The sequence below is a fragment of the Fringilla coelebs genome (genome assembly GCF_963513975.1).
Source record: "Fringilla coelebs genome assembly, chromosome: 6".
Classification (NCBI taxonomy): Eukaryota; Metazoa; Chordata; class Aves; order Passeriformes; family Fringillidae; genus Fringilla; species Fringilla coelebs.
The window spans coordinates 7144725-7403161 of NC_140034.1; the positions used below are offsets into that span (position 1 = coordinate 7144725).

General features: G+C 41.8%; 2 protein-coding genes across 2 annotated transcripts; one reads left to right on the forward strand and one right to left on the reverse strand.

The window, feature by feature from the left end:
• The first annotated feature begins 2484 nt into the window (after positions 1-2484).
• On the forward strand, positions 2485-178382 carry SYNE2 (spectrin repeat containing nuclear envelope protein 2). The gene is given in 119 exon segments (XM_084208589.1): positions 2485-2584; positions 20118-20233; positions 30064-30125; positions 31064-31159; positions 31438-31515; positions 31608-31700; positions 32837-33018; positions 34644-34840; positions 35286-35386; positions 36121-36222; positions 36961-37098; positions 37928-38092; positions 39989-40101; positions 40773-40929; positions 42511-42601; positions 42761-42948; positions 43112-43276; positions 44531-44704; positions 46921-47079; positions 47329-47502; positions 48421-48546; positions 48705-48860; positions 49509-49720; positions 49965-50040; positions 50644-50762; positions 51356-51479; positions 52321-52481; positions 52931-53081; positions 54222-54817; positions 55491-55670; positions 56606-56756; positions 58516-58674; positions 59379-59540; positions 61870-61971; positions 63194-63394; positions 64343-64508; positions 65215-65327; positions 66094-66296; positions 66695-66814; positions 66923-67211; positions 67571-67740; positions 69090-69399; positions 70065-70229; positions 71032-71391; positions 71883-72017; positions 72960-73121; positions 74137-74283; positions 77047-77202; positions 77566-77822; positions 78910-81019; positions 81696-82018; positions 82758-82902; positions 83300-83515; positions 83856-84121; positions 84866-85022; positions 86891-87046; positions 89746-89886; positions 90215-90397; positions 90976-91113; positions 92137-92322; positions 93319-93441; positions 94996-95178; positions 98867-98992; positions 101317-101511; positions 102051-102125; positions 103197-103316; positions 104080-104187; positions 105776-105988; positions 107708-107875; positions 108829-108948; positions 109856-109968; positions 110594-110735; positions 111604-111735; positions 112305-112457; positions 112706-112915; positions 114098-114199; positions 115243-115362; positions 115521-115721; positions 116110-116283; positions 116873-117004; positions 118743-118939; positions 119150-119282; positions 119918-120100; positions 120526-120672; positions 122262-122438; positions 123629-123784; positions 125160-125309; positions 127671-127847; positions 128997-129130; positions 129589-129793; positions 131720-131899; positions 133310-133435; positions 133928-134082; positions 134515-134662; positions 135388-135482; positions 136740-136974; positions 138375-138569; positions 139863-139988; positions 141863-142018; positions 145457-145615; positions 146543-146709; positions 158954-159116; positions 162583-162770; positions 162922-163072; positions 163523-163705; positions 165508-165645; positions 166538-166732; positions 167563-167845; positions 168192-168260; positions 169062-169198; positions 170010-170136; positions 171732-171943; positions 174451-174651; positions 174960-175088; positions 175559-175747; positions 176316-176405; positions 176620-176666; positions 177279-177496; positions 177499-178382. Coding segments are annotated over 118 exon segments (21285 nt in total). The 5' UTR covers positions 2485-2584; positions 20118-20154; the 3' UTR covers positions 177789-178382.
• Positions 178383-184911: 6529 nt separating this feature from the next.
• ESR2 (estrogen receptor 2) lies at positions 184912-213519 on the reverse strand (the record flags this gene model as incomplete). The annotated part of the gene is made up of 8 exons (XM_084208067.1): positions 184912-185101; positions 187087-187261; positions 189479-189612; positions 191873-192011; positions 197093-197392; positions 205828-205944; positions 208675-208850; positions 213086-213519. 8 exons carry the CDS (start codon positions 213517-213519, stop codon positions 184912-184914), a joined length of 1665 nt encoding a protein of 554 aa, XP_084064193.1.
• Between the last annotated feature and the right edge of the window lie 44918 nt (positions 213520-258437).

A 258437-nucleotide genomic window follows, 5' to 3' on the forward strand; every position in this document is an offset into this window, starting at 1 on the left:
GCTTCCAGACCTTCACCTTCCACAGAGCCTAATTCATGTCAGCCACTTGCTATCCTTGCTGGCAGCACCTGTGTACCTGTCAAAGCAGTTATAGTTTGAGCACAGGGCCTTAGCAGTTCCTAGATGGAAGGCTGTGTGGAAAGAGATGAAAGCTTATTTTCAGTGTCAGTCCAAGTAATCAACAGCCTGAAGATTTGGATACAAAGTAGGCATATATGACTTAATTCTACCTTTCTGTCTTGCACCTTTTTTATGGAATTACTGTTTAATTGCTCATGTTAAACCTGTCCAACAATACCATTTTGTGTTAGCAACACTTAGTGTCATATCTTCAAAGTGCTTTACAAGCAAGTTATGAAATGTGTAACTTGAGTAAAAACAAGCACCTTGGGCTGGGACCTGTGCTGCATTTGACACAGCCTGGCATGCCTGCAGTGCTGTGTATGCTGGAATGAGGAGCCCTGTGAATCATGGCAAGGGGAAGTCAGTGAGAAGAACACAGAGAGATAATGTAGGATGTTGTTTTAGATATGAGTTCTAACGCCATTATAGTGCAAGGATTTCGTATCACCAGAGCTTCATACCCCCTTGATGTTCCTCACAAGCAGCTCCTCTATGCACTGCCTAGTCCTGGTCCTTGCAGCACTCATCTGACTCCTCTTACTCCAGATCCCACCAATCCACTCTTTTATACCACTTGTTCTTATTAGCTACAGGCGTGGCCTGTTGAGATCAGGCCTTCTTCTAACCCTTAGTAACTGGTCCAGCTGCAACTCATTGGGGGATAAGATTACCTTCTATACCACCTTCATTCTCCTATACTGTATCCCCCTACAGTGGGATGGTGTTCGCCAAGGCATAAAAGATCAAGGATCCATGAGACTTCTGGTGATTTTCATAGCATGTACAAGAGCCTCAAGTGATCAACAGTGGACTTGAAATAACTCTTCAAGTATTGCAGCTTGATACTGCATCTTCTTCTCTCTTTCCTCTAGCACAAGAAAACTGGCAGTCAAAAGTTATAAATCAGTCAGAAATGTTTGTTTCACTTTGAGGATATGCATTACAGTAGCTGTAACACAGGAATTAGGAAACCCCAGCATAGCCCAAAGGCCTTTGCCTTCAGCTGTGTCCATGGAGCACCATACAGCTGTGTCACTATACAAACACTAATTAATCCTCAATAAAACAAGTAAAAAAAGTACACAAAGAACCATCACGGTTTGGTTTGTTGCCAGGATGGCAACAAAGCATGAATTGGACCAGGTGTTTGCCAAGGCAGGGCAGTCAAGTAGTAGCCAGCTTTGATTGTTGCTTCTGCAAGTCAGTGCATTCTCAGGCTCCAGCTGAAGTGACACTGAAAAGGTGCAGGATTCACTTTTGCCTGGAAAAGAAAAATTTCCTTGCAGAAAATCAGGGCTCCAAATCTTGCAGAATTTCTTCAGGCAGATCTGTGGGTATAAAGAGAAGCTTGAGTAAGCAGGTACATTTGGTTTTGTACCCTTCAAATACAGGACCTCACTCACCTCCCTGTTTTAAGGTGGTTGATGTTTACCAGCACAGATTGAGGAGAAGCCCAATGTATTGACACTGGCAGGAAGTGGCTTTTGGAACGTTACATTTCCTTAGAGTAGCTGGCTGACCTCTGAGTGTGTAAAGCACAGCTTAATCCCAATATTTGTATCTTCTCACTTTGTGAAGTCTACAGCCAAAAGATATCCAGTATCAAATAGAATAAATCTAAGGAATTCCCTCCTTTTCCTCCTCCACAAACCCTCCTATGAGTTCTAAAAAAGACCCCCAGCTTATGTTTACGTAACTGACCCGCATCAGCCTTACAGAGCTCTGGCTGGGCATGGCCAGACGAGCCTGTCCCTAAACTGGAGGAAAGTCTGAGTCTGGAAGAGAGGGGTAGATGGGTCATACCTGGGGTCTGCACCTGAGGTGAGGAGAGCTCAGCTTGCGGAGGGCTGTGGAGGCTCTGCAGAAACTGGAGAGGTCTCCAGTAATCTTCTAAATTTGATTGGGGGTGCTGCACATCTGTGACGAAGTATTTCACTTTTGTCCATCACCTGTAACCCCAAATGTTCCCAGACCAGAAAACGGTTCCTATAGCACACAGGTTTTCTCACTTCCAGCACAAGTCCTTACTCTGAAGCACATGGACACGGAGCGCCTGTGGCCCTGCCCGGCTGCTCACGAGGGGCGGGATGAACAGCGCCGTCCCGGTAAGCGCCGGGAGGGAAAACACCGGGAAACCCCGCACGCCGAAGCCAATGCTGGTGAGGACGGGCGGGCACAGGGAGCCAGGGCTCTCCCCTCCTCCGGACCCGACCCGCGGCCGTGCCGGGGGAGTCCCGCGGGCGGGGGGCGCTCCCGGCGGGGGAGGCGGGGCCGGCCGGGCCGGGCTGGGCTGCGGGGGCCGCGGCCGCGCCGCCCTCCGGCCCGCGGGCGGGGAGCGCGCTCGTTCGCTGGCAGCGGCCGGGGCGGGGAGCGGCCGGTCCGTCCTTCCTCCTCCTCCTCCTCCCTCCCGCCCTCGGCACCGCCACCCGCGCCCGCCGCCGATGCCGGGACTGCGCCCGCGGTGAGTCTGCCCCGCCGGGACCCGCCCGCGGGAAGTTGCGGCGCGGCCCCGGCTGCGCCTTTGTGCGGGAGCGGCGGCGCTGCCCGCCAGGTCCGGCCCCGGCCCCTGCCCCGGCTCGCCGGTGCCGCCGCCCCGCTCCGCTGCCCGCGCCCTCCGCCGCGCCGGTACCTGCCGCTCTTTGTTCCCCGCCGCCGCCGCCTTTGTTCCCTCGGTGCCGGCTGCACCTTCGGCACCGCCCGCGCCCCCCGCGGGACATCGCTGCGCGGGGGGGCGCGGATGGAGAGACCGCTCTCCCGGAGCGCGTTCCCCCCTTTCCTAGCGCTGCGAAAGCCGGGGAAAAGGGGAAAGCACCTCGGCGGGGCAGCGGCGGGAGTTCGCCGAGCTGCGAGGGGGGAGCGCGGCGGGCTCGGCCGGTGGCGGGAGCAGGCTTGGAGCGAGCTCCCGCCCCCGCGGTCCTGCCCTGCCCTCCCCGAGCGGGGGCCGCGCTGCCGGAGGAGCTCCGGCCGGAGCCGGCTTGTCCCGGGGCCGGCTTGTCCCGCGGCGGGGGAGCGCGCAGGGGGTGCGGGCAGGTGACCGGCGCTTCCCCGGGGAGCCGGGGGTACCGGTGGGAACGTCGGTATCTCTAGAGTTGTGTGTTTGGGAACTGATCGTGGAAACTTACTCATGCAAAGTTCTCGGGAAAAGGGAGCGACTGCTCTTCTGGGAGGGCCGCAGGAGGCAGGGGCATTCTCCCTGCGCTGTGTTTTATTGCCCGTGCTGCTGCCTCGGGTGAAGCGCTGCCCGCTGAGGAATCGAGCGCTCTGCGCTTTCCGCTGCACATGGGCTCCTTTCTCTTTCCCGCCTCGCTGCCAGCCTCCCTCCTGCCTTCCCTCCCCTCCTCCCGTCTTTCCAGGGCTCCTGGCAGCCGCCTGCTCCCTTTCGGACCAGTTTTTACGGATCTGTGTTATTCCAGCCCATGGGATGCCGCACGTGGGGCTTCCTGTCTGCAACTTGGTGCTGACTTGGTGTCAGGTGCTCTGTGCGTGTTTGTGATTTAAGGGAAGGCTCCTTGTCTTCCTTTCACCTCCAGAAGTAAACCTGGGCTCAGTCTTATTCGTTCTGAATCAAACTGAATCGTTCTTCTCTATTTCTCCTGAGAGCTGCTGGAGGCATTAGGAAGTAGAGCAGGTGCACCCTCCTCAAGTTACTGGGAATCTACCAGAGAGAAAACTTGGAGCAAGTTTTAGAGTTTCTCGCAGCCTTTGTCATGTCGGGGACTGTGTGCTCCTCATGCCTCTGCTTTCCTCTTTCCCCGCCTGTTCTCTCCCCCTCTTTCTGTCGTTCCTGAGTTTTCCACCCTCTCAGCTCACAGGGTGATCTGCCCTTGCAGGACAGATAGACAGACAAAGACGTAAGTGCCACGTGCAGCGTCCTGGCTCGTTATTGTGAGTGTTGGCCAAGTGAGCAGAGCCGTAGCTTGGCGGGCACTTGTGTTTACATCTCTGTGTGAAATGCAATTCCTGCAGAAGCAACATGCGGCTGCTGGCGCCTGGTTAGCTGTGTCATGGTCTTCAGCCCCTTCTGGGGTGGCTCTCTAGCTCTGAGAAGGAGCGGGGTGGCAGCTGCTAACTCTGCTCACAATAACAGTGTCTGCACACACAGCCACCTCTCGCTGAAATCAGGGCAGCCTAAATAATTGATTTCCGAGGCAGAAGGCAGCTTGTCACAGCAAGAGAGGATGGGGTGGTGTGAAGTGAGCAGGAGGTGGCAGGGGAGAGGAAGCCCTGTCATCTGCAGGTGGTGGCAGTGGGGATGCGTTGAAGAGAGAGGGATGGGTGGTGGCACGGGAATTTGGAGGTGAAACACCAGTAGTGACCACAATAACGTGTCACCATGTATTGACGTGTGCAGTGGCAATGTTTGGGCCCCTCTCATGTGAAATGCTGTACAAACACCTATTCAGAAATGTATAAATTAATGTTCAATTTTCCCTTCTTCCTAATGAATTGTAATGAATGATAATTACCTTTTTTACCTGAGTTTTCTATAAAAACATGTATTAAAGTTCCTTTATTTAAGTAATTACTTTCAAATACTCTCAGGAAACTCTATGTTAAGTGCTGCTGATATTATACAGTGCTAAGATTTGAGCATGGTGGTTTAAGAGGGGCAAAGGAACTGTACTTTAATGCTCCTTGGGGGTTTCTTCCAAGTCAGGATGTTACATGATTCTGGATATTCTAAGAAAGGAGCTAATCTTTCTCCTATTAAATCTGACTAAAAGTTTATTAAAGTAACTCAGACTTTTGTTGGTGTCAGTAGCACTTGACCAGTCCTGTAGTGTGCCAGCTATTTTTTTATTTAATTGTCAGGCAAAGATTTTAAGCAGACATACAATGAAGTAATTCAAGGGGAAGCATGCATTGCTGGCTAATGATCTAATAGCTTGAAAATGCTTTATCTCCCTAGCTGCTAATTTTAAGTTTTGTGTTGAAAGAGAAAGTAATAAAAAAAACCCCAACCAGTTACTGTTTGTTTCTTTGCAGTTTTTATCTGTATGTTTTGTGTTTCTACTTGTGATATGTTTTGGGAAAGATTGCTTGCATGCTTTGGGAGAAAATTGCATTGTTTTAGGGGAGAAATGGACCACAATTTAGCCCATTTATTGAGTTAATCATGCATGTTGTAAAACCCCTTTACTAGTAATTATTCCATAAACAGTGAGTTCAGCTCTGCTCCATTTCCTCAACATCTGAATATAGAAAGGAGCTAAAGAAAGAGTCCCAAAGCTGGTATGAAGAAGGCCAGCTTGGGAGATCAGGTATAAAGAGCCTCATTCATTTTGGTTTATCTGTAGTACAGGGATATGCCCTTACTCCATGAATCATCTCCTGACATCTGTTTGCAGTGCTGTTTTCTTAGCAACTGCAGCTCTGTTTTAGATCCGGACTCTCAATGGCCGGGTTTGTGCCGAAAGATGCAAAGAGACAATCCAAGCTCTTCCTAGTGAAGCTGTGCCTTTCAGCCCATTTAGCCAATTTATTTTCTTCCCTGAGGCACAATAAATACCGGTTTTAAAACTCTAGCAGCTGAGATGCTTTTTCTGTGTCGGTGCAGAGATGCTTATCTGTTGCTTACCACAACTGAAGTGTTTCCCCAACAAGATCTGGCAGCGTGGGAGAGGATGGCCATGGGCTGTGTCCTGTTCAAGGGATGAGCTGCATGTGCACCACGCTTGCTCTACCTTTCCTGCAGGTTTTTTTGAGCTGTCGTGGTTCTTCTAGATGTGGGAGAGGATGTGGTCTTGAAGGAATGCTCCCAGTGGTGGCAAGGACCCACTCCTAGCAACATGCCTGTTTGAACAAGTAGTTGGATTAGGCAGTGGGATTATACACAATGTAGAGTGTGGAGCACTGCATGAGTAATGCTTTGGGATGGATCCATAAGCTGTGATTAAAGGGAAGGTGACATTTCATACACCTCTCACCTAATCTCTCCTTGCTTGAATTTCATCCCTGGACAGTTTGGGTGGGAGACTCCTGTAACTGAGGCAGAGGTGGCCACATAGACACTGGCAGAGCAGGTTGAGCTGATTTTGCTATTTTTGCTCTCTAGAGGAGGAATCAAGACCTGACTTGGGTCAGAGGGAGTTTTTTACTTCAGCTGATGTGGATGAATTGGTCAGGAATGTAAATGTATGGGAGTACAAGTGGTATATCCATGTTAAGGGAGAGGCAATGTTCACCCCACTCTCTTTGTGCCAACATGCAGTTCCTGCAGGAGGAGCAGGAGTTTATACCTGAGGTAGAGCATAGAGCTGCTGGACTATGAATCATAAAATACAGCTTATGTTATCCCATAGGACATGAATTTGACTGCCTTACACTTCCTGGACTGACTTGCATCCTGCAGAGCATGAAGGGTGCCAGTAGAAAGCAGTAGCTGTGAAGGATGAATGTATTTTGGCTAGGGATAATGCTGAGAGGGGAGAGACCCCTCTTGTTTGGAGCATTTTCTTTGCAGAAGGGTTGCAGACTAAATACTGTTGCTGAATACTGGCCAGCTTCCAGCCACCTTCATGGATCACACACATTTCCTGGTGTTGGTGGGGGTACAAAGAAGACAACCTCTGTAGATCACCTAAGTGACAGTACCACCACAGTGGGAGATGGAACAGTCTGCTCCTGTGGAGATGCAGAGGGATCAGGACAGGGACAGAAGAGGGAGTGGGGCTAAAACTACTGGTTAGCCCAGCTTGTGTGCACAGCAGAAAGCTGTGTGAGGGAAAGAGCTGGTGTAGAACAGGCTGTTATCTCCCCACAGGAGGGGAAATGGGATGGGGCATTGACTCCAGGCATAACTTTGGTCTCGTAGGGAGGCATGTTTGCTTTCTAACCTTCCTGCAGCCTGCTGATAACTCCCTGCACAATGCAACTGCACAGATTGGCTCGAGAGGCTTTTAAGGAACTGCTGACCCTGGTACAAGCAATACTGTTTGTGACCAGGGATGAGGAAGAAGAGAAAAGAATGGCATTAGTTATCTGAGTGTTAAGACTTAGGCTGCAAGTTCTATCAAAGGAAATGACAATTAAGATGGAAAACAAAGCACTTGTAATTACTTTTGTGGAAGTGCAGGGAGGAGGCAGAAATGTGGGGTTTGCAGGAAAAAGTTATGTTTTCTGAATTTTCTGGGTTATTGGTTGCCAGGAGAAGGACCAGGAGTTGGTGACTGGTGAAGCAAAAGATTTAAGCAGAGAGGGGAAGGAATATGCTGGGTACCCCTTGGTGTGTGGCACACAGCTTGTACATCCATCCATGAAGTGGTTGTAGAGACACCTGAGAAACTCTGTTCAATTTCCATTAGAGAACTCTGTGTTGCATGGGCTTATGTTGTTAATAACCAGCTAAATGATGCAGGGAAAGGAACAAAAGCTGACTCACAAGAAGCATGTCCAGCTTCTTGGAGGCTCTTGAATCGTGAGCAATGTGCAGCTTTGCTTGCAGGAATATTTGGTGAAATATACAAGTTCAGTAAGTCAATGAAATTCTTCTAGCAAAGCCAGGCCCAAGGGTGAAGGTGGTTGTGTATCATCTAGTTACAAGGTGTTTCTGGGGGAGAGAGGCACAGAGCACTTGGAGGGTAACCCGAGGGGGTGCTGCTTTGTTTCCTTCCTTTCCCCCATCTTAAAGGTCCACAGTTCATCTTGCCAAACTCTATAACATAACTATCTGCACGAAAGACAGTTCTCCAGACTCCTTTCATAGTCACTGGAGAGGAGCACACGCTTTTGAGCCATGATTCATCCACACTGGGTTGGACATCTAAAAATACATTGGACAAACTGCCCTAAAAGTGCCTGTTCCTCTCCATTGTTTCTGCTGAGCTCAAACAAAGAGCACTTACAGAGGTACTGCTCCTGTGGCTGTTTAGTGTCAGGAGAGCTGAATCTCAGCCAAAGTGTCTCATGTCCCAGCAGAGCATCTAGGAGGGCTCGGAGTGTCCTCATTTCCACCAGACTCAGTGGTGGTTGTGCAGTGTAAGGCATTTGGCTGTACTTCAGACTGGGGAGCAGGCAGCAACATCCAGTTTAAATCCACCCTTCACCCCGATCAGTCCCTGGACTCAGACAAGCTTCGGGCTGGACCTGACAATCTGCTATAAGTAAGAGGCCGAAGGGGATTTGCAGAGTGGTGTTTTCAAGGTCACACATCAGGTTAGTGGCAGAGGTGGAAGCAGTGAGGACACTGTGGGCTCCCAGGGGTGTGCTCCTTCCCCTGCCCCAGCTCCTTGCCAGCTGCCTTGCAATCTGCTGCACTCCCAGGGACGAGGCTGGCACTGGCTCTCAGTGGTGGACAGCACCTGGTAGGTACTCATTTCACTTGGCTAGAAACCTTTTGCAAAATTACATAGGGCAGGGAAAGAAGGATGAGCCTTTCTCTTGCAAAAATCTGTAGTTCAGGCACGATGCTGAAGTATTGGGCACCCATGAGACTGCTGAGGGCGACTGTATGTGTGCTCTCAGTCACAAGCACTTGAACCTTGGAGTAAATGTGCAACAGTTCAGTCTTGTGGTGGCCCAGGACAGCAGGTGTGGCTGTTCCCTGGTGGTTGGGTGATGTGTGGAACCTCTTTAAACAGACACATCCACAGCATGCAATAGATAGACCTAAATGCAAACCTCAGGGAGCCAGACTGTGGTCACCTGGGAGGTGTTGCCATCATTGTGTTACTTAGCAGTCTGGAAAAGAAATCACCAGCTCTTGTAGCAAAAGCCTATCTGTGCTGGTAAAACAGGTAGGCTAAGGGTAAAATTCCTCCTGTGTGGAGAAATAGTTCACAATACAAAGACTTCTTTTACTAAATGAGCTAAATGTCAAGGGAGAGACTTTGCTGAAGAAATTTGCTTGTGTAGCAGACTTATGAAGCACAGGCAGGCACTGAGTGTTAAATGGATCCTGTGCATGTCTGATTCTAGACAAATACCAGACTATTCTATCTTTCCTGATACCTGAGAAAGAATATGATAGCCATGAAATAGAAAGAACGTGTTGTCTGAGCCAGAATTTGATTCCTAAAGTTCTTTTTAGGGGGTCTGTGGGTGAACTCCAGGAGGTGAAACAGATTGCAATTTGACCCTGGAGAGAACAACTGGGGAGAGGAGGGAAAGAGCAAATTATTAAATAAGAGCTGGGAGAAAAGCCAGTCTCCAAAAATAAACTTCGAAGATCAATTCCAGGTATTTCCTGGCATTGTCATCCTGTTTCTTCTACTGCTCAGCCTGTAACAAGTGGTTTTACAGTTAAGGCTGACAGGTTTAGGGTTGTTTGGTAGGCTTTTTAAAAAAAAAAAAAAAAAAGAAAAAGTGTATGATAAACAGTTTGCAGTGTTGTTTCTTATGCAAAACTGGGTGGAATGTTGATGACGAAATACCCCTGGGATGGAGAAAGCAGAGCTTGTTATTGTAAGAGGGAATCAAGAGCAGGACTGGCTTTGTTTTGGGGAAGTGAAAAGTCTGGGTTTTCTTCCCAATTACATGTCCAGGTCACCTCAGGGGGTGGAAGTGGGTATCTGTGTAATTTAGTGTGAGCAAACAGCGCTTCTGCAGAGCAGTTGTGTCATCCTGGTGCTGTAGGTAGCCTTGGAATGCCTTACAGATAACGTAGGTGAGTGAAGGCATCACCTTTGCAAAGCTCAGAGGTGACTCTGAACGTGTTTCTTCTTGCAAAAATTCTGCGAGAAGCCAGTCCAGGAGTTCCCTGTACTGAAAGCCAGTGTGTGAATTGCGGGGAAATTGAAGCATATCCTGTTCAAGGGCTTGTGTTGGTGATCACATGCCATCTCCCTGCTGGGGTTTCATTCTGGCTGGTGACTGCCAGAGGTGTGTCCCTAAAAACTGTCCAGAGACACAGACACGCCTCGGTGGGCTGGAGCTGGCTCGGGCTGGGGCTGGCTCTTGTCTTACCTCACCTGCTTGGCCCGGGACAGGATGGAGCAGCAGCTCTGCTTACGCAACACGGCCTCTGGTGCTTGACTGGGCTTGTCTGTAAGTAACTTTGGTGTCAGTAATGCTGGTGCCTTTCAGCCAGGGAGATGCACGCGGCTCACGGGCATCTCTCCTGGTTTGTCTGCGTTGTAAGAAATCCTGATTCTCAGAGAAAGCAGCCTGGACACCCTGTGGTTCAGACTTGGATGGGAAGACTGTTGTCACCCTGAGTGTGCAGAAGTGGAAGGCATGATTTAAGTAAGGCATTCTTTAATCTGTGCTGCTTCTAATTTGGAGTACTTGGCTTTGCAATTGCACCTGTATTTTATTTTTTTATTTTGTATAGCAAGAATAGTTTATTCTAGCAGTTTACTCTGCAACACCAAGTTCTTTCTCTTGGGTTGTCTATGAGCCCTTTGGCTGTTTGGTCTTCTCTGGCATCAGCACTGTCAGGAGTAACAGTGTTTGGCCAGGTTTTCACTGCACACCAAAAGTTACTCTACAAGCTTGAAACAATGCTATAAATCAGAGCTGTATGTTTGTGGGTTTCTTTTCTTTCCCCTAAAGCAGCTAATTCCTTAAAAGCAAAGATATTTTATTTGTCTTAAATGGACAAGGAAAGTGCTTTTCTTAGTGGAGGAAGTCCTGCACAATCAGTGTGGGAGATGCCACTGTTGAGGGGCCCCTTTTGTATGTGCAGAACCAGCACAGGCATGCGAGCGTGCAGGCTGTGCTTGTAGAAATGCTGCTCTGCCCGCAGACCTTGAAGTACATGGGACAGAAGGCATAAAACAAACAAGACCCTGAACTAGCACTTTGAAGGGAATTTTCAGCTGGAAGAATTATAGGGACATGAAAAACTCATTCTTTGGAGAGGCAGCCCCTCCAAGTCAGAGGAGAGGTGTGCTGGGGAAGCATACTAGCTTGTATTGCTGTAGCCTTGATTGGACATGCTTGAGAGAGAAGCTGATGAATTCACAGCTGCCAGGCTAGGACCTATCATTTAAATTGTAATTTGCTCTTCAAATTTGGCAAGCATCATTTTCCATTTGCTTGACAAATCTCTCTTTTGTGTTTTTCTTCTGCCTGCGTAAAATAGTGAGCGCTGCTGGAGAGAGCTACTTACAGTAGATTCCTTTTCTCTGCTATATTTAGCAGTCACAACAAGTTTGTGATCCTTGCAAGAATACTGCCAAAAAGTAGATGTGTTTAGCTTGAGACATGCCCTTTCTCTTCAGGCTCCCAAATCCACGGTGCAGTTCACTTTCCTCCCCTTTCCCGGCTCTGTTGTGCAAATATTGCTCTGCTGCTTCCAGGGATTCTGCTCAGTCAGAACAAGTCCCTGCTTTAGTGGAAACTCCCGTGCTCAGATTGCCACTATCCCTAGTGACTTTCTCTTTTCCTAACTTCCTAAAAGAGCAGATTACTGCTCTTCAGGAAGGTCTTTCTGAACAGTGTTATGATTTAATTTAGATACTCCAGGCCTTTTATTGCTTAGGAGAGCTTCGCTCAACAGAATAATGTGTTTGTTAACCATCTCAGTGTTTCCTTTATTTGGGGAAAAAGGGAATTGGGAAGGCAGTGGGAAGGAAACATTTGTATTCCTTCAAAGGCAGAATATTACCAGGAGCCTGTTTCTCATGAATATCATGCCATTAATGCCAAGCAGGTGTAGTTGTTATATATTGCTATTTTAAATATCTTTACCATGTAAAGTGGTTCCAGTGTTCCTGTGAGTCTGTATTAAAAGACTTTCAATTGCAATTCAAGGGAGGGAAATAAGAGTAACAACTTATTGCCGTGCTTCTTGCTTGGTTAGCGTGGGCAGTACAGTCCAGTTCGTTCCGATCAGGCATGGGAGCTGTAACTCTTTGTGACTGCAGGCCATGCCCGCCCCCTTCCCGTCCCTTCCCTACTGTACGGCCGGACCAGGGCCAGGAAGCCGAGGAGGGGCTGCGGGAGCGGAGCTGTGCGCTGGGAACTGCCCAGCCCAAGGTCAGAGGCCGGTCTGGGGCCCGTCTGGGCCCTGCGGCGCTGCCCGGCCGCGCTGCGCCCTTTCCCCTTCCCACAGGAGGCCAGGCGCGGCGAGGCCGCTCCGTGCGGCAGCCTGAGCCCAGCTAGCCGGGGCAAGCGGCCGGTAGGGCTGTCTGTCGTGGGAAACGGGGAGAGGCTTGGAGGAGGGAAATGACCGCGATTGTCCTCTTGCTGCCTGTGTGAAATCACAGCGATTGTCCTCTTGCTGCTTGTGTGAAATGACAGCGATTGTCCTCTTGCTGCCGGCGTTCCCAGTGAGCCCGGCGGCGCGTAGGAGGAGGTGGTGTTGGTGCGCTGGATGCTGTTCCCAGGTACAGCACGGACCTGGAGGCAGCCCGTGTTTTTGTGTTGTTTTTGTGATAATTCTTCCCCTCAGCCCTGTTATCTGCGGGAAGCGGCCTTGGAGCTGCTCTGCGTGGCTGGGGAGTGCAAGACCAACCTTTGGTCTGGAAAAGCTTTTCCATTCTGGCCTCACAGCAGCAGATGGATGGCTTTTTGGACGTAATTGGAGGCTTCTGGGCATTGCACAGGTAGTTTTGGGCTGGGGTGTGCACTTGGCTTTGTGTTTTGGAGCCCTTGACGGTGATGGAGGCGTGAAGTCACCATGGTGTGTTCGGCTTTCCTGCATAGCAGTGGACACTGGGGTGATGGAGGTGTATGGCATCTGCCTCCTGAGCCTCCGGGCATTCAGCACTCCTTTTTTACCTTAACAGCTGTGATTTAAAGTCCTGCACTCCTTTTTTACCTTAACAGCTGTGATTTAAAGTCCTGAGCAGTTCTTGTGTTTATTAACAATATGGAAAATCTTGGAAACCAGTTGGAAACTGAATTGTTTCTGCAGTTTTAGTCGGTGTGCTTTGGCACTGCCTTCCCACTTGGGAATAGATAAATGTGAGATAGGCTCTTATTCTGAGGGCAAGTAATTGCATCGTGCTCCTCTGTGGGTCAACCTTTGTGACTGTGTGAACAAGGTTTAGCTCTGTTAATAAAAGCATTTCTCTGTGTGTGTTAACATCAGCATGGAGTTAGTGCAGTTTTCAAACTGTGTAATTGTACCAGGGTGACTGATATATTACCACCCCCCAAAAAGAGAAAAGGTCAAGAAAGACACTTTGCTCACAGTGTTTTAAAATTGATTAACACAATTAGAAGATCCATTGTGCTTCTGTAACAAGAAGTGTTACTGATGTGTAAATCAAAGACAAACTAGCAACATTTGCTGGCCTTAAAAATGGTGGAGCTTTTGTATACTCATATGCTTCTCCTGGCTGGTTTTCAAAAACTATAAATGGACCACTGGGAAGTCCCTGTATAACAAAAATGTACTGCTGCTGCTTGTCATAAATAAACTTTTAAGAGCTGCCTTGGTCTTGCAGCTCTTTGGAGCAGTCCTTACTTGTCCACTTGGTTCCAGAATATCAGATCACATGAGACAAGATCATTTCTGTGGCAGTGGGGTGCAGCTTCACGTCCAGCTCTGAATCCCCTCAAGATTTTATGTTCTCCAGGCTTGGTGTCTTGCAGATCTATCTAATGCTCTCTTGGTTCTACCTGAGCAGAATTGTTCAGTCTTTTCCAAGCTTTTCTCTTTTGGATTCCTTCATCTCCAGCTCCTGACAGCATAGGAGTACCCAAGGTCAGGCTTATTTCAACTTCATCCCAGGCAATGCAGAGTCTCTCTGATGCCACATGCACTAATACCACTTATTAAAAGACTGGCTGATACCCATCTGATGCTCTTGGGTGTTATCTGTAGGATCAGGAGGCTATAGCCTCTTTTCGGTATCACCTTCAAAGGGATGGAAACCTAATGGAAGCACTTTTCTTCTTCCAGGGAAGCACAGAGAATATGTCATTATTGTATATTGGATGATGACAAAGAATTATTTTCCTGCCAGACATAGAGAAGTTGTCAGTTCCTCAAGAGGGGAAGTCAAGGCAGATGTGTCAGTGATGCTGTCCTGACTTTTGCCATCCTGAAGAGTCTGGCTTTGAAGGGAAGGGGGTCAGCATGTTTTCTGTGTGATCACATTCCAGTTGGGAGTGTGATACAATCTGAGATGATCCAGAAGAATGATGTTGGCAAGCGCTTTAAAAGTGGAAGGGATGAACTTCAGTTTGGAGTAGGATCTTAAAAAAAATAAAAGAGTGTTTAAAGACAAAGGTGATAGAAAATGCATCCTTTAAACAAACCTCTCTCCTCACCACTGAGTGAAAACTTGGTGAAACCATTGTAAGTGAATTCTTGAGGAGAAAGCAGGACCATCAAACTGAAGTGCTGTGGGAATTTCTCGGGTTTAACAGAGCTGTGAGTACATGAGATGGGAAAAGAAAATACTATGAAAAAGTGAAAACCAAACCAACTTCATGTGGGTTTCCTGTGATAATTATTTAGGTCATGGGGCCATGATTTGGATGCCAACAATTTGCCTTTAGGGAGGCTCTGTCAAGTTTACAGAAAGATAGCTTACCAAAAAAATCTGGCTCAGTAGCACTTTGCAAGGCTCAAGACTCACACCTCTGAATGTTGCTGCTTCTTTCTGAATCTAAAATAAACAGAGATCTTTGTTAATTGCCAAAAAGGAAAGGGTCTTCAGTTGGTCAGCATTGTGGAGTTCTACTTCCTTTGGATTGGTTCACCAAAGATAAAAATCTGCCGTTTCTGTTCATGATGTTGGCTTGGCTCAGTGCATGAGTAATAATAATCTGTTGCTAGGAACAGACTTCAGTTTACATGGAGAGGCCTCTGTGGAGGGCAGGTCTTTGAGTCCCTGAGTGGGTCATAAATAATCAGTGGCACTTCAAAGGAGGAAAAGTAAAAACAAGCAGTTGGAGATGCCATGAAAAGATGTCTGCAATTCCTATTGCAACACCAGTGGAAAGCATGTAACCAACATAATTGGGAAAGTATGGGGCATGGATCTCCAAAGGCAAAACCAAATGAAGCAGGGATTTACTAACAGTGGGTTATAATATTCACATCCCTCTAGCTGGGCTTGTTTGCAAGATATCTGCTGCTTTCAGGAGTGCAAAACTGAACTAATTTCATGGCATATGATTTTTCAAGACTGGCTCCTGAGGAGAGCCTTGAGGGTACATCTGTGCAGGGATGTGCAGAGGTTAGTTGTGAACTCAGGGGCTAAAAATGTTCTTACCTGGGACAATGTGAAAAATACTAATTTGCCTTTCTTTCTAAGTACTGTGCACAGCTGCTTTGTAGAGGTAGCTTTAAATTAATTGATGAAGTACCCATTTCCTGTTTTAGCTGTAGTTACAGGCTTTGTTTTTGAAGAAGGCAGTGGTTTAACTGCTGGGTTTTCCATGCCATGGAATCTTACCATCTTCTCTACTTGGAACAGCCAAAAGCCAAGGTTTGCAAACCACCCTGATCTGAACTAATGTTAAGGCTGTGAAATCCTTTCTAATGAATCCTCTAAATCCATCTGAAACTTTTTTCACCCTTTCTTCTGAGACAAGAATGTCCTTATAAAGACCCTGCTTAAGAAGAGCATCTCTTAGGTCTCATTAAGACTTAAGCCTCACTGGAGACAAGGTATTTAAATCAGTGTTGTCTATTCTTATGATAATGGAATGCAAAGCCTGGGTATGATTATTTGCAGGTTAGTTCATTGAGATTTGCAGTCTGCTACTTGCTCTTGGGTTTCTCTCTTATCAGTGTGCCTATGTGTGTATGTTAATGCCCAGGATTTTCTGCAGTCTGCTGGCTAATATTAGCTGAATTTGGTAGAGGAAGGGAAATTACATTAGAATTGGTGTGGTACAACTGTGCTGATATAATTTCCACCAATGTTTTTAGGAGCCTGCTGTGGAAATAGCTGGAGAGGTAGGGGAAGAGGGGTTTGAGTTTGAGGAGTGCCCTCATCACAGGGAAACCTTTTGTTGATGGTTTAACCATTTGAGCTGCAGATTGAGCCCAGGTGGCCAGGAATTTGCTCCATGGAGAACACCATGGAAAGCTTTCTTCTCCAGGAGGGCATTGCTAATGGCACCTTTCTCATGTGACTTACCCTGCATTGGAGAAAAGATGAGCTTGCACAACAGCTCTGGTGCAATTCACATAAATTAATCCACAGGAAATGAATCCATTGGAAATAAATAGGATCCCAGTGTGGCCTGGAACTGCCTCTGACTCTGTGATACTTCACAGGCTATCCCAAGGTGAAAGCAGTTAATGCTTTCCTACATTAATGCTAGATTCTTCAGACAGAGGGAAGAACAAGGTCATTCTCTTCACCTTTGTTTTTATTCCCCAGTGACAAAGTGTAGTTTGAAAGCATTGGATTTATTTTTCAACACTGTGGGTATATATTTCCTAGTCATCCAGCATTTCTTGGAGGGGGAGGGATTGGTTTAGCTCTGCAGTTCATTGAGTTGTTATGAAACAAAATAACTGATTTAAATATGAAGTAGAAAGGATGATCCTTCCTGCTGCCAATGACAACCATTGCTGGTTGGTGGTTTTAGACTCTTCAGAGCTTGGTTGTTTCAGACTCTTCAGAGGCTGTAATGATAGTTACAGTTGACAATGCTGTATTTGAATGAAATTTGGGGCAGAGAGGTGGACAAAGCAGGCATATTGTCCCTGTATAATCCCTTCTCAGACAATCTGTACCTTGTACCTTTTAAAGAAGACTAATCCTTGCAGGTGTGTCCTCCAAGACTGTGTTTGTGTCTCCCCTTCAAAGCAGCTGTGGAGTCTTCTCTTGGGGCAGGGCAAAATGCATCTACTGTGTTGGATGGTGAATTGAGAGTTTGAGGGACATGAAAGCTTTAGCATAAATTTACCTGGTATTAGCTGTGTATCTTCATAACCTGCACTGTGGATTCATTGAGTGTCTGTGTTTAAAGAAAAAAGTTTAAAATTCCCCATAATTTTGGGAAGGAGGCCATAAATTGACTTTAAAAGAATATAAGAGCATATGCTTTTATTCACTTATGATCATGTGTTGTAATTTAAGTCAATTAATTCATAAATTAAGTAACAATTAAAGTTTATGCTTGCTTTAGACCTTAATACTTTCTGCTTTGATGAAATCCTGGAAGTTTTATTAGCTTTAACTTCTTTACTGGTTAGAGATCTGAACTGAGATTGGGGTCCCATCACATGAAGTGCAGTGAAGCACATAAAAAGAGACACTATGTCCTGTGTTGTTGCTGTAGCTGGCAAGGGTTGGGCACAGAGGAGGAACAGTCACAGAAAGGTTAAAAATACACTTTGTGTTGTTTATGAAATGTCCATCAGCTATTCAGGCTCTTGCATACTTTCCTGTTATTATAATGGAATTTTAATGCCAAATCCTGCTCCTTTTCTCAGGACTGTAGTCCCAGTGACTCCAGCATCATGCAAGTTAGTTGAACATAAATTGGCTCTGCCCATGTCACCATCTCAAATGTGGGTGCTTTGAAATTGAACAGATATGTAAGTTTCCACTGTTGGGGAGTTTGCTTACATACTTCCCACTTGTGCCATTTGTCATCTTCAAGGTGGTGATCAAAAAACCAAATTAAAGACTTAGTCATAACTAAAAAATATTAAGGCCACCTGACATTTTGTGTTTTCAGACTTTGTGTTTTTATTGCTTAATCTTGAGAGAAAAAAGAAGGGAGTTTCCCAGGAAAGATTGCCTTGCCTTGGACATAGCTGTGAGCACTGGATTCTTGTTCAGCCATTGCCCATCCTCAGTTCCTGTAAGAGGCCAGTATTTATTATAGAATTCCAGGTTGGAAGGGACCTCAAGGACCATCTTGTCCAATATTTTGTGCTAAAAGCATGGTCCAGACAAGATGGCACAGCATTCTGCCTTGTCAAATCATAACACTGCCCATGTTGTGGAATCCACTACTTCCCTGGTGAGATTAATCCAATGAGTGATTGTTCTATGAAGAATTTTCCTCTTGTGTTTAATCAAAATCTCCCCAGCAGTAACTTGTACCCATTACCCTTTGTGTTTTCCATGTGACTCCTTGCAAAAAGGGAGTTTCAATCCTCTCTGTGGGCACCCTTCAAATACTGGAACATGGTAATAAGGTCTCCCCTTAGCCTTCTTTTCTCAAGGCTCACCAAACCCAGTTTTCTCAGCCATTTCCCCACACATGCCTCCCAGTCATTTTTGTGCTCTTCTCTCTCAGCCTGTCCACATAATATTCTGTACAGCACAATCCCAAACTGCCCCCAGTATTCCAGGTGTCCTGGCAAGTGCTGAGCAGAGTGGGACAGTGATTTCTCTATCTCTGCTGGTGATGCCCTTGTTCATGCTGCCCAGCATTTTGTTGGCTTTCTTGGCTAATTTAGATACCTTATGATTTCCATCCTAACCTCAAGACTTGGCTTGTTTATATCACTGTGTTCTTGTGCCAACCAAAGATCAAATCAGTTGTTCTCCTCCTATTTTTGCTTGCTAAGCAAGCCAAACTCTTGTAAAATATGGGGTTTTTTGATTATCCAGAGAGGTCTGACCTTTACCTGCCCCAGCTAGAACTCCTCTTGCTAGGTCTGGTGCCTTGACTTGCAGTTGTAAGCTGTTGGTGACTTGCAGAAGTGCTGCATGGTCACTGCAGCAGCTGGAATCAGTGCTTCAGCCATATCAGCTAATATCTGTTTCTCTGGAAATCCAGACACTTTTTTTGTTGCCTTTTTTCTCTCTCTGTCTGGCCTTTGCTTGTCATCTGTTATATGATGTCCCATAGCAGGGGGGTTGGACTGATGGTCCCTTCCAGCCCAAAGCATGCTGTGATTCTAAATGTGGGCAATAACCCCTGGTCTCACCTGGGTGCTGTAAATGTGAATTGATTGCTGCTTGGGAAGTGTTCAGATGCCAGGGTGGTGAGTGCCATAGAAAATCTTGTGAGTGACTCAATAATCCTGTCATCAGAGCAGCTCTTGGATAAAGCACAAGGACACACATTGTTCAGGGTGAGGAAAGTAAAATATTGAAGAGTTCCTCGTGGAGTGCATGTTCTCCTTTCTGCTCAGTGAAAGAGACAGAGTGAGGAAAAATAGTATAGAGTGGAGTAAACAAAGGCTGCCTTATGATTCATGTGCACAAGGGAATGGATGTAAGAATTTCTCTGGCATTCCTTAATGTTGTATTTCCTGACTCATCTATTCACACCCTTTATTTTGACATATACTTGGTGGATGAGTTATTAATATATGGTGTGGAAATCCTAGTGCTTCTGGTGAAAAGGTTACAGTTGTGTAGGTAACAAAGCCTGTTTAAGAGTAAGCCCTTAATTAAATATCAGCTTAATTACTTCTGGAATTTGTTTAACTTCTGGGTTCTTGGTAAAAATAAGTCTCTATCTTAAGCATCCAGTTCTTCCTACAGTGGCAAATTGAACAGTACTGCAGAACAAGGATCTCTGGTAGTTTTTTAAGAAAGATAGAGCATATTGTTTTCTGAAGTTGCATAGTATGAGGGAGATATCCAGGGAAAGAAAGTGGAGGAGCTGGAAAAAGAAATTCCTTCATGGGAATTGAGGAGTAACAAAGGTACCAGACAGAGACAGCCGTTGTGTTGATTCTCATGTGATAACTACTGCTTTTTCATTGAATGTTCATCTTTGCAGATTCTGCCTGAATTGTTTCCATATTATCCAGGCAGGAAGGGAGGACTGACAGGTACAAGGATTAAAAAACTGATGTTTGGCATTTACCAATCTGCAGAAGGCACTGTGAGCTTTTGTCAACTTGGCTTTCTCAAAGAAAGCAACAGTGTTTGAAATTTCCTAATCCTGGTGCTTTTGTTTTCATGGCAAGACCCACTGGGATCCTGGTTTATACTCAGGAGTGCTGCTGTTAGAAAAGAGTCAAAGGACCAAAGCTTCTGTAACTGGAGTGGGAACAGTCACTTCATTCTGTATAAACTGAGGGAAGAGCTGGCCAAGGGGAGAAATCCCAAAACAAAATGTGTATCTTGGTTCCACATCATCATTGAACATCATCAATTTTTATGTAAAACTATACTGATTTTCTTCTTCTTATTTTTTTTTTTTTTTTTGTAATATAATTTCAGTTTGGAAACTGATTGAAGAATTACCATAGAATTCAATATGGCATCACAGCAGTCATCTGCATCAACAGAGGAGCAGGCTTCCTCTGAAATAGATGATCTCCATCTAACGCTGCAAGGTAAGTCACTGAAGTTTTCTGTGCCTTTTTAATTTATATTTTTGTCAAAAATCTGTGACTGTGTGTACAAGTTGAAGGGAATTCTGAGAAACCTGTTTAAACTGGGGTTATGGTGAGTGTAATTAGTTCATGTCTGTGCTTCTTTGCAGATGTTTCTGTGTTTCAGGAGAGAGGCTTCAGCAGAGAAATGACAGATAAGCTCTTCTAGTACTTTCTCGTGATATTTTCAGATCAGCTGCCTTTTTTGGTAGTGATGTGCTCACTGGTTCTTATGCTTTGTTACTCAGAATACATGTTGCTGTAAACTGGAAAGGAATCACCAGCATGAAAACAAGCCAGTTCATTAGTTTTCTTGTTTTCAGCTTGCTGATACTTAGGTGGTTGCATTGAGCTGTTTTAATGAAGCTATTGACTACACTACTATTTTATTTTATTTTATTTGCTTTTCTGTTTTTAACTACTATATCCCCCGCAAGTGGGGATAATTTTTGTGGCTTCTAAAGAAATTTCTTATAGGTCAAGTCTTTGGTTCTTACTGGTCATGTGTTATAACTTGTTAAGGAGGCACTCAGTGCTGATTTTAAATTATTTCAGTTTAATGGCATCTGCCTGGACAGTTAAATAATGATGGGTGCATCCGACCTGGCCTCTCAGAACTTTTAGCCTTTCCTTACTCACATGTTGAATTTCCTTCTATAAGAATTTTCTGTGAAGGTTGGCTTTGCTGTGAACATATTCATGGAGGCTATCAAGGAGGCTAGTCCAGGCAGCAGGACTAGCCCTGCTGAGAAGCTTGGCTTTGATGTGTTTAGAGCCAGCTCCGTCCTAGAACGGATGGACTAACTCCTGTTTCCACAGAGCTATTTCCTTTTAACTCCCTTGCAATGAAATTTCCACGGTGCTTGGTGGAGAGCAAATATGTTGAAAACAGATGGTGCAAAAGAATATTCTGCCAAGTCCCTTGTGTGATCCTAATGCTGTTGTTGAAGCCATGTGTTTTGATGAGTGAGTGTTAATAGCGGTCCAAAGCCAAGTGTCTTTAATGGTGAATTTTCTTTCCTTTTGCTTCAGTATTCCATTTTCAGGAGAGCAAGCAAAAACTTGTAACAGAGAGGAGCTAGTCTGACTTTTGCACCAAGCACGGCTTGTCAGACACACATTTGTTGTGCCAGTCAAACTCAGCCTTGGGTAGAAAGGCTGAGATGGCTGTTGTTGTGAAACAGATTTAGAAAACACTCAGCTTGAAGGCAGATTTGAAGTTACATGCCATTTTTAGGGCAGGGATTTACTTTCAAATTTACTTTTTTTTCTGAAAAGTCAGGTTGATGTTTGTGTTGAAAAACAATTGGTCAATGTCTCATTGAAGGAACCCTGCTTAGTAAAATTGAAATGACTGTATCTCTTTGCTGTAATAAATGGAGCTCTTCCATTGTGCTGAAATGAACACGCTGCAGATCTTGTGCCCAAGCTGTCTGTGCGTGGCTGTTGTAAAACATCCAGAGATATCCTTTAGAAGTGACATGAGCAATTTTTTGTAATGATTGAAGACACAACAAATGGTACTGACACATTTTGTGTGTGGAGCTGTGGCGCTGCAGCGTCTGCTCAGGGTCAAACAAGCAAATGGCAATACAGCTGTGAGGAAGCACCAAGGACATGCTCCCTGACATGACATATAGGGACCATTAGCAGCTCTGCTCACAGATCTGTGGTAGCAAAGGTCAAATAAGAAGAATAGGGGCACTGAAGGAAACAGGTTTTTCCATTAATAGGAATCTTGAGATTTATGAAGCAGCCGGTGATATTGACTGCTTTAAATCAATGAGAGAAATTTCAGATTCAAGGAATAGTTGCTTAGAACTATCAGAAAAGCAGCTTACATTTTGTGTGACTGAAGATGGATGTAAAACTTGCTGTGATCTCCTTTTTCTAATTGCTGGGATATGGCTTCAAAGAATATGTCCAGCATTGTAATACACAGCATAACTGGAGATGTGCATAAGGAAAAAGCAGGAGTGAGATCTAGTCTGGATATAGTCTAGATATATTTTAATCTACTTTTTAATTCTTTGTGATCCAGCCTTCCATTATTCCTGAAAGACATCCCATGGGGATAGAGCACTTGTCTAGCCTGGTTAATTAGGGCAAGAGCAACTTAATGTGTCAGTTGGTTTGGTCATATAACTTTGTGAAGTTTATGCCTAAAAAGTGTAACAAAATCATTAGCTTTATTTTTTTTTTCTTCCCTACCATGTGTAGGTCTGTTATTTCAGGTATGTTTGACTGCTATTTAAGTTACAGTCTTCTGTGAGGACAGCACTTTTGGGAAGAAAAAGAAGCAAAAGAGAGGGCAAGAACAATCTCATTTAAGTAATTAGTGGAGGGTTTAGTACTTATTAGTTTTAATTATTACAGAATTCCTATTAATTTATGGCTAGTTGGTTAATAGTGTAAAAGCTTGTTTTAGTGGGTTTTTAGACAGAAGAGTGTTCATGGGTGAACATTCACTTTCCTTAATAGTGTTTGGCCTAGAAGATGCCATGAAGAAATTCAGTGGAAAATAGGTAATAATGTTACTTAGTTCTCAATGCATCTTTCTTGTCAGTTAATTACTTTAAGGAGACTTAATGAAGCTTGAAAAACATGAAGAAAATAGGTGAAGAAATGAAAGCAGTATGTTTTCTGCTGCCCCCATCTCCAGACAGTCATAAAATCGTGAGGCTGAAGTAAAAAGCTGCAAGAATATAAACCCTTATATATGGATCTTTTCAGATTTATGTATTGCTCTTTAACCTTTACCAGTTTTCAAGCTGATATCCAGATGAGAGTAATAGTTACCCCTTCCCTCCCTGCCAAGAAAATGGAAATTGCTATGAAAATGCATGATGTCAGGAATTGGCAGGCTTCTTTTATTTTCTTTTTTTCCCCTTCCCGCTGTCCCAGATGTTATAATAAAATTTAATCAGATTAAGGTCAGCATTATCTGGGCCTTTTCCTTCAGCACCTCTCTGCTTCTTCACAGTTTTCTGATGCAGCACATCTTACAGCAGCTGCAGAATTGCTTTGTTGCAATCCTTGCACAGCCATGTAAAGTACAGGTGCAAAGCCTGGAGCTGGACCTATTGTTGTTATATCCAGTGGGGGAATACTTAAGGGAAGGGTTTCTCCTGCCAGGCAGTCTGCAAACATTTTGGTGAACAGAGGATGCTTGACAGGGAGATGCTTCATTGCACCATGGGCCATGTTTGAAACCTGAAGTCACTTTTGGGGTGGGATGGAGCAGGCAGGAGCTCAGGGCTTGGCTGGCAGTGAGCATGGGAGGGATAAAGCAGGGTCCCTGTCCTGTGTCTCCTCCTCCTGTGTTTCCCTCCCCTCCCTGCATCATGGGCTGGCCCCAGAGAGGGGTTCAGCCTGCTGCTCATCCTTCTGTGAGTTGAAGAGGCACAGTCAGCACCCAAAATTGCCTTTGGCTATTTGAGATGAGGAGGCATGGCAGCTGCTTGGTAAGAGAAGGGTTTCTGCAGAGCTTTGGGAGCTGTTGGAGATGGGGACAAGCTCTGCTGCTGAACAGGAGTGCGGCATTGCAGTGAAGAGAACACGCAGCTGCTCGGGGATGGGTGGCTGCAGCAGGAGCTCTGCAGGGTTTGTGCACCTTGGATCCAGATTATTTCTTGCTTCTGGAATGTAAATCTCTATGTGTGGGAGGATTCAACCTCAATTTTTTTGTCCCATGCACAAATCCTTCCCCTGTCTTCCCTGGGATAGCAAACAGACCCCTGTGTGTGGTGTTTCCCACCAAGCCTGTACAGAACTCTGTTTTCCCTTTTCATGCTTGCTGAGCTAATTCAATCACAAGAGTGTGTTTTAGCTCTTGGAGTTTGGGACATGTACTTACTCTTTCACTGTTTAGTTAACTGCAGGGTTCCTCATTTTTGGCTCCGCTTATTAATGTGTGTTATTGTTTATTACTGTAACCCAAAGCATGATAATATAGGAATGTGGTTGCTACAGCTGAAGAGAGTTTTTGAAGAGAACTGTTCTTGAAGAGAGTTAAGTGATAAGAAATGAGTGATACTGTTTTCATGCAGTTATGTCTAATCCTTCATGAATGATTTCAACTGAAATTGAAAATATAGAGATGTGCATGGATAGTTTTGTTGTGCAGCTCATAGTAGATTGTACTCTGAGTAAAGGGGTATTTCTTTTTGAGACCCTCTTAATTCATCCAGAGGTAAGGTAAATTAATAATTCTTACCCAGCTTTTTTTTTTTTTTTCATCTGTGTATCTCATCTGATGGGGCTACTAGCTTATTGAAGCTACACTTTGCTTTTCTTTACCAGAAGGATTTTGGAAGTTTGTTTAATGTTTATTACAATTTTACAAGAGTGACTTACAAAAAGCTCCCATAGGAGCTGCACAGAAATTTATTCCCAGTTTGTGGTGCCTGAGTGAGGAGCTGCTCTGCAGTTCCCGTAACTGCACAGCTTCGTGGCATGTGACAGGGCTGATGGCACTGGAGAGGCAACTGACACATGACACTGCCTTGAAAAAATTCAGTCATGGGTATTTTTGTCTGCTTCACACGCCTAACATAAAAAATAGATTGTATAGTTGCGTCAAAGTGTTCCTTGCTAGGTAAATTGCAGTTTGTTAAATTGTCTGGTATGTAACTGGTTAAAAACTGGAATTAAAATGCCAGAGGAGTTGATGGCTCCTGAGTCACCTGTGAGGTCACTACAGTCAGATTCCTTTCTGTTCCCTTTCTTTAAAATGTTAGAAAAGCCACGTTGATATGTAGATGATGTGACTTGGTACCTTTTGAGAATTTAATCTCCATCTGCCTGTGCCCCTGAGTACTAAACATCACTTTGTGGTGGCAGTGAGGACTGTGGTGATTCAGAGCATCCTGACAGTGAGAACAGCAAAAGGGTTTAAGACAGCCAGGAGGGCAAAGCTTGGTGTGAACACACTTCCTGAGTTAGCAGCACTTGTGGTAAATTGGACAATTGGCTTTCAAAAGGAAAAGGAGGTTGAAAGGAGTAGTGCAGAAAGTTTCCACTTGCCACTGATGTGGTAGTAGTGACTTAGTTAATATTTATGTAATATTTGTATTTGAAAAGACCCATTCCTCCTGCAGAGGTATTTTCCTCATCTTCATTGGGTTTTGGGTAAACTCCTCAGTCTTGACAAAGAATTCTGTGTTTGTTTTTAATTGCTTAACACCATGTTGCTGAACATAAATGCTGGAAATAACCCTTTTCCCTGCTTTCCTGTCTGCAGAGCATGAAACTGTTGCTGGGTGGAAGGGAAGGAACTTTACAAAGGGCTTGGGGGTTAATTGCTCACTCTCTCCCTGGATTTGCAAGTACTTAATTGTTCTTCTGATGGTTCCAGTCATTTAAAGAATGTACTTGCTTGGTGTATTCGTTCATCCCTGCAGTGCTGACTTGAAGGAACTCTCCTGCTTCCCATCCTTTGGTTCATTCTGCTGCTCTGTCAGGGAGTGTGGAAATGGTTATTTTGAATAAAACTGAAATAAAGGAGGTGCTGTGGCTGTCTGTGGGCATTGGGGCTGGAGCTAGCCCAGCACAACCTTTGTCCCTGCACACACGGTGGATACAGTGTGTTGTGAACAGCAGCTCCCCTGATCTGTTCCTGGTGAGCTCCCTGCACACTGCTGCAGACATAGCCCCAGCTGACCTCAGTGCTGAAAGGAAGATATAAAAATATCATGCACAATAGGTAATTCCTCCTGGTGAAACAGAGATGAGAAGATGACAGGCATGTGCTCATTAAAGTGATCACTTAAATTTTTCTTTTTAAAGAAGCCATACAGTTGTAAATTGTTTGCTGACAGTGATACACAAATTGTTGTGATAGAAGAAATCCTCTTTGCTGTTTGGTGACAGTGTTTGATGAGTGTGGATGGACAGGCTACATCTGTTCTGCCATGATTTGCTTCCCCCAGCTCCCTGCTGAAGGAGGAGATGGTGCTTTCCTCGAAGCTGCCATTCCCTCACCTCAGGAAGGGAGGCATGAAAGGCAGAAGGCGAGAGTAGACTAATTTTTAGTCTTGTTATTTCTGCATCACAGTTAAAGGAAGGCTGAGAGTAAAACAGTGGCTGGCAGTGCTGCTGCTCTCCTTTCCCTCCAGGGAGAGTTCAGCACTCACACGGTCCCTGCCGTGTCCTTGTGCTCCTAATGATCAGCCTGGCTTGTAGCACTTGTTGGTAGCTCATTACTGAATAAAACAGTCATTGTCCTGCAGTGTGTATTGATTTTTGGCTATCCTACGTGACACATTGCTTGTATGTGTTATTCCTCCCTAAAGAGTTGTTAACAGAGGGTGAAATGTGATAGATTTTGGGTATTTTCAGATTACCAGGTTCTTACTCTGTTCTCTCAGATACACTTTTTAGCTTAGTGAGTTTTGACCTGAAGTAAAGAGGATGATCGGGGTTTGGGGGTTTTTATAGCTTTTTTATTCTAGGTCAGTGACATTTTGAAAACAAGGTCAGTTGGAGTCCTACAGAAAGGCCTAACAAAGAATCCATTCACCCTCATAAAAATAAAAATCTGTATTAATTAACCACATGGTAGAGATAAGAATTGGAGAGCTTGATTAAATCATTAGCGCCTTTGAGCAGCAGCTTTGGGGGGGGGGGGGGAACTGGGAGGGAAAACAGACTCAGGCTGAAAATTGCAATACAACTGCCTGCCATGGTGCCAGGAGCACATCTGTACTGAGTGTGTGTGGCGTGGAAACCCTGACTGCTGCACTACAAGCTGGGGGAATCATAGAGTTCTGTTATTAATTCAGTTGGAGATTCTATTATTATTATTTGTTTGGGTAGGGAAAAAAGGCACATTGCAACAGACGCAGCAGCTGTTTGGAATGCGGCCAGTGGGTTGTGTTAGGTAGCTTGTGGAGGGTTTAAGGTGCTCTTACATGTGGAATAACCACCTTGTACTTTCACCAGGTGAAACATTTGCCTGAGAGCTGCCCACGTGAATCAACACTTGCAGTATCTGGCCCTTATTGCATAATGAAGCATTTTGATAGGCATGTCAACCAAAACAAGGCCAAGTGTCTCATCCTAACCATCTGTAGCCAACCCCACATGCAAGTTCTTCAAACCAGCAGTAATGTGCATTTGGCAAGAGCTGCAGCTGCAGGAGTCACTGGCGTCAGGCAGAGCAGTCAATATTTGCTCTCTGTCCCTTTTCAGATGCTAGCAATGCCAGCCTTGCCTGCCTGATAAAATTGAGCGCAGAGACTCAATAATTGCTGCCTGGGTAATTGGAATGGCTCCCACGTGGTGTTCAGCTGAAGGGTGTGGTTGGCTCCTGTGCTAACATGAAGCCAGTATCTCCATGCTATTTTTGTCCTCCCTGTGAGCATTGCAATGTTGTTTGGTCCGTGTGCCGTGTGTGTGCACTTAATTTTCTGTTTTCTGAACAAAACCCAATTTTGTTGTGTCGTTTTTGTCAGTTAAGATTGCCCTTATCTTAACCCTTTGAGGGCAAGCTTGGTGATACTTAGAAAGAATCCTACAACAATCCAGCCATCAGGGGAAACTGCCTGCTTCATGTTCCGACAGGATGGTGGTGTTGCAGATTAGTGGAGGGCTGATGAAAGATGCCTTCACTACAGGACGCAAGCTAGGGCTCCACACAGGTAGTGTGAATGTTTTTGTTGCTGCTCACCCGCCCAGTGAGGCAGAAGGCAGCCTGTGGAGTGAGGAGCAGGAGCCTGGGTTGTCCTCGAGTGAAATCCTGTGTTTCATGAGCTGATGAAGCTTCACAGAAACTCCTTTGGTCCATCTCAGATCATGAAAAGACTGGGGTTTGTGGTTGCAAATTTCCAGAGTGTAGTAAAGTGTGGACATTTTCCTGTGAGTGGCATTTTCACTTTCATGGGCACAGCAGTCAACTTTTTTTTTTTCCCCAAGGGCATGGTATTTTTTGTATCCTTCATCCTGCCCAGCCTACCAAAACATACATATCTATTGCTGAGAAATCTTGCACATTCCTTACAATGTCAAGCTTGCCTTCAATTAATCTTTTGAGCAAGAAAATGCTTTCAGAGGCAGAAGAGATGGTCTGTTCCCACCCTATCTCCCCGATTTCTTTCTCCATGCATGCCTTTTCTGGGAAGCCAGCCCCAATGCTTGCAGTCAAGGCTGCTATGGAAAAGGAGATAAAAAGGAGTTTGTGTTCAGGCTGGCTCTCGTGAGCCTTTGGGATGGCTGCTGGTGGCAGATGTGAGTCTACCATCTCAGGGGCCAGCACCTCTGTTTGTCACCTGAGACCTGTGTTCAGACTTCCAGGCCCTAGGGGTGTGTGGGTTCTGTGGTGTGTCTTGGAAATGGAGTGGTATTTTGGGAGGGAACATGAGCTGGCAAGTCAGGTAATGCACTGCCCCTGGTGGGGCTGGAGATTTGCTCTGGTCCAACTCTGCTGCTCACCCTCTGCTTCACCTTCTGGGGGAACTGGATTTCCCTCCATCTCTGCTGCACACAGGCAAGTCTGAGAAGCTGTTCAAATACTCTGGTTTTTGAAACATGGGCTTAGCCAGCTTCCTGTCTCCCTGTAGAACTGCTGGTTGGTGGCTACTCACTGTGTGGCACCACGAGGCCCTGGGTGCAGAGCTGCATCTCTGTGTCACTGGGTCATGCTTTGAGTCCCATTTCGCCGTTTTCTGCTGCAGCACAAGTCCAAGCACTTTCTTCTTCCTCTTGCCTGTATTAATACCCTGTGTGCTCCTTTTTAGCTGTGATGCCTTGTGAAGGCTGACCTAAAATAGAGGCTGGACAGAGTTAAAGAATAAAGTAGGGATTTATTAAAAAGGCTCAATGGATTCACCTTGGGCAGCACAAGAGCCCAGCCAGGGCTACACCCAAGATGAACCCAAAATGGTCACAAAATGGACAACTGGTCACTGGGTCTCACACTTTTATAAGTTCTGCTCCATTTGCATATTGGAGTTAATTGTTCACTTATAGCTTTAACTTATGAAGTCCCATCCTTCTTGTTTTTCTCTCTTCAGTCCACATTGTTTATGCTCTTGGGCCTGAGATTTGGATCATTTGTCCTTGGTCCCCAGCTAGAGAAGGAATTGTTTTGTCTCCCTACTCTGTGAAGAGAGCTCACCATCCCTTAATATAAAGCTCAGAACTGCACACTAAAGCAGCACAAAATCTGAAAAATACAAAAGCTAAAACCTAAGGCATCAGCTGGATTAATAATTTGTATATCCTAGGGAGGGCCCAGCAGTGGAAAGAATGGAGGTGGAGGCTGTTATTTCCCCATGACTGCCTCCTTAACTCTGTCCAGCACTTCAGTTAGCAAAGCTATCTCATGGTGTAGCTTCACCCATAGATGTGCACCTACTCCAGCCTGCATCCAACTTAATGTTTGGCTTTTCCCAAATTCCAGGATCTGTCTTATACTGATGATGACCCTGAGTCCTTGAAGGAACATCTAGGAATGGACATAGCTATTGCAGACATATTTCTCTGTAGAATTATGCTTTCACATCGCTGTTTGTATTTGCTGATCTTCTGAGAAAACCTTCATTAGTTATTCTCTGCATCCTATAGGTTACGCTTGATAGTTGTAAAGGTCTTTGCAGTACCAACTCAGCAAGCAAGAAAATATCAGCTATGAAACAAGCCTTGAGAAAAACTGATATTAAATAGTAACTTAATATCTGGAAGAACAGACCTTGGGTTTGAGGTGGATACCATGTGTCTTTTTGGGAAAGAGGAATAAAACCCAATATTTTTTTCCGCTTAACTTTAGTTTCTTTTTTGTTTTTATTTTCCAGTCCAGCGAGAGTTTACACAGAAGAAAACCTTCACTAGTTGGATAAATTCAATATTGGCAAAGGTAAATGGGGTTTCTTTAGCCAACACATGCCTTTTGACTTTTTCATTCAGATATGCTGGTTAGAGATTAAATTTTTTAGGAACAGACAAAATTACTACAAGTTTTTTTAGGCACTGGATGGGAAAAGTAGCCCCGAGAAGCATTTGTTTAGTAAGTGCAGCAGCACTGCATTGGGGCACATCCAAGGACATTTGTATGAGGTGGCTTGTGTGTAGATGTCACTCTCCTTACTCATGTGGTTAAACTTGTGGTGGATTGAGGCACATGTCTCAGGGTTTTATGAGTTTCTGAGTTTACAGTTGGTTTTACTGGGATTAGGTAAGTGTTATTCTATTATGCAATCCAAGAACATGAGTTTAATGAGATGACCTGAGTGACTGGTAAGTATTAAGACAAACCACATAGTAGTGGAAGTGCTCTTTAAGCTCTCAGAAAACAGCTCCTGCAGCATGTGCTGGGGCTCTGACTTGCTCAGGTAAAAACAAAATATAATTTTGTTTTGGCGTCTCCTTGAGCAGAAGCTGCTGAGCTCTTAAGTTTGTGTTGTGTGGGTGAAAAGAGGTTTAGTTATGCAACTCTATACTCAAATTTTTACTTAATATTGAGTAAGATCTCAAAATATGAATTAACTCGTTTAGCTTTCCCTTTCTCAATTTTTTTTTATTTTGCCCCAGACCTCCTTGAAAAATGTGAGTGCTTGAAATGAGGCCTAAAATTACCTAAAATTAACACAGAGGCAGGACAAGGAGGAGGGAATAAGACACAAACATAGTAATGGATTAGAAGAAGCAGGATATGGCTGTTTAGATGCAGGATTTTTATGGCAGCTTAATGAAAAAAAATAAAGAGTGCTAAACATTATTTAACAGCAGAGTAATCTTTGATGTTCTGTAGTGTGTTGAATTCAAAATGACAAAAGACTGAAATTTATCTTGCAGCATACCCCTCCTTATGTTGTCTCAGACCTGTATACAGACATACAGCAGGGACATTTGCTTCTGGATCTGTTGGAAGTGCTTTCAGGTCAACATCTGGTAAGACAGAGTAATAAAAATATTACCTCAATCCTTTGTCAAGTCCAGCAAAGATTTCTGGATATGCTTAAGTGCAACCATATGAATCATCCCTCTGGGGTCATAGAGTTAGTTTCAAGTAACTTATTTTTATACCATTGACTCTGAAACACGCTGAAGTAAGTTGATCCAAAGTAATTTATGAATTTTTGCTGGACTTTCTTTTTCAAAATATATAATGAAATTAATTTTTGCAGTTGAAGATATAACCTGTTTTTTTTTTTTTTTTTGCTTTGCAGCCACGGGAAAAAGGATTTAATACCTTCCAGTGTAGAAGTAATATAGAAAATGCTTTGACATTTTTAAAGAGCAGATCAGTGAGTATTAACTTCAAAATTCACAACTAAAGCCAGTTTAGCTAGTGGAACATTTTCTTTGTTAACAATGATCCCTTTTTTCCCCTCCTTAGCTGAAGCTCATAAATATTCATGTAGCTGACATTATTGAAGGAAAACCTTCCATTGTGCTTGGCCTAATCTGGACCATTATATTTCATTTTCATGTAAGTATTTCAGCGATGTAAGAGAGTTTTAGTAGAGGGGAAAAGCACAAAAATGTGTTGACTTACGTGATTGTTGAATAAGATGAATTAGTACTGAACAAAAGATTATTTTCTGACATGTGGAAGTGGCGTCTCAAGGAGGAGATGCACCAGTGTAGGGCTGGCAGTGATGAACAGTACCTAGCTGGAAAGGGTAGGAAAGAAAGATACTAAGATTTTTTTTTTAAAGTAACCAGTTAAAATATGGGCTAAACTTTGTTTGTCTAAGGTCTGTAATGATTAAGCTCCAAAAAGAGCAGATAGTGTGAAGTGGCTCATCCATCTCTCAGAGACAGCCTCACTCCTCAGTGCTGACTTTGCCCACAATCTACAATTCTTGTATTATTTTTTTTCAGTAGTAGTGCATGAAATAACACAAAGGCTCTCGAAGTCATGTTTCTTACACAATAAGAGTGTGCACCTTGCATGACATGAGATTATGAGGAGGTGTGAAAGCCCAGTAGGGCTGCAGAGGGTGCTGGAGCCAAACTGGCTTCTAGGGAGAACCCAGCAGTGAAATAATGTAGGTGCACTAGTGACTGAGGCTCAGGAGAGCACTAAGAAACAAAGTTTTCTAGCAGTATTTAGCCCATATTTTTTGTGGTAGAGGTACTTTGATGCCAAAGAGTCTTGTGCTGCTCATGGCCTGTGCAATCACCTTTTAACCTAAACCAGGCTTCTCTAACCAAATAGAGATCTCTGAGGTCTGTCAGGTAGGTTTTCCTGCACTCTGAATGAGCAGGTAAACTCTGACTATGCCTAGTATTTGTCATTCCTGACTGCAGAAAACACAATGCTGTCGCTGGTTAGAGTAGAAATCGAGTAAGAAGGTCCCTTGATGTCATTGCTAGTACCCACAGCATAACACAGAAGTCTTTGGGTGAATATATCCTGCCATAAAAAAATCCTAAAGATGGGAATTCAACATGAAATGGTTCAGATTGTGCAGATTAAAAAGCCTGGTTTGAGTTTGGGGGGCAGGGAAGGTACTGTTGCAGCTGTGGTTGAGTCCTGTCTGGTTCTCTGTGGTGTTCTGCCCTTGATGCCTTGGGAATCTCTCACTGAAGCCTCATTGAGTCTCCCATCTTCTCTGATAGATTGAAGAACTGGCCAGGACACTTGCCTGTACCTACAATCAGCCTTCACCTGATTGTCCAGGTGCTGTTGACTCCTCTTCAAAGGCAAACAGATCAGCTAAAAAAAGTGCTAAAATTAAGGAACGTTGGAAGATGTCTGCTACAAAGGCGCTTTTGTTGTGGGCAAAAGAACAGTGTTCACTGTAAGTTCCAAGCAAAACTTATAATTAACATGCTACACTTTGTATTACTCCTTTCCTCTAAATGTGGTGATATTTCCCCCTGTTTTTTAAGATTACTTAGTGACAGCTTAGCAGAAAATCCTTTAACTTTCAGTTTTGGTTACCAGTACTTTCAACATCAGTCAGGCCCCAAATGTTTTGACATGATCCTTTTAAATATAATAAAGTGAAGCTCATCTTACTAATTAAACACAACAGTGTAATCTGAGTTGTTTGGCTTTTCCTTTTTAGGGGCTCCTGTGTGATAAGTCTAGTGAAATGTTTCCATGATTTACTTGTTTTAATCCTCATGGTTGGCACTGATTCACACAGTCTCAAGGATTTTAAAATATTTTTAATGGAAAATGTAGGACTTCTATGATCCTACAACTCATGCTTTTTTGTCAAAACACTACATGATCCCAAAGGAGGATGCTAATCCTGCTGCTCCTGGTCTCTAATTCTAACAAGATGTTTCCCTGTGCTTGATGTACAGATGGCACTGCTGCTTTCAGGGGGGATGTTCACAGCACTAGAGCAGATACAGATATTTACATTTTCTTCAAGGGCCGCTGCTTCACTCCAGGATCTTCCAAATATGCTTTACAGTAATGTCAGCTCTTTCTCCTCAGCTCTTTGGGTTGTTTTATTTTCTAATACAACCCTACTAATATTTCATGTTATTAGTGGGAGATAAAGCACATCAGGGGAGAGATGAAGCACACTTCATCAGCACATCAGACACTTTCTGCCAGTGGAATGGCACTGAGGTTTGCCTCCTAGCTGTCTTTTATCAGAAGATTAATTGGCACATCAAAACCAGCTCTTTATCCGTGTAATCTTCCTCTTCCTTTTGCCTCTTTTTCAGCAATATTGCTGTCTAGTTTGGAGTCTCGTTTCTGAACTGGCGTTATGTTGAAATATTTTGTTACCAGTGAATCCTGTAGTTTTTGGTAAAGAAACAAATCTTGTAAGACTTGGCCCATTGTTTTGTGACTGAATTTGATTGCCTGAAACCCCACATCTTTTCCATGCTGTAACACACTCATAACATACAGGCTGTTTTTGGAAAGTTGTCCCAGAATTCATTGTGGCCTGCATGGCTGGGCACCTCACAGCACTGTTCAGACTGTTAACATTAATAAAAGATGATTTAAGGACACTAAGCCAATTAAGAGAAAAAGAAGACTTTTTTCCTGCACTAATACATTGCTTTTAAGCTTTGGATTTTCTAAAATGCCAGTTCTTGGTGTCCTTACAGACAAATACATGTTCTGCAGTGCTTTTCTTGTTGGTTTTTTACCCCATAGAATGTATAGATGTTGAGCACAAAAGTGATATTTAGAGAGGATTTGGATCAGCAAGGCTTTATCTTTAGAATCCAGTAGAAGACAAAAAGAAATACTCATCTTGTAAAAGAAGTAATTGTTGTGATTGGTAGTGCTGGGTGTGTTGTTGTCTGACTTGTGCAGAAGTTCAGTGGCGAGGTGCTTTTGAATTTGGTTCATACTCCATTTTACTGAATTTATTTTATATTTCTAAATTGGTACTTAAATCTTGTTTCTTCAGATATCCTAACATTTTGTTTCCTCTCATTTCTGGGATAGGCATGGCTCTGTCAGTGTCACTGATTTCAAGTCCAGCTGGCGAAGTGGACTGGCCTTTTTAGCCATCATCCAAACCTTGAGGCCAGGTCTGGTTGATCTGGAGAAGGCAAAAGCCAGAAGCAATAAAGAAAACCTGAAAGAGGCTTTCAGAATTGCAGAACTGGAGCTGAATATCCCACGGCTTCTGGAGCCTGAAGGTAAATGATCAGCTTTTTAAAAACCTTTGTTATTAGGAGTGAGATTAATGTGATTTATAAGACTGTGCTTAAGTTTGAAATGGAACATTGATGTTTGCTGTAATGCTCAAACCTGAGGTTTTTTACTTTATGGCATCACCTGTACTTAAGGACTGTAGGATTTTTGAATTGGTAACAGTTGGAGGAGCAATATGCAAAAGAAAGGATATGAAACTTTCCTGTTCATGGGAGAAACTTTTTCATTACTTAATCATGTTCTATTAAAATATTCCCAAGGAAAAAATGTTCATGGTATATTAATTTCTGTCAATGGCATGTTAAGTGAGCTGTTGCAAAATAAACATGTTTATGGTAATGTGTTTTAATAACTGCAGCATAGTGTGTAATTATGTGATCAGGCCTAGAAGGCTGCATAATTATGTAAATGCTGTATTGGCTCTCTTAGATGTTGACACTGTGAATCCGGATGAAAAATCAATCATGACTTACGTGGCTCAGTTTTTGCAATACTCCAAGAATTTGCCTGAGTCTGAAGAAGACATGCAGGTATGTTGTGTGGGTTATTATCACTGAGGCATTTTCAAATGAATGTGCTTTCTTTGCCCAGTTTATATCTGAGTCAGTAGCACACAGTAGATCCTCTGATTCTGCTACTGACAGGACTGAATTGGTTTGAGCCTTCTGATGCTCCTGTGTCGTAGAAAAAACTCCATGTTTCAGATTTTTGGTTGGTTCTAGAGGTGGAATTGCTGTGCAGGTTGTTTTGTTTTCATTTAACTATTGCAGAGGACATTTTCAAGCTTGGTTGTCTTCGTGTGTGCTCTGAAGTCTGTGTAAACATTGGAGGAGAGGCAGACAGATTTGAAGATGCACAGAGCAACCAGCTTTAAATTTAGTGGCTTACATGTAAATAGGACAGAAGTTGCCTCTGACAGATAACACTTACCAAAAACCCACATTTTGTATTCTCTGTAATTTCTTATGAGACTTTAATTGGTTATTCACATGCTGATAATCTCCTTTCAGTAGAACTGCAGTCAGGTCTTTTTTTGATGTCTTCATATATCCAGATGCCGAAGGTTTAAAACTTTGTTCCTGCAATGTAATAGTGCCTGACTCAAAACTCATCAGGGTCCCCAGGAATTATTATTATTATTTGTTTTTCAATAGTTTTGAATGGACTTTATCATATGCTCAATGAGTGTTGTTTTATGGCACAATGTAAATTAAAAACAATGCTTGCAAAATGGAAAAATGAAATTTTCTGCTCTAATTACCAGGAGAAAGTAAGAGAGGCTGTGGGCTGGTTGGCTGCACAGGAAAAGAAGTTAGCAAAGCTGCTGGTGGAAACAGAGAGTGAAACATACTACCAGAAGTACAAAGTAAGTTGCATTTCATGTTCTGTGAAAAGAATCTGTTTCTGTGAATGTTTTTAATATTTTTCATCTTCATTGCCTAAACTGAAGTGTTAAATAAGCTTTTAAAGAAAACTTGGAAATCTGATGATGTAATCGTTAAATCCCTCAAATGATTGAAGGAAAGGTAGGCTAAAATTCTCTCTGTTATGAAAAAGAGATATGTTATTTCGTTTTTGAGCAAAGGTTTTGGAAAGAGTAAAGTAGTGTCTTAATTAATTGACGTAGTTGAAGACTTGGACAAGATTCAAGCACGTAGGCCCTTGACAGAGTTACTTTAGCTATTTCTGTGCTAATTACAACAGTAGGTTTTACCCAGCTAATGTTGTAGAGGAGTAGTTGAATTGCTGGCTCTAGGTTGTGCTGCAGCAAAATTTCCTTTGGCTTATATGGTGGCCAGAGTTTGTAATAAAGTGGCCTTTGGGGAACTGTGAGAGGAGGAATTTTCCCTTTTTCTTGCTGGGAGGGGAGAACTGTGTTCTCACTGCACTGACATTATGTTAAATACAGACTTATGGAATAGCACCTATAATTTCAGACTCAAATATTGCCTGGAGACAAGAATGCCTCTTGCTGTCTTGCCTTTGCATGCATCACACCCTTTGAAGTTAATGGAACTCATTCCAGTGTGTTCAAAGGCAGGACTTGGCTCCGTGAGCTTCCATCTGACGTCTTCTGTGAATTATTCTTCTATTTTATCTCTAGGAAATGATGTCATTTATGGAAACTTTTAACCAAGAGAAAATCCCCTTTCTGCCTATGTTGTCATCAAAAAGGGGTGAAGCTGAGCTGAGTGAAAGCCAGCAGCACATGAGGGAAGAGTGGGATAAAGTGATCTCTCAGGTCAGAGGCATTTCTCTCTCACTCACCCCATTACCAGCACGAGCATGTGGGATGGATGAAGAAGCCTAAGTCTACCCCAGGAACTCACTCTGGGAAAAGTGGGGGGATGATGCTTTATTTGGGATGATAAAAGAGGTTTGACCCTGAATGTGAAGTCCAGACAGTCTGAATGGCATTCAGTGCCCAAGAGGAGGCAGAAGGTGACTGTGTGTTACCCTTCTGCCTCCTGAGCCTCAAGACTGAAAAATCCCTGGAAAATGCATCGTGGTTATCTCGAAGCACTCTTCTGATCAAAGTTTTTGCCTGTTTATGCTTAAAAGGTTATTTTGGGACGCAGTTATGGCTCAGAGCACAGATACTAATCTAGTGGGGCCTGGTTGGTCAGTGCTTTGCAGTGAGGTTGGCTGTGTTGGCTCAAATTGGGATGTGTAGGGCCATGCTGGGAATTGCTGTTTGTGGAACAGATGTTCCCCTGTCAGCCCCATGACAGAAAGCTGTTCATTTCTGTTTCCCCCCTCTGTTTTTGCAACTAGTTTACAAATTTTTCCCGTTTCTGGGCCTTGGGATGGTCACCAGCAAAGGATAGTAATGCCTAATTCTCTGTGGTGTTGCAGAGGTTACGGGCGGGGAGCAAACCCCTGGGTTTGAGGTAAATGGGGCTGATTTTTGCTGACTTCACTGGAAACTCATTTTTTCTGAACAGTGGCAGGCATGAGGGAGTGGGTTCCTGGGATGTCTTGAGCACCAGCTTATGCAGCTTATATCAGCATCTTGGAGATGGGGAAGAAAATAATAGTGAGATATTTAATCCACTTGTTTTCTTTTAAAGATTAACGAGTGGAAAGCAAAGCTGGACCAGATGTTGCCCTCCCCTCTGGATAGTGTTGAGGCTTGGCTCCAGGAGGTGGAACGTCTGCAGGCAGAAGATTTGCCTGATTTACAGGACCCATTCAAAGCAATGTCTGTCTTCAGAGAAATAATTGTAATATTTAAGGTATGCTGATCACAAAGGAAATTCTGCTTCAGTTTGACCCGACAAAGCACTTGTTATGGAATTGCTGTTTGACATTTTGGGAAGTGGTGTGCATATGTTTGTCTTCTGAAGATGAAAAGCTCTTCTGAACATACCTTTGAAGAATTATGAGTTTAATTAAATAAGTGCATGGGTCTATAAGGCAGGTTTCAGACTTCACTGGGGTGAGATTAAATTTGAGTACTGCCTGAATGAGTAAATTATGCTGTTCTTTTTTATGTGGTTCCTGCAACTTGTTTGTTTGTTAAATAATAACACAGGATAATTGCATCTTTATCTTTAAATCTATACTTAATGCATACCTATTCAGAAAAGCACTTGAGCTTAAGGTTACATTCCAGGGAGTTCAAGAAGTTTGTGTGTTTAAAAATTAAATAGTTCAAGAAGTTTGTGTGTTTAAAGTTAAATATTTGCTGAATCACTCCGTAGTTCCATTCAAGGCAAGGATATTTTGATACCTTTGTACCATGCAAGTTATTTATTCTGATCTTCAAATATTTGCAGAGATAATAGTTTAAACATCCTTTTGAATTTGAAATTTCTGAAAGAGTATATGTGTTGATGCCTGGCTGGTGATCATAATGCCATACTTGGGTTTTTTATAAATAAATTTGCTGGTTTGTGCCATTGTCCTTAAAGAGAATTTGAAAGAATGGGCAGTGGAAGTTCTTGCAAGTGGCTTAATAACAGCACTCTGTTGTACTGTTTCTGGTCAGTTCCTGATAGGAGAGATGGCTTTTTAACTGGTAACAGCTTTGTCAGTCTTTAGCCATTTGACAAAGATTTTTGTTGTGCAACCTAAGTACTTAAAGCATTTTTAAGAATAAGATAGAGACTGATGTAATTTCTTAAGGCATTAATTTTTTTCCCTTTAAGCATATAGATAAAATAATGTCATTTCTTCAGAAGAAGAAACACATTAATGCTTGATTTCTGCCAAATCCTCTTTTCTTGGTGGGAAGACATCCTGCTGAAATTTTTTTCCTGTTTAGTATGTTGTGTGTAGGGATCATATTGGCGAGGGTGGTACCTTATAATGCAAATTTTACTTAAGGTCTAGGAAATTACCCACCAATGCTCATAACTGTCTGACTGATACAGTGTTAAGATTACAAAATCCAGTGTTAAAAATCTGTGCACTATTTTGTGGTTGAGGGCTGTTTCAGGATTTAGCCATTTCCATTAACATGCTTTGTGCAGATTTTAAAACATAGAAATGAACTTTTTTTTTATATGCCACTGAGAGATAGGCTTATCTTCCTTGCAACGCATGTTATTTTTTATTTTCAGGTAGGGAATTTGGGGGAATTTGGTGCTGAGACACATGCCTGTAAAATATTCCCTTATCATGGGACACTGGCCATTGAATGGTTCATTTGATACCCTGTGTATCAAATTAACCTGGTGTTAGACACAGATTTATTGAACAGTCAAATGAACTATGGAGCAGGTGGCATAATAGATTTATTCAACAGATTTTGCTGTCAATCTTTGCTAAGGGATAGCAAAGAACAGCTTAACACCCTGAAGCTGTTGCAATTATGATTTTTTTTCTCCTAAAGATGATAGTGAAAATGCAGAAAAAACTGATAGCAGGAGTAGTGTAAGGTCTGTGGTCCTTATATTTAAATAGATGCACAGTGATAAGAGAAATCAAATAATATTGCACTAAATATGCACTTCAGAAGGTGTTTAGGTAAATACTTTCATTGCACTTCAATGAGTAAAGACACTGAGAGATTGTCTTGTGCTGACTAGTTCTTAATAGCTCCTTCCCTAACAGCAGGTGAGTTGGAGATTTCCAGATGAAATACTCCAGATCAAAATGAATGGCTTACTGTGTCTTGTTCTCCCCAGGGCTTGATGGATTGTTTTGATTCTCACTTGGACACCCTTCAGTCATTTAAGAATGAAGATGAGAAGAATATGCCACTAGTCTTGCCTGAAAAATTAGAGGAAATGAAAAGAAGGTTGTGATGCTCAAATTCCCTCTACTTTGTTGTATTCTAGCTCTGCTACTGACTTGCTCTGCTGTTCTGAACAAAACACATAATTTATCCATTCCTTGCAAAAAAAAAGAGCATTTTTATCCTAAACACAGGCAGACTGTCAAGTGGAGCAGGCAGGGATCTCTCATTGGTCCAATGAATGTTTAATTGTGTGTACAGAGTAGAGCTCATTAACAGGACCTTTTCAGATGCCCTTTGCTAGTAGGGGTATGAAACAACCACTAGGGATAGGAAACTTGAATATTTTCAATGTAAAAATTTCCCTGGTGGCAGGGATTCTCTAAACTTTCATTTCCACCATTAAAAATCACTGTAATCTATAGCTTGTACAACCCCAAATATCTGTTGGAGGATATTAAAAAAAAAAGACCAGTGAATCTGTATCCATAACCTGAGATGCTTTGACATACAGGTGGCAGATGTCCTTTTTTTGGGCATTTAAGATTTTTCATACATTGAGCAGACAACATTGACTGCTCAGTTGTTGCTGCTTAAAAAAAAAAATGAACAGTTGCTATCTTATCTATTAATTCCTGTCATAAGAAAAAAAAAATGTTTGCATATATGTAATTTTGATTTTTTTAGAAAAAGTCCTGATACATTAATGCCTTTTGTATCCAATGGTTTTGCAGGTTTAGCAATATTCGTTCTACAAACCCCAGCACTTTTCTTGAATACCACTATGGACTGTGCTCAGCCATTGCCAATGAGGTGAAGTTAAAACTAAATATCTGGGATGTGAAATATGGGGCAAAAGAGTCTGTGGAATCACTGCTGGAAAATTGGAATGTAAGTTTCAGATAGATCAATCACACCCTGATGGTAATTCTTTCCCAACTTTCTTTGATTCAATTATGTCATCTGAAGATATTATGGTTGGTAGAAGCATGGTGGACGGGTGAAATCTGATTTATTCAAAGAAGGGCAGGTAGACTGCCCTAGAAGTTTTTCTTGCCCGCAAAATCTTCCATTTTGCTATGAATGAGATTTCTTTCTTCAGTTTGGAGAAGTAATGCAAACCATGACTGTGATTTTCTCTCTGCCCTTTTTTATTCTTTATTGTGAATATTTCTTTCTTTGTAGATTATTTATAAAGCCAGCTGTAGCAGCTCTTCCCTAGCTCCAATCCACAGAACCCTCTCTGGGGTAGTTCACTAGTTGCTTTCTTCAAAACTAACCATTATTCACACTGCTGTCTCTTTACCTCCTTATGCTTTGTGGTGAATATGAATTGTCTTGTTCTGTTAAACTTCATGCTTAGCTCAGTTTCTGGACACAAGTTATGAAACTGATGCCACATGTAGGCTTTTAGGTGGGGAAGGCTTGTCCAACCCCAAATACTGACAAAGGATACTGCATCAGGAGTAGAGGTGAAAATGCTGATGCCTCCAGTTTTTCCCCATCTCTAGTTAATGGGATTCCTTGTGAATTCCATCTTAGTGGACTTTCTCAGAGGATTCTCAGACTGGCAAATCCACAGTTAAATTAGTGGGAAATTCACCAGCCTCAGTACTGTAGAGGGAGGCAACAACAGGTTGTATAAAATAGCAGTTTCCTGAGCAGTGTCAGCCTCACCCTGCAGTGAGATGGTCGTGCAGAGTTAATCTGTGCTGAGTTTGTTGGTTCAGTTGGTTTCATCAGTACTTATTATCATGTTGTTTCTACAGTTGTGGCTTGTGGTCTTGCTCAGGCTGATAGAATGCAGAGCTTTGCCAGGGAGTTTAGGGCTTGTTTAGGGTTTAGGGCCCAGGCTTGTCACAGTCACAAGGGAGGTTGTTTTCTACCCTGCTGGGTAGGACGTTTGTACAAGTGGGGAGTGTTGGAGTGAGATCATCTCAGAGAGGGGCTGAGGATGAACCCTCACTCCCTGTGCATGCACAATCTCCTCCTCTGTTCCCATTTCTTCCTCTGTCACCCTCTCCATCCCGTTTGTTTTGATCTGTCAGAAATGAGGCACCTCAATGTTTCTGTGCATGCAGGGAAGCCCACCTTCTGCTTTCATCACATTTTGGCTTATGTGACTAAATTCTGCCTGACTTGTTCTAGATGCCAGTTCTCTGTATTGCCCTGGGGCTGTAACTTTTTGAAGCAAGCAGTCCTGACTCATGCAGGGCTGTGGCTCAGGCAGTGGCATTCAGGTATTCATAGTTCTATTTACTTTACTCTCTGCACAAGCAGAGTAAAAGAACAAGTTTATTTCAGACTAAAGGGTGCAGATGAATTGCTGGGTGGGCTTTGCTCAGTTTACATTTAACCTGTAGGTTGCAGGCTCATATTGCAAAAAAAAAACAAACTGTCCCAAGCTGTATTTCTTACCCAGTTTTGTGTCATTCAGTGTTATCCATATGAATTACTTTTCACTTTGGGCAGAATTTCATTGAAGAAAAGAAACTTGAAACACAACTAGACACTGCTACTCACATCTGTGAAGACTTGAAAAACATAAGTGGTCCTGACCTGGGTAAGCTCATGCACATAAGTTGATATGAAGATCTCTATTTTGAAGTAAAGTGCTGCCACCAGTTTTAATTCCATCTGCTGTTCCATATAAGCAGGGTTTCTGTTTAATTAGTCTCTCTGTTCCCAAATGTATAACAATAATCCCTATTCCACGTCCTAGCTGGAGATCCTCAAGAAATCAGCAAACTTTTGAAGACAGTGGAGTCAAAGATTTCTACATGTAAAGAGTATATTTCTAATGTAAACACCACCCTACAGAAAGTCCTGTCCTCCTGGAGTAATTACACAGAAAACATCCACTTACTAAAGACGTGGCTGGAAGAAAACAGAAATGAGGATCCAAAAGAGGTACATGGTTGGATTTCTCTTTATTTGACAGAGTTACTGCAAAGCCTTCTGGAAGAAAACATTAAATCTCACATTGGCTGCTGTTGTTGCTCTTCTGCTTTTCATTTTGGAAATAAATGTTTGACAGGGTTCTGCTTAAAATTATTTCAATGCCTCTGTCTAGATCCCTGCTGAGGTCCTGGCAAAGAGGAATTCGATTCATGGTTCCTTAAATGAAGCTGGAAACCATCTCATTGAAGTCAGCAAAGAGCAAGTTGGATCAAATATTGCCAAAGAGCTGAAGAAACTAAACAGGAGATGGGCAAAGTTCATAAAGAGGACACACTTTGTGAGTTACAAGTTACTATTACTCTTTGCCATGCAGCCTTCAAAGTAATCTTTTCTAGATTTACCAGTTTGCTAATCAGAGATTGATCAATCCTGCAGTCAACTCAAGGTTGCCAGTTTTAAAGCTTGAGGAACAGAGTACACAGCAGCATCCCATTCTTAATCTTTGTGGCTCAGTAAAATTCTCATTATAACAGGATGGAAAATGTTCAATTTTTAAATTGAAATCTCAAAACCACTTACAAAAGGAAATCTTATTGCAGAATGAAGCTCTTAATTCAGTGCTCGGGGTGGAAGTAATCAATTTAGCCTGTGTTAAATTTTACAGACTCTGTCTTAGCTGGTAGAAAGTAATTATTGCTGCATAGATATTTCTAAGGTTGTGCAACTTTTCACCAGCTCACTTGACAGGTTTTTAGGCTGCTGTAAATCCCTATACAACCTCCCTAATGTTATACATATTACAGTCCCTAGAGTGCTTTCACAAGAATGACATTTTCACTCTGCCTGGGAATATTAGAACTCTTAATTTTCTGAGTTGAGCCTTTCATTGACATTTATTAAAGCTACTGCTGTGACAGTAAACGGTGGCAAAAAATTACTGCTACATTTTTGTAGGAGATGAGCTTAGTGAGAATGCAATAAAATCAAAGGAAGCAATCAAAGGGTGAGGGAAAATCCAGGTTTGCTAGAAAAACCCTTAATAAGAGATGCTTCAAGGAAATATATTGAGGAATCAGATAAGTGAGGTGCAAGAAGCCTGTCTAAGGTCTTAAAGACTTCCTGAGCTTTTTTTGTGGCATTTGGACATTATGGCTATCATATATATAATACTTTTTTTTAGATATAAAATGCAGGACCAAATGCTTGAGCTCTGGCCTGTGACTGCCAGTACCATTAATGTCAGCACACTTCCTGATCTTGTTTTGACCAACACCAGCTGCTGTTCTTGGACAATTCCCTGCTGTGGGCTGTGGGATGCTGCAGCCCAGGAATTTTCTCCATAGTAGTGTGGCTGCTTATAGGGGAGGGGACAAGGGGACAGGGTATATGGCACAGATTGTGCTGTCCCACCTGCCCTCAGGGCTGAGGAACTGAGCCTCACTTGGTTTACTTATCAATATGTTGGCATTTATTTCTCCTTTGATCCCTGTTAAGTGTTAAAGCTGGGAAGTGACCCAAGTGGTGACTGTGTTGGAGGAGGGCAGTGGGAAGATGATGGGAATGAACATCTTACCTTGCTCTTTGTTGATAGCTTGGAGAAGAGAGCACAAATGCTGCTGAAGAGACCATGGAGCTTCCAGGGAGCCTGGAGAAAATTGAAGAGCTCCTTGGAGGGGTGGACAGCTGGGCAGCAGAGATGGGATGTGTGCTTAGCAAGATCAGTCACGAGGAGCCTGTGGAACCTGAGCTGGAGGAACATTTGCAGGTGAAAATGCTGCTTAAAATACTTGTTCCTCAGATTCTCATCTTGCAGCATGGATTTGTGGCTGGGGTAAAATGAGGCATCACCCGTGAAGTAGAACTTAATGTGGATTTTGTGCTGTAATACTTGTAAAAAGTCAAAACAGTGCTTGTGCCTTGTTGTTATTTCTCAGGATCACTCCCAGATGAGCTGTGAGTGAATCTTCCACCATCAGTGTGTCCAGATGACCAGCAGGTGCCAATGAAGTGCTGTTGGTGCCACAGATCAGCAGCTTGTTCTTGAGTGATATTAATTACTCCTATCCAGCAGAGCACTTGGAGCAGACCAGAGCTCTGCAAGTTGCCAATTTGAGTAGTTCCCCTGGTCACACAGGACTTTTATCATCTACCCTCCAATGTAGGGAGGAGGTTTGGGACACCTTGGCTGTATTCAAGGCTTACCCATCAAAAATTGGGATACTTGAGGTATTTCCAGCAGCAGGTGGGGTTATTTGGGAATCTCATTTTATAGGTAGTTGTTAGAAATATCCTCAAAGAGCACAAATTAACTTCAAACAAGAAATTCCACTAGTCACGATATTTTCCCACATCTCTCTGCCTGGGATTACCCCCGGCTCCCAGCAGATGGCAGGTGAAAATCTGTGTATATAACTCAGCAGCTTCAATACAAAGTCTAATTTATTTTCTTCACCTGCTGGAGACAGAATAAAGGTGCCAAGATTTGCACTGAAAAAGTTGAAGCACTTCTTATGTTGCCTTTACTAGTGTCTTATGTTGCCTTTACTACTTCTACAGCAGGGCCTGTATAACCTAATGGTGTGAAGGTGACCACCAGGAGGTTTCATTGAAACTCCTTTGTGTAACTGCTATAAATAAACAGAAATACTCTTTATTTGATTTAATCTATGTACAGTAACTGTGCACTAGAATCTGTGTTAGTTTTCTCTTGCTTTGTGCTTTCTTGCAGAGTGTTTAGCTGTTGCATATAGGTAATGCCTTACAAAAGAAAAGTCTTGTAAAAAAAACCAGTTTAAGCCCTACTACTCTAGCTAAGCTAGCAGCTAGCTTGTAAGTTCCCATGTGAAAAAATCATAAAAATGAGAAACAGTTAACACAACAATCTATTCTGGTAAGAGAAGTCTTCACACCTACAAAAACAAAGAGTCTGTCCCATGAGAATCTGTGAAGAAAATATGTAAACTAACCAAAAATAGAGAAGTTTAATAAACATACACCCTAGCCATTTTCCAACCAATAAACTGAGTATCAGTGTATTGTTAACCAATTAGATTGAACACAGTGCCTTCTGACATTCTTATGAAAATATGAACTATACAATAAAAATTCAGCTTTTCTGCAGGAAGAATCAAAAGTCCTGTCTCTTTTTACTGCAACATTTACCTGACAGATTTGGGAGTGTGAGAGACATAAAGGATCTGTGGATCTTTTTGTAATCACTGGTGTATGTTTATGAAACAAGCCTCATTTTGCAGTGTGACTCTAGTTTGTAAAAAAAAAAGTGAAATAACAAAGAACACCCTAAATTACAGCCTCCAAACATTTGGCTGGCATTGTATCTCCATGTCTGGGGACAGGAGAGATCAGGTCACTCGTTACCTGCAGTACAGTAGGTCAAGATCCAGAATAAAGCTCTGATCATGATTAGGAGAATGCTAATTGACAACTTCAGACAGGAGAAATGTGTTGAATATTCATAGATAGAAACAGCTCTAATAAGGACTTTTCATGATAAATATTCAATCATGGCACACTGCTCCTGCATGCAGGGCACCCAGCTGCTTTCCTGCCTTGCAGTACTGAATACTACAAGGAAATCTGAGCCTTGGTGTGTGCTCTCTTTGGATGACTTCATGATCAGATGCTGCATATCCAAATGTGTGGTTTCATTTGGCAAGCTGCTTGGATGGGAGAGCACGTTTAAAAAACACATCTGATTGGCTCTGTGGCAAGGACACAGGAGGTGTTGCACTGACAGAAAGAAATTGCTTCAGCAAACAGAATCCCCTGTGGATGGCAGCAAATTTCTTTCTCTCCACACAGAGATTTTACAGTGCAGTACACTGACCATCACTGGAATATAAGGCTTTCCTTTACCAAGGATCAACCATCCATGATCAAAGCTGGCTTTTGCACTCAGTTTGTTCAAACAAAAAGACAAATAAACTTGTAAAGGCTTCTAATGCTTTTTCTTCAAACCAGAGTTTGGCTGCAAGAGGATCCTCGTGCCAAGACCAGGTTGTGGCAGCAGAAGAGATACTGCAATCCCTGAGGCAGAATGTTTCAAGTCAGGTGTTTCAGCAGCATTCTCACACTGCTGGGCTGGAGGCACGAATTAAAGAAGCCAGAGACAAAGTAGAGGTACTTGTTTATAAACACAAAGATATCTCTAGTCTTACCATTACAGAATATGGAAAACTCTTTGTCAGTCATGTAAGATAGAAAAGGTTCAGTACTGTTGGAATCAGATTCCCAGACTCTTGTCAGGGCAAAATCTAGAACATTTCCAAGATCAGTATCTCAACTTGAAAAACTTGAGTGATGTTATGGAGCAATAACTCTGTAATTACTGACACTCAGGTGTGTTCTGAAAAGTCTCTTTCTTCCAAGGTTCTTATGGGTGACCTGAACAACATCTTGTCCAAATCTGAGAAGAAATCCTCAGAGAAGGAGGCTTTGCTCAATTTTGAAGAATCCCAGAAAGAACTTGAGGCCTCCATTTCAAAAGCTGTGCAACTTGTCAGTCAAAAATTAAGTCCTGAAGAATGTATTTCAAGATATGAGGTGGGTTTGTGTTCTGAACCAGCTGAATTTGAGTACTTCTGAGGGTTATGTGGTCCCTAAAAGCCTGAAATAAGAAAAATACTGACCTTTTTGTTTTTTGGTAGCTATTAATGCTTTGCTCAGTTTTCTGATTTAGCACTTTATTAACTTGGCAGACAACTTGAATGAAAAAGCATAAATCTATATGGCAGTTTATTCAGTGCCCTGTCCTATATTACTCCATCACTCCATCAGAACTCATAATTTTCAGAACTGCCGCCTTTTCTTTTTTTTTTTTGGCCTGATCAATAATTAAGCTTCCCCTCAAGAATGACATGCCTGAATTCTTGGGCATGTTCTTATAAATACTGAATCTCCTCTTTTTCCCAGAAGGTAGTTGGTAAATCAAATATCCTATCTCAAAATGTAGATCTCTTAAAGGGGTGTTGGAGATGTAAGTGCCCAAAATCTGTGTTGCCTGGTCTGATAGAGAGGGCTGGGTGACCATGTGCCAGCAGGGGCACAGAGCTCATTCCAGGCCATCCTGGAGATGCCATGGTGCTGATGGAGACCTTTCACCCTTTCTCTGCCCCCACACATGGGACGTGGCCTCAGCTCTTCCTTAGGGAAGAGGCAGAGTTCCTTCAGTGACCTGAAGAGTTCAGTGACCTTCATTTTTTGTCTTTGGTGCCAAATTTTCCCCTGAAAGCTTTTACAAGAACAGCACCTGCTTTTCTCTGTAAAGCATCCACTGATTCTGCAAGCTTTTGCAGATAAACAGGGATGGAGAATGCCCTTGTACCCACCACCCCATGTGTGTGATGTATACATTGATTTATTCACAGGTTTTACATGCTACCAATGTCATTTTGTTAGTTAAATAAGTTACATTCGCTTCTGTTTGATTTTCATTATGATGTCTGGGTTTTGTTTTTTTAGGAAGCTTTTAATGCTCTGGACAATAAAGTTCTTGACAGATTTTTGAAAGCAGCTGAACTGCTGAAAAATATTTCATCTGACCATGAGAAGCTGGTGGTGGAAGATGATGTTCGTAGGAGATGGGAGGTGAGATAATGCAGGAATGAGAATCCATTGTCTGGTCTCATTAGGCCTGGCATCTTTGAAAGTAAATTTTTTCTTGTCACAGTGTGTTCTGGTGTTTTCACTTGCTGTGTAACACTATCTCACCATCTCATGGGAACAACGTGCTTTGTATTTTGCAGGCAGTTCGTCAGGAAATTGTATCCTATGTCCAGCTCATCGTAGAAAGGGAAAAAAAGAAATTTAATGCAACTTTAAAAAAAATCAATAAGCAGTTAGGCAAAGAGAAGAAACTGCTAAGTATGGATAAAACCAAAGGGCTTATCAAGGAGCATGAGGTACCTGACAGTCTCCTTTTCTGCCTCTCTTTGTGAATGCTTTGCTGTCCTTCTTCCTCCTTTTTTGGTTCATTTTCTGTGGAGCGGGGCCCTTGTGCTCTGTGCTATGTAAACAGAGAGCAAAGAGGCCACCAAAATTATTTCTTTCCTTTTTTTGACTGCAAATATTAGTGTTTTTGCAGACTTTTAAAATTAACCCCTTGTTAAGTAGATGGTATCCTTTTTCCATTTTTTCCCCCAGATTTTTAGTGTATCTTGAATTCACCCTAGGAAGTATAATAATTGACAAGGAATATTTAAAAAATATTTTACTTTTTCTGTAGTCAGTAGGACTGTTTTATCTGATGTCAGGGTGAAGAAGACTTGGGACAAAATTAAAAATTGTGGAACATAATGAATTTCTAAATCGAGCTAGAGTCAGTGTAGTCCTGTGAATATAGTTGGGAACTGTTGCCAGAAATCCTAATTTAATTTCTAGCTCTATTTTAGAAAGAAACAAGAGAAAATAAGTGTGTTTTCTTTGGTTTGACAGCTTAGACTTTTAAGAGAACTCATCCAAGATAATGGAAGTATTAAAAAATATATGAGGATAATTTCTTATTCTTGTGTTTTAACATGGGCCTATTATATTGTTTTTTCTTTGTTTAGGCTTTCTTTTCACATGATGGCAGCACAAAGGAACTTAACAAGTCTTTGGAAGACCTTAAAACATTGGCAAGACTCTTAGAAGAAACTGTCCCAGGGATACAGACGCTCACTGCAGATTGTGAAAAAAGGCTAGAAAAGGTTCAACAAATGGTGGCAGACACTTACACAGCCCTGCTGGCTCGTGTTGGAAAAGGACATCCCTCTCAGAAAGGGTTGGTGGCTGAGTCATGGGGTGTTGTAGCTTTGTAGAAATCATTTTTACACATAAAATTTGGGATACTCTAATGTGTTTTGGTAGTACATTACTGTAGCCAGCTGTGCATTTAAACACTTAAAGTATTAAGTTTCATAAACTGGCAAGTACAATGTTTGATTATCCTTCATCACAGCTGCACTGTTTTAAACCTTGAGCTAGGATTTATTTTTTCCCATGTATTTAATATTTTGTTCTTGTAGGAACTCCATTATGGCTTCTGAGAATGGAGAAGAGTCTGGTTCTTCTCAAGAAATTGACAGCCTTATGGTACAGGAGGTAAGAAGGCCAGACTTACTGATGGAAAACAGTGCTCTGTCAAAGGGAGGTCATTGCCAGGAAGAAAAAGTGTTTATTTCTCTTACTGGTTTTATTGTGATAAGACCTTGGGCCTCTGGTCAGAAATCCAAACCCCATTGTGCTTGTGAATGTAGGCTAAGTAAATAGTAAAAATTAACATGCAAGCAGCAGTGCTGGGCATCCTGAGAAGATGTGAACCTCCAGCCTGGAATTATATTTTGCAAAAATGTCATTTTCAGGTGGAAAGGTTATGTGGGAAGTTGTGTTCAAGTGAAAATCCCCTGTAGTGTCCCAGTGGTATGAACAGTTTTCAGAGGACAGAGAGTCCTAGTGAAGAGTTGGAGACATTTGTCTGTATCTGTGAAAAGAATGAATGAGCTGGCTACAAGTATTCCAAAATTTGCTCTTTGGGCTCGTGATTGAGTTCAAACACATCTTGAATTCATGAATGGCCTCTCTGATCTCCTCTGGGACACATCAAGCAGTCCCTTCCTTCGGGAGCTCACGGGTGATTGTTAGGCTTTGCTGTGTATTACACAGGATATTGTGGAGGTCACTGTCACCCTTTTTATTTTTACTCAGACCTCAAGACCTGCTACAGATACAGTTTTGGAACCAGATGTGAAGCACCACAATGGAGAAAGCTGTGCAGACAAGTTTGAGGAAGATGGTGATTTGGCCGTACCAGCTTTGTTAGACAGGTAATTTTTAAAGGAGAAAATGCATGGTTGTTCAGGTATGATGCTGTGCTAGACAAATTACCTCACAAATTCATTGAATGTACCAAACATAAGGTGCACTTTGGCTATGCAGAGCTCTGTTCTTTTTTCTGCTATAGTTTACTGAATATTATCTGTAATTGATAGGGAAGCACTACAGTAACTAAATGTTTCAAGCATTAGGATTTTGTAGCAAGAACATTTTTAGCTATGAATGTTTTACTCATTTTTTTGGGCTAGGAAAGTCTGCATCTGACTTACTAATAACTTCAAATATTGCAAAATAAAGAAATGTGTCAAGTTTTTTAGAGAACTGACATTTTTACTTTTGTAAAACTGAATTTAGAGAATGCAGGCTGGCATTTAGATTTGAAGATAAGCCATATGAGCAGTCTGTTTAATATGTTGCTCATTTATGCATCATTCATTCATTTTGGACTTAAATAAAATATGTATTTGCAATAGACTGTGCTTATTTTTTATGGTACTCTGTTGATCAGTGAGTCCCATTCCCTGAGATGTTCCATTTAATTAAAAGTAATATCCTCTCTGAAAGTGTTTGCATCTTTCCTTAGCTTTAACACACAGAGAAGTAACCTGGAGGAGCTTCTACGTCACAGTAGAGATAAAGTATCATCTGACTTTACTGATGAAATAAAAGACACTTCATCCCTTAAGTTTAAGGTGTTTGAACTAGAGGCAAGTATTCATCTTTTAAAAATATACCTGATGCCTAAATTGTTATTTTCTCATGTAGAGCACTCACTTCCCTGTTACATACATTGCCAAGAGAAAAGCAGCATCCTTGCAACCATACATGTTAGAAGAAGGGAAATCAAGGATTTAGGATTTAACAGAACTGCATTGCTGCCTAGCACTGGAGTTTTGCAGGTGTTGCTGAAAGAAGAAATTGGTGGCTCTGGGTTTGTTGTCTGCAGGCTGAAATAGGTGTAACGGGAAAAAACTGCAGAAAGGAGCTTTTTGTTTGTCAGCAGAGATGGCCAGGGCTGGAGGAGTCATCAGAGTTGAACCACCAAGTGGTGTTTGTGCAGCATGGAGCTGTTCCAGGAGACATAAAACTTGGTTAGGTTTGTGACATCCTTAAGGCAACAGCAAAAGGCACAGAGTTGATGTTGAAAAGTTTATTACTGCAATTTTTCATGGCCTTTCTTGAAAGGACTACAAAGCCTTATCAAAAATCTCAGAACTTGGTTCAGTTCTACGTTTGTTTTTCTTCTGACCATAGCTAGGTGGAGATATTTTCATTCTTGTAGCAAGAATGCCTGGCCCGTTATTTATTGACCCTTTTATAAAATATAGCCAAGGCATAGATCTCACATGGAAATTGTCTCTGTAAAATGTTACTGGAGATTTGCATGCAGCTAAAAGCTGGGTCTTGGAGGGGAAAAAAGGCAGTAGATACTCTTAGTTTCAGATGATATTTTCACTGTTTTTGTAGAGACTCTTGTGACTAGTTTTCTGAAATGTCCACTGAGAAATACAGGATCATGTTAATGCATTAGAACTGCTTGTCTTCTAGGCAATGATAGACTTTGAATTCGGGTCTGGTTGGAAAGAATTGGAAAAGATCTCATCTACCTTAGAAAATCTTGTGTCTGAAGGGCAGCAGGCTGCTCTCTCTGAGGCAAGAAACAAGCTACAAAGCGAGTGGAAAGAACTTCAGGACATGATAAGTATCAGGTATAAAATAACCCTTTATGGTATTAGTTATGGAATTGTAACTAATTTTGTATATTTTGAAAGGAATAATGTGTGTTGCAGAAAATAGCTGCACATTTTTAACCTTTTCTTCATTCCAAAACATAAAGCTGTCTTTAATTTTTCTTTATTCATATACACATGGAAGATAGTGTGAGTCTCCCCAAGAAGATCAGAGGCAGATCTTTCTGACATAACTGTGCAATATTCCCATTTATTGCTGTTTTTTCCTTTCATCTTTTGGTCAAATTCACAGTGATCCACATTGCTTTTCTCATTAATCAGAGAAAAACTCATCTGACCTTGGGAGGGGGAGGATTAGATCTGTTAGAAAGTTACTTTTTTTTTTTTTGTGGCTTTTTGTGCTTAGAAATATTGAGTGTCTTTTCTTGCTTGCTTTCCCAGTTCATGTTTTGTTTCCTTTCTTGCAGAGCAAATTCTTTAAGGGCTGCTGTAGAAATTGTTTGGGAAACAGAACATCAATCCATGTCTGTCTGTCAATTAGTAGATGAATGGCTGAAGAAAAAGTACATCCGCCAGTTTCATCTGATGGACAGGGACCTGCCTGATAGTGAACTGAAGGTAAGGGAAGATGCAGAGACCACACCCTAGCAATGATAGGTTTTAATATCTAGGAAGCAGAGAACTTCATAGGATTTTCACTCAGGAGGTTGGGGCTGCTGATAAGACTTCCCAAACCTTCTAAAATCTATAATGGCTATTATTGGTCCTGTAGAGCAAGCCAGGGACCCTCAGTAGGTTCTGCTGTGAAAGCCATTGTTGTGAACATTTCATTGTAGGTTAGGATCTTTTTATGATGCAGATTTGTGGTGTTCCCACTTGGCCTTATATCATTTTGTGGAGTCATGCACATAATGCACTGTTAATTTATGAGCTCAGCCAAGCTACCTCATGTCACATCTGCTGCAGTATCTGAGCACAGCTCAGGGTGGGTTTGGAAGCTCAGTGTGGGTGCAGGAATTGTTCACCTGCTATCAATATCTCATGCCCAGGTCCTGGTCCACTGGGCAGGGTGAATTCTGTTTTCATCTTGGCTGAGCACACTGACAGCCACCCAGAACTGAAAGTTTGCATTTGTCTGCCCTTGGCTCTCCAATGAAGCAGGGTTTAGGTCTCTCAAGCTGTAGAGCAGACAGCATGTGTGCTCTATCTGACCAATTTTGGCTGCAAGGGCACAGAATTTTTGCCCAGCTCTCTGCACATCTGGGCTTTCACAGCCCTGACATGCTGCTCTTTGAGGGCTGCAATCAGAGAGCCTGCAGGCTGCACTAGGAGATTTTTAAATGCATGGAAGTCTGCTCCAAAAGTATAGCATAAAGAAGTGAAAGATGGCAGAGTAATAAATATCTCTGTGGCTGCCTGTGCTCTGGCTGATGTCCTGCTGTGAGAGCCTGCTGCTTTCAGTCCCAGGACTATCATCATCTTTCTCTCCTTCTTGTCTGATTGCAGGAAGGAGTCTTGAGCTTTCTGTAGTGCTGATCAAATTCCCTATGTGTGGAATACCATTTTATTTCATTATTTTGGTTTTTTTTCCTTCCCTCCACTGACATCTAGAATAGGTTTTTCTATCTTACCCATCCCGTTTAACATACTTTTTTACTGCTGTTATAATTTGGTTTTCAGTCATAGGTTCAGCTTTGAATGCAGGATATGTGTTTTATTTCACTTGCTAACACTTTTGGTCATTCTCTTAAATTTCAGATGCTGCAGAAATGCATCTTAGAAAAGATTGAAGACTGCAAACAGTTGGAACACCTAGATGGTTCAGCAGGAGATGAAGTTAATCCACTAGACCTGCAAGCTGCAAGAAAAGTTATAATGAACTGTCAAAAGCAGCTTGAAGAAATGCGCCATAAAATGCAGATCCGTGAGGCTGTCCTTAAAGATCTGGAAGCTTTTATGGCCTCCCTGAGGAAGATCCAGACTTCCATCAGATCTCTCCCAGATCCCCCTGATCAACCTGAAACGCAGGGAAAAGCTTTGAGGGAGGCTGCACAGGAAGTTTCTCAGATGGCAGAAGAGGCCAAATGTTTGGATGAGCGCCTGAAGAGTGTTAAGATCTGTCTGGAAGATGATCATGGGAGAAAGACTTGGTGTGAAAAACTTGTTCAGGCTTTATCTAAAAAGCTAAATGCCATTTATGATCCCTCAAGTGAGCAGGTGCCTACAGAAGAAAAAGACTTACACAAGACTTTTTCCAGAAAAAACAGTGAACTCCTTAAAACCATTCAGGATCTACGGGACAGAATCAACAAAATAGGCTTGAAAGATCCAACAATTCCAGCTATTCAGAAAAGGTGAATTATTTTTTAAAGCTCTTTTAATTTCATAATTTCAGTGGAGTCAGCCTGGGTCCCCTCTGCAGGAGAGCACTGAAATTTGAAGTATCTGTAGAACACTGACAGTAGCTGTGAGTTTGTTTTATTTGTTCCATCACAGCCTAAAAAAGGAAGCCTTCTCCAGTTTTTTTTCTTTCAAACTCGTGTATATGTACATGTGTATATATATATATATATATATATGTATTTATGTATGTGTGTGTGTTTGAAGTAGCATTGAAGAAGAAAAAATAGGAGATGGGTTATTATGATCTTAGTTTTCAGTAAGAAAACTGTCAGACAGGGAGATGGGTCCCCTTGCTGGGCACTGATGCACCTGATCTGAAGCTCTGCAGTGTAAGATAGACTGCACTTGCCTTTTAATACAAATTGATTTCACTGTGTTCATATGGATCCAACTGCCCTTCAGAATTTGGATTATTTTTTCACAGTGTCGAGGTCAGCATAACTCATCTGAGGGCTTGTGTCAGATTACATGAATTGAAGACCAAATTAGACTTTTTATGATGTCATTTAATACAGTATGTGGAGCTCAGGATGAATTTCTAGGGAACTTAATAATTACATTGTGAACCAAATCAAAGGCTTACTTTAATATGAGACTGTATTTCATTTTTTTTTTCTAATAAAGGATAAAATCATTAACAGAATTAGAAAAGGAATTGGATCGTGCTGCTGCTGAAATGAAATCTATGCAAGAAATTGCTAATAAGCTCCCACAGATCAATGAGGAGAAAGCAGAGGAAGCAAATGAGCAGTGCAGAGTTACAGAGAGGTTATGGGAGGATACAAAGCTCTTGCTTGCTGAATGGTAAGGAGGGAAATTGCATTTTAAAGTAATACTGTTCAAGAAGTTTGCTTGTGAAATCAAACAGGAAAAAAGCCCTAGACTATACCTTAAAGGTACAGTGGAGACATAAACTACCATTAAACCAAGAATTGCATGTGGAAGTTTGCAGCCAAAGCTCATGAATTTTGCATATTTTTAAAGCATCACAGTCCCATAATTTAGCAGGTATGCAATGATGTGTTGGACTTAATTGGCATCCAGGAGGAAACCTGGCTGCTGCAGGGAATGCTGTGTCTTCTGTATTTGCTGTGAATTTCCTGCCAGCACACTGAAAAAGAAAAGACAAACTGAAACAAATGGAAAAGGACAGCTGGGAAAACAGTCTCTTATGTAGCAAAATTAAGTGAGCTTGGTTTGATAATTAGTGAGAAAGGGGACTGGGAGAGGCTGTGGTTGATTGCCCAGGGTATCTGCGCTTCAAATGAGGTTTTTGAAGATGCCCAGAGGTTTTGCACGGACTGGCACAGTTCTGGTTAATTCTCATGGCTTGCACAGGTGGGAGTAACCTGTTTTCATACCCCACTGAAGGATGGGCTGATGTCCACCATCCAAGCTGCTGTGAGCTCTGCTGCACATGATATTTCAGTTTACTGGTGACTGAGCTCACCTCTCAGGTGGAGAGGATCATATGAACACAACTGTTCATCACAAGTAAATGTGGATCAGAGGCATATGATGGTGAAGGGTGTTTCTGATTCCAGAAACTGTCTGGATACCACACAAGTCTCACACATTATTGCAGGATTTAAGACTGGTACAGTTCATCGCTCCTTTTCTCTCATCCAAACCTGGTTGTCAAACTTCCCGCCTGTGTGAATATAGGAGAAGGGAGCAGACAGGAGGTTCAGGCTGCAGGTTTATGCTTAGGCCATCAATAATACATCTCTTTTTAATAGCCAGGAGCAGTGTGCAAGGGTTCTGGAGCTCCTGAAGCAGTATCAAAGCTGCAAAACGAGTCTGACCAGCATCATCCAGAAACAGGAGATTGTGCTTTCCCAGCAAACTTCTTACATGGGGAAGGAGAATTTGAACAGACTAATAACAAAGGTGAGTAACAAGAACTTAGTGGAAAGGAAAGAAAAGCCTTTCCTGGGAGCATTCAGGTGCAGGGTTGCCCTTGTACCCTCAGCCTTCAGGGCAGATGTTAATGTCTTCCTTTCACTTTGGCTTCCAAAATACATTTAGGGACTCCATATTTTTGTTTTAAGTAGATTTAAGGGTATTTTTCATAGTGAATTTGTCTTGTTAATGGAGGGGGATTAAAAACACTAAAACAAACCTCATGGAAGAGCTAGGATCTAGTATGAAGATGAAGTTAAGTCCTGTCCTTTTGCTCCAAGCTGTGACAGCAGTTAAACATTTGCAGTAGCTTTTATATTACTTGATGAGCTACTCATACTGAATAAGCAGGTACTGCTGGACACCTCTTCATTTAGTTTAAAGTTTTCCACCTTTTCTGGCAGAAATGTGACATCCAGCTTCTTGGCTAAGTGAATACTAATGGAATAGTTGTCCATGGTTAGCAGGTTAGTGAACAGCAGTATGGCCATCATGACCATTTTACTGCACAGGTTTCACATATCCTGGATTATGTAACTGGTTCTTCAGATCCTTTTTTTAGGCTTTCTGATGAGGCATCACCCTTAGCATCCAGGAGTGTTTGCTCTCAGGCAGTGCCTGGGCTGGTTAGATTTAAGAAGGAATGTAAGTGGTGTTTTCCTGAGGCAATGGTTTGGTGTCTGCCAGTGCCAGGCCCCTTTAGCGAAGGCAGGGTCTCTCCTTGGTCCCTCCAGTGAGACTTGGGGCACCTTGTATCACCTGGGCTCCTGCTGCAAGGGGAGCATTGCCTGCATATCCCAGCCCCTGCTTTATGGAGACCCCTCTCTGGGAACAACCCTCCCTTCTTACCCTCAACTGTGCAATTCCCACTCCCAGAGCTCTGGTCTGAAATTGCTGTGGCACAGTCCAGGCATGTCCTTGAGTGGTGATGATTTGTTATATAGAATGACACAAAATAATAGCAGGGAAAGTCCTCTTCTTTGTTCTGGTTTGTGAGAGCAGCTCTGCCATCCATCCCCTGAGCTCAGTGCCCAGTGGGGTTGGTATGAGAACAAGTAATTTCCCAGGATGTCTGTGGGAAATAAGGAGAGAGCTGTTACATCGAGAGCTGTTACAACACTGGAGGTCAGTGTTTCTTTTCCAGGAAGCTTCCATGTTGTTTGTAAACACTGACATTCCAATGAAACACAAAGAAGCAGCTTGGAGTTTAAATAGAAAGTAGGAGAAAGAGACGTTTCACTTTCTGGCTGTGACATATTTGGCAGTGTCTGTGTTTAAGTCGGATTTAAGCTTTTTTCTGTAAATAGTTCAAAACCTTGGGTTCAGAATGCAGTTGTAATAGTATCTCAGATTATTATCACACTCTGCATTGTTTATCTCTGTAATCAAGGTTCTGTGTGTAGATGTCCCCTTGGATCTGGCACTTAGGACTTTAAAAGCAAACTGTGCTTTTGGCTCTCTTAAAAATAAATTATCCATATTCTCACTCAGCTGTTCTGCAACAAATAACAGAATGATACTGATTTCTAACAGGGAAATATTCCTGTCAGCATGGCAGGGATAAAACAACACAGAATGCATTCCTAGTCTCATCATATTGTATAAAATAGATTATTTTATGTAATGCTGTTGTTTCTCTAAGCAAAAAAAAAAAAAAAAACCCAGCAAATCAGTTAAAAAATATTTTGCTGAATAAACAATCATAAGCAAATATGCTCACAAATATCCATGTGGGTTTTTTTCACAGATTGAAGAGGCAAAAGAGGAATTTAATGATCACTCTGAAGATGTAGACAAAATAAATCAGATCTGCAAAAACCTGCAATTCCAGCTGAATAAAATGAGAAGCTTTGAGGAGCCTCCGTTTGAGAATGAGGCTAACATTATTGTGGACAGATGGCTGGATGTATGTAAAAAGTAAATTATCAGGGTGGTCTTATCTGTTATGCATTATAGTAATTGATTCTGATGTGGGTGTAATATTTCAAATAAATTAAGTGCAATATGGCAGGGATTCTTAAGAGATAAATCCAAGTGTTTACCAGAGCAAAGCTTGCAGAGTATCTATGGATGTAGTGTTTCTGATCTCTCAGGTAATTTATATTGTCTGTACTCCTTGGCAGTAAATAATTCTAGAAAATGCAGAAAAGGCAATATTATTGTTTTCTGCATGAATCTGTAAGCTTCCATAACAACTTCTGTGGATTTAGACTTTGGAGACAAATCTGGAAAATTATAGCTGATGCTTTTGGTGGGAAATGTTTGCCACTGTCGATCTAAGCAGTGCATCAATACTGAGATTAAATGGTATTTACTGGGAGTAGATAAACGTTAATGAGCAAGGCTCCTTCCTAAACCTGCCTTAAAACTGGCAAGCTGCTGCTGTGATTGGTATGTTTGGTGACATGTGTGGCAGGGATTTAAGTATCTTCTCCATGACCAGTTCACTGTGAAGACACGAGATTTATTTTTTTTTCCTCCCCATTTTCCGCTCTTGTTTTTGTGGGTGGTTTCATCTCACTCCAATTTTCTTGTGCTGCTTTTGCTTTTGGAATATAACCCAACATTTTTTAAAATCTGTGTGTTTTCTGCCTATCAATCTAATGGTAGATCAATGAAAAGACCGAAAATTACTGTGATAATTTGGGGAGAGCTCAGGCTTTGTGGGACAAACTCCTGAACTTATCTGACACAATTGAAGCTTGGGCAAATGAAGAGCTCAAGAATGCAGAAGACCATTGCCTGACTGAGGAGGACCTCACCCAGTTGAAGGTATTTTAAATGGCAATTTTTTACCTTTCCTTTTTACTCTACTGATATGGGCTTTGGGCTATAAACATGCATGCTGCATAGACCAGCAGAGGAAGTTGTAACATTTGCAGTTGTATCTGTATGGGTGGTTGCACTAAGGATATTACCTTTATTTGGGGATACAGGTCTTGGAAAACTAATGCACAGATAGTGGATGTGTGTAGTAAATGGTTTTCAATCAATGCAACACTGCTGTACAAAGATGGAGCAAAGAGGAGGCCTGGAAGGCTGCAGCCTGGAGGGCAGCAATGCACAGTGAAGAGAAAAGAGTGTGTATAAGCTAATGATTCATTTTCCAGGTAGAAGTGGCATGTCACTGAACCTGCTGGAGCCTCTGGGACAGCTGGGCAAAGCACAGCTCAAGGAGAGGTTTCAGAGGTGGTTTATTTTCCCCCTGTCCTGATGTGCTCCTCACTGTAACTTTTTGCAGCCTCAACAGAGAGTGGCTGCAGAGCATCTCCAGGGGCTGCACATGGGCAGGCAGCAGCAGAGCCTGGGCTGCCCATGCCCCTTTGGCACAGATTATAACGTTAATTCTTGGTGTCAGGGTGCAGCTGGGTGTAAAAACACATGCACTAGGTCTGTGCCATTGAAAGCTTCATATATGGGGGTGAATATTTTAATTTCTAACTTTAGGGCCAAAATGGACCAGCTGTGCTGCTTCGTTGTGGTCATAACCAGTGTCTACTAAGCAAAAAATAATTTCCTGCGTGAAATTGAGTGATTGAGACATAAATACATAAATACATCTCAAATCCTCTTGTTTGAAAATTTGCAGGCAGTTTTTCCCCAGTGTTTACAAGCTACAAATGGCCTTGTTTTTATTATGGTTGTTTGCAGCCTTCCTCCTACTGTTAGCACTGCTCATTTGCTTTAGTTTGCAGAGAAGTGAAAAGCCAAGGTGCTCTTTGTATATGGATCTTCACCAGGAAACACTGGCATATCCACTGTGCAGCAGTGGATATTTTGTCACATCATTGTTGTCTCTACCATTGTATTGTCAGAATTTTCCTGGAGTAGTTTAGGTCCCTGGAAGCTCCAGTAAAAATGCACCAGCTGGAAAATGCATCTTTAGGGCCATTTTGTTACCTGGAAACTGCTCAAGTCCAGCGTGATGTGACTGTGCCCTCAGTGTGACTTTTCTCCTCCTTAGGAAGGGCTGTGCTGGAGGTGGCTACTGTAAGGTTATTCTGCTGCTTTCTTGTGAGAGATAAGTCTCAAAAGAAGAGAGAAGAGGGCAAGAGACACAGAAACCATATTCCCCTGAGCAATTATTGTAAAGCAGAACAGAAAGAGAGAAAATGGAAACCAATGCATTTGAATTTTTGTAAAACGATTTGAAGTGCAGAGGGCATCAGGTTCATTTATCACTTCATTATTGCTCTTTTTTTGTTGATCCTGTACCATCTCTGCATTGATATTAATTCCAGAAAGACCCCCAACTATTGCAATGTGTATCACATTACACAGGGTTGAAACCCAGGGTCCTTTGTGAGCACTGGTGCGTGTGTTTTCAGGGAGCCTGTCACAAAAGAGCAGAGCAGTGGGTTATTGGACTGTGTATTTAAGGATAATTTCAGTATATATAAAAAATGTGAGAGAAGTTCTGCTTTCCCTTGTAGCCTGTATGCAAATGCAAACTCTTTTAAGGGCTGCAGCACGTGAATGGGTTTTGATGATTGCTTTTACAGAGACTACAAAAGAAAGGCTTTGTCCTCAGGGAGCTTGGAATATCGATTTGGGAATATGAGACAATGTCATTATCCTGTTCATAAGTTGAAGCAGGCATTTTACCTTCACATCACTGACTTGTTCTAAAATACATTCAAATGAGTGGAAGTCTTTTCATATGCAAAGGATTTACATTTAAAAAGTGCTTACAACCTATGTTGTATTTTATCATTTCCATACCAAAGCATGTGCCATCAGGATGCCAATTCTTGACTTGAAATCTATGGCATCTGAGAATATACCTTTTAGTAGAAGCAGCAAGACATAAATGCAAAATTAAAATTATTTTCCTGCAAATTTACTTGAAGCAAAATAATTAAAATTCTTAACTATATGCTAGATTTGCATTATCAGCTTCTTTGCCTGAAAAACAGGGTGTTTCTTACTCGAATACAAAAAATGCTTAATTGCAAAAATGAAAATTGGGAGATGAACAAATGGTGACACCTCTATACGCCAAAATGCATAATCAGAATATTTTCATCTAATTTTCTAACACAAACATAGAGCATTAATTTGGAGGGAAGCACAGTTACCAATGTGTTTTTTCTATTTTTAGGCATGCTTAAGGGCCCAAGAGCAGAAACTCCAAAAATTCGACAACACGGTGGCTGAGATAGAAGAACTTCTGAATAGTAATGAACCTCCACTGGAGCTGCAGGTACAGAGGAGCTTTTACAGCTGATACACCAGTCCTCCTTACTTTAGCCCTGCTTCTAGTATTGCCTTTGCCACAATCAGTTACTGGTTTTACTTAAATCTGCTCAAGGAGAGTTGGAGGCATTTTGTTGCCAGTAGGCAGTGGTACTTCATTTGTTGTATTTCTCAGGCTGCTAAAGGTTGGTAGAACCAAACTTGTCATTTTAAACACAAAGGTCTTTCTCACTTCTGAGCCTTTTTAGGCCCTTGGCCCTGCCCAAAGAGGTTGATATCAGTGATATCTGGTGTTTAGCTGTTCCTTGACACCAGGGCACAATGGATCTCATCACCCTTTGGGGATTCTGGGAACTCAGCTTTACTGACTGTTGGTTTTAAACTCTGCTTTTGCCTGGACAATGTAGCTTGCTAATGTGGAGTTGCTTGCACAGAGTGATGTTTTCCTTTGGGGTATCACTAGGAAATCTTCATCTTTCTGTGTTAGCTTCACACAGCAAAGAATAAATTCTTGTTTAAGACCGTGTTAGCTTCCCTTGCTCCTAAAGCAGTTTTGTAATCATCTTCTCACAGTATCTGTCAGATGCACCTTGAGCTTGACCCTGTTCAGCTATTTCTGTGTTTATCCTCAGCAGGCAGTGAACTCTGAGGAGTTTCACTGGGTAAAGTGATCTAAGGAGCTTAGGGAAGGATTCAGCAACCTTGTGCTGTACGTGCTGTGCTCATCAAGAGCACCTTGAGTCCCTGGGGTGGGGTTCCCCAGCCAGCTGCTGCCTCATGCAAGTCAAGGATGCATGAGTTCATCACCTGTTGCTCCTTAGTGAATAGCCTCGAGCCAGAGCTCCCAACCTCTCTGCTGGCCTTTTTTTTGGGTTATTGTGGGGAATTTCCCCCAGTGGAATCACTCTAGGGGTGTGTGTTACAGAGAGAGCTGCAACCCTCTTTTTCATGGCAGCTGAAGCTCAGAGTAGGTGCTGGAGAATTGATAAATAAAATAGAACAGCACCAGTAAAACTGCTAATAAAGATGAGCTGAGATCACTCCTCAGAAAAGCAATACTTAAATGTTTTTCAGTTTCTGGAGTGGGAGGGAAACAAATCAAAACAAACTGTAACTGAAACATCTGGGCTTCAGATCACTTAATTTCTTTTTATGTCTGTCATAGATTTTTGTAACATTCTGGGAAATCAATCCAGTGTAATTGATGTATGTTTATTTCCAATTTTAAGGTCATCAGATCATCTGTTGTGCAGAAAATGGAGCTAATAAAAGAGCTCTTGTCAGCCAAGCGAGGCACCAGTGAACTCACTGTGAATACAGCAGAGCTGAAAGGAGACCTTGATCTGGCCAAGACACAGATTGGAATGACTGAATCACTTCTCAAAGCTTTATCTCCTTCAGACACCTTAGAGATCTTTACTAAACTAGAGGTAGCATGCCACAGATTCTGTATATTTTATACATTTGTTCATCATTTTTCTCTTGGTCAAGTGTTCATGAGTGTTCATCCTGTGTAAATTGTAGACTGCTGGAATAACTCAAGTGAAGAGCCTGGCTTGAATATTTCCTTAAGCTGCCAGAAACATGGAAAAAAAGCCTCTTTTTCCTGGAATTATCAGATATATTTAACCCTTGCAGCTGTTAGAAATGGTTAATCCTAGGCACAATAGTAATATTTCCACCCAGGATATGTTCAGGCAGTAGTGCTTGTTTGGATTGTCTGTTCTCCAAGACTGGGTAATACACAGAGGATGCCTTTGTGCCACCTGAGCCTGGCTGCAAGGGGAACTCCCAGTAGAAAATTTCAGCCTAATATTTGCTGAAACTCGAGCTTGGAGGCTTAGGCTGGCAAGATTTAAACCTCCTGTGGAGCAGTGAGTGGATTATGTGCATTGTGGGTGTCAGACCTTTAGTGTTTGGGGCTGTGAAATCACAGCCATGGAGGAAAGTCAGAGCTTTTAATTAATTCTCTAGCTCCCTCTAAGTTACCTTTCAGCCCACAGGGTCTTGACTGACAGAATAAGGAATTTAGGGAGTGGAATAATGCCTATGGCAGCTGAGACATTATCGTTTGTGAGTATTATGTGCTCTGGAACATACAATGGCACTATTCACATATCTGTTCTGTGGATTTAATTGTGCCTGCAGGTGTGCACACACTGCTCAAGGAGAGTTTAGTGCTTATGCCTACCTACTGATGGCCTTGCTAATGCCAACATAATTTAAGAAATTGTTTTGACAGACAGGAAGTGCTAAACCCTTTTGCAAAACTCTAGTTTGTACTAAAGCAGCTCTGTGCAGTGAACTTCTGCTTGGCCTTCAAAACTTACTTTTTAAAACTTCTCTTGCTTTGTTGTTTTGCTTTTTTTTAACCTTAGGAGATACACCAGAAAATCCTGCAACAAGAGCACCTTGTGGCATTACTCCAGGAAGAGACAGATTGTCCTGATGTGGATGAATTAAATAAGCAACTTAAATGTGTCACTGATTTATTCAATAGCAAGAAACATGTGCTTCAAGATCACTTTATGGGTGTTTTGAATCGTAAGTGAACACATTTCAATTATTTACCTTCACAGGTTTGACCACCACAGTGTCTTAAAGGTTGTGGAATTAATTGTTTAGGTGTCTGAAACTGCTTTGATATCCCAAACTGCTTCAGGGTTCTGAGCAAGACAAAGATTTGCAGAAAAATGAATTTTGATCCCAGAAAGCCACTCAGTCTGAATCAAAGTATTTGGTTTCTTATTTTCACATTAAAAAAATGAGATAAAAGAAGTGTAAAGCATAATTCAGGAACGAATGTCAGAGTATTTTATTTAAAAATACAGAAATCCAATGGTTTTTTTTTCCAGTTGTTTTTTATTTGAAATTAGTTATGAGAATAAATGGTGTTATTACTCTTTGCTTTAAGCAGACAGAGGATTGTGCAGGTGGGAAATCGGCCCCAAATAGAGTCTCATGTCTTCAAATGTTTTTTAAATAGTATTACTCTGTGTGGAAATGAGAAAAGTTTCCACTAGGCTATTCCAGGTATTGTTTATCCAAACTGCTGTGTGTGTTAGCTAGTGATAACTAAAAAAAATAAGAGCTGCAGCATTTTCAGTCACATGCTCTGTAGTAAAAAGCAACCTTTGACAGTAGCACTGATAAATGTAATTGTAAATTGTCTGAAATCTTCATGTTAAACAGGATTTTCTTTTACAGAATGCAATTAATGAAAAAAATGGAATGTACCTTTTTTTTTCAGGTCAGTGCAAGAATTTTAATGACTGGTTCAGCAGCACTCAGCTGTCTCTGAAGGACTGCTTTGAGCCCTCAGAAACAAAAGTCATAATGGAAGAAAGACTACAGAGGCTAAAGGTAAACTATTAATATATTGTAATTTCTAAAGCTGATTGTTCTTGCAGTGTTGCTCTTTTCACCTACGAGGCTGTTCTTGGGACTGAATTCACCTGCAGTGGTTTTATAACTGGAGGCTGAAGGAACATCTCATGTAACCGAAAGCATTAGGAAAATAAGGGCAGTGAAAATAAAACTTAATGAAGTGTCAGTGTTCAAGTTCAGACAACTTAGGCAAGTGAGAGGCAGGACAGTAGTTGATGAAAGTCAGTGGACCTCGACCAAGTACTTCCATGTGCAAGGCTGCAGAAAGTCAAATATGTAGAGAGTAGCATGAAATTCTGAACCCCAATGGACTCAAATGTGAAAAAATTTGCATTTAATTTGTTGTAGCAAGATTTTCTCTCCAAATCAGACAGAATGAACAGAAAACAGATGGAAAAGCCACAACATCTGCAAGAAGCAATCACAGTTAAGCAGCAGAAGGAGATAGAGTGATGTCAGTGCTAGATTTGGATGCTGCTTGCCTGTTTCTGTGTGTACCAATACTGTAGAGAAAACGAGTCATCAGTTCCATTTTCTCCTTATTGAACAAACAGCAGCTTTTCCATTTACATGTGCAATAGTCAGCAAACTGGGAATTAACATAAATTCTTTTTCAGGAGCTGAAATTGCTGGGAAAAAAATACTGGTGCGATAACAGGAGCTGAAAACCTCTTGTAACATAAATATCTATTACACTATAGCAAATCTGACAAATGGATCTTGTGTTTGTGTTCTTTTTCAGCACTTCCTAACATCTGAAGGCAGAGATAGAGACATCCAAGAGGTTAAAGCTTTACTGAATAAAGTGAAGCCTTACTTGCCCAAAGCCAGCATTAACCACCTCAGCAGTCGTGTGAGGGATCAGGAGGCAGAGCTGCAGAGGTTGATCTCCAAATGTCAGAAAAGGGAACAGGAGCTTGGTGCCTCTCTCCAGCAGCTCAGCAGGTAGGGAGCTAATCTTGTGTCTGACATTTTAATCACAAGTGGTGTCAGATGATTCATTATTAGACAGCCATAGAGAATGGCAAGCAACCCTTCTTTATACAAGAGATGGTATTTTAATCAAATGTTTTGTTGTATGTTCCATGTGGGTTGCTTTTTCAATTTCATAGCAGACCTGTATGGAAACTGTGGACAATTTCAGTGACATGAACAGAGATGTTTAAAATTTTGCTACATCAGACATATTTATTTTATTTTTAAAATAACATATTTTATATTATTTTTATTTTATTCCTAATAACATATTTCTGTTATTTTTTCAGCAAAACACTGCTGCCAGCAGGTTTTAGCCATATGATGCCTCTTATTTTGACCTGAGTCTCTATTTGTACCTCCTTTAGCCTTGAAGAAAGCAGCATGGCTTTGAAAGAATGGCTCTCTGCTCAGGAGGAAAAAGTAAAAGAGATCAATAAAGATGATACAGAACTTGAAGATGTCTATAAAACACTATTAATGCAGAGGTATTGTGTTTTTTGGTCTCTTTCTAAGAACTGTCTTCTAAATGAGATTTTTCCATGTTGTTACAAGAAATAGATTGTTGATTAATTTTTTTTAAAATTATTTTTCAGGAAACCATTTGACTCCCTGGCTCAGCTGTCAAATTACTTGGGGGAAGCTGGGCTGACAGAATATGAAACCCTTTCAGAAGCCAGTAACCTTATCAGCAGGTACCATGCACTGATAACACGTGTCAGTGAAATGGCAGGGAGTACTGAGAGACTTCCAGTGGAAGGACAAAATTTTGAAGACCTTGCCCAGGATGTTTCTTGCTGGATCAAAAAGCTTGAGGAGGCTCTTAATAAAATGAGTTCACAAGGAAATGAGTTGCCATCAGATGAAAGGATTAATCAGATAAAGGTATTGTGTTAAATATATTCCTTTTTCACCTTCCACCTCAAGCTAATGCTTGATGAGTCAGTACCTCCTGAAAGATACTGCCACTGCTCATGGCCTGTAGTTTTGTCATTTGAGCATTTTTTTTAAGTTGTCAGCACAATATGAGTCTTCTTTGTGGAGAATAATTAATAAGTCAGTTTAATTGTCCCAGACTTTGAAAATTAGATGATCTATCTGTTTAAGTGTCAGCTATGTAATATATTAGACGAAGACTTGAACAGCAGTGTGAAAAGTATGGGAAAAAAAATAATGGTAATACCTTTTATTTTGTAACCAAAAATAATTGTATATGCACTGCTTCTGCTTCTTGTTTAATACAGGAAATTACAAGTCTCAGAGATGAAGGTGAGGCCAAAATACAGAGCATGGTGGCTCTAGGAGACACTGTATTGAGAAATGAGAAAAATGAGAAGCCAGAGGTTCAGCAGACTATTTCTGAACTCCAGAAAAAGTGGGAAAACCTCTGTCAGCTGGCCACTGAATATAGCAGGTAATGTAGAATTTACCAAGAGGCATTGGAGATCACTTACTGCTATACTGATTTTTTTTTCTCTTCTTCCTTCATCCATTCAATTTACTTTCTGTTCTCTGGGGGCAGAACAAGATACCCACACAAACAGTTGTATTTCTGCAGAGCTGTGGAGGGGCAGGTCACAGTTTGGCCTGAATGGTCAGGTGGGGAATAGCCAGAGATACTTTCTGATGTGATCATGAATAGCCAGAGAATCTTCTGTGTCCTCTTGTTACTATTGAGCCCTCAGTAAAACCAGCACGAGAGGCTCTTCGGAAGATGGAGCATTGAGGCTGTGTTGGATCCAGCACACAGAATGAAGAGCTGTTCACACTGTTGAAAACCAGGAGAGCAGGTGCTCTGCATGCCTGAAGAGATGCTCAGGACCTTGCCAGGATCAGGCTTGTGATCAGCAAATGCACCAGCACAGGAACAACAGCAGTGAGGAGCTGGAACGGGGAACTTGATGCAAGAGCACTTCATGTATGCGAGGCTGTGATTTGTTTATTTGCCAAAAATATGAATCTTGAGGGGCAGAACCCAAAACAATGAAGCTTTGCTTTTGTCCTCAATTATCCTGCTGTACTTTACAGAATTATATCCAGACTGTTTATTTGGATTTCTTTGTGTGGGATCATATTTTCCAATGTTGGCATTTAAGTTCCATCTGGAAGATATCTGAGCTCCATCACTAAATGGGAACATACAAATGTTACTTCTGTCTCATTGCATACTTCCTGTGGACAAATGCAACCTGTTCACCTGCAGCAGATCAGTATGCATGCTTATAAAGCACACAAAGAGAAATCCAATGTAAAGGTCAGGCAAGTAATCACTGGACTGTACTCACATACCCCATATTAAATGTGCTGGTTTTGTTGTCTGTATCTCTAAAACACTCCCCCACCCAACTAAATGTGATGTGTTTCTTCTACAGAACATTCCCTTTCAGGAGGCTTTCATGGGAAGTCAAGGAAAGCAGATTCATAACCATATTGTAGTTTTTTTAGCAGAATTTCTGCAGTGAAAAGCAGAAGAATACAGAGCATGAGCATCACATCTCAGATGCTAGAAACTGTGGGTTTATAGGTTAAGGTTTAAGAGGGTTAGTCATTTGTCCTGCATTGAAGTCCAGTTCATCTGCAATAACTTCTGTGTTTTTCATCACCTTGGAAATTACAGTCTGATCAGTAATTTAGAATCTGGGGAAAAAAGTATTCAGTACACTCAAGTTTGTTCTAATGGTTGACTTGTTCACACTTTGACATTTTCTAGGTAATCAGTACATTTGTTTTTTTGACACTATTAAACATATAATTTTTTCTTAGCCCTCAAGAGCAACTTCAGTGCAACAGGGAGCAATATGAGCAAAGCAAAGAAGATCTGAAACAGGCTCTAATGGAACTGGAGAAACAGCAACAGGAGATTTTTGCCCTTCAGCCTGGTTTGGAGGAGAAGGAAGCTCAGCTGGCAAACTATGCTGACCTCCTGCAGAAAACAGAAGCCTTGACTTCCCAATTTAGCAAATTGAAGAGCCAGAAGGAGAATCTACAGGGCCACACCATTGATCCCTGCTTCACAGAGGCAGAATGGTCAGAATTAAAGCACCAACATGAAAATCTGCTCAGCCAGCTCCAGGTTGGGACCTCACTCTCTTTCCTTTCCTGTTGGTTGCAGTTCTCACTGTTCAGCTGTGGTGGGAAGGTTTTGGGTAAAGCTAGGAGGAAGGAAGTTCCTCTGCAAAAGGGCAGGGACTATCTCCCCCTCTCTCTCTGAGGGATAAATACTGAAACAAATGAGACCAAAGTAAATGTGAAGAACATTTTGTACCTGTATAAACAGATTTGGATAGCTATAATAGGAAGCATTTGCTCTTACAAAGCCACAGTAGCTTTTCTTCCTTTTGGAAAGATGAATTTGGAAAACATCTGAAAGATTCTTTTCCAGCATCCTGCTTGTTCTTGGTTTCACCCAAGGTAGTGCAAATTGTATTTGTACCCTGTGTGGCAATCTGTCTCTAATATTTCATCCATTTTAAGGGAAAACATCCTTTTTACAAGTACATTTCCATGAAATGCCAACCCTTCTGCTTCCTGCTATTCATTAAAATTTTGTTCATGGTGGAGTCCTTGATATGCTGGGAAGAGAGCAAGATGATTTTGTGTTTAACCTGTGGTTAGCCAGATATTCTACAGGAAAAAAGCAAGTTTGTTGTGCTGGTGAGGCCCTGGAAAAGCTGTAACAGTCTGTGGATGATTGTTTGAGTTAATGGTGGACTAATCCTAGAACCTCCTTGTTTCTAGACCATCATGCAGACATTGGAAAGCCCTGTTCAAGAGCACCAGCAGATTCAGGACATGACAACAGACCTGAGCACTGAGCTGAAAACTCTCTCTGAGAAGCTTGCTGAGTGTGATGGTCCAGCAATGGAAGAACCATCAGCTGAGCAAATTCAGTGGAAATCACAGGTATATTGCAGTTTCTGCATTATGGAGCCCATCACATCTGTAGAAGAGAACTGCTTATGGTGTCAAACTGAAAAGCTATGAAACCTTTCTGAAATAAAAACTATGTAATGTTCCTTTATTGTAGGACTCAAACCACTCTTAATGCACTGGGGGGACCTTTACTGTTGTTTGATCTGAAGGTTCAAGCATGCAGTTTAGTTGGTTAGGATTTTTGGTTTTTACCTCTTGTGGCATAATGAAGAAAGAGATTCTTAAATTTGGTATTAGTGTCTTTAATTTAGCCAGTGTGAAAAACTAAAAAAAAAAAGTCAGCCAAGTTCATTTTTAAGAACTGTCCTTCAAGCATAAGTAGACATTCTTTTGCTCTTTGGCAGAGTGGAAATCAGTCTTGTATCTGTGAGCATAGAGAGCTGCTGTAAGCTGCTGTCATAGCTCAGATATGGATCTCTGCAGCTCCCTGTCCTTCTGAACTTGCTATACCTCTAAGAAGGAAAAAGGGAGAGGAGGTGAGGGGGGAATTACCTGTTCAGAACTTGGATCATCACGTACCACCCTGTGTGCTATGGGATTATTTTATCACTGTAATGCTTTTAGCTTCAGGTGTTCTGTGTGCATAAAAATGGCCAATGAAATTATTGGTTTGGTAATTGACTTTCTGCAGCAAATAGGTCTGCATGTACCTTTCAACACAGTTTGTTGTTCAAAACAAGTATTTATGATTTTAGAAGTTGACTTTAGATCTTAACATTAGATGTATTGAGTGAAGATACTTTTCAAATAAATGTTTTCTTCGTGTTCAAAGGAACAACAGGGACCTCTTAGCCGATGTGAAGACACAGCAAAGAAAAGTTTGGTTTTAGCAGAAACTGTTAAACAAAACACCTCTTCACCAGAACAGGAGTTTATTGAGGATGAGATGGAAACACTTCAGAGCGAACACAAAGAAAGATTGGAAGAAAGACTTGAAAATGTCAAGCAAAAGAAGGAAAACATTTCCAGTGAAGCCCTTGAGTTAAAAGATGAGTTTGGTAATGAAATCCAAAAGGAAGATAAGGTAGATACAATGCTGAAGAGAGAGACACAGATCACTTCTGATACTCAAATCTGTGTAGAGGAGACCCCCACAGCAGTGGAGCTGAAGGAACCTTTGGAAATGAGTGATGTGAGTTTATTTGTTGACAATAATGGAAAGCTGGCTAAAGAGACATCTCAAATGTCTTCTGTGTATTGCATCCTTAATTTCACTAAAGTTAAGCCTCCTGTAAATACAAGTGTATAAATCAAAGTGGAAGGCACTCTCATAACTTTTTATAGCAAGTCTGTAACAAGCCAATAACGTATTTAAAACAACAGTTTTCCTTTTAAATACAATTCCATTTAAATGCATGTCACTTTCTCTTGCCACTTAATAGAGTAGGTATCCTCAGTCAGGACATGAAAAGAAGCTGTAGAGATGGTAAAATTGCAGATGAACCTCTCTGCCTAAGAGCTTTGAGAGCTTCTCTTAAACTAGAGAGACTTGTTTAGAACTGCAGCACAGTGTTTGTCCTGTTTGTTTTCAGGGAGAATAATTTTTACCATTCAGAGATTCGATGTTAAAATACAATGTTTATGGCAACACAAACAGATTTTCTTTTCTGTCACTTCTCTTAGGGTCAAGATGTAAATGGAAATATGTCTGAGAAAGAGAGGCAGAATGCTCCAGTTTTGGAGGAAAGCAGTGTACTGTCAGACAGCCCATTACAGGATATCCATCACAGCAAGGACAGATTGGGGCAGGCTGTTCAGGTACCTGACAAATGTGTTTTAATATAAGTCTGTATATGTGTGTCTGTGTTCTTTAGAAATCCATATGTAATCCCTTAAAATTTCTTGGCTTATGGGGGCATGTTTTCCTTATCTGATGAAAGGAATCATAAATTATATTTTCTCCAAATCATCCCCTCAGCCTTGCTCGTGTGAAGTGTGCAAGGGATCAAAGTGATGGTCTCTGCAAACCCCCAGGGCTTGGACCCACTTTGTCCATGATGCCAAATCAACCTGTGATTTCATAAAATCCATCACAGAATGGTTTGGGGGAAAGGGTGCTAAAGTTCATCTAGTTCCAACACCCTGCCATGGGTAGGGACACCTTCCACTAGACCAGGTTGCTCAAAGCCCCATCCAGCTTGGCTTTGAGCAGTCCCAGGAATGAGGAATTTAAGAGGTTTCATCACTGTAGGTAATGAGAGGTCACTAACCTGGAAGTGCTGATTTTTATGGGATCTCAGGACATTGACACTGTAAATTACTTGTAAAAATGTAAATGTAAATGTGTACAAAGCTAAGGGAGTGATCTGGAGTACTCCCTCATTCACCTGACCATGGAGAGATGACCATCAAAATATCACAGTGGAAACTGTCCAGACTGGAATTTCTGGGGAAGGTGCAAGATCAATAGTTACCAAATGTGTCTAATCAGAAACTTCTAGAACTGTATTAACAATCATGTGAGCACTTATTCCTGTTTACCCTGTCCTGAGACTGTTTCAGAGAGGGTAAGATCCCAATATGGCAAACTGATCTCAGCAGGGGCTTCCAGTTCTCTGGGTTTGGGCTACCTCAGCCTTTTCCATCATTCATTAAGCTAAACTGAAGATAGAGTAGATACACTGTGGAGTGGGAAGTTTCTTAGGAAATTTTGTGCTGTGACTTTCACTGATTGTCAACATTTTGCATTTCTCAAATCAGGAGGAGGCTGATAAGGAGAACCCAGATATGGACCGAGCTGACAGGTTCCAAGAGGATGTTCTGGACAGTGCAGTTCTGGGTGGTGAAGCAGAACTGGAAAGACATCAGGGTGGTGTTGGTATTGAAGGTGATGAATCTAGGAAAAAAACCCATCCAGCACAGGTAACTGGACATGAGATTACACCAGAGGGGTTGAATTTGAGGGTGTTTGTATCCAGTTCAGTTGCTGTGGGGATGATACTACCAAGAAATGAATGAGAAAAGCCTCAAGTTTACACTGACCTACTTTAGTCTGACATGATACTTAGTATGTGGTAACTCACTTCTTTCCTGTGCATTCACAATTAGTGTAGAGGGAGGTTTTTTCTTTAGTGGTTGGCTGAGGATCATTCCAAGGCATGTTGCATTCCAAGTCACCTGGATGTATTGTGAAGTCTGGTGACCATTTTGCTTGAATACTGTTGTGCTTAACTTGCTTTCCAGATTTCTTATTTACATATTTACTTTGCATGTGTGAGGCTGCATTTGAGATGCACCCTGTGGTGCACCCTGGTACAAGGGGAATTTTGACACCCAGAGCAGTGTTTTAGGAGTTGGAGCCAGAATGAGTGGGAAGAGACTGAGTTCCTGTTGGAGATGAAAAGGCTGACAGGGTGTTGGTGCTGTCATCCCCTCTCTGAAGAGGGGAGGTGTTATAGAGCCAGACTCTTCTCAGAATTTCAGTTTTATCAAACTCTGAAATACCGAAACCTCCATCCAGCAAATCTCCAGGTTACCCACAGGACTTATCCCACCTGGATTTCTAAACAGACATTCTCTGTCTACAGTACAAGTCCTCAGGAAAAAGCTAAACCTTTAAAAAATGCATTCAAGATTGTGTCCAGGAGCACATAATTCAAGGTCCCTGCTTTAGAATAATGAAATATGAACAGTAGGTCAGAACACTTGCAATTTATTCTAAAAATTTATAACAAAATTACAGCACTGCTTCTTCTAAGTGGTTTCCTTTGCAATAACCTTGCTCACAGTAAATTATGAGGTGTAATTATGGTTTTCCTCATCTACCTATAATTATGGGCTTCATAACTTTCTCATCTCGAGCCCTGTAATTACTACTTGGCAGGTTTGATTAGAGCTTTTTGATTACTGGTTGCTTTTGTTTTTCTTACACCAAAAGGAGGAACCTAGTGATGTTGAGAATCAATCATATAGAGAAGATGGGGGGCAGGTTCAAGAGAAGCTGTGCCAGAAGGGTCAAGTCCTGGAATCTGCAGCAGCTGAGAAGGATGGTCTGGCATTGAATGTCCCAGTTCCTGCACATGAGGTAACCCAGAGTCTGTTATTTCAACTGAAATGTGCCAGTTGTTCAATTTTTGTTTCCTCCTGGGCCTCAGCTGAAGTTGTTTTAAAAGAAGAGACAATTACATCAAAATCAAGACCATTGCATATAGAACTTAATTTATGTCCATGATAGTTTTGAACTTCATCCAAAGTGCTTGCCACATCATCATTTTCTGTGGGCCTGTTCAAAAGAGAGTTCACCCTAGTTTTTAGAGCCATCATAATTAATCTTTATGATATTTAGAGTTTCTCTTCAAACTGTTAATCAACACAAACTTTGTTCATGTTATTGCAGTCAGCTATGATAGCTTTGCCATCGTAAGGAAGGCAGATCAGAGAGCTCAAATCCAAGGGTGATCCAACATAAGAAAATAAATGAAATAAAGTAGAGAAAGGAGAAGGGATTCAAGTTGAATTAATGACAAGTTACATTACTGCATGACTTTACTAAATCTACTCTTCTTTAAGAGTAAAGGAGTTACATCACAAGTGCCCTGTGACTGTTGGACACCACATTCTTAATTTGGAGGTAGGGCTAAATCTAATCTTCCTGGTGAATCTATGGGCAGCTCCACAGCTGGCCTGTCCATGGGCAGGTCTTACCTGGGACTTGCACATCTGCAAAATCTACCAAGGGTCTTGGGACTTGGAAGAGGTCCCTGCTGACTGGAAGCTGGCAGTGTTATTTCGATTTACAAAAAGGGTGTGAGGGAAGATGCAGTAAACTACAGACTTGTTAGACTAACTGCAGTTCCTGGGAAAATGATGGAGGTCGTGCTGGGTACTACTGAAAAGCATTTAAGGAGCAATGCAAGCATCATAGAATCATTTAGGTAGAAAAAGGCTTCAAAGACCATCAAGTCAAACCATTACCATTAACCCAGCACCAAGCTCACCTCTCAACCATGTCCCCAAGTGCCACAGGAACACGTCTTTTAAATCCCTCCAGGGATGCAGACCCACCACTGCCCTGGGTAGCCTGTTCCAGTGCCTGACCACCATTTCAGTGAGGGAATCTTTCCTAAAATCCAGTCTGAACCTCCACTGGCACAGCTTGAGGCTATTTCTTCCTCTCCTGGCACTTGTTACGTGGGAGCAGAGACCATCCCCACTTGGCTACAGTGTCCTGTCAGGGAGTTGGTAAGAGTGATAAGGTCTCCTCTGAGCCTTCTCTTCTCCAGACTAAACAATCCCAGACTTGTGCTTCAGACCCTTCCCCAGCTCCATTGCCCTTCTCTGGACACACTCCAGCACCTCAAGGTCTTTCATGCTGTGAGGGGCCTGAAACTGGACACACAATTTGAGGTGCAGCCTCCTCCCCTGGCTGTATCCATGGAGGCAGTGTGCAATGAGAACATCACACAAAGCAAAACAAGTACACAGCAAGGTTTTTCTAAAAGTCAGGACACTTCTCTGTGTCTTTTGATGTGTTGATATTTCAATCTGGTGAAGTGGATTTCCTCCTTTCTGTGTGATAGCTTAGTTGAATTTTAATGCTTACTTCAGTTCTATGGCACTCCAAAGTCTCTTGAGATTAAATCTTATGTCTGAATTGATACAACTGTTATGGTTATGTACACAGAGAAATTTAAAAGTTCTCCAACTGACTACTTCATGAGTGGCCTCTTCAGTTTTGACTGAAAATAACCAAGAGTTCAAATGAAGAGAACTGTTCTTCTCTGAGAATGTATACTATGTGCTATATCTTTCCCATATTTGAAAGCAGATGTATTTTGCATAGCTCATGACCCATGAAGGGACAGATGACAGTGACAGCTTACAGTGATAACTGACTGTTTCTAGTAAAACAATGTCTAAAGTAACAATGCATGAAATTTACCAGACAAGAATTTTTTTACTGTTGCTGATTTTAGATATTAGTACCATGGAGAAGCTCACACTGCAGTAATATCTTTGTATGCATTCACTCATATAAATTTTATACACGGAACAGATCATCAGATAGAGACAGGTACTGGGAGAAGGGAAATGCAGAAAGATTTTTAAGGGATCATCAAGTGATCCAGCTGGCCTGTGACATTTCATTTCTGATGCTGTCTGCAATAGCTGAAGGTGATGTTAAACCTGGCCCCAGCCCAAGTGACTTGTCCTTCTGTCGTGGGAATCACAGGCAGTGCCAGGGACTGGCTCTGGAGCCTCCTGATCCCTCCCCACCCTGATTGAGACATGACTCCCTACTGCTCTCATCTTACCCTAGATTTTGGATAGCACTTGTGACAGTGGCAGCCATGGCTTTGTGTCACAGCCAGGCTGCTTCATGCATGAGCTGCCCTGTGGAGAAGAGCTGAAGAGGTGTCCTGGTGAAGGACACAGCAGTGTTGTCAGGGCAGGTGCTGAGCAGAAGGAATGTGGGTGTGAAGAGAGGATAAAGTTCCATGAATATGTAAGGAAGAGAGGGAGAAGACACAACAGCCCTGTGAATTTATTAGGAGCAGAGGTGGGTGCAGGGAGGTTGTTGTTTGAAGGTGAGGATGCCAGATGTCTCTGATGGGCAGAGATTTCAAAGCTATCTGAGCAGTGCTGACAGGAGGGAGTGACTACAGAGGTGGGGGACATGATGGAGTTTCCAGTTTCTGGGTCCTGATTGATCCACAGAGCCTGTGGGGGAAACCACAGTGGGATTTGACAACCCCAGCGTGGCTTAAACATGTGAAGCCAAGTGCTGCAGTCAGAAAACTTACTGGTTCAGACTCTTCAGCAATAAGAATCTTGTTTTGTGTTGTAGGACACAGTTGCAGAAGTGGTTGTCCAGAAGGAACTATTTCCCGGAGTGCAAGTAAACAATGAATATTTTGAAGAGGAACAAAAGGTCAATGAGCTGAAAAATGAAGTGGCTGAACTGGATATGGTGCTTATAAATGAGCAACTAAAAGAGCTGGAGGTATGGAAACTGCAAAGCCATTCCTCATTTTTAATGTAGTGATACACTTGCGGAATTGTGATTCACTTGGGCAAACCAAAGCTGTTGCCCACAGCCTTATCTGAGTTTTAACTGCACAATTAGTCAGTTTGTCTGCAAACACCATGCCTTGATGCATGTCCATGTAAATCCCATAGTTTGTACTGCTCTTCCAGAGTGCAGTGATACACCTAGGATTGCTTCCAGGATGTGCTCCTTTGCTTGTGGATGAGCAGGAATATGTTTGTAGGTGAATCAGTATTTAGCTGTATTTCATGTTGAAATCTGAGAGTCCTTAAGATCATCCTTTAATCCTTAATCTCTCCGTGTTGGGCTTGATTGTAGAATTTAAAAACTGAGCTGGAAATGTGGAAAGCAAAGTCTCTGTGCCATGGTGAAGAAGCAGTTCCCAATGGAACAGGATCAAACAGGGCAGAGCTGCAAACCACAGAGCCCTGCTGGGACAGGCTGCTCCAGGAACTGGAAGCTGTTAAGGCAGTGAAGCAACAACAGTGCTGTTTAATTAATGAATACCAGAAAAATCTTTCTGCTGCACAGTCCTCCATGAAAAATTTGTCAACAGAAAAAGATAACATAAAAATGTAAGTGCAGTGGAGGGGTTTGGTTAAGAGGTTGCACAACAAATATGGTTCTACACTGAATTTTGTGACATGCTTCAGTAATGCTCAGACAAGAGTATGGAGTTAGATCCATTTCAAGAGAAGTCTTAGGGGTTTGTAAGTTTGTGAACATAGTTAAGCAGAAGAATTTGTGGTGCCTCTTTGCTATCCTTAAACAACATCTACTCTCTTTATTCTTTAGGCAAAACAAAGAAGTAGTTGATGGGCTAAAAACCTATAAAAATCCATCTTAAAATATTTTTTTAAAAATGTGGCAGATGTGAAATACTCATTTTTCTTTAGGGATTTGTTAATTCTAGTTTTTTATTCTGAATGAAACATCTCTTTATTCTGAAAACTAACCTTACTTGATAGGAAAAATCCCATGGCAGTAAGTCAGTCTACATTACCAATTCAGAGGTAACCAACGCAAAAAATATTTACTGTGTTTTGTAAATTAATCTTCAAAACACAGAACTAGTTTGTCATAGTAATGTGCCAAATTAATTTGAAAACTTTTAAAACTTAGGAAATTCTTAATTTACAGCAGAGATTAAAAAAATGTAATAAAAATCCATCTGCTAAATGTAGTGTAGGTGGACATTTTAAAATACTCCTGGAAATAGAAGATAAGTAGATTTATTTGGAAGAGTTTATCTTGCATGAATAGAAATTTCTCAGTTTTTTATAACCAAGTTTTATCTTCATTGTCAACCAGAAATTATTATAAAATGTTGTTAATCCAGTTGGAGATGATGTAACACTGTTGCTGATTTTTGAAATGAGGGTTACATTCTGTATTAGTAGACACTGCAATTTTAGAGAATAAGAGAATATACAGTAGCAAGTTTTTTTTTTTGCACGATATCTTTGAATAGTGAGTAAGCAAGATAAGCAAGAAATAACAATACTGCAAGGGTGGTTAGGGAATTCCTAAAAGAACATTGAGAGATATGTGATTAAGTGAATAAAGTTAGTGAATTGTGCTCTAAACAGTGAAATTTATTTTTAAAACATCTCTGTAAAAGGAGAATTCATTATTTTTAAACACTACTCATGTTTTTGCCAGGGGTCCTATGAACAACACACTTCTTCTGGAGAAAATTAAAGCATGCATAGAGTCCTTACGGAAAGAAAGAGATGTCTTAAACCAGTTGCAAAGTCAGCAAGAAGTTTTATCTCAGCATTTGACATGCATGGATAAAGTGTTGACAGAGAGCCAAATGAGGCAGCTGGAGCACTGGTGGCAGCACATGGAACAAGCAGTGCAAAAGAAACATGATCAGGTTGTGGCAGAAATTGATGAATTTAACCTGCTAATGAATAAAGCTCGGGATATTCAGAGGCTGATACAGGAACAGTATTTGCAAGCAGAGTTACATTCCTCAGCTGCAGGAAAAGCCAAAGACCCCCTCATTTGGACCACAGAGCTACAGGACATTAAACATGGTCTTTCTCTATTAAAAAGGAAGATTGAGCTGCAGATGAAAAGAATTTGGAGTGATCAAGAGAAGGTGGCTTTGGAGAACTCCATACAGGATTTGCAGAGCAAACTGGAAGAATTATCAGCACAACAAACTCCTCAAGAGGATATCCAGACCACTGGTCCTGCTCTCATGAAACATGAAATGATGAAGAGGCTGAAAGAAAATATTTCCTGGGTCAAAGACTCACTGTCCCACCTTGATCAGAAAGCAGCACTTTTCCCCAGTGATGTCAAATCCCAGATCAGAAATTGTCAGCTTATGAACACAGACATCCTAAGCAGAGAACCTGTGATTGTATCCCTGGATTATGGGCTCCAGCACATCCTTCCCAGCTTGGAGCCAGAGGAGGTCTCTGATATGACCTTCCTTTTACAAACATTGAAGAATTCATACAAGGCTCTTGTTTTAAAATCTGCTCAAAGATTGCAGCACTTGGAGCTCCAGTTGGAGGAGAGGCAAAGACTCACTGCAGAAATAGACAAAGTTCACTCTCAGCTTTGCAAAGCTGAGCTGATGGCCAGGCCTGACCCAAACCAAAACAGCACCTGCTCAGAGCTGGTGAGCCAGCAAGCCATTCTAAAGGAGATGCTAAAGGACATACAGGAAATAGAAGAGCTTATCTCATCCCACTGTAAAGAGAGTCAGGTCACAGCTGGGCAGCTGAGCCTGTCTGAACAACTCTTCTTGATTGATCAGTTAAGGAGTCTGAAGAATAGAGCAAGGAAAACCCAGAGGCAAATTCAAAGTAAACTTCATGAAGTAGAACAAAAGACAGCTGTCTCCAGAGAGTTTGCTGAAGGAATAGCTTCATTGCAGCAGGATCTTGATGACCTGCAGGATGGTGAAATGAACCTGAAAGATGATGAATTAGTAGGTGCCAAGCAGGGACTGAAGGACAGATGCAAAGCACTGAAAGAAAAAGTGTTAGCTTTTCAGTCAAGTTTGTCACAAGTAATGAAATACAAGGAAATATTTGAATGTGTAGGTCTGAAATGGGACTCACTGCAGCTGGATGAATTGCAAACTAAATTTTCTAAAATTAAAAATAAAATTAAAGAGAAAATAATACACTTGGAAAATATTGTTAGGGAATGGGATAAGACTCAAGGATTGCTAGATGAAATCCAGACTGTGACAGCCACTGTAAGAAAAGAAGCTAGTATCCTAAATAATAACTCCAGCTCTTCTCCTGCTGAGAATGTCATATCTGCACAGATTCTATTGCAGGCAGTCCAACAAATCTTGTACTTAACCCAGGAGGCAGCAAATCAAATAAACAAAAATGAGGTCTTTGATACGTCATTCAAAGAATCTAAGAGGAAAGAAATAAAGAGCCTGGAGAAAAATGTTGAAGAATTAAATCAGTTTCTTCAAAACTTGGTCTCTGGGCTACAGAGTGTAAACCAGGAAGGTAGCCAGGATGAAGCAGAAAATATATTCCACATCATAAAGCATATTCAATTAGAGCTCCAGCAGCCACTTGTGATAGACATAAATACAATGCAGGATGAAAAGCTGCGATGGGAAGCAATTCAGAATATGATGGAGGGAAAGTTTTCTGCTCTTAAATGTATAATGGAAAAAGAGAGGGAAAAACAAGAAGAGAAATCTCCTGCTACTGCTATAGAAATAAAGTTAGAGACGCTGCAAGGCTGTGAAGCACAACTGAAGGCAGACATTGCTGCCCGTGTTGTAAGTATATTTAATGAAGGTGAAGTATTGACATGTGCCTTTCCCCAAGAATTAGATTAGGTGTCTGTGACTGTGGCATTTTTATTTTCATGACTCACATCCTCATTTATTCTAACACTTGAATTGGCCTGTGATCATCTCCACGTTCGTGGATAGGATGGGAATCATGACAGAAACAAAGGATACAAAGAAAGTTGTGTTCACTTTGATTATAATCAATCAGTTGGGATTAGCACAAGAAACGAATGGTAAAGAGGGGGAAGGAAAAGGCTGTGTTGAAATATTCAGCTGAAGAGAGACTGGGTGCAGTCATCTTGTGAGGCAACATTTTCAATAGTGAGAATGATAAAAAATCCAAGCACCTTGTTTCTGCTGTAAAGAGAAGCTTTAGCAGTTGGGAGTGACCAAGAGGATTAAAGCACAGGTCAAACCAATGAGATCAGGAATGGTGAACCTAATTCCTGTTCTGAGGGCAGTAAACACATGGGTTACAGCACTGTTCTGTGACTTCATAAGTAGCAAATGTGTTTGCCACATGTCCTCCCTCACCTCCTCAGGCCAGTGCTGGGAGAGTTGGTGTCAAAGACAGCCAAGTATAAATTTTAAGACCATGTGGTGATCCAGAGGAGCACAGCAGCAATATTTTATTGTTCCTTTCTCTTTTTAATGCTTTCAGAATGCTCTGGAGGAGGCATGTAGGGCTGGTGAGCTTTACACCAAGGCCCTTCAGAGGGCTGCCACGTTCCTGGAGGACTGTGAAGCTCCAGCCCAGGCTGCTGCAGCAGAGCTTTGTGGCTCAGTGGAGATCTGTCAGACTCCACACTGGAAAGAGGAAGAGTTTAACTCAGCAAAGACTGACTTAGAAAACCTGCACTCCAAGCTGAAAAGCCTAGTGAAGCCAGAAGACCAAGTATGTCTGGAAAATGCTGTAAGAGAACTGGTGGAAAGGAGTTTGGCATTAAGGAAGAAGGCTCAAAGAAAGGAAGCTGATGAGCAGAGGTGGGTTTAAGAGATCTCCATGGATCTTGTTCCTTATTGTGAGAAACTTGACCAAAAATAAATCCAGTGTTATTTTTGCTCTGATAGAAATTCAGGTAGTCAGAAATTCCAGCAGCAAGAAAGGTGAGCATTCCTGTTGTTCTCAGGTGTGGTTGTTAAGGAAGGAAAAATTAGTAGCAATATGGCTGTAGCACTGTAAGTTAGTAGCAATTTTTGCCAGACAAAAGCCATATTGCTACTAATTTACAGTGCAGTCACTTCTTGCATATTCCAAAATGTGAGGTTGAGTGGGGGTCACAGGGTGCCAGAATCAGAAGAAAGCACATTTCTAGTCTGTAGTGCAGTGCTGGTGGAGGTCAGAATAGTTTTCTGAGGGTCCCTAATTCAATTCATGTTTTCCATAGGCTGTTCTGGTGGCTTGGGAAGGTAAAACCCAAACAAGGCACAGGCTGTGGTTTCCTTCCTTCAGGTACAGAAGAAATCTGGAGGGCCTTCAGATACATGCATAGAAAAAGTTTGGGAGAGAGAGTAAAGGATTTTTAAACTGCTTGATCATGTTCCAGTGATCAGTACCTCAGGTATCAAACCTGAAGTGTTAACTATAACTTGGAAACAGTCAGGACTAGTAGTTCAAAAGGTTTTTTTAAAACTTTTATTCTGTTGGGCCTTATGGTTGGAGAGAGGAACAACAACAACAACAACAACAAATTTTAATTGATCCATTCATTGTTTCATGCAGGTATTTTGAAAAACACAAAAGCTACATAGAAACCAAAGATAAAGTATGTGATAATCTTAAGAAACTGGAAAAGATGCTGAGACAGTCTTTGTCTAAGGTTCCGATGTCTTATAAAGAAGCTTTGGAGTATTTGGAAGAAAGCAAGGTAAGAAAGGCTCTGAAGAAGTTGAAAAGCTCATGCAAAACTAATGCAGCTATGCATACCATGTGACATGATAGTAGGGAGAAGTGGAATTCTTTATCCTATATTTATGTATATATAAAACCACAGAATATTTTAATATGTTATATACTTGTTAAAACAGCAGGTACAATAGATCATGTGAAATGAGTATATCTTACTGCTCTAAAAATGAGACTTTTATTTACTCCATCTTTCTCCACAGCCTTAGCCAACAGAACTCCCTCATTATGACCATATTTTACCAGCTCAGTGGAGTGATTGCAATTTTCCTAGAGGATCCTAATCATGTTACTGAATACCTCATTAGTACTCCTGACTGTAGCATTTTATTTATTGATGTGTTTGTTTTTCCTGTAAGATTTTAGTCGCCAGCATTGACTCTGCTGAAGAGGATCTGGTGAAGCTGAGGCAGATCTTTGGAGAGATGATGAGGTTATGCAGAGGAAGTGACAGGGCCCTGGGCAGGATTGTTACAGTGCTGTGGGAAAACTGGCTGGGTTTGCTTGAGGCAGCCAAAGGGCTGGAAATTACCTGTGAAGAACTAAAGCAGGAATGGAAATTCATCAATGAAGAGGTGAGTTGCTCAACATCTATAATTTTGGGGTGTGGAGATGGGACTGTGAGTAAAATGGCCTGTGAAGGGCTGAGATCAGGGCAGAACATAAATTCCCACCCTTTGTTGAACCCAGAGTCAGAAAAGGTGGGGGTATTTATTCAGTCCTCTGAACCCAGAGCAACTCTGCACATGTGCTTTGTTAAAGCAAACTCAGAGGTTTTGTCACTCTTCAAAGGTTCAAGTTCTGACTGTGTAATTCCCAGTAGTTAGTGACCCGTGTGAGTAAATGAACAATGTAACTTCAGGTGGTGGAACAAAAAAGCACTTTATCTCATGCTCTGCCATGGTGTTTACTTAGCTGGAACGAGAAACAATCATTCTCGATAAGCTCCAGGAAGAACAGCCAGAAAGCCTTAAAGAGAAGGAAAAGGCCACCAGGGAGGAGCTGGTGGAGTTACTGGATTTTGTGAACTCATTTGAAGAAAACATCAACCAGCAACAGCTCCTCTTACTCTTGCTTCTTCACCGGATAAGAAACATCCTGAATGCACCTGAAAATGCTGAGGGGGAGGCTGCCCTCCCTGCCTTGGCTGAGATAAAGGCAATGCAGGAGCGCTGTAAAAAGTAAGTGGGGAGAAACTTCTGTTGAAAATATGAGATAGGACTATTCACAAGCACAGGATTTTACTGGGTATCAAAGAATATATGAAAGCTGTAATGCAGTTAAAATGACAATAAATGCTCTCCTGGGTCAGACCAATGCTCCATCTCACCCTTCTGCTGTCTCCAGTATTGGGGAATATTGTTTAGGGAGAAGACCTGAGCTGGGCCCTATCTTTTGTGGGCTGCAATTTGTTTTCAAATGCAGTAGGAATCAAGGAGCAATAGTCAGTTCTAGAGGTTCCAAGTGCTTGTGAATTTTAATATCTTCCGCTTTTAAGAAAATCAGACCGTGTGCATTTTGCAACAATGCAACTTTCATCTGAGTGCCACTGTCTAAAATTCTCCCAAGATGTTTTTTTTACAAATCTGATGATTGTATTCACCCTTCTCTGGGTTTGCTTTTGGACATGGTAATCTTTGTGAATAACATCTGCTCTGCCAACATCTTCAGACTGAGAACCTGACCTCTGCTATTTAAATATGCCTGCTCTCTGGTTTGCTCTACCGAATAGCACTATCTGAGAACTCACTGTAGAAAAACTGAGATAAAGTGACATAAAACTCATAGATTTAATAGCAGAAAAACCCCCTGAATTACAGACAAATGTGATTCTGGATATATACCTATATAATATCTGTGTTAAGCATGCTCTTTGCTCCTACTTAGAGTTTAAACAATGTATTCTTTCTGGTCATCTTGCATAGGTTGTACAAAAAAGCTCAAGACCATAAAGAATCTGTGAAAGCTGAGATTCAAGAGAGGAACAAGGTCACTGAAGAAATAAGTGCTGTGACAAATGCATTACAGAATGCTGCATCTGTGTTATTGCAGGATGCTGATGGAAAGGCGGAACAGCTGGAGGTTGGTAACAGCTCTAAACCTATGAGCCAGTATTGCTGTGGTGGGACCTTGGATTTGTCTAAAAGGGCTGGTTTTCTATTTAAAATTATTTAGACTTAGAATTTAGAGTTGTGTCTGCTTTTTTACAGAGTTCTTTTTGTCCAGAAGGAAATTTTCCTACTGCAGGTGCTTTATGCCTGCTCTTTTCCCTCACATCCAAACTTTGCTACTCTGAGCACCTAAAACTCACCCAAAAGTGAGTTAAGACCTTGTTCCTGTTTCTGACAGCAATGGTACAAGCAAATGCTAGCACCAGTCTCATCAAATGATCTCTTTTTAGCAGTATGTCACAGCAGGCCTGTTCCTTTTGAGAAGACTGAGCTGAAAGGATTGAAGAATTCATTAATTTTACAAAGTCCAAACACCAGTGAGGCAAAATCTGCAGGGCAATTTCGTCCCTTATTTCCAAAGAAAATCTAGTTCCTATGAAATTTATAGCATTAGTCAGGAATCCACTGCACCTATTGATTGGAAATATCTATTTCATTTTGAGATGACAAACCTGATTTAGCTTGGCAAAAGTTTTAAATTCACCCAGACAGATGAAAAGGGGGGAGGGTTATTATCTCATCCCTTAGGAAGAAATTGGGATGGTTTTGATAGGTATCTGCTTTCCAGCTAAATAATCTGTGAAATGTGAGCATGGAGTAATATACAGAAACCAGTTTGCAGGGACATGCTTTATTTTGGAGACAAGAGTTGTAACTGATTCTTTCCAGTTCAGGTCAGGGAATCTGTGAACTCTCATAAATATTGGCACAATCTTAATTGGGCCATTTGACAACAGCAGCCTTCTCCCTGGGAGAATGAGGCATGCAGCTGTTTCATGGTTTTGAGGGTTTGGGCTTTTTTAACACCAGATCCAGTTGTTGTGGGATGACAGGAAATTCATCAATTTCAGTGACTTACATATTTCTTCTGTCTGTTGCATTTGTATGAAGGAAAAGATTCCCAAGTGAAGACTATGAATTAGTGGATTACCATTACTCCTGATGGAAAAAGCAAAGGCAGTTAATTTTGGTGTCTTTCATTGCCTGGTAGGAGGTTTAGATAATTTTTCCCAATAACTTGAGTTAACATTTGAGTTTCTCAAACAGCTGAGCACGGGGGAAAGGAACCATAAAGCCAGCAAACAGAACATTCCAACTTGAAACTCTAGAAAACCTTCCAAACAAATGAATTTCTTCATTCTTCCTGCAGGAGGACTTAGCTTGGATTTTATTTCTAGGCCACAGGCTATAGACAGTTGTTCAAGTTTCTATCTCATAAAACCTACATTCTTTGTGCAGAACTGGAAACTACTGTTTTGAGAGGAGCCTGCTGTGCTGCTCTGCATAATTGCCTGAAAGCAGACACTTCAGCCTGAAACCTGTTGCTTTTTGTGGCCTTTGTGTTGTTTATAATAATGAAGGGATGGACGTTGGCTATTAAACTCTTTGAAAGGGAAAAATGCACTTTTGGCAAAAGGGAGAGCACAAAGGTTAACATTTAATCATAGGAGCTCTTCAGATGGTCCCTTGGCTGTGGCTGTCAATGAACGTCAGTGCGTCACTTCCCCAGCATGGAGCAGTATCAGGTTTAATTAATTCTTACAGATTGAAAAGCATCATTTGATTAAATGAGTCAGTATTGCTTAGAGTTTATCTGCCTGCAGAGGTAATCAAATCAGGTTTGATATCACAAACCAAATTTTTTCCACACCATAATCATGGTAGGAAATATAAAACACATTACGTATGTGTGTGTATGCACATATTTATGTACATATACACACATGCACTCAGTAAAAACTGGGTAAAACTGCTGAAGTTACTCTCTTAATTTTGTAGGAGCTTCAGAATGTGATTGACAGAGAGAGACAAGCTCTGGAGGATATAATGGATAAACTTCGGATCAAGTATTCTGAAATGTACACAATAGTCCCTGCAGAGATTGAAACACAGCTGGAGGACTGCAAGAAAGTATTGAATGACCTAGAAGAGAAGGTAACTGTTGATGTGGTTTTCATATTCATCTATTTGCAATGTATAAATCATTCCTCATGCTTAGGTCTCTTTTTAGAATAATCTTATGGTAAGCAATGTCAATATAAAATTTTAATTTTTTTTGTTAAAAATGGACGTGGCAGAATTTTTTCCCATAATTTTTAATGTTATATGGATACTGTCTTCTTTCTAATCTGATTCTTAAACTGAGACCTAGTAGTCAAAGTTAACTGCAAAGTTTGCATAGCTTACATGAGAAAATATTTTCAGAACTAGGTTAAAAAAGGACTTTGGAACAGGATTTTTTAAAAATGTAATTTGCACAAATGGTAGGGTGTCATGACATTGTTCTTTTTGCCACCTCTGAGAACATGATCGCCTTCCTTTAAAATCAGGGAATTTAAATGACTGAATCCCATTGCATCAGATTTTTGCAATATATTCTATCTACAAGGGATATAAGCAGTCTGCTGAAAGCAAAATTAAGCAAAATTGGAGTAATACTCTGTTTGGGGTCAAATTTTTAGCCTGATACAATTACCATTATTGTTACTTACTCATTCATGTTATTTAAAAAAAAAAACAACCCCTTTTCAGTTCTCATATTTCAGAAATAATAATGTTCAATCCTAATTTTTAAGGTTAAATCTCAGTTAATTTGATACAATTTGAAAGTTTAATAGAACAGTTTTGAAATCCAGTTAACTTCTAAGTGTCTATCAAATTACTCATTTTATCTTATGTAAAATATTAAGCAGCATATTAACTAAAGCTTATGAGCTTTAATTTGGTTAACTTTATGGTTTCTGTTTCAAAATGGGACTAGTCTCTTCAGAACCAAGAACTGGGAGGAAAGAAGAGAAGGAAAGCAAAACAGTGTTTATGCTTTGGGGTTTTTTTGTTATTTACTGTTTCATTTACCAAGATATAAAAGGTTATCCCAAAGCACACATTACCTGTTGGAGTGAAAGAACTGGTCCTGGAAGCTAGATAACGTTTGCTTTTTAAATTTAGATATTGGAAAACATTATAAACTACCTTGGAATTTTTCAAAATGCATTTAGGAAACAAAAAAATCATGGTGGAACTGGAGGTCAGTTCAGTTACATATTAGGAGATACCAGCATGTGTTAAATTGAATTGTCATATTTTAATGTCATTCTGCTTTCTTCTAAACCTGCAAACCAAAAAATGAAAATAAATTGTATGTTTGATGCCATAAATAATGAATTTTATCTCAGTAAGAAGTATTGAAATTAAAATCCTGCTTTGCTGATGACCAGAGCATTGACTGATGCAGTGTTTTTATCCTGAAGAAACAGATGAAGTCAGAGCTTGATCTGTTTACTCATTTCTAGCTGTGTCACATCACTCATACATTATTCTCTTTTATTTTGGAAGCTGGCACTACAATTACAGACAATTTTCCATGTTTGGTATATTCCAGGATAGTGATGATGGTCAAGTGTTCAGTGATTACAGCCTGAATTCCTTTTTCCAAGGAGTCTCAGGCACTAAGTGCAGACTGACTTCATGGGTTTTGTGGTATAAGCAGGAGTATTTCAGAAGAGCCCTCTAGTTCTTTCTGTATATATTTATCTTGATTAATGAAATTTTAACAATACAACATTGTACTTTTTTGAGAGGTTGGTTGGAATCTATAAATGATAATAAAATTAAGAAATGAGTTGATAACTCATTAACTAAAATGGTCTTAATTCCTCATCCCACAACAAGATTAAAGTATTTCAGTACTATGAGCTTCAAACTAAAATAGCTATTAAATAAAATTATTATTAAAATTAAACTTAAAATGGTTATTAAAAATAAGTGTTAAATTAAAAATCTTTGACATCAAGGCAGCATGAAACTGCTCAGTGTGCATTTCCTCATTAATCCTAGGGCTGCAGCACACAAAGAATTTACCACAATTTAATGATTTCCTGGGGCTTGGCTGACCCTGGCAGCCAGCAGGGTTTAGTGAGAAAAGATGTCACTTTTGGGCAAGATGAAGGACTTTTTCACTCCCTGCACTTCATCTAGTCCCTAGTAGCCTGGTAGCTTATGCTGTGCTGCTCAGTCCTGTGCTCAGGCAATTACTCAACTTCAGCTTTGAGAGTTTTTCTCTTTCCACAGAAAATCAGGACCTCGAGTGCACCAATTTTTCATTTCTGTGGAGTTCTGCAGAGTCAAATTAAGTTCCTCAGACCTTTCTATTTTGGTGATAAATCTCCAAGTTTATATAGAGAAATTGGCTGTGCATTGATGCACTTGGATATTCCCTTATTTGTTACATGGAAGTCACTGCTGTCAGCTGAGACACAAAGGTGCCATTCTGGGTTTCTTACAGCATCAATCCAACTGTGACCCTTCCCACCATGCAGCATGAGCAGCCTCTGTCAGAGATGAGAGCAGGGTGAAGCAAAGCACCCAGGGAGCTGCAGTGCCTCAGTTCTTCTTTCCTCAAGGATTGCTTTTCTGAGCCAGGCATTTTTTAATGACAGCAAATTAGTGAACAACATGTAGATGTCGAACCTGCTCATGTTAATGCTTCTCCCTCTGAGTGTAGCTCCATTCCAATGTTTTTGACTGACTTGTTAAGAGAAACAAAAAGAATTGGAATATTTTTTGGTAAGGTGGTGCACAGAAACAAGCAGATCTTTGTAATCTCCCCCGTTGTTTTCTCTTTGCTCTGTCAGGTTAGCTCTGAAATCTTGCAGAACTCTCCTCAGTACATGCTGAAAAGAAAAGCAGAAACTATTAACAATGGCCTTCAAGCTATTGAAAAGATGTTACAACAGAAGAGTGAAAACATTTCAAAAGCCAAAGAAGTTCAGAAGGTAATCTTGCCAAAAAAATAATCTGTGGGTGTTAAAAGATTTTTGATTATTTTTACAAAGCCTAGTTTAGCATAAAAGTGGTCTTCCATTCATTTTATGTCTGTAAAAGAAGTACAAGCAAGCATTTAACTGGTGAATATTTATAAATTCTCACTGGAAAATCCATGTTTTTTTCAACTGTGAATCACACCAGGAGATGCAAAGTGTTCTCTTCTCATCGTGTCAGTTCTGAAACCTTTGCAACTCATGTTCCACATGAAGAACAAATAATGCTGCTGTTATCTTTGAGCCTGACATTCTATTCCATTTCCCTTCTCTCTACATGCAGCAAATTTGGGATATGCTGGACCTGTGGCATTACAAACTCAATGAGCTGGATGCAGAAGTGCAGGACATAGTGGAGCAGGATTCCTGCCATGCACAGGAGCTGATGGACATCCTGGTGGCCCCCCTGCAGCAGTACCAGCAGGTCTCCCAGCGTGCTGAGCGCAGAACTGCCATTCTCAACAAGGTACCTGCAAATAGAACAGCTTTTACAGCTTTTTAAAAATCCAGTCCTATCAAAAAACAGGCTGAGGGCTTTGCATGAAGCATCATCAGAGGCTGTCAAATGAGTAGAGTCAGTAGCCTGCTGTGGCAAGGCTGATTGTAGCTGGGGTTTCTGGAGTGGCTACCCCAAAGGACTGGCTCAAGCCATGGCTGAGGGGTTTCAAATGGTGAATTCTTGCCCCTGGGTGGGTGTTGGGGTGGTTCTCTCAGACTCTGCTAATGGGCTGTCTATTAAAGTGTAAATGTCATATAAATTGTGACAATGCCCCCATAAAATGTAAACATGCAAGCAGCAAAATTAGTTTGGTGAGAGGGGGTAGCCTGAAATCATGAAACTCTTTCAGAAATTACTTTGGTGAGAGGGGATAGCCTGAAATCATGAAACTCTTTCAGAAAAATGGTTTTTATTTCACCATGCTAATTTAACTGACCATGATGCAAATGCATCCTGTTTTATTTTAATCTTCTTCATAGATGCATTTATCTGATACAATGAAGTAAATGACGTGTGACTTTCTGTAAAATTCTGTCATTTCCTAGGCCACCAGCAAGATGGAAGAATATGAGGAGCACTTGAAGAATGTGAAAGATTGGATAGAAAGCACCAACAGTTTGCTAAGACCTGATGCTCAGCACGACTCTGCAAAAAGCTTACACAAGCATACTGATGAGCTCCAGGTAAGAGTTGATGCAGATAAATGCTCCTGTTGGCAGTTGTTGCTCTGTACAGATGCAGTTTTCCATTTTTAATTGTTACTGACATAAGTAATTTACCATTTTCAGTAAATCCTTTAACTGAAAAATAGTTATAGTTGAGACTCATGAAATACAGATGGTGTTTTGTGCTGGACACACCTATCTTGTGCAAGTGCTGAACTGTTGTACAACTTCCAGAAATGTGTGATTGTCTTCTGTAACCCTGCTGAGTGGCTAGGGTCAGTTTTTACTGCCTGCATATATAGGATTCTTTCTGTATTGTATGTGAGCCAAAAAGGCAGAGTGCTGGTTTATTGATGTCTGTGTGCAAGATGGAAACTTTGAAGTGACTTGTGGTTTGGAAGGCTGTGCTCACTGTTTCTTGAAGGTAATTCTGATTGGTAATTTCAAAAATTGGATGTTTGTAATACTGCAGGGCCAGGGCCAAAAAAAGAAATTCTTGGAATTTTGTACTAATTTGAGTTTTCTGTGCATCCACTCCTTGGCTCAGATCAAGTGAGAAAACTGGTGTTCTAAGCAGATTTTTGTAGTAAGACTTGTAAGAATTTTGACAGGAAGTAGCTGCCCATTCTGGGCTGATATGTTACAAAAGCCACAATGGGGAGAATGTGATTTCCAAAACCCATGAACGTTTTTTGTGGCAAAAGCTTATTGTCTCCTGTGCTTGTGAAGTGGAATGTTTTGTTTGTCCTGGGCTGTGAAACCAGTGGGTTTGGAAATACGCCCTAGGCTGGCATTAAAGTGGAAATGTGCATTCAGTGCTTTCCTTCACACACCACCCAGATAAATGGATCATTTCTTGCAGCCCTCACTGTTCTTCATGACAACATTCACTGCAGTTCACCCAGGTCATTGCAGGGAGACTTCACATCACACACAACTAGCATGATATTTTTTGGAGCATTTTGTTCCTTCTAATCCTTACCTCTATAACTTTAATGTTCCACGGTGGTGTATCAAACTTAACTCCTGTTTTGTCTCCAGATGGCTTTGGAAGACTCAGAGCAAAAGCAAAATCTTCTGCATGGTATCTTCATGGAGCTGGAGGAGCTGTCACCAGTCTTTGAAACTGAGAGTGTAATGCAACAGCTGAATGAAATAGATGTTCAAGTAGCAGCTTTACAGCATGAGATTGCAGAGATTCTTCCACAAATCCTGCATGTGGCTGATGTAAGTCTGGGTGGCCCATAAGTGCCTTTTATCAGAGCCTTCATCATGTTAGGAAATGCAGATTATATCACCTGCCTGGAAAACAGGGTGTAGTGCTGGTTGTTGTAGGTGTGCCAAGCAAGGAAATTAATTTTTTGTAAACAAACCATCAGAAAGCATTTGGTAACTAATTAAGCTGTAAAGCTCAGGATTAGCACAGGATGTAGGAGGAAAGGCTGGGATGGGAGCCTGGGTTGATTCATCCCAGAGAAGCTTGGGGGTGAGAGGTTGATATTGCTGCTGTTTGCTGCTGCATGATGGGAGATGACAGACAGGATTGGGCAGGATCTTCTTGGGGTGTTCAGTAACAGACCCCAAGTGTAACAAAGGAAATTTCATCTACATAGTAGGAAGGATTTTAATTTTTTTTTTCTTGCAGTGAGATTAATCAAACACTAGATCAGGGGCTCCAAGCAAGGGTAATATTCCCACCTCAAGAGATACCCAAATCTCAGCAGGATCAGACCCCAATTGTTCTGGTTTGATGGGTAGCAGAGACCTTTCAAGGTCCCTTCCAGCCTGATCTGCTCTGTGACTGTCTCTGTGAGAGTTCACAAACAGCTGTCTGTGGGTTCCTTTTCCATCTGACATAAGTCTCTTCCTACTGGAAGCTGCACCAGTGTAATTATAGCACTTTCCTATTCTGAGAACTATCACCACTGGAAAAATTGTCTTCTCACTACTGGTAATTTCTAATGTGAATTTTTAAGGAAATTTCAGTTCTATATTCAGGGTTTAAAACAGAACAGATGATCTTGAATATTTAATTCCTTTAGAAGTTGTGACTAAAAGTAATTTATAACAACTAGCCTTTTGATTGATAGTATCCATTAACATAGCCTGCATATGCTGCACTAATTTTTCAGTATTTCTTTTTAAATTTAAATGAAAGACAGAAATGCTAGTTGATTTTGGTGTTTGGGCTGTCTACAAATACTCTTTGTTACCAAAATCTAGGAGCTGGATGCCATTGAATCTCATGTGAAAGTGTTTGAGAAGGATGTTGCAGAAATGAAGACAATCCTGTCATCAGAAGATCTGTTAGAATTTTCTCCTAAAGACCAACTTAAACATGGACAGGTCTGTGGAAACTCTGATCTAGGCTTTTTTTCCTGATCAATATAAACCCTGAGGTGTGACTGTTGAGAGAAGCACAGTCATGGTTTGAACACAAAACACTTGAAATTAAAGCACTGTTGAGAATGTGTGCACAGGGAACTCGAGTGTGTAACTGAAGCACATGTCAGGCATAGCTGCCACATTTGAGGATCTCCATTTTTTGGGAAGTTTATGGCTTGATTTTCAAGAGACACTTGCTGCACACTGCTCCACCTGGCGCCAAATGGAAATTTGAAGTTAGAAAATTAGGCCTTGTTTTTCCAAAAATGGAGGCAAAATTTAACAGATGATTCTTTTATTTCACACCACATACAGTCCACAGTGTTATCTGCCTAAAATACAAAAAGCATGGGTTCAGTTTCAGGTGAGGAATAAAAATGTTATCATACCTCTCATAGCAGTGTAACTCATAGCAAAGCTGTGCAGCTTGGTTACCCAGAGAACAATTTGTAATAACTACATTACATGGAAAAACTAAAGTAATACTTCTTCTGGAAAATGATGTTCACCTACTTCCTTACTGTAAAGCAAAGCCTTTACAAAAAATTCCTGATGCAGTCTGCTTATGAATGAGAGAGTAAGCATCTCTATTTCCACTGGGGCATTTTAAAATAAAATCTACCTGAGAAGGAGATTAACAAAGGTGTTAGTAATTAAAAGTTCTGTAGGTGGTTTGTATTTATATTATTTTTTTTCTTCTGGAGTTCCCTGCTGAATGAGGTCCCAGTAGGATTTCATATTTCCTAAGGAGAACCAAGAAGTTTTGAGCTGCTATTGCCATTCTGTCTTTCATAAATTGATTACTGAGTCTTGCATAAAACATGTATTGTGCTATGAAACTGCATAACACAATGCTGTTCATCCCAGACTGATCAAGGTGGTTGTAAACTGTGCATTTACTCCAAGTATTGTGGCATGAAATGCTCTCCTTGACAGTAGAGCCATATTCAGGGGTTTCTGCTGACTTCTGTCTTGGTTCATTATCTCACCTCTGTTGATAAGACTGCTTTTAGGACCATCATAAAATGACTTACTGGCTCGACAAAAGACAAAAACCATAATTTGCCTAGAGTGACATCAAAGAATTTGCACCATTTTAACTCTCTTCACTGCCAGTGATGTTCTGCTTTGAAATGAGCTGCTTAGTAAATAGCAACTGATCTGAATGTGAGCCTTTTTTGTCACCATGCAAACTTTGTATATACAGAAAAAACAGAATTGTAAATATAACTTATATCTTCGTCTTGCTTTAGACAACCTTAATGTGGATCTTCATTTATTTATTCCAAGAACAAGAATCACAGAATCACAGAATATTCTGAGTTGTGAGGGACCCACAAGGATCATAGAGTCCAGCTCTTAAATGAATGCCTCATATGCGGATTAAATTTTCTTCCTTCTTAAATGGGAAACTCACCAAAGAGAGCTTTTGCTCATCATTAGTGTAGTATAAATTTGTGGTGTTGATTTTTCTAACTCAATATTACATCCATTATCTCTGTTCTATCCTGACAGGTTATACTTGAGCATGTTGGTCCCATGCAGAAAACTATTGTTCATATACAGTCCTATGAAGATGCTCTTCAGCTGCCAGGGCTGAAAATGCAACCTTTCTCAGTCTTCCAAAGAGCAAGACAACTCTTGAGAGAACTGAAGAAATTAGAAAAAATTACTAAGGAACAAAATGAGCTACTGGAGGTAATTGATTTTTTTTCCTGTGATCACCTGTACCACCTTTTTTTAAAGTAATTTTGATCTTTAAACCCTATTGCTTTTGCAGCCATATAGTTACACCTACTGTGTCTTCTGTGTAATGGTTTTGGGAATTATTTTGTTCTGGGTTTTTTTTTCCCCTATTTAATTTGATCCTGCAACAAAGCACACTGAATAGTCTTGACATGCATTTCAGTTTTCCAATTCAGTCACAGCTGACAACATACTGTAGAAGGAAGGAGGGAAGGCTCAGCTGCTGCACTGGTGATTGAAATCCAGTGTTAAATTCAGGCACTCACCAACTCCTGAAACTCACCTTGACCATGGAAATTCTGGTTGACAGCCATTAGACAGCAATTGCTAACATCAGAAAGTCTTTTACTAATCCAAATCAGTGAGCCAGGAAATTGGCCATTCCCTACAGCTGTGTTGTGGTTAATTCACTGTTTGAGGCAGGCCAGCTTGTGTTGGGGTCTTGGAGATGCTGCTGGCCAGGACAGGTTTGGACACAGAAGGGAAACAGCAACAGGAGAAGGCAAAGCAGGCCTGTCAGGGAGTGTTAACTCAGGGGCAGGGAGAGCTGTGGAACAGCCCCAAACCTGAGGGAGTCTCTGTGCAGCACTTCACTGAGCAATGTGGTTGTACCAGCTCAGGGAAGTTTTAGTTCAGGAGCTGGTCATGCTCCAGTGCTGGGCTGGAGGAAGTCTGGAGTTCTGTAACACAGGTTCCCACCACAGCAAGGAGTTAAAGTTCTCATGTGACCCATCCATTTCTTGGCAGGATGCTGACAGCAGCTGGAGGAATGTTACATTATCTCTGCTGATTTGGTTTTCCTAAGCTATTAGGGTAAAGCAGAATGCTGTAAAACATCTGAGCATTTCAGAGGCCAGGCAGACAAGTGGCAGATATAACAGGCATGTCCTTTTTGATTTTCACTTTGAGAAATCAGGAGCAGAACACAAAGAGAAAAACTCAAACCTGCCACATGAGTAGTGCAAGCTTGGAGTAGGAAAAAAGCAGTGACTATATTAGATCTGTATAATCCCTACAGTCTCCTTTTTTTTTTTTTTAGTCCATACAATTTCTTTGGTCCAAAAAATGGATGTGGTAAAATGTACCTTTTTTAGAGTTGCCAGATCAAATAATGGAGAATTTTCAAAACACTTTAAAAGCATCAGAAAACAGGGTGCTTTCCATTTATCAATTGTTCTAATAACACTTTTAACTGGTTTTTGTGCAATATTAGGTCAAATTTTAGATTTTTCTCCTTTTTGTAAAGCTATGACCTTTTTTTGCTCAGCATTTGCCTTTAACTTGTAAACACCCAACAATCTGTAGCTGAGTGAAATTTCTTTGTGAGAAAACAGATTGGAAAAATTGCAATTCTTGGCAACTAGTGTATCAAACTGTGCAAAAGAGATTTTCCAGTGCAGTTGAATGGGTTGAAAGCAGCAGTACTACAATACAAATGTAGCCCCAGCTAAGGTGTAACAAAGGATAAAGCTATTAAACCATGGCATTTTGAGTGCTGCATTAAAAAGGTGGTGATAATCCTTCTAGAGAGGAAAGCAAATGGGAGCCAAGCTTCCTGTACAAATATATACATTTTTTCCCCCCCAGGGATTAGTCTTTGGATGAGTTTGCCCATAGTTTGCTATGGATGAGGCAATGGAATATTGCACCAGTAACTTTTGTATAATTAAGTTGCATTGTAACACCTGAAACAGTAAGTCAGAAACAAAGCCTGAAAATGCAGGAGTTTAAGTGACTTAGTTCTCTGTTGAATGTTGCCCTCTGTTTTTTTATTATGGTCTGTTAACTTCCACACCTAAATAACGTCATCAGGAAGAAGATTTGGAAGCCACATCTGCTTCTACTGGTTTTCAGTGCAAGAAAGTGGTATTATTTGCATATCTGATTGATTTACTGGTCTCATTTTCACTAAGCTCTTCCAAAACAAATACACTGTGGGTAGGTGGACCTTTTCCATGGGTAGGTCTTCTGGAGTTACCAAGATATGAAAAGTAAAGAGCAACTGTTAACAAGGAAATAACTCAAAAGAAAGGCAGCACTTGTAGGAAGAAATTCAGTCCCACACATATCGTATAATTTGTTCTGTTGGATTAAGAATAGAATCAGATTTTCTTTTCCCTGAGTAGAAGGCAGAAACTAATTAATTATCTTTAGGTAAGTGACTATATTCACATATTGGTCCATGACAGAAGACACTGGAGTCTGTATACAAAATATTCAGACTCTTTAGTTAGTCTAGGAAATTTGAGGTAGGGCTCAATTTATTACTAAATTTATTACTCAATTTACTAAATTTATTACTCACTTTATTACTAAACAGTTCTATTCATATCAAATTAAAGGAGTGATTAAGAGAATCTTCCTTTTAGGAGGTCGTCTTTTACTTTCTCATTAAAGCTGAGCAGAAGACCTATTCCTTTTTCTTTCCTCTCTGTTTCTTGCCTGTGGCACTAAGATTATAGGCCACAAATATCTTCCCCTTCAAATTTGCTTTCTTTTTTTTAAGTGAGAAAAATAATTTCTTCTCACTTTTAATACCTGTAAAATAAGAATGGTTATTTAGAACCTTATTAGCCTGCATTTTCTTGAGAGGGAGTGCTGCTATGAAGAAGTGACTGAAGAAATGGCACTGTTGCTGTTGATAGCAGGAGAGACTCTGCTCTGTGAACACTTTGCAGTCAGGTCTTTGACCTGTTGGGTCATTCAGGTGCTGCTGACAGCACAGGAGGATCAAGCCTGTTGACTTCATTGTTTCTTTATTACCTTTTACAGGCACCTGAGGAACAGCCCTTTGTTGTTCTTTGTTTGTCAGCCTCTGGGTCCAGAAACACAGAGCCACCAAGTGCTGTGCATATTCAGTGTTTTCACAAGATATTCTGACTTGTAGATGTGACAGTTTCTTAATGACCTGAGACATCATGACAGGCTGTGGCTGACAAATATGAGTGTGTGGGGAGATTGCCCATTTCTGCATGGACAGCAGAGCCTGGGGGGGCAATGAGATTTTGCTGTCACTGTCAAATGACTAAAAGTGAATTTGGCTGTTTATTACATATAATGTGTTTTCCTATAAGCCATGTAAACAGAAGTTTACATGTTGGGAATGCTTATCATTTTTATTGGAAGTATTCAAATAGTCAGTGTGGTTGGGTTATCCTCTGAGCTGCAGTGTTTGCCTGGTGTACAGCACAGGTAATTATGATCAGTTTCATTTTTGGTTTTGCAGAACTGGCTGGCAGTAAAGACTTGATCACCAGTAAAAACCAGTTAGGCTTTCTACTTGGTATGAAACCCTTTAATTTCTCTCTTTTTCACAACCTTTTATAAGTTGTAATGGATCTGGTAAAATCTGCTCCATTCAATAGCCAAATTCATAGTTCTGCTCTGGAGCTCCTAGACAGAGTCCTCCACCATACTTCACCTTGTGAGTAGAGCAGCTTGTTTGTCTTTAGCAAGTGAATAATAAACTTAGTGAGGGATGGGGTTGTGCAAAGTTAGCAGAGCAAATACAGATTCTAGTACACAACTGCAGGTACAAAGGAGGCTTCAGTACTCTTCAGTTCAACTTTGTTTCCTTACTGACTTGTTTGTTTATGTACTCCTTATTTCAAAATTATTTATGGAGATTACCATTTCACAGGAAACTGTAAAGAAAACAGAAGAATGTGAGCAAGAAATTGAAAAGTTGAAACAACTCCTAAAGAACAATTTGGGTGAAATATCCCATGAAGATCAACCAGAGGCTCAGAAGACTCCCTGTCCAGAGGTGGGTTTCATTCTTTTCATTCCTTATCCTGCCTAACACCAATCATGATGATGCAGAGCACTGAGAAATAGTGGTGTGCTTCCCTTCTCCACCACAGTGAAGCAGGCAATTGAATGCCATAGTGTGACCATACAATTTATGACAATTAATATTACTTTGCAAGTTGGGGATATCTTTCATAGTATACTCCTTACTGATTTTGGTGTGTCATTTGTGCCTATATCAGCTTGGAAGAAAAATTGGGTGCTGTTTTCACAATAGCTGTTTTGGTGAAACAATATGCAGTGCTGAGAGCTTATCTGTGCTAAGCATCATGCTAATTTTCCTGAGGTGGCAGCTTGGGATAGTGCCTAAGGAGAGAACCAAGTCCCTTTCTGATGACTGGTCATGCAGTGCTACTTTTGGGGATTCTGGTTAGGGTTAGATCCATTAGACTCCTTTCTTTGTCCTCACTGTGTTTTCATCACTGGTAAACATGTGTTGCTTTTCTCTCTACAGTCAGCTGCTTTCTGTAATGGATGAATTGATGTTTTTAATGCAAAAATAAGATGTGTTTTAAGGATAGCACTGCAGGAAATTACTAATTAAATGTAATAACTATTTATAAAGTGCCTCTGAAATGCTCAGTTTTTTCCAGTCAGTCACAGTAAAGTTAATACACTTACATTGTACTTGCCTAATAACTATAATCACTCAGTAGGCTCCTAAGTACATAGCTGCTCTGCTGTCAGCTGGTTGGATGTTGGAGGCTTGATGTAGTGCTCAGCATGACTCATTTCCTGGTTCTTCCTTGTTTTTGTCTCTGAGTGTAGGATTTTATGTTTAATAGTTCTTGTTTTAGCAGGAAACTTGGCAGATACAGCATTGCATGAATAGAAGTGGGCAGTGGAATCGCCCATCTTACTGGAGGATTTCAGAAAAAGAAGTGATTTTAAGAAAGAGTTGGTTTCTGAGGAGGTTATGGCTAATTAAGTTTGCAAAAGAGTAGCTGGCAAATCTATGCTGGCAAGTCTCCTGTAGTGAAATAAATAGATATACTGTTCCTAATAGGCATTGATGAAACCATGCCAAATTGTCATGGATGTCTGTTTCTTCATTTCAGTGTTTTCTTTCCTTTACCTTTGGATTATTTTATCTTGTGGTTTTGAGTGTACAAAAGGAAAAAAGCTTTCTCAGAGAAGAGTTCCCATGTCCTTTGAAAATTTGCTGGAGTTCTTCCCTCCACCTTTGCTGTCATGCTGCCACCCCAGAGCTATTAACAGAAGCTGTAGTGGAGACAGGAGCAGCAGTCTCACTGCTTTCATCTGCCACAGATTATTACCTGCATCACATCACTAATGACAGAGCATGGTGTGGAGCCAGTGCTGTTCTCACTTCAGGCCTGGCATCAAAGCTTGCTGTGATCAACTAAGCCCAGTGTGTGCAAAGGGATATTTAGCCAGGTTTCAGTCTTCTGAGCAGGTAACAATGCTTCAAAGAGCTTTAGCACTTTCAGTAATGGAGGAGTAGGGCAATTCATTCCATATCCTGTCTTACTCTGTTATTTGCTGGGATTTCTTGATTCACCTGGAGGCTGGGTGGTGAGGAAGGCCCTGGAGAAAACTCTAAGGGCAGAACACTGGTTGGAGGAGTAGTCATGGCCAGGAAGGAAACCAAGACAGATTTATTTCCCCCTCTGTTAGTGCAGTTACTCGGGTTATTGTTTAGTCTCTGCAGAACGTTAAATATTTTCCTTAAGCTTTGTTGGGGTCCATTTCTTTCTCCCAGTATCACATTCAAAGACATGGGATAATTTCTGCCCTAGCCACATCCCCAACACCCACCAAATGATTTGTTTCCTTCGGGCCAGCTTCAGCAAAGACTGAGCCCTGAGCTACCCTCATTTGCTGTCTTTGCCCTCCTCAGGGCTTTCCCAAGTGTTCAGTGTCAGGCTGCCAGGGAAGGTGCTTGGAAGTAACATCACCTGCTGTGACACACAGAGCAATGTGACCCATCTGCATTCCCTTGGTCCTGGAGGAAGCTGCTGTTCTCATGGATATGCAGGATCTAGTTAGAATTTATTCCAGCCTGCCACATTTCCTTCCACACACTGCCAACTTCTGCATCACAAGTGGCAAGGGCTGTCCTGAGCTGGATCTGTTGCTGTTGGTTTGCATGTACCTGAACATCTCCTGCAGTGACAATGGGGAACTGTCCCAAAGCCCAGAAAAAGGAAAAGGGGGAAATAGCCCCAGTACCAGTAAGATGCATCCCTGGTGTCATCTGCTACATTGCTGTTTGATAAATGAGAAAAATGGATGCTTACAGATGTTGTTGCTCCTTAGGGAGAAATGGAAGCTGTAAAAGAAGAAATCATAAAGCTGTGCCAAAGAAAGGAAGATTTCCTTACCAGGATGAAGAATTCCATGTCTGAGCTTCACCAGTGCCTACAGCAAGAAGTGCCTGAAGCAGCAGATGAACCTCCAGGCTCTGTATTAGCCCAGAGTGACCTGATTGGGACTGATGTTTCTCCTCAGCAGGTAAGTGATCACTCACCTGGGGACCAAAGAGGGGAGGTAAATAACCCTTCCTGCTCCTGGAGGAGTGGCATGTGACAGAGGAGCACCCCTGTCCCTGTGAATCAATAGTGTCTCTCCTCCCCTTTGTGTTCAGAAGGACTGAGTGTGAGGAGAAGGTAGGAGAGGTGAGCCTCTGGTTATTTCTTAGCATCTTTCACTTTCAACATGAAGTTTGTATCAATCAACAGCAAAATGCTCCGTGTGTAGTTTTGTTGATAGCCAGTTGTTCTGGGATTTTCAATAAATTATTTTCATGGGGCAAAATGAAAATTTGTCCCTTTTGTAGCTGTGCTGTTGAAACTTAACAGCATCAAATCCCAATTTTCAGAGGTGCTTAGAACCTGCAGCTTTCAGTCACTTTAATGTAGGTTGCCAGATGTTCAGTGCTTCTCCAAAAGTGGATTTCAAGTGGTAAATTTGTTTTGGTTTGCAGGCAGAAGTGAAGAGGCTTTTGCTGTTCTTGTCATGATTAATTGGGTTGTCTCTCTGTGTTTTTGTAGTTGAAAAAAAGAGGAGTGATATCTCTTCTGCCTTCCTTAGATGAGGAATCAGAAGACTGTTCTGTACACAGCAAGGTGAGTCCAGTGTATTTTGTGTGTGTGTGTATATATGTATGTGTGTGTCTGTGTGTATGTATATATGTGTGTGTGTGTGTATATATATACACAGCTGTGTATGTAAGGTAGAAGATTTTGGTAAAGCAGAAATTATGAAAAATGTGAAAATCTGGAGTATTTCAGAGCAATTTAAATTATCTGCTATCACTCCAGGATACAAAGGAATTGCACTCAAGCCAGTGGACCAATATTCCAGTGCCAGTATTACACAGCACCTTGTTCTGTGAGGTGTGATCCTGCTTTTGGTAGGATTGCCTGTTTACTAATGTGGAAGTGTTAAAGGCAAAATACGGCCTTAAATACCAATGTTTCCATGTGGAGGTGGATTTCAGAAAGAATTAGACTCTGAAATGCAAAACATAAATAACAGAATTTATTTGTGTGTTTGAACATAAGAAAAAAAAGGGTGTGATTGGACTATTGGGAGAGAATTTTGGACAGAAGTGATTTCTGGTATGTTGGGAGACACTGCCCTACAGGTTGCTCTGAATCTGAGGAGTCTCAGTGCCCAGGTGACCTGCAGAGGGGCAAAGCTAATTGCTTTTGGAAAAAAACTCCATGGCAAGACAGAGCAAAGGAGTTGAAACAGCCTGGAGAGCTTGTGCCTCACTATTGATCCAAGCACTTCAGTTTCAGGGTTTCTCACTCTGTACCTTCACTGGTGCAATTTTCTTTACATGTAGGACTTCTCTGGGGACAAGACAGGAGATAGTGTCTTGTTGGTTTGGTGGTTGTTGATTTGTTTGGGGTTTTTTTTCAGGTTATTTTTTTCTTTTTTAATATTATAAAAAATGAGAATATTCTGCAGTCTCTAGAGAACATTATCAGTGTCATCCAGCTGCCACTCATCGTGCAGCAGAACTATAGAGCAAGAAGAGAGGTGGGATTTGGGAAACCCAAATATGGATAGATAAACAAGGCAGAAATAGAGCAAAGTGTTATCAGAAGTTTGCAGTGCTTTACATTGCTTGGGGGAATATCTGAGCTTCCTGGTCACAAGCTAAAGCTGAGCTGTTGCTTCTTTCAAAGGGAGGTACAGCCACAGAGAAAGATGCAATCCTTTGGCCTTCAGGAGGAGATGATGAAAGGCTCAAGGAAGACAGTGCAACCTCCTGGTCTTCTGGTACCTTGTCAGATGGCATCATTCAGGTAATGCACTCAGGTTTATCTCTGTGGAGGTGGGAACTCACCTTTGTGGAAAAGATCTGCACAAGTCCTAAGTATGGCTGAAGCCTGCACTGCAAGAGAAGTGTTGGAATGCAGGACAAGGTGGCCATATTCATATCTTCCATCTCACACTAAATTTTTCCATTTAGAATATCTTTTTCTGTTTTACATACTGGTTGGACTCAGTGACCTTAAGCATTTTTTCCAATCTAAATGATTCAATGGTTCTAATTCCTTTTAGCTTCACAAAACCCCCCAAGGGCAGAAATGCACATTTAGTAGCAGCAGCTTGTTTCACTGATTCCTGAAAAGGCTCTGAAAATGTGGGGGATGATTTGTGGAAGAGGTTCTCTTTGTACATGAGAAAATCAGTGTCTGGGACACCCAGTCAGGTACAGTTTTTGTGCCATTCTGTTCTGCTCTTCATGGTGCCACAGTAATGCAATTGTTTGTGTCTGTACATCAGTGCCACAGGCATAACAAAACTGCTCTCTGTGAATATTCTTGGGCCAGGACCACAGTAGGTTGAGTGCTTGCTGCTCTTTGAGGCTTCTCTAGCACAACAAGGCAGTGGGACATAGAATCAGGAAGTCATTTAGGTTGGTAAAGACCTTTAAGATCAAGTCCAACCATAAACCAAACACTGCCAGGTCCACGACTAAACCACGTCCCAAAGTGCCACATCTCCACTACTGCACATCTGTATGGAAGATAAATATTTCCACTGTTGCCTCTCTCTCTCCAGGATGAGGATGTTTTAACTGAATCACACAGCAAACATGATGAAGAAACATCTCTGCAAACTTTGGAGGGCCCTGAAGGTCCTGGCACAGGTGATGGCAGTCTGGCTATGGTGAGTTTGCAGTCCTGACCAAGGTGCCCTCCTGAGTGAGTTGTGTGACCTACCTAGTGGGCAGAGATCCTGGTCCCTTGTGGTTTTGCTACTGGAGTTTGCCTCAGTATGATGTGGGGGGATACCTGCAACCCTTTGTGGGCCTCTTCCTGTTGACTCAGGGTGATAAATTTTCAATTGCTCCTGGAAAGTGCAATTTTTTAGGGAAAAAAATGGAGCATTTTCAGCAAGGAAGCTGCTGTCATTCATACAGGCATGAATGGAGGAGTTTAAGTGATGTAAATATACATCAGCCTTGGAATTTTTAAGTGGCAGTTACAGGAGGAATTGAGGAGCTTGACATGTGTTGCTGCTTTGTGGAAGATATGCAAAGACTGAGAGAAGAGTGGGCAGCAGGTTAAATACAAAAGAGTGTCTGCAGACATGAGTGCTCCAGGAAGGCCAGGAGCAGCAGTCTGGTGGCAGAGCAGCTTCAGCTTTTAGGATCACAGTCCTGGAGTTGTTGAAGTTGGAAGAGACCTCCAGGATCACAGAGTCCAACCATTAACCCAACACCACTGTGCTCAGCACTAAACCAGATCTCTCAGTCCCACATTTTTTGAACACTGCCAGGGGTGGAGATAGCACCACTTCCCTGGGCAGCCTGTTCCAATGCCTGACAACCCTTTCAGTGAAGAATTTTTTTCCAATATCCTGTGGTAGGGGAATTGGAACTAGATGACCATTAAAGGCTCCTTCCTAGCCAAACTGTTCTGTCATTCTGTGATGACACTGATAGTTGGAACAATGCATTTTGACTCTCTTTTTTTCCCTGCCAAATCTCATTTTAATATAAAGCTTGTGCACTAGCACTCAGTTGCCTGAATGTGTGCTCTGGAGCCAGGGGAGCATTCTGTTCTTGTAGTGTTGCTTCATTTACTTACTGAGTACCAGTATTTGCATGTGTGGAGGCTTATACAGACCTGTGCAGCCTTCCAAGTCACTGCTCTTTATCTCCAAGTACTTTGGACTTCTGTTATGGACATGTGCAATGCAATATTGCTTCTTCAAGGAGTGTGTTAAAGAAGAATCGCACAAGACATCCTTAAAAATACACCATGTTTTTATTTTATGGTTTAGAGCCCAAATAAAGCATATTTAACTGTTGGAACTGAGCACACACAAGTAGCTTGTAAGCGTTGTCTAAGAGCTTGTTTTGCAGCTTCCAACTGCATTGCTTCTGTGTGTAACTCCCACAGAAAATATCTCTCCTCAGGGGAGAACAGGTTAATGGTGAGTCATCACTCCCTGTGTGCTCAGGTGTAGCTGCTGTGCTCAGGTAGATCCTTGCAGATGGAAATTGCTGCCTGGAAACCTGTTACACCAGATCTTGGATCACCTGCCTGTTGAGTTTCCTTTCTTTCCTTCTTGGTTTGTGGTTCCCCCCCCATCCCACAAGGCTGGGAATGTGGCGACAGAGTTGTTTTGAGGTTTGTTGTCTCCACACTCTGCAAGTGTGGAAGTTAATCATCTCTCACTGCTAAGGGGAGGGGAGGGAGATTACAAAACCAGGTGGCTCACCAGGCTGCTTTGATGTGCTTTTCTCCAGAGCCAGCAGCCGCCTGCAGTGCCCAACGCCACCCTGGGCTCGCAGACAGCGCTGGATGGAGGGAGGCCCGAGCCAGAATCCATCCTCCTGGTGTGCCAGGCCCAGGTGGCAGAGCTGGAACAATGGCTAGCCAAAACTAAAATGTCCCTGGGCTCAGCCCCTCAGACCCCCCAAAGGCAGCAGATGGTGGAGCCACAGCTTGCTGATTGCCAGGTAAGGAGGTGACACTGCTGCTGCCATCCCCTTCCCTGGGCTGTGTCTGCAGGACACTGTGCCTGCTCCTCTCTCCTGCTTCAGCAGCTCCCTCACCCTCTGCACACAGCAGGTGACTGACTGCTTGGCTTCAGCTTTGCCAGGGTTTGGTTAAAATACCTGGGTTTGGAGTTGGGATCTGTATGCATCCAGGGGATTTAGGTAGAATTCTGGAGTATATGTAAAACTTTGGTATCATTTGGATTATTTTCAAAACCATGGCTGAGTATAGTTTGAATCCTCTATTAAAAGGCAATTTTTCATTGGTCCTGATCATAATAAATCAGCTAGAAACAAAAGAGTATTTTTTTTTTCTTTTGACATTTCCACTTTCTGCTTGTCAGAATGATTTAAAAGACTGGTCTAAGAAGCCTTCCAAACTGCTAGGTTCTACTTTTTCAGTTTTTTCCATAAACTACCAGCACAGAAAAAGAATGGCTTTCCCCCTGCCCTCAGTGAGCAGTGGTGATATTTGTACCTGCTGCTGTGCAGCTTCTTGCCCCCATGGCAGCTGAACAAAAGGAGTGGGTGGAACCTGTTGGTGGAAATGGGAGGAGGAAAACAGGACTGGCACAAAGGGCTGGGTGGGAGGGAGCCCTGGCATGCAGCATGTGCAGATTAAAACAGGCTGAGGCTCCCTGTGGTGCCAGTCTGCTGTGTGCCAGTGGGCTTCAGGCATTGAGCCTACCTAAAGCAACAAATTTCACTCAGAGTACCAAAATGTCCCCATTTTAAATTACTGGGAGACATCACCAGCTGTTTTATTGTTGTTTTGGGTGGTTGTTTTTAATTGGAGTGCCTCTGGGTTTAGGCTGTGATTCAGCCAAGTGCTCAGGTGCTGAACTCTGTGGGAATTAGGATCTGGAGTGCTTTTAAGCAGCTGCCTGTGTCTGAATCCCATTCAGGGTTCCTGTCAGTATAGGCTTCACCAGGGCAGCTCCAGCTGGTGAAAACAAGCAGGCTGAATTCCTGTCAGCTTCAAACAATCTGGCTCAGTGTTAGGACATGAGCTTGGGCAGGGGAAGAAGGTTCTCTAGTCAAGATCTACACAGAAAAATACAGAATGGAAGAGAAACAGTCTCTAGATAAGGGTGTATGATGTAAAGCAATTAATTTATTGCAGTTGATTACTTTGCAGTTGAGTCATGGTACCTTTCTCTATGCTCACCTTAGAATGTGAGTTTAAAGTATGCAGGGATGAACTTTGATTCACAGCAGCTTAGATCAGAAATCAGATCCCAAGAGTTTACAATGGCCTGCCTGTCACATGGAAACATTCCTGTATGTTGGTAGTTCAGCATCATTCCTCCCAAAGAGTGATGTGAGCTGTGTGTGCATTTCCTCTTTCACCCCTTCTGAGGTGTGTTGTCTTCTTGGTTGCATTCAAATGGAGTCTGTCATTTCTGCTGTCCTCTTTTATTACTTGATACCTGAGTTAAGATAACCTCCTGCAGACACTCTTGTTTGAAATAGTTTTAAGACTAACTCTGTATAAAATTTTTTTAATTGTCCAGGATAAAAAGACTACACTGGAGAAAATCTAGGGGGATTGCAGCTATTTCTCTTTTTCCCTGCATGTTTCTCTTCAGACAGGGGAGCTGTGAACATTGACTTCAGAATGTTGTCAGAAAAGGAGGGTTGCACTTCTGAGAATGAGTAATTATCTGCTGTCCCTTCTAGGTGAGGTTATCAGAGATTGAACAAAAGGTCCTTTCTTTACTGGAAGATTGTGGAGATAGTGCAGACTACCAACAAAAGACAGAGGCTCTTTCCTTGAAGCTGAAGGAGGTGAAGCGCAATTTGGAAAATGTCCAGATGATGCTTCAAGACAAGCACAGTGAAGAGCAGGTAAAGCATGTGAATGTTGTGCAGGGCAAGAGTTGAGAGTCCTGGTGCTTTATTGATCTGTGGTTGCAGAAGAGCAGTTAGAGCTCACCATGTGAAGCAAGGAAGGGAGAAATGTCAGAGTTGCCATTATTCTACTTTACAGTGCTGTATAATTACTTGTAGTTTGCAACAAGTAGTGGATTTTTAATGAGCCTCTGAACAGCATCTTTTCTGCTCTAAGTGCTTGGTGACAGAGGTCAGCATTCTGCTAAGAGCACAGGAAAAGGACTTAGGGTTTGGTTTGGTTTTAAATGACTCAAAAAGTCCATGATGTTTATCTGTGACAGTATCAAAGCAGAGAGACCTTTTAGTAATTTTCTCTTTGAAGAATGTTTAAATGCAGTGATTCTGTCAGCTCTCCTGCACCACAGCTGCACAGTCTTTGCTGAGTTACCCAGTGGGTGACTGGCTTCAGAGCTCATTCCTTCTGTTGTGTGAGGGATCAGAGAAGCCCACCTGATGTGTTTGCTTAAGAGCAGCCACAGTCCCTCTGTTGTGAATTAGCACTGGTGAAGGTTTGTGTTGAAATACTTCTGTGAGCACAGACAGATTGAAAATCCAGGTGTGTGACCAGATTTATAAGAAAAAATTGCACATGACTGTATTTTGGTCCAACAAAAAGAAGGGAGGGTTAGTATCACCTAATCTGCTAGCAGGAAAAGCGGAGAAAGCAAAATAACTGTTGGGGGACACATGTGAGGACCTTGGCAGAAGGTTAGAATGGTTAGGATGTTAAAACTTTCAGTAAATTCAAGTGGACAAAAATCTTTGCAAAAGCAGCAGCTGTGTTTCCTGAGCTGCTGATTGTGTGTGGTAACTCCAAGGCAGCTTTTGCCCTTTACCCAGCAGAACCTGTGGGGTTCTGCTCTCTTGTCAAGTCCAGAAGCCTTCCCACAATGGGTGTTTCTTTACAGGTTCCCAGCAGGGAGAGGATGGACCCAGAGCCCCTGGAGATCCTGCACTCTGATGGTTTCAGTAAATCCCAGCTGGCCCTTGCCCAACAGCCTTGGCACAATGGGCTCCAGCAGCCACAGGTAGTGAAATCTCCCCCAGGCCAGGCTGCTCCACGTCCCCTGTGGGCTGGGGGACAGCTGCTCTTACACCTGCTGCAGTTTTCCCTGTGGGATCAATTCTGTCAAGGGTTGGTTCCAGCTGCCCATCTCCTCCAGGATTTGGGGAGTTTGTCAGGTTAGAGAAAGGCCTCACTTCTAAAATCCCTTGTCCAAAAGTTTTATTAATACCATAAAGCCAGGAGGTTGGAGGGGTGGGTGATGCCATCTGAATCATTGTGAAACAAGGCAAGAGTCCTAGTTTTAACACACTGATGTATTATGAAATCTGAATCTATACACTGATACTGTTTTTGAAGGTAAGGTTAAAACTAAAGTTTTGTAAACATATTCCCATGGGCTAACTCACTATGACTGTTAAGGTTGTTGTTAACACAACGTAAGAATCTTGTAATGTTCTGTAATTTGCTCTGCAAATTACTTCTATTTTGCTAACTGTAAATTAACTTTTGCTTTTTTCATGCTGTTGGAAAAGAGCTGGAGAAAGTGGTCCAGCTTGAGCTGCTAGAATTGCTCACTTTTCACTCAACATTCTTAACTATTTGACCAAATCCCCATTTTCCCTTGCCTGTTTCTTTATGTAAGGATTGCAGTCAGTGGTGTGTAAATTTCTGTATGTAATTTGTTTCTGGTTGAGCTTAGCTTTTAAAACTTCAGCTCAGGTAGAAATATATTTCATAGAAACGCATGTTTGCAGAAAATAGTTTGTTCTGTAGATTCATGTTCATACATAAACTGCATCTTATTCTGACAGATGTAGTCTTTTTTTTCTTTGCTAAATGATTTCACATAAAATGTGATTGAAGAAGCACAATCATCCCTTCAGATGATTACAGTTCACATAACTGTTCATGCTACTCTCTGTGCACAGGACCTGAAATTAAAAGCAGCTGAGCAGAAAAGCCTCATTGACTTTATTGAGTCGTGTGTGGAAAAAATGCAGCCACAGTTTGAGGACAGCGTGACTCCAAAATCAGAATCCAGGTACAGAATAACACAATCAGTTACCAGATTCAGTGATGTGAAACTGCCTAAACTTGCTGAAGTGGCACCCCTGGTTCTGTTTTTTGGTTCTGCGTGCCTTTAGAAGAAAAATGACAAAAGCTTGGGGCTTCAACAGTCCAGAGAAATGGAGGCTCATTTATGTGACAGCCTCTGTGACACTGAGCTGACTCCAGAGTTCAGGATCTTGCTAGCAGACATGACTGACACCTGCCATGAGCTAAATCAGGCCTGTCTGTTGGCAGGTTGGGTCCCTCTGTTCACAACCATGACTCTACAAATGCACAGACACACCCAACCAGTGTAAAGGCAGCAGCTTTGAAAAAGGGGACATTGGGATCTGGCACCTTCCAGCACAAAACCAGGACTGCCTACAGGACTGTGCTCCCCAGGTTGTCATTTCAGAGCTGGAGGCTGCCAGCAGGCCTCTGGCATATTTCATGCAGAGGGGAAAGTCCAAGTTTATCAAAGCTTGGATTAATAATCATACATGCACTTGGTTTCACTTTGCTTTTGAGGCAGGAGCAAGAGAAACTAATCTTATACAAGAAGCCTAGTTTTACTCTGCTTCAGTAATTGGCATTCTAACAATGTTTTCTCAATGCAGCAATGGAGAAGGTGACTCAAAGAGCAAGCAGGCTGATGCCACCTTAACTCCAAAGGATCAAATGGGTAATAAATGGCAATATTTACAACAGGAACTCTCATCAAAGATGAAATCTCCTCTCTGCCAGCTTGTGGAACCTCAGGTTTGTTTGAGTTCTATAAAAGAGTCTGATAGTGTAGATAGCAATTAGTGTATCTTTCTGTCTCATAGTAGCATGGCTCTCCATCAGATAACTGAAATCTGTGCAAGGGTTCTCCAGAGGAGATTGTTACTGCACAGTGTTTTCATAATTGTCTTTTAATTTCACTTTGAGGTAAATCATGTGTCTGAAGTAGTGACTGCTGAGCACAGTGTGGGAGCACTTAGGTAAATCCCTGTGGTTAATTTTCAGAGTAGATGTTATCTGCTTACTTCTTCCAAGAGCACTGAGGTAGTTATCCAGCAAGCTCACAGCTGGTTCCCGTGGATGTGGGTGAAATCTCAGTTCCCACAAGTGAGAACATTTTGGTCAAAGCAAATCTCTGGCTTAAATTTTGTTCTGCCATTCACCATTGTGTTCTCTCGTTCTCACACATCAAAAAACAGAGTTTGAGCTGTGTGTTCTGAACAGACTTTAGCTGCTTGGATAAAACTATAATTCCTGTTATTAACAGTTTTGTTCATACTAAATTAGAATTATTAGATTTTCTGTCCTCTGGAATTGCTCAATACGTGGAAGAATATCAGACATGATGAAGGATGAATGTCACCTCTTCTTCAGGCAAGACTTACCCTGCAGTGGGCAGTAGGGTTGCCTTAACCCAAACTTAGCTTTAGCCCATAAAGCTGGGAATCAGAGGCTCATTTTTTAGTCAAGCTCCCATCAAGGCATAGCCTGCCTAACTTCTGCCAGTGAAAAGGGAACCCTTGAATCTTTTAATGCTTTTTGACAGGAGTGTTATTGTGTTGCCCATAGCCTGTCTTCATTTGAGCTGTTCTTCTAATTGCAATGTTCTTTTTCCAAATGTTAGATCACAACGAAGATGAACGTGCTGCCTCGAGGCACATTTTCAGGTGCAGGAACCCCAACTGTGGAAGAGCTGAAAACTTACACTGTCCAGCTGGGAGACCTAAGCCAGGAAGCAAATGTGGTGCATGCACAGGTAAAAATGGCATGTCCTAATCATTGCAAAAAAACCCCAGGGATTCTAGACATAAGACAGTGTTTGGACACTGAGAAACAGCAACTAATCCTATTATTGCAAATGGAATTCACTGTAGTGAGCTTTTGTGTTGGGTATGGACTGTAATGTAGAAGTAGGTTGAGGATTTTGAAAGGAAACATTCCAAGTTCTCCACTATGATTCTTCTGTCTGAGTCCAAAAGTTTGTTAGTGTGGGTAAAAATCCTCAAACTGCTAGTATAAAGCAAGGAGCCTGTGAATGATTTCAGTAAATCTGCAGGATTTGAGCTGACAAGACAAACTTCTTGTGCTCATGCCTGAGATTAGAGACTGTAAGAGCACAGCCACTGTCCAGTGCATAGAGGGTCACTGTCTGCAGCTTTGGCCTTGACAGCTCTGAATGTTACATGCATGTATCCAAGTCTGACCCTCAGTATTTCATTAATTCCGTTTTAGTATTAGCTGAGCAAACCTCTAACCTTATTTGAGTGAATGAATCTTAGGCATGCCTTGGGTGAAAGTACTGAAAACTGGCTTGCATTTACCCAGGATAATGTGGCAGAGGAAGTCTCTTCCAATTTGGACAGAAAGTTGTTTGAGTTGCTTCTGGCAATCAGCCGGTGTTTGAATAACATGGAGGAGATGCTGAACACCTCTGTACTCTCCACTGAAGAGGCAGCTGTGCAGCAGGCTCTCTATGAGGTAACTGTCCCAAATCCTCTAGGGAAGGAGAAACCCCAGTGGATTTCTGTTACAGCAGAATATATATGGCCTGGTATTTCCTCTCTGTTCTACTGGCATTATTCAGGAATAACGCTGCCAAACAATTTTGTATTGCACAGATTTGGGCCTGATGCTTTTAACAATTATCGACTCTAGTCCTGCTGCCTCTTATAGGCAAGAGTCCTTGCACAGACCATTTTCACTCATTTTGTTTTTCTTTCCTTTAGACTCTGTCTGTGGAGCTGCAAAAACTTCATGCTGATCTGAGTGATAAAAAGGATGATCTTCTGAAGTCCATCAGCTGCGCTGGTGGGAGCACAGATGTGTTCTGCGAGTGCTTTAACAACCTGCAGGCACGGCTGGAACAAACTCAAGCTGCAACTGCTTCAAGGAGCAGCTCCATGAAAGCTGGGCTGGATCATAATAGCAATTACCTGGTACTCCACTGCCAAATGCACATCTTGTTTCACAGCATCTGTTAGGCTTGTCAGTGTTAATGCATTTGGGTTACAGATGAGCAACCTCTAATGGGCTTTCTTTTTTTCTTTTTTCCTTTTTTCTTTTTTTCTTTTTTTTTGCTACTTAAAACACTTGTCTTGGCATCTCAAGAAGCAGATTAATTTTTGCTGGTTTACAGTGCTGTTTGCAATGCTGACTGCCACAGAGGCCTGGATCACAGTAGAAAATTTGCATGCAGAAAGTATGGAAGTAACCTGGGATCTCATGCAGGCTGAGCTGCAGGCTAAAGCAGTTTCTGTGTGTAGGGACTAGGCCAAGGGGGGTTTCATATATTCTTTCAGCTGCTGTGTCCTCAGGAGAGGCAGGCTTCCCCCCTTGTGGTGCCATGTCTGACACTGGGCTATTTTTAGCAATGTATTGGAAGTTGATTTGAACCCACTGCATTTACTGTTCCTTTAGATTTTGTGCCACAGAAACATAAGCCAAAGTTGCACAAATTTTCCTTCTTTTGTTCTTTGTTGGAAAAGCAGACTGTGAGAAGCTTTTCTTTATATTCTTGTGATGTGTTAAGTCTAAAACTATTGCTGGAAAATATTCAGATCAGGTGTTTAGTCTGAACTAAGGAAGGAAGAGTCTGGTCTTTGAAATACAATTTGCAGTATCCAGCAAAACTCCAGTGTGCTCATTATCTGCAAGTCATCCTGGCCCTTAACTGCTGAATAATAAAGCAGCCCCTTTTGAGGAACACTGGGATGTTGTCTCCAAACAGCCACAGAACTGGTCTTGCAATGTTTATGTATGCAGAATCCATAGAGCTCCATCAGTCCCCAGTAATGGGCTCATTTTCCCATTTTCAGAAGAGAATAATTTGATTCTCTTCCCAGTTTCCCAAATTTGTACAGTCACAGAGGATCATTGTGACAGAGTAATCTGCTTCCTATATACTACACAGCCTCAGAATTCCCTTGTCCAATTACTGCTTTAAGCCCATAATGTATATGCTTTATTTGGTGGGGGTTTTTTTGTTTGTTTGTTTGTTTAAGAGAAAAAATGATGCATTTACTTTAGGAGGTAATAATTTTGTTTGCTGTGCAATTTTGTCTGGTCATTACTATACTCCTGTTAATGTGATATATTTCTGATGTTTGTTTCTTTTGCAGAATCAAACCAGGCTACTCTATGATCAGTTAACTGAGAAAAAAGCTGCTCTGCAACAATGCTTGAATGAACTATGTGGTCATAATGTTTCTGAACAGCTCCAGGTAATTTTATTTGAAGGAAATGAGAGGTTTTACAGCATTAGCTATTATTTCTAGCCTTCTGTAATTTGTGAAGTTTCATAATTTCTAAAGTTTGAGTCTAACTTCCGTTTTTAAAGTGGGAAAAGGAGAGAGTTCAGTATGTGCCATATTCACCATCACTACTTTTCCTTTTTTTTTTTTTTTAAGTACACCCCAGTCCATACTCAGACCTAATTCCAGACACTTTAGTGGTTGGAGTGGAGGAACCAGTCTCTCCTCAACCTCCTAGAGCAAATACCCTCCATGCAATGGCAGGGAAGAAGAGCTGCACATGTTATACCTTTTCTTATGCCTAACTATCTTTAATTTGTGGAAATAGGACTCTGGTATTTCCATCTTCTCCTGCAGCATTAGTGAGCACATTATCATATGGAGTTTGACCAGTTAAGCTATTTTCTTTGACCTTTATTGGGATTAGCAGAAAATTAAAAATTAACAGACTGTCCTCCCCAGAATGGTCATTGGCCATTTACCTACTTATCACCAAAGCAGGGAGGGTATTCTAAAGCTTTCTTTGTACAGGCTCATAACCTTGCTTAGAGGCATTACATTCTGCCAGACTGGGAGCTGTGTTCCCTGCTGAATTCCCTAGCAAGGACTGGCTATATTCTGTTAGGTAGCCACTCCTGGAAAAGGAATGCCAGAAGTACATAGCTTTCCTTCCTTCAGAGGGATCCTGCCTCAATCCCTGAGTGTTTCTCATTCATAAGGAAAACCTGTTTTCTGAGTCCATGATTCCTTTTAATGGCTGCTCTTGCATTAGTAAACGGAAAGGCATGTTGAATGTTGTCCTGAGACACAAGACCTGAATTCCCTTCCTGGCTGTGCTGTGTGAACACAGTAAGTTATGCCATGTTTTGTCCATTTAGTTTATAAACTCATTGGATTTTCTGAAGTGCTAGCACAGGAGAGATCCAGCCACTGGATTCACTGCACCACCAGTGATAATGGAAAGTTAATTGGAATGGAACTCTTCCTAACAGTTTATTTTGTCCTTCATTCAGAAAATTAGTGACTGTGCTGTGGAGCTGCAAAACTTTGAAAACCAAGTAGCAAAGTTGAGAGGCCATGGAGAAAGATTGCAGTTACCTATCACCTTAATCCAGGAAGCTTATAAATTAGAGGTAAGAGCACAGTACAGTTTCCACTTACTCAGCAAGGCTTGATTCTTCCAAGCAATGCATTTGCAGCATCAAAAGGCTGATGGTTATCTTGTATTCTCTGGGTTTGTGGGATTTATTTCTGTCCTTCATGGATCACTGCACAGTGTTTGCATTTTTAGGATGTTCTGGATGACATGTGGGGGATTCTGAAAGCAAAGTATGTGGAGCTGAACTCCCCTGCCATCAGTGAAAGCCAGTATGAGGACTTGCTTCGTGGGTTTGCAGAGCTGGTAGCTATTGGAAGAGAGAAGATGGCACAAGATCCAAAGCACCTAACAAAGAGCAGAGCAGCTCTGCAGTCTCACCTGAAAAATCACAAGGTATGAGGTGTTGTTCACAGCACTGCTCAGGTCAGCATAGCAAGGAGCACTGTTTTCTGGGACTGGTTTCTCTCCAGTATAGTGGAGGAGAGTGACTGGCTCATAGCAAAGATGAGGGACTGGTGTATGTGCAAAAACAAAGACAAATTTTTCAGTTGACTAAACAGTACCAGTTTTGGTGATTGAGTCAAATTTGGTGATTGAGTGAATGAGGTCAAATTGGTATTTCTGCTTACCTCAGAACACATAGCTGTGTAAGGAAAAGACATTTTTCTTACAGTTACCCAAAGGATTATTGTGTCCTGCCCACTACTTAAGCCTTAGAGCTCCTGCTGTGGGAGTGTGATCTCTCTTAGAGAACAAGCTGTAACTTGGGGTTTTTTTCCAGGATTTTTTCCACAACCTCATGACACGTATGGCTTACATGGAAGCATTTGCCAAGAGAGTGAGTCCTTCTGTCCTGCAAAAGAGAGAGGAATTCTGGAGAGAGCTGGTGAATGAGGTCAAATTGCTGGAGCAGAAGGCCTGCCAGTATGGTATACACTTAGAGAGCCTGCTAAAGGTAATAAATCAAAAGACACCCAAGAGTAAAACCTGGAGGGAAGGAGAAAAGTTGCATCTGGGGCAGCTCTTGTTCTACCAGTGATTCTTTGGCTAGTAGCTGTCCTTTCCTGATTCCACTGGACAGCAACAGTCCGTTTATTACTTATTATCTGTGTGTCAGTAAACCAGCTTTCTTCTTGAAAGTCTCTGGAAGTAGACACTTCAATATGTCACACTTTATGACTTCTTGCTGTAATTTCTGAGTGTCTGGACTGACAGAAGAGCCCTTTAAGGCAAAAAAAAATACCAGCCCCACTTTAAAATAAAACTTTAAAAAATTAACCAATAATCTCAGAGCATCCCTAGAGAATAAAAAATTGCATACAACGCTTTAAAATAAGAATCCTTAAAGATTTTGGAGAATGCACTATTAATTCATCTGTAGTGAAATAATGTCTCACTTTGATATTTACATATTATTCACTTATTTTTGTGTTGTTTCATTAAAGCAAGAGCTGCTGATGTTTTAGATGGCATTAAGGCCTGAGTCTGGTGTATTAAAATGCACATGGATGTGTGCTGTGTTAACAATTAAATGTATTTTTTAGGACTGGATGGTATTTGATGAGGAATGCCTGGTTTTCAATAAGGAGTTAGAAGCACTTGCCTCTGCATTGCCTTCTGTCAGTTTGGTTGAAGAAACTGAAGAAAGATTAATGGAAAGGATTGCACTTCTAGAGGTATTTATGTGTTTGTCACTGCTTTTATTTATGCATCAGTAGAACTGGCAGAAAATATTAGTTAGTATATGAGGAGATGATTTGCAGGGCACTGCCTCATCTCCTCAGCTGGGCATGGATGCAAGCTCAAAACTGACTTTTAAAAGTAGGAGAAGATTGGGCTGCTAATTTCAGACAGGGGCTACATATCCATTTTAGTGGGAGTAATGGATATAACTACTTTATACCTCAATAAGGAAAGTATTTTATATATTCACTTTGTAACTCTTCAAAGGAAAGTATTTGGGCTAAGGTGGATGTCGTGCAGGCTCCATGGACCCCAAGGACAGCAAGAGCCTTGGAGTGAACATAATGCCTCAGAATTCTCTGTAATGCAGAAATTGTTTTCATGCCACAGTGTAAAACCTGTGGAAAAGGAGTCTCAACCTAGTTCTTTCAAATATCTGAAAATACCAAATATTTGAACTCATACTTTAACACTGGTTGCAGCTGCATCTCTGATGACAGAGCTACATCTTTATTTACAATCTCAGCTCCAGCTGGAAATAATTTTATCAATGTTTTAAGCACATTTAAATATAAGGATATAAAAGCAGCATTTATGGTTGCTTTATAAAATTAAGAAGAAAGCTTTTCAGTAACCTTAGTAATGTATTTTCAGAGAGGGCTCTGCATTCCTCACAGGTGTGACCTTTCTCAGTCTTCAGAGGACACACTCTGTTACAGTTTTTTAAAATTAATAAGTGTTTAATAAAGTCAAATTAATGAGTGTTCAATAGATGATTAATGAGTTTAATAAAGGAAAAAAAGTACTATAATAATTTAATCTAGTTGACTGCAGGAAAGATATCACTGGGCATTCCCAGTGATACAGTAAAGCCCAAAGCCTTTGTAATAAATCAACTGTAGATGTTTAGTCCTAGTGGCCCTCTGGTGCTTTTGATTCCTGTTGCACTGAGACAAGAGACATGCAGAGTTTGCACAGCCATTGATGGGAAGTTGCCTGGTTTTCCTTGGCTTTTTGAGTTCTTCATTAGCTTTTCACTCTTAAGTCTTTATTTGTCTTTAAAGACTTTAGAAACAAAGCCATAAAGCTTCAGAAGATGTTTGGTGCGGGGTGAAACTGTGGAGCTTCACAGTTTCAAAAACAGAGCAGAATAAAATTCTCTAGGGCTTAATTCCTGTGATAGAAATACCCCCAGACCTTTGTTTTTTACTTAATGACTTCACTGTCCACTCTTCATTTCTCCCTGTCACCATTGTTCAATAATTATCCCAGCTGTTTCCTTCAAAACAGTGGTAACTTTTTTTCAAAATAGGATAGAGCCTGAAGGAGGAACAATAACTTTCAGGAGCATGGGAAGACAATAATTTTATGGTGGGAGCAGTCATATGTTTGGACAGTGCAGCCAGATCTGATAAAGAGTGTTTGTCCATTGCCTGAGGTCTTCAGGTGTCAGAAGAGCCCATCAAACCTTAACACAGTCATTCTGATAATGGATATAAGTGTGTTGAGATTTGTCTTGACCTCCCCAGAGGAAACAAACAAACAAAAGATAAACAAACCCACAAAAACCTGTCCCTTTTGCATGTAATGAATTAGAGATTCCTGGCATTTACAAAATAAAATACATTACAGAGGAGATGATTAAGAAGTTAGAACAAGTGAAATGTGTTTTTCTAGTTGTGTTTTGTCTTTAAAGTATTACTGCTTTGCAAACTTCCCATATTCTGACAGAAAATCAAAGGCAGTGTTGATGAAAAGCATGCCAGGCTGTACCAGATGGTGAAGGAAGGGAAGAAATTGCTGACTGCTGTGAACTGTCCAGAAATAAGAAGCCAGATTGGGAAGCTGGAAGAGCAGTGGTTGTCTTTAACCAAAAAAATTGGCCATGAGCTACAACGACTTCAAACATTACTGAAACTCCTGGTCAGGTGGGTCCAACACAAAAAAAAAAGTTTGAAGTATCAGCTAGACATTAGTTTGTGGGTTTTTTAAATAGGTGACAGCTGAAGCCGTGCTTCTGCAGGGTTGTGCAGCAGAGGTGCCAGAATAGCACGTGTCTTCTCACAGAGAAGACAACTTGGCTGAGAAATGTATCCAGCCTCAGCTAGAAATGTTTCTGTGTTTTGTTTCTCCTATAGCTACAACAGAGACTCAGAGGAATTGATGAAATGGTTGGATTCTGCTCAGCAGAGAATGAATTTTTGGAAGGAGCAGTCTCTCAATGTGTCACAAGATCTTGCCACAATCAGGGACAACATCAGCAGTTTGTTTGTAAGTCATTTCTGCTGCCAACTTTAGATAAGACATTGTGAATTCTGGTGCAAATGACCCTTTTGAGAAGTTTTTTTTGTTTGCCATGCCCTTGAGCCACCCACATAATACAGCCCTGAATGGCTGTGTGACCCAAAGCCACTCAACAGCTCACCCTGGAGTGTGGGCTCAGGGTACAGAGTGAAGGTGCTCACGCAAAGTCAGGAAAGAGAAACATGCTGAATTACATTTCATGTCTTCTCCTGCTCCCCTTGGATGGCTGGCCAGGAGGTTCAGCCCCACTGTGAGGCCAGAAGCAGCAGTGCACAGGGGGAAGGAAAAGGCTCATGAAGGTTGACTGGTAGATGTGAGCTGGCCAAAGGTCTGAGGACTGGGTTTGCTCCCTGGACCTCTGTTTGAAATGGGGATCAGGATATTCCCAGTCTGTGGGAGCAAAAGGTGGCATTCAGCGCTGTATATCGAGGTGGGCAAAAAAATGATTTATCTGCTAGAACATGTTTAGGTTTTCTGAACTTTGCCATCTTGATAAAATCTGTTTGTTGAGGCATTTCATCCCGTGAAAATATGGCTTGTCTTCATTTCAATAGATATATATAAATATTTTCTCCCTCTTAAATTTCTCCTGTGCACCCCAGACATTTTCTAAGGAAGTTGATGAAAAATCTTCCCTGAAGTCATCAGTAGTGAGCACTGCCAGCCAGCTCCTCCACGTGAAGCAAGCTGATACTGCAGCACTTAGGTCATCCTTGGCAAAGTTTGAGCAAAAATGGGGAGAACTGATTACACAGCTCCCAGCCATCCAAGAAAAGCTTCACCAGGTGAGTGAGAAACTCTACTGCCATCTCTCAGTTCAAGCTAAATATGCTAAAATGCTGCTGCTGGAATTCAATTGACTTTTTCTGAATTAGCTGTGCCACACTTTCAGAATGACCCCAGTAGTTTACTGCGGTTTAAATATAGCTGTATTCTTCCTGAGCTGTTTTACATATATTCATTATCTTTATGATTTTGCATGGAAGTCTGTTTCTTAAAATTAGAAAGAATTACTTAAAATTAGAAAGAATTTTATTTCAGATTCATGAATTCTAGAACTGAAGTCACTCTGGAGCACAGGGCTCATTTTCAAGTTCATGCCCCAATAATGCGATTATAGTGCCTGAGCCTTTCTAAAAATAAAAATGCCATTTCCCTTGGTATTTCTGACAAGTAGAGTGTAGAGGATTCATTATATGCTTTACCTCAGCTTCAGATGGAAAAGCTTTCATCACGGGAAGCTATTGCTGAACTAATGGCCTGGCTGGATCATGTGGAACAGCAGCAGGAACATGAGGAGCCAATAAATTCACAACACAGTGCTGCCCAGGTCAAGACCCTCCTTCAGAAGTACAAGGTAAATGGGAAACTGTGAGTCCAGGCCTGCTGTGAAAAGGATGGAAGCAGCCTACAGGCACTGTCATACCCTTCCCCTTGCTCTCAAGAGGGTTCCTCAGTCTGAAGTGTGCCGTAACATCCTCCTTTATAAAACCTTGTGCTTCCATGACACACAAACCACTGCCTGTTCTGCAATACAGCCTCTGCCTGCTGGGCTGTAATCTCCTTTTCTCATGCTGTCCCATCTGTCTCATCTGCTCTAAAATGTGACGAGCAGGAAAGCTTTCCTTCCTTTGGAGGACAGACTCTGTGTTTGTGCTGTGTTCTAGTCTGTCTTTTAACAAGGAATACCCTAATGCAGCTCCATAACCTGAATCCATTTAACATTTTGACTAGAGAACAGGGGGTTTGAGTATTATGGGTCCTCAAAAGAAATAACCTGCCAGGTAAAGAGGGACAAGATGAACATCCCTGCAGAGAGGCTGCAGCAGACTCTTTACACTGTTCAGATATTGGAGCATGAGTGGCAGGGGCTGATTGCTCCAGCCACAGGGAGGATTCAAGCTGTGTACTCCAGGGATGCCAGGGAGCCCAGCCTCAGGGCATGAATCCCCACAGAGCCCTGTTTTGCTCTGTCCCTGCTCAGGGCTCAGACAGGCTGACAGTTCCCAGTCTGCAGCTGCAGCTCTCAGCCGCTTTGGTGCTGTACATAAGGCAAGTGCCAATGCAAGCATTTCTTTCCAAGTGCCTTGGTGTAGCACATATATGACATTTTGTTCTGTATCAGTTGGATTTGGCAGTTAGGACATGTAGGTGAGGTGCTGCTCTTAACACTTGTGTTATTTAGAGGTGGGTTTGTAGGTGTACCTTTTGCACTTGTCAGCAAGGTGGAGTTGTGTGTGCTGAGAAGAAATCTGGGATGACAGTCACAAATTCCTAGAGGGAAGCAGCTGTGGCTGCTGTGGTATTCCCTGGTGACTTTTCTGAGCATTACTGAATAAATATGGAGCCCTTTCCTACTCTCTTCTAATGCCCTCTGAAATAAAAAGACATTCCCTTATGTTTTCACTTTGCATGTAGTTTCTCACTTCTCTCTCTGCACAAGAGATGCTGATGCTGGAGGACACTTTTTCCTCTCAGATATTCTGATATTTCATTCTGATACCAGATGTTTTGTTAAAAAGAGTAGAAGCTCATGCTTCATTTTCCTGTGGGTTGCAGGAGTGTGGGAAAGCCTTGGTCTTGGCCTAATCTGGGCCCATGGCAGTGTGATGGTTTTGTCCAGTGGATTAAGTACAGGGTCTGGTACCCCTGGGTTTTGTATCCTGCTCCATCTCTAGCCTGTTTTTACCTTGAACTAACCATGTAATGATAGAGATTTTCTGCAGAAATTTCAGTGGATGGAAACAGCTGCACAAATACAGAATGGTAAAATTTGAGAATTATTCTTACAGATAAGTCTCTTTCAGAAGAATATTTTAGGTCGTGATTAAAACAAAGCCGTCAACGCCCCATTACCACACCTTGAAGCATCATTGGAACCATTGTGATTAAAACTACAGAACTAATTGGCTTATGTTTTTGTTCTTTCTCTTTTTTCCCCTGCAGGAATACATGATGGAAATGAACTTTAAGCAGTGGATAGTAGATTTTGTGAACCAGTCCCTGCTGCAGATGAGCACCTGTGATGTGGAGAGCAAGCGCTACGAAAGGACAGAGTTTGCTGAGTGCCTGGGTGAGATGAACCTGCGGTGGCACCGCCTGCAGGCATCCCTCAACAGAAAGGTTGGACTGAGCTCCCATGGCTTTCTCTCTTACAGCTCTGATTTTGCCTGTGCCATTGCTCTGTATTAGGGATATATCAAGCTACCAGCAGTTTTCCTGTTGTAGCCTTTGGATTTGTGCAAACAGTGATTATTAAGTAAGTAGTGTTGACAGCCACGTTCAGATGGGGACATATGAACCTCCTGAACAAGGCACAGCAGGGATCAGTTCCCATCCCTGCTCCAGCCCTCCTGGATCACTGGAAGTGGGTTCCTCTGTCAGTGTCCTCCTCCTGCAGTAGTTAAATATGCTTTCCCAATGCAGTGCTTTGAAGGTCAGCAGCTGAAAGAGTCAGGTCTACATGCAGAATTTTCCTATCAGCGCATAATCTTGTTTCTCTGGAGAAAATCTGTTTCAGGCAATGCCTCAGAATTATTCTGTTCTAGTGAGGCTAGAAATAATCCATGCATCCAGAATTAGATGCTGCTGCTTATGTGCCCCAACGCCCAGAAAAGCTGGTGTGACTCATGATATGGAAGAAACACTGGGGAGCTTAGAATCCCAAAATGCAACCATGAATCTCCCTACCAACACATTTCTTCTTTCATCTCTGTGTCTCAATTTGTACAGCTTTGGGAGAAGCTGGTCGTTCTGAATCCAGATACAAAGACTCCTGGTCAGGTGGAAAATTGCCAATGTTTTTTAGTTCAGAAAGTCTTTCAGAAACACTTTTAAGTGGAAATTTCATTTCCCCTACAGTTGAAAATTCCCATGATGGAATTTCAGTTTTGTTGGGGAAAAGGTTATCTTCTCTACCATTTTCATGAAATTCAGTTCCAGGATTTAATGGATCCTCAGGACCAAGATTGAAGATAGGAAACTTGAGGTCCCTTTCTTATTAGTAGCCTTGTTGGTGGGTTTTAGTGAGAATGATGTTTTTCAGATTACATATGAATGTGTCCACATAGCTCAGGCTCACCCAACTTGTCAGGTCTCCCAGCTCCAGAACACACACTGCCTTGTTTCTTCCAAAGGAAAAGGTCAGATCCTAAAAAGCCTGCAAAATTTTTTAGGTTTTCCTTTCAAAATATATTCTCTAAAGAGTATTTTCAGTATGGATTTTGTAATGTCTAATTTTGTCATGGAAGGCAAAGCCCTGTTTCTGCCCACTTATGGGTTTAAGTAAGTTACAACATTTCTGTAACTTTCAGATACAAGACCTGGAACACATTTTGGAGGATATTACTGAGAATGAGAACAAAGCCCAGACTCTGCACAGCTGGCTGGAAGCTCAGAGTGATCGACTGAGATCCTTGCAGACCCCAGCAAGTCTGATCTCTGCACAAAACACCTTAGATGATTGCAAGGTAAATCGTTACATGAGTGGTATTACTGTAAAAGCCCAATTTAGCAAACTTTGCTGACTGCAGACTAAGGAACTGCACAGATTTTAACAGAAAGAAATGTAAAGGAAGTTGCCATTTCCCAGAAGAATTTTCCAGTGTCATTTTAATTAAAGCATGTTGCATTCAGGTGATAAAGAGCCAGAACCACTTTTAATGTGAGTGACTATTCTGTGGTTTTTTCCACCAACTGAAGATGCATCTGCTGTTGCTTCATGGTATTTGGAGTGTCATGCAGCAATATTGTATTCTGAGATTATTCCAATAGAAGTAGTTCTCAGTTCAGCACAGCCATGGCAGAAATTACAAATTCCATTAGTTTGAAGAGTTCTGTGATGGAAGTGTCATGGAAGCTACTCAGTCCCATTTGGAGAAATAGCAACCCTCTCTACTTCTGCCCTAGACTATAGTGCAGTCTCTCTGCATCAGCCTCAAGGATCTGGGTGTCCTTTGTCATGTTTTTCTAGGCATCAGACCCCTCAAAATTAATACAAGTGGCATCCAGCTAATAATTGGTTCCTGTTACTCTGACAGTCTGTTGTTTTCATTCAGTACAGTGTTCCCTCTCTATTTTTTGACATGGAATATTTGTTCTTTCATTGCCATGGTTACATCTCTCTCTTGTAGTAGGCTGCTTTTATTGTCTGGAGTGCTCTGTTACACACTGAGTTACTTGCACCTCTGAAAGTGTGGAGGAGCCAGAATGGAAGAAAGGCACAAGTGTAGCTTGGTCTAAACACTCACCTGCTCTAAGCAACACACAGTGCTAGGATACAGGTGGCTAAAATGTTTAATTAAAATTCATTTGGTCAATAAAAATAAGGTCCAAATTTAAAAATGTTTTGGGGATGATCATTGAGAGATGAAAAAAGGTCATGGCTTTAAGTGTAGCACTATAGAAAAATGTTGTGGCCCATTGTGGTAGGGATGGTTCCTCACATTGTAAAGAGCTCCCTGCTGAGCTTTCCCCCAGCATGTCAAGACTCTTATAATCTTGCTGGTTGTGCTGGGGAAGGAGTCCCAGCATCTCCATTCATTGGAGATACCTGGGATCATTGTTCTCACTTGATTTCACTGGAGTTGATTTCAGTGGCAGTTCTGCCATGGAGGTCCCTCTGAGTAAAGGGACAAACTGAAAATAACTTTCTAGAAGTTGTTAGGATGTCAGGGACTTGATCATTGCAAAACCAGTTCCTGTTGTACCTTTGCATGACTGAAGAATTGCACAAAATTGGTCTTAAAGCAGGAATGTTTACCTAAGCTCCTCACACAGAAGTTTTTTTCTATGGTCTCAGTAAAATATCTTATTTATCTTTGGTTTTTTCCCCCCATTATTTAGGAGCTAGAAAATCAACTCCTGGCTAAATCCAAAACTCTGGATGAGCTCAAAGAGAGTTTGGTTTCGAACGGTAGTGCAGAACAAACCCCAGAAGCCCAGTCTCTGAGGATAGCTGAGCTGTGTGAAATGAAGGACAGCATTGTAAACCAGGTAAAAGCCTTGCTTGTGTTCAGGTTTCCTGCACTGCATGTTCTGACCACCAATGTCATTAATCTTCTTCGTGGGATGGCAGGAGCTGGTACAAAAAAGATGCAAAGTATTCTTTACTCCTTACCTTCCTATGAATTCCATTTTAAGTCTTAACTGTAAAGGAAATTAATGTATTTCCAAAGTTGAGAGAGGAAAATTAGTCTGATCTTGAAGCAGTTTGGGTACAAGAGGACGAGGAACAGCTCCCCATCTGCAGTTTAAGAAAATAAAGAGCTCTGCTATTTTTCTGTCAAGCTGCAAATGGAAACCTTAAACTCTCTTACTTGATCTCCTTCTCTTTCATACCCTGTTCTTTCTCCCTTGTAGTGCAACTGGTGGAAGCTGCCCACTCTGGCCCTGTTCTCACTGCAGCTTTCCCACCTCCCAGTTCTCTTTCATCCACACACCAGGGTGGCTTTTGCCATCCTCAAATCCTGTGTAGTTTCCAGTTGCTTTAAGGAGAGTCTGGCAGATTGGTTTCCCATGCAAACTGACTCCCCAGCAGTTTGTATTTATAGTCATAATAGCTTTATAATTAGAGCTGATTTTTTTTTTTTAGGTGGATGTAATTCATAGGTGCAGGAGATATAATAATGAGTGCATTTATAGAGTTAAATTTGTGCTAATAAAGAACCATGTACTGTAGAGAATTATACATGATGGAGCAGTTGTGTTTCTAGTTAAGAATGCTTTACACTTTTTATTATAGATTCCTTGCCTTTTTTCCTCAGAACTTTGTGAAACCTGAACCCTTTTGTTTGAACTCTTCCACAGGAGATGTCGATCCATATTGATCTGCTGTTTCTTGATTTAGGTTTCAGCAGAAAGGATGTGACTGTTTCTTACCAAGAAAGCAGGAAAATTTATGTTTATGTACATGATGAAAGTTTTTCCTTCTGATATATAGCTGGGGATCGAAATTGGCAGAAAAAAGCCTGGTGCTTTTTTCCTTCTTACAGTCACCGTGGGTCATGTTAATTTTAGGGATTTTGTGACTGAAGTACCAAAGTTACAAACTCTGTGGGATGTTCTTGGGGCTGAGCTGTCTGTGTGTGCAGTGAAACAGCGAGTGCAGGTTCCTTCCCACGGGTGACTGCTCACATCAGAGCCAGGCAGAGATTTCTAATACAGGGCTAAGGAGATGGAATACCTTGATTAAATTGTCCGTGGGTTGAGCTCAAGCCTGTGAGTCTGTGGCCCTGAGACATTTCCTGGGAATGATGTCTTTCCATCTTCCTTGTGTGGGCAGTAATTAGCTACAGGCTACAAAAAGCAATTAGAGATTCCTCCCACCTGTACCATGATTCAAAAGAGAATAGGGATGATTAATCCACCAGCCTGTATGTGCCTGAAACTCGGGTACTAGGATAAAATTATCTTTGCAGTGTATTTAGGGTGAACTACAGCGTGGACATTTTTTCATCTTCCATTTTGTGCCTGCATAGTCAGAACCAAAGTTTGGCATCAGGCTTTTGTCTCGTGGAGATGTGGTTGTTTGTCTGCCTGATTTTTATGCTTTTCTCCAAGCATGACTCAAAATAGGTATTGAGCTAGGTGAATGTTCTGTCTGACCCAGGACATGCCTTATGTACTTCCCTTAAACAGAAGGATAAAAATGATTGAAGGAGGATTGTGTTTGTGTGTTTGCAGTGGCTAGGAGCCTGTGGCAAATGGAAGCCATGCCTGCCCCTTGTAGATTTGACAACTGTAATAATGAAAGAGAAAATAAAGGGGATATCTATCATTAATGAAAGGGACAGGAGATAAAGGGAATATCAGTCATTTAATTTGTATGAGAATCCTGAACTTGCTAGCCTGGGGTCCAGGTGGGCCTGCATTATTAGAGCACAATAGCATAAGAGGGCTGACAACTCTGAGGGTATTGCAGTGGCTTCTTCCATGCAAACCAATTTCTATTCAAATTGTCCTTGAAAGGAAACTGGATCACTGGATCAAGCTATCTGCTTCCTAAGAAGATCAAGGCTTTCAACTTCCTCCTGCTTCAGGTTGATTTTGGCAGGAAGAAATAAGCAGTTCATTATTTCAGTACTTCCTGGGGGGTTCTGGCAGAATAGTGCCACCTTGACCTCCAGTGAAATTTTGATTTCCAGCAAATTCTTACACTTCACTTTAGATATGATTTACTGCTTTTTTTGAAGCCTGCATAATTCCTTACCAAAAGTATTGTAAAATACTCCAACTTGGAAAATTCTTGTGGATTGTCATGGATTGAGCATTGAGTTTAGACTTCTAAGTCAATTTAAAAGTGATTTATATATCAGGACTACCCAAGAAATATTAACACAAATGGTTTATCTGCAGGTTGCACAGCTGAAGGCCTCAATGGAGTCAGTGCTGGAGCAGTGGAGAGCATATGATGAAATTTATGTAGAAGTCAGCTTGATGACAACAAGATATTTGTACTGCATAGGCCAGTGCAAACCTTCTGAGGAAGAAGCTTCATTGGAAGCTTTGAAAAAACAGGTCAAAACTCTCCAGGTAAAGTTGTCTTATTTTTCTGTACTCTCTTCTTTCCCTTTAGGCAAACAAACTCCAGAGAAAAAGACAGAAAAAATTATCTGGGCAACTTTTTCTTTATTATAATGACACTGAAGTTAGTGCAATATTACTGGTTATTTTATCTCCAGAGGCACTTAGACTTCTTATTTTATGTAGTGCATAAGTTCAACTTGAGTGCAGTTTAGGTACAAGGAAAAAGCCACCAAGTCCTCATGCTCCCTTGCACCTTGTATTGATGCTGAGCCTGGCATTTCTGCTTGCCCCAGCACCAGTCCAGCTATCCTGTCACCCTCCAGAGAGCTGGAGTCCCCTGCACAGCCTCTGAATGAGTCAGAATGCCAGACATAAATAAAGGCTCTGGTTCCTCCTGCTGCTCCGCTTGGCTGTCCAAGTGGAGCATCTGGATTAGGCACTTAGGCTGCCCCTGGGTCTGGGCATTTCACAGCTCTGGCTAAAATCCCCTTTCCTGGCTCTAAATGAGGCTGTGCAAGCATTCCCTGTTTTCCTGTAAATAAGGCCTGAATTGGGTTTTTTTGAGTTGTATCAGAGGTGGTGCAGGACAGACTGAGGCTGTGAGTGCTGGGTGTGGGACTCTTGGCAGTAAACCCTGCACAAGTCCTTTCCACCCTCACCTGGGCTCATGTTATAAATAAATGGAAGTGGGCACCTTCTCATCTCCTTCCTTCAATCATCCTGTTTCCTTTTAACCTGGAGCAGTTCACAGATATTCTGTGATGGCCTATATCAGGAGGAGGGGGAGCTTGCAGCTGAGGGCAGGAGATATCCAGACAAGTTTACTCCCAGTAGAAACAGTGGCTTAAAATAAATTCTTTTTGGTTTCTAGCAAATTCATTTATTCAGTTCAGAGGTGTGGACTTGCTAAATGAGCTTTTTCTTTAACAGCCAATAAATTATCTCAGTTTAAAACAGATCTCCTGATTTTTTTTTTCCTATTTCACCTCTCTTAGCTTCCTGATTTTTAGGAATTGGTGTTACATTTTCTGCAAACATTTTAATCTGTGCTGCAGAAGTATGGCATTATTGCTGCCCTATCCCTCCTAATCTATAGGGAAAGTTACACTTAGGTCATTTATCCCCCACAATTAATTGCAATAATCCATTTTGCAGGCTCTTCAGGATGAATCAGAGAACAGTGAAGAAAGTTGGGCCAAGCTCCAGGCTGCTGCCAGTACCCTGAAGAAGAGCTGCTCCCCCTCCTTTGCAGAGATTATTGACCAGAAGTGCATGGAGGCACACACTAGGTAAGCCTGCAAAATCAGACCCCAGTTATTAGTATTTAAAAAACCCAAGTTGTTGAGGCAGGATTCAAACATCTGTCAGATTTTCAAGTCTGTACTGATGCATATCACCTACATAAGGGCATCTGTGTGAGGAGTGGAATCACAGAATCATGGAATGGTTTGGCTTGGAAGGGACCTTAAAGATCATCCAGTTTCAAGCCCCCTGCCATGAAAAAGGACACCTTCCACCAGACCAGGTTTCTCCAAGCCCCATCCATCCTTGAACACTTCCAGGGATGGGGAACTTCTTGTACCTTTTACCTGAATGCTTTTCATGTGATGGCTCCCACAGCACAAACTGTGGCTTTCAGGAACATGGGTGTGGATGCAAAGCAGCTCCCTAGGGAATCCTATGGCAAATCGTATTCTGCAGGAGAACCTACTGGGAAAACACTCTCAATCTTTTGATATTTTGGCAGGTGGAACTCAGTAAATGAAGACATGACAGATCAGCTGCGGGCAGCACAGGCAGCTCTGCAGCTCTGGGAGCCCTTTGATGCTCTGTGCTCTGAGACAGCAGCCAAGTTACAGCAGTACAGCCAGCAGTGTGCTCAGCTCTTGGATGCTCACGTGCCTGAGGAGAACTCCATAGAAACCCTGGAGCAGAGGATACAGGAGATGAAGGTACATGAATAAGTTTCTGCTGCTGGGTACAAACCAAGATTTATTTTTGAGAAACAAGGGAAAAGAATACCAACAATCCAGTAAGTGGAAAAGATAAAATCTGTGGGTTTCTCCCATGAACAGGCACCTTTGTATTTCCTTTAAGCACTTTGACCAGAGACCAAGAGCTAGTGTATGGTGAGAAAAGAGCAGAAGGGAGTCATATTCCATCTCTGCCACTTTCTGCTCTACACAAAAGATCAGGCCTGTGTTGGAAGGAATCACTGAAAGAAAAATTATTTATCTTATAAATAGGGGAGGAGGAATAATATCTACAAGAACAATAGCTGAGGGAAAAAAGAGCAGTTTTCCTGAGCACATCATCATCCTGAACTCTTCCACAGCCTTCAAATTGTTTTTAATTGGATTTGGTGCTGTGTTTTGGTCTGGTGTGATGAGTTCACAGATTGCTGAGCTCATTAGATTATTGTAAATGTTTTTGGCTTTAGGCAAATGAGATCTCATGCTGAAACCACACGGCACGTTGGACTCTCTCGGGCAGCAAAGCTGTCACTAGGTTCTGCCATTTTTGGTTTCTTCAGACTGTGATAAAGAAATATAATAATCCTTATGTCAGGACAGAGCAGTGATTAATTGTGCTTTATGAATCTCTAGCCATGAATTGGAAGAAGTCCAGAGTATTCCATTTTGCACGTGGCCTTAAATAAGAAACTTTACATTACAGGGAAAAGAACTCATATATATTTCTTTGTCAGAAAAAACTGACAGCAGCAAAGTCTAGATCAATTTTTTTTTACTTTTTTCTGATGTACTAATGGCAGTGACAGAAATTCACCATTATGTCAGCAAAAAGGAATTGCATTTTCTGGACATTTTTGGGAAGAGTGCTACACCTTCTAAGCAAGGCATTGCCACCTGAATGCCATTAGCACTGTAGATCTTGTCCTGGTGTTTGTGGGTAGAACACATGGAATTTATTGTTGGTTTTTTAAAGTGGTGAGTTAAAAGAATGGGGATCAATGAAATGGTGTATGAGTTCTGTGTATTTGAATATTCATGTGCACAACAAAATTTTATTTTAATCCCTCTAATCTTTTCCTCTCTATATATTAGGAAAAATTATGGTTTTATGGGTTGTTGTGACCACAAAAAAAAAAAAAAAAATTCTTATATAGAGAAGAGGAAATCAAAATAGGTTCTTTATTAAATGGCTGGAGTGGTGTTATACAACATGATCCTTTCAAAGAAAGAGGTCAGGAAGCAAGGACCATTTTGCTTCTTAGGGAAATGTGTGTGTTCTTTGCTCATTATTCTCAGAAAAGACAATACATAGTGGCAAATTTCAGGGGATTTCATGGCTAGAAGTAAATTTTACTTGTCAAAAAAAAAAGAAAAAAATCAAGTACATAGAATGAGTCTAAAATTACTCCCTTTGTTCCTGTACTGCCTTTAGAGTATAATTTTATAGCATCTTTCTTAGTAAAGGGGAACAAATGAAACCAAACCCATAGTCCTCAGTCACTGAGGGATCCAAAGTACTGGTATGGCTGTAACTGAATAGCATTCCTCATCTGCAGCATGGGCCAGTTCCTCTATCTTGTAGTGTACAAACATCTTGTAGAGAGGGATATCCCAATTTCCCTCCCTGATTCCCTCTGGAGCAGCAATATCCCACTGCCTGAAGTCACTGGTGTTCTATTGAACTTTGAACTGTGCCTTTCCCAGCACTGCACTCAATGGATGCAATTCCCATTATCCTCCAAGTAAAAGACTGAAGTTTTCACCACAGCTGAGCTTGGCTCCCAGATGGGCTCAACAAAAAGAGTTTAGTTACAGCAACAAAAGATACCAAATGAAAGTGGCACATGAATGATGATCTGATTCATTTACTGACTTTTTTTTTCCCCTTTCCCCTTTTCTCGTCAGAATTTACAGCATGGACTTCAAAACCTCGCAGGATGCCGAGCCCAGATTTATTTGCAGGCTGACAGGATAAAACAGCAGGCTGGGACAGCTGCTGAGGCCATTCTGATGGAGAAGCTGCAGCCATTCCAGAGAGCAACCTATTTGGAAAAGATGTTGCAGAGGAAGTTAGATGAACTTCAGGTAGTTTTTTTCTTTTAATATTAAATTAGCTGTTAGTGTGGGGTAACTTCACTTGAGTCCTGTGTGAGTCACATTCCTCATTAGAGCACTACAGTTCTTGAATTGAAGTTTTAATTCATTAAAACTCAGCAGGATGATGATAAACTATATAAAGAAATAATACCTGAAGCCAGAGGGACAGGTGAAGGATTTCACCCTTACCTGCTTGTGTTGCTCTAACAGCCTCTGTCACTGGGCCCATTATCCCCAGGACCCTCAGATGATTAAAGATTAGAAAATGTATTTTTATTTTTTTGGACTTTGAAGTAAGTTCTGAACTTTCTCAGCTGTGCCTTGAAAAAAAATCATGGGCCTCAGTTTTCCCTGGGAAGAGTTCATGTAGTGAACCTAAAACCAAACAGGGAACTGTGACCATTTGATGTAATTCTGAGGACCAGATTCACATTCCTGTTCAGGGCAGGTGGGGAGAGTCCTGGATCCAGGAGCTCTGCTCGGAGTAGTGAGTGGAGGATTGACTTCTCCTCTTCACAGGTATTCCTGAGAAAGCTTCCAAACAAATGTACTGCTGGACATTTACTGATGTAGAATTGATCTGTTCCTATGGAAAAAGTCTGATTTCAATGAATTATTCTGTTTTAAAGTAAATCCAAATTTATCAAGATATTTGAAGCCAGCTCTATTTATGACTCCATCTACCAGCAGAGTTAATGGCTGGAAGCCAGAAATCTTTGTGAAGATAGCAGGTTTCTCATATTCCCTGTGAACTTCTCACTGCATGAAAAAATGCATTTCTGGGTACTCATTTTCTCTGGTTTAACCCCGTGGTATTACCACAGCAATCTCTCTCCATACACCAGTTTTTGCCATTCATCCCTTAAAAAACTGTTGCTGTGTAAGTGCTCTCAGAGATATGGAGTTTAATTCTGGAAACAAAGAAAAAGTTTTCCCAGTGCTGTTCTGCTAAAGGAAAGTTGAATTCCAGCCCTACTGATTTCTCCACAGAGCTCATGTAAGCTGCACAGCTTTGGTGATGCAGGCTTTGTGTGTACCTCAAAGGAATTTCATTTTCACAAGTTTCCCTCCTCTGATAATCTGAGTTTTGACTTTCCAATTTCACAATAAGTTAAATAGCACAAAGCTATAAAAGATATCACAGAAACCCCTATTCCTTTCACATAGTTACAGCTGTCTCGGAATTTTGAGATTCTATTTCTTGCTCTCTGCTTTGGGTTAAATATTCCCCTTGTCTAGTTGAAAAATGGAAAAAAGTTCTACAGAGAGTTATAAATGCATTAGAATTTAGGTTTAATAACTGTTTGTTTTCCTAAAAATGTTGCTTATTGCCCCTTTTTGTCTACTGAATAAGTGTAATAAATAGTAACTAATGTAAATTTTCAATATTCACCCCAGTTCAATCTTTTACAACTGGAGGATTTCAACAACTGCCTGGAAACACTGGAGGGTCGTGTCAAGAATTGCACAGACACCTTTGATAGCCTCTGTCTAGAGGAAGGAGACAACTCAGAATTGCTCATGGTATGTTTGCATTCCCAAATACATAAAGATACTACTCAGCTCTTGCCCACTTCAAAATGTTCTTTGTGTCCAAAATGTCACAGCTGCTGCACTTCCATCAGAGTAACTAACTATAATTCAGCCAAAACACAAAAAGCAATGATTAAATCTGCATTTCAGACCAAATGCCTGCATGGGAGGGAGGAAAATCACCAGATTTGGGGCTGATGGGAGATCTTTTTCCCTAGCTTTGCCCTGGAGCTCTGCCCTCTTTTCCTCAATGTAGGGTATGAGATAAATGTTCCAAGTCTTGAGTATCTGTTCAGTGCTGTTGGAAAAGGTGTGGGAAAACCCTGTGTAAAAGAGTTATTACTTTTTATTCCCCTGTATTTTTTGAAGTTAACACAGAAATGTTGGGTGTTTTTAAGTAGTGGAGAATAAGCTTTTATACTTTTTTGCCATGAAAGAAAGGCAGTACTTTTTTGCAATAATTTATTTTTTCTTTATTTCCAGAACCAGACACTGGAGCTTGCTGCACTTTCTCCAAGCATAGAGAGTTTGAATGAAGCAAGCATAAAGCTGCCACTCAGTGACTTCACCCTGAAGAAAATGCAGAGCCTGACTCGGCAGTGGAGTCAGAAAACAGCAGCTGCTCTGGAATGTTGCAGGTCTGAAATGCAAACAGAAAAAAATCATTAGTAACAATTCCCTTTTCTGTGATTGAAATGAAAACCAAGTTAAAGCATAGAACATTTTGCAATCTGTTCTCAGATTTCTCAGGGGCTTGCCAGGTGGAATTCTGCCCTTGAAGTTTACTTGATTTTTCAGTGGCTATTTGTATTCCAAGTTACTTGAAGCAAAAACCTGGATGTTCGTAGGGGAAGAAGGGAGCAAAGTGCCAAGTGAAACCCCCATATGTTAATTTTAAAATAAATAAAAAAATATTTAAAATCAATTTTAAAAAATAAATAAAATACATTTAAAAATACATATAATAATTTTATATTATTATATGTATACCACCACATTAGAGCAACTGTAAACATACCCAGAAAAACATCCACCAACAGAAGTTTCTGGTTATTCATTTTGTTTTACAGTATGCTTGAGGGAACCCAAAATGATGAGAAGAAATTCTTTCAGAAATGTGAAAAGTGGATGAAATTCCTTGAAAAAATGAAAGAAGCCTTAAAAATAGATATTCCAGGACGGTTTGAAGAGCTGCAAGAGCAACAGAGAGTATATGAGGTAAAGCTAACTCTAAAAATGCAAGCTTCAGCTCGAATGATGAAGGCAGGGGGAAATCACTAGAAAATGCTTGTGCCTTTTGAAATTAGATCTGGGCAGGATTTTACAGAGCATTTCACTCTTGAAATGCCTATTAAGGTTAAAAACTCTGAAACATGAAAATCCTTTTCCAAAGGGACAGATCTCTTTTTGCAAGGATCAGACTTTTAGGAGTGAATCTTGAAGTGCTGTGTCATGGAAGTCCTAAATTTCTCCAGCCCTGAGGTGTACTTGTCAGCCTGTCCCAGAACACTGGACCCTGTGGAAACTAACTGGATAGTTTGCTGGAGACCTAGCAGCAATCTTAACAGTTTCTGGAAGAAATGCATTTAAAATAGTGTTTTCACAGCATATTTCTGGTTTGACCAGTTGCTATATTTTAGTGAAAAATCTGTTTTATCTGGCATTTTTCCAGACAGTTGCTATTTGTTACAGAGAAACAGTCAAAAAACTTTAGATCTCTATCATCCAGCTCATGGTGGGGTCCACTATCACATATGTGCAAATTCCTCCTGGTAGCCAAAAACTGTGGGCTCTTAGGGTGCATTTGACACTAGCAATTGGGAATAATAGAGTTTTCAGCTTTTACAATTAAATAAATGCTGTCACTCCAGACAAGCAGAAGCAGCTTTCTTAGCAAAGGCTGTTCACTGAATAGTTAAAACTTCTTCTCTTGGTATTTTCAGATGCTGCAGACTGAGATTTCCATAAATCAGCAAACATTTAATTCTATCATAGAAAAAGTTCTACTCTCCTTGGAATCTGGAGAAGCAGAGAAAAGGTACTTTATTTGGTTTTCTCCTTAAGATCTTGGTCATTTAGTGAATATGCTGCCTTCCTTGGAATTGGTATTGAATCTTTGCTCTTATGAGGACATAAATCCAAATTCTTAGCTGGTTTCAGTCTTTGAATGATCACCTGTCACATTTTGCAAAAGCACGAGAAGGTGCAATCAGAAAGAAACACAGGTGCCCTGGCCAGACTGCATTGGGATAGTAACAGGCTGGGCTGAAAACAAAAATAATTGCTTCTGAAGAGGAGTCTTTTGTTCTGTCCCTGTGGCTGAGAAGCTGCCTGACCACAGAGCATAATGAGGATCCTGCGTATAAAGGATGCTCTCCCTCTTCCTGGAGTGCAGAGGTGTGGACTATCCACATAGCTCCTGGCACACATGGCAGGGCATTGAGTCACTGGCCATGAAACCTCAAATGTATGGTCCCTAAACCTGTTTTTTATCAGTATGATCTTACACCTTTCTCTTATTCAGTGTAGTGTGAGAAACAGCAGGTAATGTTTGTGAGCAGGGGCTCAGCTGCCTCAGGTGTTTGGGGTGAACACATTTCCCTCCCTGCCAGATCTTGCTGCTTCCAGAGACTTGGCAGGACAGTGTGTGTGCTCCCCTCAGACATGCCAGTGTGGAATCCATAGCTTGGCTTAAAACTGCCAGGGAAGGTAGGGCTTCACTAAGCTGAGCTGCTGGATTTTTGTGTTTGGAACTACCCACACAAAGGCAGGGGTTTGTGTGAGAGTGAATCAGGGACGATGGCCTCCTGCAGAGAAGCAGAATTGATAGATGGGGTTGCCTTAACCAACCAGCCAGATCTGCTGGATCATCTGACCATGTTGAAGAAGAGGACAGAATAACTGCTTAAATGGGTTCAATAACTACACAATTTTCCATTGTGCAGATCAATTTTGCAGTATAATCAACGACCTTCTCTCACTTGGATTGACCTTTTTGTTCTTCAGAGAAGTGTTTAGTGCATATTGTGTCTGATTGCTGCACTGTGTATGTTGCTATACCACAATTGCAAGATTGACTTGCCTTACCCTCTTTTGTATCATGTAAAAGGTTGTTTGGATTGCTTAAAAGATGGATTACAGAGAGCAGGGCTGAGCTTAGGGCTGCAAAGAGCTTTCTTGGATTGCTGGGTACTATAATTGAAAAACAACTTTGCAAATGGAGCTCCATCACAATTACTGTAATATGCAGCCCTGGGATCAAAATAAATTAACACACAGCCCTTGTAATTTTCAGGACAGAATTTATTTCCAAGCTGACACTGCTGAAAGAGCAGTGGCAGAATGTTATCCGGATGGTTCAGCAGAGGAAGAAAGACATCGATGGACTCGTGAGCCAGTGGCAGCTCTTCAGGAGCTCCCTGCAGAGCCTCAGCAGATTCCTTGATGACACAGACAGCTTCCTTGCAGCTGTGAAGAGCCAGGACTGTTACAGCCTTTACCAGCTTAGAAATGTAATTCATGATTTCAAGGTACTGTGTTTATTTCTCATAAATCTAAAATATGTGGGCTTTTTCCCTCAGACTGAAACAGCTTCTCTCCAGTCAGGTAAAAAGCTTTAAAATCACACACTTTCTTGGGGGAGAAATGATTGGTGATACTTTTTCCTTAGAGCTGAGTACAGGTAAGAAAGCAGTGACATTGCAAAAGGCTCATTATACTCAGAAACTTCTTGATCAGCGTGGCCATTTAGTAGCCTTGCATGCTTTAAGAATTTTATGGATATGAAGATGGAAATTCAGGGTGCCAGATGAGACAGACACACTAGTTAGCAGGTAACCTCTAGGTCTGTGTACATCTTACTGACATGACTGCTGAATTCAGGGCTTTTATTTTGCCTGAAGAAAGGTAATTATGTGGCAAAACAGGCCATATAGGTCCTGTGTGTGCAGGGATGGGTTGGAGGGGCCAGAAACAAAGAAAAAGCAAGGCAATCTCTTCACTCCAAGATATACAAACCTTATGAGCAGTTCTTAAGAACAGTGAGTTCTGCATTTTACATGCAGTGGAAAAAAATATTTTCCTTTGTTAATTTTGGATATTTTGGTTTTGCATTTAACTGTGGACCTCCTTGTTTTATAGGAAGGTAGAAAGAAGCAGTGAACTTGATGGTTGTGTAAGGCAATCTAAAACCTTTTAAAATCATACTATTGAATGCTATTTGCACAGTCCAAGATTTATATTGTGTCCCCATACACCTAGTGTTGATGGATTAACACATTACCAGTGTTCCATTTGGTGCTTGCCCTTTTTATTTCATCTGTATTTCTACCTGCTGTGTAAAGGTGATTTTCAGTAGATTTTACAACTTAGTGCTCATGCTTTTTTTCTTAGTGAGAAAAGCCAGAAAGTCTTCTCCCTCTTACTCCAAATTGCCTTTTTCCTCCTGCTGCTGTTCTACATAAAGAAAGCCTGATTATACCTCCTTGTGTTAGGGATCAATTTGTTGTGGGCAAATTATTATTGATGGCTTACTTCACTTGGTGTACATCATGATTTACAGCGCTGTTATCTCTGAAAAAATGAGCCTAACATGTTGATGTTAGAGGTGGTCATAGAACTTAGTTTGTATTTTTTGTTCTGAGTAACTCACACAACTGAATTTCCATCTTTTTTTGACTGCTGCAGTTTTGGTCTGGCATTATAGATTTGGTCTGGGGAAAGCTTTTGTAGAGTTTTATAAATCAAAATATCAGAGAGAAGATGATTTTTCTGAAATTAAAGAAGCACATAGGAGATCTATTGATTCCTCTTTCACGACTTTGAACAAAGCTGTACCTTGTGAGTCATCTTCACAAGTGAAATACCAAGAAAGCACTTCTGGAACTTTCTAAGAACAGCTTAGAAAATTAACTTTTTTTTCCTTTTCAAGAGTAAGGCAGTGATCCTTCAGAGGTGGCAAGCCATGTACACCTTGGTCATCGACATCGGGGAGAAGCTGCGCGCTGTCTGTGATCCCAGCACCAGCGCTGCTCTCCAGGAGGAGCTCAGCCAGTTACAGCAGCGCTGGGGGAAAACCCAGGCCCTGCTGGAGAAGAAGAAAATGCAGTTCAGTGGCACCCTACAGGTTGGTGATGCCCTCCCCACCTGCTGCTCTGGCCTTGGGTCTCAGGAGCTTCCCTGTCTCACCATCTCCAGGCTGAGCTGCTGCTTGCTGCAGGGGCACTCTGAAAGAAGTGCCTGTCATGTGTCATCAGGGCTTGGGGAATGCTAAAACTGTGGTCCCCTGATTCTCCAAAGAAATTGAGTTGGATTCCATTTGTTGCTACAATGGATGTTTCTGCTCTGATTGTTCTGAAGCTCCCCATGGCCTGGAGCTCACTCCTGCTTTGGGCTGTAAAGCTAAAATTTGGCTTAGAGTCAACATGACTTGTTCCTCCTCATGTTGTTCAGCATATACATAGAAGGGCTGGTCATATTTATTTCCTTACAGCAATGAATTTGCTTTCATGGCTATTGTGGGAATCCAAAAATCAGATGGTTTTGGGAAAGCTGCAAAAGGCAGGCCTCAGAGACAACAGAACTGTGATTAGAGCTAAGCAGTAGCCATGAGATTGGTCAGCAGAAAAATTATGTAAAAAGTAGAAAAGCAAGGACAAATAGAACAATGGTCTGTGTATTAACACTTGTCTAGGATAACTCCCTGAGCTGCAGAAAAGTTTATCTAGCAAGATATTAGGAAGTTTGAAGCTTAATAATGGAGCTCTGTGCATTGTGTTTTAAGGCTTACAAGTAGGTATTGTATTCGAAATAAGCAAGCATTGTTTTAACCAAAGGTACGTGTGCTTATAGCGGTTGGATGGAACTACTGTCAATGTGCTTCTGCTTTGTGTGATTGGTCAAAAAGTTTATAAAGTAAGTTGTAACATTAAGTTCTTGGTCTGCTGCCTGGGATGGGAGCTGATGGCATCTTCCCATTGTCATAACCATGTAATGAGACTGATGCTGAAAAACAAAACAGCTCCAGGCACGTGCACAGCAGTCCTGTCCCGTTTGTGATTTGTATGTAAACCCCCGGCCGGCGATAGCTAGGTAGGACATTAAACGTGTCTTAAAATTGAATACTGCCACTGATACAGTCCAAAAACCACGCTTAAAGCCTCTTGGGTTGAACAAAACAAAATGAGCAGAAGTGCTCTCTGAGGCAAGGCTTAAATAAGAGAGGCTTGAAGTTCTGTAAATCCAAGCACCAAATTCTTGTGGGTGGCACTATGTATCAAAAAAGAAAATTCAAAAAACCAGACCACATGGTAGATTATTTCAGTGGGTTGAAGATGCTATTTTGTAACATATCCATGTGGTTCATATGTTTTGATAAAATATCCTCACCTTTTATATTTCTTTGTGTCTCCCTGAGCAGACTTGTGACCGCTTTGAAAAGCAAACCAAGGAACTGGAAAGCAGACTGCAAGAGCTAAAGGAGAAATTAAAAGATCCACTCCCTGTTGAATATGAAGAGCTCCACAAAGCCAAGGAACATATTAAGGTATGAACAGTTATATTTAAATTGATGTACTCTTTGCACAGCACCTCATCCCTGTAAAATCAGTTTTCCCTCTTACCTGCTCTTCAGAGATGCTGAATTTCTCTCCTTTACACCATCCTGATTGCTGCCCATCTCCAGAGTCCAGCTGATCAAGAAGATTATGAGTAGTAGTAATGTTTGGAATGTTTTTTCCTGCTTCTGCTCCCTTTACAGTCTGAATTTATAAAATAAGTAGTTTCTTAACCAAAAGGGAAAAAGCTCCCTTCTGTCAGCTCAATTGGCTGCTGTCCCATGACTGAATCTCTCTTTTTGTTTCCCAATCCATTTTGCACATGAAGCTCCTCAGGCAAGAGACCTTGTAATTCTGCAAAGCACCATACATACCTTCAGGATCTGGGAATAATTAAAGAGAAGGAAAATTAAGAGTAAGGGAGTGGCAAAATTCCTTGCAGCCCATAGTGCACCATGAAAATTAAATGGCAAGAAAAGCATTTCCAAGGGATAGGAGACATTTTGTCTGGAGTGGTCAGTCTTTCATCATCCTTTTATGAAGTGAATTGTTGACCTATGTAGTGGGAACAAATAAGCTTATTAACAAGCCAAGGCTTTGAACTCATTATCAGCTGTCTGAAATCTTCTTTATGAGTGCTGGCTGCCTTTCCCACGGCAGCAGCCTTGCTGTGGCCCTGACTTATCTGTGAGATGGAAGCACACAGCTTCTGCCTTGCCGGTGCAAGTGCTGCTGGTGGGTGTTGTAGTACAATAAAGGACTAAAATGGCATGGCATGCTCTTCCTGCTTTGCACTTCTATCTGGAATGAAGCTATTTTTCTTTCAGCCCTGGTTCTTACATGAAGCTAGCAAAGTCCCATTAAATTCCATAGTTAGCTCTGTAATTGCTCTGGATTTGCTCCTTGTTAGGAAACCTAAATGCATGTGTGCACATCTATAGGAGTACTGTGATCTTGTGTAAATTTTAGAGTTAGGTTTGTTTGGTGTTTTCCTCTAGTGTTGAAGCTGGGTCCAAGACCTGTGAAAATCCTCACAGGTTTAGACCCAGCACACTTCTGACACAAACACTCACAGTTTTTTTCCCCCTTCAAAATGACACAAGCTGGATTCTCTCTAAGAGTTTTTTTTTTTTTTGTTGGATGAGCCAGTGACCCTTCCCAGCAGCTTTTTTGCAAAATGGGCCCTAGGACCTTGTGTGTGTAGACTGTCAACATTCCCCAGCTGCACACAGTGGTACCTCTGCCTTTTAGGTGACAATTTTAACAGTGTTAAGGAAAATGTGTAACTTAGAATAAAGAGAAAGGGGAATTGAGGGAGCAAGGGAGTAAAGCAGAAAAGAGAGCCTGTTTTCTGTGAACAAGCAGTTTAAAAGCTCCACATTCCTCACAAATCTGAGGAACTGCCTATGACATCATTTATTAGAGAAGGCAACTGTTTAATCTTTTTGTGTGTTTAGAAAAATAACCTGAAACTGGAATAAATGCAGGTGGAAAGCAACTTGTCCAAAACAATTATAGCAGGAATAAAGGAAACAGGCATGTGAAGAAGCAGGCATGTGCTGGCCTGGGTGTGAGAGCCCAGATGCTGCCCTGGAGTGTGGGGAGCTGCTGGGGCCAGGCTGTGTCCCAGCACTTTGGATTGCAGGGATGGTACCGGTGGGTCAGCTGGGGCACTGCCATGGGCTCCAGTGCCTTCCAGTGGGGTTCCAGTGATCTCCTGGGGATCCTGGCCAGCCCAGCCCCACCACAGGCGGCTGCACATTCCCTGCTCTCCTCCCCCACAGGCCGGGCAGGGGATTAGCCAGCAGGTTTGGAAAGCCGAGGAGCTTAGTGCCAAGGCTTGTGCGGGTGCGTTTCCATGCAGGAGCTGGAGCAGTCGCTGGCGGACTGGGCCCACGACATGAAGGAGCTGCAGGCCATGAAGGCAGAGCTGGCACACCTCATCCTCACCGAGGACATGATGGTGCTCAAGGAGCAAGTGGAGCATTTGCACAGGCAGTGGGAAGAGCTCTGCTTGCGGGTAAGTGTTCACCTCCTCCGGGCTGGCAGCACTGGGGTTTCTCCTGGGCTCGGCCCCTCTGGCAGTTCTGGGGGGGAATTGGGCTGCTCCTGCCGGGATGGAGTGCACCCTTTGTGTCCTGGACGGGCTGCCCAGGGTTTTGTCGCAAACCCTTTGTAAGAAGTGACTGTGGGACTGCACAGAGCCAGATGCAGCTGTTTTCTGGAATAGGTGCCTTTGTTCCGGGCTGCCAAAGGCAGGGAGGGATAAGCACAGGAATTGCCTGAGGGTACAGAGCAGGGAAAGGAAGAGGGAAGTTGAAACAAAACACCAGCAGAGAGGAAACTTAAAAGCGTTTCAATACTAACTCCTTGGGTTTGAACACATTGAGAACTGGCTTGTCTTCTTTGTAGCAGGAAAATGCTGGAAACATTTACATTCTCTGTGGCTTGTTGCTGTACACTTAATTTAGTGTTGCGTGTCAAATTGCCGGGAAATATTTACAGCGAAGTCACATGGACTCGATTCATTAGGTTATTATGCAGTTTGAATGTGTGTTTACTTTGTCCTGTTAACAGCATGGAAGAGGTAAAATACTTCAGGGTCTTAAATTGTTTGGGGGGCTCTACACACCAGCAAGCCAAACTGTTGCATCCCTTTACTTGACAAGTATAGCTTTTATTTTACAGTCTGTAAAGAACTATTGAAGCCAGTTAGTATTTTGTTTCTAACCCTTCCACAGGCAAAGGTCAAGCAGTCTTGGTGGGGATGTTGCCAGAGTAATAAGCAGCTGTGCTTATTTCACAAACTGTGTTGTGATGAAATAGTTATTTGGTTTGATTGGAAGAATTAATTTTTTTTTGCATTGCAATGAGAAAGAAGAATTTAATTTCTTAAACTGGACAGCTGTTCTACAACCAGTTTTTCTCTGTTATTTTTTCTGAACTCTGAAAATAATTCCAGAGACATCCTCTCCCCTTCTGAGAAATACAAGCTATTATTTTTTAAATGAAAATGCCTGAACCATTTTCCTAATGGAAATCTGTAGTTAAGCCTATAAATGAGAGAACTTTGTTGTTTTTCATTTTTTTGGTGAGCTACTGAAGCCTGCTGTCCCCACTGTGTCAAATATCCCTGAAAATTAAATTTTTTATATATGCTCCACTACAGTCTATCCAAGTAGTAATTTCCTGTACTAATTTAAGATCAGATTTTATTCAAAATTTCCATTTTAATTTCCTGAGGGAGCAACATTGAGTTCAGTCTGTCTTGGAGGCAGGAAAGAGGTGACAGTAATGTAACTGTGTTAGGCACACAAAATCTGTAGTGGGAGGAATCTCTTGAGGGCTGTAGTGGAGGGAGATTCTGAATGTTTGCACAGCCCTAATGAACCTCAGGAGAGCCCACAGTGTTCCTCAGTGCTGGACACAGGCGAGGAGAACAGACTTGATCAGCTTTGCTGTTGGCATGACTGCTTCATTTTGGATAACAAAGTATAGTCAAGATGTATTGTGCGGAGGAAAGTGTGCAGAATAAATGCAGGGAGGTGACAGAGCTGCAGCTGTCACAGCCCTGGGGCAGCCAGATGCCTGTGCTCAACTGGGCAGGGGCAGACAGAGTGAGCAGATGCACTCAAAGGATTAGCATTTACAGAGCTGCCCTTGCAAGGTGCATGTAGGTCACAGATTTAACCATTCATCCCAGCCAGCATCCCCGTGGGGATGTTATTTTAGCCTCCTTTTGAAATGAACACAATGCTCACACGGTGGGTGCAAAATGGGGGTGATACCAGGGCAGCTGGGCAGAGAGAAAGTGCTTGAAGCAATGGCTTGAAGGGTGCATGTTCCTAGAAGCTTGCCTGGGATTTTTTTGGGTTTTCCTGTTTTTTACTCTCAGCCTGTGTTGGTTAGCCAGCTAAATGGTGCTTCTTGCTCTTAAAATCCTGCCTTGCCCCGTTCTGAGCAGGCAAACATGGTGTCAGAATCACATCAGCATTTAGAGCTTGTTGTGCTACAAACTGTTTTGCTTCCACTGACCAAGTAAACTCATCTCCATGCATGGGATATGCTGCAAGTGTAAGGAAGGATGAAGGGTTCACCTCACCCTCCAAACCTCTGAGGTTGAGGGTACACAGGAGCATCCTGGAGCAGAGACACTCTTAGAAAAGTTTTTGAGGTCCCCCTAGGCTTTTTCCTATGGAGAACTTGGGAGATTGTTTGCCTTTGCTTAGATTGTCATGAAGGATTCAGAAATCCCCTTCAGCTCTCCATCCCCTCCTTGAAAACAAGTCAGAATTTAAGGGACAAAAGCAGTGTAGTAGGAGATGGCTTGGTGCCTTCTGTTTTGATCCTGGTGTTAGATGGAGCTGACCTTGCTTCCACACTACACATTTAAACTTCACTGTGGGGTTACAAAAGTGTGTTAGATATTAGTCTAGAAGAATCAATAATGGAATTTTGAGGAGTCATATGCTGTATAAAGTGCATGTGAGGTGTGAAGAGGGAGTGTTTCCTGCCATGGGGAGACATTTAGAGTGGGCATTTACAGCCAAGACAAGCAAAATGTTGTGCACAGTCTTTATACAAAATTTATTGGTGAGAATGAGAGGTTACTTGTATCTCTTACTTCAGTAGAGCTTGAACCATTTTTCACTTCCTTTGTCCCATATATCCTGGTACAGGAATCCATCAAGGTTAATAAATAAATACATATTTAAGAGCCCTAGACTAGAGACAGGTGCTATTAGCTAGTTAGAAGTGTGACCCTGCTTATTTCTGAGATATTGGAGCAATGATAATAACTCTGCTTTTTCAGGCAGTCTCAGGCCTTAATTGCTCTGTCTAGACAATTTGTTTATCCATCCTGGAAAATGTATTTTTGATAGGGGGAAAAAAATCCATAGTTTTCAATGAAAAGGATAGATTCTTGATGCTCATTTTTTGCAAGTTCTCCAGTTACTGCTGGGCAAATGGAAGGAAAACAGGGAGGCTTTTATAGAGATAAAATAATTGCAGTCAGTAGTTACAAAGTTTCTCTTAGGGTGGCAGAAAAACAAGAACTTACCTAGGTGTTATTTCTCTTGTGTTATATATGGGGCCATACTAAACAGTATATAGTAATTATGTCTTTTATATTCCTTCTGTGTTTGACATTTTCAGGTTTTCACTGAGTAACATTTAAGTTATTATATAAGCACATTATTTATAAAGCTGTCACTCAGCTTCTTTCTTCTGAGGAAGAGAATCTGGTATTTGCTAGTCAACTTTTTGCCCTGCTATCCAAAATAAGATGTAATAACAATCTGCTTGATGGCTTTGGAAAGGAAAGTAGGATACTTGATAACTGCTCTTGCAAAATGGAATAAGATCAAATGCAGACTAGAAATTAGAAGGCTCATAATTGCTGGTTTCCTTCCTGGAAAAGCTGTTGCTAGAATTTCTTGTGTGTGCTTTTCCACAGGTGTCCCTGCGGAAGCAGGAGATCGAGGATAGGCTCAATGCCTGGATCGTGTTCAACGAGAAGAATAAGGAGCTGTGCTCCTGGCTGGTCCAAATGGAAAGCAAAGTGTTGCAGACTGCAGATGTTAGCATTGAAGACATGATAGACAAATTGCAGAAGGTAAGTAGTAATGCCACTTTTCTTCAGTTGCAGTCAGATAACTCATTAGGGAGGCACCATTCCTCACGCATTCCTTGCTTCTTGGAAGTGATACATGATGTAAAAGCAGCACACAGAGGCTTTTGTGAGATGAGCTTTTCTATCATTAGCTCTTCTTGATGTTCAGATTGGAGCTTAAAGCAGAGCAGAAATGCCACTGGACTTCATTTAGTCAGTGTGAGCTGTGGTGGTGGGGTCTGGGCTCTTGGGGTTTTGGGGCACACATGCACACCCAGTACTGCTCAGAGTGGTGTCCTGGGAGCAGCTCACTGCTCTCACCACCTCCATCATCCACACAACTGGTAAGCAGAGGCAAAGAAAAGACTGAAGGATGGGGTAGGTCTTATACCAGGTAAACGAGAAGTTACCAGAACAAAAAATAAAACCTAATTCTGTCCCTTCCCCATTGGTGATTTCTAATGCTTCTGTATTAGCTTGATTTTAAAGAAGACCATTATTGTTCTGCTGTCATTTCCCCTGGCTAAAATGTCTCAGTATCTAATCCCAGATCTCCTCTGGATAAGAATGCCAGCAAAATAAAGCCACCCTAAACTCGAATTTGGGTTCTTTTGAGGTAGCTGCAATAAAAAATTATGTTAAATCAGGAAAACAACAGATAAAATTAGAACATTCAATTGCTATTTTTAGGAATACTTACTCCTGGCACTTGCAAGTCCTTAAGCTGCTTATTTTTTCATAGATTGTGAGAGGGCTTCTTCATTGAGGTTTTCTTTTTGTTTTCAGTGAGAGCTCTATGTGCTAACGTAGAAACCTCAGCCAAACCTGACTTTGCATCACACACGTGGGAAAAGAAACACATATTTTTGTTTTGGTATCATTGTTTTGTTTTGCCCTGTAATTAAAGCAATGTTTGTGTATGTTTATCAGGACTGCATGGAAGAAATAAACCTGTTCAGTGAAAATAAGCTTCACTTGAAACAAATGGGTGATCAGCTAATCAAGGCTAGCAACAAGAGCCGAGTTGCAGAAATAGATGATAAACTCAACAAAATCAATGATCGCTGGCAGCACCTCTTCGATGTCATTGGAGCACGGTAAGAAAATGATTTTCAATGTTTTATGTGAGATAAAAGTCAGAGGCTTGTGTCCTTGACCATCAGAAACAGTGTGACATGACTTTCCAGTTAAGTTGGAATTTATTACTGAGAGTCAAGCTGAAGGGAATGCTTTTCTTTTGTAACTTATTGCTGTATTATTATAAATTAAGACACCAAATGTCTTAATTTATCCAGTGGTAAAGGGTAGGGTGTAAGAATTCATATGAAATAAAATTTTAATGATGGGAGCTTTGTGAAAGGAAGAGTCAAAGTGATCTCTCCATTCCATGTGTTGAATTGTTACCTAATTTTAAGGCAGCATGGTAGGAGTTCATTTGGGCTTTTTAGGAGAGCCTCCTATTTTAACACAAGCCTGTCTTTCACTCTGTGTCTGAATGCACAGAATTTAGGAAGAGACTCTATTCTGTCTCTGCAGACAGATTTATATGATAATGTTCCTTTTTTACATTCACAAATGTTTGAAATTTCATTTAATACCAGTGCAATTTCTTTACTCAGTCTCCCTCCTAAAAACAACTGAAAGACGATATGAGTTCCTTTTAAATTCAGGATTTTCTGTATGATGATGAAGTGAAAAATACTGTCAGTTGAAATGAAAACCAAAACCTGCACAGTCTAGGCAACAACCTCTTCTTAATGGATTAAGCATCTTTATTATACTTGACAGAGTTAAGAACATCATGATCATTTCAGTATTAGCCTTACTGAGACTATCCCATTTCATTATTATCTCTGAGTTTCTGCCACAGCTTGGGAGGAGGATGCTGGGCTGGTCTTGCCTCCTGCTGAGTTTGTTGTTAATCCAGAAATAATAAAGCTAACACCAAATTAGTATTGGTCTCAACTTCTCTCCCAAGGTTTTGTTCTGCCTGTGATCCCCCACTCTGGACTCTGAGCAGCTCTGTTGCTCAGTTTAATTTGGGACAGATAATGCAGGTGGTTGTGCTGTGACAATGTAGTGCTAAGTGTGCTGGGCCTTAATCAGGAATGACATCTGAATTAATGGTGACACAGGAGCTGTGAATGATTAAGCAGAAGCTGCCTTCTTAAGATCTGACACTGCAGATAGACTTGCAATGGTTGTCTCAAGGTGTCTGTTTTTGATCTGGTGTAGGAAAGCAAGCTTCACTTTAGTAATATCACTTTGTTTTCATCTGATAGTAATGTGTCACTTTTAAAGCTCTTTTATGATTTTTTTTGTTCTGCTGTGTGTTCATTTTGAATTGTAGCAATTTTTAAATGCAGATTAAAATGCACTGTTTTAAAAGTGAGATAAGCATGGCACATTTCTGATAATCTTTAGGAAAACATGCTAAAGAACTGATGGGGCATTTAGAGATCTGGCAGCTGTATTCCAGTACTCTGTAACAAGGACTTGTCTACCTGGTGTGTCTTAAATATTTACCTTTAGGCAAGCATGCAGTGGTGCTTTGGGGTACATTATTGTGGATTTGTCTAGAGCATCAACAAGGCTCCCAGTATTTGGTTTCTAAGTCGATATTGCAGCTACTGGGGAATTGGTGTGATGCTTTATGAGTGTTCCTGTGTAATTAATTCCAAAATGTCTGTCATATGCCAGTTTTTACTTGTGATTTCCATCAATTTGATGCTCAGGACCAGGGTAATGAACTGGAAGGACCTGGCAAAATGTGATTTTCAGCAGCTCCCTTGGTGGCCCAAGATTATCAGCCAGCCCTGTAGGCTCTGCTGGTCCCCTCTGAGTTAATACTAAAAGAGGTTCAGCATATGGCAGTGTTTGCCAGCATCTCTCCTCCCTCACCTAATCCACCTTGCTGGGGCAGGCTCTCAGCTGCTCAGTCATAAGTAACCACCAGACCAGACACAACAGACTCTGAGTACACTCCTAAGAGTTTATTTTGCCCTGTTATAACCTTCCAACTTTCTGCTTTGAGTTTGCTGTTATGGTGCTGGCTTGCCACTGAGATTTGATGTCTGAAGGAATTAAATTAGGCATCAGTTGACTGAAATGTCCCCCTCACTGAGGTGTGCTTTGGGCCACTCAAGATGAGGTTCCTCCCGTACTTTTGAGTAGCATCTCTCAAGCTCAGGTGATGGTGGGGAGGCAGCAGCTCAATCCATCACCAGTGTGACACAAGTTGGGCATCTTTGGGGGAGAGCAGAGTGGAGCAAAGAGCCTTGGGCTGGAGGTGAGGTGACCTGTGAGTGTGGGTTGTGATCCCCTGTGCTGACAGACTGGCTCCTTCCTTCTCAGTTTGCTTTTGCAAAAACTGTTAAAAAAAAATTTTTATTTAGGCTGTGTTGAAAGAATACATGTAAAGGATAGTGGCGGAATTTTGTTGTCCCTGCTGGATTAAGCCATTATAGTCCAGAGATCCTCTCACAGTGTGTGGAGGCTGGAGGGAATGGCACAGGGGCTGTGCATCCACTGCAGCCCTGCATAAGAGACTGGAGCACTGCACAAGTGCTGCCACATCTGCGGACCTGTGCAAAGCCCTTTTTATTGGGCACTGCTTCATTACATGGGGAAAATAAGAGGAATGGAGGAGATGCCTCTGGGATGGAATGCCAGAGGGCTTGGAGGGTTTGAGGGTAGGGGAATGCTCCTGGAGAAAGTGACAAATTTTGACTGTGATGCAGAGAAAACCTTGTCTCTCTCCTGAAAAAAAGTTGCTTATAGGAACTTATTTTCACAGCACATCCATGAAATGAGGAGGTGGGTTTGCTCCTGTCATTTTAAATCAGTAGCTGTGGCAAGTAAAATTGAAGTGAAAATTTTCTGAGGTTTCAGGTGCTAAATCTGTGACCGCTTGAAGCTCTTTTTTGGACAACTATTTCAACTCCAACAATTTCTGTTAAACACACAATGAGCTGCTACCTTTATTTGTACTTGCACCTGTCTCCCAGTGGCCCATCCACCATCACAGGGGCAAGGACCAAATTTCAATATGTCTTCATGGCAGGCCAAGATTTGGGAAGGAGGTGAACTACAGAGCCAGGCACTGAGTAGGAGGAGAAAATGTATATTGGATAGCTGTGTGTTCAAAGCCAATTCTTCGTTTTTGGGCATTGAATCTGTCTTGTAGATGGGCACTTTTTGATCTGTGGTTCAAGAGTGAAAAATAACCTGTATCCACAAAGGAGTCTAATTGAGATATATTCCCAGCTTCAGTTCTGGGGCTGCTGATGTCCCCACGGCTGTCCCTGTGACCTGTGTAGGATTTTATCTTCTTTGCAGTGCAGTGTATGGTTGTGTGATACCAACATGTAACCAAACCAGCCTGGAAGTCCATGTATCAATGCAGAGCATTCCTCCTGATAGCTTATTTCACCTTTTTAAACCAATAAACGTCCTGGGACAGATGGGCAAATTAGGTGAGCTCCCCATTTAGTCCTTGAAGTGATTCTCTTAGTTCGTGGTGACAAGCTCAGATTTGCCATATGGCTGCACTTGCAGGACTTAACACTTTCATTATCTGCCTGTGCTCAGCCTGTGTATTGACAAAAGCCTTGCCTCGTGTGATGCACCCTGTCTGGCTGCAAACTTGGAAAAGTCTCAAAATGTTAATTTTCATGGGATAAAGTAACCATCAAGGCATTAGCATGCCAGGAAAGGAGAACAAATTAATTCTGTTCAGCTCAGAAGATACTCTTACCACGGGGGGGTTGTGCTGACTCTGTTGAGGGATGGGGAATGGAAACATACTAGCAGGGAGAAGGGTCAGTTGTGCTGACTGTAAAGATAGGCACAGGAAATCTCTTGCTTTTGTTACTGAAGCAGTAGGAGGAGGAGTGCACAGGCTGCCTGAGGGTGGTAGACAACCAGAAACCCATGGAGTGGGATTTACATCCTCAGTATGCTCTGGGACAGCACTCCGGGGCCAAGCATCAGCAGGCAAGGACTAGCAAAGAACTGTGTTGCACATCACCATGTTCCCTTTCCTGGGCCATCCAGCACTGATTCTAACTCCTCACTTTGCTTCCCAGCCTGGTGAAAAGGAAATGTTTTCCTTCTGCATTGCTGTTTGCTTAGTGCTTGCAGTCAGGCTGGAGGAGCACCCCTGTGTCCCTGGAGGGTGTCTGCACTGCCTGGGGCTGTGCAAAGCTTTGGATGCTGCTTGAACCTTCATTAAAGCCACCAGCTTCATCAGGGACTGCCTCCAGGAGTTTTGGGTCTGCAGACCAGTCTCTGCATTAGCTGATGTTGCATTTCTGTACCTCTGGGCATCCTGCAGCTCTTGCCACTTGTTGCCAAGCTGGGAAAAAGGGATGCCATTTCTCAGCTGCTCTGGCTAAAGGCACACTGAAGTGTTTCCTTACTTGGTGGGTCTAATCCGTGTTTTCAGCCTTGTGAAGAAAACCAAAGTTTCTGTGTATGTAGCAGGAATGGGTTCAAATGACTGTGACCTTTAAAGCACCCATGAAAATTCAGGGAAGCAAGCAAGGTCAAATGTGCCTTCTCATTCTTTTAAATGCAACTGTCCTTGGCAACTGGGTCTTTACTTTTCCCTGTGTTTGCAAGCTGCCAGCATCATTGCCTTGAAATCTTAAACTGCCACACTCAAATCAGCCCTTTCCTTCCTTAATAGAACTTGGAAGGTTGAAGGTGTTTTCAGCTCATTTCCTGTATACCCTGGGGTCTGAAATTCCCAAACAGACCGAAACTTCTCAGGTTGCAAAAAAAAAAAAAAAAAAAAAAAAAAAAAAAAAAGGAAGGAGTTGAAGCTCTCCAGTGTCTCCAGTGATATCGCCCTGTGCTGGGCTGGGGGTCCAAGGAGGCTTTATGGGGAGTGCAGTGAGCTGCCAATTCCCTATTCCCTCTCCTCCCTTGCACCCTCTCTGTGGCTGGGTTGCCCCAAAAGTCACTGCAGCAGCAGCAGGCCCTGGATTATGGGTTTGGGGAGCAAGTGAGTTCACAGCACACCCTTCAGCTGGTCTCTATTTATTTTCCACCACATTGGTTACCCTTTGGCAGGGCAGACAATCAGGCACCATGTGTTGGTGTGCTGTCCTACCCTTTGGCAGCCCACAATCAGTGTGGGTGCACTCTGTGTTCAAAGGTCTTTTTAAATTGCTGCAGATCAATATTGCATGGCAAGGGAACCAAAATATGCTGCAGGGAAGCCTCCCCAGGTAAACAAGGCAGCAAGGTCCAGCAGAATTGTGCTGGTTTGTGGCAGTACCACTGTAAAATCTCATTCTTGGGTTTGGTTTTTTTTGGTATACAAAGTATGTGGATGGTTGAAATCTCACTCACAAAGTGCTTGCTTTCTTTCCATGTTCTCTTTGTCCTTTGAGGATTACACTTCTCTTCAGTGTAAAAGCTGTGACAGAATTCATTATTGTCTCAGGCATGATGGTTGAGCTTATTTTGGTTATGCAATGTGTGCAGGGAGCAGGGGGAGCTGGCAGTGCAAGGGGAGTCCTTGTCTTCTGCACACCATCTTCACTCCCAGTATCTGCCTGCAAAGCTGGGGGTTATTTCCCCATTTACTCAGGGCAACCATTTCAAATCTGGTTTTGAACCACTCTGCACAATAAACTGTGGAGGTGATTGGGCATGATTTACCTATGCAAATGTCCAGAGCCCTCTGCAGCGTGCTGTGTCCTCGCAAGCACTGTGTGTTCTGCCACGTGAGCCATCAGCAAGTCAGTACAGGTCTGTGGAAAATTACCTGAAAATGAAAAACCTTTGATTTCAAAATCATTCTTTGCATTTTTGGTGGGATTATCACAGCTTCTTTATTTTTTTTTTTTTTTCTGATCTTGGCTGGGTGGGGAGTGACTTGTAACCCAAGGTTGTCTGACTTCCGCCTCTTTATTCCCACCCCGTGATCTCTGGCAGTCATAACACACAGAAATCATGACAGTGTGTTTTTCCACTAACGAATGATATCATAAATGAAGATTAGGGGTTATTTTGCACTCTGGCATAACAGGCTATTTGCAATGGAGGCCTTCTGCCTGGTCTGGAAGGTTAAAGGGAGGACAGGTTAGTGTGTGGGAGATTTAATTCGTACTTAAATACCTGGGATATAATGGTAAAGGCGAGAAAGCAGAACTCAGGGGAAGTAAGGATACATCTTTGTGCGTGGTGCCTGTGCGTGGATGTACGTGTGCTCGTTTTTTTGGGTTCGCTTCAGACTGACTCTGCTGCAAATCATCCGGGTCTGAGGCTCCAATAATCCCTCTTTCTCCCAAGAAATGAGCCCCGCATCCATATTTCTCGGCGCCGGAGGCTCCAACCCGCAACCTTTTTGTCGCCAGCCGCGGGCAGCCGCCCGGCGTGCGCTTCCTCCCGTGCTAACAATTCTCTCGTGTCAGAATAAAGCTCTGGTGGTTTTGTTCTGAGGAGGGATGCGGCCGTTCGCCAGGTAAAATCCCAACGCAAAACGTAAGGGTTAAAATAGGGGGGAGAGAGAGCGAGCTCCGGTGTCTCCCCAGCTCGGGGTCGGGGAGGAGGAGGACGGGCGAGCCTCCCCCCCACACCCGGGATGCTAAAGCGGCGAATAAATAGGGCATCTGTGGAGGAGGGGTTTCCTCTGCCATGCCCGCCTGGTCGCACAGACGGTCCCCCCTTGCAGCTTGGGATTTGCAGGCTGAGGAATGGTTTTCCCGTGCGAACCGTAAGTGCAGTGTGGGTGCGCGGTGCCGGTGGGTTCAGGCGGAGCAGCGGGACCCGGCGGCCGCGGGGGGGGAGCGATGGGTGCGCCGCGCCAGCGCCCCGCTGCAGCTCGCCTTGGGCGGCGGGCGAGTGGGAAGTGCGGCACGTTAGCAGCAGGAATTGTGCTCACGGGCCTCTGGCTTGCGATCAGCTGTGTAGGGGCTGGCACCCGAGGCGGCGGAGAGCCTTGACGAGAACCTTTGGGCTCGCCGGCGGGGAGAGGCGAGAAAAGCCTCCCCCGAAGCCTCCTGCGCTTCCCCCTGCGCGCACGCAGCCCGGGGCACGGGGCGGCTGGCACGGCCCCGGCACGGACCGAGAACGGCCTCACCTTCCATGAGCAAGGCCTAAGATTTGCCTTTGGCATCACCTCTCCCGAGCGCGTCTTTTGTCCCTCACGGGGTTACGCTCCCCCTGCGACTCACTGAACAAAGGTTTCCTGGGCTGTGCATCTCATTTGCTTTGCCGCTGGTAAACAATCCTGTCAGCTGGCAGGGCCATTTCAGCCCCTCCTCCTCCTCCAAAAGACATGCTTTTTCTGATGACATTTGCCTTTGTGAAGGAGAGTTTGACATAGATGTTAGGATGTTTTTTGTTTTTTCAGACGCTACAATTTGAATGCTGCTATTTACCTTATTTGAGCTTCCCCCCTACCTTTTCCTGCAGCATTTTGACAGCTAAAGCAATGCAATAGGGCATGCATTTTGTAATTCTTTTTGTTTGTGTGAATACATTTCGATCAACCTGGAAGCTCCTCCTACTGCTAGGTAATTCCTGAGTAGTTACTACAAATATATTGTGTATTTCTGGAGCTGTGCAATGATTCAGCCTAAGACAGTTTAATGCTTTTCCCTTGTAACCCAATACTGGCAACTTCATTGTGGGTATTAAGACCCAAATCCAATCTCGAGTCAAGTCAGTTAGTCCTTCTGTTCACTTCTGCAGCCAGTTTGTAGTTATAATCTCCTACTTTTGTTCTTTTTCTGCCACTTCTATTGTGGTGTAAAGATTAAAATATTTTAAAACTGGCTTTGTTTGGCTTATTCCAGGCAACTTAAGCATGTGTCTGAGTGCTAATCAGGATGGATTTTTTAGCTTGGCCCATTGCAAAAGACAAGACAAATCTGAATTTGGCGGGTTTTTTTAAGATTAGTGGTGATATTTTTATTGTATTTTTTTGTATTATTACGGGGTTTTTTTCTTTCTAGAGGCATGTTGAATTGTGGCAGGTGAGTTCTCAGTGAGAAGTGAACAATGGATAAGTAGGAGTTTTTCCTGTAAACAGGAAATTTTTCCTGTTTGACCAGTCTCAATTAACTTGAGAATCACACTTCATAGAGGAAGAATTCAATCAACAGTGGTGGCACCTTCCACCCTCTGCAAGAAGCTAATTTTCTTTGCTGCACTTGAACTTTTAGTGCTGTTAATTCACTGTGTGTTGGGTGATTGATACCTGGATCTGGCAGGAAGCTTTTGCCCCCAGGCTTGGAGGCTTGCACTTGCACTCCCACCCAGCTTCCAGAAGGGCTGTGTTTTCCCAGAAATGGTCAGGATACATCTCAAAAGAGTTAATGAATTTTCTTTCATGCAAATATCCGGTGATTTGTAAGAGTATTTTCAGGGTGCAGATATGCATCTGAGAATGGTGGTTGCAAATGAAGACTTTTGTTGATGTAATCAATTAGTCAGTTTCACTCTTTTCCTCGAGCTGTAGCCAGGGAAATGGCTGTTGCCTGTGACTTCTGTGCAAACTGAGGATGCTCACGTTCTTCATCAGTTTACCTCTTGTTTCAGTTTAGAACCCTGCCCTTTTCCTTGGGCTCTGTGTCTGCTGGCAGGAGCAGATAGCCAATGTGAATGTCTGGACAAGGCTGCCTTCCCATTCATGCACTGCACTGGTGTGAACTTCTCTTGGGTTTTTGTTCTTCTTTGACTGCTTAGCTCAAGTTTGAGATGAATGGCTTAGAGCATTAAGGGCGTTTAAATGACTGCAGATGCCAAATTCTATCGAGAATAAATAACAGATTAAATGACTTAATTACAATGGTGTTTCTAATGGCACTTGCTAGAAAGTAAATACAAGCTCTCAGTTCCACAATGATGCTGTCTTTGAGACTATTGCTTCTGGTAACACTAGAAGATAAAGATCCTCATGGTGACATTCATGACTTGAAAATCAGAGTGATTTCTAGGCCAAAATAATATTGGAGTGGCAGTGCAAAAAGCCACACTTAGATTCTAAAATTGTTGCTTTTAAAATTTATCGAATGTACTTTCAGTCATAAATATCTTTATTTATATTCTAATATCCTTTGGTTTTGCTTTGGACTTCCTTGGCTGTGTTCATCTATGCACTATGCAGACTGAAGAAAGATGTTTAACACTGTAAGTTCTTTTGTAATGCAGCTTAGGGATGGGAAGCAGGTGAATAGAGGCAGAGAAGGGAGCCCAGGGAGGCAGAGATGATCTGAGCAGCACAGTAAGCTGTGGTCTCAGCAGGTCAGCTGTGCCATCAGATGATCCCTACATGTGCCTGTCTCAGAGCAGTTGTGGGAAGCATCATAGGATATGCAGAAGTGAAATGCCACAGAATAGAGTCAGGGACAGGGCAGAGAGCAAGCCTTGCTTTCCTCCTGACTGGCCTGAAGTCATGCAGTGTTAATAATGCTACAGTGTAGATGTTTAGCTCAGACTCTTCCATTCTGGGCTCAGCACAGAGCCTGTATTGTCCATCTCTGCAGGGAAAAGGGTTCCTGAGTCACCTGCCTTTGGAGGGCCACATGCCTTGGGAGTCACTGGCCCTGCTGAGCATCATAACCAGCCAGTTCCAGATTAACTGATGGGAACAGGGCAGAGGAAGAATTAGTTCTCCTGGGTAAAATAACTGCCAGCACATGAGAGCACTAGAAAATGGTGCAATGACATGTTCATTGAGTACCACTTAATATAAGCAAAATCAAAAGCAGCAAGAATTATACAGCAGCTGTTTGCTTGGGAGCCAGATGCTGTCTGCGTACAGGGTTGAACTTGGGACCAGAGTTCTGAAAAAAAGCTTGTTAAGAAAAGCAAGAGCATCTAAATGCTTTTGTCATCCCCTGGTTTCCTCTCAGTCAGCTGCAGCTGTGGAAGACAGATTCTGTGTAGAGGGGCAGAGGCAGGTGCTTTGCACCAGAGTCGGCAGCTTTGTGGGTGCAAGGCAAGAACAAGGTGGACCATGGACCTGGGCCAAATCCTTCAGGCTGGCTTGCAGGCTTAAATCAGTCAGACAATACTAATTTTACTTTTGGAGAGTGCAGAGTTGCTAAATACCTGCCAGGAGCTTCAGTGTAGGACTGTGTTCTTCTCACCCTCCTTGTAAAACAACTGAAAGTACTGCCTGGTGCTTCTGGGACAAGAGGTAGGGGAAACTTTCCAACTTTCCATGCTGCTAATCCATATGAGACCCTAAATTTTTTGGCCTTACTCTGTAAACAGTTGCACTAAAATCCAGCAGGATCATTCCCATATCTCCTCCATAAGTGCTTTACCTTAAATCAAGTGTCTGGCTGACGTGTGTATCCTCTTTGGTTACCTTAAGGTTGTTAATAAGATCAGATGTTGCTTACAGAGTGGCATATTTATTATGGATTAGGTGTCCTGCATATCTTCTGTCATTGTATCATCAGGCAGTTGCAAAAGCCATTCATTACAGACAGTTTGGACCACTCTCCTCTAAAACTTGCCAGGATAGTTTGGCAGCAGGCAGGACAGTGGGCCAGGAAACTGTCCAGGTGCCCTGTGTGGGCACTTCTGCCTTGGAGCAATCTGTCCCTTCCTGCATTACATGAGATCACATCCCTCACCCTTCCTCAGTCCCAGTTGCACAAGACCTGTGTTGCCAAGTACATCAGGGCTCAACTCAGGCCCCTCAACAGTCTCCTCTATTTGGGGACATGCAGTGAACCCCTTGTACAAGCTGTCCTTGCAGTCCCACTGCTGGTTTTGTTTATATGGTGACATTTCCCAGCCTCTGTGGCCAATGAATGGGAAATGTTTCAGCCTTTTCACAATATAAACTTAACTTTTTGTGCTGCACTTGACTTAAATAATTGAGGCTCATCTTGATAGTTGTTGGGCTAGGCAGTAGCTAAAGTTTAGTTTGTAAGTTTGCATTTTAGAAATCACATGCAAGGTTCAAAAATTCATCCTAAGGCACAAGGACATAACTAGAGATCAGGAGACCAGCACAGGGAAGCAGTGCTGGCTAAGAAATGGGCTCTCCCTAGGACATGGGTGGAATGTTTTCATCTGACTTCAGAGTCTGCAGTGTTGATATTTATAGTACTGCAGGGTAGACCATTGCAGTTCATGGGGAGAAATATGTGCTTTTTGGTACAGTTATCTCATCTTGTGATCTGGATGTTTAGGATAAGTCTGATACAAGTAATGATTTTTTTTTTTTCCTCCTTTATTTACCAAGGTCTAGATGGCAAGCTGTGAAATAAGTCTGAAGAGATAAGTGTCACCCTGGTGTTGCCTTTCCAGTAATTTTTGTTAGGAATTGCAGTAAATGAGAATTTCAAGAAAAATGTGAGACCAGTGAGGTAGTTCACCAGATATTCCTCCAATACATGGAGACAAATTTGCCAAAATATAAAAGCATGCTATATGGGTAATTTGAGGGGCTGATATGGGGAAATGCTGCTAAGGCTGGAAGTAAAAAAAGTTTGTCTGCAGTTTGAGAGCTGTTCTACAAACAGCTGTAAAGTAAATGGTCTCAATGATTCATTTAGTTGTCCACTGCACAAGTCTCCCTCCCCATCAGGATTGTTTTTTAAATTTTTCACCTGTCAGGAGAGTCTGGCATATCTCTGCATGTTTGTGTGGAGTTCAGATGAGCTTTAATGTTGTGGTGCTACAAGTTCTATTAGTAGGTGATTAGGCCTTTTCCTCTCCTGTCAGCATCCAGAGGATGCTGAGGCCCTGGCACAGGTTGCCTGGAGAAGCTGTGCATGCCCCATCCCTGGAAGTGTTCAGGGCTGGATTGGATGGGGCTTAGAGCAACCTGGAATAGTGGAAGGTGTCCCTGCCCATGGCAGGTTAGAGCAAGGGGATTTTCCAACCCAAACCATTCTGTGATTGTATGATTTTGGCAGGGTGTTGGACTGATGGGTTGTGCAGGTTCTGCCTCTCTTGGCAGAGTGGTACCTTGTTGATTAGTGTGAGCCTGTTGGTTGCTAAAGATGACACTAAGCAAAATTCACGGCAGGAAAATCAAACCATAGATACCTATTTTAGTTTACTGTGGCAAATTATGGTACAAATTTCCACTTAGATGAATGTCCAGTGTTCCCTAGCAGATGAAAATTCACCTTGCTTATACAGTTCCATTAAAGCCATCACCCAAGTCCTGCTTGCAGCTGTAGAGCAGGGGCCTGCTGAGCCAATTTAGGAAGGTTTTGACTAAAACACGGCTCTGATTTACAGGCAGCAGCTTGATGTGACATGGCTTCATAAAGCCATGCTTGTCTCACCTCCTGCCAACATCTTTTCCACTGATGGACCATCTTTGTAACAAAATGTTCTTCCTGGTTTACTTAGGGTGAAGAAACTGAAGGAAACATTTGCTTTTATACAACTATTGGACAAAAACATGAGTAACCTTCGCACCTGGTTGGCCCGGATTGAGTCTGAGCTTTCCAAGCCTGTTGTTTATGACATCTGTGATGACCAAGAAATCCAGAAGAGACTGGCAGAACAGCAGGTGGGAAATAGCAGCAGCCAGAGTAAATGAGCTAAGATGCTGCTGATTGGTCCTGGTATAAAATCACCTGTTTCTTTTCTTTAGCGAGCTCTTCTGACTGTTTGCTTTGCATAGCGTGTTCCTGCCAAGATGCGTTACATGGAAAATTTTTATTTGCTTGCAGTTATTTCAGTATTGTGTTGAATTACCCTCACATCTCCCTGCCCCCCTTCACCCAAGGAAAACATGGAAAATACAAACAAAAGCAAATTTGCTCACTTCAGTACAGTACAGACTTGCTGAGGGCTAGGCAGGGCACAGACAGTGGGCAGAGTACGTGAGGATGACTTCGACTGACAAGGCGTGAATGCTGCTCTCTGCAAAGAGATGGGATTTGATGTGTTTCCCTCACTGGCTCCAGTTCTTCTCCCTTGCAGACAGCAGAGCAAGCTTGGCAGAGCAGGATGCTTGGGCTTTGGAAGGTGGATTTGTGCAGACACGTCTTTGACTGAGGTTTGATCAGAGCCAGGCTCTGAAGATCCCTCAGGGCTGGGGGAGCTGGCGTGTGAATCCTGCTGAGACAACAAGTGTGAGCCAGCCCTGCGCTGCTGGATGTCTGGGGCATTTATCCATGGCAGTGGCTTACCAGGGGATCTTAGGAGAGGAGTTGGATAGTCCTGCAGGAAATTTTGTCTAGCCAGTAGCCAGGCAAGGAAAAGGAACTTCTCCAAAGCACAGACTTGCAGGTGGAGTCATCCTTTGCTCAGGGCTGTGCTGTAAGTCTGGCCAGGTTCTAAGTGCTTGGCTGTCATCTGGCCTTTGTGTTAAACAGCAAAAGGTGCCCAAAAACCAAAGATCAAGAATAAGTCTGTCAAGTTTGGAAGCTTGGAAGTTTTATGGCATCTGCCTTTAGGAACACTTATTGGTATCCTTTCCATCTTTTCTCTCTGGCTTCTGCTTTTGTGTCTAAGGATTCCTGAGTGACCCAGACCTGGGGACTCTGTTCTCTGCTGGTTGGTGTGGCTGTCCTTGTACTCATGTCCCAAATGTGACAGGAAGGGCCAGCTCCCCTGTGACAGGATTAGAGGTAGCTCCCACTGACTGCACTGCAGAAGCTGGTCAAACACCAGAAGCCTTGGCCCAGCACCTCTCATGGTTCCATCTGCATTGTGAATGGTCATGTAAACAACAAAGAAATATTTTCTTCTCATTCAAACCTTTTGCATTCTCAAAGGCCATGATAAATTGCCAGGCAGAGCAGAGCATAGAGCACAAAGGAATTGTGTCCAAACTAATTTATTTTTATTATGAGCATTCAAGCTTCAGCTGGCTATAAGAGCCATCATTTGCTTCTCAGAGCTACTAACTACTTAATTTTTTTGGATGCTGTTTTATACACACACCTCTAGTCACCTTTAGACTCTGTCTGCAGTAGCTTTTTAACAGGCTGAGTATGAGGCTGTGCTGACTAAAAAGACCACAGTAAAAAGAAAAGCTGCTTTTGTTCTGCATTAGTGAAACATTTGTCTCAATGAGACAAGTAAAAAGATCTTTCCTGGTTTTAGCTGAACAATTATTTCAGCAAGAGCAGAGCAATGGTGAGAAATATGCCCTACAGGCTTCTTTTATTTGACATCCATGACTGGAAAAGCTTTACCTGTGCAGTCTTGAATAATGAAATTGAAAAGCCTTGTGTATGCACAGAGGTGTTTTATGGCATGTTTGTTCAATTAAAGGATGATGATTACAACATGAAAAATACTAATTTTAAGATTGCAAAGATGTTTCACTAATGCAAATATCTAGCAGAGTGTAGTCTGTCAAAGCTCTCTGGGCAATGCTCTGCAGAGTTGAGGGAATGGTGCCTCTTGGGGCTCCATGTATGTTCCTCTCCCTTAGTTAGTTATGTTTGTCTCGCTTAATGCAGTCAGGTCATTTGGAAAACAGCAAGGATTCTGTCTAGGCTCTTCCATGAACCCAGGCATAGCTTGAAGTAATGAGATCATGTCAGCAACATTCCTGTAGTGCAAGTTAGAATTAATTTGTAGTCTGTGATCAGAATTCTCATTTTCACTAGTACACCAGTGAAATTTAATGAATTCAGAAGACACTCTCCAGGTACCAATAGTGAGACTGAGCCTGTTCCCAGCTGTGTTGAAAAGACGCTGATGCATCTTGCTCAGTAAATAGCTGTGAATCCTTAGTAACCTGTGAAAAATTCTGTTGGATCTCTTTCTGGCAGTCTTTTCCATGTAAAGAATTTCAATTCTACATTCCTTAAAGCTGTTCATTACTACAAATCCCAAAAGCCATATTTTGACCATTTATGGCTCAGCCCTTGATTCAGGTACCCATGTAACCACCGAGAACTGCCACTGAGTGATTCTCAACTCCTTGCAGCTTGTTGATTTCTGGGAGAAATCTTCCTTCTACTCATTTTGTATTTACTACAAGCTGTGTCTGTTTCTGAGGGGTTTATTTGATTTATTTTGTTGGTTTGGTTTTTTTTTTGAAGTCTAGAGCAAAACCAGTTCTGCTTCATCTCTTGACTGAAATCAGTAAATACCATTTAATGGGAACTCCAGTTCACTTTTGTCAGGAAAATACTGATTTGTGTTTGTTGCTCTAGTGTTATTCAAGCAAAAGTCTCTGTATCCTTCATTAGAAAAGCCAGAAATGGATTGAAAAATGGCATTGTAGTGGCTATTGTCATTTTATTAATACTTAAAGTTGGTAGCATAGTACAGAGTCTACTTTTCAATAAGAAATAGTTAGATAAGGCTTTTTTTTTTCTGTCTTTCAATTACACTGACCTTAGGAGTAGTGATGGGTACAGGATGAAAGGCCAGACTATCATGGAGGTGCAGGCTCTGGACAAGAAACCTGACCTGTAGTGTAGATTAGACAAAAGGTCTTTGCCAGACCCTTTAAAACAGTCTGTCAGACCAGGAGCCCTACAAGAGGGATTAAGAGAAGTAGTGTAACACCAGGTGCTTGTGTACTGTGCTTATGTTTCATGCTGCAGCCTGTGATCAGTCAATAAAATGCAAGTACTGCTCTAGGAGTTCTCTGATGAGCCTTTCAGTGTAGCAACCTGATATGAGACAGTCATTTTGTGCTGTCAGAATTAATAAGAATTTATTTATGGTATAGGTAAGATTTGGATTTTGAAAGCACATTTAGATTGTCCAGACTGTTAATGAGAAGACTGAGTTTAGACTGAGACACCAAAGGTGGACAACCCTTTTTTTTTCATGTTGGCTCTCTCCTGACCTTTGTCATCTGCACAGCTCATCCTGCAAGTCTTTTTTAAAGCCAAAACAGCTTTTCCTGACACGGGAGCTGCTCTTTCCCCATCCTCTGCAGTATTTTGAAAAGGCATGGGTGGGATGCAGCCATGCATGTTTCCTCCCACTGACACTGTATGTTTCCTCCCACTGACACTGTATGTTTCCTCCCACTGACGCTGTTCTTTTGCCAATGGCAGGACCTGCAGAGAGACATAGAGCAGCACACGGCGGGCGTGGAGTCCGTGTTCAACATCTGTGAAGTCCTGCTGCACGACTCAGATGCGTGTGCTAATGAGACAGAGTGTGACTCCATCCAGCAAACCACCAGGAGCTTGGACAGACGGTGGAGAAACATCTGTGCCATGTCCATGGAAAGGCGAATGAAGTACGTCTCCTATTCCTACCCTACAGAAACCTGTGGTAGCATTTTGAGGAAACGCTGTAGCTTTTGCCACAAGCTGAGTTTTGAGGAGAAAAAAAGAATCCAGAGTTGATAGTTAGCTTGTGATAAAACCTTTCTGTTTTTGCTCTCTCAGAATCGAGGAAACCTGGCGTCTGTGGCAGAGGTTTTTGGATGACTATTCTCGCTTTGAAGATTGGCTAAAAGCATCCGAAAATATAGCAGCTAGGCCTAACTCTTCAGAGGTCTTGTACACACATGCAAAAGAGGAGCTGAAAAAATTTGAGGTGAATTTTTTAACTGCCTTTTTTATGCTCAGCATCAAGCTGCTGAATACTTACTATCTGTGCAAAATGCCTTAGTCTCTGGGAAATACTGGTTTGGCATTGGTAGTATAAGGAACATAAATAATTTGGTCAGTGTGCAGCTGCTAGATGTCTGTTTCTTTCCAGAATCTTTTTTAATGTGGATAATACAATACTCTGAATAGAGACTTAAAAGTTTAAAGCCTTGTTTTTTATAGGCAAGAGACTTTTGTAGTGTGATATTTATTATTTTCTTTCTTCTCCTAGTGAGCTAAGTTTGAGCACGTGGTTTAAAAGATGGGTCTATAAAATCTGGATTTAGTTTTGCAGTTGGAAGGTGTGTTTTTAAGGGGGAGGGCACCATCTCTCTTGATGGATAATATCCACATCCTGACTCCTACCAGGCACTGAGCTCCTGGCTTTGCCTTGCAGGCGTTCCAGCGGCAGATCCACGAGCGCCTGACGCAGCTGGAGCTGATCAATAAGCAGTACCGGCGCCTGGCCCGCGAGAACCGCACCGACTCGGCCAGCAAGCTCAAACAGATGGTGCACGAGGGCAACCAGCGCTGGGATAACCTCCAGAAACGAGTGGCTTCCATTCTCAGGAGGCTCAAGGTAGTGGCACAGTGGGGTGAGGGACTGAGGAGCACTTGCAGGGTGCTGGTTTTTGGCTTCTTTTTTTGGCTTCTGTCAAGGTCGGGATTGAAGAGCTAGAGATGGTGTTTCGTGTTCAGACTTAGATGTTTATTATTTCTTATTTATATTACAAGTTGTGAGTTTTACAGCATTCTACTAACAAGCTACAAAATGGCTAACTATCTTTCGTTATAAGGTCTTTTAAAGCTTAACTATCTAATTAAGAAATGGCACCTAAATTATTTCTACTTTTAACTCCATAACTGGTCACTCAAAGTCTGCAATATGGACTTTTCTGTCCTATTACAAATACTACCCAAACTCATGAAGAAGAAGGACTAGCCTCCACTCTAAAACTTCTATCTTGCTCTGTATATATATTACTATATTCTAAAACTTTAAACTCTTTAAGTTTTCTACTTAATGATATTACACACTTCTATCACACTACACACCCCTAATCCCAGTTAATCAATTTTGGAAGCCTTCTCCATGCCCTCAGGTCAAATGTAGTATTCTCTTATGGGTCTGTGCCTTTCAGCATAGAAAGTTTAAAATTCTCAGCATCCAGGGTTCTGCAGGAATTACCCGTGAGCAAAGCCTACAGCAGAGCAACTCTCTCTGTCCCGAGCTACTGGCATAGCAGGGGAGCTCTGGAAGGGTCACTGAGTACATGGCATAAACCTCACCTTGGTAGATTGGTTTTTGGTAGCTGAAGAAAAGCTTAAAGGAAGAAAGAGTACAAATTTTGAGAGGTCAATTGCAATACTCACTGCTCCTATCACACTTTCCTTTTACCCACTTGTAATGGGTGGATGTGATGTGTTCCTGCACTTGCACTTTTCCATAGATAAGAGACAGAGAGACAAAAGGGTCCCAAGTGTAGATATGGTTTGGAGTTTCCATCTTCCAGCTGAGTTGTGATTCACCAACAAGGCATTAAAGATGGAAATGTGATAGAAAGCAGCTCCTGCTGTGCTGCCTGCCTGATGAGGAATGTTGTTGGAGTGTATTTCAAAGAAGTATCCTGCTCATCAATTAAACAGATCTCTGGGCAGATACTCTGTGCTGTGCCCTGGGGGAAACTTGTCACTGCCAGATTTTTAAATACAGCAGTGCTGTAAGCAACTGATAGGGAAAACTGTTAGTTCCCCAAAGTCAGTGGATGAGGCAGTGAGAGCAGTGATGGGCTGTGATCTTTGCAGCTAGGAATTGTTATATTTGGGATGTTGGGATGATTCCCCTTCTGAAAAGTAAATCCACCCATGAGAACAGGCAAGCTGCATGTCTGTCAGCTTCTGTGGGACATACCGTGCCAAATACTGCATTAGTTACACTGGCATGGTCATACATGATCCATTGTAAAATCAGTAAAAACTGATTTTAATCTTGCAGTTTTAATTACTTTAATTAGACATGAGGGTTGCTTCCTTTGTTTATCTCTGTTTTAAGTTTAGAACAAATTAGATGTTAAGCCTTAGTCCAAGTAAGTGTTGCTGGTATAGTGATGTGGGAGAAGGAATGTATGGAATCAATAATGTAATTTTATAGAAACATCTTGAACTGCTAAAATTTTACTCCCTCTTTTGAACAATAGTGTACTAGTACAGGGTGCTGTTCCAGCATCCCTACAGGAAGAGGACAGGTTTTATACATGGCATGCTGCTGTTTGTGTCCTGATGGCCTTGATTTGAAATAAAATACTGATTTCAGAGAGCTCCTGTGACCTGTCTCTTTTAGTAGCTGAAGTCATGTAACACTGGCTCCTTTTTTCCATCCAGCACTTCACCAATCGGAGAGATGAGTTTGAGGGAACGAGGGAAAGCATCCTTGTGTGGCTCACAGAAATGGACCTACAGCTGACAAACGTGGAACACTTCTCAAAAAGTAACTTTGATGACAAAATGCGCCAGTTAAATGTACGTATCCTTCTGAAGCAGTTGTTTACTATAGCCCAGTGATCCTGTTGGGCTGCCCTTGCCTGACAGAATCATCCATTTGCTGTAACTTCACAGTAGCCACCACATCTCTGTAGGACTGTATTTGTTTGAAGACAGCAGTAAATTTTAAAGACATATTGTCTGAATCAAGATTAAGCTGTGCATTATTTAATTCAGATTCAGTGTTCAGGCTCAGTTCTGTCCTGCCATTTTCTCCTGACAGTATGTGTCACTGACAGTGGTATCTGGCCTGGAAAGCAGCAGATGCTGCTTAACAATACGAGCTACATTCCTAAATTCAGGCATTATTTTCTGGTGCAAATCTTTTTTGAATTGGCATTACTGTATAATCTCTCCTCAGAGCTCGTGTTTGTAGCTGGGAGTTTCAGCAGAAATTAGACATCAGAAATGTGCAGTGATTCTAAGGAATATACTAATTCTTTCCTACATTATATGCTCATTTCCCCTTTCTCCCTGTTACTGATTTGGGATGTAGATTTACTGTTGTGTAGACTGGAGGCCCAAGCAACCAAACTAACTTCTTGGCTACTGAGAAAAAGATTGTATGTACCAACAGAAGAATAATCTCTGATTAGCTGAACTCTTGTATCATTATCCCCTGCAAGCTCAGGACACTGCACTCATAGTGATGTACACGTGGGTGGAAAATGCCACTTCTTTTCGAACTGTAATTCTGCTCATAAAACAAATCTTTGGACCTCTTGAGTAAAAAGATATTTGCCAAATTAAATTAGACAACAGTGTCGATTGTTTCTTGTCTTTTACTGCAGTGAGCTAGAAAACAGGGAGAAAACTTGGGCTAGAAAGAGCCAATGGAGAAGTAATTATTTTTCTTGTGTGTTCCAAACAGGGTTTCCAACAGGAAATAACATTAAACACCAATAAGATTGATCAGCTAATTGTTTTTGGGGAGCAGTTGATTCAGAAGAGTGAGCCTTTGGATGCCATCCTGATTGAAGATGAATTGGAAGAGCTTCATCGATACTGTCAGGAGGTGTTTGGGCGAGTTGCCCGGTTCCATCAAAGACTGACTTCAAGGGATCCTGTAAGAAGCAACAGTTGTTTCAATGCTTTGACAAGATTTTGGTGTTTGAATTGCAATGCTTATTTTGTTTTTTGAATTGCAATTGCTTATTCCTAGCAGCTTGACTGAGTGGTTTATTTTCCAGTGGCTCAGGAGCTCTGCAGTACATGTGCCAGCCTTGCTAAATCTTTGTTGCCAATCCTTTCATGCCTCTCCATCTGCAGAATCTGGATGATAGCATGGAGGTTGTTCATAAGGTTCAGAACTATATAGATGTGGCTTGAAGGCTTCAGAACCTTTTTTGGTGTTTTTAATATCACTTTGCTTTCCACACCATCAATAACGTGCTTAAAATATCTCTTTATGTATTTGTTTGTCCACTCCATCTGTCCACTTTGTTGTGAGAGCCCTGAATGGGGAACAGCATGCACTTCGCTTTTCCCTGGGAACTTTCAGATGATTCTCAGTTTGCTTGGCCTCAAAAAGAAAGAACATCTGTTAGAAACCTGGGTAAAGGAAGAAACGTGAACAAGTAGCTGTTCACTCCTGCCTGAGCATAATTTCCTGACTGACGTTTTTAACTCCCATTTGGAACTGGGTACTCCTTCTGCAAACTGGACAGATGCTGTGGTGGTGGTCGAGTGCCTTGAAAGAGGAGCGGCAGCTGCTGATGTGAGGATTGGATCTGGCAAAAGTAGAAGGCGGCAGAAATTATGTCTCCCTTTAATTTCAGGCACATGGTTGCTGCAGCTGACCACAAAACTGTCTTCAGTAGTACTGTGTGGTTCAATCGTTCTCTCATTAAGATCTCTTGTAAATCTTATTAATATGCAATAATTACTTACTTGTAGGGATTGGACGATGAAAAGGACAACTCTGAAAATGAGACAGATCAAGAAGACTCCAGAGAAATCCAGAATGATCCCTGGCATAAGAAAGCCATCACTGAGGGGCCCTCATCAACACAGTCCCTTTGCCACCTTATGCCCCCAACTCAGGGCCATGAGAGATCAGGCTGTGAGACCCCTGTCAGCGTTGACTCCATCCCACTAGAGTGGGATCACACAGGTGATGTGGGAGGTTCTTCCTCTCATGAAGATGATGAAGAAGCAACATATTACAGTGCTCTGTCAGGTGAGAACCAATGTCCAGCAGTTTGGTTTGACATGAACAGCTGGAGGATGTCCCTGTGTGGGAAGGGAGGGGGATTGAAGTCTTGCTCCAGCATTGTTGGTTGGTTTTCAAGTACCATTAATAGATGTGAGCAGGCTCCTCTCTTACATGAAGGAAATGGTACTGTCTAAACCAAGCTTTTGTTTTTAGAAACACAAGAAGGTTTTAGAAGCCTTAGTGTTTAAGAATGTTCGAAAATGGTACCAACCACTTTGTTCTTTGTCTTTGCTGTCCTTCATTGTTTCAGTTGTTTTTAATAGTTGGAAGATACTGAATAGTGAGGAAAATGACATTATTCTTTTTTCAGATGTAGAAATCACTGAAAACCCTGAGGCATATCTTAAAATGACCACAAAAACTTTGAAAGCATCTTCTGGTAGGCACCTGCTAATGCATGTGTCTGAACATGGCAATCTCCCTGTGCTGCACGCTATATTCCTCAACCTCTCTCATACGTAATGTCTGACTTCCTGCCTTGTGTGGACACCATGTCTCATCCTGTCATGGTGTTCTTACGCTGCAGTATCCACATGGACATTAAAAGCAGTCAAGAACACACCATTTAGATTTTGCCTGGTAAATGCCAAGGTGGTTAACGTGCATTTCATTGTACTGATCCAAAGTCTTTTGGTTCTTTCTCGGTGGTTTGCTCTGGGTAGTATCAATTTTTGGTTGTTTCTAATTTTGGTTGCATAACTACTGAAGGCAGTAGCTCCAACTCTGCGAGTATTTTTTGGGGGTTTGTGCATGACAGAACTATGTGTGTCCTGTCTGTTAAATCCAGAACAAACATTCTCCAAACCAGGACATGTCTAACTTGTTCCCTCTGACATGTTGCAGATGTGTGATAGTTATTGTTGGGATGCAAACTTTACAAAACCATGGTGCAGCCTTGTCTTTTGGTTTTTTTGAATACTCTAACCTGTATTCAAGCATTTTCCAGAAGAAAACAGAATGTCCCATAACTGCATGGCTCTCATCTCATTACCTTTGAGACACTGTTGATGTTTTGCAAATGTGCATGCTTTGCAAGGAAAGCTGCAAAACTGTCATTTTTATGCCATAACTTGATGCCATTTTATTCAAAGCGCTTTCTAACTTAATACAAAGCAACAGCTTCCTTATGGAGGTGGGATCTTGCACTCATGGTGTGTGGTTTTGGTTTTATTTGTTTCAGGAAAGTCTGTTTCAGAAGCTCGTCCTTGGCATTCTCCAGGTAGCCCAGTCTGCAGGACACACAGATATAACCAGGCAGAGATGGTTGGAAATGTGTTGTCTGGACCAGAGACAAGTACTCCTTATAAACCAGACTATGTGAGTTGGAGGCTCTGTGGGCACTGAATCTGTACTACAGAGTTTGTTTGTTGTTCTGTGTAACTCCACCCTCTTCCCTTCTCCAGCATCAAGGAAAAGAGGTGGGGAATTTTCACTTCATGCAAACTTAGACATTATTTCTGGTGGCTCAGGTTGGACTCTGGTCAGGGTCTGGAGAAACTTCCTTCCTCTGTTGTCATAGGACAAGTCTAGAATTTAACCCCCACAAAGGACAAGGTGTGAATCTCTTGATACTTACTGACATATTTCCCTTTCCTAAGCAAATTTGAAGAGTCTTAATATGCAACACACCATTTAATCTGCTTCTAGGTGCTGAAAAATGTGCCAAAATAGCTTATTGTCCATTGGTGCCTCAGCCTTGGTGGCTGTTTCACCAGCAGCTGCCAGGCTCAGTGGATCTGGACCCATTGTCAGCACTCTTCCAGGCAGGGTGGTACTGGCTGCTTTTGTCATCATTAATCCTGTCTCAGAGCCTGAGAGTCAATATTACCAATACCCACAATCCAACAAAGAACACCAGCAATTGTGCATTGTCTGGAACACGTAGTGCAAGAGCAATTGATTTGCCATGTCCACTCTTGTAGCCATTGGCATCACCATGGTATGTGTTTGTTTACTGGATAGGCACAGAGAGCCAGTGTAAACTGGTAGCAAAGCTACAGAAGCCCAGTGCTAAATCTGATGTGCGAGAGCTCAGCAGCAGCCCAGCCACCCAAGAGTAGCACAGATTAGGCTGGACCTTTGACATCGCTTTAACCTGCTGGGCTCACCCACCAAAATGTCATTCCAGGTGAAACAGCTCAGCTCTGCAAGCAGCAGCAGCAGCAAGGAGAAAATTCCATCTGCCAACATGAGCGATGAGGAGCCCCAAGATGACCAAGAACTTGTGAATCTAGCAGCAACAGAGAAGCAGTCAGGTACAGAGCATTAGGAGGGGCTTTGGGGCTGTGGTGTTTGTCCTGTGACTCTGGAAAGACAAAGCAGACGTGGCACAAAGGCAGCATATTTGGGAAGGAAAAAAAAAATATTTTGCCAAATTTCCAAGTCACTGAGCTCCCTTGTCATCTGGTTCTGTCCAACCCATGTGTGCTGTTCAAAGCTTTCACATCTTCTGCCAGAATTGAGATTTTTCTTTCATAACATATTTCTGTCTCTTTGCTGCATGTAGTAAATGGGAACAATTTCACTTTTGTCTGATACTGAACACTTCAGGGACTTCTAATCAGATTTCAAATCAAAGGTTCTGTCTAAAATAAGATTGCTATGTGGAGTTACTGGTACTCCATATAACAAGATGCTACAACTCCCATTTACAGAAATGTTTGTTCAAAGGTGGTAATGCATTCTGTTCTTCAGTATCTTTACAGTGGTCTTTTCATGCAAACAGAGCAGGAAGCTGGTTCTCTTGACCTTTTAGGACCTCATTCCTGGTTTCAGGTGCTTGAGATTGTAACCCATTGTACTGCAGTCACAAAAGCAAGTCATGTGATGAAAAGAAGGCTGCAGCTACATGCACCAGCTCACTTACTTTGTTTCTCTGGTCTCACAAATAGTCCAGGGTTGTGTCCCATATGTGGGATGAGTAGGAATAACCTGAAAATGGTTTAGATGTGCTTTCAGAAAGTGTCACTGATCACACAGGTTGCATCTCCATGTCCTTTAGCACTGAATTGATGAAACAATCATTAAGAGTCATTAGAATGGTTTGTGTTAGAGGAGACCCTAAAGGTATCTAGATCCAACCCCCTGTCCCATGAGCAGGGACAGCTTCCAGCAGACCAGCTTGCTCAGAGCCCCATCCAGCCTGGCCTTGAACGCTCCCAGGGATGGGGCAGCCACAGCTGCTCTGGGCACCCTGTGCCAGGGCCTCAGCACCCTCACAGTAGGGAATTTCCTCCTAATCTCTAATCTAAGCTTGCCCTCCAATTTAAAGCCACTGTCCCTTGTCCTGTCATTCCATGTTTTTGTGAAAAGTCCCTCTCCAGCTCTCTTGGAGCCCCTATAGGCACTGGAAGGAGTTCTAAGGTCTCCCTGGAGCCTTCTCTTCTGCAGTTCTCTCAGCCTGTCTTTACAGGAGAGGTGCTCCAGCTCTTTCATCATCTTTGTGGCTTCCTCTGGGCCCTCTCCAGCAGCTCCACATAGATATAAAATACAAACCCAAGTCCTGACTGCTGGATCGTATTTGTCCTGTGCTGAATTTTGATGTTCATCAAATCACAGCTGGGCTCATTGAATTCTTTCTCCTTAGTTTTGGTCTGTTCTTCCAAGTGAATTAAAACATCTCCAATTAATGTCATTAAAATTCTTTGTAGCATTGCTGTGTGGGTAACTTGACCAGCAATATGAAATTAGACACTGCAGAATCTCAAGAAAATATGTGGTTGAATGACAGCAATACATTACAGCAGTTAATTGATCTCAAGTAGCATGGGAAATAATTTTCTTGCATCTGTTTTACACACTCCTTCCTTTACTGAAGATTTAATTATTGTTTTTTTCCTGTGATTTGCAGGCATTATTGATAGGTGGGAGCTCATCCAAGCTCAAGACCTCAGAAATAAACTTAGGATGAAACAGAAATTGCAGCAGTGGCAGCAGCTGGACTCAGACCTCAGTGACATCTCTGCTTGGCTTGATAAAACTGAGCAAGAGCTGGAAGAGCTGCAAAAGGTGAAGCTTCCAACCAGCATGCAGGCATTGGAACAAAAGGTCAAGAAATTGAAAGTAAGTTATGGCTTACTGAGAAGAGGGATTTCAAGATGCTGATGTTTTTTAATCACTGTGTTCTCCTGGATCAGTTGGCAGCATGGATGCCAATAGCAATTCCTGTGCCACAGGGGAACTGAACTGCTCTCAGCTAAGAGGGCTAAAGAGGGTCTTAGGCAAGGTGCTTCTGTCTTCATATACAGAGATTGGCAGGCAGAGGTAAAAACCTTTCCACTTCTCCCTTTCTGTTTTCTTGCACAGTGATATTGGCATCTTTTCCTTGTGCCATTTTCCTCTCTGCAAACCAGAAACAGAATGAAAATTAGCCAGGCCGACAGGCTGCAAAGTCTAGGCTGCTTTTTGTTTTAAATTGCATTAAGGGTGGGGTGTAATTCCAGCAGGAGACTGACAAAGATCTGCTCTAAAGCTGTGGTTTCTGCAACATGAGCCAGCAAGTTACCAGGGCACATGTAAGTGGGACTCAGGCAATGAAATGGCTCAGGTTGAAGTCTGAGAGAGCAAGTGTTCCTAAAATCTGTGGAAGTGTAAAATCCCTGTGTGCTCAGCCCTCACCAACTGCCCCCTGTGGAGTCACCCTGAGGCTACTGGTCAGTCTGGTGTCACCCTTGGGGTGATGCTCACAAACAGGACACTGCAGGACAGAGCAGGGATTTCTTAAGCATGCTTTAAGCCTACATGTCCTGGAGTGGTTATTAGGCCAGGGACAATGACTCTGCACTCCAGTAAGATCAACTCTGACTCCTTCAGCCAGTTTGGATTAGGCACCAAGCCCTAGGAAGTGTTTGGTGGTGCCTCCCAAGTGGAGGGAGGTGTTTCCCTTCAGCCTGGAGGTGGGTGTCTGACCTCCTCAAGGAGCAGAGCTTCACTTCTCTCTTCTGCATGTGCTTAAGAGGAGTCCAGCTGGCTGTAAATCCCATTTTCAGACAGTTTGGCTTTAGAGGGGTGTTAAAAGAGCCAGTGTGCTCTAAGAAGTGAATTTCATGAGGTGTCAGGACATCCCAATTGCCTGGGATAAGGATAAAGCCAGTCTGCCTGCAGAGTGGCTTACTGGTGTTCAGAAGTCTGTTTGCTTTGTCTGATATTAAAAGAAACTTTATTGCCTGGAGGAGAGGGGGACAGGATCCTTTGATGGGTGAAAGAAAAGTAATTTAGACCAGCAGTTTTCTACAAGTGGAACTCAGAGCTTGAGATTGACACTCTTGGATAGAAAGGCTGCTGAGAAAAGAAATCTGAGCTTTGTGGCTTGTGAGATTCATCCTGCAGCTCTAACTTCCCTACTGCAAGAGCAGCTTGGAAAAGATGAGTACCCTTGATTCAAACTGTAAACTGGAGGGTGCAAGGAAGGTATTGTTTGGCATTCTTTTTCTAAAAAACCTTCAGAAATACAGGGTCAGTCTTAACATAAAGGTGGTTAGATGATTTGACCACGACTGCAAATTCCATATTATTCCCTCTGCAATTCTAAGGGAGAGGAGGGGGGGGGACCTTGAGAAGTTAGAGAAATGGGCTGACAGAAACTGAGACCAGAGAGAAGAAAAATAATTTCTCACAATGGGGTAGTCTGGTGTGGGAAATACTAAAGGTAAGAAGATTTTTCAGAAAACTGGGAAAAGCAAGCCTTAGAAACAGGAAGAGCAGCGAAAACTCAGAGCTAGCTGCAGCTGCAAAGTCTGAAAGTAGAAAAAGTTTAATGACTTTTTATAAGAGAAACAAGCCTTGTGTGAAGAGGTGTACGTGTACTTTTAGTAATTGGCTAGAAGAACTGTCTGTAAGCTTTAACAATATACTATTAACTAAAAGGTTTTAAAATGTTCTGTAGCAAAGAGATCTTTGGCTGCTCCTGGCTGTACATGAGCTTTGCCATCTTTCTGTTGTTTCAACCACATAATGAGGCTGATGGTGCAAATAAAAGCTCAGGGAAAGTCCTGTCCTGTGTGAAAAAAACAAACCTCCAAACACACTGGGGTGTGGGACCAGGGGCCCAGAGGGGGTGGGGAATCTCCATCCTGTGAAATACTGAAAATTTAAATTAATGAGGCCCTGAGCATACTCCTTGGAGTTTGAACTTAGTCCTATGTGAAACAGGAGAATGGAGTACAGACCTCCAGATGTCGCTGACAGGATTATTCTAGGATTCTGGGGTGGCAAAACCTTTATCAATTAGGAGGAAATACCACGTGGTGATCAATGTGAGTATTTGTCAAAATGTCAGGCAAAGAGACAGCTCAGAGGAATTGAAAAGCAGATGTGGATTAAGCCATAATGCCTGTGACTTAGGGAGAAGCACAAGCCTAGTCACGCTTATTTTCTTCAAAGTGAAGGTTTTGGCTTTAAAAAACCCCCAGACATAAACCTGCCTCAATATGTTTCTTAGCAGCATTGAAACGCCACCAGATTCAAACATCCTTCCCCACCACCTGTGATACTTTTGAGTGTGTGGTTTTATTGTAAATAAACATGGTTTTCATCATTCATAAAAACTCCTAATCTTCTTTTTCTATCAGGACATGCTTAAAGCATTTGACAGCTACAAAGCAGTGTTGCTTTCTGCTAACCTGAGCAGTAAAGAATTCCAGAAAGCAGACAGCACAGAGTTCAAGGAGCTGCAGAACAGGCTTCGGAAGGTCAACTTGCACTGGGAGAAGGCAAATCGTGCACTGGACAGCTGGAGGAAGGGTTTACAGCAAGCCTTACTGCAGTGCCAGGTGCATACCACGTGCCAGCTTGTAAGGGAAAACTCTTTGGGATTCTGTTGAGGAAAGGGCAGAGGGGTAATTCCTGCACATCAGTGGAATGGTCACTCACAATCCAAGACATTTCGTTTCCTGATAAAGTTGCCTCTGATGGATTGAAGCAGTTTGGTAAAAATATCTTTGAAGTGGATAATGCCCTTTACTACATAGGTGGAATACTTCAACAAAGTTTCTGTACCCTCACTAATTGTGAATTTGTTTGTAGGTGAAGGCACTACAGGTGTTTTTCCTCTTATGTGCCAATCTTTTTGTTTCTGTAGGATTTCCATGACCAGAGCCAAAAGCTAATCCTGTGGTTAGCAAGTGCTGAAAGCCGGAGGAATGAAGTACAAATCACAGATCCCAATGCTGATCTCAATACAATACTGGAATGCCAGAAGGAGCTGATGGTGAGTGTAGTCTTAACTGCAGCACCTCAGCACACACTGAAGAGCAGGTTTATGTCTCACAGTGTCTGCAGCCTGTCCTCAGACCTGCTGTACTCAGGCATGTGGCTGGTTTTTGAAATGGACCAAGACATTGCATCTACAAGGCACTTCTCCATAATTGCACATCCTAATAAAGTTGCTTATGAGCAGTCTTTATGCTGGAGCAAGACTTCCAATTTCCAAAACTTAATGTCTTCTCTATATTAATTACCTGCTGCCATAACTATTTTTAAATGTTACTTCAAACAGGTATAACCAGTCTCATCAAGAGAACTTCATTTCCTATGTAGCTGTAATAGCCATTTCTGTGCCTTGTTGGTTCTCAGGCAGGTTATGTTGTTCTTTAAAGCCTTCCAGAGTTCCTTCTTTTGGGAGAACATTCATAAAGTTGAGAGTAACAGTCTGTTGTGCTGTTTTTTGTTTATTCTCAGCAACTGGAGAAAGAGCTGCTGGAGCAACAGCTTAATGTGAACTCCCTCCAAGAGCTCACTGCTTACCTGCTGCTGAAATCAGATGGTGATTACATTGAAGAGGAGGAGAAGGTCCATGTAATTGGAACAAAACTGAAACAGCTGATTGAACAAGTCTCTCATGACTTAAAAACAATACAAGGGAATCTGGTGAGTTGGAATTTAACTACTCATTTGTGGATCTTCCTTATAATAGCATATTAAGAGTGAATGTATTTATAAATAAGTGACTTAGAGCTTAAGTCCTTCCAGCTTGATAAGCTGAAAAAAGAGCAGTTCTGGCTGTAGGAGCAGCCCCAGCACCCCAAGGCTAGAACAGGGTTATAACAGAGGGGCTGTGCTGCCTCTGTCCTCAAGGGGCTTGAAGAGCAGAGAGCATAAAGCTCTGAGTAAGGCTTTTGGTCGTCTTTTGGCTGGAGGTTGGACTAGATGAACTTCCTGAAGTCCCTTCCAACCTGAATTTGTGTGATCCAAACCAGGTATCAGGCTAGGAGTGTGTAATGAACACATAGAAGGTGAAGGTCTTTGCAATGGGTTTCTTATCCTGAGGCCTGTCAGAGATATCCAAGTTAATTCCTGTATGCACCCATTCCATTGCAATGCCTTCATGCTGGGCACTGTAAAACATTTCTTTATTCTGGGGAGCTGGTTATGCTCATGGGAAGGGGCAGTGGGCTGTGCACCTACAGAGGCAGTGAAAGGTGGTGTTATCTTTCAGGACACCAAAACTTTCCTGCTAGTTCCAGATGACTTGGACTCTGGAGTCTATAATCCAGAAGAAGAGAAGTCCAGCCCTGCTATGAAAAAGGCAAGTATTTTTTTTTCTAATATTTTGCTATCAGCATATAGTGTATTTTGACATAATTAATGTGGAAGTTCCTCAAGTATAATCATTTTACCTTTTAGGTCCATGTACCTTATTACAGTATTTACAATCAGACCTTAAAGTCTACAGCTGTCTTTTCAGAGAAATTCCTTGTAGTTTCTGAAACCTGGATACTAAAAGCTATTTCTCTCAACAGATGGCCCTCAGGAGAGCAACTGATGGCAGGAATGGCAGCAGCACAAGGTAATATTTTATATATGCATGATCTCTTGATAAACAGTGAATAAGGCAGAGATGAGCTGCAGTGAATAAGGCAGAGATGTGCCAGCAGAAACCTGGGCAGCTGTTCCTTGTAGGTTGACACATGGGTGGAGGTGATTTCTGCCTACCTGTAGAGTTCCCTCTACCTGCCAGCTCTGGGCTGCTCCTTAGGGAGTGGTTTCCTTCAGCACTCCTGCTCCACGCCCTCTGCAGTGATGCGCAACTGCGGCTTGAGAAAATATTTTTTTCTGCCAAGTGGGAGATATTTTAGGTTTAAATCCTCCTTTAATTTCTCTAGCATGCCTGGAAAAAGAAACTTGCCCCTGAGAGCCACTTGGTACAAACAGACCATGAAGGACTTGGAGAGAGAACTTAAACCCCAGTCCACTGGGGTCTTTTGAAAGGGTAGATCTCAGTAAGCCAGGGCAGAGAAGAACTTCATCAGTGTGGATGATGTCTTTCCTTTGAGCTTCAACACCTATTTGAAATGTTTGCCTCCTGAGAAAAGTTAAGTTTGCATTTGAAAACAGGGTAAAAACAGCTTGTTTAACTCAAACCCTGAAGTGCCTGCTGTTCTTTGTTTCTCCTTTTCAGGAGCGAAAGCCATTCAGAACCTGTGCAGACAACGCCTAGGTCTCCCTCTTTCTTCTACCGAGTGTTGAGAGCAGCTTTACCTCTGCAGCTGTTCTTCCTGCTGCTTTTGCTCCTGGCTTGCATGATCCCTTCCTCTGAGGAAGACTACAGCTGCACCCAGGCCAACAACTTCGCCCGCTCCTTCTACCCCATGCTGCGCTACACCAACGGGCCCCCCCCCACCTAGGACAGCCTGCACTCACACCAAACACTCTGGGGTGGTGCTTTTTTCTCCCATGCTGCTCTAGCATCAATCAAGCAGTGAGTTTCACATCTCAAAATGTATATCTTGACAGAATTTCAGCGTTTTTGTACGGGAAACAAAACTTTTTCTATAGATTTTTTTTAAACTGTAAGCAACACACTTTATACTTTGATGCAATAGATACACTATTTTATAGGGGCGGTGCTCTTAAGCTTGCAAGGTGTTTGGATACTGAGTTCTTAGATGCAGAAACAACATCACAGTAATCTTAAACATAGCAGTCTGTCTTGGGTGAGCCTGACAAACAAGCAGGTGAAGAGGGACTTCATTTAATATGATTTCTGCACACACACACTTCACGTTACTTGTATCTTTTGGTACTGTAGTCACTTGGTGGAAGCAAAAAAAATTGCATATTTTTGAATCTTTGTTGTTGTATTTTATTCATCTAACACGTTCAATATCATGATGCACATTTGTTTTGTTTGACATAAAGTGTTCTAGTAGTTAGGACTGCTGTGTTGTCTTTTTATACCACCTTTGAAATAAGGAATTGCTGCATTGCATGGAAATGGTTTATAATGCACATATTTTCTAGATGAACATGATTATGTAGACTATCCCTGATGTATACAAATAGTGCAATGACTTTTTTAATGAAAGTTTTTTTTTCAGTTTTTAACCTGCTGAATAGTGTACAGTACCTTGGGAGAGAATTGTGCATTTTTATAAGCTTTGTTTTTAAAATGAAACTGGCGTGTGGGCAGTGGCTGGAGAAACACTGTGTACAGTCAGCATTGCCACTGCCCCTCTGTTTGTACAGTTTGAGTACTGTCATTAAAATTTTGCCAATGTCTGCAGGACTGTGGGTGTGTCTAGTGGGGGGGACCAGCTTCATGTTCCAGCAGTGCTGCCCCTTCCACTCCTGGAAGAGTCAATTTCTTTGCCTGCTAAAGGAGTGGTACTGGAAGAAGCACAACCACTCTCTTGCTTGTCAGAGCAAGAGATCACAAATCCAGCAGTGGGACCTGTGTTCCATGGCACAGTCCCTTTGGAACTGCTTTCCTGGAGGAAGAACACCAAGTTGAACCAATTTATGCTTATTACTGGTTTGAAATCCTGAACTATTTCCCACTCTGGAACTGACTTTCTATAGTGGGAGTGCTTGAGTGGGGAAATGCATGTGGGGGAGAGCTCAGTGCAGTAGTAAGGGCTTTGGCCAAAAACTTTTTGTGTGTGGCAGTGAAAGTGACCCAGGAATTAGCAGTTCTGCAGTGCTTTCCCATAGAAAATAAGGCCTCTGAGTAGCCTGTGAGAGTTCTCCCACCCTTTCTGCACTTGTCACCCCTGGTGGTTGCTGATTCCCCCCTGGCAGGGGCCTTTGCAAAGCAAACTGCTTTGTCCTCATGTTCAGAGAATGGCCAAACCAGCAGCTTTTTCCCAGCCATGATGGCAAACCCACTGTGATTTATTTCCAGGATATTAAACTAAACTTTTAAGGCTGTGTTGAGGTGCCAGACTTGTGCTCTCACAGTGGGGCTGTATCCAGAGATGGATCCCTCTCACCCCTCACTGCACACAACCTCACACACTGTCCTCTCTCCATCTGCAATCATTATTTGATATTTTCAAAGCAATTACTTTAAGATGGAGCTCATTTAAGTTTCTTCCTCTGTAGAAGTGAGCCAACTCTAACCATTATTTCATTGCCAGGTTGCCACAAATGCCCATGCAGACCTTTCTGCCAAGAAGTAATAGGCAGTTGCTGACGTGATATTCAGTTCTTCTTCCATTAAAGAACCTATGCAGGGGAAAAGATTGAACAATGTTAAAAGGTCTAAGGAAAATTTCATAGCCTACAATTTCCTTTCATTATGAACAGTTATATCAAATTGTTGAGCTGATGTAATATATAAAAAGAGGAGCTTTCAAGAAATTATCTCAAAATGTCACTAAAAAACAATGTCTGGCAAATAGCTTAAATCTTTTTTCTTCCACACCTATTTTAAATAGTTTTATTTCCAATTGATTATAATCACTGCCCTGTAGGCTGACACTGAAGTCTGCTTTAAACAAGTCATTTTATATCCCCAACAATTTCTTTGTGTCATCATCTCTTTCAGGACCGGGTTGTTAGTGTCCAGGGAAGGAAAAAAATATATTTTAAAGAGAGGACAGATGCAGTAGTGAGAGCAACCCATTATGATTATGCACATGCATTGAGAAATCAACCAAGCCAAAACTAGTTTTGAATTGAAGTCTTATTTTTTGGCAGTGGGATGAGGCCTTGGTCTGTTTTCAGCTATACCCACCCCCCTCCAGCACAGTCAGCAGCAATGAGAAGGCTCCAGGGAGACTTGGGAGCAACTCCTGGTACCTAAAGGGATCCTGCTAGAGAGCTGCAGGTGGGCTTCTTGCAAGGGGATGGAGTGGTAGGACAAAGGGTGGTGGCTCTAAACTGACAAAGGACAGCTTTAGATTAGGTGTTGGGAAGAAATTCGGTGCTGTGAGGGGGGTGAGGTGCTGGGATAAGTTGTGCAGAGAAGATGTGGCTGCTCCATCCCTGGAAGTGTTCAGGGCCAGGTTGGATGGGGCTTGGAGCACCCTGGTCTGGTGGAAGGTGTGCCCCAGTCACTGAGCACACACATTACGTGCTCAGGAGACCAGGCTGAGCTCAGCTGCAGGAGAGAAATGAACAAAAAGCAATATATTTACATTGCACCATGCCTGTTCAGTCAGCTGCACCAATCCATAACAATGAAACAGCAACAGAAAAATGCCATCACTTCACAGAACTAAAGACAGCTGCAGGAAAGGGAGGGGCTGGGGTGTTGTGGGGTTATTTTCACATTACCATAACATACACCAAGTGCTTTAAAAGGCACCACTTTCAGTCAGGAACCTGATTCTATTACAAACTCACAGAGTGAAATGTTGAAACTAAAATGACAGGACTGAGAACAAAACCTTTTGTGGAAAACAGGCACAGGAGATGTGGAGTAAGCACTGGTAATGGCTATGCCAACTCCTCTGTGACACTGATGAGTGAAGAAGGTTTTGTCTGTTGAGGCAGTAGCAGCAGATGTTGGCACTTTTATAGCAAAGCAGTCTCTTAAAATTGCTAACACTCAGCAATACATGAGGAGTGTAGGTGACTCGTAAAGAGGGAGTTAAATAATACACAGATCATAAATAAAATGAAGCCTTAGCTATGAAAGTGCCATTTAACACATCCCACTTCACTTGAGCAGTAAAATACTGTGAAAAATTAATGTAAATAATACTTATGTTGCACATTGTAGCACTTGCTCCCATTTGCAGCAGTCTCTTTAGAATTGGTTTGGGCCCTGGCTCAGCACAAAGATCACATCTTACCTGCTTTGCTGACCCATTATCTCACAGGACCTGAGTGTCAAACCATTTTTTCTGAGATGGATGGTGATGATAGCAAAGGTGTTTCCATGGCTTCTAGGTCTGTCTGTAGGGAAGTGTGAAAGGATGGCCTGGGGTAAATGCAGAGGAAGCTGAGAAGTTATGTTTGCATCCCAGCAGTACAGAAACTGAGGGTAAAATGCAGTTGCTACTCCCTGGCTGGAACATGGTTGGCTCATTAAAAACCATTCCACAGTGAGTCCCCACAGCCACAATCTGCAGCCAGAACCTCCTAAGGGGGGGGAGGATTGGATGATGGGGTGGTCTGGAGACACCTGGCCAGGCTCTATGGAAATCCTTGCAGGGAAGGGAGACTTGGAGCAGCTTCCAGTACCTTAAGGGGCTACAACAGAGCTGGAGAGAGAGTTCTGCCAAGGGCATGGAGTGACAGGACACTGAGGGTGTTGAGACAGTGAAACAGATCATCCAAAGGAGTTGTGGGTGCTCCTTTCCTGGAAATAAATCCAGGCTGGATGGAGCTCTGAGCAACCAGGACTGGTGGAAAGTGTCCCTGCCCATGCCAGGGGAGATGGTCCCTTCCAACCCAAACCATTCCATGATTCTTTGATAAAAGTCCAAAGAAGACAAAAATTCTTAACTCAGAAGAGGAAGATCACTGGTGACAGCTCAAACAGGATCAACTTTCTGGGCCTCACTGCATTTTTAGGCTCTGCTAAACCACTGTAATGATGCATATACAACAAATATCTTTCATACTCTCTAGCTCATCAAGAGTAAAATTAAAAATTCCAGCACATAAACCACCTAAAAGGATGCTCTCCTTTCACCATGATGATCCCTGTGTAGATCTATCATTTAGTCAGCAAGGAATTAACATAATATGACTATGGAAATATCCATATTTATTAAAAAAAAATCTTCAAGTGTTTAGCTTGCTAACCTGTCTTAGTTTGCTATTATATAGGAGCACTTACCTTTTGGGCACTATCTCAAGTGAGAATGTTTCAACATATCTACATATCTTTCCCCCACACTCTCCTCTCTGACTGTGGAAACATTACAGCACTAAAAATGGGTCATTTGAAGGAAGACAGAGGTGTGGAAAAGGTGTCATGTTCCTGGAGACAAAGCATTTCACCTGTCTGAAACCACATTTCTTTTTAAAAAAAGAAGAACATCCAAGATTTTTTTACCACCTGGTTCCAGTTCCAAACTTGAGAGAGGAAGCTCAGCACGTTTTCCTTATGTGTGCTGTTAAAAAGCTTGACCTTCCTTCCTGTTTTCTTTCCATTTTTTTTTTAACTCATGACAACTGTCCTTCCTGCCCAAGCCCAGTTGCTCCCCTCTGAACACCCCAGAACTGCAGCCCCATCTCTCCAAGCAGCAGCACCCCCTGCCAGGCCCCAGCAGAAGCTGAGCCACAGCCAAGCAGTGAAGGAAAGCAGTAAAACAGCCCCTCCTCAGAGCCCTGCAGGTCCTGAGGATTCCCCTCATCCACACTGAGACTGGAGCAGCCCCAGGATCCCAGTGGAAGCACAGTGGGACAGCTCTGCTCCAGGCTGGCAGGGACAGGGATGTCCAGCCCAGGAATGCAGCATCTGAGGCAGTCTGGGGGATCCAGAGCCGAGACAAACCCAGCATCTCCCTGAAGAGAGCCAGGCACCCTCCTTCAGTCACTGCCACACTCCTCCCTGTGCTGTTGGAAAAGAGCATCTTCTCCTCACCCCAGGATGAGCACAGCTACATTAATCCAGACTCCACAGCTGATGACTTTCACCCGTTTTAAAACACCGTTAGTAACTTTTAATAAAATCATGTTCAACAAGACAAAAAGTAGGTTAAAATCACATCATTTTCCTATTTGCACTGTACTAATAGCAACATATATGAACACCAGCACGTAGCACAAAACTGCAGCATGTCCCTTTTACAGAGTCAGTCCACAGCAAATTTCCATCTAGAAGATAATTTCATGATTTAAACCCAGTCTTTCCCATTTTCTCTTCAAAAGGTTTGTTCCAAGATTGTACACAAATTTAGCACTTTTTAAGCAAAACAAACAAATCACTTAAACATTTCTTTGAAAAACTGTATTAAACCAAAAGATTGCACAGGATAAGGAAAATCAGAGAAAGAGCAACACAACAGGCAATGAGGCCAGAACACAACAAGCCCAAGAAATACTGAGACAGGTTTGTTTCACAGCAAAACATCTCTCAACATGAAAGTACCAATAAATTCCAGACTGTACTCACATTTTTTTCCTTTTTTTCATTGTAAATATTACACATCTTTAGAAGGACACAGCTATATTACAGTTTCTTAAAAACAATAAAAAGGCAGAGAGTAAAAATTTTGATCAGCAGCAGCATCTGGTATAGTTAGTACAAGATCAAAACAGACAATAGATGTGTAACTCTCTGAAAACCTCCTATAAAAAATACTGTCCTTGGCTTTAAAAAACCACCAAGATTAATGGTTTTACTAATATTCAAAATATGCAAATGACTTACTAATCAAAGTCCCTAATGCAAAAAAAAGACTTAGGGGCTCAAAAAAGAGTTTTGGTGTGATCCCAATTCATTTCACCATAATGCCCAGAACATGCATGTGCTATATTTAAATGTTTCCTAGTAGAGAGACAGTTACCAGAATGAATGATGCCACCCTGCTGATCTCTGAGGTCATCAGCCAGGCCATTTAATCAGTTTTTTTTTTACTCAGTGCAGCTTAAACACATGCAGAAATCAGCACAAAAAGGAAGTTTAAACCACTACATCTTCAGTGTAATTCAAACAAGTCATCACACTTGCAAAGCAAAGCAGTGCTTTACATTATCCCCATCTTTACATTGTCTTTACATTTACCTTTATCCCCATCCTCGCTCTTTGAGGGCTCCTATAAAGATATGAAGACCACAGCACAAGGTGCCATGCATGCTGAGAACAAGCAAGCAGCAAACCTCAGGGCAGCAGACAAAAACAGATCCCCATCCATGTTCCCATCCAGTGCCTCACCCGCTGCAAGAGGTTTTGGGTGGGCAGGACGTAATTCCACACACCAGTCAAAGGGGTGGGAAGATTTTTTTTTTTTTTTTTCCTAGCTGGTTTCACAAGGCCTGATCAGCAGATCATATACAAATACAAACAGTTAATATTCACAGAGCAACTTCTTGTACCTAATTATTAGAATAGATTTAACATCATTAATAAATATATAAAACAACATGATAAACTCACAGACAAAACACATTTCAAAGGTCAGCATTGACTGAGATATTCAGACAATTTGGTCGTTGCTTAAAGCACTGAAGAATTATAAGCAGATAACAATGTGAGTGTTAAGAACAGGCTCACAAAATACAAACTTAAGATCAATTTAAACTTTCTGCAAAGGCTCTGAACTGACCCTAGAAGCTATTTCTAATGACCTTCGAATGAAGGCTCTTGCAGCCATTGCATATTTGAGAATAAGCTCCTTTACGCTGTCTGTATCTCGGCACTTTATCCAGATCAGCTGCAGAGCAGGCATTCCCCAGCACACAGAGGTAAACATCTGTCCCAAATGGTGCTGTCCTACATTTCACACCATCCCGTGCTGAAAGAGGACATTGTTCAGTCAGTTCTTGAAAGTCTTGCTCTGGGAGGCAGAGCAACGAGCTCTCTCCAAGCTTCTCAACCTCTCCCTTTACCTCCCCCTCTCAGTTCTGCCTCTGAGAAGGAGAGGCAGCAATCCCCCGTCCCACAGTGCTGTTCTGAGGCTTGATTTCATAAGGTGCTTTTGCAGAGTCTCAGAAAAGGCACTACAGCAGTGCAGCTGTTGCAATGTCAGACAGACAGACAGAGGTGAGCACCCCGCGGCCTCTCCCGAGACACCGATGTGCAAATCCAGAAGGGATGAGAACCCACGCCGGGTCACACTTCTGCAGCCCCATCACAGCAGCTCTGTTTTCCCCCATAGCTCTGAAAAAGCCTCACATTTCCAGGTCTTGCACGATTACTGGGGTGCCCCATTCCTCAGGCTGTCTCCAGGCTCCATTTGCTCCAGTGGGCCAAACTCGGGGTGTGTGCCCAGGGACTTCCTCTGCCCCCGGAGGGTGTGAGCATTCAACATCTCCAGCAGCAAGTCATACACTGGCACCACGTTTTTACACTTCATGCTCAGGAGATGCTCCATTCCCTTGTTACTGTGCAGGAGAACAGAAAATAACTCAGCAGTCTGGTTCCAACAGTGCAGAGAAGAAAAACACACTCATGGTTTCAAGAGAGTCGCTTTTTTAATTTGGATTTAGGAGGATTTAGCTGCTGTGGTCCCTGAGATCACTTACCACTACCAACAGTCACAACATCCCAATACTTTAAGGCTGAATGTTCTACTATTTAGAGAAGCAGGTATTGTTTTACACCACACAAACCCTTTCAGGAAATAATTCAGATTTATTGACCCTATTGAAATGAAAGAAAACCTCTTGGATGCTGTAAAGGTGGGAGGCCCCATACTGAAGCTTTATGCAATAGAGGGATTTGCTACATGCAGTTTACTAAAGACTACCTACTTCTCCTACCTGACTGAGTAGGAAGACCAAATTACTCAGCTAATTTCAAGCACTTTGTTTACTCTCTGCATGCCCAGTGAGAGGATCTTGCAGTGGCTGCAGAGTTTAAAATAATCTTTCTGCTATGCAGTAACACACAATGACACTTTGCTAGCTTGAACAGTCAGTGCTGTATCACAGTTTGGACTAAAAATGTCTACTGCCATTGCAGCCACACATATTTATACTCCAGAGGCACTCAGGGGTTTGGGGTTGAAATTTAAGGGTGCTTGCTCAACACCAACTCTATCCCAGTGGAACTAGCAGCAGGCAGCCAGCAGGAGGCTGAGCTGGTGAGTTGGTCTGGGAGAGGGGCAATGCTCCCAGATAAACGAGGTTCTGCTGCAATTCAAGAGTTACATGTTAATGGGCAAGAAGAAATTGCAGCCCCTCTCCCACACCCAGCTCTCAATTATTTCCAGAGCAAAGTCTAATTGACTGACCAGCACCAAGCAACCTAAAGGAGACACGACATAACAAGCAGCCTGCAGACTTTGGCTGAGGGAGACACAGCATAAGGGATCTTGGCTTAATGAGAAAATATAAAAATCTCAGAAAGATTTGTGATGTTTGTTCACAGAACGCCAGAACAGCTTCTGCAAAGCTGTGGAGTCACATCACAGAGCGCAATCCAGGTGGATGGCAGACATCAGAGCCATGAGACAGGTTCAGCTCAGGCTGGGGCTGGAGCTTTTGCAAGGTCAGCTCTCAAGCTCACCCCCAGCCCACAAACTGGCTGTTAAAAGCTGTCTTTCAGCACCATCAGGTCCCTGCTGCTGGCCTGGGCTCTCCCAGGGAGCTTATAGCAAAGGTGGCCATCCCCTTTTCAGTGTCCCTATAGATGTGCCCAGCTCTGCTTTGTGTGCTCCAGCCTGGTCCCAGGACATCTTCCCTGGACACACAGCCAAAGTCAAGCCATGAGACAGCTTAGTCAACAGCTGGCCTCTGGGTAATAATTTAAAAGGACAAACAGATTGAAAATCAAAACCTCTCTCTGTAGGGTCTGTATTTCCGTCTGCTGTACCACAAGCAGAGATGGAGCTCTCAAGGAGGTCCAGGAACTGGACCACTTCCCATGGAAAAAACCAGAAGCTTAACACTGCTGTAGCATGAGCCATTTGGTAAAACCTCTGTGGCTCCACGTAAAAGACAACAAATTTGGTGTGGGAAAAACATGGTCCCCAAAATCCACTTTGCACTACCAAAGCCCACACTGCAGATCAGTTTTGGAAGAGATTCTCATTTTGAATGGGAGGGTTGTGATGGCTGGATGAAAGGCCATCTAAAAGGCTTGATTTGTGTTATTGTTAAACATTTCAGGCAGGCACATAATGAATAATTTAATGTAATAAGGCTAAGACAACATTTTCATATCATCACATCCTTGAGTGCCAGCAAGCACTTGAGTTTACTGCCTGTTTTGCTGTGCTGGGAAGGAAAGCCTCACACTGACAGAGGTGCAGAGCAGCACCAGGATTCCCTCAGGAGTGCTCTGCAGTTCCAGCCACCTCTTTTTTTTGCTGTGATAAATAAACAGTAACACAACACAAGGGTTACACACAGCCTGCAAACCGTACCTGGCATGCCTGACGTGGGAGAGGAGCATCAGCAAATTGGCCAGGCGAGTGGTCTGCTGCTGTGAGGGGATCCCACTCTTGGCAATAACCCACACCAAAGCCTCTGTGACCACGTTGAGCAGGTGGTGCAGCTTCCTGTTGCTTTCAGGTTCCTCTGCTGACAAGGGGAACATGCCTAACCGGAGAAGAGGAAGAAATATTTGCTGCTAGTGAGGAAGAAAAAAAGCTGTGACTGTAGACTTTTTAAAAATGCAATATTTCTACAAAATTAGAGAAGATCCATGCCCTGACACCCCCCTCAAGACTGTACAAATGATGCTCTATAGGCCGCATCAAGACTGAATTTGGTGGCCCCATCATTTGCAAAGTGAGAAATTCTAAATCTTCCTTGGACTTGTTGCACATAGACCCTTCAGTCAGGTCATGACATGCTCTCCATTCTCCAGGGTTTTTTTTCCTCTGTACCTTGTTTTTTATATTATTATGAACTATAATATTATGCTTCTTCTAATCCCTTCTTGTTAAAAAAAAACCCTTTTTTCCTGTCTGTATAGAAGGGAGGGAGGAGAACACGTCAGTGACACAGTGACACTGCTCAGAGTGACCCAGCTGCTCATGGCCTCCCTAAAGATCCCTAAGGGTGTCACAATAACAGCAAATGTCTGCAGTGAGAAACCTTGAAAGTCAGCAAAACCAAAACAAAACAAAAGAGAAAAAAACAAAATCCAAACAAAACAACAACAAAAACCCCACAAAAATGAAATTAAAAAAAAAAAAAAAGAAGGAAGGAAAAAGAAGAGGTTTGGGGGTATGGACAAGGAAGAAAATAAATAATCACTAAGAAGGTCTGGGAACACACAATAACATTATTGATAAAGCAGAAGAGACCTGGGACAAGGGAAAGAAAAAATCTCAACAGTCCCTCCAGAGATACCTATGGAAGGACAGAGCTCCAGACTACCTTGAAAATTAGGGGCAAATTATTAATTTTGTCAAGAAAGGAGAGTAGAAGAAGAGAATGGACAGATCTTTTGAGACCTAAGCATTGAAGAAAATATGGCTGATGAATGTGGAGTTTGGTTGGGGTTTTTTGGCTGATTTTTTTTTTTTTCTTTGGTTTTGGTTTTTTTTTGTGGGTATTCTGGGAAAATACAGAAAAAGAACAGTTTTTGTTGTCTGTTGAAATAGTGGTATCCACAGAACCATAGAATCATCTAGACTGGAAAAACCTCTAAGGTCAAGTCCAACCTTTGGCCCAGCACTACCAAGGCCACCACTAAACCACATCTCCACAGCTTTTAAATCCCTCCAAGGATGGTGGCTCCACCACTTGCCTGGGCAACCTGTTCCAATGCCTGAACCCCCCTTTGGTGAAGAAATTGTTCTTGACATCCAACCTAAACCACTCTGGTGCAGCTTGAAGCCATCTCCTCTCACCATCACCATCATCACCATGCCTTTCCAACCGCTGTTCCCCCAGCCTGTGTCACTGCAGGAGGTTTTTGTGACCAAAGTGCAGGACCCAGCACTTGGTCCTGTTGAACCTCGTGCTGCTGGTCCTGACCCATCAATCCAGCCTGCCCAGACCCCTCTGCAGAGCCCTCCTACCCTCCTGCAGATCAACACTCCAACTCAAACAAGTGGGCAGACAAGTGGGGTTGCAGCTGGACTGCTCCCCTTCAGTACTGGACTAAAAATTATGCAGCAGCTTCTTGCTGAAAGCAGTTGATGTAAATAGCTTAGCTGCTGTTTTGTTGTGGGATTTTGGTTTTTGTCAATATTAACTATGAAGTGTTCTGGGGAAAAAAATAATTTTTACTGCAGGCTACCCTAAACTAGCAAAACCACACCTAGTGTGAGAGGCTGCAAAGCAAAGCTCCTGTCCTGAAACTCATCCTGCAGAACTGCTGAGTACTTCCAATCATTTCTAACCAGCTCATTACCATTAAATAGGAACATTTAAGCCCCATTAATCATCATTCAGTTGAGTAATTAGTATTACTAGAATTACTAGAATTAAGAATAGGTTTGTAGGATTGTACAGCAACTTCACACATGACCAGGATCCACAGAGATAGGAGCAAAATTTCCCATCCAAAAGGACAGATCCACAGCCTGAGCCATGAGCCCCACCTTGTGAAAAGCTATCAGAACTTGGGGTCTTTCATGCAGTTGTTAGAACAGGACATAGCCCCTGAATACAGCAAATTATGCAGCTCAGAAGTTTCCTGAGCAAAAATCTTTACATCTATCAGAGACAAGTCCTTTCCTATTATTCTCTTCCAACAGTTTTTTATCATTTGACATTTTGGGTTTTTTGAGGCCGATTTCCCAGCCACCCTCAGAATGAAAGGTGCAGTTTGGTGAGTATTAGGGCCAAGCACATACTCACTGGAGTTGAGGAGGATCATTGCCTTGACACACAGGTACTCCTTGTGCTGCAGTTTCAGCTCGCGGAACCTCGAGGTCATGGCCAGGAGCATATCAAAGATCTCCAAAATTCCCTCGACACATTTCCCCTCATCCCTATGGAAACACATTCAACACATTACCAAAAAAGTAGAATTAAGGAACTGACTCAGATAAAAGTCAAAGCATGAAGGAGGCTGCAGAAAGCCTACCTTATCTCATCTTTGGGACAATTTAAAAGGCTCTGTCATGAAATCTGAATTGAAAATTACACTGGTGTGAAAGGTCACTGTTTATAAGAAACTGATTTTCTCATTAAAGTGCAAGCAGGATTGGCCATCAGTGTGACCATATTTCTGTATCCTCTCAGCCTCTATAATTCTGGATAATCAGTCTGAAATCCTGTCGTGCAGGGCACAGCACCACCTTGAATAATTTTCCAGATTTGTTTCACAAGGAGCTACCCACAACCAATAACAATGTTTGTACTTAATGGAGGCCTCAGGACTTGGTAAAAAAGAAAGAGTTCCTAAAATAAGGTGCTTGGAATAGCAAGACATTTTTAAAGAATAAAAGAACTCTTGTCCCTATCTCCTGGCACTATTTTTGGGAAGGTATTGAAAGGTATGTGGGGTTTTGTGGTTTGGCTGCTCTTATATTTGCAAGTGTTTACAGAACACAATTTTCCCCATTTTGGACATGAGAAGTGGTCCTATTTTCAGATCTGAAAAACACCCCAAACAAGTCATTCCTGTTTGTTTAAAATTCAGCAGTGGCAAATCTCAAGCTCCCAAAGTTGCTGTTCCAGTTTTTTTGTTAGTTTTGTTTTATATGTACTGAACTAAAAAAGTGATTAAGCTCTACCATAACAGTATTCAAAGGGAGACTCCTTATCCTCTTTGTCACAGGAGATTTTTTTTTTTTCTGTAACATTTTTAACACAAGACAGATTTAAGCACAGCAGTGCAGGAGAATAAAAGAAATGTACTGGATCCCAAGAGAAAGGTGCTTCAGGCTGGAGGCAGGAACATGCAGGTGACGCCACCTAGGGCAGCAGTAGGTTTAGATTAGAGATCAGGAAGAAATTCCTGGCTGTGAGGGTGCTGCAGCCCTGGCACAGGCTGTCCAGGGTTGTGGATGCCCCCTCCCTGGACAGGTTCAGGTTGGATGGGGCCCTGAGCAAGCTGGTCTGGTGAAAGATATCCCTGGCCCATGGCAGGGGGTGGAGTGAGATGATTATTAAGGTCCCAAACCATTCTGGGATTCTAAGTTCAACTAAGATAAAAACAATCAAGCTACAGCCCAGGTTCATATAAGGATGTCCTGAATAAAATTACAGCATGCCCAGACACTTGTAAGCTCCCACTCTGCCATGTCTTGAGGAAATGAAGAAATGCATCAAATATTCTCACTCTATTCAGCACATATTAACTCTTGAGCAATTAAATGTATTGTACATTTTCATCAGTTTCTGGTCATTGCACTGAACAGTGCAGCATGTCCTTGCATTGAATTTTATATGAGCAAATAATATTTATTTCCTCTTTTTTATAAATTATTTGTTTTAATAAGCCAATTTTACCTATCTGTATCTACAATGATAATTATTGATTGCAAGTCACAGAACTGGTGCAAATCTGAATTTTCCGAGGTTGAAAAGATATTTTAAAACTACCTAAGATTTAGATTGCTTCCCTGACTTTTTACCAATGTGAAGCACAGGTCAAATCCTTCTAAGGTTCTGTTAAAAAACATCCTTACTAATCCATATTCTTCCTTCCTGGTACATGATGCTATGGAGAAATAATCTTTAAACTTGAAAACACTCTGCTGTACTTTGAAAAAATATTCTTAGTATCCAACAGCAAGCTAGGGGTCTTTAAATCCCTCTCAGCTAGTGCTCCAAAGCTTACTGTTATAGCCAACTATAAAGTCTGCAGGAAGAAAAGAGGAAGGAAATTTATTTAAAATAATTAAAATATTGCCTGACACCATATCTTCTTTTAAAAGAGGGATGTAGGGAGAAATGGACAATGTAGTGCCTTGTGTTGCTGTATCGACAGTTTCAGCATCTAGAGGGCTGGAACAAAGGGAACAAAACCACCAAAAGATGGGGGAAAATGAGAGAAGAAAAATGTGAAGAGAAACTTCACACTCAGGGCTAGAGGAGTTCAGGAATTTGCAAGTTCAACAGTGCTTTTCCAGCTTTGCATTCCTCAACCCCTGTAAGGATGTGGAACCTTAGGATATGATTGTTATAAGCACAAGGAAATTATAGTGTTAGATGAAGTATTAATAACATCTGCCATGTTTAATCCTCTTCCCCACCTTCAACCACACTAATATGAAATGTTCTCAATACATTTATTCCTCTTACCTGTCCAATACAAGGTCTGGTGCAAAAATCAGTTTCCCAGGATGGTCGATGGATCTCCACATCAAACCAATCATTAGAACTTCCATCCAGCAGCTCTCCAAGAGCCTTACTTGGTCATAGAGGCTGAGATCAATGAAGCCTAAAGTGATGCAAATAGCATAAAATAAATCAACTTGTTGAATGTTTTGTTTTAATAAAGAAAAAGGAGTCCATGAGAAACAAAAAAAGCCATAAAGAACCACGGGTTGTGAAGATAAGGGAGCACTGACATCCGAAGTGGCAGGCTGCCATTTCCAATAGGAACCAAAATATTTGCAATTATCATCATCTACAAAATATTTGGAATAAAGCAGAGTTTGTTTTAGTGCAATTAGTCCCATACAGCTGGTGAAACTCAAATGACTGCAGAGTCACTTGCTTTATGTTCCTGTCCTAAAAGAGGAGAGATAGAAGAAATATTGTGAGGGTGGGGCCCTGGCACAGAAAGGCTGTGGCTGCCCATCCCTGGGAGTGCTCAGGGCCAGGCTGGATGGGGCTCTGGGCAGCCTGGTCTAGGGGAAGGTGCCCCTGCACATGGCAGGGGCTGGAAGAAGGTGATCTTTAAGGTCTCTCCCAACCCCACTCATTCCATGATTCTATGATCCATTTCTCTGCAGAACTTTTAGCAAAGCCTCAGATAACACTGCAGCACAGCCAGAAGGCAGAGACAGTCACAGCCCACCTTTTCTCTTCCCCTGCAAAAAAAAAAAAAAAAAAAAAGATGACTGGGGAAAAAATAGTGTCTAGAAGTCAAAAGAAAAAATAGGAGAAATAAAATTCATTCACTCCAAACCAAAATATCAGAAGTGTAAATTATCAAAACATGGATGGGAAACCAGACTGTTCAGTCAAGGAGGAAAACACAGAGATGATGAAGAGCTGCTCAGTGATCAAAAACAAGATAAGGCCACAGTTTTCAAAGCTGAGCATCTTCAGCTTGGGCCCTTGGCAAAGGTGCTCCATTTTCAGATGAGCTGGCATCTCTGACACTGCTTGGTGACAAATCCAGGTACAGCCTGGCCATGGCAGACTCATTTCCTGAAGTTCTTCCCAGTTGTCTGAGGTGTTAAAACACACACAGGATGTTTGGGTCAAAGAACCTCTCTGTCAGTAATTTATAAAAATGCTTCATGCATTTTAATCTTATGACACAACTCAACTGGAGGACAGTCAGTGACAGGCAGGGGCTGGCACGAACTGAGCAAAGCTCACTTTTATCATCACTGAACGTGCTGCTTTTCAAAGCTGGTGCAGCCTTGCCTCTGGTTTTATAGGAAGGATAAACAGCAGCCCAGGAGTGGTGCCTTCCCTCCTGGGTTCCACTGTCACAGAATTTACTACAGAACACACAGCCAGCAACAGCACAGTCTGCCACACACACTCATCACTTAAAACTGCTTCTAGGAAAATATTCACGGAAGTGTGAAATAGTACAAAAACTGGCAGTGCCAGTTTCCTGGGAAACAGCAGCCCAAAGGCATTTCAGAGTATATTTAAATAAACATTTACACTGCCATGGACTGATTTCTCCAGCATAAACAAGGAATTATCAGGTTTAAAAACTCTCTCAGGTGAGTGATGTCAGACCAAGTCCCAGGGTTCAATCTACAGGTTCTTGAGGATCCAGATTTATCATGGATATCCTCTGCTAAACTCACATCATCAGTGGCAGCAGCAGGAGCTATGGCCATTGAGCACAGCTGTTAGGAGGACTCTGACTCTCTTTTTCCTGACAATCTCATGCTCCAAAGGTGCAGGACAGCAAACAGCCACCACAGCTTTCACTGCAGCCTCAGGAGCCCCATTTAATTTCCTCCAGAATACATTAAACTAATATTTTTTTTTCCTCTGGTTGTATTAGACATCCTTTAGATCATGGGCTCTATTTCTTATATTTTAATTATAAATTGCTAAGACAGAGAAGAAAAGAAAAAAAACTTGTGCTGGATGTGTAAAAACTAGGAAAGACACACTGCTCTGGTCAGCAACACACTGGGCTGCATAATGAATCCAAATTTTGATATTGTGACAACATCTTATTGATTTACAATACAGGTTCAGCAATGAACCATGTAAACTCTTTTAGACCAGGTCAGCAAAGCAAAAGGCAATTATAGAAGCTGTGTTCTGCTGCCTGACAACTGAGAATTAAAATACTTAGAATTCAGAAGGAAAAAAATCCAGATGTCAGCTTCTATTTGACTGAGCAACAAAAAAATGTACTCCATTAGGCTGAAAGACCAGAACAAAAATACAGCCACTGAGTAAAATTCCTAACAAAAGACTGTCATTAAATATTAAACATGAAAAAGCCACAAAATACAAACATGTTTTTGTTCCTCTTGAGGCAAAAAGTTACTGTTAAGACAATAAGGATTTTTTTTTCACCTCCAATGAGTGTCAAAATAATATCCAATAATAACAACTTTGAGATGAAAATGGACTTCTAACCTGAGTACACAAAAGCAAATATTCAGCTTTTCAGAAAGTAAAATTGCTGCTCACAGGGCCATTAGTCAAGAGCTCTCTATTTTTTCCTAAGACATTACCTCCAGGAACCAGGCAGGGATAGGCAGGATTACCTTCAGGCAAGAGTTTTTGAAAAATAAAATTCCATGTCCTGAGCTTTAGTCATCACAGCTTTTTAATGAAAAACAAAAAAAATCAATCCACATGGAAGTTAATGGTCCAACTGCCATGTGGTACAGCAGTGTCACTTATAACTGGCTACATATTCAACATGCCATCTATTTTTGGCATTGCTCTAAAATGCTGTTTATTTCTGTCCTCTGTAACAGGAGTGATCAGAAAAAGCAAACACAACAAAGTGTCTGCATTCCCAAGAAGTGTTTTGAAGAGGTTTGATTACTTCAATGGGTTTTCTTCATACAGTTCTCTTACTGCCAAGAAAGTTTTTATTTCCAACATATGTTAAAAATAAACTAAAAGTGACCTGTGCCAAAATTGAAGTTGGTTTGGAGACTGATCTTGTGAAAAATAAAAAGAATTAATCTTAACTGGCTGAAGGTTTGGGTTTGTGGGTTTGTTTTTCAAAAAAAAAAAAGTCTCAGAGTCAAAAAATAGAAATTAATAATGCTCAGAAAATGGAAAAGGTTGGGTTGGGGGCTTTTTCCCCCTGAAATATTGATTAAAATGAGGTCATTTTCTAAGACTGGTTTTCCTTCACAATTCACTTCCTACCAGATAAACATAACTAAGTGTAGTCCTCTGTTTTAATCACATTTTCATGATTAGACAAGAAAGACAAGACACTGACAGCAAAACTATCATCACTTTGCAGAGGTCCAGTGAGGTTTGAGATACTCTGGGTGCAAACATCTCCTCCCCAGCAGCTCAGCAGCTGGCCTGGAATCTGCACACCCCAAACCCATCACCCCTGGACCCTCCAGCCCAGTGTCTGAGGCTGCTCTGCCCTGGGAGCCGTGCTCAGCTGGAGCTGGAAGCTCATCAGCCACTCCGCCTAGACCCAAAATAGGATGTGCTTCCCTGATGGCTAAATTCCTAATTTAAGGATTAAATGAGATATTCTCCTCCAAGTTTGCTTCCTGCACTGTGCACACACTGGGTTTCTGGAGGGAAAGGCTCCTGTCATGTTTTCCATGAGTGCTCTCCAGCAGCAGCAGCAGCAGCAGCTCTTTACAGTGCACAGCACTTTACACCAGCACAGCCTGAATCCTTCAGCACAAAATCCAGGAGAGGATCCATGCAGTGCTGGCCCCCAGCAGTGCACTCTACCTGAAGCTCAGGATCAAGCCCCCTACTGCTATGAGTCCACCAATATTCCATGCTTTCAGCTCACTTTTAGATCCTAGTTTTTATTCTGGCTCTTTCAGTCATGGGTGCTTCATGCAGAAGGAACTGCAAATGCTCACCATTTCTGGTTTGTGAGAAGCTAAATGGTTCATGGCCATGATGCCATGGAGACATCTGGGACATTCCAGGCACTGACACAGGTACTGCAGTGCATGCTCTGGGTGCTGCCAATAGCCAGAAGAACCCTTACTGATTCTTGTTTTGAGGGAGTGCACATGATAAATCTGAAATCAATACTGATGTTTTTCTGTAGCAGTTCTGTAAAATGAATCGATTGCAGACACCCAGGACTTGGACACCCATCAGTTCTCACCAACTACTTGAAACCTTCTATCAGGATGCAAGGAAAGAATTTGGTGCTAAATGAAACATCTAAATCAGCTTAATCAGGTATTTATAGCTGAGGTAGAAATTACTTACAACACCACCTCTGCTTTGTAGTAAAATGAACAAGTATTTGAGTAAGAACAGACAACAAGTTATGGGTTATATTGTATCTTAATTAAAAAAACATCCAGGTTAATTCCTGAGAGCAATAAACTCTCCATTACTTAGCAGGATAGAAAACTTGACTTCTATACTGTGAAAAATGTGCATTATATGATTGGCTTTTTGCAAATATTAAAATGAATATTATATGTGTTGTGTTAAAAAGCTATGCTGTATTAATTTTCTTAAGTAATGTGTTAAATATAGTTTTAGGTTATAACATAAGGTTAAAATAAAAACTGTGCTATGTAGGATACTTTTTTCCTAAAGAAAGGACTCACACCTAGGTAGCAGTCACAGGACACCCAAATCTTTCAGAGAAAGAGAATTTATTGTCCCACTATCAGAAGAAAAGAACTTCCCACCTTGCTCAGCCATGACGATGCCATTAGGACTAAGAGGAAGAAGCTGACACTGACCAGACAGAATCCTGTGTTTGAATGGAATTTATGCATCATGTGTGAGGTGTATGAATATGCAACAGGCTGTTGCTTTTAAGGGTCAATCCTCTGTTAATGGGGGTCCTTTTTCGGGCTTATTTTGCACAGAAAAAGGTACATGGACCATCCATCACTCTTTGTTCTTATTGTCCCGTATTGTCCTCAATCCTAATTGTCCAAATTTTTATTACTCTAATTATATAACTGTTTTTATAACCATTTTATTACTACTACACTTTTAAAATTCTAAACACAAGCGATTGGCATTTTTCACATATACCATGCACTTACCGTGCTGCTCTGTCACGTCAGAGCACAGAGGGACAGGTTGCTGGGTAAAACCATTGACCAAAAGAGACAAAACCATTGACCAAAGCCAAACCAAACCATTGACCACAAACCAGCCCGAATTCCTCACCGGGAATCTTCTTGGCCCAGCCGATCATGTGCACCAGCTCTTTGTCGGCCAGCTTGGTCAGGGACATCATCATGGAGGCCTCGGTGAAGGGCTTGCTGGGCCGGCTGACCAGCACGTGGGGCGGCTCTGCCTCCAGCAGGGTCAGCACGAACTGCTCGGGGCTGAGGGCGCTCAGCAGGATCTCCTTCACCCTGGTGGCCGCCTCGTTGTACCTCCTGGCCCTGCCCAGGCAGTGCGCGCGCTCCTCGGCGCCGCGGTGGCTCCGCAGGATGCGGTACCCGCAGCGCTCTCTCCTCGAGCCTGCCGGGAGAAACACACGTTGCACTGGAGAGTTGTTCCACACAGAATTTTCCTCCCTTGTAAACCCAAATGTCTCGGGTTTCTGTGGTTGGGATGACCCCCGAGGTGTTAGAAAGTCTCTTTTTCCCAGCCCTGCGACTGAAGAAGTCGAGATTCGTCGGTTCTGCTTTTCAGGGTGGTTTATTTTATCTTATCAATTACATTCTTTCTCTGACCTGCTGAGGTCTGTCCAGCAGGTTGTGTTGGGGCACAACCCCTGCCCTGGGGGTGCTGTTAATGTTTTATACTAACAACTACGTGTACTTTATTTACAATAATCTTCCTATACCTATCACCTATGTTAGACAGCCTGTCTCTACTCTAAACCAATCCAGAAGTGTCACCATCCCAGCAGAAGATGGAGGAGAAGAAGAAGGAGAAGGACAGGACACACCCAGATTCCTCCATCTTGCCTCTTGGACTCCCATTCTAAATCCCCAAAATTCTACTTTTTCACGCTGTGACAAATTCACTATCATTCTACTCAAACTCCAGTGGCTTGTAACTCTTCACACAAAGTTGGTAATTTTTTCCATGGACTAAAATTGAAGGCACAGGTGTCTTTGACTCCATGCCCCTGCCAGGGTCTCGAATCCCCCAGGGCACCCAGAGGAATGTCCTGGGTCCCGACACAAATATTTGGGGAGAAGGAGGAAAACCCTTTAATATTGGATGTTGTGACACTGAACATTAAGTTTCTAGGACATCCAGCACGGACTTAACTTTGTCCCTGCTGACCGCAGCTGAGGGGTTTTGTTTATTCTGCTTAACAAAAATAAAGTTTAAAAATGTTTGGTTTTGAACCTCTGTTAACTCAGTTTAAAAAGTCCAGTGGAAAACTCCCATTGGCATCAAAAAGATATAAATCAGATCTTTAAAGGCAAATAAAGGTAGCTGATTGTACATTTTGCTTTATATATATAATCTGGAGGAATAAAAGACTTGAGAGTCTGGGCCAGGTTACAGATTAAAAGCCTCAGGAAGAAGCACAGCTGGGCCTCAGAGTTAGCTGGATGTTCAGCCAGGGATCCACAAGATTCAACCCATTTTCTCCCCATGCCCCAAAAAGCCAGCAGGAGTTTCTCCAAAGGAAATTCAGATATCTACAACTGAAACCAAACACCCTGTGTGGAGTTCTGTCTGCAGAAGGCTATTTCTGACTGCAAAGAGCGGTCCTTTACAGTCCCAGATTCAATTAATTGTTTATTCTGACAAATCTAAACATTGTCTAGTTCTTGGTCAATGTTATTAGCAGCATCACTGTAGTAGCTATGTTTAGCATAGCTTTCAAGCAAAGAGTCTAAAAGTTTCTCCAAAACCATAATGTTAATAAAATACTCAGCTATAGCTCTACTTCAGCTAGCAAAGAGGTCCAAACATAAGCCAAATTAAAAATAAGGGCAGTGAGAGCACAGAAAATTAATTTCAGATGCTGTTGACAAGGCTTTGTCTTGCTAAACAAGATGCTGGGTGACTCTCGGGCTCATGTGGCACAGGAGCCCCAGGTGGAGGTGGCTTTTCAGGTCATGGTCCTGTCACATCTTCAGCAGCTGTCAAACAGCATTTGGGTCAGTCTGTGGGAGGGGGGGATGCAAAGGCCACTCAGAACAACCTGGCTGAATAAGGACCAGCAGAGTCTTCCAGGACTTTTAGGATGTGCACCATGGCCCTCACTCGCTGCCTGTGCAGTAAACCGTGTCGGATGCAGGGAAAGTTAAAGAAGTTCTCACTAAAGAATTTCTCAATATTGGAGAACACGCTTTCCCTGGGAATCCAAGAGACTGGAGAAGCCCAACAGGCAAAGCTGGTTTGATGAACAGACCTCAGGCACAGAGCCATCCAAGTGGGACAGGCCATTTGGAACTGGAAGTATTTTTCAGCTGCAAGTCCAGCTTTAGGGCTGCACCATTTGGAGAAAGGATGGGTTTGCAACTTTGAAAGGGACGTGGGTAGGATGAAATGGGTTGAATGCAGACAGGAAATTTGCACAAATAATGGATTGAAGGAAATAAATAATTTGTAGAAACAAATGTTTAGCCAAATGACAACTAGCTAGAAGTTGCCAGAGCAGATGAATAGCAACTAAAGGAAGATAACATACCATCAGAGACAGTCAGGGCATGAGACATTATCTTATGTAGATTCATGGAATGAGACTTGATGAAAATACCCACAAAAAGGTTCCCTGCAGAACTACAGAAGTAATAAAGCAATTTCTTCCACCATCAGTCTGGGCAAATCCTTCCTGAAGAGAGTCAAAGGCCACCAAGGCAGAGACTATTTTCTACAAAGACACCTGGATAATGTAGTGAACTCTCTGCTAAGCCTCATTTCTTGACTAATGCACAAAGGTCAAGAGGAAAATCTTGAAGTGGTTTGTAAGCTTCCAAAAAGTACTGGAATGGCACAGTGGGCTGCAGACTGTTCTGAAATCATGCAGTGCACAGAAAGTATGTATTTTCCAACAGGGAAGACAAAAAGTGAAGGCTGAGAGGAAAGTAGGCAACTGGAATGAGGCAGATAAGGGGATGCCCAGGTACCAGGGTGTTCTGCCTACAGAGATGCAAGGCTCTGATCTCCACAGCATGAGAGACACCATAACCACAAAGAAAGAAAGCACATTGTTTTCACTAATTAGAAACCTGAAGCACATTCCCCAGGGGCACCTTGAAATAAAGAACAAGAAAAATAACAAAGGGAATAAAAGCCATGGGCAGAATAGAGTAAAAATTTTCTTGGGCTATCCAAAAATACCAAATGCTCTGTGGCATGCGTTATCTGAGTTATCCTGTCCAATTCACTGTTGTAAAGATCATTAAATAACATTTTGTAGCCTATAAATATAAATTTAATCTTATCTAAATATACAGAAAGTATAAACACACAGATAATTGAGCAGATACTTTAACGAATATCAAAGAAATCAATTTTAAAAGCAATTCAAAAAGAACTTCAGCATTCTGTTGTAATTGGCAAAATCTTGAACAATTTCCATCTGCACAGCTGCACTCAGTGCTCCATCTAAAGATAATTCAATCAGGTTATGACTTTGAGAGTATCAAAGGTCTCAAGACTTGTGGAGGGTTCTTACTGGGAACTAGCAAACCCCTTAAAATTACTTTAGGCTTTTTAACTGAATCAAGTTCCTTATATAACCAATTCATATTATATAAAATGTGCTCAATTTAAAACATATACCAAATTTCTATAATAACATACCAGTGCAGAAAGCCAGATTAGAAGTATTAGATTTCTGCATAAAAAATTTGCTACTAAAGAAAATATAACTGAAGACAAAAACAAGGTGGGAAAAAACCCAACCAAAGCAGATTCTGAGTTATTTGTGGTGGTTTTTATTTACCATATATTGCCAAAGCAGAAGTAGGCTGAATGACCAAGCAGTGTGCATAAAAATCAAAAGAGATACTATTTATTCATACTTTCTGTTTTTTCCTGCTTGCATATAAAGTAAAAGAAAGCTACATTTAAACTTTCTAGTCAGCTGACACAGCAGAAGACACCAGTCTTTTCAGTTAAAACAACAGCTGTCAACAACATAAACGAGCTTCTTTTCTTTCTATTCAAATCCAAAGAAATTTTACCTATATATATATATATAAACATACAACAGACATGTATAACTGTTTATAAAACTATATGTTATAAATAATCATTGACTAGCCTAATGTTTTGCTTAAGCAGATACAGAGATGTGGACCAATGTGTGTAAAGGCAGAGAAATAAAATACAGCTTCCCAGATTAGGGGCTATCTTTGACTTTACTACAAACTCCCTAACTATTCTTAACATCTAATATTCATTTCTATAAAGGTAATTCAGGCAGTTGCAGAAGTGCAAAATGATCAAATCCCTCATTCTTCCTACCACACTCTCCTTATTTAGAGCTATTTTGTGCAAGAAAATTGCTGTATTCAGCTGAGAATGCTGGACCAAGGGCAAGACCTTGAGCTGCAGCACCACAGACCATGAGTAAATGACCCCAAGGTATAAGAAGAGGCACATTGAAAAAAGGTCATTAAAATGAGCCTGTTGTTCACTCAGCCACAGCAGGTATTACTGGCAGTGAAACACACTATTTTTCAAGCTTTGCAAATTCTCTGAAAATCCCAAATGCTGTCTGATATGGTAGGCAGTTACATGGCATGTTGCCCTTCATACTCATTTTGGTCCCTGGCAATGGGGACCAGTGCTGTGCCAACTGCAGATTCCACCACTGGACATTCTATAGTCAGTTTTTGAAAGAGTGTAAACCTGCTCCAGTACACTCCATTGGTAAACCATGATCTCTCAGTCACCTTTCAAAGCAAATGCAAATATTCTGGTGAGTACACACTCCAAAGCAGACTCTCAAATTGAATTCTCAAGAGCAGAGCCACTGACAAAGGAGCTGCTGTCTGCCTGTGCGCACATGAGCGCGTGAGCTGAAATTCTAGCGATTGCTATAGAAGCTGAAATTCAATTAATACATCTGATGTTCAGAGAATGTCCTGAAACATTTTGTCCCCACTTATTTTCTGTGTGAAAAGTGCTTTGCAATATTTCAACTGCACACAGCAGCCACACACAGGAGAAAGGGCCAAATCCTGAACCAGCTCACAGAAAAATCTGTTTTCCTTCCTGCAGACTTGTCAAATGATGCCAGGATTCAAGAGCAGCATCTCTCCATCACTTGAGTGTGGCCTCTCAGACTCCTCACTCAGGGCTGAAAGGAGCTTTACCTTTGGAACAATTTCAACATGTTGAGAACAGACAAATGGGGAAAAAAATATACAGAAGCAGTGCAGAGGAGGGAAATAAAAGTCAGGGAAACTGAAAACTCCTTGTGAGAAAAGGTCTGTTTGAGCCTCAGGAAGCAAAGCAGGGAATAGCTGCTCCAAGAGTGAAAAGTGATGAAGCAACTCCCCTCCTCTTCACTGCCTTTGACAAACAGTCCAAGTCCATTTCAGCTCCCCAGGTAAACACCAGAAGGTTCCAAGGGAAGATCAGTTTTATCCTGGTCTGTTTTATTCAAGTTTTCTGGGCAGAGTTTACTGCAGTTTTTCTGTTTTCTTTGTTCCCAATTTTTTTGATAATTATTTTTCTAGCACTGTTAGGAGTCCTACTGCCAAACTTTAGCAGTAGCTTCCTTGTTTGGAACAGCAGGGAACATAGATTTCCTGCAGAGGAATTGGCAGATGCAATGACTGCAACCCCTGTGCTTTTGGCAATGATAGATGAATATTTTTATATGATATATGAATATTTTCATATGATATATAGATATTTTCTATCTATCAGATAATCCAGTATCCCCTTAATACAAGGCACCCCCAAGCTGGCCTCCACCAAAATACCTGAGGCTTGTTGGGCTGACTTCATAAGATTTCTGAAGGTGATGGCATCCAAGAGAATTTCAGACCAAGAAGCTGCAGAGCAACATTTTCTGCCTTCTCCTACTGCATGGAAGATGGCCTGTACTGCTTAATCAGATTTAGGCACACAAACTTGTTTTAAACAAGTTCCTAAGTGTGTGTTTTCTCTCAAGTTGTCTATTGATAATATGCAAAGTGAGGATTTAAAAGTGTGATGGGAATGGTGCAGAGATTTTATGAAGAGCTCTCAAACTATAAAGCAGCAATTGAACTTCTTTTGTCACTTCTGCTGGACACAAGTCTCCACTGAGCAAAAATGCACTCACAAACCATTCCAGCCCATCCAGGGCTTTAGCAGATGTGAACCAATCCTTTCACTAAGTGACCTCAGAAAGGAGCAGAGATGCAGAAAAGCCTTCATTAAAAACAAAGTGTTCTCTTTTATGGCTTTCTACAATAAAAAGTTTTTATTAAAGCCCAGTTCTTGTGAGAAAATGTCTGAGGGATAATCACTCTGGTCTGCAGGAAATGGCATTTACATCTCATGCAAGAAATACTGTCTTAAAATCTGTCTGCTTTAAATGTCTGTCACCATGTGTCCATACACCAGCATTACTCACAGCTGCCACTTAACTCATCAGGTGACTCAGACAGTTCTGAGTAATTTTTATGTTCTTTTTTCTGAAAATCAATTGTTCAGATTCTCAAATTCTCAAGGGTTTCAAGCTTTAAGGCTACTATTTAAAAACCTAATTATTTAAAAATACAGGGGTTTTTTTTCAGTTACAGTTTCAATGTCTTGTTTTCTTTTGTTTTGTTTGGCATAGTCATCAATGTCCTGCAGACAATCATTGTGGTAGAAAAACATGTTTATTAATATGTGACAAGATTCAAGGAACACAGGCTAAGACATGAGTGCATACTATAATTTATTACCTGTAATACCACAGTGCCTGTGAGGTCTAATCACACACCAGGGCTTTCTAGACAGCTAGAATAAAAGGATTAATTTAAGGCAAGCATTGTGGAGGTCTACCTTATAATATCATTATGGAATCAACCTTTACCAAACCTTTCCAACTCCAGAACTGGAAATACTTTGAGCAAAATTCTGAGTCATAAAAATGACCAAAAGACAGTGGCACCATTCAGAAAGATTTTGAAAGGAATCTTATTTACAGGAATAAAGCTTTCCTTTTTGGAGGTAAGACCAAACACCAATAAAGTTGGGATGGAACATCACTGAAGGAAAAGACAAGAGCTTCACATAGAAAGAAGCATCTGACTTGAGCAGAAGAAACTAAATGTACTTGAGGAGTACAAAAATAATACAAGGAACAGTTGAAATTTCAGTTCTGCTCTGGGAGTTGTCAGCTAGAAATGAGCAGGGTGACTGCAGTCATAACAGATCATGGAGGGATGATGAACTGCCAGCATGATGCTACCTTGAAAAAGGCAAATAGGATCCTGGGGTGTGAGCAGAGGAAAGCTCCTGCAGCAACAGAAAAGTGTCAGTGCTACTGCAGTGAGGGGAGCCACCAGCATGCTGTCCATGATTCTGGGCATCCAAGTGCAAATTGGGTTATCTCTGCCTGGAGCAGGTTGAGGGACAATCTGATGATTTCCAGATTCATCAACTTTCCTATTTTGCAAGAGGAGAAGTTTTCTTATTTTATTTAACCAACTAAAACAAAGGTTGTGAGGGGATATGATGCAGTCCTTAAACAAAACCAGACTCTCAACAACAAAGAGAAGAGGAGCCTCTATGCTAAAAGACAATGTTGTTGCAAGAAAAAATGGACATTAATTGTTCAGCAATAAATGCTGGCTGAAATTCTAAACAATGTTCCTAATGAAAGAAGTCATATTTTGCAAACAGTTATCAGAACAAAGCTGTGGGAGGATGAAAACAGTGTCTAGGTTTGAAACAGAAATAGGTGTCTGCATTAAATGGGATGAAACAAGATGCATGCCTGCAAATCATGGAGAGCCAAGCACAGGGACCTGCTCCTGCCCACTCCAGCGTTCTTGTGGGTTATTTTCCCAGCCTGTTCCTATTACTTACATTGGGGAATCTATAAGAAACAGCAAACCTTGACTGTAAACATGCATTAGATTGAAATATTTCTCAAATAAAATTTTCTTCTTAAAAGTAATTGAAAATATCATCTATAAATGATCAACTGCTCCGAAGTCAGATTGCTGTAAGTACAAGATAGGGATAAAAGAAAAGGCTGGATAATTCTGAGTGGGGCAGTGACAAACAGTGGTGGTTCACTATTTCTTTTGGTCGAAGGGCTGTGGGGCATCATCTGAAGAGAGCTAGTTCAAAAAAAGGAGCTGCCCTCCCTGTGCCTTTCCCTCACTGTCACACCAAAGCCCCCCCCAAAAAGCCTGGCAACCAGAGCTGGTTCCTCCCAGGATGGGTGGCCAAGCTACTGAGGAATGTTGTAGATGCTGAGCCTTTCTAGGATTAAAAAAAGAAAATGGAAAAATCTGTCATTCCACTAATGCCCCCCACCACAAATTTTTGGAAGCTGAGAGCTGACAGCAGCAGTTCCACTCAGCTGCTGCTCTCATTCCTGCTCTCCTCCTGAGGCACCCACTCCTGCCACCATCCCAGGTGGAATGCTGGGTTGATTAACTACTGCTTTGATGTGACACTGCTGCTCCTGCAGCACATCCAAGCAGCACAGGCTCCTTTACCTCACATGAGCATAGGCTGGCTCTGGAAGGTTCTGGAAGCAGCAGCTCTTGATTTCCCATTCTGCACAGCATGGAAGTAACTTGTCTCCAAAGTTCTGCAGAGGTTATGTGGTTTTTACTCTTAACCTACACCTCCCCTACACAGGTCTGAAAATGACACGTCTTCTTCGGCATTAACTTAATTCCTTCCTATAAAACCTTGCTTTAGTTGTTGTGCCTTCTTAGGATTCCAAGGGAAAAAAAGATACAGAACTGGCTGAAGGGAAGGAAAAGCCCAAACCAGCAAAACCCCAGCTAAGAACACAGCCATGAACTCACCACATTTCATCATCCCCACTTCGTAGCACTTCCGCAGCCGGCACGCCTGGCAGCTCTTGCGCCGGTTTTTGTCTATGGTGCACTGGTTGGTGGCTGGGCAGATGTAATCATTGTGTCCTGCAGCAGGGCAAGGAGGGGAAATTTAACATCTCCAACCATCTTAGCCATTTCCCAAACCAGGAATGTTCCCAACTTTAAACAACTCAGCTTTTTTGTGTGCATATATCTAAGCTCCGTTAATTTAACTGATGCAAAAATGAAAATTTGTCCAACATTTTAAACATCAGGCCTCAAAATTAACCAGACAGCATTACTCAGCTCTATAGTGGTGGCTGTCAGATAACCAAGCACCTTCTAAAACCAACTAATTTTTTGAAACTGGAACACACACTCTTGTGGAAATTTGTTCCCAACCTCCAATTTTGTACTGTATATTGGGAGTTTATAGCTGGCAGATACCAGATTTTCTTTTTTTTTTCCCCCCCTCAGCAGAATTGAAAAGAGCAGCTCCAGTCCTACAAAGATTTAAGTAAACTACAGCTCTATTTACTGAACTCTGACGTGGTGAGTTCCAGGAATGAAGAAGCCTTTGGAGGATTGACCCTGGACCAAAGTTAACCAAAAAAAAGGCCAAGATAAAAGCAGACTGGTAGGAAATAATGCATCCTGTAACTACACAGAAAAGCATAAGGAAAGGGTGTAAGTTTTAGATATTCTGGACAAGTGTTTATCTTACTTTCATCAGTTTTCACTACAACCTCTTTTGTTCTCTTCTTATTCTTTCCCTCGTTCCCACCCAAACCCCTTTAGGTTACTGTAGTTCATTAATCAATAATCTGGTCCAAAGGTTTATTACTGTAAACTGGACTTGGGTACACTCCTGGTGTAAATACAGCTGAATCATCTCCTACCAAATAATGGACTATCTCTTGCAGCAATTACTAAAGGATGCAAAAAATATTCCCTCATTTACTTTGCTTAATATCTTTTCTCCCAGGCTGCTTTTTAAATTGCTTTGGGTTTGGTTTTTTTTCCCCAACCAAGAATAAGACAAAAATACAGCTACTGGAGTGATTTTTTTTTTTTTCACTTGGTGAAAATCCAAGAGTTCATGCCCCCAAGAGTAATTATTTAACTGAACCATTGTGACTATTGCCATGCAAAATTAGAATTATTTTAACCTTGAATTTTTGAATGGACAGTTTTAAAAAGAAGAGATCACATTACAGTTTGTCCCATTTCTTACTGGCAGACACGACTGAAAAACAAATTACTGTTTATCACTCTTCACACCACATGAAGGGAGAGGAGGAAGAAACTCTCTGTTGCACACAGGACTATAAAGTGTTTTAAAACTCTTGTGGCCTTGGGATAATTTAACTTGCAGGCAGATGTTCAGCAATGAGGGACAGACTACACTACAAACCCAGATGAGCCAAGGAGACCACACAGTTGCCCAGTCATACTTCTAATTTAATTTCATTAATAAGGCCAACATTTTGCTCTATGGCAGGCCCAGAAGTCTTTTACTTTAATACACAATATCCTGTATAACAACCATTGCAACTGAGTGCTTGTAAAGTGTTTTATGCCAAGAACTGACTTTATTTTATGTCCCTTTTTTATTCTTTCATTTGAATTACAAACACCATTACCTGACAGGGTACACTGAGGTGTACAAAAGATCACAGTGGGTAATTGCTGGAGCCCCAAGTTCATGTGAGCAACACAGAGCAGGCAAGGCATTGACTTGACAGAAAACACCTTGAGATAAATTCAGTCTCCATTTGTGACAAACTGGACACAAAGGTCTCTTCAATTATTTTAGAAATCCACAGTACTTGCACCAGCTTGTAGAAATTGCTATTCACCTGTGCAGAATCTGCACAATGAATTGAAAAGGCAAACAAGTTCTGAATTAAATTTGATTCTGCTGGTGGCACCATCTCTGCCATACTGAGCAAAAAGAAAAAATACCTGAAGATTCCTAAAGGCTCTGCAGGCAGAAGAGGAAGAGGAACAGTAAAGATCAAACAGCAGAAGGATTTTCTGCATTGGTATCCACATGTAGCAGCCAATGTCAACAGAAATGATTTTCTACCAAAAGATGAGGCCAAAGATCAGGAGAACTGGGCCAAGGTTAAAGAAACCAAGTGCCCCAAGGCTGCAGTACAGTGCATGGGTGACTGCACTGGCTGTGCAGCAAACCTGGAGCCCCACACTTAACTCACACTGCAGCCATGCAGCAAACTTGAACTAAATACCAAATATTTAAGAATTTAAACATGGAATTGGAAGTCTTAGAGAGGCCTGGCAGGGTGAGAGATACTGCAGTGATACTCTGAAGGGTGGAGGGCTGAGCATTAATGATAATCAGGTTACACCTGATATATGCTACACATAATTTTCCATCCTCCATAATGTGTAGATATTTTACACTGTGACTCAACAGCTCCAGGCAATAGACTCTTGTCAAGAAGAGCTCCCAGCAGGAAAAGTCTCCAGATAATTGCCTACTCTCACTGTGCCTATGACAGCTAATTCTCAATTACTGCAACTAAGCTGGGCCACAAACTCCCATCAGATTCACAGGTCTGCAGTGCCATCCCAGCACTGCAGGGCCTCACTGTGCTCTGCATTCACCTCTTCTCTAAAGAAATCAATTCCTCACTCTGTCATATTTCCAGATCTTGATAACATCAGAGCCAAGAGATAATACAGCCAAATCGTGTGTTGCTCTATTTTCAGCATGGAGCACCAGACACCAGGATTTCAGACCAGCTCATTACTAGGTCATTACTAGGAAACAATTTATTTAAGCAAATGATCAAAACCTGTTTGTCCTACCTTGGATGCTTCTTTTAAAAAATGCTTTGCAGCCTTCACAGGACCAGACCCCGTAGTGGTATCCTGAAGCATAGTCACTGCAGACTGCACAGAAGTGGGCATCCTTTTTTGAGCCAGGATTATTTGCAATTGGGCTTGTACAGTCATTACCATTAGTTTTTCTTTTTAGTGTTTCTCTGATAGAAGAGAAAAACATCTGTTATAAAAGAGGAAAAATTTAAACTGCACTGCAAAGAGTTTCATAATTTTTCCATTGTCTTCTATTCTCTCTATGGAGTCTTCATGTTCCTGAACACAGGCTAGTGTGAAACACTGCTAAGCCTTCTCTGACAAGATAAAGCATTTAAAGCATGCAGTCTGATCCCAGTGATGAGACACTAGGAGGATTTAGGCATAAAACTGGGCTGCTGCTGAATCAATCACATGAACCCTGGGAAAACTCATGTGGAATGCTGATGGGTCTTGAAGAATTATTGGAAATATGCAAGTCCAGGAATTTGTGAACCAAGTGGATTTTGCCTCTTGGGAGCTTCACATGGAAAAGGAGAATTCAGACATCTCAGACTGATATTGTAAATGCTACAATGAGCAGAGCCACAGTTGCTTTGTCCTTTTAGTAAGGCAAAATTACAACACACATCCATCCCAAGTGCTTCATCCTTTACATGAGGCTTAACTCTCCAATGGCATTCTGGAGACAAATAACTGAGGTGTGAATCTCAGCCTACAAGATCAGCTCATGATGGCAGCCAAAGTTTTCTGTTCAAGGTGACAGCCCACGTTGATCACCCTAATGCTAAACAAAAAAGTCTGAATACAAGAAGAATGAAGAAACACAATTAATAAAATATTTCCATATGTTAAAGAAATTGTTGCTCTATATAAATCAGATATAGGCATCCCTGAAGCGTTGCAAATAACTCCAACACACAGGAACTATTCTTCATGAAGAGATTAAAACTAAAACAGGAAAAACCATGAAAAAACAGCCAATTCCTGACACCAAGATCCTGTAAACAAACAAAAGAGGAAAGGAGCTTAGATTATCAGTAGTGTTTGGTTTAGGTATAGGAAGTACATCCATTGTATCATCCTTTTTATCTGGACCTCATTTTCTTGGTGGGTTCTGCACATTGTGCTTTCAGGGTCAATACAATTTCTAGACACAGAGAAAAGAGTGTCATGTGCAATCTCCTAGCAGCTCAGAGCTTGAGAAAAGGAATGGTGTAGAGTCAACTTACAGGTATAAACCTAAGCATAGAGGCAGACCTTAGGAACTCTAGAATTTTCTTCATCCAACCATCCAGAAGGATTAGGGAGGAGAAGAAAAATCAGTTGGGATAAAACAGCAGGCAGCATGGTTAATGACTTCTACAGAACAAGGGCAAGTTTAAACAGAATAGTGGAAACATGCTGAAAATGCTGTCAAAGAGGCTTTAACAAATATATTAAAAGTAGATTTTGTGCTGGTTTCATGACAGGAGGTAAGGACAAACACACCCACATGCCAACTGAAAATCATCAAGTTCATAAGTTTTTGAGGAGAATGTGCTCTAATTTCCTGGTAAAAAATTTGGAAAGGAGGAAAAGGTGCTTCTTGGAGCAAATTTCAAAACAGAAAAATTAAGATATTTGTTGTGCAATTAAATTACTGAGATTTTTTTTTTAATGTTAATTCATTCAGATACAGCAGGGCAGGGGAGCGTTTAAGTATTTAACTAGCTGGGTCTTTGATTACACACATTCCTCATTAATGGGTTGGTGAATCACTGAATTATTTCCCTCTCTGCCATGCTGGGAACACCAGTGAGGAGGAGCTCTCTCCCAGAGTAAAGGGGCTGTATCACACATGCCTAAATTGCTGCTCATGAAAGGAGGGAAGAGCATTCCTATTCCTTCATTTCCCCCGTATTTGGAAGCAAAAGTGATTTGGAGTTTCACATTAATAAAAGAGGTATATTTTTAAGCTTTACTTGGGAAATGTTACCCAATTGTGAGGGCCAAAAAAGGCTCAAAATCAGCTGGAGAGCCTCTCTGTGACTGATTGATATGTGGAGATCAATGTTTATTGCCCTTGATAAAACACTGAGGTTATGGATGAAAATAAAGAAAAAACACACACCACAACACCTGGGTGAGGATTGTTGGTTTTTACCTCCCAGTCAAGACAAGTGTATTTTAAAAGCACTTTTTCTTCCCTTGCTTAAAAGTTTAACAGCAGCCACCCTGCACACAAGCAAGCTGCAATGCTTGCTCAGACTCCTGGCAAGCAGCTTGCACACAGCAGAACCATCTGGAACAAATTCCTGCCGCGGACCAAGCAGCACCAGGGCCACTCACCTGTGACAGCTGCAGCCTCACACCCCATCAGTCTGTCAGTCTGTCTGTGAGGGCTGTCTGTCTGAGAGCCTGCAGACAGTCAGGGCTGCCAGGGAAACACCCCATACCCTGAGACTCTGCTGCTCCAGCAGCATTTCCAAACTCAGAGCAATCCAGAGAGGACAGCCCCACGCAGGGCAGAGGGCACATCCCAGCTGATGGGGGCTGGGGCACCCCAGGATGCTCAGCAATGAGCTGCCAGGTCCTGCAGGTGAGCTGGAGGTGCTTGGATGGATGGATGGATGGATGGATGGATGGATGGATGGATGGATGGATGGATGGATGGATGCCCACCATGCTCCTGCACCAAGGGATGCAGGAAAGCAGGGGATGTACCCTGGTGGCCACAGAGGAGCCACATGGTGGAAGAGTTATCGCTTTACACCTCCTGGTACTCCTCTCTATTTTATGATGGTGGGTTCTATGTAGGAATGCTACCTTTCTAAAAAGGAATTAATACTTCACTTAAAGTACTAAATCACTGATTTTCTCCTGGTCATCCTTCTACTCTGAGCAACCTGGTCTAGAGGAATGTGTCCCTGTCCATGGCAGAGGGGTTGGAATTCGATGGTCTTTAAGACACCTTTCAATTCAAACCATTCTGTGAAGAGGTTATACTCCAGAATTTCTTGATTCTCTTTAACTTAGGTCATCATCAGCTGCATGAGCAATAGTCCTTATATATCTCTACAAATAGCTGATGACTTCTTTATTTAAATAAGTCGTTAAATATTAAATATTTAATAACCTGTCCAGTGGGACAGGTTCAGCTTCCCTTCTGTCTGTTGTAGAGAGGGCTCTGCAGAGCATCAGGGTGCTCTTGCTCCTGGGCTATTCCAGCTGCTGTCCCAACATCTGGACAGCTTCAAACCCTGCCCTTCCCCTGTCAAAATTTTGGAACCTTAACCAAAGTGGAAAGAGTTTGGATGTGACCCCTGTTCACATCAAAGCTGCCTGGGGAATTCTGTATGTAAGTGCTACCCAGAGTCTTCCCCAATCCACACACCTACACTGAGAGAATATTTGCACTCCATAAAGCCCACCCATTGCAGGAGGAGTGTGGGTAGTCCCAAAAATAGCACAAATCCTTTATTAACCATTGACTAAAACCGTTACCAGGACACACAATTTTCATACTCCAAGTGACTGCTGAAGTTAAATAAGGAGGCCTATGAATAAACATACAGCTGCTGAAGCAGGAACAGCACCTGCAGACCCTGAGCTTTTATCCATCCAACAAGTGTGTGCCCAAGAATGGAGCAATTTCACCAGCTGATGATCCAGACCCTGGTTAGGGTTTGCAATATGAGTAAATCTGCAGAACAAGAACGTGGTTTTGCAAACAATTTCTTGTCAGCTGAAAGTTTAGCCTCTGACTCTGCTCATCACAACAACTTTACAAAGTCAGTTGGAAACAGCAGCAAGAAACAAAATCAGGCTTTTTCAGCAGCAGCCCCTTTTAACGTGATGCATGCTGCTGTGTGACTGCTTATACTGAAGCCAAAAAGCAAAGAAAAACATTTCCTTTGAATTTCAAGTTAACAAAAAGCCTTCACACCTATTAGAATCAGTAAAAAAAGTAATCTGGATAAAAATTAATTCAAACAATATTGTATGAAAAGGCAAAAGGAATGAACATTTACCTCTCAGGCAAAGAACTTAATCTGCCAAAGCAAAATTAATTTTGTTACACAAAATAGTATCTAGCAGTCTTGAAGTTTTCTTTAAGCAATGTAAACTGCTCCCAGTACAAAAACTGAAGGTATTTGTAGTGTTCTGTGTTGGTGTATAGTACCTTAAGGAGTATTGAAAAAAAACCCTTATTTCAGAAGTTACATTAAAAACAAACAAACAAACAAACAAACAACACACACACACACCCTGGCTGATTCGGCGTCTAGCTGAGATTTTTTTGCATCATTTTGTTTTTCAGAGGGACCAACACTTTAATTGAAATGTAAAAAGAGAAGAGTTGAGCTGAGGAAGCTGTAAGCAGCACTCAGGCAGGTTTTTAGCAGCAAGCAGCACTGACCTGCTCCCGGGCAGCACGGGCTCCATCGGGCGCGCCTCGCACCACAGGCTCTTGGGCTGCTCCGCGTACAGCAGGGAGGACTGGCAGTGCAGAGCCAGAGGGGACAGATGGCCAGGAGCAGACCACAGCCCGCTGGGGCTCGAGGTTTGCCTGGCAGTCACGCCCTCTGGGTCCCCAAAATTGCTGGCAATGTTGTAATTGACCATAGCGGGGCTGCAGAATGCCATCGTGGAATATTCGTGCCTGTTCTCCATGAAGGATGAGGGGATGTAGACTGGACTGTGCTCTGCTGTCAGCGTGGACTGATTGCAGCTGTAAGGAACTGGAGAGATGACACCAGCAGGTGAATTTTTAATTTCTGTTTTATTGCATCCAATATCCTGAAGTGGCAGCAACTGAGAAAAGTCCTTGTGAGAAGATGTGCACAGGGACATTTTGAAGCAAGGTTGAAGAGGGCTGTTTAAATATTCATCCTAAGACAATAAAGAATTAAAAAAAGAAGAATTAAAAAATAAAGCTCTGCATTAAGCCTTTTCTGTAAAAGAAAAAAGGAACCAGTAAACCAGAAAACATAAAAGCATCTCGTTAAAACAGATTGCATACCAAATGCACTTAAATAGTCAGTGTACAAATTTACTACCTTTAAGTAAAAGAAAGCTTTCTAGACTATCCTTAAAAATAAAGGCTAAAACAAACATTGAGTTTGGAGTCCCTTAAAAAATAATAATAATAATTTTTAGAACAAAACTATTTGAGTTTTGCCTGAAACAAAGATAAAGGTGACAACTTACCAGGAGTTACAACCAGGGTAAATCTGCACTCTATCAGAGATGAAATTACCCCAAGGTTCACAACTATGGAGGAGCAATCAATTCTCTTCATAACAACTCACCATCTCCTGCTGTTAACTGCACCACAGCCTTCTGCCTTGTACTTCATGGTGCTTCCCTTTTCCATCACAAACATGTAACAGCAGGCATTTCAAAAACAGACAAACACACACACACATGCATATCCCCTACACCCTCCAAATCCAGAACTCCTCTGCACATCCCTCTGCACAGAGGAGGAACACAGGTAGTGGTTGTCAGCAAGGTGCAACTCCATCACTGAGAGGTCCCTGGGCACAGCAGCTCTTCACAGAGCCATTAGAAAAGCAGAAATCATAAAATGCAGATATTTCCAAAGTTGACAATAAAACTGGAGTGATTTCATAAGGTCCAGAAGTTCTATAATTCCCTGCGACTCTCCATCCCCATCCCAACTACCCCTGTCCTTTCTCCCATCTCACACTGCTATCAAAACAAAGACCTTAAATTCCCCACAGTAAATACTCTTTACTAGATTTAGGCATATACAAATGATTTAAGAGAGAAAAGAATTTTGAAAAGAAAAAAAAAGGGCTCCACAATTATCCTCCTGAGACAGACCCCTATCCTAGAAGCATTATTTTACTGTAGCATTAAAAACAATTTTTTCTTTATTCTTCACTAAGAGTTTCATCTGCAATTCATTCAGCTCTGGAAACAGACCTAGTTTGCAATTCAAAACAATTCTGTATCCAAAAGAGCAAGTTTCAGCCCCAGAACTGATATTGCAATGTACTTTTACATATGGCAATAAGATCCTAACATGAGAAACCACAGGACAGCTAAACGTTCACCCTAGCTTTGCTATTCCACAAGTGGCCAAGGTATAGATGCTAAATGTTCTTACCTTCTTTTTGCCTCACATGACCATAAAACAAGATGATGAAGATTCAAGCATGGGTTTGTTGAAGTACCAGCAGCCTCCCTGTCCCCTGAGCTCTCAGGGCAGTGGCAATTCTAGTGTGCCGCCTTGGGGCATTGATACATTTTTCTCCTCTAGGGTGAGGACTGAGAGTAGAATCATGAACAGAAAATGTAAGAAACAGTATTTTTGACTAAAATGGATAATTGAGAGTCTTTGCTTCCTCCTCGCTCTGCACTCTGGTGATGAAACTGAAGATATGTGTAGAAATGACCAGAAATTAATTTAAATCAGCTCAGGCACTTTAGACCCAGCTGCTGTATTTTCCTTTGTGGGAAACAGGAAAATGAGATATCTCAGCAGCTGTTTGTGCCCAGCAGTTCTTGGACTGGACCTCCAGAGCAGTCAAAGCAGGGGATTCTGACCTCACCCCTCACACAACCCACACACTTCATCTGCCCCCACCAGATGCTTCCCAGCCTCCTCCAGGAAAAACCAGGAATCGTGCAAACTTCACTGCAAAAAAAAACAGTGATAATACCAAAGGTGCTTTCACTCCCAGGTTATGGGGTGGGTAATTTTTTAGAAGGAAATGATGGAACAAAAAAAATTAGGAGAATTTTCAGGGATTACTAGGAGTGAGCCCAATGAGCACACTGGATCCAACACACATTTAAAGATTCAGTATAAGCAAAGCTGTACTCCCCTTGCAGTGTCAGAGGCTGCAGGTATTCAGGATGGGCACTCTGCCAGAGGATCTGGCACGTCCAACAAAAGCTGTCTGTGCTTGCTTTGTCCCTCTGCCTCCCTTGGAAGGACACACAGCACAGGGGAAGCCCAAACCCTTTGGAGGGAAGGACCTGAGCATCACAGCAACATCACTGTTCCAGGCAGCTAGAGACATTCTGCTGTGCCAGCTTTTGCAGCAGGCAAACTGGTTGTGTAGTTTCCCTCAGCACTCAGCAAATAAATGCCTGCACACTGTGGAAGCAGAGAGAGCACAGAGCTGCTACTACGGAATTTTATGAACAGAAATCAGCTGAGATTTGAGTCATGTTTTTCTGCAGAGGAAATCCACTAATGAGTGTGTGCTAAGCAGAAGGAGATACTGTCTCCAAAGGGCAATACACAGCATTTAGGAACATACACAGAAGTTACCAGAAGCAAGAGTGAAGCTTGTTTTAGGGAAAGAGTTCACACAAGCATAAGAAGTCAGCACAGCCTTCCTGAAAAACACACTGCTCATAACTTATTTACAAGAGAAGGAGACTCTGGGGTCCAGCAGGTTAAAAAAACTGTACTCATGGTCTTCAGCAGGCTGTAATGGAGTGAAAAAATAACAGCATTGACCTGAGATTATTAACTTGGGTGGCAGAAACAGTCTCGCCACAGTAGACTATGGATCTGCATGAGATCATGTTGATCACATTTCTTTACACACAGAGAATTTAAAATGCAAAGCCCAGAGCCTCACAAATAAAGTGAAACTGTTGAAATTATGCATTATTGCTCAGAAGGTCCTAAAAATTGGCTGCTGAACTGAGAAGCTGCGTGTCTTAAAGAAGAACTGAAGACTGAGGGAAACAGATCTCAAGATCTGAGACTCAAGAAAAACTCCACAAACACCTCAGAAGGAAGCACAGCCACATTTAATACAAGGATTACAATAACTAGTGCAATAGGCTAATAAATTTGTTCAATACTGGTATGATGTCCTCATATCTTACACACTACTCCTTAAACAGAAATGTACTATTTCCCAAAGTGAACTCCTGTCCCAACACGCCCTCTTCCTCTGAAAAAAGATTTTAAAAGCAAGATTCAATGATAAAATACATTATTTAGATGCAGTCTGTCAGCTCTGCACTAGATCTGTACCAGACTCAGAAACAAAACAGGTGTCTATTATTTTTCTATTCCAGTCTCCTGGGAGCCTGCAAATGTTTCAATCCACTGAAGTCAGTTTAGCATAGCGAGATACTCAACAACTGAAATGCCATTTATTAAGCAAATAACAGCCATTCTGGCCAGTTCCTTGAGTAACACTTACCATTCACAAATCTAAGACACTACAGGCAGGATTCACTTCTGACATAAAGCAGCTTCATTAGCTCCAGTACCCTGAGGATGACACCACTATCCATGAGGATGTAGGGAAAAAAAAAAAGTTATTAATGTTCTCCACCAAAAAAAAAAAAAAAAAAAAAATTTGGTTTCTTGTCTTTGAATAACTCTACAACAACTGAATGTATCTTGAGTCACCATGCAAGACTGCAAGACATGCCAGATGAGGCACAAGGACTGGTTTAGATGTCATAGTCAAACAGACACAAGGGTAAATAATTAAACCATCTGACGTATTTCAACAAACTCGAAAGCCTCTTACTGCACATTACCTACACCAAGTACCTCTTTAAAAGCCTTCAGGGAAAAAAAGTAATTAATTTTTTTCCAGTTTTATGTTTGGTTTTGTTTTTTTTTTTTTTAGTTTTGGAAAGGGGAAAAATAAGTAGAGAGGGCAGGGTACCTGCTTGGGAACATAGTACAATAGCTTTTCTTAGGAAAGCACAACACTTCAAAAAGCAAGCTAGTGATGGATGTTCTCAGGCACCCTTCCATCAACACACACCACAAGCTGCTTAGCATTTTGTATATATTTTGAGTAAAGATTTTTTGCAATAGAGAATCAAGATGACCTTTTTCTCTCTGCTAGGCTTAGACTAAAGTGCAATCATTGTGCCTTTGGGTTTAATAGAGGTGATTCAGCAAGCGTGCATTCCACCACCCCACAGCCAAAGATCCTCAGTCATCTCACAGAACATTCTATTAATATTCTGTTCAGTTACATTCTGCACAACTCCCTGCAACAATAAACTGAATCATCTTCTGGAAAAGTGATTACTAAAGGAAAGTCACTCCTGATGCGTATGATACTTGTGCTTCAGGTTTTGTGACAAATTTATTACTCATTAAACACAGCAGTGCCAGATATTGCCAACAGAAGGCAGGCAAGTAAACAAGTTTATTATTACCTGAGAAGGACTGGATGCAACAATAGGGGAGAGACAGTGAAGCAAAAGGCAAGCCATCTGTCCAAACTTCAGATATTGTACTCATTCCTCCAAAATTAATAACCTGTCCTCAATGGCATCAACACCTACTCTAAATAAAATAGTGCAGCTCAAAATCACACAGGAAAAAACACTTTGAAACAAGCAAAAAGAGCACTCTTTAGCCTATGTTAGCCTTTAAGTTACTCAGAACACTGACAACTCCTAGATTATTCTAAACATTAATAAATAATTTCAGAGCTCAATGGATATGACATGGGGGCACCAAAGGAACTGGATTTGTTCCACTAGAGGAATACACAACTTCAGAGTTACAAAGACAAGGACTCCAGGCTCTTTCTACAGAAAGTGCACGAGTCTGGAGATCACAGTCACACACCAGTACCAGGGAAATCCCAGCAGAACATCAGAAAAATTCTCCACAGTGAGATTAAAGGCAGGAACAGGATACCCAGAAAGGCTGTGAAATCTCTATCTTTGGAAAGATTTTAAAAAGACTCACTTTGAGCAGGATGCTTGATTATTTGCTCTCTAGATTTCCCTTTCCACCTTCCCATTACTGAAAAATATTTTCAGATCTCAGTTCAAACTAGAATTAAGGTTGACTTTACTAGTTTTTAGCCTTCAAATTTGTGGATCATTAAAATGTTACCAGATCTGAGAGTGGATTTAAGCTTTCTGTGATTTGCATCTCTTAAGTCTGTTTCATAGTCTTAGGGTTTCAGACACCAGAAATGAAAAGCCACTGTCCCACTCAAGAATACAAATGCAAACTGAGACACTTCAGCTCCTTTCCTCTCCATGTAATTATTTCAGTTATTTTTGACTTTCTGGTCAAAAAGAATATTTGAATTTCAACATGAAAATTAGTGTGTTCCATTAGAAAAGAAACATCTTTTAAAATTATTGCACAAGTTATAATTACAGTGATCTGTCTGAGGATTTTGTTATCATGCTTCAATCTGCAGCAGTATCATGGCAGAAGCCAGTACAAAGAATAGTGCCCCTTTTCCAGTAAGAACTTCATTATTAAAAGAAAAGCATCTTTGATGTGAGAAAGGGCAGGGAAGAGCAGCATGGGAATTTAGGTTTTCATGGATCTGGGATGTGCATCTGCATCCAGCATCTCTGAAGCACACTTGGGTCTCTCAACACATACCAATTCGAAAAGCTAACTCTAAAAAAATTATTCTTGTTTTGATTGCCACACCATAGCTCTGTCCCAACAGCATGGAATACACCTGTTCCTTGGATCCAGGAGGAATTTATTCCTTCAATCAACATTTCTCTCTTAATGACAATGTCCTAGAACAAATGTACATGTGCCTTCCTCCACTCCATTTCTTTTTGGTCATTTGCAAAAAGTGTATTCATAGAATTATAACTGAATCCATGAATGGTTTGTGTTGGAAGGGACCTTGAAGATCACCTAATTTCAAATCCCCCAGCCATGGGCAGGGACACATTCCATGAGAGAAGGTTGCTCAGAACTCCATCCAACCTGGCTTGAACCCTTCCAGGGATGGGGCATCCACAGTTTCTCTGGGAAACCTGTGCCAGTGCTCACCACCCTCACAGCAAAGAATTTCTTCCTAACATCCAGTCTAAACCTCTCAGTTGAAGCCATTCTGTCTTGCTCTATCACTACACATCCTGGTAAAAAGTCCTCTTCAGCTCTCTCGGAGCCCCTTTAGACACGAGAAGTACCAGAACTTTCTCATCTCCAGTCTGAACAACCCCCAGCTCTCTCAGCCTGTGCTCATTTGAGATGTGTTCCAGCCCTCTGATGAATTTCACAGCCTCCTCTGGACTCACTGAATCTTATTTTCTTTGTCTTTCTGATGTTGAGGGTCCCAGAGATGGATGCAGCACTCCAGGTGGGCTTCCCCAAAGGCAGAGCAGAGACTGCACCACAGAGCTTGGAGTGGTCAGCAAACTTGGAGATCAACACCAAAATCCCACTGCCCACATCCATCAAAGGTGTTCCATCACTCTAGTCTGCTGAGGAGCAGAGTGCCATGCTCAATCCTCTGCCCTCAACAAGAGAAAAAGCACATGGATAAAACACCTCATTTTGCCCAGTAGAACTTTTACACAGCTTGGAGGGTTTCTGAATAACTGTCTCTGTTATTGGGTATAGACATGAGCTGGCACAGGGGCTGAGATTTTTTGACTCCAGTCAAGCTCCTTCTATTTACTCTTACAACAAATCAACAGCTCTCGTATTATAAATAAATTGGAGACTGAAAATTCCACCCTGTTTATTCCCTTTTCCCACAGCAGTTTGCCCACGGAGGTCTGTGAGGATATACAGCAGCATGAAGAGAGCAGAGCCTGCAGCAATGCACTCACACCAGGCAGAAATCTGAGAGGAAAGATGGTGGCTAAAAAAGTCAATATGTGAAGAAAAACAAGTAAATCAGGCAATAGAGAAAAAGCAGGAATTGAAAATTCCTACACTCTCAGGGGAGATACTCTCTCATTTTTGATGAAAGCAAAGGTGAGACTTTCCCTGGTAGCAGCTGTTCTTCACTAGGCATAAAGACCAATGAAAAGATTACCAGTCCTTTTGCCAATGCACAAAAGAGAAAAGTCCTTACTGCCCCTTAAAACCTGACCCTGGCAATCTCTAGGCAACAAGTCTGATGTTGGGCAGACAAGTGGGTGGGACACATCCCCAAATTATGAGAATTCATCTATTTCTGCAGCTCATTCTCTACCACCCTGGCACATCTGACCTGCCAGAGCTCCAAAAGCCAGGGTGGGAGGTTCTGTATGTCAGGAAAGGCAGGATTCATTGCTCCTGGCTAGGCAGACATTGGCTTTCCCTTGAGCATGCCATGCCTCAGGCTCCTCAGATAACCTCCTGCTTTGTGAGGCTGAGAAGCAGTGGTGATAACCAGAGCAGTCTTTGGCAAAAGAAAATCTTCCTTGCAGAAATGTTGACAGGGAATAATTTTTTCAGATCTCAGTGACCTAAAGAGTGAAGAAAAAGCAGTGGACTTTTTTCCTGTCAGACCAATTTGCAATATGTCTTATTCTACTTTCTCCTTCCCCAAATAAAATGGTGTTATTTATGGTGGTTTTTTCCAGATAGCCTCTTCACAATGCAAATGATTCATGCTATAGGATTAATTTAGGTAGCCAAAGAGTAAATAAAAAGTGTAAAACTTTTGTATTTTAAGTTAGAAAACTTGAATAAGCAATCTTTTCTACAATGGCATAGAAATTAAATCTATGTCTGAATATGTAGAAAATGCAGAACTCCTTTGGCTGCTTATCTGGTTTTAGCTATAGTAAATTGATCTTCTTACTGGAATTTCTATAAAAGACTATTCCAATTGTATTAATTTTATTGTGCATTTTCTCATTAACAGCAAATTCAAGACTAAATATCTTTGTCTCTGCAATTTTATTCTAACTTTTTAAAATAAAGTTTTTTTCAATGCATTTTTTGATTAGACTTAAAAGACTTTAAAGCATCTCATAAATAAGTCATCATGCCTTTACTTTTTCTCCATCATCACTAAATCACTGAAAGAGCACAGAAACCAAGGCATTGCTTATTCCTGCCCTTCATGCTGTGAAACACTCTTATAAATCCCAGGTCTGATTTGTTTAGCAACATCCACAGGTAACAAAAGTTTGTGCATATGTTTTAGTACCTTGAACAAAGCAAGCTGCTCTAGATTTGTCTCATCATTAACCCAGACATGAAAACCTGCCTTTTGTTGTGAGTTAAATCCTGTCTCAGCTAAGTCTGTTGGAATTTTGCTGATCATTCTCACAGATGGACATTTGTCTAACATACTAATTAAGACTAAATTATGATGCTCTCCTAGTCTTATTAAAATGAAATCTGAGAAATTATTCTGGAATTTCTGCCTGCTGAGCTTATGTCCTGTCTCTCAAGGAATGGACCAGCAAACTCTTTTATGTGAATATTTCTTGCTGCTAGCAAAAGCATGTTGCAGATAGCTGAAGAGGAGCACAGTAAAATAGTGGATATAAAACCTGGTCAGCCCCCTGGATCACCATCCCTTCTCACTGTAAGGTCTTTGCTGCTTTTACCTTTAAGCCAATATTCAAGAACCAGATCCAAAACTAAGAGTATTTAAAGATATCATATACTAACTGGATTTATAGTTGTTTTAATTAATATGTTTTAATCCATTCTTAATCAGAACATCATTATAGACACATTAGCTGACTTCCTGAAGACAATTCTGCAGTTTCAACATTTTAAGAACACCTCTAAAACTACAAGCATTTTCTTCCTGTGATTTTTAAAGTTTTTCAGGTTATCAGCCAAAAAATTCTCAAGGATATAAAATAGTTTGTGTGTTTCCACTTTCTCCAGCAATACTTGGAGCTCCATTTACTGGTTCTCATTTACATCACTGATGAGATAAACTGCAAAGAAGCATCAGATTTGCTCCATCCCTTCAGGTCCAAAATTTTTATTGTTATTTCTCCTTTGAAAGCCTGGGGAAGCTGAGCTGCTCACTTGCACACAGAGTTACCAGGGAAGACACTACAGCTGTCTTCCACTAATGCTGTGTTACAGCCACTGTGTCTGCAAAATGCAAGATACAGCTTATTTTAAAAGGTTCAGGGAAGTTCAGAAAGGAAAGCAAAAAGGAGGACAGCCACAGAGAAGTGCTTGAACTTTGTTCACAAACAGAAAAAAGAATTTAAATAAAGTTCTCAAATAACAAATAAAAGTTTTCAAGCTTTAAATCAGAAATACAACATGTATTTGTTGCTTCAGTAAAAGCACCAGTCTTAGAACTCCCCCCTCTTGTGGGGACAACAGATGAGCAAGGAATTTCAAGGATATGGATGAGGAAACACATTGCTGGTAACACCGAGCACATCAGATGCAAATGGTAAATGACTTTATGTTCAAAAGCAGTTTCTCATGCCACCCATAATCATATCAAAACTTTCTCTACACACAAATTGTAATTGTGCATCATTCTCTGTATGACAAGGCTGAACCCTTTCCCAGAAAGAAATAGCACATTTACCAACACTCCAAGGTATAAACTGTACAATTTGCTGTTTATCCCATCCTCTCTCCAGGCTGTAATTTATTTTCTCTAATAAAACCTTGGTCATAAAGCATCCAAGATTAAAGATCAGATCATTCTTGCCATTGCTAGCCAAAAGTCTTTTACAAGCAATCAGGCAAAGGTTCTGATGGGTTTGATGAAGATTTACACATGTGCTGCCCAATCTTTAGTTATTGTTAAATAAACCTTTTAGCAATGCCAAAAGCAAACTCAAAAAAAACAGCCTTGGATCTCATTGTCTAAATAGGAAGATCCTTTTTAAAGCTGAAGATCTTAATAAAAGAGTGTAAATCTGTATCACCAACTTCAATGGGAAAACTACTTCACAACTGTCACAACAAAACCTGAGACATTTATCAGTGACAGACTTGGGATTTCAAAAGTCAAGTCAAGACAGCTCCAGTAACCCCAATTTGGTTTGAATCAGGTTATACCAATTGCTATGATGCTTGGAAGAGGAATTTACCTTTTATTAGCATATTTATCTGTGGAATTTCCCAAAAACCTTAAAACACCATGTATGTTCCAAAATACTCCTTCTGCTCTCAGTGCAGCAATCATATTCTAATAAGATTCTTAAGCCAAAGACCTAAAATACAGCAAACTTCCATCATTTTCTCTGTATCCACAGATATTTAAAAATCCCAAACCTATTGGAAGATCATTTAATCTGCATAAACTGATAGACTTTAAGAACAAATTTACACTGGAACCAAATTTAATAATCTCATTTCTCTCACAGAGGCTATTGTTCATAAATCCAGAGACTATCAATTGCAGACCTTTGGCAACATTTACAATAATAAATATTTCATTCAATATAGCACGTACCTGAATGACACTGAATAGGGTTTCTGTTCTTTATAAATGCTCTGACAGCATTGCATGTCAGCAGGATTTTCTCATAGCAATTCTGGATTTGTTTTCCTTCTTTCCTTTATCTCTGATTCTAAAAGCAGCTGTGCCCACCACCACTTAGTCATCAGATCTCAAATATGAATCTTTCCAAAGCAATGTGGTGCCTGCTCATCAGTGCAAGGTTACAGGGATACTATCAGTGTTTCCTTTCCCTCTGAAGGCAAGACCTAAACAGAAGTTCCTCCTCCTCCTTTCTGACATAACAAGCCTCTGAATTTGTTGTTCGCTGCAGTTAAGGCTCTTACATGATGGAATCATTTTATAAGCCAAGGATTCTCATATGTAGCACAGAAATCTGAAGGTTAATTAACAAGCATTTTCTGGCATCAAACACTGAGGTTTTTAAAAGGCTAAATCAAACTTTTTATATCTTTGTCACAGGAAAACCTGAAACATAATTAACATTTGCTCTGAAGCAGAAATGTACTCATCTTAGACATTTTGGGCAGCATAACAAATAAATTCCTTTGGCATTGTTATTTAAATACCAGATGCACAAACACAGACAAGGGGGGATTATTTTTCTTCAACGTAGCTACAATCATTTTCAAGAAAAGCAAATTAACTGGAATCCATTTGGGATAATACCTTTGTTTTACTGCATGTAAAACAAAGCTTTTTATGCTAAAAAAGCTTATGTATGCTTTAACCCCAGCCTGCAACTAAGCACCACACAGCCACTCACACACTTCCCCTCAGTGCGATGGGGGAGAGAATTGGAAGAGTAAAGTGAGAAAACTCGTGGGTTGAAATAAAAACAGTTGAATAGGTAAGGCAAAAGTCTCCCACACGAGCAAGGCAAAACAAGGGATTCATTCATCACTTCCCATGGGCAGGCAGGAAAGAAGGGCTACATCATATCTAACAGCGACTGGAGAAGACAAATGCCATCATTCCAAATGTCTCCCCCGCTTCCTCCTTCTTCCCCCAGTTTTACATGCTGAGCATGACACCCTGTGGTCTGGAACACACTTTTGGTCAGCTGAGGTCAGCTGTCCTGGCTATGTCCCTTCCTAGCTCCCTGCACAGCCCCAGTCTCCTCACTGAGGTGTTGAGAAGCTTGGACTCTGTGTTAGCACTGTCCAGTGAAAATAAAATTATCCCTCTGTTGTCAACACTGTTTCCAGCACAAATCCAAAGCACAGCCCCATACTAGCTACTATAAAGAAAATTAACTCCACCCCAGCCCAAACCAGCACAATCTCCACTTCTTATCCCATGCCATTTACATCATGCTCAGGTCCTACACATCACCATCACCCTCCATCCTCATTCTCACTGTTTGATATATTTCACAGATAACATTCCCTATGGACCACCCATGTGAAATGTCTGTAAAATGCCCATGCAAGACCACAAGCATCCCCAAAACGCCCAGTAGGTTCACTCAGCCCATGATTTTGTGCTCCATCTGGTATGGTGCTCACTCAGGACATGAGAGGTGCTGTGTTGTGGGCAGTTATCAGACACCAAAGGCAGCTCAGGCCAGGTGTCTGCTGCAGTTGTAAGGATTGTCCTCCACTGCTTCTGGTGTCTCCTGCTGCAGCAGCTCCCATAACATACAACTCCAGTCATGGATTACAACCACTGAAAGGTATTTCCCTACCATCTCCACTCCTGATCCCTTTGAGTGAGGTTTTATGGTTTCACATTGCTCCCTTCCTTCCTGCTCCAGCTTGCACTTATGGACAAACTGCAATCCCTTAGGTTGGACCTGCTCCAGCATGGCCTCCTGCACAGCCACTGATGCTTCAAGATGTGCCTTCTCCAGCACAAATTCAAAGCACAGCCCATGCTAGCTGCTAGGAATAGAAATAGCTCTACCCTGGCCAAAACCAGCATACTGAGACCTCACTATCTCCTGACTGTACCTTGCACTCATTTTGAATTTTATTTCCTTCCAATTTCCCATACTGTGAAAAGTAGATTAGACAATTTAGACAACCATTAATGGGAAAACTACACCGTAAATATTTTCCATGTCATGGAAATGAATTGTTAATCCATAGACAAGCTTCTAAACTGTGAGCCTTTCCTTGCTGCTTTATAGGGGATCCCAAAATATTCCACATAGTTTGTAATCCCCAGGTTTCTCTCTTGGGAAACAACTTTGCATCTCTTACTGTCATCATTATCCACCTGAACCTGAAGATGCCACCATCCAGGCTGCTGGAAGCATCAAATTAAACATACATCTAGATGTATTTTTTACTTGCTTCTAGATCTATTTAAACCTAGAGTTCTGCAGGACACAACACAAGAAATCCACCTGGGGGCTTTTACATATGAGAGCTCTTCTGTTTATTGCAAATAAGAGCAGAGCCATACATAGAATATGGGCTCCTATTTTGATCTCTTGAAACAAGTGCCCAAATCATCACAACTCTGATTTTATTGAATGTATTTCCTAGCTGTTCTGATGCTAAAGAACCTAACAGTTACAATTAATTCTTAAGTAACTGCAGCTCTGTATTACTCTATGCATCTAAAGCATAGCCCATGCTAGCTGCTGTGAACAAAAGTAGCTTTACCCTAGCCAAAACAAGCATACTGACTTAGCATTTACCAAAAAATCACACAAAACCAAACCAAACCAGCATAAAACCAAAACAACAGAAAAACTGAAAATTTGAACATGGTCAGCAAGGTTCATGTCTCAGTTCTACATTGCAATGTCTTCCAAAATCCTCGATTAGTTGCTAAGCATTAATTTCATTTACTCAAGAGAAATTAATATATTTGCTTATAAATTACCTTGGATAAAGCCATCTACCAAGCTTATAAATTTGGATAAAGCTTCATGTTATTCATCCTCGCATTCTGGACACCACAACACCTTCAAGCCTACACAACCATCCAAAACTACTTGTTAGAATTAGGAGCTGAAACAGCTCTGCCTCCTTTGCTATCAACATCTTCCCTGCATGCACAGCCAGAACCAGACCAAGGTAATATCACTGTTACTCAGTCAGCCTTTCCTATAATTACTTTTTGCTAATGCAATTTTTCTCAGTATCAAATTTGTCTCTACCTTGTTTCTCTGTGTTTTCCTTGAACCTCCTTGTCTCCTCACATTATTGTTTCACTGGTCCAAACACCGCTGCTTTTAATTTGAATTTCCTTTTGTTTTAGAAGATAAAGCCTTTTGCAAGCTGGGGGGGATTTAAATGCCAGTGCTTTTTGATGATTAGTTCTTATATGGATTGTGACTTGTGTCTATGTAATCCTATTTATGTCTGTTTAAGGACCAAGTCATGTTCCCAGCCACCCTCAGGGCTAATGGGACAGATAATAAAAGTTTTCTGCTAAACACTATAGAAGTGCACCTTAGTTTTTTGCACATAAAAGGGCTGCATTGTCCTCACATCCTGATGTAGCCCCTCAATCATCTGTACCAGACCCTGGTCCTGTAAGTCTTTTACTCCAAATCCCTGGGAACCAAATAAGCATTGGGAGCAGCATGAAGGGGTTACCTGTGGATTGTATCTTTCCTCTCCATTCAGATCTCCATGCTGTTAGGAGCCACAGCTGATTTGGGTAATATGAACAAAGCCCTTCAATGAAGGAAAATTCAGATTGTTTTAAAGATTTGATGTGTTAGATAACCAAATGGAATGAAGACTATCTAGGTAAATGATGGTAAATCAGGAACAGGTTGGCAGCAGAGAAAGAAAAATAAGTCACCTTCTCTTCTCTCTCTTTTATATATATAATGTAAACTAATATTTTCTACAACAATATAAAATGAAGGCCTTTAATTAATGTATTTTCCACCTAGGGTTTTTTTGGGGGTGGGGGGAGTTGCCAAGATGGGAGTGTCACGATAGGAGTTTCCACACATAAAAAGGAATGAATAGACTCCAAGCTGCAGCAGTTCGTCAGTGAAGCAGCATCTGCCTAGCAGACATGGGGAGCAGCTACAAGGAGCCTTGAGGCAATACACAAGGAAAAAAAAATCCAAATCAGATATAGTTACACTCCCCTGCGTGTCCATGAAGGAAAACACATTAGTGCCAATAGATTCAAAAAGCAGTTCCTTCAGACAAAGGTGTGGAAAGAATAAAATAGGCAAGTTCATCTACTTGACAATGCAGGCCCATCCTGGATGACTGTCTTGTCCCTGACAGAATCATTTATTTATGTCATTATCACCAAAAATTACTGCAGGCTGAGCAGCTCCTGGGAGCGCAGGACAGGCTGTGCCCATTCCATGGTGTGCACTGTCCGTAGAATCCCCAGAAAAGCACCGAGTTCCCTCCCCAGCACTCCCTCTATATTTAGCACCAGGTCTCACAGTCACGACTTGCCTGTCCAGCAAATTCACACTACATAAGCAATTTGAAGAGTGGCTTAACTTGAGGATTCACTTAACAAAGAACATTTTTACCACCTCTAACAAGTTTTAGAGGTGTTATAGTAAAAGGATGACTCTGAGGGAGGAGTGAGGATGCAGGGCCAGAGCAGAACTGCAGAAAGAATCTTCCTGCACACTGTTCATCAGTGCTTGCAGGTTCCTCTGCACCTCATTAAATTGCTGTGGCATTGTCCTTAAGGACACCTACTGATAGCTGTAAAATAGCTCCACATTTTCTCACATATCCATAAAATGATGCAGATTTGAAGGAAAATAAGGATGCAATATTAAATTAGCAGAAATAAGTACCACAATTATGCCTAAAAGAATTTGAAGGAAACTATCCACAAAACTATGTTGTTTTATGCAAAGGTATATTCTCCTCATTTGCTGTGAGTGCACAGTGGGTGAATTCCTTGCTTTGCTACCACAGCTTCTACCCCAGTACCACACAGAAGGAAACAATTAAGATTTAAATTCTTTCATATTAAATTATTGCAACATTCATTAGGATTGAAGATTGCTGCAGAATTTCATTCTCTTCTCAATTAGTTGCAGTCTTGGCAAGAGACAACTACAGTTAAGAGCTGAAAGTCACTGGCTGAGAATGTGGAACTTGTGTTCCTTGATTCTGTGTGACTTTCTCTTCCTCCAATTTACCTCATTAAATACACATTCAACATAGGTCATTTAGAATTCAAGCTGCTTTTTAAATGTAGAAAACCTGGGCTTCCAGAGGAAACTCAACATGGATCTCAAACATCCACACAAATCACACAGGAAAAACCCAGCAGTCTCCATATCACACACTCACTATAGGATATTACTAAATAGGAGGCTTGGTCTCTTGGGTCAAAAGGATTTCCTCTCCTCCCCACAGCTCAAACTCCTTTCTGCCCTATTTTATGTCTTCCCAGATAGAGCTCCCAGCCATGGCTCGTGGCTTTGCAGCAGATTCCTCTAGCATCCCTTGGTCTCCTTGGCCTGGAATATCCTGCTGGAGCAGAACCTGTATGCAGACACATTAGTCCTGAAGTAGCAATTAAATGAATATATTTTAATAAGCTATAATAAACAAATATTGCTTTTCTTCTGAGATCTTATCTTACTGGCAGGTGCTATGAAGGAGGCAACTCTGCTTCCCCAAAATCAAACTCAAATCTTGTTTCTCCAGGCTCTTTGCTTCCAGAGAAATTGGGGCATAGAGATTACAGAAACTGAGCCCTTTTATACAGGCATTTCAAACATAAGCTGTTTCTTGCCAATACACAACCATGGTTAGGTCACGAGGAAGGAATTTTTTTCTTGCTGTCCAGGAAATTAATATTCATTTTCTTCTCCTCTTTTTCACCTACCTCATATGCCCTCAAGGACACCAACCTCCTAAAGGAATTCCTCCCCATACACAGTCCTCCCCTAAGGACTAGTGACAATGGATTCATTTCCCATCTATCCTACACTTACACTACCCAAAAGTATTTTTTGAGAAGGCTTTTAGTTATTCCTCTTCATTTAGTCTGGTTAAATTTAACCTACTAGACAAGTGTAGGAAACAAACCCCAAAAAACATACATTATAGAGTAGGAGTACTTGGAGAAAGCTGCTCTTTCCATAAAACCACAAAAATCAGCAGAGAGAATTATCAACCTTACAGACAGCTGACTGGTGATCTAAAATGTGAACCATGCAATTCCAGAAGATGACAGCCAATGTCACACACCTGTTTATGAGAGCTGCTCCTCCTAAACTTGCAAATTATTCCTTTCTGCTCCTCGGATTGCAATGAGCTTATCAGAAAGTAGGGACAGAATAGTTGGGCAAGACAGACAAGGCCTGCTGGCTTAAAGCAATCACTAATAAAGGGGCTGTGGTGTGAGGCTGAAATGTAATTGTTCATACCCACTGCCCTTCCATAATTCTTTAACAGACATCCAGAGCAGCTGTTCTGAATTCAGTCTCTCTTACAAGACAACAAATATACTCAAGTAAGCTGGAATACATTTTCTGTCCACAGCAGATAACCCAAATCTAACTAGCAAAGCAAAGTTCAAATGCAGAAGATGATGCCAGCAGAACAAGAGAAGAGAGTTACAAAGGCACCTGAAGTGGCTGAGAGGTTCTTAAAGTTTACACAGCAATTGAAGCAACTGAACTTCATTTTTTGATCTTTGAAGGTACTTAAGAACAGCTTGCCACCTCCAAGATCACAGTGGTGAAGCTGCTGTTTCTCTTTTCAGTGTCACTACAAAGAGGTAGATAAAGAATCTGGTAGCTGTAACCACGGATCTTTTTAATGTACAGTTTTCTAAATCAGATCTCATTTTGCAGCAAGTTGTGTTAAATTTTCCCTCAAAATCCATGTCCTCAATGGCAGCAGCTCCTGGCAGAGGTTGGCTTGCACAGCTCCTCCTGTCTGACAGTTTGCTGGCATCACCAGCAGCAGGGTCTCTCTCTTGCCCTCTCAGGACCACAAGGTCCTTCCCTGTCCCTCACGCTGGCTCTGGAGCTCCCGTGATCCAGGAGAAGCCACTCCAGCTTGGGAACCTCACATGGAGGCTATCCCAGCAAAAGGAGAGGGAGGGAGGGGGAGAGGGGTGGGTTTTCTCCAAACTCATTAGGAACTTAGGCAAAGTCTTCAATGCAAATAAGCTTTAAATGCAATAGAACATTAGAGGAAATATGCTGCCAATGTGTTAGCAGAGAATATCCACCTATTGCTTTGCTAAAGGAAACAGAAGATACACAGCACCTAAATGAAGATGGTCCTGGATGAGCTCAGTTCCAATCCAGCATGGTTTTAATCTTAGAGCTCATTAAACCATTTTTTTGTGAGTGTTCATGGTCTAGCTCTGTTCTAAGCCCGTCCTTCTATACTGTGTGGGGTCTGCAGTCGTCTCTCTCTGGCTGTTTATTTGCAGAATGCACAGAAACCACTCTGATCAGGGAAATAATCATGTGGAATTTCATTTTATTCTTCCAGAAATATTTTTTACAAAAAGCTCCAAGCAATTTTTGTTCTTCTCTCAAGTTCATACTACAAGCACTCCTCTTTTTAGTTGACTCTTCCTTGGTTATTTTGATCACACAACCACTCACAAGGAGATCAGCAGTTCCAGGTTTTTCTGGCATTCAGAGTGGTCTCTCAAGGAGCTTCCCATGTTCCAATTATTGTTAAACAGAGGGGTTCACTATTGTTCCCACTTTCTGCTGGAATGGAAAGCAACTGGCATACCCATCAGCTTAAAGAGATTTTTAACAAGGAGAATGTAGAAAGCAAGAGGCAACAATGGCTAGTTTTCAAAGGGCAGCTTCCATTTGAGAGTCCAATAATGCAGAGTGCACTTGAAAGGATTGGGGTCTGGACACATAAAATCAACACCTAAAAATGAGAGAAACCTGACATTTTAACCTTAATCTCTTTCTGACACTTTCCTCATGAACAAGATGAAGAGCAAAGCTCTGAGGGATCCTCACATGAGACAAGGAGGCAGGAAGAAAGTTGGGAATGGATATTCACAGAATCCACAGGATTGTGAATACTGAACACAGCAGAAGCTGCAGTCACTTACTTCTGCTGCACCAGCCACGAATGTAATAAAAAAGGTGTCAAAAACTAGAAATGGTGGGTGCAGCTGAATGCAAACAGCATTCCTGCTTATCTCTCAAAGCTATTTTATCTTGAATAGCCAAAAAAATAATGAACATTAGAGACATCTCACTAATTAATTTCCTATTTTGTGATGAGCTGTAGTAATAGTGATGGTAGGAATTAGGAAGGAATAGAACAGGCCTCTCAAGAGAGGCCCATGCCTGAACAAATTTTACACATAAAATAATGACTCTATACAGATGAAATCTTTGTTACATGCAAACTAAAACCATCTGGCTAATACACCCCTTTTGAGAGATTTAGAGGGGAAAAACCCCCAGAAGTGTGCATGTACAAAGACACAGTCACAAGAAACAAGATTAAATACATGCAGTCTAGGGCTAGTGGGGAAATTGCCAAGCAGACAACACCAGAGCCTGAAGACACCAGAAATGGATTAGGGGAGAAATGGGAGGATGAAAGGCACAGATTTTCTTTTGGGTGATTCTGTGCATGAACCAGAAAACAAAACTCTCTGTTTTCCCAATTCTCTGTGAGGTGTGATGGGCCCTGCTCTGCTGGGGATGGCTGAACCCCTGCCAGACTATGGGAAGCAGTGAATTCGTTCCTTGTTTAGCTCTGCTTGTGTGGGTGTCCCTCACTTTCCCTGTAAAACTGTCTTTATCTGAACCCACAGGTTTTCTCACTGTTACTTTTCTGATTCTCTCCCCATCCCACCAGGTGGGAGGAAGAAAGAGTGAGCAAGGGGGGATGTTTGGGCTGAAGTTAAACCTCAGCTCTGCTGGAACTTCAGTAGGTGCAGGAGCTGGGAGATCTCTCTACCAGAGAGAAATGATGAATACTCCTGGTTAATCCACTCTCCTTCAAATCCTAAACTCTACTTTTATTTTTTTTGTAAGTGTGCTCAGCACTGAAAGAAGAGCCTGCAATTCTGAAGCAGACAGATTTCTATACAATTTATCTGCTCAAATTATTCCTGCCAGTGTCTTCTGCACTCTTGGAAGAAGGGGAAAGAGCCAGCACAATGCAGGATCCTTTTGTGTAATTTGCATAGTTAGTTTCTAGTTGATATTTAAACTATTTCTTGCACATGCACTGTATATTCTGCATCACTGACCAGCAAATTGCATTCAGCATCTAATTTGTTAAATGGTTTCCACTGTCAGGAGAATGTTCCCACTGTAATAGTGATATTTTAACCTGTCAAAGGAATGATTAGACTAAAACATCTTAGTAAATAACATGAACTACCCGATAACATCAAAAATTGAAGATGTACAAAGGCTATCCAATTACGTAGGAAACTTCTAAATTTTCAGGTAACAGAACTCATTTTCTGCTTGAATGAGTAATCAAGGAAATATAATTTTCTTTTATATTGATCATGGTATAAGGCATAGCCTAAGGACAGGAGCATAAAATGGTCTATTACATTTTCTTTATTAGTGTTGGAAAAATCATTTTCAAAACTATTTCAGTGATTCTTTTCTGGGAATGTAACCTCCTTTCTATATATTTTTATGACCTGCCTCTAAATTCTTAGTAATATGAAGCTGTTACTGGTGGAAGGGCATGGTCTTTCTGAGAAGTCACATCCTTGCTGAAGTCAGTGAAATTCTTGCCATTAAACTCACCAGGGCCAGGAACACTACTTCCAGATGAGATTAAAATGAAGAAAAACCAGCATTCAAAATCCAGAATCATCCCAAGACTCCATTCACTAAGCTTTTCTTGCATTCTGTGCCAAAATTAACCAAGGAAGAGCAAAGACAAACAGCACGCTCAGGTCCCCAGAACCTAAATGTCCTAAGTCTTGAGCTCACCAAAACACCTGAGGTTTTGATTGGAAGGCTGCTTGTAGACAGATCTGTGCTTCAGGGAAACTAAACCCAGCCCAGGGGTGCCAAGAGCAGCCCCAGCAGTGCCAACCATCTTTTTCCTTGACTGCACCCACTCACCAAGATCCCCTTGTGTCACAGGGTGAGGACATCCAGAGCACTCTCATGCCAAGCTCCACTCTCATTAGGGAACAGCCTGGGTTAAACACATTTTCCAGAACTGGGATGCAATACTAACATATATAACCTGAAGTATATCAACTTAAAGGTGGTCCAAAGGTAGCAAAAGTAATTTTCCCTACAAGTCCCAATACAAGGCTCTGTGGAAAAAGACTGTTTAACCATAACATAGCATACAGTAGGGCTGGGCTTGCCTACCACTCCTGCAGTTACATTTTTGGGAAGAAAAAAAGACATGTGTTAGACTCACATGTAATAGACCTCACTATCTCCTGACTGTACCTTGCATTCATTTTGAATTTTATTTCCTTCTAATTTCCCATACTGTGAAAAGTAGATTGAACAATTTATACAACCATTAATGGGAAAACTACACTGTAAATATTTTCCATGTCATAGAAATGAGATGTTAATCCATAGACAAGCTTCTAAACTGTGAGCCTTTCCTTGCTGCTTTATAGGGGATCCTAAAATATTCCACATAGTTTGTAATCCCCAGGTTTCTCTCTTGGGAAACAACTTTGCATCTCTTACTGTCACCATTATCCACCTGGACCTGAAGATGCCACCATCTTAACAAAAAGGCTGCTGGAAACATCAAATTGAACATGTATCTATATGTATTTTTTACTTGCTTCTAGATCTATTTAAACCTATAGTTCTGCAGGACACAACACAAGAAATCCACCTGGGGGCTTTTCCATATGAGAGCTCTTCTGTGTATTGCAAATAAGAGCAGAGCCATACATAGAATATGGGCTCCTATATTGATCTCTTGAAACAAGTGCCCAAATCATCACAACCCTGATTTCATTGAATGTATTTCCTAGCTGTTCTGATGCTAAAGGACCCAATGGTTCCAAGTTGTAATTAATTCTTCAAGGAACTGCAACTCTGTATTACTCTATGCATCTAATGTTTGCATCTGATGCCAGCAATGCATTGCTATTAAAGCACATTTTCTTCATAACATGTTCTGTGATGCCAGCATGCTGTAGTGAACCACTGAACATGATTACTTTCCCAGAAATAATAATAGCAGTGGTATGAAAGCAGTGAGACTGTTACTAAAATAATTTTTAATAAAAAAGATCTGAATTGTTTTTAATTAAACCTCTAAAATTGTTCTTAGTTCATTTTTTTTTAACTCTCAGTAAACCAGCTCCTGGTTGCTTTTTAAAGGAACAATACAGTTCATGTGACTCCTCTCTTACAAACAGTTCTTTTGTTCAGTTTCTGCAATGTATTCTATCTCTTTTTGTGACAAAACTCATTCCTTCAGGTTGCTGAAGCAGTCTCTTAAAAACTCCTTAAGTTACCAATACTCGAACAGAGAGCCAGCTTGCATTAACTAGAGGACCAAAAACCTGTTTAATAAGGTTTTAAAGAGTGTCTTAAGAGACCATAATGATTCACTGTAATAGCAATACAGAGGAAAAAAGTCCCTGGCTCTTTTTTTTCATCGTTTTGCTATTTCTTCAAGTGCTCTTTTGGCCAAGTGCAGCTCATCAGTGGCTGCTTCCAACATTTGCTGTCTTCATCTTTTTCTATTTCATAGCCTGTGGAGCCTTGATCTGTTTTCAAACTGACCACCTTTCCAGATACTTCTTTTTCTCTAGCCCTCTAAAATCCTTCCAAAACACTTAGGGTTCTGCTGTAATTATTTTTTTCTGCAAAATACATTTAATAAATAAAGGGAATAAACCAGAAATTTAATTCAAACATTCAAATTGTAAACAAGGACCTAAGTTCCCCAAGCTAGTGATCTTGTCAGACACATCTGTCGTGTAATTAATCCAGTAAGATGTCTATTGTGGAAAGAATGGGATGGGGCAAATCTGCAAATGATTATCTAAATTTTGTGAAATATGTAGGTGCTGGAAGAAATAGCTCTACCTACTGATTTGCTTGAAGCATCTGTGGTCAAATGGAAACATCTTGCTCAAGCTAATACAGATTTGGGTTAAAATGTTAAAACTGCATCAGCTGCTAACTTCTGTGCACTGGTCCAACTTGGGTAACATTGTGCTCAGCCATCTGACTTGAAAAGAACTGTAAAAAAATGCCTTGATGCCACTGTGCTAGCAATCTGCAGCAATATGCTCTAGCTGGTCACTAAAATAGGATTGCTGTACTTACTGTTCAGATTGGAAATTGAGGCTGTTGGCATCATCCTTTCACTGAGCTGTTCCTGAAGTTTCTCAGCACCATGGAGAGTTTTGAGGTTCTGAGAAACTTTCAGCATTGAAACAAACTTGTTTGCCTCTCTCAGGCTGATTGAATTTCCCCTGGTATTTGTTTATATGATGTTCTGCACACTTATTTCCTTTCCCCCCAAGAAACCTTCCCCATATTACAAGAATTAATTTTACAGAGCATGTCCCCTGAAAAGCTTGAATTCCTCCAGTTTACATGCCCTAAAACAAAGACTGATGAACAGATTTGAATGCAAGGGAAGGGTGGCACAGTTACTTCTCAACACACCTATATTATTATTATTCCAAAGCACTTTCCTGAATTTATGAATTGACTGTTTCAGCAACAGTTAATGACTTACATGATGCTTGGGAAGTAAACATCAGTGGAATTGGTTTTGAGTACTAAAAATGTCCTGGTGCTCCATCAGTCTCTGAGTGACAAAAGCAGTCTGTGCTCTTGTAAAGCAGGAAGAAGCCTCAAGCCCCCATGCTGAGGCTCACCAGGAAAATATTGCCAGAGACCTGTGTGACACCCATGTGTGCTGTGCTACCTCCCTCCTCTCAGGTGACACTATCAAAGATGATTTTTCAACTCCACTCACCGGATTTTTAATCTGAAGTTTACTTCAAGAAAACTTGCATTAACACATGGAACATATTGCTGCCTTTACTAGCACTTTGTGGCCCAATGTTGTATCTGAAGTACTTGCAGATTATATTTACAGATTTCTGTACCCTGTAAGAAGAGTTTGCTATTGGAATAAATCACACAAGGCTCCATTTTCTTCATGTTGGAAAAAGCCCATTCTTTATTCCCACCACTCATTTTTATACAGTTTTACAGACCTCAAGTGTGACTCCAATTGGTTAGCAGTTTTCTGGCCAATTACTTTATTGGTTAGTAAAAGGCATTTTACTTTTCCTTCAAATCTCTCTACTCTTAAATTCTTTACATATTTTCTTCACTGGTTCTCATGGGATAGATTTAATGTTTATATGTTTATGCAGGTGTTAGCTGCTTTTCACCCAGGAACAGATTGTTATGTTAAGGAGCTGCTCACAACAGGATTGCTTTCACATGGGAACTTGCAAAGTGCTGGCTTGACAAGGCCAGCCACTGATATATATATAATATATATATATAAAATATAATGATATATGTATAATCATATATATATATATTATATAAAATCAGAGCAGGCCTGATTTTATTAAGGTTTTCTTTTATAATTTTTCTACCTTACTGCAACAGTTTGTAGTGGAGAGGGGAATACATATTTGCATTTTTAATGTTAACTAATGAGTATTCACCTCACTGGATTATGTTTCTGCTCATTCAGTTATTGCATGGCATCCCATGGAATCACAGCAACTGAGACAAGACTGCAACCCCCTGAATTCATCATCCTAAGATAGGAGGAGTCAATCACACTGAATTTTGCATGTGAAGTAGAAAATTTATACTGACTTTCCCTGTAGGTTAGATGTGCAATTAGTAGTGGCAGGCACAGTCTGGTCTTGTTCATTAAGATGTTCCACTTTTTCCAAGAACACCAGAAGAACCCAGAGCACTGATGAATTCAACTTCCTTATCTTCAGCATCCACCGTTCTTCCACTTTGTGTTGTGCAGAGGTCATAACAGGAAACTGCACAATTTTTCCATTGTTGTAGCCAATGGAAATATTGTAGAAATTTGCTATCTTTTGAAATCTGTTTAGAATCTACCTTTATTTTTTTTTAGAATCTATATTTTAGAAATCTGTTTAGACTCCCCTTGCCTTTAAGGCACTTTATCTCAGATTCAATGTACAAAGACACAAGATGGTGTCTTCTATATCTATAAGAAATGTCATCACAGCTCTAATCCCAAAGCAGCACACAAGAAACAGAAATACCTCAATTCCATCTGATTATTCAGTTAAATTGAGGTAAGAGCTGTACCTAGGCATAAAGAATATAACTGGATGTTTCTTTATACTCTGTACAGCAGCAAAGCAACCAGAGAAGATGGATCCTGCCAGGAGAATTCTGAAATCAACAGAAGTATTGAATGTATTTATTTCTTGTCTTCTCACAGACCATGTGTAACATCCTAGAAGAAATGGATATATGTGATTGGAGGAAGCATTAGAAAAATTAATAAGCAAGAGAAATTAGAAGAGTCATGAATAATAATTGAAAGAAGCACTAAGGAAAAGAACATAATGAAAGGAAAGAGTAACTTCCCAAGCTTTTTGCTCACTGGGCTCTTCTTCTGCCTTGTTAAAATCTGTCACTTCTCCCTGGAATTGTTGAGTGCTTTTAAACCCCTGGGAAATCTGAGAGCTGCCAGACCCTTAAGAGCTGGTCCCTTCCTGCTTTATCCCCAGTGTCACTGCCTCATCAAGGCTAAATAAAGTTTAAATTAGTCAGCAGGGTGTCAGGACTGCTACTGCCAGAATTAGACAGTGCCTTTAACATTGCCCACTGTTCTTTCTTTACCATCTTGTTCTCTCATTTCAGTCTTGTTCTTGTATGCAAATTTTCTTCTTCAAGCTTTCTTTTTCCAACATTTCAAATTTTTGAAGTACATCTGTGCCTTTACCAGTTGTTGCCAGAGCCCCGTGGTAGGGATGTCACTGCTATCACTGGTATCAGGTTAGTGATGGATTTTTTTAGAAAAATTGAATAATGTAGGTCATCTGGTCCAACTCCACTGCTCAAAGCAGTTATGTTCCTCAGCACAGTCAGATTCTGAGTATCTTCAAAGAGGCTCCAGAACCCCTCTGGGGTACTTGTAACAGTGCTGGTTGGGTCTCATGATGAATTTTTCTCTTTTTATCTGATTGGAGTTTGTCTTGCTGCAATTTTTTCTGTTGCTTCTTATCCCTTCCTTGTTCACACGAATGGAGAGTCTGGCTGTGTTTTCTACTGGGTGTTCATAGATGCATTTGAATTGAAAAGATCATTCCTTTCTCCAGGCTGAACAAATTCCTGCCCAACTGCTTTTTCCCATGCACCAAGACCAGGTTGGATGGGGCTCTGTCTGAGCAGCCTGGTCTAGTGGAAGGTGTCCCTGACCATCATTAGATGGAATTAGATGATCTTTAAGGTCCCTTCCAGCCCAGCTCATTCCAGGATTCTGTGATCATTTGCTCTATCATCTAATTTTCATCTCTTTTAATCACCTTGGTGACCATTTGCTGGGATCAGTGTAGGGTGACCACAGGGCTGCAGCAATTCTTCATTTCTCTCTGGTACTGGATGCTGGTTCTTTCCTGTCTTCCCTCTATCAGGCTGCTCACATCTAGGAGCATTTACAGACTATGTTCCTTGGAAACAAATCCATGCAGGAAATGCTGGCATGGAAGCTTTTTGCCACCACTGATGATATTTCAACAGGGTAGTGCAGAGGATGCACTGCAGAAGGGTCATTCCCTGTGTGCCTGCATCCTGCTTTTGCTCACAAAACTTGGCAGCTCAGTGATTGAGGAATTGGGACACTTGCCAGCTAACCAATAATTCCTCACCTGAGACTGCATTTCATGAGGCACTTTGGTGGCCATTTACTTCCTGAGGCTCATTAGCAGCTCAGTAAGAATGCTGCCCTGCAAAAACATTGGATAAAAGAACTGTGCTTTGCCTTTATTAATCTGCATTTACAAGGGCTAGAGAATATCCAAAGTACTCTTGAAGTCAAGGATTTCAGGAATAGTGGACTGTTGTAGCGAGGAAAATCAGTTACCCATTATTTCATTTATTCTGCCTCAAAACAGTCATCACTTTAAAAAATTGTTTACCTTCACACAGCTCTCACCACCAAGAAGCTCAACCTCTCTGATGCCACAGCCAGTTGGTTTTCAGTATGAGCCTGCCATGAGCAGTACAGACACACCCCAAGGAAAATAAAACCTTTCACAGTGTCTCAGGCTGGCTGTCCAATATTTAACACTATAGGCAGTATCTTCCTGGTTACCAGCAACTTACATTGTGCATTCTGAAGATAATTATTTTTAATTAAGGGACAGCAGACTTTATGTTAACTCATGTAGGAGTGCATTTTATTCTCAGATTTCATAGAAAAGTGGCCAAGAGTTGAAACTTTTGAGAACAACAGCAAATGCAATAGATTAAATGGCAAAAATAATTTAAATGTCTTTTCTCTAACATGGTTTCATCAAAATTATATTACACAATTACTCATCTGTTTGTTTTATAATACAGTGTGGAAAGAACTCCAAATAATCATTGAGAAAAATGTTATTTAAGTACTTTAAGGAAAAATATAATTAGTTAAGGGATCTTTCCACATTCTGATAGAACTAAAATAAAATCAGTGACATTTCACCAGCTGTGAACATTATTATTCTAGACTCACAAAATATTTTTTAAATAGACATTCTTAATTTAAGGCAAAGTGATTCCATTACATGCTAATGTCTATCCCTTCCCTAATGTAAGGAATATGTAATTTGAGTGCTAACAGTATCTGAACTCACTTAATGATTGTATTCTATAAAGTATTTTTAATCCAAAAACTACAAGGAAAGGGAATAAAGTAATTTTTTGAGGACACTATAGGAAAACAACAGAATGGGGTAAAAACTGATGGAGGGAAGGGAAAGAAGGGAAATTTCCTGACTTCTAGGAAAAAAAACAAGAAGACTGAATGTTTTTCTATGAAAGGAACTAATTTATTGTAATATTTTTATGAAGGGTTTTCAGGAAAAATTAATCCATCATACCTCTTCTTCACAATCTGTGAAATTTCACTACAGATGAATTTAGCCCATTGTTACTCAGGGTCATTCCAAAAATTAGCAGGGCAGACATTTGGAGACAAAGCATTTTTCAACAGAATCATGTCTCATGCAGGATATATTGCTTTCAGATTTATCAGAAAGGCTGAAGAGCAGCAGGGATATCTGCCACACCTGTGTTAAGTCATTATGTTCAATCCAAATCTCATATGTGGAGAAAAAGTAAATAACAGAACTGCTGTAGCAGGTCTAAAGGAAACCTGAAAAGCAAGAAAGCTTCACTGAAGTAAATGTCTCATATTCTACTCAAATCCTGCCTTTAGTTTTTCTCAAAAGCACAGGGCTATGAAGCTGTTTAAATCTGCCCACTGCTCATATTTAAACAGCTGGAAGTTCGTTCTTCCAAAGTTCAGGGTCCTGACTCTGCTCCTCACCAGGCCCGTGTTCCTCAGGATCACAAACCCAGTCACTACAGCCCAGGCTGCTCCACTCTTAAATTCTGATGAGCTTTTCTGTGTATGTGTCACCAGGTCCAGTCGTGTTGCCCTGTTCTTCTAAGTTCTTCTAAGTTCTTCTAAGCCTTCTGATGTTTGTATTCTTGCAATGAACTTTCTCACGCACGTTTCTGTACATAATTATTGGTTTACATTCTTTTATGGAGGAGGAGAAATTTGATAAACTGTTGGTTTGTCCAGTGTCGTTGGAGAGGCGGCACTGTCATCCTCCAATCCACTGTCACTTTCAAAAGTCTATAGATGTTGGAGTCAGAAATTAAACTTCCCTTCTTTTTACCTTGGAGGTTCCAGCGTTCTCGTTGTTTTATGTCCTATAAACATACACAGTATACACAGTAGCACTTCTCCTCTGGCAGTACCTGGACCAAGAAGTGGTCCCTGACATCTCTGGGGATTGCTCACAGCCAGTTGTGCTCCCTCCCTGTAGACAAGCCAGAGAATTGAAAGCCCCAGCAGGATGAGAGCTTGGGAGCGAGGTGCTGCTGGAGATGGAACAAGAGAGCCAGCAGGGCCCACAGGTCAGACCCCTGAGCAGACCCCAGCATAAAGTGCCCTCTCTTGGTCTGGTCTTTGATTTGTGCCCACAAGCTCTCAGCCTGCTCCTGGCTGTTCCTCAGAGGAACACAGGCTGCTCCTCTTCACAATCAATCCATTCCTTACCACAGAGCACAACACACACACACCCCTCCTGCACAGCCTAGCTCTATAAATACACCTATTTGCAGGTGTTTCCCTTTTGCTTCCCAGAATGTTGATGTTTCCTGGCTCCTGTCTGACACTTGGGAGTACATCCCCTTTCCCTGTCAAATCTAATTTAAAGGTCTGCTTCCAAGTCCAGCCAGAAGGCTGTAGCCAAGTTGGGGGTTGGTCTCTTCTCCTAGGTTACAAGTGATAGGACAAGGAAACAGCTTCAAGTTGTACCAGGAGAAGTTTAAGCTGGATACAAGGAAAAATTTCTTCCCTAGAATGGTTATCAAGCATTGAAGAACAGGCTGTCCAGGGAAGCGATGGAGGCACCATTCCTAGAGGAATTTAAGAGACATGTGGCACTTGAGGGTATGGTATAGTGGTGGTTCTTTTACACTATGCCAGGGAGACAACTGGCATTTTTCTTCATTTACAGCTTTGGGGAGTTTGCCCACTTTGTGCAGAGCCCTTGGGACCTCACTGCTCAGGAGGGTTTGCCCTTGGTGTGATGCTGCCCTGGACCCGCTGAACGGGGTGGGACAAAGGTTGGGGGCTTCCAGCTGGGTGATGTCACTCTGAGGGCTGTGACATGACTGGAGACAGCTCACAATGGGAGCTGCCAGCAGGGCCATCTCGTCAGCCAGGATCTGAGGCTCTGGTGGTTGTGACATCATTCAGGATGGGCACAATGGGACCTATCACCAGGGGTATCCACAGGCAGCCTCAGCCCCACTGCGGCTGGACTTGGACAAACGGCAAGTGGTCCTGCAGGGGAAAGGCTGAGCTGGATGGGGCACCAGGGTGACCTCCAGGGTGTTTCTGACCCAGAGAGAGAGCTGAGTGCCCAGAGAGACTCTGAGGATGAGCTAGGTGCCCTCAGCTCCCTACTCCCTCCCACCTATGAGCCCCCTTTCCTCTCCCCTCCTTCAGGCCATGTCCTTGATGACAACGTTGTTTCTGCTTCTGCTGGCTGTCCAGCCTGTCCTGAAGGAGGATAACCCAAAAGACGTGGCCATAACCAGAAAGATGCTGGAGCGTGAGGTGCATCTGCGACAGGAGATGATTCGCCTCATCCAGGAGATTGAGGAGAACACAGAGGCAAATGCACTCCTTCCCACATTGAGCTGGCAGTGTCTGTTTTGGACAGCTCTAGCAGCCCTGGTCCTGGTCACTGTGGCCCTCTGGCCAGACAGGCAAGGAATGCTTCAGGAGCCTCCTCAATTATTCAGAGCCTACTGTTCTGGTGTCCCACACGATGTCTCGACATTTGAAATCAAGCTGATAATTGGTGAGCAAAATGCTTCCACTGGAGGCAAGAAAGTGTTGTCAAAGGCCTCTAGTCTGTGATCCTTTGAATCGTTTGTGCACCTTCACAAGGTTAAATAGATCTGTGCAGAGCCAGAAGGCACAAGTTTCTATGTGGTGGCAGTGGCAATCTGCCAACAGACTTCTCCCTTTGGAATAATATAACCCTACAAATTCCTCTCTTTTTACAAGTGTCATCAGAGTGTCACCTCTATCCAGCCAGTCCAGTCTCCCCATCTCTGCTGTCATAATGCACGTGTGAATCTAGAGATTTGCACTTTTCCAGGAATATCATTACATGAGAAACAACACTCGTTGTGACACCCAGGGGTGGGCACTTGGGCACACAGAAGTATCAGCACTGCAGACTATGAGCAGTGCAGATCTGGGACTCCAGTGTAGCCTTTTTGCTGGCTTTTGGAACACACTGCTCTGCAGGCATGGCATTGCCACTTCCAACAAAGCCAGAATGATTCTACAGGGATCAATGTGGAGACTTGTGAGGCTGCAGCTCCTTTTTACAGTGATGCTTTTGGGCAGCAGGAAATGAACTGCAGAAGGTGGCATCAAGGATGGAGCCGTGCCGGACACCAGGCTGCTGTCACACTGGCTCAGGTCAGGATGTGCCCAGTGAGGTTCCCACTCATCACCTCACCATGGTGCCTTGAGGGAGCTCTCCCCAGCTCCTCCTGCAGCCCTCAGAAGGTGCTGTCAGAATCAAGAGTGGGGGTTTGTTCTTCCCTTACCACCTCTTTTTCCTCAGGCCCTCAGGAGAAGCAGGATGACGCCTCAAGACAAAGAGAGGAAAGGGTTTGGACTGCTATGTAAATAAAGAGCTACCTATTGGGAACCTGAAGAAAGGGTTTTCATTAAGAAATCTTCATGAAGAAATCTTCATTAAGAAATTTTCAGTAAGGGTGAGTGCTGCTGTAATGAGAAGGTATCTTAAAACAACCCAGCTAGTGCACGGTATAACAAATGTCTGCAATTGCAAACACCAAGAAACCTAGGAAAAAATCCCAGGCTGCATTACTCCATCCCTTTAACACCTTTAATCTTGCTGCTGGAAAAGGATCAGATTCCTTTTTCACCCCAGAATACACATCTCAATTGAAATTTTTTTGGTTTTGAGACAGAATGTGCACTATGGGTACAGGACTTCTTGTGACAGCAGCAAACTCAAATGTTGGTAACAGCCTTTCCAAAGAGAACAGACCCATTTCCCTGCTCAGATTTAATGTGGAGCATTAAATGTGGAGCATCTAATGTGGAGCATCTTGTCCAGCATCTCCAGCTCCATAACCCTGGCACAGATGTGGGAGCAACCCATGATGGGGTGCTGTGACCCAGGAGGGGATGCTGCAGCCCATGAAGGGATGCTCTGGACCACTAAGCAATGCTGCAGCTCATGAAGGGATGAGGAGCAGAGAATGCCTGTTCCTGGCAGCAAGTTGCCATGGCTACAAAGGTGAGGTGCTTTGGGGGAAAAAAGGAAAAGATGAACTCTGGCAAGCCTGCCAGTTTGCAGCCTGCCCTGGGAGCCACAGTGATGCCTTGTGTAGACAGGACAAGGGTAGCAGAAGCTCTAACCTCTCAAAAAAGCCACTGCCCACGCCAGGGCTTCAAACTTTGTTGTCAGATGAAATTTAGAAGAGGGAAAAACTATTAAATCAGACCTGATTAGTTAATTTTCTCATTCCTCACATACACTCCTTAGCCTTTCAAGCTTAATTAAAAAGGGACAAAAGGATTATGCTGGCAAGAGGAGCTCACAGCATTCTCCTCACAGCAAACACCAGATTTTGTGCTACAAACAGGGGAAAACAGCCTGTGTGTCATGAGACTATAAAATGTCTGCTCCTTCCTAATGATGGGTATCCAAACCTTGTGCTGCTGGTCTTGAGTGAGCATATTCAAGATTTTGATGCTTAATTGGGTTTTTTTGTTGTTACTTTTGTTTGTTTGCGGGTTTTGTTTGTTTTCTTAATTTGTGGTTTTGGGGTTTTTTTTTGTTGTTGTTGTTTGGTTGGTTTTTTTCTTTTAAATATTGCATTTTAGAATATTTTGAGTACTGTGAAAACTGGTCCAGGGGAGTGGAATACTACAAAAAATTTCTTCACTTGAAAGAGTGAAGCACTGAAACAGTCTCTCCAGGGAAATGGCTGAGTCAACATCCTTGGAAGTATTCAAAGAATGAGTAGACAAGGCACTTCCCAAAATGGTTTAATGGGCTCAAAGGTATTTGGCTTAAGGCTGGCCTTGATGATCTGGGAGGTCTTTTCCACCCTTAAGGATTCTCTGATTTTATGACTGGCTTGACCTTACATTAGTTGACAGCTCAGCTGGCAATCTCCTGGCTTGTTTGCTTCTGAAAATCCTTTGGCCATGCCTTCACTACAGGACAAGCTACTCCTGCTCCCCAGAAGTCCTTCCTGGAGGCAGGTTCTGGGAATGGCCAGCTTTCCCCAAAACTATGATAAAGAATGATGGAGAAAATCTGATTTTTTAGAAAAAGGTATATGGTTCTGCATGCCCTATTTTTCAAACTCATGTAACTACAGCACTTCAAATCCTATTGGAAATTATTTATACTGTAAAATCACAGAATAGTTATGTACCCAGAGTTCAAATGGAATATTAAAAGTCTGTGTTTGAGGACTTACTACGAATCCTAAGGGAAATGGCAATTTAAATTGGACAGATCCATCTTGCAAATTTCTGGAATATTCATTGCCACAGAACTACTGTATCTTTTTTCTTGGTGTTTTGTTTTTTTTTTTCCCTTATTTGTCAATAATCTGTTGCTCACAAATGTAGCCAACCAGGGTAAAATCAGAATTTTAAGTTAGGGGTTTCTTTTTCTTTTCCTCTTTATGAGGAATTTTGGGGAATTAAAGCTTGGGAAATATTTTACCTGTCTCTGCAAAAGTATTACTGTTCCATTCAGTATTTTGCATGGTCAGGACAGCCTCATGTTTGTCAACAGGACCAAACTACAACAAAGCATTGCTTCTCAGGCTGTGAAGGTGGCCGTGATCAACTAACACCAGCTACCAGCTTCACTCAGAAAAACAGCAATTATCTTCTCCTGCCTATTAAATACCGCCTGTTACTCGTGTTTTCTAAGAGAAAGATTGTGACTTTGTGCATTTTTGTTCAATCTTTTTATGACTCCTAAATATACCAGTATTCCCACAATGCAATTTTCAAAAAGGTACTCTGTTTTCTTGCAAGTTGTACAACTCCAAAGAGAATAAAAACCCTTTTATATTTCACAATTTATTATTGTTGTTGTTGTTGTTTCATTTTGTTTTATTTGAGAAAACCAGAACAGTTTCCCCTTGTCTGTGGCAAGGCTGATACCTGTTCTTTGTGCTCCATCCTGAAGGGTTAGTTTCAGGGTCATCATCCAGTACCCCAACAAATTTTTAACCAGGAAGTACTTTGGCACTAAAACCCAACCTACTTTTAAATGTGAGAAGAGTAAGTATTTTGCCCTTGATAAGTACTTCTTTGAACATCAACTGATAGGAGTCCAAGGTATCATAAATTAATGCTATTTTTCTCACAAGGAAAAAAGGGCATCATGCTTTCCTTTTATTGCTAAATATAACATGGTTCTTCCCAATGAGGTAGCCAACCGATAGCAATCAGGAGAGATCAGTAAGAAGAATTTGCTACCTTTTCATTGTATCACTTGTTCAATGAAGCCAGCTGCTGCTGCTTGTTCACTTTATTTGTCAAGATAAAGTCACTTTAGCTTCTCTACTAACTTTAAATTTAATTTCCTGAGTAGTCAATGCCTTTCAAAGAGTGCAGTGCTGGTCTTCCCCAGTCAATGTTCCTCCAAGGTATTGTGAATCACAGAGCTAGAAAAGGCAGATGTGCAGGGAAAGTGACATATTTTGCTGTCCTATTTATGGCTCAAGTCAGGGAATAAAAGTAATGAACAGGATATAATGCAATATGGGAACACCATTGTCACTTAACAGCAAACTCCTTTCATTATTTACAAAAAGCTTTAATGTACTTGTGGATATAAAAAGTGAGTGGCAAGCCAAGAAAGGAGTTATTTTGTACCTCTGAGATGGCATTGATTACTCTGACCTAGAGCAGCTGGTGAGAATGTATTTTCTAGGAACATTTCACCAGAATGGGAATTACTGTACAGGAACATGTCAGCTGCAGTGAGGAATCCATGCACATAATACTTCAAAAGGTTTTCCTAGAACCTTTTATTTCAGCACAAAAAAATGGGCCCCATGGATGCCCTACCAGCATTGTCATATTTTCAGCTAGAGTTCACCTCAGGCAGAAAGTGAGACAGATTGCTTGAAATTTATAGAGGAGATACTACTGGTTTCTTGGAGGAGCTGTTGACTCTCATCACACCTACGGAGGTCTTGGTCCCAGACACAGCATGACTGCAGATGCACTGCATGTACAGGAAGATTTGGAATGCTAACCCACAGCTAAATCCACTTGTGCACTCTTTGGAAGCACTTGTCTCAGTTGGCACTAATAGCTGAGAGATGATGAGGAGCATGTTTGCACATTTCCATTCAGCTCTTCCTGCCCACGGCTGTGTTTACTGAGCATCACTGCAAAGCTGGAGCATGAGGCTTTAAATTCACCTGTGACTTTACCCAAATATCACTCACAGTGGGATGTCACAACTCACCTCAATAGCCAAGCCTCCAGACTTTAAAACCCCACAGGAGGGAGCATGTGCTAAGTCCTTGTCACCCTGAAGGATCATTATTTCAGCTGAAAGTCAATTGCATCCAATGACAGAAATAAGCTCCACATCTGCTGGAGTTTCTGAGCTGGGCACAAAAGTTCCCTCATTATCTACTAAACGAGAGGTGGATCTGACCAGAGACAACAACAAAAGCAAGTTCCCTCTGGAAAGAGTTGTTTAATGGACAAAACTTTCTTTCCTTTGGCAGTACAGAAGAGCACAGCCTTAAAAACTATCACAGCAAGTCACTGCAATGCTTCCCCTCGTAATCTCTGCAAATAAAGAGGGACTTGAATACCCTCACCTTTTTTAGCAGAAATCCCAGCAGATCCTCTTGTCATTAACGTCATATAAGAGGATAACCTGCCTCTGGCTTCTCAGACTCTTCTTAGCCTGTTGCTGCTCTTTTTTTCCTTCCTCTACAGGGATATCAAGAGTAAAATATGAATGAGCACTCTCCAGAACAAAATTGGCTGAAAATGGTATCTAGGGATAAGCAAATATCAAGAAAGAAAAAATTGCACATCTCTTGGATATTTATTGGCTTCTCAGGGTTAGGAAAGCTGATTTAAGTTGGGAAAACTTTTCAAGGAATAATTACTTTTGTTTATAATGAGCTGCAGCATAGCCTGTGTGTGAGGGCTAGAATATCTTTGCAGCCTAGATCTTCCCAAAGATAATAAATACTCTTATATATTGGACAGAAGACTATACATGACAGTCCACAATAGTTATTTTTTAAATTAAAATATTTGAAAATGTATGTTAAGATATTGCTTTGGTTAGTGTTGAGAGTTTAACATTGCTCAAATTTTATCTCCTTAGATAAATTAAACTGTTCACATATTGTTCTCACAGTCACTTCTATTAGTCAGATATTTGATATTGATATTTTGGTAGCATAGCAGTTCTTAAATGCACATGATACCACTCAGTATCAAATTATGAGGTATCCATACTCTGAAAATTTTTGAAAGTGTATTCTTGTATACCTCCTGTGCTGCTTTCCATGGTGTAGCCTGGATCTACCCAGTACCATGCTGTCATACTGTCTCTTCAAATGTCCTGCTCTTAGAGGCTGCCAGCATTATTTGTGTTGATGTACCACTCCATGGGTAGGGAAGGGGGCAAGAGAGGCTGTGATCAGGTAGAGAATCAAGAAGGGCAGGGTTCCAGTGCCCCCAGTCCAACCTTATGGTGCAGCTTCCAATGCAGCATGAAATCCCCAGGAAAGGTCCCAGACTTTTACTGAAAGAGAAAGTCTTGATTTGAAAAGACAAGTGTCTGCTAAGGAAGGCAGGAGCCTCCCCTGAAATGGAAAATGTAAACCCCCTCTCTCCAAATTGTCCTAATTTTGAAATTAAGGGGCTCTCCGGCAAAGATATAGGAGCAGGAGCAGCAGTTAGTTATTAGGGAGAAAATTTTTAAAAAATAAACAATGCAGCAATACAAAACAACACTGACAGAGTCAGAATAGGACCTGACACCATGTTGGTCAGGGTGTTGGTAGCAGTCCCATTCAGTGGTGGCTGCAGCCCTCCTGCAGTGACAGGTGTGGTTCTCTTGAAGCAGTGATCCTGTAGAAGGGTGGAGTTTTCCTCTGAAGATCCAGTGGTGGTGTAGATGGGCCTGGTCTTCCTCTGGGACCCCAGTGGGAAAGGCTGCTGTGGTGTTGCAAATCTCAGATTCTGTCCAGGTAGGAATGCCTGGGTTCTCCCCCTGAGCAGAGCATCTCACTATGGGAAGATGTAATTTTATCAGTGACACCCAATGGCCCATTAACAGCAGATGCCCCCCTGGAGGGAGGATGGGTTGTGGAAGAGAAAAAGAAAACTGCCCAATTAACAGAAGATAATTGCCCCACCTCTAACAGACAGGAATAGAACACACACCCCCCTTTCCAACCTAAGACAGAGTCTCTAACCTACCATCACCTGCCCTGAAACACCACTGAAACCTGCCTAGTGGCACCGTGACACTGTCTGAAAGAATAAAAATGTCACTAATTATGATTATTACTCATGGCATTTAAGACACTAACCACAGGAAAAGCTTGGATGATCCACATCTTGTCACTCCAGGGGTAACCATACTCCAAATCCCATCACTGTGCACATCCCTCAGCCACTCCCTGCAGCCCCATAACCTCTGCACTGGGGCTGAATGAGGTCTGAGCTCTCTGTCCTATCTCCTGGCAGAGACACATCATGAGGTGGGCTGGATCCAGACAGTTTCTGATGGTTCCCCTTCATTTTGAGTACCTTGTGCCACCACTTGGTGCAATTGAATTGTTAATAACTGTAATAGCAATAAAAATTATCGATAAAAGGTCAGAAATATTTTGTTGCTGCAAGGAATTGCATCAATTACAAGCTGTCAAATCTCTCCCTGCAAAAACAGCATGCACATGAGTTACTTGCAACCTCAAGGCTTTGGTCCTTTTCTCTTGAGGGTGTTTCCCTTTGGGAAATAAAAAGTTGCCAATTAAATCAATCCTGTTAAATATGGCATGGAGCAACTTATTGAAGAATGAGCTTAGGAAAAAAGATGGCACAATTAAGTACCTGTAACCAGACACAGGAAAAAAGAGGTTTATACCTTCACACAAAAACTAAACTCAGTTTACTGATTGCCAGAAGTAGTCATAGCAAAGAAGGATCACTCCATACAGGAACCCTTCCTCACACTTTTTCTTGGACATCAATTATTGATCAACATTAAAACCAAGATATTTTTCTAAGGAGAACTTTTTTCTAAACCATGTATTAAGTCATAGGTATTATGACTCATAAATTATGCTTTTAATACACTTTCTGGATGAAGGAATTGTCTATATTTCTTAGGAGAGAGAATTTGTGGAAGAAGCAGAAAGCTGTCATGCTCAGTTCAGGACTACTCAGATCTGATACTTTGCAAACATTCAGAAATTTTGCACAAATGGCCCACAGCTCCATCTTACTTGGAAGAGATCTAAACAACAACTTCCACAGAACTGCCACGCTCCATCGTGCTGGGGGTGGTCCTTTCCAGATTTTACAGTATTGCCCAACTAAGTAGGAATTCATGCCTAAGTTTTCCACTGCAAAACACTTCTTGTCCAGGAAAATATTTAGGCAATCACATAGAAAAATAAGACTTCTCAATGTAATAAACTCCAAGTAAATATGATTCAGCAACGTACAAAAAGATGTTTTGCCAGCACATATTGAAATTGATTCTAATGCAATACCATTAAGGAAAAGATGTGATAAAAGGCAAGTGTCTATCAGGCAGTTTTAGGGGCACAGAAAAATACAACAATGTTGCTACATTAAATGTTTCTTTTCCAAGCTTCATGTTATTAGCTGCTTGAGAAGGTGCAGTTTTTCCAGGCAAAATGTACTTCTCATTGATAATTTTAGTTTTAAATTGAAAATTACCTTTAATTTTTTTTTTTTAAGAATAACAATAATATTAGCTGTAGGAAGTTCCTATAAGCGTGTTAAGGGATTTTAACAGACCATGAAACCACCTTCTTCTCCTGACAACACTCTGCTGAATGGTCCCAATGCCTGTATATGATATCTCCAGTTTCCTGTGCCAGTGCAACCAACAAGAACTCCAAGGATGCCATTTCTAGCTGCTGTTCTTGTTGCCATGGAAACAGGTGTCAGAAGTAGGTACTTTTAAACTAATCACAGTTTCATGTAAAAAAAAGAGAAACTGATTGTGCATGAGTGTCTCTTCTGTTTTTTTTTTTAATATGATCTTTGATAGATGTTTTCCCTCCACTGATTATTTGCTACACTTTTGGTGCACTCATTGGAGTGAGAGCTAATGAGTTTCAATTCATGCATGTGTGAGGTGCTTGGTACAGTCTCCAGGTAACAAATTATAAGTCCTTACCATATCTTTATATAATTGATGTAGTATGAATCTGCTAGAGCTACTGCAATTGTTTTGAAATTCAAATCTATTTTAGCCCATTACTGAACACAAAATCCAATCAGTCACTCCTAGTTATTTCCTTGCTGCTTTTTTGATGAAGTGAGACCAGTGTCATACCATGACAGATTGGCTTTCCTCACTTGCTGAGTTTCCAAAAGTCACTTCTATTTGGATCAGGTCTGGCTGGGTCCTACCAGCCTTGGCCAATCTGGCAATATCCACTGGCCAGTGGAAAGAAGAGCAGCTGGAGATGATCCATTATTTTTTTTGGCCCAAAAGGAAATACTGGTCCATTTTCAAAAACAAATGTTCTTCTCTATGGGATCTTTTTCAATAAGCTGATCTAGCAGGGGAGACAACTAGCCAGAAAGAAAAACAGTGACATTCTGATTTCTGTGATGACATACAAGTTTAATCTGGGAGATTGTGGGTGTGAAATTGTCCATCTAATCTTAATGTAGCTACATACCTGTGAAGAGCATGATTAGATTGCAGAAAACCTAAAATCATAAGGTGAAATGAAGCATCTGAATTTCTAAGTGGGCAGGTGCAATCCATATAACAGGAGCAAAAATGGTTTAGTACCAGAAATAAGAGGTATGTAACTGGAAATGCAGGATATCTAAAACAGGGAGGACATAAGCAACCTAATTCACAGGTAAAATTCTTATTTGCCAGAAGAACTAACCAGGTTTTCCTGTGGACACCATTATCTCCCTACCTGCTACCTGCCCAATCACACAGTTCCACCTGACAAAATATGAGAACTGTGAAACTCACAGGAAAATGTCAGAGACCTCCTAGATGTGATGAAGATAGCTAAACAGGAAACCACCACATCCTTTTGATCACACTCTCTAGAAATGTCTTCCATGGATAAAAACTTTTGGTGAGACCTTTACACTGAGCAGTACCTTCCTTAAATAACCTCGACAGGCTGAGGAGAGAAGTGCCACTGGGCTGAGGTACAATATCATAAAAGATAACAAGAACTGTGTAAGTCCAAAACAAATTATCTGCCATACCAAGAGGTAAGCTGCTTAAATTCCTCCTCAAACCTCTCCAGATGCTGCAGGAAGTGTGCAGTTAGTTCTGTAAAAGAACTAAGTCCTACTCCTTCAAAAAGCATAAGAGTTTGTTTCTCAGGAATTGTGCTCTTTGGGTGAAAAGCAAATGAGAAGTATTAAGCAAGTTACCATTCAGGTGTAAATGAGGAAACAATTTCTGGCATTCTGGCTGCTGCTAGGGAGAGCCTGCAATGCAGATTGCAGTGCTTAAAATGCCCAACGACAAAAATCCAGAAGAGCCACGATTGATACTCATTTTTCACTATCATGATTTAAACTAATCTTACAGAAGACCCAAATGATGATTTTTCCTACCCCTGCCCATTTCACCAAGTCTCTGAAGGATCTGTAATCCACAATGCAGCATATCAATATTTATTTTATAGATCTGCCTCTGAAGGCAGTATGCCAGCCAGGCTGTTCATTACACACTGTGCTGGGGACCCTGCAGCTCTGAGGGAAGGGGAGGCTGAGGCCCTGCACCACACCTGAAAATCCTGACCAGCCCCAAAAAAGCACATTTTAGCTTGTTTCCAGCCCGTCTTTGTCCCTGTATCCTGGATGGACTTTGGACCCATGTTTAACCAGCCTTGTCTATAACCCTGTCTCCGTTTGCTCTGGATCCGAGTTTGGAGCCTGGATTTGGTTCATTACTTGCCTAGTCTGGGACTGTTGATGAGCTCTGTTATCATCATCCATCTCTGTCCACCACATTCAGACAGGACATGAAGACATGAAGACATTCTTCTTGCAGAGACAGCCTGAGAGAGATGGGATTGTCCAGCCTGGAGAAGAGAAGACTCCAGGGTGAACTTAGAGCACATTCCAGTACCCAAAGGGGGTAATAAAAATAAGGAAGAGTGACCTTTTGCACAGGCAGATACAGAAAGGATAAGGGGCAATGATTTTAAACAAAAAGAGAAGGGATTTAGATTAGATGTTAGGAAGGAATTCTTTACTCAGAGGATGGTGAAACACTGGAACAGGTTGCCCAGAGAAGCTGTGGATGGCATACCCCTGGATTCAAAGATTGGATGGGGCTTTGAACAACCTGGTCTAGAGAAAGGTGTCCCTGCCCATGGCAAGGGGTTTGGAGCAAGATTATCTTTAAGGTCTTTTCCAACCCAAACCATTCCACGACTCAGCCATCAGTGAAGACACTCACCAGGCTGGAATCACGCTCTGCTTCTGGCTCACCTTCCCTTAGGGAGCAACCAGCCCTTGCTGCTCCCTGACAATTATTTTGCAATGCCCAAAAATTTATGCAATTTTCAACTTTCCTTCTGCCTTTATTCTGCCCATAGGAAAACAGAAAGTAATTAATTAAATGATACTATTTTGTTTCCCATGTTAAGAACAATGGGGCAATACATATAAAATCATTTTATAACAGGACCTTGACAAAGTACGTACCCTGTTTTGCAGACTTAGCACAAACCAAGGAGTTGTAGGAACTAAACTAACTTGTAGTCAGTAGAACTGGGGCTAAACCCATAAGATGAGAAAGACAAAAAGAAATCCTTTGTCTTCAGCCAGACAGGCAGGAGCTCCGTAGTGCACAGACACAGGCGATTATCTCACCAGCTGTAGAGGCTTTAGCTGCCTGCACAAAAAAAGCTCTTTATTAGCAAATGAGATAAATACACTTAGGTTTTGCAAATAAAGCCGTAGGACCAGACTAATGCTGGGAGCAGCCTTGCACCATCCTTTGCCGTTCAGTGTCTGCAGATGATGCAGGGCAAGTTTCTCTTCTCTATTACCAGAGCTCCCCTTTGTGTCGAACATCTGAGTAACAGATTTAGCTGCACAATTTACTGAACATCTACCTCGGGTCCAGTCTCAGGCTCTGACATGCAAGGTCCCTGTGGTCACTCAGTGTACAGTGAAGATATTTATTACATGTTGGAGTGTAAATGCAGTACTGAAACAATCTGATAGAAAAGTGTGTAACCTATTTTATTCTTACAGCTATAGGAGGGGTTCTGAGGAGAAAACCAAAGGAGCTGGCAAGAAAAAACCAAAGGTCGCCTGGCAAGAAAAAATACTATTGTCAATTCTCAGACTAAAGATCTCACACCAGGCATTGGGAAACTGCTTTGCCTTTTGACATTTTCAATTTTACCAGATTAATTCCACAAACAGTTTTGGTACTAGGGCAAATAGCAAAATAAACAGTTAGATCCACAAGTTAATGGAAACTATAAATATTCATAATGCAGGTTTGAGTGGCAAGTCGTTGCATAATTCACAGGCTGTTGAATTCAGTCTAACATGTTTCCCTTTTTTTTTTTTTTTTTTTTTTTAATGGTGTAAAGGACTCTCCAAATAAGCCATAGGATATCTGAACTCTCTAAGAGAGACTCCTGACAATATTACCACTTGCAGGACACGGCACTGCCAAAATATTTCTTGAAGAGCAATGGTTTGCAAGGAAGAGACTGATAGAGGAGAGTTCACACTGCTTTCTATAAATAACTGGCTCCCTCCAAGTAGAATTGGGAGCATGGAAAGGCCTTGGGCAAAATGCTGTCTGGCCCAGCCAGCTCCACTCCTGAAGCTCAGGGGAGCATGTGCTTCGCTGGGAATACTGCCACTGTCTGAATGTGTTCAGCAAGTGCTGTCACTGCCACTTGTCATGAGAGGGTGGGGAAAGGTTCAGTTCATATCCATCACTCCCTCAGAACTGGAAAAGACAGCACTGCCTTTTACCAAGAGAGTCCTTCAGGATTGTTTAAACACAGCTGATGGTGTTTTGTGTAAAAACACAGAGAGAGTGAGCTTGTGACATTTGTTACACAGCTTAAAATGTTCTTTCTCATCTGTGAGATTTTCAGCTTGTGCAGACCTTCACCATTACCAAATGCAGTCTCTGCCATACCTGCGCAGTCAGGGACATATTCAGAAAGTCTAAAACCATATTTGAAGTGATTGCTTTCAGTTGACCTCTTGACTTTCAGCGAGCTCCACCCCCAGGGAATAGCCTATGGACACAGCTGACATGTAACTCCATCTAGACCTGACAGAGTGAAATTAAAGAAGTTCTCTGTAAAATTAATATTTCTCCAGGAAAGAAGCACTGATTCCTGCTCTTGCTGTGTGAGGAGCATTTACTTTGAACTTGCGGTATAACCAAAATGTTTCTGACTATTTAAGAAAAGATGACTAATTCTTCTTCAAAGCTATTTAACAAGAATAGAAATTCTGTGTGCATGCAGAACACTTTGTAAAAGTTAAAAAAAAATCCTAAGCAACTTACCTTCCTCCAAGTTTTATTTGCCTTGGCTGGCAGCTACTGTTACTGTTTGTTTGCTTTTTTTCCCCAGTGGGTCAAGCACCTACATTGTGACGTTTTTATCATTGTACCCAAGATGTTGCATCACCTGTGATAACAGAAATCACTGACAGTCACAGGACAAATGGCAAGGTTCCCACGCACTTCAGTGGGCTGGGATGTCACAGCGTGTTCCATCACAACACCACAGCAGGAACAGCACTGTCTTAGGATCCTGCCATAGCAGAGTGACACCCAAAACCAAACAAGGGACTTTTTAGCCTGTTATCTTGGTCAAAGCTTGAATGATTGGCCCAAGGATGGGGTTTGGTGTGGGTACTCTTTGCATCACTCAACTCTATTTGTTCATTTCTTAACCTGCCACAAGGAAGTATTTGATATCTGCTAATTCTGGAGAATGGGACATAATTTTTTGACTTCAGCATTGTCATGAGCAGTGTTTGCTGTCGGTATCTTCAGGAAAATCCCTCTTCTTCCCATCAGAAACATCAGCTCTCACTGGGCACTTAATGTGGGTATACAAAGTTTTCAGTAAACTCTAGATTAAAAAGTAATCAGGCTGACTTGAATTTTAGCTTCTTTTATTCATGATAGCAACTTTGTTGTAACAAACACCACAAAAAAAAAAAAAACCAAAATAACATTCTGCACTTCTTAAAATACAGTGCTGAAAAAGTATGAAGTTTTACAAAGAGCAACTGATAGGAGGTTATGTTGTCCTTTTCATGTACTAATTAACTGCTCCTTCTCCTCTGTAAAGCTGACTCAGAAAGGCTTTATTGACAGGCAGTGCTCTGGGTTTATAAGATAAATTCTGTTTTCTAACCAGTCAAAGCATACATTCAATTTGTACCAAGAAGAAAAGCTTCCTAGGAATATTGCCCTGTGGTGGAATTACCCCCTGATCTGGTTTGGCTCAGAGCTTCCTAGCATGAGCTGGGCTGAGGAGGGAGAGGTGCAAGTGTTAGAGACGGACAGAGCAAAGAGCACAGTCCAGCATAAGTGGTTCAAGGAGGCAATAGCTGAGACAAAAGGGGAAAAGCAACCCCAATAAAGGGGATGTGAGGGTGGCTGGATTCTGGAATAGGTTGCCCACAGAAGTTATGGGCTCTGCATCCTTGGCCATCTTCAAAGTCCTGGACAGATCGATCTTGCTCACCCTGCTTGAGTAGAGCAAGTTTAACCATCAGTTCTCAAGAGGATCCTTCTATCCTCAGCTGGCACTACAGCAGAGAGGTCAGCTGGATCCAGAGGTCAGGACTGAAAAGAAGAAGGACATTGCCAAAGCTTGCTAAAATAAGGCCAGGAACCATTTTTATAAAAATACTATGACATGTATGTTCCAAAATGCAGAATAGATAATTTGTGAGGGGACCACTCATACAATCAAATTCCTAATGTGTAGCATCCAACTCCACAAAAGAAGTGCTAAAAGCTCCAGAGTTCAGCTCCATTCTTTTAGCATAAGATGTGCTAAAAGCTCCTGTCTTCCTTAGAAAGTAACAGGGAGGCATGGACTCTTGAACTATGCCCACATCTTCTAATTTCTTCACACATGAAGATGCCCCCCTTCAGACTCTTCCAACAGTATAGCTATAGGGAGCACTGTAGAAAGAGGACACTGGCTCATGTTCATATATTTGCCCTTCCAGCCCAGAGTATTCTGACTGATTAAGAACATGCAATAGGCACCTGCAAGAACTGTTCCCAGAAAAACCTGGAAAGTACTCCTGCTAACAAGGCTTCAAACAATGCCCGATGCTAAAGCTGGCAGATGTTGGAGCAAATTGTCCTCACATCTTCCATTAACCCAGAGGACTGCAGTGATCAGCACAAGAGACCATAGGCTGGAAAATTCGGTATGGACATGCTGTGTTAGGTTTGAATGGCCTGGTTTTGGTAGCAAGGTGGCTGTACAGGGGAGGCTGTCCAGCAATCCCTGGCAGCTCCAAGCTGGATGTGCTGCTGGCCTAGGCTGGGCCAATTAGGAATGGTGATAACACCTCTGTGATAAGAAGTTATTGTGCAGATGTAGCTGGAGCCAGAGAAGAGCAGGATGAGAATATGTAATGGGAATAACTCTGCAGACACCAAGGTCAGTGG